Genomic DNA, 268,423 nt, shown 5'->3' on the forward strand with positions numbered 1-268,423 from the left:
GGAGGCAGGTGCTGACGGGGGCCATGTGGAGGCCTCACCACGGCACCCCCTGTGTGGTTCTGCTCCAGTGTCCCCGAGAGTCAGGGAGGGCCAACCTGTCCTGGCTAAGGCCTGCTCACTCACCCCCCCAGCCTGCCTCTCGCCTTGCAGGGTTTCCTGTGCACCCCAGCACCCTGTGGCACCCCCTAGCACCCCGCAACACCCCTGCGCCTTGCTGGGCGTGCCCCTCCCCCACGGCTGCAGTCACCATGCCTGCCCAGACTTACCCGGGGCCTTTCTCCAAGCCCGGGGCTCAGGCCCCTCATGTGCCCCCGACCAGAAAAGTAATTCTGTGTCAAGAACAAGCTCAGGCCGATGCCTGGGAAGACGAGTGGCCTCCGCCCCCACCGCGTGCCCCCACCCCACACCCCGCGTCCCACCGGTGCCCACACTGTGCCTGGTTGTGGCCTCCGGACGCCCAGCAGGAGGCAGTGGCACCGGCAGCCGGCGGAAGGCGGGGAGGAGGAGTCTGCGGGGGAGGCGCGCGGGCTCCCCAGGGGGTCGGGCCCAGGAAGTGGCCGGTTGGGCAGGCATGATGGCAGCACCTGCCCCCCGCCCCTCGCTCCCCCAGGCCTGGTCTCCCACCCCCAGCCGTGGCCAGCCAAGGGCGCGCTAGCCTGGGGCCACGGCGGGCGGGCGAGAGGGTGGGGAGGGAGAGCTCTGGGCCCTGGGCTGGCCCCCGGGGCAGCGGGTGGGGCAGCGGGTGGAGTGGGGGCCCCGGGCCTGCCGGTGCTCCTCCAGCCCTCTCGGGCGGAGCTGTCCTCAGCTCCCGGTCCCCCCCACGCCAGCGCGGGAGCCACACCCAAAGGCCGCTGGCCCTGACCAACCGTTCGCAGCAGAGGCCGCCGGTGGAGACGAGGCTGGGCCGGCTGCTGTCACGGGGTCCCAGCGGGAGTCCCAGGCGGGCGCAGGGAGGAAGAAGCAGGAAGGAGGCCGCGGGCCCAGAGTGCCCAGCCCAGCCCCCGGACAGCCTGCCCCGGCCCGCTGCCACACGGGGACGCGTCACCATTCTCCTGGGGCGTCCGTGGGGCTGGCAGAGTGTGGGCTGCACGGGGGTCGGGGGGCCCCGAGGCCCTGGGGGTCAGACCTTTCTCTCTGGCGGCCTCCCAGCGGGGAGCCCGAGCTGACGCTGTGGTCGGTGCTGGGGAGGCCGTTCTGAGTCCTGAGGCACCTCGGGGCGTTCCCTGCTGTGCCCGTGCCTCCTCTCCAACCTCCGCAGCCCTCGGGCCAGGCAGCACTTCCCAGGTCACCCGGGAGGGGACAGTGCTCAGTGGCCTGGCCTGCATGTTTCCGGCCAGGGTCAACCGAGGTCCGTCAGGGCGACCTCGCCTTCTAGTCTCGGGCGCCCGGGGGTGCCATTCGTCACGTTTTAGTTTGGGTGATTTTCCTGCTTAAAGCGGTCCCCCAAGGGCAGAGCTGGCAGGGCCTGGTGCTCCTGGCTGGAGGAGCCTTGGAGGAGACCCGGTCAGTGGCCTTCTCGGTGTCTGAGCGAGCGGCAGGGCAGTGACGACGGCCACGTACGACACCACACGGCGCAGGCTACGGATGGACCTGCTGGCGCAGACGTGGCCGCGGGCGGTGCCCCCGCCTCCCCTGCGTGGCTGGGGGCTGATAAGCAGCTCAGAAGGAGCCCCCCCCCATTCCCACCCTCCTCCCCAGATTCCAGCCCAGTGGGAGGGCAGAGATGGCCTTAGGGGTCCCCCTCTTGGCTGGGGGGTGCATGGAAGACAAGGTGGAGGTCCGGGATCCCCGTAATGAAACTCCAGCGGCTTCTGGAAAGTACCAGCCACGCAGCAGGCGGGCAGAGCACAGCTTCGGGCGGGAAGGTGGTGCTTTAGAGAGAGGCTGGGCTCTGGGGGTCCAGGCGCCTGCTGGCTCCCGGGAGTCGCTCAGGCCGAGTCCCAGCTCCTGATGGGGACATGGACCTTGGTGGAGACTCGCAGCTGCACCGGGTCTGGCACAGCTGCACGCGGGGCCGCCAGGCAGGGCCGCGGCTGGTGGGAGGCCTGGGCGAGGCTGGCCTTGCTGGCCGCAGGGCCTGGCTGCGTCCCGCTCCCATAGGCCGGGGCAGCAGGGCCATGCCAACCCCTCCCCTCCCCTCCCCTCCGAAACCCCCAGGCAGCCTTCCCGCAGACACTGCCCCCCACTGCGGCCTGCACCCCCGCGGCCAGCAAGCAGCGCCGGGACGCTGCGGCTCCCAGGGAGGGGCCCGTGGTCGGGCCTGGCGCCCGGCCCGACGCGGTGCGCGGGGCGCTGGGGTCCGACGGGGCTTGGCGGCCGGGAGCGCGGCGCGGCTGGAGCCCGCGGTTCCGGGCAGGGTCCGCGCCGGGCCGGGCGGGGGCGGCGGCTGGCGGGGCTCCGGCCTCGCAGCGCTCCTGGCCCCGCGCCCGGCCGCCGCGCGAGGAGGGGCTTCCAGGAAGCGCAGCCGCGCGTGCCAGCCCGTCTCGCCGGCCCCCGCGCCCGCGCGCGTCTCGGGGCGCCCTGCACTTGCCGGGGGTGCAGGTGGCGGCGCGCGCCCCGCGCCCTGGGCCCGGGCCAGGCAGCTCGGCGCGCCGGGCGGGAGGCGGGAGGCGGGGCGGCCCGGCCCCATTTAACGCGGCGGCGCGGCGGCCAGGTCGTCCCGGAGCCCGCGCCGCTGGTCCGGGCGCCCGTCGGAGCCTCCGCCGCGCCAGGTGGGTGCCGGCCGGCGCGGGGCCTGGGGAGGGCCCCCCGGGAGGGCCGCTCGGCCAGCGGGGACCTGGAGCTGGAGGGGCACCGCGCGCCCCGGCCTCGGGAGCAGGGAGCGGGCGCGGGCGTTCCGTGGGGTGCTGGCAGAGATGGGGAGGGGTTGTCGGGGCTCTCGGTGGGCCGAGGGGCGCCCTGGCTTGGGGGGACCGGCACCCGGTTGGCGGCTTTCAGGTTTGGGGGTTTCTAGGTAGGAAGTGGGCGGCAAGGGCAGCCTGGAGCCCAGGGTGTCAGAGGTCTGGGGGCTGGCCCGTGGGTGGCAGCACCCCAGCTCGGACTAGGAGGGAGCACAGGGGCGCGCGGGCAGCGTGCAGGTCCGGCCTGTGCTGGCCGCCTGGCTCGCCCAGCCAGAGTCGCCGCCTCGCCTCGGTCGGAAACAGCAGCACATTTGTGGATCCCATTAGGCCCGGCCCTTAATGCTTTCTCCAGACGGAAAGGAGCCACCGGCCGCCCCCGGACACCGGCCCGCCAGGCGCCCGCGAGCTGACGCGCGAGGCGGGTGTGACCTCGGCCTGTGCAGGCTCCACTCGGATCTGTTCCCTGCAGGCTGTGGGGAGAGCCGGGAAAAGCCCCCCACCGGCCCTTGGAAGACCATCCCACGCTCGGGCTGTGCCCTGGGGGCTCCAGCTCAGGTCCCAGGCCCTCTGGCCGCAGGTCTGGCCTGGGAATAGGGCGTCATCTGGGGGGGAGGCCCTGAGCTATCAGGAGACCCGCCTCTGCCCGGCAGCCCTGGCTGGCTGTGTGAGCGCAGAGCTCCCCACGCACTCCGGCTTGCTTGGTCTCACACTCATTGCTGCCTGGAGCAGAGAAGCTGGCAGGTGCCGGAGCCCTTGGCTCCACACCGAGCCCCTCACCAGGGGCCACACCCAGCTGCTCACAGACGGCCGGGGAAGTGGCCCGGCAGAGGGCTCCGCTCCGGAGGCAGGTCCAGTGTGGCTTCCCGACCCGGCTGTGGACTCCTCCTGCAGAGGGCCTGTCCCCTGCACTGGGTAGCCTGTCCTGGCTCAACACCCTCTTCCCAAGACCGGCCGTGGGTTCGGGCCCTCCCTCGGCTTGGTCTTGGCTGTGAGTGCAGCGCTGGGCTGGCGTTGCCTGAACCATCTCCTCCTCCACAGGCTGCACGTGAGCCCGAGGACCTGGCCCCATGGCTTCCTGGAAGAGGTCCTGCTGGCTGCCGGCATGGGCGGGCTTCATGCTTGCTGCCCTCCTGCAGGTAACGGGAAGGGGCCAGAGTGGGGTCAACTTCTGCTCACTTAGGGGTGTGACTCTGGATCACCTACGATGTGGCATGACCACGCTCTGCTGCTTCTTTTTCTCGTCCTCCAGCGCTGGCATCTCGGGCTGACCCGTCAGGCACCAAGCCCCTTGGGTTTGCCCCCCCTTCAGTGCAGGGACCATGAGAACTCTTGGGGACTGTGACTTGGGTCTCAGATGACCCTCTCTTTTCAGTCTAGAATGGCTTTCTGCACCTGCGCAGTGGAGACTGGGCCACTGGAGGCCAGGACACAATGAATGGGGAGGGCCCAGGTTCTGGACTTAGCCACTAAGTGAGTACCCTGAGCTTCCTGCTATCAGCGATGGCACGCTGCTGGGGAGTCCTCGCTTTAGCTCCCACCTTTCCTGCTGGCCTGGAGGACCCACCTCAAGCGTTGTATCTGCATTTGCCTATAGTGCAGACTCGAGCAAAGGAGGCAGATAGTCTTGAGAGACAATAGGGAGTGGTGGAGACAGTGGCAAAGTAGATGGCATGCATGCCATCTGTTAAGAGCCGCTTCTACCAGTTCCAGCTGACCGCTGCCATTGGATGCAGGCCCGGGATCGCCAGGTCTCCCTGTTCTTGAAGATGGCTGGATCACCCAGATCCCCTTTCACGCCACCCAGTGTTACTGTGCTGGCAGCCAGGCAAATATGTGTGTACCCTGGATTACGAAAAGCATTTTGCCACCCCAGATAGAAAAGTGTAGGGCCTGTTGTAATCAGTGTTGTGCCCTGAGGGACGCTGCCAGTCCACGCAGTGCCGTGTGACAGCACGTGGTGGCCCACACAAGCCCCGTGTGCACAGGGACGCCCTGGTCCCTGCAGTGGGGTGCCTGCGGGTGTGGCTTCCCTGGCACAGGACTTAGTGGCCGGCATGTCCTCAGGGCCTATGGAGGGCCTGGCATTGACTCGAGGCTCAGGTGTCTGCTGCGCCGCGCAGGAGCACACAGGAGAGCTCTGGCCCCGCGGGCTGGGCAGGCTTGCACTCTTTTGGACGCCGGGGCTCAGACCCCGGCCAGCCCCGATGCCGAGTGAGCTCTGTGCTTCCTGAGACTGGTTTGCGAGGCACACCTTCCTCCCGGTCACCTGCTTGGTTGGTCTGCACCATCCCTAGACTTGAACAGATCCCTGTGGCTAGAACCCGGCCCAGCAGCCCAGGTGCCAGGGCCTCCGGTCGGCAGAGGAGCCTGCCTGCCAGCCGGACCGCTCACCTCACACGGGCCCGGGGTCGCTGTGTCTGCTCCTCTCAGCGGCCGCGGCTTCCTGGGGCTTGGTCTCCTCTGCTGACCTCGGGCCAAGGGCAGTGTGTATCCCGAGGAGTCTCAGTCCCTGGGGTTTCCATATCTGGCGTCTGCAGAGTGGTGGCCGGTGGGGCAGTGAGCACTGGAGGGCACGGGAGCGCGCAGGCCGGTGTCTGGATGTCGGTAGGTCCTGCCTGTGGGCCACAGGAACCCACCCGTCAGGGCACCCAGGAGGGCGAATCCAGCCTCCCGCTCAGGCGCTTGCTCTGTCGGAGTCGGCTTCCTGCCACCGACAGCAGGGGCCCGCGCGGGAGGCCCTCTACTGGCGGGGCGGAGGCGCGGCCATGCTCCAGTCCCGAGCCCGCCTCTGCACCCCTTAGTGAGGGCTGGGCCAGCGGGTTGCTCTCAGCTATTCGGGGTTCGGTCCAGTCTATGTGTTCAGTCTGCTTACCGTGGATGTAGTGATTTGATGGGGTCGGGTCGCCTGGTAATGTCGGGGCCGGGGCGCGTGCAGCTGCGTCCACGAGTGAGTGGCAGGCGCCCCTTGGCACGCTCTGCCCTCCTTGCCTGTGTCCCGGGGTCCCACTGGCCCGCCTCTGCCTCTCCCTCCCCTGGTGCGCAGCTGCTGGCCCTGGCCTGCTGGCTGGCTCCGACTTGCCCTGCAGGTGTGACACCCTGGCACATGACCTGGTGGCTGGCGTGTCCTCAGGGCCTATGAAGGGCCTGGCATTTACTCGAGGAGTAGGTGTCTGCCCCACGGGAGCATGCAGGAGAGCGCTGACCCCTGGGCCCAGTGCTGGTGCCCGCAGGGCTGAGGGGGAGGCAGACCCAAAGATGGGGGCCGGGACCCTTCTTTGCTGAACTCCCCCGAGGTGGGCAGGCTCCACCATGCCCCTCTCTCAACCCCCGCCCAGCTTCTTCTGCCAGTTAATTCCCATGGGAGCATTTTCGGGGCCTCCTTTTTGTCCGTTTCTCTCTCTGCTGCGCTCCCTGCCTCTGTCCGAGTCCTCAGAGCTCCCAGCCAGATTCTGTGGCACTTCCCGCTGCCGTGCGTGGAGCCATGGGGCCTTCTGCATGCAGAGACAGCTGCTAGCCTGTCCATTAGGCAAGCAGAGCGTCGCAGTTGTAGGAATGTGCAAGAGAGAAGTCAAGACGGAAGGTGTGCCTTGCACTCCCAGCACGGCATTCCACTGCACCACACACACACACACACACACACACTCCCGCCATGGCATCCCACTGCATCCCGCCCCCTCTCCTTCGCCCCCGACCCCGGCTCAGATGTAAACACTCAGGTTATGTTTTGAGAACTGGGATCGTGCTGAACACCGTTTTATGCTCCGCTTTCCATCTCGTCCGTCAAGAACCGCCCCCCACCTTGCCAGCACCCACTTTGACTAGCAGTGACCACGGCCACGGCACTTTGGGATGCACCCCAATATCACCATGCGAGCCCGGTGTTCCAGGCTAGCTCAGGCGCATGCTGGCACCTGTGAAGTGCAGGACCTGTGCCCACGCTCTGCGAGTCCACCTGCATCCCCACGGGCTGCGCCAGGGCGCTTGCTGCCTGTCGGCCTCCACGCACCCCTCCCCACACAGTGTGTTCTGGCCGGCGTGTTCTGGCTCTTATGTCAGGTCGGTCTTCCTGCCTGGCCTCATCCTGCCTGGCTTCGTCCTCGGTGGCCACTCGAGGTGAATGTCCTAGTCGTGTTGTGGGGATGATGGCATCTGAGCACAAGTGCCAGCCCTGGTGAGCAAACCAGCGTGGCCACACGCCCACTGCCCCACGGGTCCCCTGGGGGCCACAGCACTTCCTAAGCCCAGTTCCCTGCCACCCACCCAGCCACCTCAGCCTCCCCCACCAGGGCCCCAGGCCTGCCCCGGCCCACTTAACCTCAGACTCTCACTCATCCAACTCAGAAGTGCCCCTCGGGCCACTCAGCTGTGTCCCCACTGCACGGAAGAGCAGGCAGGCAGGTGGAAAGAGGCCGGGGGCCTTGCAGGGCACCCTCAGGCCATCCCCAGCAGAGCAGGGCCCTGTGGATGCTGGTGGGACGTCCCAGCCAAAGGTGGGCACCCCTGGTCCAGCTAGGGGGGAGGCCTAGGCTGGGCTGGGGGAGGGGGCGGGTCCTGGACGTGAGGATGTAGCCTGGAAACCATTTAGGACCTGAAGGGATGAACTTGACAAGTGACTCCGGGGCCTGGGCCGGGGACGGAGGCCCCTTCCAGCTGGGAAGCGGTTTCAGGCGCGCAAGAAGGGAAACTCGCTGCACTCTTGGGAGGTCGTTGGTCCCTCAGAAGGCGCAGCTCCAGGGAGGATGCAGGTCCAGCCGCGAGGCCCAGTGAGGAAAGTGCAGAAACACTGGCAGGAGAAGCCGCCTCAGAAAGGCCACACCAAAGCCAGCGTCTCCGCTCCAAGTCGCGGGACTGAGACATGAGGAAGAGCCCAATTAGGGATAATTGTTTCATGACAGAGGCCACGGCCGTGTCCCCTGCTGTGCTGCCCGTGGAGTTGGGCCACCGACACCGAGGCTGTGGAAACCACATTTCAAGGTTAGGGTTCTGATTGCTCTGGGTTTATTTTTACAGAGATGCTAATTTCCATAAATAGCATGGAAGCATAAAGCAATTTCCTCTCCAAGTATTTTATGCAATTACTTTCTGGAATTTGTCAGCACTGAGCAGCTCTGGCCAATGTATGCTATAAATTATTGTGCAAATATTCAGACAAATATTTGTTCTCCAAACCTTCATTTATAAGGAGAAGAGCATTCGTTCTATTTGGGAAACCATTTAAGAACAGGAAGAATGACTGTTTCATTAATTAAAAACTCATTTATTGTGTTAAAGGATTCTAAAACACTCTCTACTCTCTTTTGCAATCACCTCTGTGTTTTCTCTTCCTGATATAAAAACCCAGCATACATTGATTATAAAAAGGCGGCAAACGCAAAAGGGCAAAGTGAAAAATTCTGCCCATTGTTAGGATTTTGTCATGGGTTGTTTCTGATACTCTTTTTAGAAGAATCACTCGTAAAAGTGCCTGTACTGTAACTTGATCTGGCCACGCGGCGTGAGCGTGCCTGCAGGCCACCGGTGTGTCTCGCGCTGCCGGCCGGGGTTCCCGGCCGCCTGCGGGGTGCACCTTATTAACAGAGCCTTAGTGGCGGAACATTTAGGTGGGTCCGTTTTATTTGTTGTTGCAAATGCTGCTGCAATAGGTTCGCAGATCTGTCTGCTCTTCGATCACGTTGTGATTCTTTTCTTTGAATATGTTTCTAGAGAAGTGGATTTGTTGAGGCATAGTTCTGGGGTTAAAAGCAAAGTGCAGTCTTGAGGCCTTTGGCTTCTGCTACCAAGTTGCCTGTGGAAGTCTTCATCAGAGGCACTCAGTTGGCCAGAGAAAACTTAGGAGAGCATCAGTCGTGAGAGGCTCTTAAGAACTCTCTGACGCTGCGTCGCTGCTCTGTGTCTGTGCCCCGCTTCCCTGCCCGCCTCCCTGCCGGCCGCCCAGACACGCCTCGGGACTCGGTGCCGACTCACCGGTGAGGTTCAGGGCTCTCCCCTCCCGCCACGTCCCGGGGTCTGGGGTCAGCTCTGCTGGCGCGTGGAAGCTGGTCCCCTCGGCCCTCCCTGCACCCCCTGGAATATGGCGACTGTCCCAAATGGGTTCTTTTGACAGGGACTTTGCTGCACCAGCTCTCACGCCTGCTGGCCCCATCCTCCCGCCTTAGACGTGTCCATCACATGAAGTGCCGAGTGGTCACTTGGCCGTGACTGTCGCACGCAAGGGCTCCCAGGAGGGCTCCCTCGGAGAGGCCGCTCGTTGCCCTTCCCCGGCTGCTGCCCTCCCGCCTCTCGGTCCCGGTTGCTCCTCCTCTTGCCGCCCTTCGCCTGGGCAGCGCCCGCGCCGTCTCCAAGGGCAGCCCTCTGGGACAGACTCCCGGCCACCCTCACTGGGAGCACCCTTAGCCCCTGTCCCCGCGGGGCAGCTCCTGGATGGGCACCCTGGCCTGACCAGCCTTCCCACCCCACGGCAGAGCCCCTCCTCCACCTCCAGCCCCCGCTGAGACGTGGGGCCTGCAGTCCTGCTTCAGGGCGAAGCTCTGCTACCCCCAAGCTGGGTCTAGATTTGTTTGCTCTTAGCTTTTCTCGGATGCTTGACTGCGATGAGCCTGGGGTGTTTCTTTGGGTTTCGCCTATTTAGGAATTTACGCTCTTGACTGTCGGTGCCCCCCCCCCCCATGGGAAAGCCTCGGCCTTGTCTCTTCACGGTCTCAGAACAAGTGGGGCCGGAGCTCCCAGCCCCTCCCCTGGCACGTCCCCCCGGCCTCGCCCTGGACACCCGCTGCCTGTGCCCGCTGCCCGCGTGAGGCCACCTCCTCGCCGCCCGTCCTTGCCCGGGGACCGCGGGTGGCGCGTCGGTGGGAGGAAGCGTCGGGTGCCCAGTTCGAGCACTCGGGGTCAGCGGGGCGGGACCAGCGCTTGCTGCTGTGCAGGGAGCAAAGGCACCTCTCCGGGCTTGGGCCACCGCTGTTCCCTGGGGACAGGCGGCGTCTCCTGCCTTCCCCGCCGGCGCCGGCGCTCTGGGCCGCGAGCTGTGTCTCTTTCTCCCGCTGGAAAAACGTGCTGTTTCTAACTCACCGAGAAACGTCGCTCTGGTCTGCTTGCTGCCCGGCCCCCAGCGTCACCCCGGCGAGCCGACCGCTTCCGGGCGCGCTGGGCCCTGCGCACACACGTCCTCCGGAGCCGAGCTCCGCGCCAGGTGCCTTTGCCCGCAGCCTCCGCGGCCCGCCGCGGGGCCATCTTCCCGGGCTGTTTTCTCATCTTGTTCAAGTAAACACCGGAGGCTGCGCCCTCACGCCTGGCACCCCAGGGGCGCGGGCTGCAGTCTGGCCTCCGCCTCTTCCCGTCAGGACAGGCCGTGGGTGACGTCCCCGAGATGCCAGCCAGCTCCCGGGGAGCACAGGCATTGAGTCCCCAAGGAAATGGCTGCGTCCAGAGTCCACTAGAAAGTGCCACAGAGATTCCCGCGGAGCCCCCCCACTGGCTACCTGTGGCCCCAGCGCTGGCCACTCTCCACAGCGTGGCTCTCAGGTCGGCCTTCCCTGGCGGGGCTGGCGCCGGGCACGGCGGGAGCCTCCTGGAGCCGGACGGGTCTTCCTGCAAGCCCACCCCACTCCACCTGGGGTTTGGCATAAACCCGCAGAGCACCGTGAGGAAGAGTCTCACGGCAGACCCACGACGGCCGCCAGGGCTGGTGCGGCACGGCATCGGCGGCTCAGAGCTCGCCCTCGTGCTGGTCCACATCGTGGGAAGTTTTGTGAAAACACGTGTGATTGTTTCCTGGGAAAGAAGGTTTGCTTTTTAGTCTTTTATCAAACAAACAGGCTGAAGGAGAGGAAGCGGGGAGGAGGGAGGAGGGGCCTTTGGAGAAATGTGTCCACAACAGAATGTGGCCAGTGGCCGGGGCTGTGGCTGAGCCGCTGGGGTTTCGGGTGAGGACTGAGGCTGGGGTGGACCTGGGCGGCGGGCGTGGAGCTGCTCTCCGGACGCTGGGCCTGGTGTCCAGCTAGGCCGGGCCATGCACAGCTCTCCCGTCTCGCCTGGCCATCAGGAGAGCTCTCGGTCCTCAGGAGACTGCCGCCAGGCGCCGGCCTGCCCTGACCCGTGCTCTTGCCTTCCAGGCCTGGGCGGAGAAGTCTCCTGGAGCCTACTTCCTGCCCGAGTTTGCGCTGTCCCCGCAGGGGAGCTTCCTGGAGGACGCCACGGGGGAGCAGTTCCTCACCTACCGCCTGGACGACCAGGTAGGGCCTCTGGGTGCGGAAGGCAGTGTGCGTCCAGCAGGCAGACCTCACTGCGAGGGGACGGGATGGCAGCCTGCGGCCTGGCCTGGGTGGGCTCTTGTGTCCATCAGGCACGCGGGACGAGGGCTCCTCCTCGCTTGACACATGTGCCGCTCGTCCCAAGACTGTCAGGAGGCCCGGCTTGCTGGTTCAGTGTCCCTGTCTCAGGACTGGCACGCCCCAGGGATTGTGGGTCTGGCTGTTCTCCCGGCCTCGGCCTCGAGGTTGGCACCATCCCCACGTGAAAGGTCGGCTTGCCTCTGCTGTCACCCTATCTGCAGTGCGCGGGTCACCCCAGTTGCTGGCCATGGGGTCAGAACCAGGGGCCATGGGCCTGGGCAGGGGCTTATGTGCGTGTGGGCTTCATCCTGGCGCCATTACCTGAGCCGGGTGCCGGCCTCGCCGTGCAGCCTGCAGCCCGCGGAGGCCGGGTCAGGGCGACTCTCAGGGGATGTCCTGCCAGGAACAGAGCCGGCAGCCAGCGGCTGGGCCCTCAGTGCCCTCCAGGGGCCCTTGCCACCCACCCCCGCCATGTGTTCATGGGGCCTGGGGCCCCCACGTGTCTGGGACCAGGCGTCCCTGGAGGGCCCCAGGCCTCGTCTGGGCACCCAACTGTGCCTCCGCCCCTGCTCACACCTGCCTGGGTCTCTCTGGAGAGAGGACACCGAGGGGTGCTGTCCTCACGTCCCCTCCTGAGGCTCCAGCGTGCAGCTCCTGCCTTACAGGGCCTCTCCCAGGTCCAGCCCTTCTCAGTGAGAAGCCAGTGCATGTTTACAGCTGCGTCTGCACAAACGTCCCCTCACTTGCCTGCTTTGTGTGTTGAGCCTGTCGGGTGGGGCGCGAGCGGGCGCGAGTCTGCCATGGGGTGCTGCCGCGCCGGCTGAGGGTCCCGGGCTCAAACCGCCGCGTGAGGCCACAGCCCCACTATGCTGAGGTCCTGTCATCCCTGTGACCCCACCCCTGCCCCCAGCACCCCTCATGGCCCCAGGAAGCAGCGCCAGGCACCCTCGGACCTGTCCTGACTCTCTGTCCACATTGAAGCGGCGTCGAGAGGTTTTCCCAACAAGCTGCCGTTGCCCCTGCTGAGATTCTCTTCGAATCCTGCGTCCTCTGGCTCACCTCAACCCTTACATCTGATTTCTAGCACCCCCCCCCCCCCATCCTTGCTGAGCATTTCAGTTGCTCCTGGACGGCAGTCGGCCAGCCGTGGTGTGGGTCTTCTGTGTGAGGCGCCACGGGGTGAGCGGCGCATAGGGACGGTGGGTGCTGCAGCCTCTGGGTGTCCTGCTGGACACCCCCCGCCCCCACGCCACTGCCTGTCCGTGTGAGTCCGTGTCCACGCACGTCTCCGGTTTGCACTCTAGGTGCTGTCTCTGCGGCCGGGGAGCTGGGCCCGCCCCTCCTGGAGGCTCTGGCCAGCAGGGGCGGCTTCCCACAGGCCAGGCCGTGGGCGGCGGTGAGCCAGGGCCTGCTCCCTGCCCTTAGCCTCCGCCAGGACGCTTCACAGCTACTCTGTGGGAAGGAAAAGAATGAAAGAAACGTTAAATGGATTTTTGATGCTGGTGGTGATGACAGCACATTAACAATGAAGTCTTTGTGTAGTTTTCTTCCTGAACTGCTTTTTTTATAAAGATTTATTTTATTTATTTATGCATACAAGAACTGGGGTGCAGGCCAGAGGTGCTGGGGTGAGAGGACTCCCCAGAAACAGAGTGGGGAAAGGCACAGGCAGATCCACTGAAACACACAGCTGAGGGGAGCAGCGGGGAGACGGGAGAGGCCTGCCGCGCCGTGTGGGCAGCTCCCTGGCCGGGGTCGAGCGCGTGCACCACGCTGGTCTTCCATCCTGTGTTCAGCTGTGGGTTCGTGTGCTCGTTCCAAGGGTGTCTCCTCGCTGCAGCTGCATCTTTTTCAGAGCGGCTTTGTCCACGCTTTTCCCGAATGTGTTGGCCAGAAGCTTCCTGTGGTCAGGCTGCTGCCTCAGAAATAGTTCAGATGTTTCCTAGCTACTGATGTGGTGTTTCAGCTTGGGAAGTGCACCCCGACTTCTGGCTCTCCTGGGGGAGGGGAGGACCCAGCCCTCTGCCGGACGCCTGGCGCCTTCGTGGGCCCGGGAGCCCCCGTGCTCTGCGCCTTGTTCCCGGCCAGTGAGTAACTCGTCAGACTACCCCCACGAATACCCCCACGCCCCTCAAATACCCCCACGATCCAGCCACATCGCGAGGAAGCCAGCTCCTGGTCTGAGTCTGTGGACCCGGGCCTGGCGGGCAAGGACTCAGGATGGGCACGCTCAGGAACACCCTGCCCAGTGGCACAGAGAGGCCTGGCCCGTCCCCTGCCCGCCCGACGCGGAGGCCACTGGCAGGCCTCAGACGCATGGATTTGCCCACCGGTGTCCGAAGCGTCAGTCCAAGCACTGCCATCTCTGCGGAGCCCGTCCGCCTCCCGCCCAGTCACATCCTCAGGGATGAGCTCGTGTCCTGCCTCCTCCAGGAAGCCCTCAGGGAGCTCAGTCTGAAGGTGTCTGGCCTGTCCTTGCTGATGGCATCATCTGGTTTGTGATTTCCAGCGACCTTTGAATTTGCTGTAATGAAAAGTGAAACCGCCACGACAAAATAACGGCTGGATGTAGGAGGTGGGCAGGGTCGCCCCATCGTGGGGAAGAGGCCGCAGGCGGGTGCTCGGGCTCCCCAAGGCCTCTGTCTGAGGAGAGCAGGACCACCTGGCCGTGCTGGCTTGCAGAGCTAAGATCTACGGGTGCAGAGAGCATGTCCGCTCGCGAGGGAACCAAGAGGAGCAGAGAAGCACAGCACAGGCAGCTGTTCCTCAAAGGCTTGTCCACAACGTTGGCCCTGACCTCTGTGCAGTAAAGTAGGGTGGAAGCCAACGTGGCCCGTGGCCCGCGCTGCACATGCCCATGGCTGACACAGGACTGGTTGGCGACTCTCGGGGCCTGGCCGGAGCCCCTGGGGTGTCCCACCTGACGCGGTGTCTCTGGGGAGTTCAGATTTAGGGGTCCCAGAGAAGCAGTTGGGGTTTCCCATGTTTGCAAAGGTCGGACGTGGCATGGGCCTTGGGGCTTGAGGCCTCTGTAAGCCCTGAGCAGTTCAGCAGCAGTGAGTTGGGCTGGCAGTGATGCCGCCGCCACCCACCTGGTTTACGAGCCGAACTCGAGATGGTGATTTTCTGTGGTGCCGCTCCCAGAACCAGGACCGTGTCCCAAGCTCAACCCATTTTAAGACGTGGATTATGACGCCGTGAACTCTGTATAAACCTCTAGCTAAAAGGTGTTTAAAGCATATTTTTTCTTAGTTTTAAGTCTTAAAATATTCCACTCATCGTTTTTAAGTTAAAAAGCACGTTATTAAAGTTGCCAAATGTTACTGTGGAACATTCGACTCGAAACCTCGGACATCAGAGGCACAGCCTGGGGCCCGGCCTGCTGGTGGGTGTGGGGACCCTCTCTGTCCCTCTTACTGAGCGACTTTTGAGCTCTTGTGTTTTAATGTTGGGGTTTCTCTGGGATCGGGGGGGTGCTTTCCCATGAGCTGGGCCCCGCTCTGGGGTGAGGCCCCTTGGCAGAGCTGGGCGGCTGCCCAAGGCCGGGTTCCACCTGCGTGGGACCTTGGGCTGGGCTGTCCACGCCTGGTCCTCGCTGGCACCCGGGAGATCTTGTTTTAAATGCCGAGGCCTGCAGTCACTTTGTCCTGAGACCCCGAGGCTGGGCCAGGCCACTGCCCCGAGCCGCCTGTGTGGAGGACAGCGGTGCTGAGCGCCCCCCAGGGGCCCACAGAGAACCCACGGGGCGCCGTCAGCCAGGGAGTGGGCTTGGTCTCCCTGAGCGTCTGGCTCCCCAAGTAGAGACTCGCGGGCTGAGCTGGCACACGGGCCATGGGCTGGGGGGCGGGCGGCGGGGCATGGGTCCGGCGGTGAACGCGGAGCAGCAGGGAGGGCGCGGTGGGAGAAACGTCTGAGGGTCAGGAGCAGGAACAGGCGGGAGGAGCTGGGTGGGAAGGAGCAGGCAGCGGGGCTGCCCCAAGGAGGGCGGGTGGGGGTAGGGGAGCGGGCAGAAGCTGGGGTGAGGGGATGGGGGTCGGGGTCCCGCGAGGTGCCGGGCAGCTCCGCCCGCCAGCGCTTCTGCGCCGACTGTGAGACGCGCATGGAGATGATCTGAGAGTCTGATCCGAGTAACTGGAAAGGTGCTTCCAGCCCAGCGCTGCGAACACGGAGAAGCGTGCCGGCGTTCTTGAGAGCAGAGACCGGCCGGGGAGGCGCTGGGAGCTGTAGCTGACCCCTGCGGGGACCGGGGACGCCCGTGGGGGAACGGGGGAGACCGCGCCTGCACCCTGTGCCCTGAGACCCCGTCCCCACGGAGCCGCCTGTCCACTTCAGCTCTGAATGTGCTCAGCAAGCGATACTGCAGCCGTTGGTGAACTGTTTAGAGAAAGGCAATTTAAATCATTACCATATGCCAAAATAAATTCCAGATGGGTTGAAAAGTTTAAAAAAGTTGAACTTGAAAAATATAAAAAGACTATTAGAGTAGGTGTTTCTCAGATTTCAGGTGGCGACACTTACAATGAAAGGAAAATGAAATACATGAATGAGTTTCACTGCTTAGAAGACTTGAAATGTGCATTTGTTGGAAAAGATGCCAACAAAAACTGAAAAGAAAATAAAAGAATAGGGATGATTTAACTATACCTGCATGCAAGAGACTGTAAATAGAAAAAAGCAGTAACTACATGTAGTAGATGAATAGGTAAAAGAAAATAATTCTTCTAAAAAGAAAACAAGTGTTGACAGTCACAGGGGAAGTTTCAACTTCACTTATAATCCAGAAAATTGAAATTCGAGTGGTCATGGCGTAGTCTGCAGGAGTGCGGGGCCGGCCCTCCAGGCGTGTCGGGTGGGAGACGGTGAGGGCGGTGCTTTGAGAAGCGGCTTTGTGGCTTATGTTAATAACCTCAAGTGTATCTTTACTTTTTTTTTTTAAGGATTTATTTATTTATGCACACAAGAACTGGGGTACAGGCCAGAGGAGTGGGGGGTTGAGAGGATTCCCCAGAGACAGAGTGGGGAACAAAACAGGCAGGCTGACTGAAATCCACTGCTGAGGGGAGCAGCGGGGAGACAGGAGAGGTCTGCCGCGCCATGTGGGTAGCTCCCTGGCCGGGGACGGAACTCGTGCCGCAGTGGCTGAGGACAGCTTCATAGGTTCTATCTTAACCCCTTGCACCACCAGGGGGGCCCATATCTTTTCTTCTTAATGAGGCAAATGCCTTCTCTTGGAATATCTCGCGGGGATATTCTAAGGAAAAAAAAATGCTTTCTGCAAAAACACGTGGCTGTCGCTGTTCATCTGTGGGAGCGGGGCCGCCTGAGTGTGGGCCGTGAGCAAGGGCAGGGTGGGGTTGGCACTGAGAGGGGCGAGGACGCGTTTTTATTATGTTTTCAGCTGTGGAAGAACATGGGGAGCGTTACTGCTAGAGCCGCACGTTAAAAGATCAGGTCACAAAATCAATTTTACTCATACGTGCACAGAGAGGAAAAAGTCGAGAAATACCCCAAAACATTGACCGTGCTTATCCTTGGGGGCTGGAATGGTGGGCATTTTACGTTTTCTTTAGATGTGCTTGGCAGGATTTCTGCAGGCGGTTGGTTCACGCCATGATCAGCGAAACCCGGGAAATGCTCTGGCTAACAGGGAGGACGGGCGCGCAGGCTGCTTTGATGGTTGGGGGCTTTTTAATAACCAGAGGGGACTGGGGGTGGGTCCAGGCCTCGTGTGGGCTCGGCGGCGTCCCCTTTCCGCCGAGGAAATGAACTGGGACTGCAGTTCTGACCGTGCCGCCGTCCGCCGGCAGAGAAGCTGCTCTCCTGCGGGGCCTTGTCCTTTCTCAGAGACGCTGCCCTTGGGGAGATGAGGCCCGGTGCGCCCCTCCGGCCGCGCAGGCCCTCACCCCCACGCCCCCTGCGCTGGAGTGGACTCTCACAGCAGGTGGACGGAAGGTTCTACCTGCGAGTGCAAATACAGATCACGAAGAACGGCTTGAAACCAGGACTTGCTTTTTGAAAGTTGCCCAAGTTATTTAATAGAAAAGTCTTGTGATTCTAAAAGGCCTGTGTGTTCGAGGTTAGATGTATTTGCTTGGGCAGGACTCCCCTGGAAACGTTCCCATCCGTAGGCCTGCTGGACTCCAGCGGCCTGCTCGGCCCCTGTCTTTGTCACCTGGGGTCTGTGTTCCCGCGCAAGGGGCCGCTGCAGGCGGGAGGTTCAGGAATAACCCGCAGGGGCTGAGGTAAGGGGGCTGAGGCTGGAGCATCCTCCGGAGAGGGCAGGGCTGCCCTTTGTCGTGAGGGGAGAGTGGTCAGCCTGGGGCAGGCTGGGCCAGGCGGGGCCAGGGGACCCTGCGACAGGCCCACGGCTAGCAGCTCCCCACAGAGGACGGACGGCTGGACGCACTGCCAAGGGGCCCTCTGCCTCTGCAGAGCCGGCGCCCCAGCGGCCTGAGCACCACAAGGGGGCCTGTGATCTCCCGGGCCCTGTTTAAAGGCTGTCACGTCTGCCGTCCACCTAGAACAATTGCCCGCTGAAGGGCAGCCCCTTTCTTGGCTCCGGCCTGAGGGACCAGCTGTGTGTGGTGGGAACCCCGGCGGCACTGAGCCCCGTTTCTGGCCGTGTTCGTGGCACGCGTGGGGGATGTGGAGCCGTCTGACTCCTTCACCCCAGAGAAAGTCTGTGGGATTGAAGAAGAGGCCGAAATGCCATTACCAAGGCCTTGGAAGTGGAAGATTTGAGAGGACAGCCAGCTAAACTAGCAAAACTAAAAGGGAGCATGGGCAGTCCTGAGGGAAACCCTACAGCTCTAAAGACAGGAAGGACTGAAAATAAATCATGAAACAGGGTCAAACAAAAAGTGCAAACGACATCAAGCTAAAACAAAGGGGAATGAGAACGAGAGCGAAGATGACGGGACAGCAGAGTAGCACCCACAGAACCACCGTGTTCTTCACCTGTGTGGCTTCCTTCGCGAAGGCCAGTGGGACGCACTGTCTTCCCGTCAGGCTGCTCGCAAAATGAGAATGACCGGATGTCAAAAGCAAATAGAATAGAACCACGATGTGAAATGGGCTATAAACTATGAGTAGTTACTCCGTCTAACTTCATAATAACAAAAGTGAAAAATTCGATAGCATGTCTCATTTAAAAATAAAAGCCGGGCCTCCCTGGTGGTGCAGGCTGTTGAGTGCAGTGCTGTGAATCTGTCCGCAGCCTCTGCAGCATGGGTTCGATCCCGGCCGGCCAGGGAGATCCCCACACGGCACGGCAGACCTCTCCTGACTCGCCCGCTGCTTCCCTCAGCAGTGTACTTCGGTCAGTCTGCCTGTTCTGCTCCCCGCTCTGTCTCTGGTGAGTCCTCTCACCCTCCCGCACCTCTGGCCTCTACCCCGGCTCTTGTATAAATAAAAAATAAATTTTAAAAAAAATTCCTCAAATAAAGAAAAGGAACATAAATGGAACAATATTTACGGAATAAAGTCAAAGGCGCCCCTGTCTAGCACTTAGACGTCAGGCCAGAGTCTCTTCCTGCGAGGATTCCGACAACCGTCACAGCGACTCGCATTTCCCGTGTGACACAAGCTGCCCGGGAGCAGAGAAACTCCCGACGTGTGATGGCAGCGCTGAGCGCGGAGCATCGGGGAGCAAGAGACGCAATGTTGTGCTCAAATCTCAGAAACCAAAGGCTGAGCTCCTGGAAATTGCGGGGTGGATTTTGCATGTTAATTGGTTCCTCCACTCTGTGGCCTCCCGACTCCCCTAGTTTCCACACAGATTTTGAAGCCAAGTGGATTACGGATTCCAGCTGAAGTGGAATCGTGTTATCAGCTGTTACGAGCCTGAGGATTTTGATTCTTAATCCGCTGCCACAAGTCCCGTAACTCACCCAGCCCCACGGGGCACGGAAGCCGCTTTCTCGCGGCATGGGGGGCGGGGGTGTCTGTGCTCCGCTCCCTGCAGAGACAGGAGAAGGCACAGGGGACGCAGCCTTCCAGGACTTGAGCCAGGTTTGTTTCTCTCCCCTTGTGGGTGCTGAGGCAAAGTTTCGTGTCAGAACCACCCTCGCCGGCTGATTTAGAGAGGACCAAGAAGAGGGACCAGTGACCAGCCCACGCGGTCAGCTGGGGCCTGCCCCAGGCACCGAGATACCCGGCAGAGGAAGCCAGACTGCACCCCAATGGACGGAGCCTGCCGTCAGGGGCTGAGGCCGACGGTCATCCAGTGTGGCTGTTCTCTCCGTGATGAAGCTGGAGCCTCCGTGGAAGTGACGGTGGGGCCGAGGTGACACCCAGTGGGCAAGGCAGGCGGTGACGCATCACATTCCCAGCTCACTGCTTCTGGCATTTTGTGTTATTTCGGACAGAGGGGAAGTGGATGTCCGACCCGGTCAGGAGCTGAGGCCCTCCTGCAGCTCGGAGACAGAGCCGGATGGAGGGTGACCTTGACGTGCTGTCTCAGGTGACAGGAGCCACCTCGGTCTCCAGGGAGCCCGGAGTCCCCGGTGCCTGGAGGCCAGGCATCCAGGCGAGCACTGGGGGCTGAGCAAACCTGCAGGTCTGCTGTTGGCAGACGTCCATGTCCCGCTGCACTGGGCCTTCCTTGGAGGTGACGACAGTGCCGGTGACTCCCTGGCTGAGCTCACGGAGGCCCAGGTGGACAGAAAGCTGCCACCAGAGGCCGCCCGCCGAGGCAGAGACCCCGTGGGGGTGACACATCCCCCAGCCTACCTCACCAGCCTACCTCACCTCGCCCATCCCTGCCCCAGCAAGGAGCTTGCCGATGGCGTCCCGGGGAGCCTGGCCGTGCAAGGGAGCGCCCATGTGTCAAAGGTTCGTCCACATGTGACAGGCTCTCCATAATGGTCTGGGTGTGACAGGTCCACGTGCACCTGCCAGGCCAGTCCACGTCAGGTCGTCGGCGTGGGGGGTCTGAACGAGGAGGGAACCGCAGGCTGGGCACCCGCAGCAGCAGCACTGAGACGCCCTCGGCTGGGGCCTGCTGACCTGGGGCCCAGCATGGGGCTTGGCCCCGCCCGGGCCCTGCAGGCTGAGCTGCCGCTCTCTGCCCAGATGTTCCGGGGACCCATGGGAGGGCCTTGGAGAGGATCTCCGCTGGCTTGGAGCTTGCTGGGGTGGGGGGCACGGTGGATATGGGGTGACAAGAGCTGGGGCCGGAAGCATGCGGCCCCTGCCTGGTTGCAGACAAGTGTCACAGAGGCGGCCGCGGCCGGGAGCACCTGGCCTGGGGAGGGGAGCTTGCTCCCTGGGGTGGGGGTGCGGGCAGTGGGCTGTGCATGTTCGGCTCGGCCCGGCGTGGCCGTGTGGGTCAGCGGCGGCCCTTACCCAGCACTCGCTGTCAGTCTCACTGCTGCTTCCCCGCCGCGGGCAGGAGCGGCTCCTGTCACTGCTGCTGTTGAACAGTGACCAGTTTACTGGCCACAGCTTCACAGAGCAGGGAAATAAAAGCCAGCCAAGAAGCTGCAGCGGCCAGAGACCCCGGCCTGGAGGTGGCCACTGCTGGACCGGGCAGGTGCAGGGCGGGCAGACGGGCTCGACCTCCTCACTGCCTTGGCTGGCGCTGCTAGCGGTCGGAGACACTGGCGCCCGCCCAGTATCAGGCGCAGCATGTCCTGCTGCCTCAGCTCCTCATGGCCCTGCTGCTCCCGTCGGCCCTAGGCATCCACGCCTGCTTTTCAGAGGAGCTTCAGGGGTCCCCAGCGCACCTGCCGCCTGCACCCCTCCTCCTGCCACTGGCAGGTGGCTGAGGGCTCACCCTGGGCCACCGCACATGGTGCCCTCCGCTTTGGGACGCAGCCTGTGCCGGGCCACATCTTGCAGGGTCCTGTGCTCCCCGCCTGCTCACGGCTCCTCCAGGAGCCCCAGGCCTGCCCGCCAGGGCCCACATTCCCTGGGGCGCGGGTGGGAGCGGGCCTGGGGCGCTCAGGCCCCTCCGGGCGCCCCCGCACGCCCAGCCCCCTGCGGAGCCCCTCGTCTTGCACCATCTGCCGGTTGCTGGCTTGTAGACCCCCTTTCTCTGATCTCACCACAAACCAGGCCAGGGGTGCTCGGGGGGGGCTCTTCTCTGTGTTCCTGGACCCCTGGACCTCACTTGTTTGCTGTCCTGGGCTGAAGCCCCTCTAGAGGGCCCCCACACCTCACAAAGGCTTCCTTGGGCCTGACGGGGAGTCTGAGCTGCAGCAGCCCTTCCGCCCGTGGGCCCTGCTGCGGGTCAGGGACGTGCTGAGAAGCCGCCTCCCTTAAATTCCGCAGCAACACAACTTCAGGTCAACACTGAGCTCGGGCCTCCCGTCAGGGGAGGGTCCCCAGGAGGCCGGAGTAACTGCCCGCATGGAAGCGCTGCTCCAGGCACAGTGTCGCCGCTGGGGGGTATGGGGGGCCGGGGGGAGAGCTCAGAGGGGACCTGGAGGGGTGCTGGGGGTGCTGGGGCCTGGGGTAGAGGGGGGGACTTGGCGGGGCGGGGGGCTGGGGATGCTTGGGGGGCTGAGGCAGGGGGAGGGTCAAGGGTGGGGTGGGGGGGCTGGGGACCCCGAAGCACACTGTCCTCTTTCCTCTTTCTAGACCGCAAGGAACGCCCGCTCGGATGAGGAGAAAGACGGTGGCTGGGACGCCTGGGGGGACTGGAGCGACTGTTCGCGCACCTGCGGCGGCGGCGCGTCCTACTCCCTGCGCCGGTGTCTGACCGGCAGGTAAGGGGGGCTCGGGGGTGGCGCCCTCCGGGCGGGGGCGCCCACGGGGCTGTGGGGACGCCACTGTGCACAGGTGCCTGCGCCTCAGCGCCCGCTGCCCGTGGGGTGGGGGCGCGACGGGACAGGGCACAGGGGGCCCCGCACAGGAGGAGGCCAGTCTTCAGGCTCAGCCCCGGGGTTCAGTCTTTCCCTCCCGTGTCCCCTGAGCTGGCTGCTGAGGAGGGTGCCCTGTCGGTGGCTTTACCTCAGGGACATTTGGCAAATGTGAAAGCAGCATTGTCTTTGAGGCCTTTGTGATAAGCCCCCCCTGGCCACTGAGCTCATCCGAGTCATTCCTCGAGGCTGCTGGGGCCCTAGTGCAGGCGCGGCCTCGGCTCCCTCCCCTGGGCAGCAGGCAAGGGAGCAGGCGAGCCTGGTGGGGGCGGCAGGCGAGGGAGCAGACAGCATGGAGCGCCTTGCCCTTAAGAAGTGACCAGCTCCAGCTCTGGGCCTCGGCCAGCGTCCCCCGCCCGCCCCCAGCCAGGAGACCGCCGCCCTGTCACTCTCAGTGTGGGTGCTGCAGGGCAGACTGGGGCGACTGGGTCAGGGAGGGCTCCTCGGTCAGGGCGGAGCTCCTTTGCACGGGTCGGCGGGGAGAGGCGTCCAGCCAGCGGCCCTCACGGGACCTCGGACTCTGAGGACTCAGAATAATTTGCGATTAAAGGTGGGGCCTGGGTGGACACAGCGCGGCTTGTTTCACTTTGCCTGTTTTTGAGCGTATGCACTTGCGTCGGCAGAGACGATCAGACGGCCACGCTAGGGGACATTAAGGGCCGCGAGTGACCGCTGGCGTCCACCGTCCCACGGCCAGAAGCCCGACATGGTCATCGGGTGTTTCACTGATTTTCAGTCTTGCCTTGGCCTTGCCTGGACCTGTTTTCCTGAGCAGCGTTCTCGGCGGGGCAGGAGCCCGTGTGTGCCCCTTGCCGGGGGGTCGGCTGCTGCTGAAGAGGCAGGGGGTGGGGAGGGCGACCACCCTGGCTTAGGGTGCAGGCGTGGGGCCCAAGCCAGGACAGGACTGGCTCTTCCTACTGCCAGCCTGGGAGACACCCCCGCTCCCTCCTGCTCCCCCTCGCCTGTCCGCCTTGGAGAGCTTGGGCGACTCCCTCATCCGGGCCTGGCTCCCGGGGGAAGCACTGGGTCTCGTGAGCCCCGCTGCTTGAGAGCTGTCACGGCCTTGGCCAGCACAGAGGGGCAGGAAGTCGCAGTCGAAGGCACTGGCGGCAAGAAGCATCGTCTATGTGCCGGTGATTATTTTTCTACGAGTGCTGGCCTGTCCTTTAACCTCTGCGTGACCCCTTCTAGAATGCTCTGCACACGTCACCGTGGAACCCCGTGCGCCTGTGCATCTTGTCTCGTGCTGGCTGCCCCTGGGCCCAGGTTCCCGCATCATCACTGGCACCTCACCTGGTGGCCCCGTGGCTCTGCCCCGGCCGTCGCGGGCAGGAGGCAGGGGCTGTTGGTGGGAAGCGCTCGCTTGATGTTCCGGTTGTGTGCAGCCTCGGCACGTCCCCACCTGGGGCACAGACGCCGCTTGTTCGCTTGTTCATGCCCCGTGTGGTGCTTTCACCAGGCGTGGAGGGCAGGGGCCGTCTGTGCCCGCACCACCCTCTCCATTCAGGAGCTTCTCGAACTCCCTCTCTCTCTTCTTGGACATTTTTCCTGACATTTCCTCACTGGTATTTTGGAAAAAAGAGTCTATTTTCATTGACCGATGATTAAATTGAAGGTGTTTGGAAACCATTCTTAGCAATTACTTCATAACCACCGCTGCCAGCGTCCGAGTTCCTTCTGACGCTCCCCCGGGAGCTAATGAGTATTCTGTGCCTTTCCTCCTCACTCCCGTGTCTTCGGGCTTGTTCCTGTAATTTGGGATTTTACGTTCAGGGTATGGGTGCCCCCCTTCGCCTGCATGGCTTTTCTTTCGTGATCATCATTCAAGCCCCCGCTGAAACGTCGCGTGCGCGTGTCCCGCCAGCGCTCCTCGCCGCTCCTCGCGTTTCTTCATTTTAAATCACCGCTTCGTTGGCCGCAGTGTGTTCTGGACTGTGCTTCTGGAACTGTGATGTGCCTGTGACTCACGTCGGGAGTTGACATCATTTCGCGCATAAAATACTAATTAGATTAATTCAGAAGAAGGGCAGTAGTTAGGCCGGTAACGCGCCCCCCCCCCCCGCCCCCGCCTCCAGGCAGCCCCTGCTCATCCCCGAGCCCTTGGTTCGGCACGCGGGACCTCCACCACCTTGCAGAGTGCTCCGAGGTCACGAGGCCGGAAGCCGCTCCTCTGGGAGAGCTGACGGGGCCGCCACCTCGGACGGCCTCCGACTCCTGCTGGAGCCGCGCATCCCAGAGCTCGCGCGCGACTGTTCCTGGAAGAGAACTTGGAGGTGCCCCCTGGGAGCCACGGAGCCACGGCAGACCCCGCGCGGGCTCAGCAGCAAGCCGGGCCGTTGCTAGCGGTTGTGCACCTTGGAGCCCGCGAGTCGGAGGAGGGTTAAGGAGTGATTTCACTCATTTCTTTCTTTGTGAATGAAGTTGTCTCGGAATCCAGTGCCTTCCAAATGCACGGTCTGCTCTGCGCTGCCGCCCCACTCCAGCCAACACCCACAGAGGCCTGCGACGGGACCCTCCGGCCAGGCACAGCCCCGCACGCGCAGGCTGGCGTGCCGGCGTCCAGACGTGGATAGGCTTCCTTTCTTCAAAACACGAGCTGCTCCGTTTTTACGACACTAGTGTCTGCGTCGACCGATCATGGAGCGCGTGTCACACGTTCTAGTGCTGTGAACTCCGGGGACGGCTGATTGATGTTTTTAATGTATCCTCACGTGGAATCAACATGTGTTTTTCATAGAGTCATAAATTTATGGCTTCCAGAACCTCCAGCGTGAGGGTGTGATGAATGTTGTAATGGGCCGAGAACACATATCGTGAAATGAAGTGCCTGAGTTTCCATGTCCTCTCGCATGCCGTGATTAGGGTGAAATTAAAAACTTGGAAGTAATTTTCCTGCAGCTCCGTTGCCTTGAGCCAGAGGAATTATTTCCAGAATAAGCTGGCAGGCTTCTGCATGGGGAGTTAGGACTCCCGTGTCCTTGAGGCTAAGGAGTTTGCATTTCATCTCGAGCTGTTTCCTGAGTGGTCACCCCCGTCCAGCACGGCTGCCACGTCGGGCCGGGCCGGGCCAGCGGTCAGCACGTTGCAGTCAGACAAGGAGAAGAGGAGGTTCAGGGTTGGATGGACACTCAGGCTGAGGATAGGGGCCTCTGCACGCCAGGGCCTGGCTCGCCTGCGCGGCTGTCAAAGTCGTCCTGTTTGCGAGACGCCATCCGGGGGAGCGCCCCCTCTGTGACCACCGGGCCGCGCCGGCTCTGAAGCCTCTGCGACTGCCGGGACCCTTCAAGGGACCTTGAGATGCAGCGAGAGCCTGAGATGAGGCCTCCCCACAGGCAGTGGGGTGCGGCAGTCCACATAGCAGGCCGAGGCCAGCTGTCCACTCCCTGCCCCGGGCCTGGCGTCTGCTGTTGGTCTCGCAGGTCTTTCCGCAGACGGGGGTTTCGTTCCCGTGTACGCAGCGAAAAGCAAGCAGGTGCTAGAAAGTGCCTTTGAAAGTCTATTTCTGGAGCTCGACTTCATGCCTTTCTTTTCTTCATTTAAATTTTGTACTTTTGTTGGGGTGACATTGTTACCCCACGCTGTAAGAGATGGGGGAGCTCTCGGGCATCGGTCCCCACAACCCTTCACCCTAACCCCGGGGGATGTGCCTCTTAACACCCCAGCAGCTGTGTGTCCCAGCGCCCGCACCAGCTCAGGTCCTCCCGGAGCAGCGTTCTGTGACCCGCCTGGCCCCCTGCGAGGCTGGAAGCTTCCCGGGAGCCCGTGGCTTCCCGCCTGCCACTGCCCCGCCCTGGCCTTCGCCACCCCCAGGGCTGCCCTTCACCTCCTCTGTGACTTATCTGTTGAATTGACCGGGGTCAGGGGAGGGGAGAGGGGCCCTTGCAGCAGCGGCCATCGTGCGTGGGTGCGCACACGCGGGAGGGTGTCCAGGGGGCAGGCGGCGGGGTATGGGTAGGGGAGCGCAGGGTGTCATCTCTGGGCCCGCAGAGCCCCTGCGTCGGCACCCAGAGGCCCCCAACACCTGCAGCGCCCCCAGTAAGGCAGTGGTTGGGTGAGGCGCAGAAGTGTCGCCTGGAGCAGATTCCAGCAGAGACGAGGTGGGGGCGGGTGGGGGCCTGCTGACCAGGCAGGGAGGGAGGAAGGGAGACCCGCAGTTGCCCCCCATTACTGCCGTGTGAATTCTGTGAAAGAGCCCCCACTCCGCGGCAGAGCCCCCGCTCCGCTGGGTGCCACTCTGGGCCCAGGCGCCTGGGCCTGGTGGTTCTAAGAATCTGAACTCTGAGTCTTTGAGGTCGGGGCAGCGCCCGCTGTGCCCCATCCGCTCAGCCCCTTCTCCCCCCTTCTCCCTAGGGACTGTGAAGGGCAGAATATCCGATACAGGACGTGCAGCAATCAGGTAAGTTCTGCCTGATCGGCGTGGGCGCGGGACGTCTGTGCCTTAGTGCCGGTGCGCCCGGCATCGTGCGATGCCCTCGGGGAGAGCTGAGTGGTCAAGGCTTCTCCCTGCCCTTCCAGGCGGCTTGCCCGTGGGGGTCTGCTTTGGTATTTACTAGTTTCCGGGTCCACGGGAGCAGCAGATCACACCTGTGACCCCTCCCGGGGTGCGTTGAGGGCTGCAACAGGCCCGCTGCAGGGGAGGGCCCTGCCCTCCTACTCTGGCTGTTGGCTGAGCACCCCTGCTTGCACCCCCAGACTCCACGGGGTAGCTGGCCTGCGCTGAGGGCGCGGCGGGTGGGGCGCACCCTGGTGAGGGGGAAAGGCTTCTCTCTCACCCAGCTCCCACCGCGAGGAGAACAGGGGCTTATGGAGGTCGCCAGGTCTTGTCCACAGGCCCTGGAGGGCGTCTGAAGCCAGAGGCCGGCGTCACGTGCCATGGGCACATATGTCTGCGCCCCTGCTGGACCAGCTGGGCTTGCTGACCTGTGCGGTCCCTATTGGGTCTCTTCTGACTCCACTGGGTCAGTTTTTAATTTAACTCCTGGACAAAGTCTCATCCCTTCATTCACAAACGTCAGCCCCCGGGTGCCCACGCCGGGAGGTCGGTGCCACGCCCCCAGGCCGTTGGGGCGGCGTGTCCTCGGGTTCTCTGCGCGGCAGCTGGCCATGCCTACAGGGCCCCACAAATAGGTGCTCCCTGGACTTGGCTTTGGGAGACCAGCTTGCAGAGAAGGGCGGCAGAGGAAGGCTTGGCCTTCGGTTTCCTAAACACCAAGTAAACCACCATGCAGGCCATGCAGAGGCAGCGTGGCCTGAGGGCATGTGCCGCGGGCGCTGGGGCCCTGGCGGTGTCTTGCAGCAGTGGTCGGGGCCTGTGTGGTCACAGTGCTCCCCGCTGGTGGCCGGGGCCCTCCTCCCAGGGCAGGGAGGGCGGGCTCCGGGGGGTCGTGGGTCAGCGGGCTCTCAGGCCGTCTTCCTGGGGACAGAGGCTGGCTGGGGACAGAGGTGTTCAATGAGCTGAGAGAAGCAGGGCCCTGAGGCCTGGGCGGGGCTGAGCACAGCCAAGCCTGCCAGCGCCCATGGGGCTCTAGGCTGCCAGCTTTGCAGGGGCCAGGCCCACCTTCCTCCTCCATGCGCTGTGGGGCGGCCGGCATGGTCTCCACTGGTGCCCCACAGTCAGGCGGCGGCCCAGCCCCAGCCCTCGTGGGCAGGGTTGGTGCAGACAGGCGCGGCTGTGACAACCATGGTGGCCAAGGAGCTGGTCCCCGCATTCTGGCGGTCCTGTCAGCTCTCCCCATGACTCTCTGCGTCTCCTTGGTTCCTGGGGTGAAGGCCCCATGCCGCCAGCACATCCAGCAGGGGCTGCAGCCCACCAGGCACCGTCTCCACATGCGCCGGGGCCGCTTGGGCATGGCCCACTGGGCCATCTCTGCAGAGCACGGCCGCAGGGGGGCGCGCAGGCGCAGTGGCCCCAGCCAGACCTGCCCGCAGAGCCCCAGGCCTTGCCATGCCGGTGGGCCCAGCCCCAGGCCTCGTTCCGGAGAGGCCCTGTGTGGCTCCAGCCTCCTCCCCTAGAGCCTTCCTCCTGCTGGTGTCCCGGGTGGGGCTGAAATAGGAAAAACACGGGCACAGTCTAAGATTTTGGAATGATTTGCAGCAACGTAACACAACTAACCCCAGGGGAAAGTCTAATTGTTATATTTTATTTATTTCTTACCTACTTCCGAAAAGGACTCAAGGCAGTTTATAAAGGCCAAAGCATAAGCACAGAAAAATAAAACTTCAAGAAGCTAAAAGCAGAGACATTATATTTTAAAATTCTGGCTGATCATTGGTTTGAAACTGTGGGAAAATGGAGTTGGATTTCGCCCCGACACTGTACATCAGAATCAGCTCCAGATGTGACAAAGGGTAAAACATCCCCAACCTGTCATAAAGCAACTGAAAGTGACACTAAGTGTCTGACCCAGGGCAGGGCGGGCACGGCTCCCCTAAACTCAGTGATGCAGAGACAACCGTGAAAGGAGACCGTATTGAGCTGAGCGCATGAAATGTAAAACTGCTTGACCTCACTAAGCGCCAAAACCAAAATTATGTGGGGAACATATTTCCAGGATGAAGGGCAAAGAGTTGATGGCTTCACTGTCACGTGTGACAGATTTTTTTTTTTAAAGATTGATTTATTTATGCTACAAGATCTGGGGTGCAGGCCGGAGGTGTGGGGGATGAGAGGATTCACCAGAGACAGAGTGGGAAGCAGAACAGGCAGACAGACCAAAGTACACTGCTGAGGGGAGCAGCGGGGAGACAGGTGAGGTCTGCAGCGCCATGTGGATGGCTCCCTGGCCAGGGATCGAACTTGTACCCTCAGTGGCTGGCGACAGCTTGATAGCGCTGAGACCTAACCCCTGCACCACCAGGGAAGCCCAAGTGTGACAGTTTTATTTGTTAAAACCATTAAAAAGACAAACATCCCAGTAGATAAATGCAGGACAGGAAAGAAGGAAATTTGTGAAGGATACACAGAAAGGCAGAAACACAGGAGCAGGCGTTGAACAACAATGGAACGAGGAAATGCACGTTTCCTCTGTCAACACTTTTGATGAGAAGCCTTAGGAAGGGACAGTCTCCAAGCTCAGAAGAGACACTGAGAAAGGTTTGCTCCTGTGACTTGAGGCTGATAAAGTGACACCGTCCCCAGCAGTCTTTTGAAAAGTCCATGAAATCACATTTTTCTCAGAAATTTTATTTCCAGAAATTTGCCCTTGGAAACTAACCAAGGAATTGTGTAGCATGGAGGTGCAAGGATCTTTGTTATTCTTTTTTTGAGTAGAAACTATTCCCCAGAGATCTTACAATGAACTTTTTTTTTTTTTTTTTTTTTTTTGTGGGACCCTCGCCAGCGGCCGGGGATCAAACTGGCGCTGCAGAGGCTGCGGGCAGCCTCGCAACCCAGCGCTCAACCGCTGCACCACCAGGGGAGGCCCACAATGAACATTTTTTATAAAATGCAAACTGTAAAGTCACAGTGGTCTGGCGTGTCTGTGTCCCGAAGCCGCTTTCCAGGGGAGAAGTGGCTCTTTGCCATCTGGCCGCTCTTTAGCCTTCTCCAGTGGGAGGGCCTCGACCCCAAGTCATCTAGACCAGCTCATGCTCCCCCCTCACCCTGAGGGCCCTGGGACCCTGCAGCTGGAGGGGAGCTGCTGCTGGGACCTCCTCTGTAGCTGCGAGGGGCAGGCAGGGCATGCGGTGTGGGTGTGGCCAGGAGGGTGGGGCAGGGCCAGGCACTGGGCAGCAATGGAAGCGCCAGGCTCTCCCAGGGTGGCCTGCAGGCCAGGAGTGAGGCCATGGTCCCCCATGCTGAGGTACCCCCGGGTGCAGAGGACAGTCCAGCCTGCCTTTGAGGACTTGAGTCACCTGGAAGAGTTAGGACAGTCAGTCCCTGTTTCAAGATGCAGGCGACTGTGCGGCCCATTTGAAAATGCCCACCCAGAGGTCGGAGGCAGAGCAGAATCCAGCCGGTGGCCACGGCAGGTGGTAGACCTAGGAGTGAGGCCTGCTGGAGGGGCGGTCAGGAGAGGGGTGGCCACAGGGCACCCCCAATGGCCTTCCACCGTGGGTTCAGTCTTGAGTTTTTTATAAGGAAGGAATAAGGGCGCTCCAGGAAGGGCTTCTGCCCGGCCAGCTCGCCGCCGGGTGACGCGCGTGGCCCGTCCCGCAGGACTGCCCGCCCGACGCTGAGGACTTCCGGGCTCAGCAGTGCTCGGCCTACAACGACGTCCAGTACCAGGGCCGCTACTATGAGTGGCTGCCGCGCAACGATGACCCCGCCAGTCCCTGCGCCCTGCGGTGCCACGCCCGGGGCCACAGCCTGGTGGTGGAGCTGGCCCCCAAGGTGCTGGACGGGACCCGCTGCCGCCCCGATTCCCTGGACATGTGCATCAGCGGCGTCTGCCAGGTAAGCCCACCTGCCTGCAGTGGACTGCGCCAGAGCCCGTCCTCCTCCGGCATGTGCCCCCGAGGAACACCCCTTCACTTCATTGTAAGCTCAGCCTGCCTCTGCAGCTCGCCCCTGCTTCAAACAGCCCTGCGCCTGGGGGTGGCTGGGGCGCAGCTGGGGGAGGGATCTTCGCCCCCACCGGTGGTCAGTGGGAGGCTCCTGAAACCAGCGAGTCTGACTGGAGGCCCGAAGTGTGGGCTGAGAAGCTGCACTTCTAGCCAGCGTGGGGCAGACTGGTGCAGGGACCCCACCTCGAGAACCTCTGCTTTGGAAGGTTCTCTGAGCTTCGTATTCAAGCCGGGGTGGTGTTCTGGTCTTTGGGAGCAGGACCTAGTACTACCCAAGTGTGAGCACCAGAGCCCGCCTGCACACTCACCAGGGTTCTGTGCACCCCTGCCATGGGGGGGCTGAGGAGGAGTCTCACCCTGACCCCACCCCAACACCTCATGCTGGCCCTGATCCCTAGCCCCTGACCCCTACTCCCAACCTGCCCTCCAACCCCTGTGCTCTGACCCCCTAACCCTAACCAAGGCCCCTAAACCCTAAATACAACCCAACCCTCAACCCCTGCACCCTGACCCCTAAACCCTAACCCTGACCCCTAAGCTGACCCAAACCCTGGAACCTGACCCTGACCCCAGCCCTGGCCCAAGCCCTGACCTCTCATCACCCTTCTGTGTCTCACTGGACTGAGTGTTTTAGCTTCAAAGTCACGCTGAGTGACGACACTGACCCCAACCCCCGTGGCCCACCTCCTGCTCTGCCAGATGCCGCCCCAGGGTGCCTGGGCCGTTCCAGGGGTGCTCCTGCGTGCTCCCTGGGCTGGTGGTCAGCTGCCTAGCATGGGGCAGCAGAGGGCAGCAGCTGGACAGTCCAGTTTTCAAGGTGGGAATTGTTAGCGTTTTCCTCTAAGGTAGAGGCTGGAGAGACTGGTTGGTTTCTGAAGGATGAAACAGGACTTATCTGGAAAATCCTTATTTTGATTCATTTGTGGTCAGGTCACGTATTGAAGCGCTGTCTCCTCCCGGCTGGCAAGGAAATCCTAGGCAGAAGCCGTGGCGCCCTTAGCAGACGTGCCAAGTTTACGTTTATTCCAAAGGGCGCTGCTCGCAGGGTTGCAGTCTGTTCCCGCCCGTGGAGTGCACCCGCAGGGGTGGGCGGGCGACCTCGCAGGCGCCGGCGCGTTTGCTGATACGTTTACGAGTTATTGGCGCTAAGACTTACAGCGAGATGTCGTGGCCAGCTGTCACGTCAAGCGAGAGCATGTCCTGCAGCTTTTCAGTGGTGCTGATTATTGATCATGATGGGGGGTAACGGTCCAAGCCCAGGGGCCCCTCCACGTCGAGGGCGTGTCTGCTTTGCCTGCAGGGACTCCCAAGGCAACAGGCTTTCTTCCAGATGTTTTTCTGGGTTTTCACATGCGTGTTTGGCCATAAGATTTGGATGGATGTGACTTTACACAACACAGGAAATATAAAGGCCTGGGGTGTTGGATCGCAAGACCTTCTCAAGGCCCTCCCAGCCTCCCAGCGGGCCATCCAGGCCTGAGGCCCACACCCTTCCTGCAGGCCTGGCCGGAGGCTGCGTCCCCCTGTGATGCGGGCGTGCAGGGACAGGGCTGTGCAAGGACCCAGCTTGGCAGGAGCACATGTTCCGTGGACAAGCTCCTGGACACAAGTTCCTCAGGGGTCAGCTCGCAAACACACAAGCGTTTCCAAAATCAGTCGCCCTTAAGCTGTTCCACATGTCTCCGGAAGGGGCCCTGGCGTCTGTGCGGCTGCTTCTCGGTTGTCCATCGGCTGATGCTCAACGCGAGGAGGGTGGAGAAGGGCCGGGGTCTGGTGGCTGGGCTCGGAGCCGTTCCGATCTGTGCTGGCGCCAGCCTCAGGACCGAGTAAGCCTTTGTGCCCAGGCGAGGGGGTCAGCCGTGGGCGAGACTGCTGGGAGAGCAAACAAAGCCACATGTGCAAGGGGTTGGCACGGCGCCAGCCACGCCGTACGCACTCATAAAAGGCACCTGTTGTTATTGTTTTACCACCATCTTTATAAAGCCGTCATCGGGATGAGAGATCTCAGAAGCCACTGGATTCAGCTACTTACCAGATTCCTGAGTCCATTCTCCAGTGTCCTGCCGGGAGTTTCCTGCGGTGCCCTGGCGGGACTCTGGCCCCGGATGGGTGAGGTCTCAGCTTCTCCTGTCCAGCTGACCACGCTGGCCTGTGCGTTCTCTGCTGGACACGTGGAGCAGACGCCCTCTCTTCTCTTCCAAATGCCTGTGAACCTCACGGCCTCCGTGCCTCTGAAACCTGCACCTCACGGTTCTCTTCTCTCCAGCTGCAGAAGACTGGAAAGAACAGGCTAGAAACAGCCCCCTCTTCGCCTGCACCAGAGAGAGGGTGCAGCCCCCCACCACCACCCCGCAGCCGCCCCGTCCCTGTGCGAAGCGCTTACAGGGCGCTCTGGGTGTGGGCTCTGAGGGTTGATGTCGAGATCCCTGGTTTACCCTCTAGGGGTTCAACTTGGGGCACCCCACACTCTGCAGCAAGGGGGCCTGCCTCCCACAACCCCCCAGCACAGGCGTGTTCACGCAGATGTCCAGGGCTCTGCGGAGCAGGGAGCGGGGCACGCAGGTGGAGAAGGAAGCCGCGTCCCGCAGTGGGCGGCCGCGCGAGCACCTCCCCCAACTCCTCTCTCGCGTTGAGGGGCGCTTGCGCAGGTAGAGAGGGGTACGGCTGCAGCGACGCAGGCCGGGGCCGGCTGGTGCCTGAGGAGATGCGAAGGTGTAGCCAGGGGCAGGGGCGCGGTGGCTGGGACGAGGCCCTGGGGATAGAGCCAGGGTAGAGCTGTGGCTGGGCCACGGCATCCACGTCGGGAGAGTGGGCGTGGGGGATGTGGGGATGGGGCGGGGCAGGGAAGGAAGGGGGCGGGGGGATGTTTTCCGAGCCACCGGGTCCATCTCAGACACACGTGCAGGGACACAGGCCGGGGCGGCAGCCCCATTCCTGCGCCCCCAGGAGCGGGGCTGCGGCTGAGCGCCCGCGTGAAGGCGGGTGGGCTCCTGCTGGGAGGTGTGGCCGGGCCCAGGTGGGTGCTGCGGACGGTCCTCGGCCCCTGAGCTCTCGCTCTGTCCTGTCCACAGGCGGTGGGCTGCGACCGGCACCTGGGAAGCGGCGCCAAGGAGGACCACTGCGGGGTGTGTGCGGGGGACGGCGCCACCTGCAGGCTCGTGCGGGGACAGGCCAAGGCACAGGTGTCTGCCGAGAAAAGTAGGTTCCACCCCCAGCCACCTGCGGCCGGGCACCTGCGTGGCAGCCTCTAGAACAGCGTCCGCCTGCTGCCAGGCCGTGTCCTGGAAAGGACTTGACCGGTTTTCTGAACGTCAGATCCCCTCCAAAGAGGGTACGTCTGAGCACGTCCCCGCGCCTCTCCTCAGCCCGCTCCCGACGCCGCGTGGCTGTTACCTGTGTTTGCCATCTGTAGGTGCCCCGTGCAGGGGCTGCTCTGTCCACCCTGGCTGCTCCCAGGAAGCACCACGGGGTCCGAGGGGCGGGCCCGTCCACTCCATGAGCTTCCCGCACGCCCAGCGCTCACTGATGCTCGGATGTTGCCGCGACCTGCGTGCGGCCCCTGCTGCCATGTCCATAGGGCCAGGCGTCTCTGCGTCAGAGGCTTAGCGGTGCCCACCCCTTCATTTTGGCAACTCCTGCCTTTGGGTGGGGGTCCCCCGCCCCCACAGGCCAGCAGGCCTTCTCCATCCAGCAGCAGTGCCGAGCCCCTGCGGGTGCTCTGGCTCGCTCCGAGGCGGCCAGCCCTGAACCAGGGCCTGTGCTGGCCCCTGTGTGCAGCCGGCTGACCCGAGCCTCGGCTGGCGGCGGGTGTGAGCCGTGCGTCCTCCCTGCCACTGTCTTTATGGTTTTGTCTTCCTGTTTCCACGCCTTTCCCCGACCTACTGCGTTGGGCATCCCTATGCCGTGGGTATTGCTTGCTCCCCGTGGGAGGAACATCTCACAGGCTGGAGGGCCGGGAGGGTTTTCTCAGCGGAGGAGGCACTGGGGCCACACGGGGCGGGAGGGGGCCAGCCGGCCTGCTGGGGTCCCTGCCGGGGCCCAGTGCACACGTTCATGATCAGACAGACCTGCCAGGGACCCTGGGAGGCCTCCACCACTGAGCTGGCCATGCGCCGCCCTGGAGCCGAGGGCAGGGGACACATGTCCCAGGGAAAGGGCTCTGGCCTGGCTGGAGGCCGGAGGCCCTGGAAGGTGAGCACAAGGCCAGGAGTACCGTTTGCAGAAACACCTGTGGCCTCAGCAGTGTGGCCAGGGGCCGAGCGGGGCGTGCAGAAGGGGCCCTGCAGGCCTGGCCAGCAAGGGAGGAAGTGGGAGCCCTGGGGCCACGCCGCGTGCAGCCGACCCCCGCTGCCCCGGCCACCTGTGTCCACTCAGCCGACTGGCCCTGCGCTCCTGGAACTTGGGAGGTGGCATCCATCCCTCGCAGAGCTCTGCCCCACCCGGTGACAGGAGCATCAGAATCATCGCCTGCCCAGCCGGGCGACACGCCCCTGGAACGCAAGGCCCCCGCCCATCGCCTGCATTGCCCGCCCGGAGCGGGAAGCCTCTCCGGGCAGCCCCTGCGGGGTCCTTCGGTGCCTGCCCACCCGCTCCGTGGGTGGCGTCTCCAGTAAACGCCTCTAGTGAGGACATTTTGTGTGCTTCAGTTTGCCTCTCTGGGTGCGGCGAACGCCCCAGCTGGGGTTCACGCCCGAGGCTGCAGCTGCAGCCGTTTTACTGATTCCCCGGTGTTTGGGCGACGTTTCCTTGCCCGCCACTGGGGCTCGGCCCCTGGGGCCTCGGGTGCGGTGGCGGCACCTGGCTGTCCGTCAGCCGGACACAGCAGTGCGGGACAGCGTAGCCATTAGCTGATGTCCAGCAAAGCAGTTTCTCTAACACTGGGCACTTCCTGAATGTTTTTATTTTAATAAGATTTTTTCTCCAATTTTTAAGTAGTCGTATAATCTCCAAACGACAGTATTAAACAATTTTCCTTTCCAATGTGTGTTTTGCTAAGTTACTTGTCTTCTACTTCTGTGAACATGGTGAGGCCCTGACAGGCTTGGGCCAGCGGCTCTGGTGGCCCGCGCTGTGGCTGGGGGTGGGCGTTTCAGCCTCATGGTCCCTGCGCCTGGCCCCGGCCCCTGGTCCACTGTGGTGGCGTGTGGCTCCCTGCAGACACGGGGTCTCAGCTCTCACCCGGGCCCCACAGGGTGCCCCCAGTCCAGTGCGGCCGTCCACTCTGCTGTGAGTCCTTTGACGAGCGAGTCTGATGCTGACGTTGTCCGACTTAATCATTTTTACCCGAGGGCTTTGGTGCCTGAGCCCCTACATCACCGTCTGCAGGTGTTGCTCTTTGACTGGCATTTCAACCTGTCAGCATGCATATGGGGAGCCCTCCAGCGCCGCCTGCGCCCCCAGTGCCCCCCGCAGGCTGTCCAGCAGAGCCCTGGGCAGCCATGCCCTGGGCGCAGCAAACAACATCACCAAGGACACCCTGCGTGAGCTGCAGCCCTCCCTGAGCCGCAGGCCTGCAAATGGTGTTGTTTGCTCCTTTGCTTTTCCTGATTTTTAGCAGGAAACGGGGTTTCTCACTGAAAGCTCATAGCCAGTGATCCAACAGCTTCGCCCCAGAGTTTATCCCCCAAAATCCCAAAACTCTCCAAGTTAAAGGAACAGCGTCTCCGTGACCTCACGCACAGGCTGGTGCTGTGTCCCGGCCTAGCGGGGGCTCAGGCCCAGGCTGGGCGTCTCACATCAGGGATCCCGTGGCCGTCAGGCTGTGCCAGGGCAAGGTGGGCAGTGGAGGATCTGGACGCCCAAGGCAGTCACCCAAGCCGGCCACAGCCTGGGAAGGCCTGCTCAGCCCCCTCCACTCCCCTCTCCAGCCCCCTTCACCCCCGAGCTCTGGGCCAGGAGGCCCTGGGCGAGCGAGTGTGGCCAGGTTTGCGGAGGACACTGGTTGGTAGACGCCCCATCAAAGCCCCTGGGTCTGGAGGCTTCCGTGTGGTCTGGAATCTTTGCTTTCATGTGATTCAAAGGAGACTGTGTGCGCGTGTGGCTACACCTTCTACGTAGGCGCCCCCGCGGTCTCTGAGCTCAGCCCTGGGGTCTCTGGGCGCCGCGCTGTGGGGGCTCTCAGCTCAGGCCCCGGGGTCTCTGGGATCGGTGCTTGGGCCTCCGGGCGCAGGAGGTGGTGAGCACGGCCAGGCGCGCTCTGGCCGCACTTCTCACGCGGCGCCTTTCTCCGCAGGGGAGGAGAACGTCATCGCCGTCCCCCTGGGCAGCCGCAGCGTGCGCATCACCGTGAAGGGCCCCGCGCAGCTCTGTGAGTGGGTGTGGCCTGACCCTCGCTCCTGAGTTCCTCCAAGTTGATTTATCAAAAAAAAAAAGTGCGCGCGGGACGCCTGGGCCAGCGCCGGGCCCGGCCTGCTCTGAGGAGAGCGCTCACGGGCTGTCATTTCACATTTCAGTTTTCGAATCCAAAACCCTCCAGGGAAGCAGAGGCGAGCACACCTTCGACAGCGCCGGGGTTTTCGTCGTGGAGAACACCACCCTGGAGTTCCAGACGGGCCCCGAGCGGCAGGCCTTCCGGATCGCAGGCCCGCTGGCCGCCGACTTCATCTTCAAGGTAGGTGGGCCCGAGCTGGGGGCAGGTCTCCGTGCGGGTCTGGGAGGACGCCGGGTCCTCTCGTGGCGATGGTCACTCAGGGCCTCTGCACCAGCGCAACAAGGTCATCCTTTCCCTACTCTTTTTTTTACATTTTATTTATTTAAACAAGAACTGGGGTGCAGGCCAGAGGTGCCGGGGGTGAGAGGATCCACCAGAGACAGAGCGGGGAACTGAACAGGCAGACTGACTGAAACCCACTGCTGAGGGGAGCAGCGGGGAGACAGGAGAGGTCTGCTGCGCCCTGTGGGTAGCTCCCTGGCCAGCTAGATATCAAACTTGTGCTGTCGGGACTGGCAACGGCTTGATAGCACTGTCTTTAACCCCTGTGCCAGCAGGGAGGCCCTCCCTACTCTTAAAAAAGATGTATTTTCATAAATGGGCCATTCTTTAAAATTGCACATTTCCTTTTCTCCACTGAATTTCTTGCTGTGATTCCTGTTTTCCTAAGGGGCCTGTGTCCCTGAATGACCTTGGACACAGCTCTACCTCCGTGGTGTGGGGGGGCGGTTACTATTTTGCCTCTTCGGTGTGTGCATGCTGCCACCAGGTAGCAGTATCCAGGCTTTCCTCAAGTTCAGGCTTGAGAAGTCCCAGCCACGCTGGTCCTCCTGTTATAGGGCAGCCCTGATACAAAACAGGGTGCCTGGCTGTGGGTCCTCACCCGCGCGCTTAAAAGGACTTATCAATGCTCTACTGCAGGCACACACGAAAGGTTAATAAAAGGTTTGGTCACAAGGGAAGGGCAAGTGAGGAAATGTACAGCTCAGGGAGAAAAGTGGGAGATAAAGTCTCAAATGCGTCCTACCCGATCCGCCGATCTGGACTCCCAATGGCACTCTGAGAGCTGGCCGCGAGCCAGGAGCCACAAGCCAGGAGCCGCGAGCCAGGAGGCGAGCGAGAGAGCGAGAGCCCCCAAGGCCCACGTGTCTGGTTTTTATACCAACCCTGGCTGCTTAACTCCACCCTCAGGTCCCAGCCACCTTCCCCTTGGTGGTGACGGGATTTGTCTTTCCCAGTGTCTGGATGGCTTTGGTCTGGAGTGGGGGTGGGGGTGGAGCCCACAAAGCCTGTTTGGGGTTAGCTCAGGACATCCTCTCCCCCTAACACTCCTTCTTCCACATCATCATTTTTTCTGTCTGACAACTTTCAGGATTTTTCTTTATCCTCGTAGTCTCGACACCTGTTCAGCACCTTGATGCCTGCTTCCCAGCCAAGCTCTCCCCTTGGGGTCTTGGGGTCTCGCAGCTGCCGCCTCTCACCACCTCCCTCCCAGCCCCAGACCCCTGGGGGTGGGGCCTTCCCCAGCTGTGTGCTGGGACTCCCCTCAGGTCACTGGTTTATCAGGCTGGGTTGAGCTCCTTCCCCCACCCCCCGACTCCCCGCCCCAGCTCGCTCCCCGTGGGGCCCTGGCGCACAGGATCCGGTGGAGTGTCTGTCAGGTCTCTGCTTCGGGGCTTCAGAAGGTCATTTTGAAAGGTTCTGCTTCAAGTTGTATTAAAAATGTTAGAATTCCAACCACGCGCCACGTTGGAGACTAACCTAGATTAAGCCTCTGACCTGTTCTCCTGGGAATTAAAATTCAGTGTATGAAAAAGGATGGAAAACGGCTCCCACACAAAGTCCACTTACGTTTTGTGAACTCATTCCCGGGCACGGAATTATCTGGAACGACGGCTCCAGACTTCTGCGCCCATCGTGACAGATCTCAGTGAGCCGCGGGCCTGTGTGACCTCGCAGCTCTCTCCAGACCAGGTTTGTGGCAGCCAAGGACAGCGTGGTCCAGTTCTTCTTCTACCAGCCCATCAGCCACCAGTGGAGACAGACCGACTTCTTCCCCTGCACCGCGACGTGCGGCGGAGGTGAGCACGGCGGGGCGCACAGGCCAGGCTTCCAAGCTGGGCGCTGCTCGCCAGGCGCTCGGCCTGCATGAAGGCGCAGGTGGAGGTGCAGGCGGGCGGGCGTGGTGCTGACAGTGCCAGTGGCCTCCTCGGGCAGCAAAGGGACTCGGGGACGCCGGCTGCTTACAAACCCCTGCAGGTGCCTGTTCCGGGCCAAGCCCCGCCCCCGAGCCAGGTGGGCGTGGCCAGGGAGGAGGCGCCCAGCCAGAGCCCCATGGGCCCAGCCCGAGAAGCAAAGATTTACATTCTTACTAGGCAGAAAGCAAACCTCTGTTTCTTTTCATCCACTCCGTCTCTCACACACATTTGTCCAGAGAGCTGTCCCCAGCTGGACACGTGCGACGGGAGCCAGGCACCCCGCTCTGGGAGAGACATTTACGCGGAAGTCCGTTCTCCCATGGGGCGCCCGCGGACACACAGTCCATCCGCTGCCCACCCCGGGCCTGGGGTGCCTGGCCAGAGGCCTTCCCGCTGTAATGTGCTGGAGCAGGCGCAAGGCGGGCCTCGGGCTGCTTTGGGGGGCCCATTTCCGTACATGGTGGGATTTCAGCACATTTATTCACAATCTTGGAAGGTAATCTGCCTTATTTCCTTTGCTTTCAGTTTTCTGCCCTGCCATAAAGTTAAAGAGGAGAATTAGTTGTCTCTTCCCAAATCACAAGCACCTGCCGGCTCCCGGCGCCTGCGAGAAGTGTGTTCCGTTTAGAACAAGATCTTTCTTTGACTGGGGGAGCTGTAATCATCCTGTTCTTGTTCGGGGGGAAATGAAAACATACACATAAAACCCACAAGGAAAGCTCACGAAACTTAGTTATACTGTCATCAAATCTACATGATTTGTGTCAATGGCATTTTGGAGAGTTTTTGATCATCAGGAGAAAACAGGTTTGTCTGTCCCGCTGTGGCTGGGTGGACTCTTGGGTCCGGCCCCGTGGGACTCGGGGGGACTGTCTGGGTCGCCAGGGCCCTCTGAGGCCCTTGATGTCCTGGGGACACTGGCACCCGAGCAGCAATGTGTTGACTCCATCCGGATCTTCCTCCTGTGGTGTCGACCTGGTGTTTCTGAGGCCGCCAGCCCGCCCCTGTGCAGGAGGCCAGGACGGGAGCAGCTGCCTCGAGGCTTATGAAGTCCGATTCCTCCCGGCCGATGGCCCCGTGAATGTATGTTTAGACCTTTGGACCAGTTGACTGAGACTGCGGGTTTAGCTTTAGGCTTTTTTTTCCCCTTGAAGAGCTCATTCTGGCTTTGAAAAACCACTTTTTTTTTTTTTTTTGTGGGACCCTCGCCGGCGGCCAGGAAACGAACCGGCGCTGCAGAGGCTGCGGGCGGCCTCACAGCCCAGCACTCAACCGCTGCGCCACCAGGGGAGGCCCCCACCTTTTTTTTTTAACTAACACACATGCGGGTGGTGGCAGGAGACCCAAGTGGGTGACTTGGGAAGTAGACACACCACCCGGGTGGCGTTACATGCAGCGCCCCCTCCTAGAGCTGACAGCAGCGGGGAGGCCTCTCGCTTCTGCCCCGGCGCCACGTGGCCAGTGAGAACTTCCCCAGGTGACCAGGAGATGCCCTGAGACCCCCTCCCTCCCCCAGGCTACCAGCTCAACTCTGCGGAGTGTGTGGACGTCCGCCTGAAGAGGGTGGTCCCCGACCACTACTGCCACTACTACCCCGAGAACGTCAAGCCCAAGCCCAAGCTGAAGGAGTGCGGCATGGACCCCTGCCCAGCCAGGTGGGTGTCTCCGGGGCAGCCCACGGCCAGCGCTGGCTTGACATGCCCCCTGTAACCTGCATGTTGCTCTGGGCACTGCCCCGCCCTCACTTCTGAAGCGTCCACCTGACGGTCAGGATGGGCAGCATGCAAGGAAGTGCAGAGTTTTCACCCAAAGCGGAGAAGCAGCCACTGTCCCACGCAGTGTGCTGCCTGCCCCTGGCCCTGCCCCGAGCCCCGGCTTCCCTCTGGCTTCCCCACAGCCCGGCCTCGAGTGCCAGCCCCTTGCCCTGGGCAGGGGCAACAGGGCCTTCCGGGCCCCTCTCTGTCGCTCAGCTGCCCTATCCCATAACCCCAGGGGCCGCGGGGTTACCCGCGGAGACCACAGCAGAGGTCCGTCCTGCACAGTACAGTGGCTCGCCGAGCCGGCAGGACAGCGTGGTGATGCCGAGAACATAGTTCTCAGGAGGGCCTTGCGGGCAGGGGCGCAGACATCTCTCCAGACACAGGGACGCGCCTTCCTGGGTGCAGCGCGCACCGTTTCCCTTCCTCTCCCGCCGACTGTGTTTCTGTGCTGCTCTGGGGTGTCCTGAAGGTGAGGGCCATGGTGGCCACATTTTGGGGTGCATGTCAGGGCACGCTGCCTACCAAGTTTCTAGCGTGAAGGAGCTCTGGCCAGCGGCCAGGCCTCGGTCAGTGGCAGGCACGCGCACCTGGACACGGCCTGTTCTCACAGCGGTCTCCCTTGCAGCGACGGGTTTAAAGAGGTCATGCCCTACGACCACTTCCAGCCTCTGCCCCGGTGAGTCCCCACCACTGCGGCCACTCTGCCGTGTGTGGGGTGCAGGGATCGGGCTCTGCGGGGTGGCTGCGGGGGCAGGTGTTAGCCACAGAGGCTGAGGGAAACACGTCTACGCCACGTGAGAACCGTCCTCCCAGAGCGCGGGCCGGGCCTCTAGGGCTTTCCCAGGGCCGGGGGACGGGACCTGGGCGCAGCCAGGGCTCGAGCGTGAGGCTCAAATCGCAGAGACGTAAACGCCCCTGCCAGGTGCTGGCACGGCTTTCTGGATTTGGCTCCGAGTCTCCGGCCACATTCCCCAAGAGGCAGCCCGGAGTGTGCCCACGCTCGTGATTCCGCCCTCACAGGGTGCAGAGGAGGGGCCGGCCATGTCCCCCCACAGCACGGGGCAGGGCCGGGGAGCGCGCGGGGGAGGGCTCGTGTCCTGGCGCCCCCCGCGTCTGGCCATCCGCGACCTACCCGCGAGCCCACGCGCAGTGACCCCTGTGTCCCCCAGCTGGGAGCACAACCCCTGGACGGCGTGCTCGGCCTCCTGCGGGGGCGGCGTGCAGCGGCGCGGCTTCGTGTGCGTGGAGGAGTCGGTGCATGGCGAGGTGCTGCGCGCAGAGGAGTGGAAGTGCTCGTACGCGCCCAGGCCTGCGGCGCTGCAGGCCTGCAACCTGTTCGACTGCCCCAAGTGGGTGGCCATGGACTGGTCCCAGGTGAGGTCAGCGTCTGCGGCCAGGACGCCCGGGGTGGGGGGCTGCTCCCCTCCCAAAGAGCGCGGGAAGAGGGCGGCCGTCCGGACAGCTGCGGGCAGGGCAGCAGGGCCAGGCCCAGGGAACGGCGGGGTGGACAGAGCACCTGGAAGTCCCTGTGCCGGCAGGCTGGGCCGTGTCTGAGGCCGTGGGACGCCGAACAGCAGAGTCTCCCGAGGGCTCGCCCTGGGCGGCTGGGGTCCAAGTGGAATGGGGTGTGCGAGCGGGATGGGTGGTGCAAAACGCCTCAAGCTTGCAGAGGCCCTGATGGTCCAGATTAGCGAGCTCTGGAGTTGCTGGGAGCTGGAGGCTGAGGCAGGGCCACGCAAGAGCTGCGTTCAGGTGCATCCTTGGTCCAGGAGCGGCTACGAAGCTGCGTGTAATTGGGCCCTGAGGAGGGCCAGAGGCCACCCGCTGGTGGACACGGGACTGGGCCGTGGGAGAGCGGCATCCAAGGTCGGCCTGGCCCGATTTCTAAGGCCACGACCTCCGCCCCCGCAGACGGGAGCAGCGCCCGACAAGGTGAACCAGGCATGGGGCGTGGGCACGTAGTCCCGGCCGCTCATGTCCCGAGAGGGGGGCATGGGTGGCCCCCGCTGCTGTGGCTCCTTGCGTGACCGCTCCACACTCAGTGCGGACACACACCCCGGTCACCTGCGCTTCCACCCAGTGTCACGTGTGAGGGCGTAAAGCGCTCTCCCTCCTGCCCCAAAGAGCCCAGCAGTGGACACCCATGTGCCGTGACCGGTGGGGGCAGCTCAGGCCATGGGGGCTGCCGAGTCCCGTGCAAGGAGCCGGCGAAGGCGTCCGGAGGGAGCTGACGCCTGAAGACTGGCCCTGCGTCAGCCTGCGGGGAGGAGCCCCTTCTCACTGCCCTCCAGGGGCCCCGCGCCCGTGTCCCTGGCTGGTGCCGCCGCAGCCTGCTTGGCCCCAGGAGGCGGACCGGGTGCTGCAGTCGTATTTGTTCTCACTTCTTTAAAAAGCCTGGAGAATTGCATACCCGCCGCAGGTGCGTGGAGGTTGGCATCTAAAATTCGTTATCAAAAGTTTAAGTAAAATCAAAAAATGTCATTTTAAAACAAACGTTAGCAGCATTTTAAAAAACGTGTCCGGTCAGATGCCGCGGCCGCGGAGCTGCTTCTCTTGCTGTTTTTATGAAAAAAAAAAAAAAAAAAAAAAAATGAGCAAGCGCTTCCAATAATTTGGATATTTTGCATTTTTTCCCCTTGAACTCGCATTTTCAGTCCATTGTCCCCACAGGATTTTATCCTAACATAGTGTTCTCGTATGCCTTAAAATCTTTATTGATTACACAATTCTACTTTTCGCTTAAAAAAAAAACCTGTAGAGCAACGGAAAGTGATTTATTTTAACTTCCTGTGGCCGTAGGCTCGAAGTATTCAAAATGTTCCCCTGGATTAAGTTCTTACTAAATTTAACCTTAGTATGCAAGTGAGACAACACAGGGCTCACGTTCTGGTGACTCGTTATTCTACATGAAAAGATCTTTGCTTGAGGTCGGCCTGGGGAGGACAGAGGTGCATCTCCAGGATGAGCCGGTTCCCCAGCGCTGCAGCCTGTAAACACCGGGCAGCCTGTTTACATAAACAACAGGCTAAGATGGAAGGAATTTATTGGAACAAGACCGCTCGGTGCTTTGCACGCCCGAGGTTTATGCCAGAAGTATCTCGTGTCCAGCACCAGCAGGCGGCCTCACTGCGCACACGCCGCCTTCTCCAGCGCTCGGGAGTCAGCCACGCAGCCAGCCGCCCCCCTGAGCCTCCCACCGGCACCACCTCCCTGCCAGTGCCACCACAGTGCCAGCACTGCTCCCCGCCAGTGCCACCTCCCACCAGTGCCGCCTTCCACCAGTGCCACCTCCTGCCAGTGCCACCTCCCGCCAGCACCACCTCCTGCCAGCACTGCCTCCCACCTGCACCACCTCCCGCCTCCCGTCAGCACCATGCCACCACGCCGAGGACTGTTAGCCAGCGCCTCCTGGTCACCCTTCGTGCCTCTTCATACTTCTCCTTCTCAAACGTGGATTCCATCCCAGCGCTGACATGTACTGTCTTCGGGTGTGCTGGGCCCCTGGGGGGCGGCGGGCAGTGCCCACGCGGTCAGCTCCCGGCAGGTCGGGGCTCACTGCCCAGTGGATTCGCCTGCCACAGCCGTGTTGCCCTTTCTCTTGGGCAGTTTTTCTCTCTTGGCACCAACACAGGCAGCTTCCTGCCATCTCCCGTCTTCCGGATGCACATGGGGGTGGGGTGTGAGCCCGGTTCCCAGCCAGGCCTGGGCTCCCGCCGCAGGGGCCAGCCCAGTGCCTGCGGGCAGAGCATGGGCTATAGCGGGCCCTGGTGGGCACACTCTGGAGCCCTGCACCAAACCCTGTTTGAACAAAAGCGGACCAAAAAGCAAGGTCTTCCGCTGCCAGTGCACACACACCCGCTCACCACGTGTGCAGGTGGGATGGAAGGCCCCCGAGGTGTTCCTGCATGGAGCACCCCACCCAAGGCCTGGCTCCCCCGACGCAGAGAGGTCGCGCCCCGGAGTCACTGACAGCGCCAGCGGCATGACATGGGGGGGCAGCGGCGTGCTGCTGGGGCCCGGGTGCTAGCCTCGGGAACGCCAGACGCTGAGCCCCCTGTGGCCATTGGCCCTGTCTGACCAGCCAGTTTGGACGCGAGGCAGGGCCCGCTCACAGGGCAGGACCGTCCTCTCGCTGTGGACCTCTCTGCGGATAGCCCGGACGCCTGCAGGGGGTGCAGAGAGGTCGTCCATGTCTGAGTCGCGCCTGAGAACTGCGAGAGGCTTCACACTTGGCAGGAAGACCTCAGGCCTCTCCATCTCTCTGTGCCGCGACCGCGTCTGCCAAACCCTCCAGCGGGCACTGGGGCCCGAAGCCCAGAATGTGCAGCACAGCAGCCCCCCTCCGCCGTCCTGCCCGCGGGACTCGGGTCCTGGGTCGCTGCCCCGTGGGTCGGGTCTGTGCTGGGCAGGGTGCCGGGGCGACGTCACTGCTCTCTCCCTCCAGTGCACGGTGACCTGCGGCCGCGGCCTGCGCTACAGGGTGGTCCTCTGCATCAGCCACCGCGGGGAGCACGTGGGAGGCTGCAGCCCGCAGCTGAAGATGCACATCAAGGAGGAGTGCGTGGTGCCCGTGCCCTGCCACAGGCCCCGGGGTGAGTCGGGGGGCCCTGCCCCGGGCCCTGGGGTGAGTCGGGGGCCCTGCCCCAGACCCCGACGTGAGTCAGGGGGCCCTGCCACAGGCCCCGGTGTGAGTCGGGGGGCCGTGCCCTGCCCCAGGCCTGGGGGGAGTGCGTGGTGCACTGTCTGGGCTTGGGGGGCATAAAATGGTTTGAGGCCGTCCTGCCTTGTAGAAGGGAGTGGAAAAGCGGGAGCATGGGGAGAAGCGGGGCGCAGAGAGGACGCCTGTGAGGTGCCTGGTTGTCTGTTCTCGACGCATCTTGCACTTTTTCAGATTAAACGAAGCGAGGCAAGCGCCAGGGGGGTTTGCTTTTCAGCGAGTGCTTTGCTCGCCGAGCTGCTGTCTGTCCCTGTGACTCGGCCTGGAGCCATCAGGGGTCTCTGCGGAGAAGGCCCCAGTGAGGCCCATTCTGTCTGAGGGGGTCTGTGCCCAGGAGGTCGGGACTGTCCGCCCCCCGCCTGCCCCTGGCCTGCCCTGCGGTTGACTTTCTCCAAGTGGCCGGCTTGTCCATGCCCCCGGCAGCCGCACCCTGGCCACGCTGCCCCTCGGGGCTGCTGTTGACCCTTCCCTGGCGTGTGCGTTTCCCCCGGGGGTGGGGAGTGTCAGGCACGTCAGCACCCTCGTGGGGTGAGACCCTGGTCCCCAGGCCAGACCCGAGGGCCCTGCCCACTCCCGTTGCTCTGCTGTCCCGCGGGGGAGGCGAGGGGACACCCCAGCAGACATCCTAACGTCCCTCCCTACGTGCCCACGTCCTTCATGAGGCATCTCCACCCTCAGGACATGTAGCTGCCGCCCGGCAGTGGACAGAGGGCCGGGGGCTGCTTGGGACCCGAGGGAGGACAGCAGGCAGCCCCGTAACTGACCACGCGACCACCGTGTGGGTGGTGATGTCCCCCCGGGGATGCCGGGCACACCGCACCCCCCACTCCTCCCCTGCTCTCGGGCCGCCCCTGCTCCCTCTCAGGGCGGTGACTCTCCAATGCCGCCGCGCTGCTCCCCTCCTCCCTCCCAGCTGCCTCGTGCTCCCCTCACCCCGGGTAGCGTTGGGGCCGCCAGGCAGCGTCCAGCCCTGAGAGCTGGTCACCAGCCCCTCAACAGCCACGTCAGGCAGAGCTGAGTGAGCCACAGGCCCCGCCCGCAGCCTTCCAGACCCTGTCACTTGCTTTTCTCTGTGAATTTCTTCAGAAAAGAGGCAAAAAGAATTTGTGGCAGAAGCGAGCAGGTTGGGAATCCATCACAAACTGCGGGGACTGGAGCGGGTCTAAACAGGCGTCTCCCGCGGGCTTGGACAGCGAGTGCAGCTGTGTCACGGGTCACCTGGGCTGCGTTTTGATAATGTGTCTCTTAATAACCTGTGACCAGCACTTTGGTTCCATCCAGAGCCACTGGAGGACGCAGCGTGTGGTGGAGGCATGGCCACCCCTGCGGGCCCCAGCAGACAGCAGGCCCAGCCTCTGGCGGTGGCCATGACGGGGCTTGTTGTTTTATGCGTTTTTTCGCTTAGAAAAAAGCCCCGTGGAAGCTGAACCACCTTGGCTGAAGCAGGCTCAAGAGCTCGGCGAGCCCAGAGCAGCCACGGAGGACCCGACGTGAGTCCGGCCTCGGGCAGGGGCGGCTGGGCTGGGGGCGCGGGTGTGGGCGACTGTGCTCTCTGGGGTCCAGGCAGTGTTTTGTTCCCCACGACCTGGGTCTGAGGCTCTGGGAGGCGGGGCTGGCTGGAAGGCGTCTCGACCTCACCGTCTGGCAGCCCCGCTTCGGGTCGCGCCCCGTTACTTCCATACCCTGTGGGTCGTTACTGTTAAGAACTCGGGATCTAGACTGCCAGGGAGGGTCTGACCAGGGACTGTCCCAGCATCATGGGTGTGATGACAGCCCGGGGCTGTCACAGGCAGCCTCTGAGAAGCCGTTAAAGCTGCGGGCGCGGGGGGGGGGGGGGGGGGGGGGCTGGGCCATCCCAGGAGAACCCCAGGCTGCTCGGCCCTTGGGGCCGCATGACCGCGGCAGGTCTCCAAACCCGCACCTCATTATCCTCGCCTGTCGAGGAACAGCACGGCCTGACCTCCCCAAGGCCCAGCTTGAACCCCGGTGACTTCTCTCCACAGGGGTCGGGCTTCTAGCTCACCCTGTCTCGCGCTGGGCTGTCTTGGACACGTGCCCTCGGCAGTGAGCCAGCGTGAGCGGTGTTACTCTCCAGGTATTATTTTCTTTTCAATAGTTTTGGTAAACAGTGGGGACTAGAATAGATTCTAGGGAGTAGATTCAACTCCCTCTTTGATGCATGAAAGTTTTCTTCTATTATATTTACATCTTTTTTCTATTCTTCAAAGTTCACCAACTATCTGTTTTGAATGTCTTCTGTTTTCAACATCCGATTTCATCCTCCATATCTTTATCTTATTTTCTCTGTTTTATAAACTCTTCAAGCAAAAGCATTTGCTTTCTTCATCACTAAATGCTCATTTGGATTTTCTTTTTCTGTTACAGAAACATACTTGGCTTTATTTCATGTTTTTCTTTTTTTAATTAATCTAAATTTTTTAAAATTTAACTTTTCACGCCTACCTTTTATCTTTTAATTATAGTATTTATTATTATTAAGGTTTCGGTAGTTGCTCTAACATATCCTTCTGTTTCTGACAATAAGTATTTTCTGAAATACGCTTGTCCTCCACTAATACACGTGACATTCTTCTTCCTTTATGTTGAAGAATTATTTTATCAATTAGAGATTGGAGTTTTGTTTGTTCATTCATTCTTCAAAGGGAAAAACTCATTAATGTCCCCAAACAATATTGCTAATTTCTCTGGACCCTTTCTTGTTATCTTGGATGATCTTAAAACGTTCCTCTCACCTCCAGTGCTGCTGCACTCACATAACATAATTGCAGAACCCACCGTGACACATTCTCGGGGCAGCTTTGTCACGTGTGCCGTGGGACTCCTAATAGTACTTCCTGACAAGGTGGTGTCATGCCCGAGAGGTGACATTTATGTGAAATACTAGACTCGCGCCTCGTAGGAGTTGCAGCGCGATGGGTGTCAGCTGTCTCTGTCCTCATCTCACTGCACTCATTGACCTTTTGCCCCATGACATCATCACACTTGATCTTCGTGTCACCCCACTGGGTAGGTGCTGTCATTGTTCCTAATTTACAGAAAAGGATTGCCCTTGTAGTTGAAGAGCAATTTGACAGCCACGGTGCTCTTGCGATCCAGAGCCTCTCCCCCAGTCCATCACTCCCTCTCTCTGGCTTTGCCTGCTGTGTGAGTCTGAGGCCCGCTTGGCTCTGTGTTCTTGCAGGCGACTTGCTTTGTGCCTAGATAATGCCTGGCTAATTCTTCATCCTCAAAGGCCCAGTTTCTCGACCAGGTGTAGGTGCTTCTGTAACTACTGTAACTGATCTCCATAAACTTGTTAAATGGCAGGAGGGCTGCCTCCCAGCTCTGCAGCACGGCTGCTGCGGCCACTGTCCTCAGCGGCCCAGGCTGGGATTCACTTCCAGGCTCATTCAGGGGCTTGCAGAGTCCAGGTCCCTGCAGCTGCACAACCAAAACCTCCATTTCCTGTGCTGTGGCCGGGCAATGCTCCCAGAGGCCACACGTTCCTGCGCCCCACCCTCCGTCCCAAGCCAGCACCGTGGCAGCTCCTCGGGCTGCCCTCCCAACTCCTTCCCTGCTGCATCTCCGCGGCTCCAGCAGGGAGGTTTCTGTCTCCAAGGACTGCGTGCAGCGGGTCAGTCCATAGGGGTCTCATGGCCGTGGTCTGTGCCCCTCTTCACGTCTGCCGCGCTCCTTGGCCACAAGGTGTCACATGTCCCCGCGTTCCGGGCCTGTGTGTGGGTGCCCAGGGCAGCCTGCAATGCGAGGTGCTTGTATTGATCATTTTAAATCACTTTCTCCTAGAAGACAGTGCCCTTTCCAAAGTGTGTGTTCGGCACATTTTCCCATATTTTACTCTGGACACTTTGTCACGTATGGTGACCTCTGCTTGAAGAGTCCAGTTTTCTTCCCTTGTGGATATTTAGATTCTCTCGGGTGCACGTCTCTCTAAAGCTGCATGCTCAGCAGCCGGTCTTAGAGAGTTTACATCCAATGAGATGAGAGCGCACACCCGTCAGGGGAGGTCAGCCCACCCCACCCCCGCCCCGCAGCCCCTCCCCTACCTCTCCGCTGCTCTGTCCGGCAGCACTGCATCCACCTCCGGTCGCGCCTCGGCGTCCACGCTGGCTGTGCAGGCGTGTCTCTCCCGCTTTGGTGTGTGCGGTCTCCTTCCTGGCGCCGCCTCCCTCTGGTTCTCCCTTGAGTCCATCCTGTCCTGCTAGTCCTCACACTGGGGACACTCGTCCCCGTCCAGGCTTCTCCCGGCATGCTCCTCGCTGCTACCCTGCAGCACTGCTCCTTTCTTCCCTCCAAAAACATCACAGGGCGGGGGAGGGGGGTGTAGGGGGGACAAAGCACAGCAGGCCCAGGACTGCGTGGGCGCTGTAAGGCCTTTTCTCTGAGTAAGCAGCAGCGCACCGAGAACGCGATGTGGGCTCCGCGTGCCTCTCCCTCCCTGCCTCTCCCTCCCCGAATCACGGCTAACTCGGGAGCCCTGACGTCTGCTAGAGCTGACGTCCTAACCAGGGTGTCTGAGCACCCTGAGAGTCCAGGACACCCGGGAAAAGACGGGCCCCAGCTCGCCACCCTGCTGGGCCATGCGGGACCGCGGAGACACGGGGTCCACCAGGAGAGAACACTCAGCCCCTCACGCAGGGTCTCACTGCTAAGAACAGAGGAGACCAGGGATGGCCTTGGAGCACAGTGTGCCCGTGGCTGGGGGTGGGTGTCAAGCCTTTGAGGCTGCGAGACAAACTGTAAGAGCCTCCGCCCTCCGCACTGCGCCAGTCACAGGTGTTCCCACGGGGAACTTCCCACAGTTAGCACACTCGTGCCCTGGGCTCACACACACACACAGTGCGTGATGGACACTAGACACACACAGGGGCGCCCTGGTGTCTTGGGATCAAAGGCGGGGAGAGCCGCCTCAGCCTCACTGCGCGCAGCTGTCTCCAAGACCACACACACGTGTTGCCAGGTAGGAATGCTAGCGCCTCCCCAGCTCTGCAGGGCGCCTCGAGCTGAGCCCCTGGACTCTCGTCAGGACACGGCTCGGCCAGCCCCGCCTGTGCGCCAAGGGGGTGCGGAGGAAGACGACACGAACCAACGGAGACCTCCGTGTCGTTAGATCAGATCGGGGTGGGCTCTGCCTGGGGCTCCTTTACTGCCTAATCTTAACCCTTCTAGTGCTGTTTTGCATGGTCGCCAAGTCCGGTTGCAGACTAGGTGCTCAGCCCAGCCCATCCGGGGGAGAACCGTTGCTGAGCAGACTGGACCCTGGTCGGTGCTGACCCTTGAGGGGCGCGGCCCCAGTGCCGGCCATCTCCCGCTTCGCAGCCATGTCCCCAGGCCGTGTCTGACTGTTAGGGGGAAACGGCTGCCCCTCTCCCTGTCCTATAACATGACCACCACCCTTGCCCACCTGGGCTCCCTGGTCCCACAGGTTCATCCCCGAGGCCTGGTCGGCCTGCAGCGCCACGTGTGGGCCTGGCATCCAGGTGCGAGCGGTCAGGTGCCGAGTGCTCCTCGCCTTCACGCAGACGGAGACTGAGCTGCCGCAGGATGAGTGCAAAGGGCCCCCGCTGCCCACCGAGCGGCCGTGCCTCCTCCAGGCCTGCGACCAGGGCCCCGCCCTCCGCGAGCTGGACAAGCCCCCAGCCCAGGACCGCGAGGCCGCCTACGGCTGGGAGCTGGCTGGCTTCACGCCCTGCACCGCCACGTGTCTGGGAGGTACGGACCCTGGCCAGGCCTCGTGTCCCTCTGGCCCAGGTTCTGCATGACCGAGGGGCGAGGGTGAGTGGCCTGGAGAACACGCCCCACGCCTGATTACATGAGTGTAGGCGTGGAGTCCCCATTAGGATGAGGAGCCAGTGGGGCAGTCAGGTGGCCCATCTGGGTGGAAGCTGGCCCCAGGATTATTTAAGCTCCCAAGATGCAAAGGAAGTGGATGAGCAGGGAGCAGGACACCCCGGGGGGCCTGGGGCTGGCACTGCAGGAGGTAGGAGGGCGAGCATGGGGGAGCCGAGCATGGGGGAGCCGACCTTGGGGGAGCGCCATCTCCCTGCTGGGTGAGGGGTGCCTGCCCCCCTCAAGAGCCTAGGGATGCCGCCCTCCACGCGACGGTGCCTCTGAGTCCTGTAAAGGCAGGACTGACCCACTGGGGCTGGATGCCTGCGAGTGCTGGTCCGTGCTCGGGCGCCGCCCCAGGCCAGCAGCACATCCCGGCCTCCGCAAGGGCCGCTGGCCCTTCTGTCCAGGCAGCACTGCAGGGCCAACACCGCCCCCTAGGCCCAGCTCCGCGGGTGCAGCTGCAGCTCTGGGCGGAGCTGGGGTGGCTGTGGATGCAGGGTTCAGCCCCCGCCCTGGAGAGCAGGGCGCTCAGGAACTGAAAGCACAAGCGGGGTGTCCACGGCATGGGCGCGCCTCCTGCGAGGGGAGGGTGGGTGGGTGTTTGCAGGCAGCATGTCAAGGGGTGAGTCTCCAGGCATAGGGGCTGTGGAAGGCGCCAAGGTGCCCGGCCAAGGAGACGCCCCAGCCCTCCGCGTCCCGTGCTCTCGCACAGGCCGGCAGGACGCCATCGCCGTGTGTGTGCACGCGCAGACCCAGCAGGCCGTCAGCGAGTCCTGGTGCGACGCGGCCCACCGCCCCCCCGCCATGAGCCAGGTGTGCAACACGGAGCCCTGCCCACCCAGGTACGCCCCAGGGCGCCAGTGCCTGCTCTGCCCCGCCGCGCCCTGCTCACCGCTTCCTGGGCCCGCGTCTCCTCTCAAAACCATGTCAGAGCGCACAGGTCACGGCAGAGACAGGGTGGCGTGCAGTAGGCGCACAGCTGCTTACTGAGTGGCTGAGTGATCGCCAGTGGGTGGCCTAGAACCCACACCCCGTTACCACGCATCCTGGGGACCTGCCTGGGGTCCCGAGGAGGGAGAGAGAAGGGGGAGGGTAACGTTGGTTTCCTCGGGTCAGAAAGGCTGAGCTCCCACTGCGTCCGCCCCTTGTCCGGTCCTCGGGGGCCGGGCCCACCCGCAGGGAGGACAGGTGCCCCCTCTGCGCCTGTCCCGAGGCTTGCTGGGGCCAGAGGGTCTCACCCCATCTCTGGGTGTCACAGAGCCCCACGCCCACCTTCCGGTCCTCTCTGTCACCTTTGGGGTCCCAGCTCCCCTGCTGGGGTAAAAACCACTGCCAGAACCTGGTCCCTGCCCCAACCCCTGCCAGACCCTCTCAGCAGCCACGTCGAGCATCTGGTGAGGCTGGTCTGCTGGCCAGCGGGTGGTGACCTGAGTAATGGGGTCGCCCCGTCCTGCCCAAAGGGGGCCGGGGGGCTGTGTGTTCACTGGGGGGTAAGCCATGCATCCGGGACCTCAGGGCCCAGACTTGGTTCGCAGGAGCTACGGCTGTGACGGGGAGGCTGCAATGGTGGGGACGAGAGCCAGGTGGGCCCAGGACCCAGCCCTGCCGCAGTCCCCTTCCGGGCGGCACTGTCCCGGGAGGCCGGGGCCGGGCACAGCTGCTCTGTGAGGTGGCACCGGTTCCTACACTGTGCGTGACTTAGGGGTGCAGGGCCTACTCGGTTAGGGCCCCCCAGCGCCACAGAAGCGCGGCCCTTCCCTCCCGAGGTGGCAGCTCTGCTCCGAGTTCTGCTGGGGTTCCGTGCGGTCCTTCACTGACCTCCGCGCGAACACCGGCCGCCGCTGCCTCTCCATCCTCCCTCAGCGTCACCCCATCCTGGCCGCGCTGTCCCTTTTCTGCTGGCCGCTCCCACTGTGCCAGCGCCCCCTTCATCTGCTTCTCAGCACCTTCAGCCGCCAGCAGCCGCCGGGGCTCCCGGGAGGGACTCAAGGGCGCAGATGCCTGTGGGGGGAGACCCCGCAGCCCAGGGGCTCCGCCTCCTGCTCCCGGCTGGCTTCCGCGGGCCTGGTGTGTCCCTCCCTCGGGGGCCCAGTGCAGCCTGGGTACCTGTGGGCTCTTCTGCCCCGCGGCCTCGCCCACCCCACCGGCCTCGCTCTCCCTCCGGCCTCGCCCGGGGTTGTGTCCCACCCTTCCTTCCCAGCCGGAGCTTCCAGGCAGGGTAACAGAGCAGACGAGAGGCCGGGGCGGCTTTGCCAGATTAAGAGCCTGTGTGCTGTGAAGGGAAATACTCTTCCTCATTTCAAAGCTTCAAATGTAATCAACTTTCAAAGGTTAAGAGTTAGATTGGAAAATCCCAGCAGAGACGAAGTGTCGATGCCAAAATAAAGGTAAGTTTACAAAAATGTTGTAGGTTCTAGAAACCAGTGGGGTAGGAATAACAGGACGGGGGGTTGCATAATATTTTCCATGCAAATATTTACCGCCTCCAAGGGCAATCGCAGTAAAATATCACCCTGGGGGGGACTCCCCACGGAGATGGGCCGCTTCCCCACAGGCCAGCGGATTTGATGCGTGAGCCTGGACACTCCAAGGTGGGAGTTGCGCGTTTATTTGCTCATAGGGGTCACTCCTGGGCCCGTCCCGCAGCTGCGGACCGTCTGCTGTCTGTGGAGTTTTCTTTTTCCAGGAGCTAGCCCGTGGCTTGTGGAGACCTGCGGAGCACAAGGGCCGCCGGGCCAGGCGGGGTGGCCTCTCTGCAGGACTCAGCTTGGGGCGGGGGCTGGGGTGCTGGGTAGGACAGCAGGAGGTGGAGGGAGGGGTCTCCCTAGCAGACCCAGCCCCGTTCTTGAGTGGGAAGCGTCGGGAGTCCGGTCTGTCCCGAGAGTGCCCGCCAGCTGACCGGCGCCTCTGACCGCTCTCCTGGCCGTGCAGGTTCTTAGAATGGCCTCCCTAGTGGTCCCCGAGAAGGTGCGGAGCTGGGTGCTGGGTGGTAAACGAAGGTGTTTGCTCGCTGAGCCCGTGGCCGGGAGGGGCGGTCACCAGGACTGGCTGGTTGGTTACAGCCCATGGCCATCTCTGCTGGTGCCTCAATACAGCCATAGTCTGACTATCTGGCCCCGGGGAGAGGGCACTGGACTCCACCTCCGGCCCAGCTGCAGATCAGAGACACGGTGTCAGCCTGGGGGTGAAATGCCCCCCCAGGACACCCCTAGGGCAGCCCTGGTGCTGGGCTTTTCCCCTCCGGCCCTGAGAGCAGTGACAGCAGGAGTTACACATGAGTGCAGCTGCCAGGTGGTCCTCGCACGTGACCGGGCATCGCTGGTGAGGGGTCACCGGGCAGACGAAAGCGTGGGTGCCCACGGCTGGAGTTTGCTCTGTCTTGGGCCCTCGTGTCTTTGGACAGAAGAGAGTGTGTCCTCCGCCCCTCCATGCTGCTGCGGGCAGCTTCACGGCTTGCTTCCCTGTAGTGGGGACTAGTCGTGTGCACCAGATGCCTGCCCGGAGGAGGCTTCGGGGTGGAAATCTCAGAACTGGGAGGTTGAGAGGGACTCCGGGCCCAGGGCTGTGTAGGACGCTGCTGCCCTCCTGGGCTCGCGGTCATGGCCGGCGGCATTTGCAGAACGGCTCACAAGGCCTTAGGGAAGCCCCAGTCTTCGGCTGGAATAGCGATCCCCATGCCTAGGACAGACTGGAGGACGCAGGACAGACTGACTCGTGCGTCAGCTTCAGTCCCCGGCCCCCCCCAGCGACCTGCCAGCTTCTCACCCTCGAGGCTCTTCTCGCCTGTGGCTTTCCCAGCTCCCAGCTCGTCTTCAGCTCCCCGGGGCCGCTGCACCACTCGCGGGGTCCCTCTCCCCACCGCTCCCACCGGGCGGCTGCAGCCCCGGCTCCGTGTCAGTCCTAGTGCCACGCCCTGGCCCCGTCCCGCCCCGTCCCCGCCCATTGTCTTGGCTCCACCCACTGTCCTTGGCCCCGCCCCATCCTTGGCTCCGCCCACTGGCCTTGGCTCTGCACTGTATTTGGCTCCGCCCACTGTACCTGGCCCCGCCCCACCGTCCTTGGCTCCGCCCGCCATTGTTGGCTCCACCTGCTGTCCTTGGCTCCGCCCTTATCCTTGGCACCACCCACTGCCCTTGGCCCCGCCCCACCAATGTTGGCTCCGCCTGCTGTCCTTGGCTCCGCCCACTGTCCTTGGCCCCGCCCACCGCCATTGGCTCCGCCCACTGTCCTTGGCTCCACCCATTGCCCTTGGCCCCGCCCCACCATTGTTGGCTCCACCTGCTTCCTTGGCTCCGCCCCTGTCCTGGGCTCTCTGCCCCCCCTCCCCCCCCCCCCCCCGCGCTGGGTCAGCCCCATGTCCCCTCGCGGTCAGCCGGGCCGGGCGGCCCGCCGCCCCGTCCCCCACGGCCCAGGGGCACGCGCTGCCGGCCAGCCAGTGCCGGCCCCGCAGGCGGGCCAGGTGGGGCCGCCCCGGGAGGGCTCGCGCGCGGCCGGCCGAGCCCTGGGCAGCGCGGTCCGGCCTCTCCGAGGCCCCGGCTGAGACCCGGTCGTGGGGCTCCCTCGGCGCTCGTTCCGGGGGGCCACGAGAGCGCCCCAACGCGCGGGCGGCTTGGCTCGGGACCGGCCCGCGCCCTCCGGGCGGCCGCGCGTGCGGGGTGCCCCGGCCTCCGGTGCCGCGCAGCGGTGGAGCTGGACGGAGGCCTGGTCAGCACGTGGACTGCGGCCGTGCGCTCATGTCCCGTGTGTGACACGCGTGTGCATGTGCGGGTGTGCGGGTGTGCATGTGCGGGTGCGGGTGTGCGGGTGTGCATGTGCGGGTGTGCATGTGCGGGTGCGCATGTGCGTGTGTGCGTGTGCGGGTGTGCATGTGCGGGTGCGCGTGTGCGTGTGTGCGTGTGCGGGTGTGCATGTGCGGGTGTGCATGTGCGGGTGCGCGGGTGCGGGTGTGCGTGTGCGGGTGTGCATGTGCGGGTGCACGTGTGCGGGTGTGCGTGTGCGGGTGTGCATGCGCGGGTGTGCGCGCAGCCGGTGAACACATCAGGTGTTCCTGGCTGCGCGGTGTGAGCGTGTAGGTGCATGTGCAGCAAGCTCGTTTCCTTTGGTGTATTTTAAATAACGTGGGAATTCACCGGTTTCTTAAAAATTTGTGGCAATTTTCAACTTCAAAATAGTAGGATCAGGGCCTCCCTGGTGACACAAGGGGTTGAGCCCCGCACTATGAAGCAATCCGCAGACTGCAGCTCGAGTGCCCGGCCCACCAGGGAGCAGCCCACATGGCGAGCAGACCCCTCCTGTCGCACCCACTGCTCCCTCGGCAGTGTGTTTCGTCAGTCTGCCTGTTCCGTTCCCCGCTCTGTCTCTGGTGAGTCCTCTCATCCTTCTGCGCCTCTGTACCCCAGCTCTTGTATAAAAATAAATAAACCTTTTTAAAAAATCATGAATGTATTTCTGTATCAATGACAATTGCTGTTTTCTTATTTTAGTGGCTGCTAGAATTGTGCTGTATCAATGGACAATTATTTATTTTACCCTTAATATTAGGCCTGAGACCTTTCCTCCCATTTCGTAGGTTTAATTAATTTTTTTAAAGATTTATTTATTTTTTATACATGCACTGGGTACAGTCAGAAGCACGGGAGGGCGAGAGGATTCACCAGAGCCAGAGCGGGGAGCAGAGCAGGCAGAAGGACCGAAGGACACTGCTGAGGGGAGCAGCGGGCGTGACAGGAGAGGTCTGCGCGCCATGTGGGACCCTCCTCCGGTGGCCGGGGATCAAACCAGCACTGCAGAGGCTGCGGACAGCTTCGCAACCCAGAGCTCAATCGCTGCGCCACCAGGGAGGCCCTTAGGTTTAATTAATTTAAATTCAATTAATATTGGTTGCTTTTACAGACTATGCTGGAGTGTAAACATCTCCTTAAGTACATTTAAGCATTTAAAGATTCTTTCCTGGAGAAACGTCTCTATGGCAAATGTTTCTATGGCTAAAAATTCACTGGACTAGGAATTAAATAGCCACAAAGTCAGAGAGCCGAGACTAGGGCTTCTCTGCCGCCAGCCACCAGCAGTCGGGGAGAGGGGCGGCACCGTCGGGGACGGGGCTCCGCCGTCCTGGGGCGTCCTTTCACGTGTCCGTTTCCTTGTTGGAAACGGAAAATTCAGCAAAAGCAGCTGCTTGCTTTCTTCATTCTTACAGCAGTTTCATGAGAAAACCTGAATTTTCCGAGATCTTATTGGAAAGGAAACACATCTGTGTGCGCGTGTGTTGTAAATTCTATCTTAAAAGAATTTTTTCGGGATATTCCAAATAAGTCCAGGTGCCCTGAAAACTCCCTGGAGTGTGCCTTGTAACACCTGCCGCCCCGATGCCCTGTCCGTCGCGTGCGCAGGCTCTGGCGAGGCGGGCGGGCTGCTGCGAGCCCGGTGGGCAGGGCGGGAGACGCCTCCCTTCCCGCTGGTCCTTCCCGAGCAGGGGACGTCCTTAAACACCCGCGTGTTTCTTCCTGTGTTCCTCCCGCCCGTGATGGGCTGGGCTCCGGGGGGTGAGTCTTGAGCCAGGGGGCCTGAAACTGCAGCGCCCGCGGCCCCGGGGCAGCTCAGCCCCTCGTCTGTCCCTCCAGGTGGCGCACGGGCGCGTGGGGGCCCTGCTCGGCGACCTGTGGCGTGGGAATCCAGAGCCGGGACGTGCTGTGCCTGCACGCTGGGGAGCCCCCCGCCGCCTCCGAGGAGTGCGGAGACGAGAAGCCGCACACCCTGCGAGCCTGCAGCCAGTACGACTGCCCGCCCCGCTGGCACGTGGAGGACTGGCAGCAGGTGGGCCCCGCCCCGGGGGAGAGCCCGCTGCGCCCGCCCCTGCCGCCGACCGCCCCTTCTCTCCGCAGTGCTCCAGGACCTGCGGGGCCGGCACCCAGCGGCGCAGGGTCACCTGCCGGCAGCTGCTGACGGACGGCAGCTCCCTGAGCCTCCCAGACGAGCTTTGCCCAGGCCCCAGGGCCTCGTCCCACAAATCCTGTGCCAGGACTGAGTGCCCGCCTCACCTGAGCCCGGGGAACTGGTCCCAGGTATGCGCCTGGCCTCCGTCTGGCTCGGTCCTTCCTCCAGGTCAGGGCTGGTGCAGGGGCGCGGGCCTGGGTGCAGGGGTCTGGGGCACTGGGCCAGCCTGGGGGTATCCGCTTCCTACTTGTCCGGCCAAGCCTGGGCAGTGATGGCTGCGGGAGAAGCAGCCGCGGCCATGGCAGATGGAGCCAGGAGGTACACCTCAGAGCCACAGCAGGGCCCGGTGCCCCTCGCGCACCCAGGGAGCGCCCGTCGTGAGCGCCGCCTGAAACGCCCTGTCTCTCACGGGCCCTCGAGCACAGAAGAGGCCGCCGTGCTCCCAGGAGCGCGACCCCCGGCGCGCGCTGAGCGTGCAGGGCGCAGCCACCGCGGCAGGTGAAAGAGAACTCGGCGTCATAAAATGAGACAGACGAAGGCGAGAGATGGGAACAGCCCGCAGTGGATGAGCGGGAGCGGGGTGATGACAGCAGGAGTGAAGAGCCGGCGGGTGCAGGGCAGGCCAGAAGCTGGGGGTGCTCACGGTCGAGAGACCCGGGATTGCCGGCGGCTCGGGGAGCACAGCAGACGGATGAAAGCAGGCGGTGGGAGGAGCTGGCAGAGGCGGCCCAGCGAGGGCCCAGCACCGCCCCCGGGAGGGCACACCCTGGCCCCGGTCAGGTCTGCTCTGAGGAGAGGATGGGGCCTCCTGGGGAGGAGTACGGCTCCTGGGGGGCGGGGGCACCGCCTGAGGCGCCTCCCTCCAGTGGAGGCCACGCTGTGTGAACTTAGCCGACACGGGCACGGAGCACCTGCACCCAGAAAAGCCCCCAACAATCGATGACGCATAGAAAGAAACGTAGGAGGGCGGAGAGGAGCTGCCGAGGGGTGAAGGGAGGGGGAGGCAAAAGCCAGAGAGGGAGAGAAGCGCCCTCCACACCATCCACGGCGTGGGCCAGCCTGGTGCCTGGATGCCTGCGTCCCCCCGAGTGCCCGGGGTGGTGCTCCCTCCTGTGTGCTCAGGGTGTGGTGCCCAGGCCGTGCTCCCTTCCAAGTGCCCGTGGCGGGCATGGTGCTCAGGCCGTGCTCCCTCCTGTGTGCCCAGGGCAGTGCTCAGGCCGTGCTTCCTCCCTGCAGTGCTCCGTGAGCTGTGGTGCGGGGACCCAGCGGAGGACACAGGTGTGTCAGAAGCTCACGGCCAAAGGCCGGCGTGTGGCGGTCAGTGAGCTGATGTGCCGGGGGCTCCCGGGGCCCCCGCTGGTGCAGCCCTGCCAGATGCCCGCCTGCCCCGGTAAGTGGGGGCCTCGGTCTGTGGGCAGCCAGTCTATGTTGCAGTGCCTGGGTTCGACCTGGGCTGAGCCAGGCGGGGTGGTGTCAGAGCACTCCCTGCCCTTTAGCTGGAACCAGCTGGGGTAGCCTGTTCCCGACCAGTGGTCCGCTGGCCCTGCAGGATGCGTGAGCCACCCAAAGGGCCCCAGGGGTTCCTCTGGCCAACCAGGGTGCCCCTGAGTTGTCCAGCCAGTGCCCCCAGGGCCTCCCCACAGAGCGCTGTGTCCAGCAACTCGCGTGTTTTCATGCCATCCGTCCACGCCGCAGCCTTTGCTGCTGCAGGCCTGGAAACTGGGCGGTTTGCCCCCCACAGGTCACATCGTGACGCAAGTTTTGATCTCAAATGTTTTAAAAGAGGGAAAAGGCACATCTGTGGAGCCACAGTCTTGGGAGCGCGCTGCAGGGCCGTGTCACCGACACGCCTGTGGGTGTTTCCATCTCTTCCCTCCAGCAGAAGTGAAGCCAGACACAAAGCCCAAACTTGGGGAGCAGGGACCCCAGATCCTCGGTGTCCAGAGGGTTTACATCCAGACGCGGGAGGAGAAGCGCGTCAGCCTGACTGTGGGCAGCAGGGCCTACCTGCTGCCCAACACGTCGCTGGTGGTCAGGTGCCCCGTGAGAAGGTTCCAGAAGTCGCTGATCCGGTGGGAGAAGGACGGCCGCTGCCTGCACAGCTCCGCGCGCCTGGGTGTCACCAGGGCCGGCGCCCTGAGGATCCAGGGGCTAGCGGCCCCCGACACGGGCACGTACCAGTGCGTGGCCGGCCCAGCCCGGGACTCGCTCGTGCTCAAGCTCATCGGCACTGACAACCGGCTTGTGGCGCCGCCAGAGCCCAGCGGGGGCAGCCCGGGGGAACCCCGTCCTGACGCCGATTCTCTGGGGGCCACGTGGCACCAAATGAGGCAGATGTGGAGGAGCAGAAACGAGCTCAACCCGGATGCTGGGCAGGCTGGGCGGCCACCTCTCCTGCGGGCCCTGCTGGGCGGCTGCCCCAGTTCTGCGGAGGCCTCGGCCCCCGGGGGACTCCTGGACATGCAGTTTGAGGCCGCGCTCAAGCAGGGCGCCTACAGCATGGACGCCGCCCAGTTCGACGATCTGATCAGAAACATGAGCCGGCTCCTGGAGACTGGGGAGGTCAGCGACGACCTGGCCTCCCAGCTCATCTACCAACTGGTGGCCAGCCTGGCCCCCGCACCGCCTGCCCGCCTGCCCGAGGGGGACAGCCAGGAAGAAGTGCCGCCCGCCGCCCAGCTGAGGGGCAGTGCCAACAGTGTGCCCCAGAGCCTGCGCAGGGGACACTGGGGCAGCCCGGCCCACAGGCCGAAGGCGCCTGTGCTGAGGCGGTCACGCCAGGGCCCCTCCGTCACCTTCAGCAGGACCGTCCACTCCAGAATTGGAGGCACGGTGTACATCACGGAGGCCACGCGGGTCATCAGCCTCCTGTGCGAGCTGGCCACCCCCAGTGAGGCCACCTACGCCTGGACAAAGGACGGAGCATCGCTGCAGTCCTCCAGGAAGTAAGTCCGCAGAGCAGCCATCCCCACTGCCCCGTCCTTGGGAAGCGCTTCACATTCCTTCTTGCAGTGTTGTCAGCAGGGCTTGCAAGGAGACGCCGGGCGTGCAGCTGTCTGCACGGGCACCGTGTGTCCAGGCACCTGCGTCCTCCCAGGGCCGCCGTGCGGGTCATGCAGCTAGCCCGGCCCACACTGACACAGGGCTTCCCCGTGCCCTCCCAGGCCTCACGTCCAGGCGCTCACGGCGGCCCCATGGTGTGGGGTGGGCCAGCAGCTCTGAGAGGGCCCCGCGTCCAAGGCCAGTGGGAACGAGTGTGCTGGACACCCCCCGGGCGCCGGAGACACACAGACGGTGGCCTCGGAAGGAGGGTGTGGGTGACGTCTGGGCCGCCCGATCTCTGTGTTTGTTGCAAAATCCATCTAATCCAAAGGATAAAGATGAAAACTTTTTGGGATATTGGGACATTTTGACACTATGGAGCCACGGTTGCTTTGCTGTGATTGCTGTGTAATGGCCACGCTCCGTCACTTGGCTCGGACCTGGGCGGAGACACAGCCCCGCATCCGACAGGCTGCGGCCTGCAGGCCCCGGCTCTTGCTGCTTTCATTCCGCGTGGAGGGCTCGGCCGCGCGGTCTGCCTCTAGGGAGCGTTTAAATCAGCAACAAAACAGCAGATGTTAGGTTGTTTTTCAGAACAGAAGGTCCTTAAAAAATGTCAGTTTTATTTTTATCCTGTCTTTCGGGCAGCGGCCTAACTGTGAAATATCACAAGAAATCTCGGTAAAAGTCAGTGCTTTATAATACTAGGCGGTGACATCGAATCAAAAGGTGGGAAGTGTCAGGTGTCCCACGCTGGAGCTCTGCACAGCCCGTGCGGCCCCCGAACCTCCGCCCTCGGACCCTTTTCCACCTGGGAGTGACCGGGCCCGAGACGCTCCAGTAACTGAGCCTGTGGTTCGGGTTTATCGTGTTGGAAATTAAAATGAAGAACCATTCTAAAAACCTGTTTATTCGTCCATTTAAAAAATACAGTCATACGCCCGTGACGTTTCTCACGAATAACAGGACTTTTGCAGAGCGGTATTTCCCAAAACAGCCTCCTGGCACCGTCGCTTCACGCCCGCGAGCGCCGCTTGCAGTCCGGTTTACCCCCAGCGGGCCCCGCCCGTGCCCCTGCGTTGGGTCTGAGCGAGGGGGCAGCAGTTGCAGGTCATGAAGGAAGTGTGGCCTCGTGCACGTGGTCACTGCAAAAGCAGGACGCTCTGGCGGTCGTGGATTTTCTCCCTTCGTCCTGTGCTGCACTGGGCAGGCCGTGGGCTGTGGAAGCCGGGCCGAGGCCTGGGCCTGCTGTGCCTGCACAGCTGAACAGTCTTGGCGCGGCTGGGCTTGCGCTCGAGCGGGGCCACAGCAGCCCGGGAGAATGTGGCTCTTCACTGTCACTGGGACTGTCTGGGTGGAGCTGACGCCCTTCCCGGCGCCAACGCACTCAGCCATGCCGCACAGAAGGCGCCTCTGTCCTGGGCCGCGCCCCGCGCCGGTCAGTGAGGCAGACACTGGGTGGCCACACAACAGGCGGTCAGACTGGACAGAAACCCAGGAACCCCAGGTCCCTCCGGGGGCTCTTGGCCAAGAGGGGCACAGAGAGCGCCGGGGTCTCAGGGCTGCTGGTCTGTGCAGGAAACACGGAAGCCACGTAGGCCAGTCTGGGCTCCCCAGCAGCTCCACGCTGGGCAGGGCATCGGGTTGGGAAGTGCCGACGCCTGGGGGAGGACACCAGCACCCCAGAATTCTGATTTTCTCTCGAAACCTTAGCTTAACATCAGTAACTAGTTGTGTCTATTGTTTTCCTTGACCTGGCCGGCTCATTCTGTTCATTTAAAAAAAACCTGCCATGTACCCAAATCTGTAATCAGGTGTGCGTTCCTGTCACATTGGATTCTGGGACAAAAGTGGCCACTTGGGGGCTTCCCCGGTGGCACAGCGGTTGAGCGCTGGGTTGCAAGGCTGCCCGCAGCCTCTGCAGCGCCAGTTCGATCCCCGGCTGCTCCCCGGCCACCGGAGGAGGGTCCACATGGCGCGCAGCCCTCCTGCCGCCCGCTGCTCCCTCAGCAGTGTCCTTCGGTCCTTCTGCCTGCTCGGCTCCCCGCTCTGGCTCTGGGGGATCCTCTCACCCTCCCGCGCTTCTAACTGTACCCAGTGCATGTATAATAAATAATAAATAAATAAATAAATAATAAATAAATAAATAAAAATGTTTTTTAAAAAAAAGATTCCTAAGAGGGAATTCATAAAAAAATATATATGCTTAAAAAAAAAAGTGGCCGGGCCTCCCCGGTGGCGCAGCGGTTGAACGCTGGGTTGCGAAGCTGCCCGCTGCTCTGCGCAGCGCCGGTTCGATCCCCGGCTGCTCCCCGGCCACCGGAGGAGGGTCCACATGGCGCGCAGACCTCTCCTGCCGCCCGCTGCTCCCCTCAGCGGTGTACTTCGGTCCTTCTGCCTGCTCTGCTCCCCGCTCTGGCTCTGGTGAATTCTCTCACCCTCCCGTGCTTCTGACTGTACCCCGTGCTTGTATAAATAAATAAATAAATCTTTAAAAAAAAAAAAAAGTGGCCGCTTGGGCACCCCAGACCGTACTGGTGGGGGTGCCCCCTAGGCACACACGCTCACCCGGGCACACACTCATATTCACACGCCCTAGAGAGAGCAGCAGCTGGCGTGAGGGCCGAGGGGACCCTGGTGCTCCCCAACCTGGGACAGGCCGGCGAGGCCCAGGCCTGTGGGAGGTGGGGGGCTGGGCTCCGCATTCTCACCCACTGAGCCACCAAAATAAGGGGTTTGCAGCTTGTCCTTTAGAGAAGGCGGACGGCGAAGCCAAGCCCAGTGCACAGAGTCGCCAGGGTCTCCACGCCTGCCGCTGCCCTGCGGGGTCTAAACCCAGAGCAGGGTCCCTCAGTCCTGCAGGGGCTACACCATCCAGCACTGGTGCCTGGCCAGAGCCCGGGGTCCCGGCCACCCACGGCTGGGCTGCGCAATGTCCTTCTCTGACTTGCCGTGCCCTGAGTCGACGCGGACCCTCCTTGCTGTCTGTCCTGCAGGATAACCTGGGACGGGAAGGGGAAGATGCAGATACGGGACCCGACAAGGGCAGAAGAGGGGGTGTATGGGTGCTCCGTGGCCAGCCCTCTCGGCTCAGATGCAGAAAGCTCCCCCGTGCTGTTCGCAGGTAAGCCTGGGCTTGGGGCAGCACAGGGCACCCCACTGCCAGAGCAGGGTCTCTGGGCCCCCCTGCGGTGCGGGTGGAGGCAGGGCAGCGTGGCCTGTGAGGCTGGTGCTGAGGGCCGCGCCTTCTGAGGGACCCTCCGGTGAACGCCTTTCCGAGCATCGGAGCTTGCTGGACAGTTTACCCGTGCGCGCATCCTGCAAGCTCGGGCCGTCCCCTGGGGCGGCCCCGCCTCCTCCTCAGCCTCGGGTGCAGGGGCCCTTCAGGAAGCCATGACTTCCACTCTCTCCCAAGAGGCAGGTGGCGCCCTGCGGCTCTGGCTTCCGGCTCGCGGGAGGACCTGCGGGGGTGTGTTGGGGGAGCCGGGCGCCTGCCACCCCTTGGCAGGGCGTGGGGGCCCCTTGACTCCAAGGATCCCGGTCTGAGGGTGGACTCCAAGCCCCCCACACACACTCCCGAGGAGGCTTCAGCCTCGCCCGGCTGGCTTGTCCCTCCTGCGAGCCCCCTTTTTCCAAAAAACAGCGGCTCTGGACTTCCTGGGGGGCTAAACACCCCCCAGCAGCCGAAAGTCTCCCCTAGTCCATCCAGAACAGTCCACGCCAGGCAGGCTGGTCAGGCCCTCAGAGGACGACCTCCCCACGCCCGCCCACATGTCTCTGACACTGGCCCAACGCAGAGCCGTGCGCTCTCCAGAGCTGCCTCCCAGCACATGGCAACCACGCCGGGGCAGGCGCAGGGCAGGAGAGCAGGCTCCTCCGGGCTCCTCTGGGGCTCAGACCCTTCGGGAGCTCGGCCCTGGCTCACAGGAGACACCTGAGAGGCCGCCTAGTGCCCACAGCCCTGCAGTGCTGGGAGAGTGGCCCGGGGCGAGCGGGCACCATCAGCATCCCCAGCTCCAGCACACATGCGCCGCGGCGCCTTCACACGCTGACGCTCAGGGCCGTGGTTCTGGAAATCCAGGCATGAAACAACCCCGAGTCTCTGTGCCCTTGTCAGGTCACCTGGTCCTGGGATGCCAGGTTCTGCTCTGCCCCACAAGGGCCTCGGGGCCCGTCCCACCTGCCTGCGCCCCCCCACCCCCCGAGCTGCCGAACCTTGTGGACGAGGGACTGACCCTCTGTTTCGGGTAGAAAATTCTCTCAGCCCGTGTGTGGCTGCTGCAGTGGAGTCTCTGGACACCACGCCACGCCCTCCGTCCACTCGCCTGCCTGTCTGTGCACCCGTCCATTCACCCCCCCCACCTGACCACTCGCCCACACAGCACGCACACGTCCATCTGTTCACCCACGTGCCCGTCTGTCCATATACGTGCCACCCCTCCGTCCACCGCCCCTGCCCGGCCCGCATCTGCCCGCGGCCCCCAGGCTGTGCCGGCGGGTCCAGGCTCCACACAGGTGCAGATGCAGCTCGGTTTCCAGGAGCAGCAGCTTGGCCCTAATGTTGTCTCCTGCTCCCTTTGAATTAAGAGGCGCCTGTCATCTTGTCTATTGAAAGAAACACCAGCAGCCCGGAGCCCGGCCGGCTGACCGTTGTGGTTGGAGGCATCGTGGAGGTGGCCCCGGGAGCCAACGTGACCATCCAGTGTCCTGTGCGAGGTGAGGGGGCCTGGGGCAGCGGATCGGCCTCCTGCCACGATGGGGCACCCCGAGGCAGAGACCGGCCAGTCCCTCGGGCTAGGACCTGACCGCTTGCTCAGCGGTGCTCACGGGGGCAGACCCACGCAGGGAGGTGGTGGCAGAGTGCAGGGGCTGGTCAGCCTCCCTGTGGACGTAGCCAGCCGGGCCCCGGCCATTCATCCGGGCCTGGGCTTGGTGAGTGGTGTCTGGGCGCTGTCGGCTGCACTGCTCACTCAGACGCAGACGCGCCTCCCTCCGGCCATTCCGCCTCCTCCAATCCGCCTCCTCCATTCCGCCTCCTCCAGCTGGCCCGCCCCCTGGGCACAGAGACTCCGTCTACACAGGCGCTGCCCGCCGTGGACTCTAGGGGCCGGGGTCGTTCTCGAGGCTGCTGGCGGAGGGGAGAGCCTCTCTTTTGAGGTGCCTTGTCCCTGCAGTTTGCTGGCATCACCTCCACTCTTTGCAGAGCTGACTCTAGGGGCTCCCAAGTTTCAGGGAGCTCCTGTGGTTGCGGCCCCTCAAGACAGGTGCTGCCCAGCTCTGTTTCGGGGGGAGGCTACAGGGGAACTCGGGACCACAGACCGTCCAGCCACTGCCGTTGGCTTCCACACTCTGAGAGACCGGCAGCTGGTGAGGTCACGCTCCGGGGCGAGGCTGTGTTCGGGGATTTGGCCACATGATCTTGTGCCACAAAGACCTCCTCAAAACCCAGCCCCGCAAGGGCATCATCAAGCCTGGTCGCAGAGGCTCCTGATGCAGCCAGACATCGGCGAAATCGCGCTTCCCTGCGTTAGCCCTGAAGCCCCCCAACAGGGAAATGCTTTTAACTTTGTGTCCTCTGCTCCCCACGGCCCTGGCGTCTCCGCCTCCCAGGCTTTCTTGGCTGCCACGGGCTCGGGGCCAGGCCCCGCGGGGCAGGCGGCCCTTCCCGAGGCGCAGAGCTCACCCTGTGGGTGGAGGCTTTCCAGCAGGTGTGAGCGTTCGGAGTCCCGGACACCTCCAGGCCCTGAGCGAAGGCACAGCTGGTTGGGTGCCCTGTGACCCAGATTCCAGTCTGCTGCTTTGGTTCTTAAAAATAATCCCAGTGACGTAAAAACCCGCATGCGCAGAAATGTTCCTTCCGCGCTGTACGTGTTGCAGAAAATGGAAGGAGCTTCAGTTTCCAGAAACGAGGCGATGGTCTGATCGTGCTGCCGTCGTACAGTCTGCGCAGCCGCCGGCCGATACTGATGAGTCCCGCGTCTGGAGCAGTTCTGAGCCTTCGCCACGGGGGCAGCTCGCGGCTGTCCCTTCCTCTGTGTCCAGGCCCTTCACTCCCGCACTCCACTGTTGAGAACCCTCTCGCCCCGGATGTGTCCCAAAGGGTCAGCTCAGGGCTCCCCCGGGACCCTGTCCCTCTCCCAGCCTGCACCAGGCAGCTCCAGCTGCGACCCCAGAGCCCCTTCTCGACCAGGTTTCTCAGGGTGCTCTTACACCCCCACGTGAGACCCCGCGGGCAGTATGCGGGCCCCTCTGAGCGGCGGCCACACTACAGCTGAGTCGGGGCCACGCCGCAGGCAACGTATTAACTTGGAGACTCAGAAACTTGGTGGAGCTAGAAACAGGATGTCTTCGGCCTGATGGCGACACCCAGGAGCCAGAAGCGTCGGCCTTGCTGGCGACGGACCCCGTGACCCCGCCTGAGGCCCATGAGCTGGGCGCCCGCTGTGCTCCGTGCTGCTGCCGAGGCCTGTGGTGCCCATGCCCGGCTGGCAGCTCCGGTGCAGGATGGGGAGGCCGCCGGCACCAAGTCCAGGTGCTGACCGCTGGCAGAAGCCCATCCAGGAACCGTCCAGACACCATCGAGGGAGCCGCCTGCACAGGGCCAAGTGTCCGTCGCCTGGCCGAGCCAGGGTGGCCGCAGAGCGCCAGGACAGAGCCTGCTTCCATCTCGCGGGGACCGTGAGGTGCCCAGCCCAGCTCGGGGCCCACACGAGGTGCCCCACGCGCGGCTGAGGCGGTCCAGGCACACTGCGCAGGTGTGAGCGCTCGGCGCAAGGGCGGGAAGTGAGGGACGTCCGCTGTGGCAGGAATACCCAAGAGACCTGGGACCGGCACAAGCCCTCAGGGACAGGGCAGCTGTCCCAGATGGCACCTCCTCGGTCAGAGGGGCAGTAACGGCGGGCGCTGTGGGGGGAACTGGGCCGTCTGGTGCACCTGGTACTGCAGCCACGCTCCATGCACGTCACCTGGTGGCAGCCCCTTTGGCGGAAAGCCCTGGTCACGCCAGCCAGTGCCCGCCGCAGGAGGGGACGCCACAGCCGGTCACCACAGGCCCAGATGCCCCCCCAGATCAAGTGGGGTTCCCCTGAGTTCTGTCTTCGCCAGCCCAGCAGATGGCTGAGACGGCTCAAGATTTGGGCACAGATGTTCCATCCACCCCCAGGACCCCTGCTTCCAGGCCCCACGGTCCAAGGAAGGCCTGCATTTACCAGAAGCATCAGGGACTCCGACTGCTCCCCGAGGCCTCTGTGCCCCTGCAGGAGTGTTGGTGCCCGTCAGGTGTGGCAGCCGCCCTCTGGGGTCTGCTGTCTCTGCACCCCGCAGCCCACGGCTCTCCCGCGCCTCCCAACAGCAGACTGCCCTCCTGCCGCGCAGAGCCGCAACCCCAGAGCCCCTTCTGGGGTCGCGGTTCCTGGCCCCTGCCTGCCAGCCCTGCCTGCCAGCCCATCAGTCACTCTCACTCTCCTGCTACAGAAACAGAAACCCGAACCGCCACCGCCCTATAACGTGACCAGTCCCGCCCGCAACTTGTGGTTGGAACGCGAGACTCTGCCACCCATCAGACCGCCCTGGAGTTGTTCTCAGGGCTATGCCCTGTCCCGCCTGTGCTTCTCCCATAGGTGTCCCTGCACCCAATGTGACGTGGTCCCGGACAGGAGGCCCCCTGGGCGCCGGTGCCACCGTCCTGCCCGGCGGGTCCCTGCTGCTGCAGAGCGTGTCCACCGACGACGGCGGGAGCTACATGTGCATAGCGGCCAACGCCCTGGGCACGACCTCAGCCGCCTCCACCCTCCGCCTGCTGGGTGAGTGCCCGTGGGTGCTTCCGGAAGGGCGCCATCAGCTTGCTGTCGGGCTGGCTGAGCAGACCAGCACTGGGGTCCTGACGGTCGCTGCCGCTGCCTCTGTAGTGAGTGCTCGGCCCACGCTGACCGCTCTCCGCAGGGAGGGAACCGCCTGCAGCTGTGCTGCTGAGAGCTCAGGGGCAGCAACGTCCCCTCCAGACCAGCAGCCTCCAGTGCAGCCTTTGCCTGTTTAGCAGGGCCCCAGCCTTCAGCGAGGCCGCACGGAGCTGCTCCTGCTAGTGGGCTTCCTGCCCTGTGACCAGCACACACATGCACACGTGCACAAGAACACGTGTGCAAACAAACACACAGACTAGCACATGTGCATGCATGCACAACACACTCGCATGCACGTACACAATGTACACGTGAACACAGCATGCCCACACCACATGCATACATGCACAGCATGCATAGTAACGTGCGCACACAGCATGCTCATGTGCCTGTATTGCATGTGTGTGGCACACGTGCTCTGCCATGCACTGTGTGTGGTGCACATACATGCACAGACACGGGCATGCACAGAGTCCTGCTGTGTCATGTGTGCGCGCATGGAGACTGTGGGCATGGGCCCCCCCCAGGGAGCAGAGCCCGCCTGCCTGCCCTGGCCTCGAGCACCTTCCCGTTCCCACCACTCACAGCTGCCCCAGGCCTGTCCTCTTGGGGCTCCGAGGCCGGCACTCGGGAAGCTCCCCCAGCCCACGGCCCAGCACCTAGAGCCCCCGCCCAGTGGGCCCTGATGCCATGGTCCAGCTCCTGCCCAGAGCCCCGCAGGGGAGCAGCTCAGGCCCTTGGCCCCGGGAGTGTGCTCTCCATCCTGAGCGCGAGGCTGGGCGCCCGCAGATAGCCAAAGCGCGGCTCCTCAGCAGTTAGTGGCTCCTGGGCCCCCACAAGCCCGCAGGAAAGCTCGTCCGGTCCTCGCCCTCCCTGAGCGCCTGCGTGGAGGAGAGCTGGCTCCGCCTCGGCCAGCCCGTGCCCCTCACTGTCCTCAGAGCAGAGACCACCTGGCAGAGAAGCGGCACTTCCCGAGGGCCTTGGGACGCCAATGCCCCAGACACCCGAGGAGGGAACCGCAGGCAACAGCCCCAGATGGGGGCACCCTGCTCCAGGTGGGCACCCACGGGCAGGCGGGTGGCTCCTCGGCTGCTGGCCCCTCCCGGGAGGGCACCTCAGGCTGGTGTCCTGCTGAGAAATGATCGCCTTGTGTGGACACCAGCGGGGAGATTTGCTTAGGATTCTGGAATCAGGTTTTTCATTTTCCTCCTGTAACGCGTGATCCCTCATGTGGCGCGTTCACGTGGGGTCGGGGAGCTGACCAGTGTCAAGCTGGAGGAGCCGCTGCCTGGACACCTCCGCCCCCCAGGGAGCCTCTGGCAGCCCCAGCGGCCCCTCCCCCATGCGATGCTGTGCAGGGCAGGTGACACTGCCGTCCCTGCGCCTTGGCTCACGCGGCCACTGGGCCTGCCTCCACCTGCAGGGCCCTTTTGGGGGTGTGGCAACTGGACACGCTGCTCGGCTGCCTGTGGCTCCGTAGGAGCCCGCGTGCGGAGACACCAGTGCCTGATGGCCGACGGACAGCGGGTGAGGGAGGCGCTGTGTGAGCACCTGCCGAGGCCACCAGCTGAGGTCCAGCCCTGCTGCGCCCGGGACTGCCCCTCCAGGTATGTGGCCACTACCCCCAGGCAGCCGGCGGGCTGGGGACGCGGGGCTGGACCTGGTGACGGGCTCAGCACGAGCTGCCTGAGCCTTCCGCAGCCGTGGTGGTGTGGCGGGCTGGCCAGCCGGGACAGCAGGCTTGAAAGTCACTAAGAAAGGACGTTCTGGCCTTGCGCTGGCCAGTGGCTGGGCTGCCCGGCGGTGCTGTCAAATCCCTGTACACCCTCAGCTGGCACACGGTGCATCCCTAGGCCACCTGAGGCAAAGTCAGGAATGCCTGTCCTGCGTGACAGGGGACATAAGTCAAGGGTGAAATGTCCAGCCACACTCTGTGCCACCAAACCTGACCCGCCCCGGGCCCCAGGTCTCAGCCCTGCACCTGGATACCCTCACACAGATGCCCCCTGCCTGGACAACCCTCGCCTCGGTGCCCCTCCCCTGGGCCTGCCTCACCTGGATCCCCTCTCACCTGGGCCCCTCACCTGGTGCCCACCACCTGGACCCTCCCCACCTGGACCCTGTCTTATCTGGACGCTCTCATCTTGACAACCTCTCACCTGCCCCCCACCGGGTTCCCCCCCACCTCGACCTCCTCTCACCTAAGCCCCCGCTCACCTGGGCCTCCTCTCTCCGAGAACCCTTTGCCCACTTGAATCTATCCCTGTGCGGAGTCTCAGCCACCTCTGTCTCCTGTGTCTCCTCCCCATGGGTGTCTCCTCAAGCCCTTTACTCCATAAACTGAACCAACAGAGAAGCCCCGGTGACCCACGTGACCCGTCTTGAAGCTTCTCGCTGCTCTTAGGACCGAGCTCGGCTTCCTGCCTGGTGTCTGTGGCGTCCGCCTGCGGGGCCTGAAGTGGTGCCTCGTGCTCGGGGTGCCCAGCGGCATTTGCTGACTGGATAAGTGAGGGGACAGAGGCGCTCCAGGACAGGCCTCCCTCGGGCCCCGCAGTGCCGCCCTCGCGTGCCTCACGTGCCCCTCCATCCCTCAGGAGAGGCTCCGGTCCTGCCCCTCTCTTGGCCCGCGGGCCCAACCCCCCCACCTGCCTGCAGCCCCTGAGCCCCTGCTCTTGTTCCAGGTGGGTGGCGGGCGCCTGGTCCGCCTGCTCGGCCACCTGCGGCAGTGGGGTGCACAGGCGGCAGGTGACGTGCCAGCGCCGGGCAGCCCGAGGGACCATGCAGGTGACAGCTCCCCGCGCATGCGCCTCCAGGCCCAGGCCTCTCGGCAGAAGGCCGTGCTCCAGCGCCCCCTGTGCCCCATGGGGCAGGCACCCAGTGGCCCAGGTAGGTTCACACCTCCTCGGGCGTGTGAGCACACCTGCCCCTGCGTGCCTGTGGCCCCCCCAACCCCAGTCCACTGGACACTCCCCGGGGGCCTCCCAGCTGCAGCCAAGCGCCACAGTTTAGCCTGTTCCTCTGTCTGTCTGTGCACCACGGGTGAGTGTTGAGAGTGTATTTGTCTATTTCCTGATGACAATTCTCTTCTACCATCACCCCCTTCAGCCCCATCCGTGTTGTTGCAAATGGCAACAACAAATCTTTTGACAAAGATTTTGTCACTTTTTATAGCTGCGTAGTATTCCCCTGTGTGTAGATACCACCTCTTCACCCGCCCACCTGTCGCTGGGCATTCAGGCTATTTCCGTGGCTGCCATTCTGCCTCCAACCCAGTCTCCACCCTGCAGCCAGGGCAGCCTTTTCCAAAATGCCAGTTGGGCACCATAAGAAGTGCTGCGATGACCCGAGAGTTCCAGTGTCCCTTCATAATAAGTCTGTGCGTTCTTGGATAAACACCTAGAGTGGAATTGCTGGGTCAGGCATTTTTTGATATTTTTGAGACACCTCCGAGCCGTGTCCACGGGGCTGGCCCATCTCCATGCCCGCCACAGCGCACGAGGCGCCGCTCTCCTCACACCCGCGCCAGCACTGTGGTCTCGGCTCCCGTGATGGCCGGTCCTGCGGGAGCACGGTGGCCCTGGCACGAGCCGCGTGTGTCTGCGCTATGGCCCCTGCCTTCCTGCGCGAGCCGTTCAGGGCTCTCCATCCGCGTTCTGTTGTGCTCTGCGCAGGGGAGGGCAGAAGGGGTGTCCAGGCTGTGGGCTCTGGGGAAGGGCTGTGTGGCCCTTGGGTTGCGCCCCCGCCTGGACCCACAGGGCAGCTCTGCGGTGCTGCTGGCCTGAGAGGTACCTCTGGGGGCCGCCGGCTCACGGGGCTCCCACCTGTGCTTTGTTCCAGTGCCCCAGACACTGCCTGGGCCGCGCTGGGAGGCGGCCACCAGAGCAAGTCCCCTGTCCGCCCCACAATGCATCTGACTCGGGCTGCGGCGCCCCCAGGAGGTACCTACCCCGCCCTCGGGCAGCTCCCAGCCCCCATAGGCTCCGCGCAGTGGCGATACCTGCTAAGTCGTGACTCCTTACCGGCCCTTCTGCTGGCGGGCACTGCTCTGCAGTCCCCCTGGCCAGCTACTGTTTGTGGTCACGCGTAACCGGGAGTTGACCCCCAGCTGGAGACGCCCCAAGAGGGAAAACAGGGTGCTGGGATTAGGCAGCAGTTTCCCTACAAGGCCGGAGCGGCCGGAACGACTGCCTTTGGGTTCAGCTCCGTCCCCCGGTCCTGTGCCCCTTGTCTGCCTGGACCTGCTTGCTGGTTGCGGCAGAGCTCGGCGGGGGGTGAGACACGCTCTTGTCTTGCTCAGGCGCTTGAGCAAGAAAGGCCTTCCTCTCCCTGTGTAAGGCCTGAGCCGCGGGCGGTTCGGGTGGGGCAGCTCTGTTCCTGGGGCCCGCGTGCCCGACTCCTTCCTCCGGAGACCAGGCCCCGGACAGCCAGGGCCCCGTGCGCCCCCACACACCTGCCGCCTGGTCTGCAGAACAGGCCCGGGTTGTCCGCGAGGCGTCACCCGGGGGAAGTTCCGACTCCTGCTGAGTGCGAAGCGCCGGGGCTTCCTGGACAGATGCGCACGGCAGCCGGAGCCTGGGCGCGGCCAGCTGCCTGGGGAGCAGCCGGCTCCCCCCTCCCGCCCGCGGGTCTCCTGCCTGGCCCTCAGACTCGCCAGCTCGGTTCCGGGACCGACTTCCTCCCCTTCATTGTGGGGTCGCGCCTCATCCCCTGCCAAGGGGCACCTGCCTGCCCCGGTCAGGCCCCGCCCGGCCCCATGCGCAGGGCGGCTGCGTGTCCCCCAGCGGTGCGGCCCGCTCCCACCACGGCCCTCGCTGGTCAGGCTTGCAAAGGCGTTGCCAACCTGATGGAGAGAGACGCGCGCGTGGCTCGTTGCAGTCCCACGTGGCGGGCGCCTTCTTACACATTTTTGGCTCTTTGCGTGTTTCTCAAACCCGCTCTCCGGTGTCCACCCTCCCCCTCATCTGGCCAAGCCTGGCCCTCCGCTGAGGACTCCTCCCGCCCCTCCACCCACCACGCTCCGGCCGCTGGCCCACACCACCCGCCGCCAGGGCCTTCGCTCCCAAATGTGCATCTGGACACGCCGGCCCCGGCCCGCTGACGAGAGCCAGCCTCGGGCTCCGTGTGCCCAGGGTCCACGCCCTGGCCTGCAGCGCCGCGTGTCCAGGCCTGGCCGCCGCCCCCCCTTGCCGGGCCCCGCACTCTGCCCTGTGGCCACCAGGCGTGCCGCTGCCCCCGTTGCGCCACCCACCTCCGCGGCACAGCAGGAGGCGCAGAGCAGAGCAGAGAAGGCGCGGGCTGGAGGGAGCTGCGGGAGGCTCGAGCTGCTCAGATGGGGCTTTCGTGAAAGGAAGGAAACGGCAGGGCCCCCCGCAGCGCGCCCTGGGGCACGGCGCATTAGGACCGGTCCTGGGCGGTGTCCAGGGAGGCCCCGCGGGCCCGGGAAGCTGCGAGCACGGTGGGCGCCGGCTTGTCCCGGGCCGCGGGGACCTGCTCTCCATCCTCCTCCTCTGCTTTCCTTCCAGACCCGCCCTCCCCGGGAACTGCTCCGCGGGGGCCCGCGAGGCCTGCTGGCGGCCGGGCCCCTGGAGGCCCTGCGGCGCGGCCTGCGGCCGGGGCGTCCAGTCTCGCACCATCCACTGTGTCCACGCCAGGAGCTGCGTGCCCGTGGCCCGGCGGCACTGCCTGCAGACGGAGAAGCCCGCCTCCTGGCGGCCCTGCCTGGGGCTCCCCTGTGACAGCACGCACCCCCCGCAGGAGCCACCGCGGCCCCCGGCCTGGTCCTGACCTGCCCCCTCCTGCCCGCTGGTGGCGGGGCTTAGATGTCAGGCCAGCTGAGGGACTCGGGGGCTGGGAGGAGCCGCGGGGCTGCTCTCTGCCCACGGAGCGCGGCGCCGCCTGCAGCCCCGCCGGCCTGGGCCTCGGCCCCGCAGAGGCAGCCGCGCACGGAGCCGTGGGTGCGTCCACGTCCCGAGACTTTCTGTAAAACCCAGACGTGTGTGCCGGGTCTAGGGGCGGGTCCTTGGCCCCCTAAGTTTTCCAGGGAGTCCATGACCTCCCGAAGCTGAGCCCTGCTCTCCGCTCCATGGGGGCTGTGAGGGCCATGGGGGCCCACGGCGGGGACGTCCACTGCAGGCTGAGCGCTGAGCCTGCCGGCCTCGCCCACCCTGCCCCCCTCCTGGCCCCATCCCACGTCGTCCAGGCCCCCAGGCCCCTCCTGGGTTCGCAGACCCAGCTCCCGTGGCATGTGCTGGCGCCTCTGGGCCTGCAGTGCCTGCACCTCCGATGGGATGGGGGGCCGCGGGGCGTCGCTGGGAAGACCCAGGACACGGCACCGCCTCTTCCCGACAGTACTCGCCTCTGTCAGAAACCGCTCTGTCGTGGGCCGGCACAGCGGTGCCTCTCTCGGATTTTGCAGTCGGCCCCAGGCGGCCGCAGTCAGCCCTGCGCCCTGGCGCCCTGGGCCTGGCCACCCTGACCCCGACCTCGTGCCTCTGCCCTGAGCTGGACCCGCCCCCGCGGGGTGAGGCCCCTGCGCTGAGCAGCCCTGCCCGGCGTCCACAGCCTGCAGGCTCCTTGGGCAAAGCAGGCGTCCCCTGGCCCTGTCACCTGACCAGGCGCTGGTTGGCCTGGGACAGCACCCCGGATGGGCGCGGGGCCCGTCACCGCGGCCACACGGCTGGCCCAGGAGGGATCCAGGCAGCGCCCTCGGAATCAGAAAGGACCCTCCTTCTCTACTGACTTTGAACTGTGCTCAAACCTTTCTTCCAAGAGCTGTGAAGGAGACTTTTCCCAGCGCTATTCTCTTGCACACACACAGAAACCAAAGCCTTATTATACCTAATTTATGCATAAGATAGTACTGCTGAGGATTTTATTTTGGAAAAATTATAAGAAAGTAATGTAGGTATGAGACAGGATTTTTGCAGTCAGTATTTGTTGCGCTTAGCAGGTGTCTCCGTGCCCCCCGTGCGCGGGCGGGTGAGGCGCGGGCTTCGGCTGTCACCCCGGGCGGGCGCGAGGAAGGGACGCTGAGTCAGGCGGGGGGCGGGCCGCGACGGCCGGGCAACCCGAGGCGGCGGCCTGGGATGGGGCCGCCGTGCCGGGGATGCGTTGGGGCAGGGGAGCCTGGGAGGTGCTGCTGCGGGGACGGGTCGGCCGGCACAACCCGCGGCTCCTCCCCAGCAGCGCAGAGCTGAGCCTCACGGCGGGGCCGCTTCTGGATTTGGAGACCGGCTGCCCAGTGACCTCAGGAGGCTGTGCCCGGCCGGGCCTGGTCACGGGGAAGGGCCAGCGCCCCTGGCCGTCGGGACCCGGCCCGTGCCGCCTCGGCCGCACCCCAGCCTGCTGACCAGGGGCGGGCGGGGACACGGCGGGCAGCGAGGAGGTCGCCAGCCCCGAGGCATTCGGCACCGCTGCGAGGCTGCCCGGCGGCTCGAGCGCGAGGCCCGCGTGAGGCCCGCTGCGCCCCGAGACGTGAGGAGGGCTCCGCCCCGGCCGGCGCGGGTGGAGACACGGGCGTGTGTTCTGGGTGCGGAGTCCCTCCCGCGCCCCGCGTGTGCAGCGCGGCCCCGGGGGTCCGCCGAGGCCGTTCCCGGTGGGGACCCCCGCCCCCGCGCCGCGGCCGTCGAGGCGTCTGCTCCCGCCTGGCAATCCTGAAACGAGCGGCCTTTGGTGCGGCAGCGTCCTGCGGTGGCCGTGGCCGGCGCGCTGGGCTTGGCCCTCGGGCGCTGGGCTGTGCTGCCCTCTGGAGGACGGCCCAGCTCCACGGAGGCTCCGCCGAGGCCCCTCCACCCCTCTCACCCCCAGCTCTTCCCCCGGGAGTTGGGAAAAGGCCCGGCAAGGGCCGAAGGGGGACGGACACCAGGTGGGCGCCGGAGAGAGGAGGGCCTGCCCCTCGCCCCGGCCCTCGCGCGCCTCGGAGTGGTGGGGAGCCCCAGCCCTCGGGGTTCCTGGTGGGAGGCAAGCACCCCCCGTCTGCCGAGGGCTTCGGCGTCCTCGGGGTGCATGTTGAAGACAAAAGTCAGTCATTTTACAGTAATTTGTGAGACTGTTGGCCTCAGAGCCCGGGAGGTGGCCAGCGACCCCCCATGTCCCAAGGTCCTCCTCTCCCCCCGCCGCGCAGACCTCGGCCTCCGCCCACCCCCCACCCTCCGCTTCTCTCGCGGGCCCGGGAGGGGCGCATGGTCAGGAGGGAGGGGCAAAGGTAACACCTTCGTTTCCAACTCCGGTTTTTCTGTGAAATCCTTTTTCTTGGAAGTTGGAGATACTTTATAATCTTCAGTAACTAACAAAGGACATTTTTAAAATCTGGATTTTGCCATCCAAGCACCGGCGTAAGACCCGAATCTCTGCCCCGTGCTGTGAGTGCCCAGCGCTTACGTGGCAACTAAGGGCGCACAAGGGGCAACTGTCCTGCGGGGTGGACAAGGAGAGGCTCGCAGGGGCCTCTCCCGGGGCAGACAGGGAAACGTGACGGGCGCCCCTTGCCCGACTCACCCCGCGGTGCCCGCTCCCTGCGGTGCCGGTGCTCCCTTCCCGGGCCCTGCCGGCCCGTCCCCACCCTTGCGAGCTCATGGTTCCCGGCCTCTGGCCTCGACCAGCTCTGGCGAGTGGCCGCTGTGTGCCGCCCACCTGGCCTCGGGTCAGGGAGAAAACCGTTGCCCACAGGCAGGGACGGTCCTTGCGGTCTCTGAGGCTTTCTGTTGCGCCCATTTACGGCGGGGAACCCCCACCCCCAAAGCATAATCCGAGGGTTGGAACCACCGGGCTCGCCATCCCCCGCCGCTGCCCCCTGGCATCCGGCGCTGGCCCGACCCAGGTGGCAGGCAGGCCGGGCCTTCCCTGCTGGGCTCCGGTCCCCCGGGATCCCCGCTGAGGCCCCTCTCAGTGCCAGCGCGGCCCCCAGCACTTGCTGCCGCTCCGGCGGTCTGACGGGCGGGTCTGGCCAGGACTCCCGAGGACGAGGACAGGAGGCGGCGCGGTGTCCGTCTCGCCTGCACAGGTGTCCCCGCAGCACCCCCGCCCGGGACCTGCCACGTCTCTCTGTGGCATGTGGCTTCTGAGATGGCCGGGTTGAGGCAAGGCCGCCGGGTGGGTCTCGGCTGGACCCCGGGTGTTCTGGGCCAAGGGGGGGCTCCGACGCGATGGCTTCACAGGGGGGCCGGAGGCCGGGCTGCGAGTCCTCGTGTTTCAGGACCCAGCCCTGCCCCGTGTCCTTCTGAAGGCTTTCCTGGACCCCGTCTCCCTGTCCCATGGAGACCCCCCCGCCCGAGCTGACAGGTCGCGTGGTGGGGGTGGGTGACGCCATGATCCATTGCCAGCCCCCAGCAAGTCACCCCAGGACCCCCGAGCATGTCTGACCCAGACCCTCTGTCCAGGGGGGCCCACCCCCCACTGCAGCAGGGAGGGCCTCCCCGGAGGGGCTGCGCTGGGCCAGGACGGACCGTCCACCCTGACTCTGCCGCGTGGCACAGGGTGACCTGGGCGAGACCCTGAAGCCGCCCCCTCGGGAGGAAAGCGGGCGGGGAAAGGATTTCAGGGACGCCCAGCCCGCTCAGGAGGCTTTATTGCTGCGGAGACACAAGCTTCCAACCACAGTATGTACTGACACCAATGTAGGTGAAAACCACCGTCACGTAATGCAAACTATGTAAGCAAAAGCTGCTGAGGTTCTCAGTTGTGTAGTTTGAAACCACTCTAAAGCTGCCGAAGGCTTCGCTCTGTGATAAAATGAATCATGTTGTCCCACGATGCAATCACTGAGTGAAGAAAAAAGTCCGGGAAGAGGTTGATGCATTAGGAAGTTTTGGGCAGGTCTAAACAGCGTGCCCCGCCACTCGTTGGCCTCTCCCTCCCCCTTCTTAGCACTTCTCTGGGCGGGGAGGGGCAGGAAGGGGGTGCTGGAGGAGCAGGGGGTGATCACACCACCTGCTGGGCGACTCCCCTGCGTGGGGCCTGGAGACGCCTCTGACTCTAGGCCTTGCTGAGAGGCCCCCCAGCCTCCTTCCTGGGCCCCGCCCCAGCCATCGGTCCTCAGCGAGACCCCGCAGGTGCCCCCGGGGCTCCGGGACATGACCCTTCTCAGAAACTGGACGTCCAGCCTGTCAGCCCGAGGCAGGTCCGGCCCGGCGCTGGGCGAGGGCTCTGGGGGCGGGGCGGGTCCGGCAGAGGCCGCGGCCGCCAGACGCTGCTCAGGGCGCGTGACGGGTCCGCGGGCATCCTCGGGCCCGGGCTCAGAGCCGGGGGTCGGGATGGCGGAGCAGGCCTGGGGGTGAAGGCGCAGGGGCCGGCGGCAGGGGCACGGCCGCCTCTCAGACGCGTGGGAGCAGGGCTTGTCAGAGCAGCACGGCCGGGTTTAAGATCGTGACTTCTGAAAAAAAATTTCCGATGTTCTTGTTCAAAAACTTTCAGGTATGATTTGCTTCACCGCCGGCACACGCTTCCCTTCTACGCGGGGACTACGACTGGCTTCGGCTCTCCGCACGCTTATCTCTGCGCCAGAGCGGGCTTGGCCCTGAGCGCGGCGCCGCAGGCCAGCTAGGGGGCCCCCACGGCCGGGGCCCGGCGGAAGTGCCTGTGGCCGCGGGAGTCCGTGTCCTCGAAGACGTAGCCGGGGGGGCAGGGGTAGCTGGCGGGGCAGGCCGCCTGCTCCTTGGGCGTGTACTCCAGGGAGTACACCGTGGCGTCCTCGAAGGGGCCAGGGCTCGGCGCGCGCGCCTCCCGGGGCCGGCAGCTCTCCGTCAGGACCCCCGGGTGCGGCACGTAGTGCAGCCGGCTGGTGCTGGCCAGCTGCATGGTGCCCGCGGGCGGCGTGTACTCCGGCGCCCTCCTGGCCTCCCGCGGGGGCACTTCCCAGGCCTGGAAGCTCTCGCGGAACTCCGTGCTCCCTTCGAAGGGTGCCGCTGGGGCCGCCCTGGGGCGCGGCGGCCCGCACGGCTTCACGACCTCCCCGGCCAGGCCCTGGAAGTCCCGGCGGTGGGTCGTGAGCCCCTTGAACGGCCGGCTGGGCGGCTTGTAGGCCTCCTTCGGCCGCGCCAGCCTCGGCGGCAGCTGGTACGGCACATAATCGAGGCGGTGGCTCGTGTCCCCATGGAAGGGACCTGAGGGCCCCCAGGCCGCAGAGGGGGGCTTGAGGCTCTGTGGTGGGGCCGCTGCCTGGGGCACGAAGGCGTCCTGAAACGTGGTGGGGTTCCCGAACCTCACGACCGGGGCGCAGTAGCTCTGTTCCGGTTTATAAAGCTCCCTTTTCTGAAGGCCCCAGGCTCTGTAATCATCTTGAAAACAAACAACAGCGCATTTTCAGTCACGCCAGCCAACAACCGCCTCCTGCTGGGCCCTTCCTACCAGGGACAGACCGCCCCTCGGCGCGTTCCTTCTCCTGCCTTCATCCTCCTGCCCCTCCACGCCCGCCCCCCCAACCCCCCGGCCGACCCCAGGGCCATGGGCTGAGAGGAGCCAGCACCCAGCACTGGGCACGCAGCTCACAAAAGGCTCCGGGAACCCAGCAGCCTAGTGAGCCCCTAAGCTCAAGGGCCTGGCGGGGCAGCGGCGAGGGGGTCACTCCTAGCTCCGGACTGACTGCAGCATCATTGGTCACCAGGAACCCACAAACTCCCTAAGCGAAGATCCTGGGTAACCTGGAGCCCAGAATACCATGGGATCGAGCCTTCCTCCTCAGGACATGGGTGTCAAGCAGTCCCCGGAGGCAGGCCTGGGGTTTCAGGCCGGCACCTCATCTTGTGGGGGGAGGGCTTGCCTCTCGGCAGAGGCCTGCCTGTGTGCTATGTGCGGGGTGTGCACTGTGTGCGGGGTGTGCGCTGTGTGCAGTGTGTGGGATGTGAGCTATGTGTGCAGGGTGCATGCTGGGGTATGTGGTATGTGCTGGGGCATGCGGTATGTGCAGTGCATGTGGTCTTGCGGGGCACAGCAACAGGAAGCCTCGCTGTCCGCCGAGGGCCCAGCACCAGGGCCCCCGGCCCTTCCCTTACATGGTATCCCCTCCCACCAATGCCTCTGGGTGCTCTGGGCTGCCCCACCACGCCCCACCAGGCAGAGGAGGCACAGAGGCTGAGGGGGCACAGCTGTGGGGTGACCCGGGTTCCTGGGGTGTCTTCAGCAGCAAAGGCCCAGCCCAGAGCGATGCTGGTGGAACCTCGATGGCCTGGCAGGCCCCATCCATGCATCAGCCCAGACTCCACCGTGGGCGCCATCTGCGGGGGTGACCCCACCCGCTCCCAGCACAGGCACCCCTGCTCTGCAGCGGCTGAACTGCATAGGCGCAGCTGCACAGTCCCTCCCGCTGGGCGCTGGGAGCAGGAGCAGCGTGGCCCTGCAGCCAGGAAGTTGAGCCGAGCAGGGTCTTCCCAGCGCCACAGCCTGGGTTTGGGGACACAGCGAAGTGACCGCCTTCTGAGCGCAGGCAGCGGGCATTACCTCTGTAGGTGGGGACGGCCTCCAGCTCTCCAGGGCGGGCGCGCGGCTGACGGGACCTGCAACACAGAAGCCGAGCGGTCGGGCCGCCCCAGGGGGCCGCGGCACTGAAATCGTCTGGTCTTTGACTGGAAAAGTCTATTTAATATAAAAGATACTAAAGCAGTGGCCGTCGATGGGCTGCCTGAAACCGCCGCGTTCCACAACGTCCTACCGGTGACTGGACAGCCTCAGAAACGAACACGCGTCACGTCCCAGCTTGTCGTGATCACGACGGCCTCGGGGAGTGAGATCCAAACGAAATCTTCCCACATTGACTTTCCCAGCCCAGGCCGTGGGCGCAGGAATGCGAGGATATTCAAGCACATCCTTTGGGTCTGCGTGGCCAGAACTCACCCTCCTCTGACCCCAGCCTCTAGGGAAGGACCTGGGCCTGCGGCCACTCTGGCCTGGTCAGGGCACGAGTCCCAGGGCGCCCGCGTGACCACACAGTCCCCCAGGCGCAAGCAGCCCGCTTGGACAACTCGGGCCCTGCGCCGGTGACTGCACCACTGCAGGTGCTGCTGGCTCGCCTGCCTCTCGCGGCCTCTGCCCCGGCCCGGGGAGACAGTAACTAGAAGGGAAGACCTGCTCGCTGCTCGGAGGACGTGACGCGGCTGACCTGGCGAGGCCCACGTGGCCGCCCGCCCCGCGGCTCCTGCTTCTACACAGTCCAGCCCCCGCCTTGCTGCCTCTGCTGTCCCCTCGTGGTAACGCCCAGCTACGTACTGGGCTCTGGGGTCGCCAGTGCTGTCGTCCGGGACTTTGTCACGCCCGCGACTTGGCGCTTACTTGGAGTGCCGTCCCGTGTCGGGCCAGCACACGCTGCCACGGCGAGGCCGGGAGAGCCCAGGTGGCGCATGGGTCATGCGAAGACCTTGCCCTCCACCACCCCCGCCCCGCAGTCCCTCCCTCCCCAGATCCGCCAGGAGGGTCAAGCATGGTCAGGTGGCCGGCCAGGCCGGACAGAGGGAGGCCGGGAGGGGCAGCTCCACCTCCACGGCCGCTGCCTCCTGCCTCCGCTGTCTCGCACCGAAGGCCTCCCCCATGAGAAACAGACACCGCCAGGCCTCCACAAACAACCAAGTCTGGTGGGAAGTGCGCTGAGGGCACTCTCGCCTGTCACCGCCAGAGGACTTTGTGTGCTGGCAGTGCGGTGCCAGGCCTGGCCCGGGCAGCGGACACAAGTGGACGCGCCTGCTGAGAGTAACAGGAGGGGCGTGGGGAGGGCCACCCTTGGGCACCGCCTCTGGCAAGCTAGCTGGGGCCGGGGCGGCGCTCAGGCCTGAGCTGAGAGTCACAGGCCAGAAAGGACCACGGGAGGGAGGGAGGTTGGGAGGGAGGGAGGGGGCCCCCCGGCAGGCGGTCACCTCAGGGAAGGGGTGCGGCACAGGCAAGGCTTTCAAGGGAGAGCACCAGCGCGAGAGCCGAGGAGCTGGAGGCCCGGCAGGGGGGTCTTGGGTGGTAAACGAATCGTGGGGTGGCAGCGGGGATGTAAGTGGGAGGGGACAGCTCGAGGCCCGTATTTTCGTAGCTGACCTTGGCCGTGGGGAAGCCGGCTGAGAAGCCGGAAGTGGCTGTGGGAGTAACTAGGAGATGTGAGGAGCTTAAGAAATGAAGGGAACTTGTTTATTTCCTGTTTGTTTCTGTCATCCCAACTTCATTGTTGTTTTTCTGTTTTTCTTAAGCTGTGACTCAAGTAGTTCCTTGTTTCTTGGATTGATTCAACTTAAATCAACTAAACAGTTCGATTTAAAGTTAGAAAACCTTATTAAGACCAGAACTGTGGGGGAGTAAAGCAAATAGTTCTCAATATTTACTTCAGTGCTGGTATTCCTTGTGCTGTGCCACGGCAGGCTGGAAGCTCTTGCTTGGGCCTAAGGCTCTGGGCCGGGAGGACATTGCCGTGGGCCGGGTACTTCTCCGCGTACTCTGTCGGAGGCCAGTCCGCGCCCGAGCTCTCGTAGAGCTTCGTGGGCCCGCGTGGACAGCGATGTCGCCTGTGCCAACACAGATGAACTGAGAGGTTATTTTCAACTGCAAGAACATGCTGGGCAATAGGATGTCAGAGAGCCTCAGGAACGCAAACCCCGCAGTTCAGAGATGCTTTACTAAAAAGTGAAGACAGAGGCCTGTTTACTTTGCAGGGGCATTTGCAACAGCGATAAACGCGCCTGTCCTGTGTGGGGCCTGGGCCGGCCTTGGCAGCGGTCTGGTCTGGCGTCTCCTTATTCCCGGGAGAGCTGGTGACGCCTCTCCCAGGTCCGGGCGGGCAGAGCCCGGGTAGGCCTCGCCTGCCGGGTGCTCGGGCTGGTGCTCAGGCTCTCCAGGGCAGCGGCAGCCACGTCCACTTCGCGCGCGTGGACAGCAGCAGAGGCAGAGCTCATGCAGCGTCACCTGCCGTCTGGCCCGGCCTGGCCATAAGGAAGGACCCCCCCCAGCCCCGGCGCTGCGGGGGATAAAGGCGCCTGGCTCGGGAACAGAGGGCACCCGGGAGAAGTGAACGGGATCTGCAGTGTCCGTGACGTTGCGGCACCCGCGTCTTTGACACCGCCTCGTCGCGGTCAGCGCAGGCAGCTCCCTGGACGCGCGGCCCTGCCAGGCGAGGACACTCGCTGTTCAGAGAGTTTTCTTGGACTTTCCTGCTTTTTAAACCAGTGGAGAAAATACCAGCTCGCGCTTATCTCCTCAGACTTTCCACTTAGAGCTTTCTGTCCGTTTTTATTTATTTTGGGTTATGCCCTCGTTTGCGTTTCTCCTTTGCTGCAGCGAAGTGACCATGAGGCGCGACCCGTGTCTGGGGCAGCGAGAGCCCAGCGCATGTCTGCAGGCCGAGCCCGAGAGGCGGCGCCTCCCTGCCTAGCTGTGGGCCAGCCCACGCAGCACACGGGACTCCTACCCTCAAGGTCACGGCCGTCCTCTTTCTTCCACGCTGTCAACTACGGATCTTGAAAACCGTCCTAATCTTGATTCACCTCTGACCCAGTATCACTGCTCGGCTGGTCATCCCCCAGGGTCCCCTCACTCGCCCCTCACCCTCTGGCAGCGAAGGAGGTTAAGCTGGCCCGAAGGGCAAACATTTCCTGTCTGTTAAAAAAATCAGGTCGTGGCACCTCCCAGGTGGCGCAGGGGTTAAGTCTCAGCACCATCAAGCCGTTGCCAGCCACTGTTGCCTGAGTCCATCCCCGGCCAGGGAGCTGTCTCACATGGCGTGCAGACCTCCCCTGTCTCCCCGTTGCTCCCCTCAGCAGTGGATTTCAGTCAGTCTGCCTGTTCTGCTCCCCACTCTGTCTCTGGTGGATCCTCCCACCCCGCCCCCCTCAACTCTGGCCTGTGCCCCAGTTCTTGTATGCATAAATAAATAAATCTTTAAAAAAGAATCAGGTCGTGCAAGAGTGGAGATCAGGTGAAGGTGAGAGCCGCTGTCTCTTAGAGCCGCAGAGGGAAGAAAGGGCCTCGGACTGAAGACAAGGAAGAGGCGGGGTCCCGCGGAGGGGGGCAGGTTCTAGGAGAGGAGGCCCTGCCCCGCCTCAGTGTCAGGTGGCCGCTCTCACAGGTTGCTGAGCGATGCCTCTCATGGCTCCAGCGCTGGCAGAGGTCCAGTACCTCAAACACAAGCCTGAAAGGCACTGGGGGATCCTGACGGGATCAGACCAGCCTAGGAGCAGGTTCAGCACCACCGGCCACCAGGCCCCCGCCCTGGCCATCGCTGGAAGAAGGGGAGCCCCGCCCGAAAGACTGGACTCCAGGGCTGCGTGGGAAGATACACAGTAAAAATTAGAGAAAGAGAAGCTCTCTAGCACATCAGAGTTTGTGGATTCAAGCCTCAAATATTGATCTTCCAACCTAAGCTAATCATCACACACCACGGCAATCATGAAAACGGGGGCTGCTTCCGTGGGCTGAGAGGTTTTCCTCGGGAGGGGACCCCAGACAAGGCTGCAGACTCGACAGCGTTGACTTAGCAAACCGAGGCCTGACGGGTAAAGGGCAGAGGAAGGCAGCGCGCTCCTGACGCCGGGGTCAGCATGTCCCGGGGAGCCTCTGAGCGGCAGGAACTGGGCCCCCTGCGCCCCCCCAAGTCCCTCCCGGGCAGGCCCGGCTCTGCCCATGGGCCTCCCCACACCGCGGCCCCCGCGGCCGCCCCAGTGTCCCCACCGCCCCCCAACCCCGCGCGGCCCGGCTCTGCCCTGGGCCTCCCCCGCGGCCCCCGCCGCCCCGTCCTCCGCCCCCGGCCCCGGCCCCGCGCCGGGCGCCGCTCACCCGCACGTGCAGATCCGGCACAGGCAGCGCCGCATGCTCGGCCTTGCTCGCGTCCAGCGCGTCGCCGTCGCCGGGGCAACCGCGGGCGGGGCGGGGCGCAGCTCGGCGCGACTTCCGGCGTCGGGCGCCGCTTCCGGCGTCGGGCGCGCGGGTCAGGGGTCAGGCGCGCCGGCCCCGCCCTCAGCCGCGGACCCGGCGCGCGAGGCCCAGCGACGCGCAGTGCCCGGAGCGGAGCCGGACGGGCGAGGCCGGTGGGCGCGGGGCGGGGCGTCGGGGACGCGGTCCGGGGGCGGGGGTGCGGGCGGGGGGGGCGGGGGGCCGGGGCGGGGGTGCAGGCGGGGGCGGGCGGGCGGCCGGGGGTGGGGGGGCGGGCCGGGCGCGTCGGGCCGCCCCGCTCTCCGGCCTCGGGCCCGGCCCCCCGCGCCGCCGCACGGCCGGGACGACTGGGCGCGCGGGCAGCTGCGGCCCCCCACGCCCGCGGGGAGCTCCGGGGCGCCGCCCGCCGCGAGCCCCGCTAACCGGTTGCCTCCCGGCCCAGGAGACAGCCATGGTGCGCGGGGGCCTGGAGAAGACGGCGCGGCTGCAGCGGAACGCGGCCAACATCAGGAACGTCTGCGTGCTGGCGCACGTGGACCACGGTAGGGCCCGCGGGCCGCTCCCGGGAGGGCGTCCCGGCCCTCCAGCCGCCCGGCCTCCGCGTGACTCACCCGCCCGCTGCCACTCCCGGGCCCGCGATGGTTAAAGCAGGAGGCCCGGGACGGCTGGTGACAGGCGACGCCCGCAGCGCCCGCTCGGGTCTCGCCCCTCAGCAGGCGCCTAGGGAGCGGCTGCTCGGCGCCAGCCTGTGGCCTGGCACGCGGGGCGGGGGTGGCGCTGAGCGGAGGACGGAGGGAGGCGGGCGCTGAGGAAGAAGGGGTGTGGAGTTGGGAGAGCCAGAGGACCGGGAACCGGGTGATTTGGGAAGAGGCCTCAGAGGGCGGTACACGGCCGAGCAGACCCTTGCAGGGGACGCTTGACGCCGGCAGGGACAGGCTTTCCCAGCGGGGGAGGGAGGCCACGTGGGCCACCGCCCAGGGCCCACGGAGCCGGCTGTCCCGCCACAGCACTCTGGGCGCTGGCGGCCACACCAGGGCCGGGTGAGATGAAACCGATTTGCGCTGGGAGGTGGGCGGAGTTGATGGAGAGGCACAGGCCGGGGTCTGGCGTTGGGCGACCTGCCTGCAAACTCCACTTCAAGTCATTGCTTTCTGGGCTTCAGTAAGCACCAGCTCTGGAGAAGGTGGCCCTTACCTGCCTGAGGAAGGCGAGGACTAGACGTGCTGGGGCAAGGCCAGCTGCGTTGGTGCCTGCTTTGTGGTGAAGATGATCATCAGCTTCTTTTTATGGGGGGGGGGGGCTCTGGGAGAACCAGTAATGCCACAGGGGTGGAGCCGTGAGCGGAGGCTAGAAATGCCGGTTTGGTGGGTGTGTCGGGGCAGGCGAGGGCTCAGGTGCTGCAGCAGTGAGGGCTGGAGGTAGGCCAGGGTCTCCATGGGTGAAGCTTGCTGTGGGGCTTATATCTAAATACAAGGCACTGGCCCCATGCCCAGGGCTTTGTGCAGTTACGCTGCTCGCAGGCTGACCCCTGAGCCCTGACACGCGTGCTCTGTCTGGTGGAATGGGGCACCTGGCAGAGGTGTGCATGTGTGTGTCCACAGGCAGTAGCACCCTGGCGCCGGGTGTTTGGTGTGGCTGTCACATGTCTTGGGGCCAGACCACGTCCTCACATGCCGCGGGACCCGCTTCTCGAGGGAAGTCCTCCTAGCCATGTTCCGTCCATTTGCAGTGACTAGGCCAGTGCCTGCTTTTGCTGTTGAAGTCCCTGAACAGCCCTGGCTGTGGCCTGCGGTGGAGGTGCCCGTCACTTTGCAGTGAGGGGCCTCACCGAGGCGCAGGATCCCTGGGTGGGTGCTCGCGGCTGCGGTGGGAGGGCTGCTCCCCCGGGTGCACCCCACTGCAGGCCACACGGGCACACCCGAATTTCTTGCTAAGTGTTTTCTCAGGACAGTGTAACTGTCACGTGCCAGCGGCTGCCTGTCCCAGGGGACATGGCAGGGAGCCTCGCCCCGGTGCATTACAGTGACGTTGGACCCACACACTGTGGAGAAACAGAAATTACTGCCCTGCTTGTCGCCCCGAGGTGCTGGGCTGAGGGCACAGGCGCACTCCCTCCAGGTGGCGGACACTACCACGATGGCTGTGGTGGCCAGCCGCCCTCCGGGGGACAGATGAGTGACCGTGTGAAAGCCGTCAGGTGTCTGTGCGCTGACTGGCTGGTTTGCTTTGTCACTAAGGGCTCTTGTCTGTTGCTTTATAAACTATGCCCCAATTGTGGAAAAAAAGTCACGCTTAAACAAAGCTGCCCTCGCACCGTGGCCACTGTCCACCCAACTCGGGCCCTCGCCTCTAGAGGCCCGGCTCTCCTCAGACTCAGCGGCGCGTCTGCAGTAGCAGGGGTGGGGCTGCCTGGTCTCCTCGGTGGACGGCCGGCGGCAGAGGCTATGGCACGTGCGTGCTGTGGACAAGCCGCAGCAGAGGGTGACATTTCCAGCAAAATGGGGGGAATTTGAAAAAATTGCATACAGCAAATGAGCCAGAACAGAAGTGAACATTGACCATTCGTGTAACTGGCAGTTTGGCCCCATGAGAAACACTGTCAAACACGTTGACAGCTCAGGCCAAACATCCTGGGGGTAGGGGCTCGGTCAGGAAAGTTTTTACTTCATCGGTATGTTTTAGGAACACGTTTTGTTTCACGCCGCTTAAAAAGCTGCTCAGCAGTTTCTCAGGTGAGGGGTTTGAGGCCCGCAGGGCTGAGGCACAGGGTCTAGTGGGGGCGGGGGTGGGGGGGGAGACTTGTGCACGCGCTGGGCACCGGCCCCGCCAGGCGATGCTGCAGGAGCCTTTGCTGAGCTTCTCCTCGGGTGACCTCTTGCCTCCAGGAAAGCTGCGCTCGCCGCGTCTCCTGTCTGTGAAACATAAAACAAGGCGTGGATTTGAGTTACCTTTTTTGTTTTAACAGGCAAAACGACTCTGGTTGACTGTCTCATATCCAGCAATGGCATCATCTCCAGCCGCCTGGCAGGCAAGGTGTGTGCTTACACTTGGTGAACACCTGGGTTAATCTCCGTCCCCTACGACGTCACGAGCCACTTGCTCTGTTCTCTGGCTGCGCCGAGGCCACCTGCCTGGGGACACGCTCGCTATTAGCCTGACAAAGAAAGCGAGTGCTGAGATGAAGTTCAGGGTGGTGATCGCTGACCTGGGGCATGCAGTCATCTTGGGGGGCAATTCCATTTGTGTATCTTCCCTGTGAGGACGATGGCCCTTTTCCAGCTTCCCCTCTTAAGAAAGTAGAACCGGGGCCTCCCTGGTGGCGCAAGTAGTTAAGATGCAACCTACTCTGTCTCTGGTACATCCTCTCACCCCCCGCGCCTCTGGCCTGTACCCCAGGTCTTGTATGCATAAGTAAATCTTTTAAAAAATAAAGGTAGAACAGACTTTAGGGTGACCCTTGTCGCGTGCTAGCAGCTTGGTCACCAGCGTCTGTTGCCCCCAGCTGCGGTACATGGACAGCAGGGAGGACGAGCAGAGCCGCGGCATCACCATGAAGTCCAGCGCCATCTCCCTGCACTACGCGCACGGTGAGCCTGCGTCCTGCGCCGGCAGCGCTGCGTCTTCACATCCTCGCTTCTCTGATGCCCCTCACCCTGCTCTCTGTTCCGCAAGTGTCCTTCTGGGCTCCCGGGTGGCTGCCGTCAGGACTACCTGGCCTGAGGGTGGGAGGCCAGACCCACCCACCCCACAGGAGTCGGGGCACCACACCTGGCTGCATCATGCTCTGCCCCACCTGCTTGCTGGGGTCCGAGTGCCCTCTGCTGAAAGGCGCCTACTCCAGCTGCTTCCACCTTCCCGGACTGGCGGTGCGGGGGCGGCTGCAGGGCCCAGTTGAGTGCTGGGACCAGCAGCTCTCGCAGGCCCTTTGAGGTGGACTTTTTGGATTTCACAGAGCAGGGCTGGCGGCGCGGGGCAGGTGGCTCACGGAGGAGGATGTGGGAGATGATGCTGGAACAGCCTCGTGGGAGGGACGGCTTGTAGCTGTTGGCTCTTGACGCGGGGGGCCTTTGGGGCACCAGTGGAGGTGACAGGCTCTTCCTCTGGAACCCGCTGCCACCTGTGGGCTGGTGTCTCTCCCCATCCCTCCGAGCCCCCCTGCTCCGATGGCTCTCTGGTGTCTGCGCTGCTGCTGCTCTCGCCAGGCCGTGGGGGTGGAGGGGGGCTGCGAGTTGTGCCTACCCTGCAGGTGGGGCGGAGAGCGCCGAGCTGAGCCGCATCCCTTGCCCCCCCAGGCCCTGAGGAGTACCTCATCAACCTCATCGACTCCCCAGGACACGTGGACTTCTCCTCTGAGGTGTCCACGGCGGTCCGCATCTGTGACGGCTGCATCGTGGTGGTGGACGCTGTGGAAGGAGTGTGCCCACAGGTGCCACTGCTGGGACCTACAGGGCAGGCAGCCTCCCCTGCCAGCAAGGGGCCTGGCATCCCACACTGGTGCATGGGTAGCGGTTGATGCCCGGAGTCCATGGGCGCCCCTTGGAAAGACCCTTCCAGGGCTGAGACCAGTGGCACAGGCTGCAGCTGCGCTGCTGCATCAGGATCTCCAGCCTCTGTGGGTCCGTGCTGACCCCGGCTCCCCTGGACACAGCACTGCTGCGGGAGGCAGCCGTCCTGGGCCCACCTCTGAGCTGTGCTGGTCCAGGGCCTGAGGGTTGCCCCACGTGTTGGCCACAGGAGTGCATCTTCACGGCCCCGGGCTCCCCATGGCCCTGGGGGCAGTCCCACATGCTGGCCAGTGTCTCGCGTGGTTTTTGCCCTTCGCTGTCTGGGGCATCCCACACGGGTCAGGCCATGGCGGAGGGCGTGGGAAGCGGGTGTTGGAGGTTTCCCGATGGGCTTTGTGTTAGGTCCCAAGTTCTACGTTTTTCTTTCTGTTTCAATCAGACACAGGCGGTGCTGCGGCAAGCCTGGCTGGAGAATATCCGTCCCGTCCTAGTGATAAATAAGATTGATCGCTTGATCGTCGAGCTGAAGTTCACCCCGCAGGAGGCCTATTCTCACCTCAAGAATATTCTAGAACAGGTATTTTATGCTTTTCTTCAGTGTTTTAAAAATTGGGACTCAAAAAACTTCGTAAGGAATTGATTGAGGCAAGTATGAGGTGACCCTATGGGAGAGTCGCCACAGTGGAGCTGCCGCCCCACCCCAGCAGGAGCCTGAGGGGCCGGCAGTGGTGCTCACACTCTTGGGTGCAGATCTCTGGGCTCTGGCTCCAGAATGAAGTGACAGCAGGGCTCTGCGGTGTGGCTGCCTCTGGGTGACACTTCTCTGCGCCATCACTTGCTTTCTGGGTGAACGCCGCACAGCTGTGTGTTGGGCTCCCCACGCGGCTGTGCTGGGTGAGGCTGTAGGCCCCGACCCCGGTCATGCGCTCGCTGCAGGGCGGTGCAGAGGGACGAGGGATGGGCCTGTGTGTGACCTGAGAACGTAAGTGAGGCCCTTGGGGTGGAGCGGGAGGGAAGGGAGGGCTGGAAGGCGCAGCCTGGGGGCGGTGCCGGGCAGAGTGGCGGGCATTCGGGAGAGCAGGCCACTGGAGGGAGCTGTGATGCTCGCGCCCGGCGCAGCACCGAGACTCAGCAATGTTGCGGGCGAGGGTGGGCTGTGGGAGCACGGGCACTCTGCTGCTGTATGGGGACCCCTCTTCAGGCTGAGGGAGGAAGTCGGTTGCTCGTTGGGAGGGAAGCTGGTCAAGGGGCCAGGTTGAGAAGAGGCTCTGAAGAGATGGCAGAAGTGTCACACAGCTGACGTGAGACACCGATGGGGGTGGCCAGCGGGGTTGTGGGGTCAGAGACCACAAGTCCCTGGTGGCCCGGCCCGCTGGGAGGGGCCACATAACTGACAACACTGGCCACAGAAGGGGCCTTGGTGGAGTCTCACTGGGTGTGGGAAGAACGCGTCGGCTCCACAGTCACCGACTGGGTGGGCCCACCGTGGCCCGCATGATGCCGGTCCCGCCCAGCCAGTGTGACAGCGGCTCTGCGCCCCAGCAGCAAGCACCGCAGTGACGTCCTCCCGTTTCACCATCTCTCCTAGATTAATGCACTCACGGGAACTCTTTTTACTTCTAAAGTCCTAGAAGAAAGAGCAGAGAGAGAGACTGAAGCCCAGGGCCGCCCCCACGCCGAGCCGGGGGAGCGGGTGTATGACTGGAGCGCGGGCCTGGAGGACGAGGACGACTCCCACCTGTACTTCTGCCCTGACCGGGGCAACGTGGTGTTCGCCAGCGCCATCGACGGCTGGGGCTTTGGGTGAGTGCTCGGCGGCCTCGCGCGCTGGCGTGGGCTCGCCCTCAAGGCCCAGCGTCCCGGGAGCCCACGCGCCCCGCCCGCCGTACGTGTCGTCTCGAGAACGTCTCGGAGCCCGGGGCCTGCAGAGTGGCGCCTTCCAGCCCCCCCTTTCCCGAGCGGGGCAGCCGGACGTCGGCACCAAGGTGCGTCCCCAGGCCGTGGGGCGACCGCAGCGTGAGTGCTGCCTGGTGCCCGCTGTGTCCCCGTTTTGCGTGATCGTCCTCGTGGCTCCTTTCGTCATCTGCACCGCGGGGCTGGGTGCGTCTCCCTCCCCTGCGGGGCGCCCGTGCATGCCGGGGCGAGCAGCTCTGGGGTTCGCCGTCCCTTGGCGCTCCATGTTGAGTTCATTTCGCGTACGGGATGTGAGTTTGGATAGAAGCTCATTTTGAGGGCTGTGACTGTCCAGTCGCTGGTGGGAAGGCCGTGCATGTCACCCGCTTCGCGCTGCTGCAGCGCGTCCTCCCAGCGCCGAGGCCGTGGCCCCTCCACGTCGGTGCTCCACCGCTCCCGCCCCCTGCCGGGACGCTTTGGCTGTCCCTGGCGCCGCGCTGGCCGCCGTTGTCGTGGTCTCTGTGTCTCAGAAGGGCTTGCCTGGAATTTTGGTGGGACGCGCCTGGCCGGCCTGTGGGTTGGCGGGGAGCCGGCCCCACCCCGCCCGCCTTCCGCCCAGCGCGCCGCAGTGTCCCTGCTGCGTGGATTTTCTGTCGTCGGCGTTCGGTGGGGTCTAGCGTGTGGGTTCCGTAACGCCATGCTGGAGCCGCCCTGGCTGTTCACTTGGGGGCGGCTGTTTGCGGTGCCGCAGTTCTGACGTTGGCGCGCGCGTGCCCTTGCTGCTCTGCCGTGGGGCGGCTGCCTGGTTTCTGGGCGCTGTCCTGAGGCACTGGCCCCTCCGGGGGTGCTTGCCCGTCCGCGAGCTGCTTGTAGCTTCCCGGGCAGGGCCTGTCGTTTCAAACAGGCCCCGTCTCATGTCTGCCTTCCCCGTACCACCCTCCTGCCCTCGCTGCGCTGGGGAGACACCTCCCTGTCTGACCGTGGCTGGGGGAGGGCACCCCCTTGGCTCGGCTTGGGGGCCCCGTCCGTGGGCGCTGACCCGTGGCCATCCGTGTTACGGGTTTCCGTGTGCTGTGGGGTGGGACAGCCCTGCACCCCGATCTCCTGTGTCAGCCGGCGCTGCGTCAGGTGCTGCGTCCCAGTCAGCGGGTGGGCTCGGCGTGCCCGTCCTGCTCTCGCTGCCGCAAGCCCGCTGCACGGGTTGGTGTTTGAATGTCCAGCCAGTCTCGCCCTTTTGTAGATTTCACATGCTCTTGATTTTCAGAAAACCGTGAATAAATTCAAAGGGGTCTACTGTGGACCACGAGCGTCCCCGCCTCACCGCCCCATGGGAAGCCCTCCAGTCACTCGTGCCTGTGGGGGCACAGTGGCCCCTCACACCCGCGCCACTGTCCAGGCAGAAGTCGGTGTGGAAAGACACCTGTTTTGTGGCAGGAGACGTGTGTTAGAGACTGAGCTGGTCACTTAACTCCTGGGTCCTCCGGACAGTCCTTTGCAGCAGGCGTGTCTCAGCACGGGGTGGCGTGGATGGGCTGTGGGCTCGCCCCGCGGGAGCTGGCTTGCGCTTGCCATGGTGCTTCTGCGGGTCTTGGCTGCCTCTGACTGGCCCCCTGGGCCCCTGCGTTGAAGCCATGACACGCTGAGACCCGCTTGCAGGCGTGCGGCCACCAGTCACACGTCCTAGCCTCAGGCACTGGCTTGTTGAATCGGGAATTCAGATTTATTAAAAAATTTTTACTTCGAGAAAAGCATCTGCAGCCTGCCCGAATCGTCACGCCACTGTAATAAAACTGACTTCAGTGAATCTCGCGTGTCACTTGCCGGGACGATAGAAACGATAGTCCAGAGGAAGCAAAGCCTGGCTGGGGACACTCATCAGCGTGGCCTGGGAGTGGCCACAGGGGAAAGTCGGGACGGGACGGGCAGCTGGGATGCGGGGCTGGGAGGCCCCGTGATGTCTGGCCAGCCCCAGCCTGCCAGCACCATGCGGGTCTGTGCTGCTGGGGGGAGTGGGTGTGTGTGTGGGGTGGGGCGGTGCTCTCTGCTTGGCGCCAGGTCACCTCGATGTGCATCGAGTCAGAAAGTGGAAATGTGATGAAAGGGAAGTTACTGTGGACCTAAAATTGGCAGTTTTGTGTCAACTGCGGGCTGGAGATTTGCATGTGTGGCTGCTGCCGTGCCGCTGTCACCTGCCCTCGGCTGCTTCCCCTGGAGGCGAGGAGGCAGCGGCCGGGCCCGCCTCAGGCCGCAGCGGTGGGGTCTCACTCCCGGGCAGGTGCAGCGCAGCGACGTCCAGGGAGACGAGACCCGCCTTGGTTGCGGGGCCTTTGCGTCAGGCTCCCATCCCGGCTTCCCGGCCCCTCACCAGGACAGGTCCAGGGACAGCGAGCAGCCTCATCGCGCAGGAGTTCGCGTGGACTTTAGCCTGCCCCTCGCAGACTGAGGAACGTTTATTGTGGGGGGAGGAGAGTGGGAGGGGTTCGGCCAGGCAGAGTTGAGCTGCCTCACCCCTCCTGACCTTTGGACGCAGCGGGCAGCGGTACCCGCCTGTCGTCAGCAGCAGCCGCGCCCACCCCGTGGCGCCAGGAGGGATGGCTGCCCATGGCCCGCGCGCAGGTGCCGGCCAGCTGGGCGTCGTGAGCGCCGAGGAGGCCCTGCCTGAGCTGCAGGAGGCGGGGGTCGGGGGGATCTGTGCCTTGGTGAGCCTCCCCTGCACCTGGAGGGAGCCCTGACGCCGCAGCCGCAGGGGGCCAGTCTGGCCCTGGGGAGGCCCAGGCTCTCCGGGGGGCTCGTGGCGGGGAGGCCAGGCCATCCTCCAGCCCCGGGGCCGGGCAGCGGCAGGAGAGCCTGGTGTGTGTTAGCGGGAGGGTGAACACGTGGATAACCCTCATGTGCTTACACGATACACGCAATGCACCTTGCTGACAGGCGGTGACTTGGAAAGATGATAAAAGCTTCTGTTGGGTAACGTGCACAGAAGAAGGGTCAGACCACGCTACAGATCACCCTGACAGCGGTGGGGCCTGAGCTGCCTCCAGCACGCAGCCACCGGTCCCCTGGAATTTGAGCTGGGGTCCCCGCTGGGTGTCCACCGTCTGTGCATCCTGGCCTGTCTGCTTCCCTTTCTAAGCTCCCGCCTGGTGCTCCTCGCATTTCTGGCCCCGCCGCCCCTGCGATGGCTGCTGTGCCCAGCTCAGGTGTCGGCCCCCATAGCCAGCCCCTGACTGTCGCACATAGAGGGGCTTCGGCCTTCACTTGGGACCCCTGAAGCGAGCAGGATGGGCGCCTCGGCAGATGCAGCTACTCTGGGAGTAGGTCTCGGCCCGTAGGTGGCTGCTGCCCTTGTCAAGCAGCCTCTCCCGCGGCTTCCCACGGAGCCAAATGACCAAGCGCTGCCCACTGACAGCCGTGGCCCACGGGCAGGTTCTGGCCCTGGAGTCTGCTCCCGGGTGAGCAGCTGGCACCAGAGTTGCGGGGTGCAGAGGGCAGGGCCCCAGTCGGCCCCAGGAACATGGCTGGGCTCGATCTCAGGCTCCCGTCAGCCACGCACCTGCCTCAGGGCCCTCCGGAGGTGGACAGGCGTGGCCACTGGTGAGGACGCCGGCGATACACTGTGCAGCAGCGCCTGGCCCCGTGCAGGGGTCCGCCTGCTCATCCTGTGACACGGGCGCTTGGTTTCCTTGCAGGATTGAGCACTTTGCCAGCATCTATAGCCAGAAAATCGGCATCAAGAAGGAAGTCCTGATGAGGACCTTGTGGGGCGACTATTACATTAACTCGAAGGCTAAGAAGATCATGAAGGTGGATCAGGTGATGATGTGTCCCCGGCTGGGAGGCCGCTTACTTAAAGCTCACCAGTCCTTTCTCCAGGTGTTCCTTAGAGATTTTTAAAGACGTGAACAACAAATTATTGCTTTCATTTTTTTTAAGAGAAGCGGAAGTCTCAGGACTGGGCACTTGGGGAACTTGCTTAGCATCAGGCTCTCCTGAGCCCTTCATTGTAGAGGCGCCCCTTCTGGACGTCTCCATGGCCCACCACGCATCCCCAGCTCTCCCGAGGCCTTTCACAGGCACGGCCAACCTGAGAGGGGGCTCCGGGAGCCCCATGGATGGTGGAAGCAGGACCGCCGAGCACAGCCCCCAGGCGTGCTTTTTTTGAAACTTTCCTTTAATGCAGGATTTAGGGTTTCACACATACACACAGGTAGACGTATATAAAAAGAACTGTGTTGAATAATTTTATTGAGCAGAAATAAGCCACATTGGCGATAAAACATGTCAGAGGTGGATAGCAACACTAAGAGGCACGTTAACCGTGCAGAGGCTCACACACGCATCTTCTCTCTGCAGGCCAAAGGGAAGAAGCCTTTATTTGTGCAGTTGATCCTGGAAAATCTATGGAGTCTGTACGATGCTGTCCTAACCAAGTAAGTTTGTGTAGCCGTTCCTTCCTGGCAGCACCGGTGCATCCCCACCCCCTGCCCCCACCCCACCCCCTGGCCTGGGCTGGCTGCTGCTTGGGGCAGGGGCTGGGGCTGGAGGAGCAGGCCTCCCAGGGGCACACGGGCCAGTGGCACAGAGGCTGGGTGACTCCACCCCAGTGTCTGCAAACCCGGTTGAGTACAGAGGGGTCGTGGTAGAAAAGTGTGGGATGTCGGGAATCACCTGCCCAGCGTAGGCGGCTCCAAGGCGTTCACTTCTAAGTCGTTCCGGATGTGAGCAAGGCCCTGGGCTCATAGGCATAGACCTGCCTCCCGGGGCAGCCCTGTGCATGGGGCTGGGCTGGGTGCTGGGGGTCATCCTGCTCAGCTTTTGTAGTTTTTGCAGAGAAGGGAACACATCAGGAATGAAAGACAGAGATACGACCTCCTCCCTCGCACCACTGCTTCATGTCTGTGTGTGGCCGCCCCCCATCATGGTGTGTGTTTTCTTACAGGGACAAAGAGAAGATTGACAAGATAGTGACTTCTTTGGGGTTGAAAATCGGAGCCCGGGAGGTGCGACATTCAGACCCCAAAGTCCAGATCAGCGCCATCTGCCGCCAGTGGCTGCCTGTGTCCCAGGCAGTGCTGAGTATCCTCGCCTGTGGGCCGGGCCCGCCCCCACAGAACACGCGCACAAGCGTGCTGGCAGCCCAGGCGCCCCACCCAGAGGGATCCTCTGCACCCCCCTTCTTTTGATTAGTAATCTGTAAGCATAGGGAATTTTGAGTAAAGATTAACCCGCCAGGTGACAGCAGATAACAGAGACATTACTCGGCGCCACGTATCCTGCACACGGGCTTCGGTCTCCTAGGTCACAGCAGGCCTGAGCTGCCGTGGCTCGCGGTGCTGCTGTCATTGCGCAGACCAGGCCACCTGGCGTGTGCCTGCCCCAGCAGTGCCTGTGGGGGTGCGGGCGGGGTGGCCCACTGTGGCGGCCGTGGCCGTCAGTGCCGTCAAGAGAGTGCAGGGTGTCGGCTTCCCAGGCATTGAGCTCTGGAACGGGCGTCACCTGTTCCACATTGGGAAGGCCCCTCAGGAGGGCCCTTTCTGGGCTGTAAAGCTCCACGTGCCCCCTGAAATTCCACATCCTGAGACGTGACATGTGGGTGGCGTGGCCCTGCAGCCAGCGTTTCTGTCTGGGTAGACGTCAGAGCCGCCACAGGTATGTTCGTGCTTCTGCGCCTTGGTGGGGCGCTGCCCGCAGTTTTGAGCCCTTAACAGCAGGCCGCAGCGATGGTGTGTCAGAAGCTGCCCAGCCCCCTGGACATGACGGCGGAGAGGGCGGAGAGGCTGATGTGCTCAGGATCGCAGACATTTGACTCTCTCCCGCCAGAAACCCAGGCGCTGAAAGCAGGTGAGGGGAGGAGAGGAGAGTGCGCCGGGCACGGCCAGCTGTCCCCAGCAAGGCTGCGCTCGGCCAGCTCTGCGAGTAATTTCACCAGATTTCCCCCCAGCATTTCCGTTTCGGCACAGTCTGCCCCACCAGTCGGGATGCGGAACAGAGACTGCCATGTGGCCGTGCCGTGTCCCGGCCTCCCAAGCAGCCAGGGTTACACCCCCGAGGGGCCCCCGCCCTCTTGTGCCCTAGCCCTGGGGACGCTGGGCCTCTGTGCCCACCAGGAGCCCAGCATGGCCGCGACGGCCTCCCCCTGCTCCGGAGGCTGCAAGGACTTTCTGTGCGTGCTCTGTGCCGGCCTTCTGCCCACGCGGTGGGCTCTCTGGCCTGTCCTTGTGAGGTGGCGGCCACCTGGGCCTGTGCGCAGCTGTTGGGAGGTCCTGCACTGTGTGGCTGCTCCCCCCGACCCGCTCCCTGGGGCCCCCGCTGGCTATTGCACCTGCCCGCTGCCCCCCGTCCTTAGGTCACGCCTGTCCATGGCCCTGTTTTAGCTGTGCGGAACCCAGCCAGGCTGTCTGGACCTCGCCTGTGTGCCCTGTGGCCCTGCGGGAACCTATCTTGCCGGGGCTGTGGGTGGCAGAGGCTAGACGCTCGTGCTCAGGGTCCCCGCGTCCGCCCCCCGACCTGGACCCTGCACGGGGTTCACTGTCCAGGAACCCTGGGAATGTAATGACCTGCCAGACTGGGCTTCGGGCCGTGTGTCCAGGGCTGCCTGTCACAGTCACTCCCACCCAGGGGTGGAGGCCGGACCTCCCCTGCCAGCAAAAGCCCACGCTCGTGTCCGTCCACGGCACCACACCACCTGCAGGTCCTGCTCACTCTTGAGAGCAACTCTCCAGGGCTCGCCGCCCCCATAGTCACTTCCCCCCAAGGTCAAGCCCTGTGGCCTCTGGCCTGGTGATGTCCTTCCTTGGTCTCCCCCTCTGCTCTCGGCTCCCCGTTGTGGGCCAGGCCGGGTTGCCCCGCGAGACCCAGGCCCCACCTTCAGGTCCTGCGTCGTGTCGTCTGCTCATTGTTTGAGCTTTACTAGTAAATAACTTTCATACAGGTGGTTTTGATGTGGGGGATTAGGAAAAGTTACTCGTGGGCCTCCCGTGGTGGCGCAGCGGTTGAGTGCTGGGCTGCGAGGCTGCCCGCGGCCTCTGCAGCGCCGGTTCGTTCCCCGGCCGCCGGCGAGGGTCCCACCAAAAAAGACAAAGAAAAGTTACTCGTGATTTTATACCTCCAACGCGCAGAGAAAAACATCAGAGTGTTGATAAGGAATTCTTGACAAGTCACACGTTTAGGGGAAGTTGACCTTTGCGTAACACTGAACATCTGCTGCTGAGGTGCGCGCGCCCTCGGCCTAGGGTGTTTTTCTCCATTTTCTTTCTGACTTGTTACCGTGGGGGACTGGAACGGTGAGTGATTTTACATGTCCCGTTAGCCAGCGGCCTGTGGGCGGTACCCCCTCCCCCCGATACGGGAGGCGCCCGGGGGTGCTGGTGGCTGGCAGCACCATGCCCGCCCTCGTTGCCCACCCGCCGGCTCTGCGTCCCTGGCGCTCCTCCTGAGCATTCTTTTTCTGGCTTCGTACTTCTCGGGTTGTGCCTTTCTCGAGGTGGCTCGAGGCGCCCGTGTATTTCGGGGATGTCGGGTTCCAAATCTCGTTTCCAGAAAAACGTGGCTTTTTAATGGGCAAAATAGTGAGACTTTCGCGTCTTGTGTCTGCAGCGTTTTTGAGCTGCGGGAGCGAGGACGCTGCTCCGGTTATCATCTTCGTGTCCAAGATGTTTGCCGTCGACACCAAGGCTTTGCCTCAGAATAAGCCGAGGTAAGTGCGGGGGTGGGGGAGCTGGGCTCTGGGGGACTCTGCAGGGCATGCGAACTGCACACTGGCCTCGCCAGAGTTCTGGGGGAGCAGCCTCCGGCAGCGCGAGCCCCGCTCAGGCGCTTGGGGTCCTGAGAGCGGTGCTGGGCTGTGACTGGTAGCGGAGAGAACAGGTTGCTGCCCGTCACGCTCACGGCAGCCGGGGTGGCTCTAGTGCAGACACGCGCTCACCTCGGGGCAGGGCGGTGGGAGGGTTTCCTTGGGGTTCCAGGTCTTGGAGACCTGCTCCGCCTCCTGCGAGCTCTCCTGCCTCAGCCCCCTTCCCACCGGTCAGATCCCGCTGTCCCTGGAGGGAGGGACTGCTGCGCTGCCTCCCAGTCCCAGTGCTGCGCGTCCACCCCCAGAGCCCACTTTGCACGCCCCGGGCTGGGAGGGAGCCTGTCTCGGAAGCCTTCCCGGGCCAGCATCGAGGACGCTTGCGGTGCTTGGGGAAGTAGGGGCGCTGCTGTGGGCACCTGAGGCTGCGCACACTGAGTGCAGCCTCCGTGGGCGTCTCCAGGGCTCACGGAATGGGGGGTGGCAGGGCTAAGTGGGGGACACATTTTTCCATCAGGTGTGACGCAAAGGTGGGGGATAAAGCCGGATCCTGACGTCAGCGGTTGGGACAGGAGGGGCGTGGGCCTTAGGGCCGGCTGAACTGCTGACCCTGAGCTGGGGCAGAAATGCAGGCCATAGCGTTGGCTTGTGTCTTGATGCCGTGCCCCAGAGTCCAAGTGGAGGCACCAAGGCCGGGAGGCTGGTTTTCTCCTGCATACACCTGTTGCGTCCGTTGGCCAGCATGTAGTGACTCTAGGGAGACAGCTTGATGCCCTCCCCACCGGGCGCCAGCAGGCCCAGCTGCCTGGGTGGCTGGGTGCGGCAGCCATGGGCTGTTCCCCACTGCCTGGCAGCGCTCCAGGAAGACACATGTTGTCCTGGCAAGACCCTCTGTGGCCTGCTGAGGGCCTGCGCTGGTCCGGGGGGGCGAGGTCCTGTGCCTGGTGTCCATGCCTATGTGCCCTCTCCCGCCGCACCCTTCAGGAGTGCGGGGCAGGCAGGCCTGTGCTGCTGCCCTAGGGCCACAGCTCTTGCACGTTGGTCAGTGAGCTGAGAGTGGTGGGCACAGCATTCTCAGGGGCCTGTCAGGCCTTGGCTCCTGCTGCCCCAGCTTGGCTGGGGAGAGAACGTGGAAAAAGCTCAGCCCAGAAGGGCCCAGGGTCCAGCATGCTGGCCATGTGTCCCTCCCCACTGTCCCTGCCTGGATGGACACAGGAGTCCGGGTGCCCACGTGTGTGCTTCCCACAGGCCCCTTACTCAAGAGGAGCTCACTGAGCGGCGTGAGCGCGCCCGACAAAGGCACGCAGAGAGGCTAGCGGCAGCGCAGGGGCAGGCGCCCCAGGGCCCCACCGAGGACGAGGGTGCCCCAGAAACCAGCCCCGAGGGAGAGGAGCCGAAAGGTACCACTTTCCTGCAAGACCATGCCCTCCAGCCCCCTTGGCGGCTCCCACGCAGAGACCCCGCCCTGAGGTTTGGCTCCTTTTGTCTGCAGGGGAGGATCCCCGTGAGGAAAGCCAGGCCCCCAGCCCCGGGCCCCCGGCAGGAGACGGCCAGGAGGCGTTCATGGCCTTCGCACGCGTGTTCAGCGGCGTGGCTCGCCGGGGCAGCCGCGTCTTTGTCCTGGGGCCCAAGTACAACCCCGCTGAGTTCCTGCGGCGGGTAAGGACGGGGCTCGGCCACTGCGTGGTGCTGGCTTCTTCTCCTGGGGCGGGGCGGGACGCCTCACGGCAGGTGTGCTGACCTGGGTGGTCGCTTGCCAGGTGAGCCCCATGTCTGTCTGTCGCTATCTTGACAGTCCGTCTCCGGGAGCAGGTTTACAGGGCGACGCCAGGTGTGACCCCGTTTCTCGTCCTTACACAAGGAGAAGGCCTCTCTTCTGCGGGAGGAGTGGGTGGGAGCGGGCAGCACTCGAGCCGGGCGATACCGGCCCTCAGGGTGGGGGTGCAGGTGCTGGTGGCTCTGGGGCGGTGGGCAGGAGACCCCGGGCCTGATGGGGGACTTGGGAGCAGGTGCAGCCGGCAGCTCGGCTCACAAGGGCCAGGAACCAAAGCACCGGTGTGCTGCGCAGACAGTGCCGGAGGACTGGTGGGGTAGGGCTGGGGGCCGGGCTCGGGGGCGGCGGGGAGCTGGGGCTGATAGAGGGGTCAGTGCATAATGACCCCTTGCCCTCACCGGATGCCAGCCGGCTCTCAGCGTGGAGGGTTCCAGAGACAGGTCGGGCAGGCCTCGGTGGCCTCTACTTGTCCTCTGTGCTGGTCTCTCGCTCCTGACCGGAGACCACAGGCCTTGGCTGCTCACGCCTCCTCACCTCAGCTCTGTGGGTCGGGAGACCAGCGTGTCCTGCCTGGGGTTACAGGCCCTTCCTGACTGTCGGCCCCCACTGCTGCGGACCCGGAGGCCATGCGAGGCGGTGTCATCACGCCATGGCACCATCGTCTCGCCTGTCCTGTTGTGGGGACCAGAGCAGCCCCTGGGCTGTGATGCCCGCCCTTGGGGATGGGACGAGGGAGAGGACTGGCCCCAGTGGGGTTGGCCTGCACCGCCTGCCCCAGCGCTGCTGCTGCCCCCTGCCATCTCCTGCCGCAGTCTGGGTAGCTCTGCGGCAGCGCCCACTTCCTCCACAATCCCGAGGGGCTGAAGGGCGCGGCTGCGTGGGGTCCCGGGGCGGCAGCCCTTCAGCTGCACCGTGAGCAGCGCTGGTGCTCTGGGCCTGCGAGTGTGGGCTCACTAGGCCTGTCAGCCCAGCTGCATCCCCTGCCAGCTGCTCCTTGGGGCCGCGCGCAGCTGTTCTCGGTGACGGCCCCTGGCCTGTGGACAGCCCACGTCTTCCGGTGCGGTCCTTGCCTGTCCTCGCTCCCCCCGGCCCTCGGAGCCACCCCACCGTCCCTGGCATGGGGCTCGCGCCCCGGGCAGCCTGCTGTCCCCTCCCTACTGTGATGGTGGTTGTGCCCCATGCGCATCCCCTCACCCCCTGCCTGGGTGGCCTGTGGCCCGGCTGCAAGCAGCCGACTGGGTACGGCGCCTGAGGATGTGCCTGTGTGTGCAGGCGCCAGGTCCTCAGGACACTCCCTGGGCCCTCAGAGCAGCTGGCGAGCCAGGCGTCTCACATCTGTGCCCCGCACCCTGCCCTGCCCTCCGCTGCACCTGCCAGCACCCCAACCCGGCGCCCAGCACATCTTCCGGAGCCCTGGGCCCCTCGCTCCCGTGTCTCGGCCCAGCCCTGGTGCCTGCTTGCAGGACACGACAGGCCCGGACAGCCTGAGTGAGGACAGATGAGACTAGGGGACGGCAGGGGCCTCCCCAGAGCTGACGCGGCGCAGGGTCCCTGGCGGCATCCACACGTTTGGGAAGTTCATGACGTCAGGTTCCGCCTACAGCAGACGTCTCTTCACGTCACGCCCTGTGCACTTGCACACCCAGATCTGCGTGATGAAGGGGAGTCCTGGCATCCCTTCTTCTGCGTCCTCACTGACCCATCTTCGTCCTTTGCCAGGTCCCCGAGGGCTTCTCTGCCCCCCCGGATGGCCTGCCCCCCGTCCCCCACCTGGCCTGCTGCACGCTGGAGAACCTCTACCTGCTGATGGGCCGGGAGCTGGAGCAGCTGGAGGAGGTGCCTCCGGGAAACGTGCTGGGTAGGCTGCGCCTGTGGGCCCCGTGGCGGGCGCCTCGGCCTTGAGTATTTCTCCACCTGCTCCTGGCGTTGCCTCAGTGCACCGAGCGGCTGCTGTCACTGCGCCGGTGGGGTCCAGCTTTCTTAGCAGATGCCCGGCTCAGTCGCTCGAGGGTTCTGTGCTGAGCTGGATGCGTCCATGTGGGGCACGTCCACGTCAGGCTAGATGGCAGAGGCCCTCTGGTCCTGCACATTTGGTTCTGAATGAGTGGAAGTTTCCTGATGGAGAGGGCTGTTGTCACTTCTCGTGTGTGCGTATCCAAGGGGCTGTGGTTCACAGAGAGGCCTGAAACGGGCCGAGGTGGCGAGCCTCTGGCATGATGCTCAGGACAAGGGGCAGCGTCTCGCCTGGGAGGCAAGGGCTGGAGTGTCCCGCGCCCGGCTCCGGAAGACCTGGGGTCCGCAAAGCCTGCCAGGCCCGCGCAGAGAGGAGCGGTCTGCCTCACTCCTGGGTGGCCGATGGTGACCATGGCGCAGAGGTCATAGTAGTGGCGAGCGTGAGTGCTTGGCCAGATTCAGCTTTAAAGTAAGATGGGCAGACGCTGCTCCTGGACGGTGGGCTCTGCGGGGTGCCCAGGCTGTGTTCTGTGGGAGTCGGGACAGCACAGCTGCTCCCACGGTGGGGCGGACACTCGGGGCCCGCTGGGCCGGGTGCTGGCTGGACCCCGGGGTCAGCCACCTTCCCGCCGGGAAGAGGCCTCAGGGCCAGAGCATTTGCTCTGGAAAGGCGCCTGCTCCGTGGCCGCTGTGTCTGCCTGCGGATGGCCTATCCTGACATTGCCCGGGGACAGGACAGGCGTGAGCGTCCCGCTCTGCCCGGTATCTGCAGTGAGGGCTGTGCTGCGCCCTGCTCGACGGCTGGCGGGCCTTGGACGACACCCCGGGCCCAGAGCCCCTTCCCTCTGCCCCACGTCTTGCCCTCGTCATCCGCCAAGTCCGGAACGTGGTTCCCCGTGGGTGTGGGTTCCGTGCTCCGTCCCCAAGCGGGCCTGTCGGCCCCGCTGCCCTCCTCGCCTGGAGACACGGGCGGCATCCAAGCACCTCGTTGCCAGCCCAGTGGGCCTCCTGCCGCCCGCCCGCTGTGTGCCCCTTGTGGGTGCCAGCGCGAGGAGCTGGTCCAGCCGCCTGGTTCTGGGCAGGTGCCGCGACATAACTTGCTTGAACGCTGCCATTGGCTGGTTGGGAGCTCCCCCTGTCCCTGGGAGAAGAGAACATTCTGGCAGTGATGTCATTGGTGCAAGGTTTCCCTCGGCGCCTGGAACCCCAAGAAGCTGGGGGCGGCTGACGTGAGGGGCTTGTCAGCACGACAGGTACACTTGACCGGCCCTGGGGAGGCCTTAGCTGAGTGGCCCCAGCTGCTGTGGACTCAGGGGCCTGCCTCCCCATGACAAGGGCTGGGGCTCAGGCCACAGAGCCAGGTCGGGGCATCTGAAGGCCGCAGGACTCGCACACATGGCAGCAACACGGGTGACGGGGCGGCAGAGACACAGGCTAGAGCCAGCACCTCCCCCGCCCACCCCAGCCTGCTCTGCGCTGCTGTGCGTCCCGGTCCCCTCACGGACAGTCTCAGAGCCCGGTGGCCTCCACCCCCCACGGGGCTGGTCACACAACGCCCCTTGCCGCCTGCAGGGATCGGTGGCCTGCAGGACCTGGTGCTCAAGTCCGCAACGCTGTGCAGCCTCCCGTCCTGCCCGCCCTTCGTGCCGCTCAGCTTTGACGCCACTCCTATCGTCAGGGTCGCCGTGGAGCCCAAACACCCAAGTAAGACCCCAGCTTGTGTGCCGGCCCGCGCCACCCACCCTGCACGCGGGGGTCCACACACAAGGGGTCCGCGCGAGAGGCTGTGCCAGCCACAGCCAGGTGTGCCAGGTGCCCAGTCTGAACTGGATGTGCCCTCGCCGTTGCTGGGCTTCCCACCTCCCCTGGTGGTTGCAACGCCTTGAGAGCTTCACTGACCTCCCGGTGTCCAGGGCTCCCGTGCGCCACCAGTCCTTTCCCCGAGAGCTCCCTGCGGGGGTGCTGGGGCGGGAGGCAGGCGCTGTAGGGCCTTCCTGGGCCGGTTGCCCAGGGCTGCGTTGGTCTGCACACCTCACCCTAGGGCACCCGCACAGCCACTCGGCTGGGCTCGCGGCCTTCCCTGGAGGAAGCAGCATGGCCCGCCACTTTTTCCAGGCCCTGCTGCCAGGTGTCGGACACTTGACCTTTAGGTGGGGCTGTTGTCCTACCCTGACCCCATCGGGTCATCTTGATGCTAGTTTTAAATTGACCCAGGAAGACTTTTAGAAGATCCGCTTTCCACTCTGGGAGCAGGGCTGCAGTGTGTGGCCTCGAGTGCAGTCAGCAGGAGCGTTTCCCAAGTCCCTCGGTGCTGCCCCAGGCTGGGGTTGCTTGTGAGGGTGCCCTCTGCTGCTGTCCAGTGTCCCGTGCCCAGCAGGGCCACCTCCTGCCTTGGGCCTGAGCTGCCAAGCTGGCCTACAGCCGCCGCCCCTTTTTTGTCCCCCATATGCGTTGGGGTCTGTCTGCGTATTTCTGCAGGAACCATCTGCTGTTCTCCGTGGTGTAGCGGCACATAGGCCCCACCTCCGCCCGTGGATACCTGTCCAACGTGCTGTCGGGCTGTGCGTGCTCTGGCTTGGTGGCTCGGCTGGGTGACGCTGGAGGTGACCCTAGCCCCACTTGCTCGGACAGAGATGCTGAGGCGGGCCGGGCGGGGCCTCAGCACCCCCTACGCAACCCCTCCTATGGCTCGCTGCCTCCTGGATGCAGCCAGACCCCCACCCCAGGGCGCTAGCTCATCTCAGGCTGTCCTTGCCGCCACCTGCTGGCCGGAGACCAGACCTCTGGCCACACCCATCTGTGTGGGGCGCGCACCTGTGCGAAGGCAGTGCCGGAGTCAGCCCCCCAGGGCGGCCTCCTCACGCGCCGTGTGCCCCGGGAGAGCGCCGACAGCCGCTTGGGAGTGCGCATGCTTCCCCCGCACCGCCCCACACCACGTGACCCTCTTGTGTGCCCAGGTGAAATGCCGCAGCTCGTCAGAGGAATGAGGCTGCTGAACCAGGCCGACCCCTGCGTGCAGGTCCTCATCCAGGAGACGGGGGAGCACGTGCTGGTCACGGCCGGCGAGGTCCACCTCCAGCGCTGCCTGGACGACCTGACGGAAAGGTCAGAGGGGTGCCGGGCGGGGGTGGGTGCCCTGGGCTGGCAAGCGCAGCCACGCTGGCTCGTCCAGCCTGGTGCCCTCAGACAGGCACTGCCGCTGGGTTGCGGGAGCAGATGTCACGTTGGCGGACCAACGCTCTCCGCCTCCCGCCCGAACACCTGGGCGCCTGATCTCAGCTGGTGTTTCCGTGGGCTCCGTGTCTGTGCTGACGCGTGACCACGAGCACAGCAGGCACGAGCCGTGGCTGTGACCGCTGTCGTGCCCAGACCTGCTCTCCTCACTGAGCCCTCGGAACCCCGTCTCCCCAGGACAGTGCTGCGGCCACTTTTGCAGACACTTTCCTCTTCAGAGGGGACGTCTGTGAGCCCAGTGGTTAGGGAGGTACGGACAGAAGAGCGGCCCGTGATGGGCACCGGCGCCCTTTGCTCTCAGAGCCCAGCCCCACTCTGGGGGCCTGGCAGCGCTGTCCGCGGCAGGTGCTGCCTGCTCTGCTGCTCGGGGCTGTGACCCAGAGCTGGGAAACGGGTGTCCTCTGCCCTGGGGCCTGGCTGCTGTGGTCACAGCCCTCTGCCCTCTCTTGAATCGCAGGTTTGCGAAGATCCAGATCAGTGTCTCAGAACCCATCATCCCGTTCCGAGAGACCATCACGAGGCCCCCCATGGTCGACATGGTCAACGAGGAGATCGGCAGGCAGCAGAAAGTGGCCATCATCCACCAGGCCAGAGACGGCCAGAGCAAGGTCCCCGAGGGGGCCCACGTCGACCCTGACGGGCTGGTCACCCTCTCAACCCCCAACAAGCTGGCCACGCTCAGCGTCCGAGCCCTGCCCCTGCCGGAGGAGGCCACGCGGCTCCTGGAGGAGAGCAGCGACGTGCTCCGCTCCCTGGAGCAGCTGGCGTCCGCGCCGAGCGAGGACCCCCGTGAGCAGGCCGCCCACCAGAAGGCCCGCGAGCGGGTATGGGAGCTCAGGCGGCAGCTGGAGCAGCACCTGACAGGGAGAAGGTGGAGGGACACCGTCGCCCACATCTGGTCCTTCGGCCCGAGGAAGTGCGGGCCGAATATCCTGGTCAGCAGGAGCGAGGGCTTCCAGGGCTCCGTGTGGACTGGCCTCGCGGGCGGCACGCCGGGGGAGGGCAGCTGCTTCCGGGACGTGGGCAACAGCCTGGTGAGCGGCTTCCAGCTGGCCACGCTCTCGGGCCCCCTGTGTGAGGAGCCACTCATGGGGGTCTGCTTCATCCTGGAGAAGTGCGACCTGAGCAGACTGGAGGAGCCGGGAGCCAGCAAGACGCAGGACCCGGGGCCCGGGGGGCAGGAGGGCAGCCCGGTGCCTGGCGCCAGGACTGCGGACCCGAGAGGCGACCTCCCGCTGCCCGACTGCTACGGGCCCCTCTCGGGACAGCTGATGGCCACCATGAAGGATGCGTGCCGCGCCGCGCTGCAGGTGAAGCCCCAGCGTCTGATGGCCGCCATGTACACGTGCGACATCATGGCCACCGGGGACGTGCTGGGTAAGGAGGAGCCGCCGTTTCTTGGACGTGCTGGGCAAGGAGGGGGCGCCATGTCTTGGAGCCCAGCCCTGCTCTGTGGGCCTGAGCGGCTGCGCCTGGCCGCCATGTGCCCTCTGCGTGCCTGGGGGCTCCTTCCACGGGAGAGGCCTGGTGCAGGGGGGGTGGGGCATGGCCCGCGTCGTCCCCCCCCCCCCCGCCCCGCCACCTCTGCGGCACTGCCCTCGGGTAAACCCCATCCATCTGGGCAACTGACCGGTCTTCCTGAGACTGGTCAGAGGGCGAGTGGTCCCGTGCTCCTCCCCCGGCCCCTCATGGGCAGAAGGCCCAGGTGCTGCTCGCCGCTGCCCACAGTCAGCCCTGTTTCTCCCCTGGGGAGGGGCCGCAGCTCTGGCCAGGGAGCCCTGGACCAGGCAGCAGTGTGACTGGCCACAGGCGTGGCCCCGGAGGGTGATGTGCAGAGTGTGCGTGGCACAGACCCACCCTGTGCCCGGGAGAGTGGCGCCGATTTCATTCTGCGCCGGGTCCCTGGAAGTAGAACCTCTGGTGCCGGTTCTGCCACATCTGGGCATCGCGGCCAGCTTCCTCTGAGATGACTGCAGCGTCCACGGCAGGAACAGCTGGTCGGACCCGGAGCACGGGGGCTTCCCTGCCCACCTGAGCCGCCTGCCCTGGCCTGGCTACCTCAGGGAGATGCCCTGCAGCCAGCCCGGCCGCCCTCCCTGGCCCTGCTCACCGTGGCTGCTGCCCAGGTGCGAGAGGCCTCCTTGCTCCGCGGGGCCTGACCTGTCCCGAAGACCAAGCGTGCGCAGAGGGGCTACTGCCCTTCGTTCTCCGGATCCCTCCGTGAGGTTTACCCAACTCGAGCGGCCAGGACCGCTCGTGTCAGGCACGGTGGCCAAGGCAGCCTGCTGGTACCTGGGCAAGGGCTGCAGTGACCCAGGAGTCTCCAGCCCGCCCTCCACCCCACCCCCTGCCAACCTCTCTCTGGAGGCGGCAGCAGAGCTTGCAGGCTCGTCGGCTTCCCGCTCATGACCCCTTCCACGAGGGCCACTCGGGAGCTGGAGGCTCCGCTCCCCTCGGCACCCACCACCACCCCTGATGCTGCGGCCCATGACGGGGCTATGAGCCCCACCAGGACTCTGGCTGCGGGGGGTCTTGGCAGCAGGTGGCTGCACCCAGGGGCTGCTGCCCAGCCAGCTCAGCTTGGCTATCAAGGGGCACCCTGTTGAGACATGGGGGGCTGGCAGCTGGGGATAACCCCACATAGTCAAGGTTCTCTGGGACGGGGCTCTGGCACCAGGGCCTGCAGCTGGCGCCCCTGAGGGGTGGGCCGGCAGCCAGAGTCTCCGTGCAGGGAGCACCCCCGACGGGTTCTGGAGGCATTCGGTTTCCAGGGGAGTAAGACTGACCCTCTGGCCACTGGACAGCACAGGCCCAGGTGTGGGGGCGCAGTCTCGTCTGGGACGGGTGGCCTTGGTGCTGGCCGCCCCTTCGAGGACACCCGGTTGGCTGGGGTAGTGTCCGCTCACCTCTGGACGCGCGGCAGGCCCCGTGGACACGCCTGTGCCTTGCAGGGCATGTCTGCTCTCTTCCCGTTCCTAGTCTTGGGTCACCGTCACCTTTTCCTTTCAACGGCGGCGCGCCGGGCCCCTTGCCGTGGTAAACCAGCGTCCCCGGGACAAAGTGGCTCCGTGGCTGACAGCAGGGGTGGGCGGCGGGCCCGGGTGGCTCCGGATGGGCAGCTAATGGGCAGGTTGCCGTTGCAGGCCGGGTCTACGCCGTCCTGTCCAGGCGGGAAGGGCGCGTGCTGCACGAGGAGATGAAGGAGGGCACGGACGTGTTCATCATCCAGGCCGTGCTGCCCGTGGCCGAGAGCTTCGGCTTTGCCGACGAGATCCGCAAGAAGACGAGCGGCCTGGCCAGCCCGCAGCTGGTGTTCAGCCACTGGGAGGTAGCCGGCCCGCCGCCCCGCCGCCCGCTCCCTGGCCGTGCTGTGCCGTCAGGTGCCACCCTCCCGCGGCGCGGCGCAGCTTAGAGACTCAGGAGGACGCTTAGGAAGTGACACCGCAGGCGCTTTCTTCCGGGCCGCGTGCCGGCCGCAGGGCAGGGCTCGGAGACGCGTCTGAGCTGTTCTCACCCTCGCCCCACCCCGAGGGAGACGCGTGGCTCCGAGGTTTCAGGTTGAGGGACAGAGTGGCTGCACACCCCAGTGTGGCCTGGGGCAGAGGAGTGTAGCAGGGTCGGCCCTCCCGGGGACCCTGTCCCCGAGCGTCCTGCTGGCTGGTTTGCCTGGGACACCGGGTCCTGGCCCTGGGCCTCAGGCTCCCGGGCGCACCCCTCCTGCCCTTCTGCCCAGCCGCCCCCTCCCTCGGCCCTGGGCTGGCTCCTCACTCTCAGGCGCACACACCACACGCCCAGGGGAGAGGGCAGAGGCGCTGCGTCTGCTTCCTCCGGCTTGCAGAACTCATGCCCGCCGCTGCCCTGGGCACTGAGCCAGAGCCCCACTGGGCCAGAGTATGCGCCCCTGGGTCTTGGTGGGTAACACCGGACAGACCCCAGGCCCCCCAGGGCAGGAAGCCTCGGTCCTGTTCAGAAGTGGCAAGGCCGCGTCCCCCTCGCGTGGAGGCGCCCAGCAGAGAACCCGCCAGCTGCGCCCCGCCCCGCGGCTCCTGTCCCACCCTCCGCCCAGCTTCGCTCCTCGAGTCTGTGCCTGACACCGCCCGCCTGTCACCTTCCTCCCCAGGTCATCCCCAGCGACCCCTTCTGGGTGCCGACCACGGAGGAGGAGTACCTGCACTTCGGGGAGAAGGCCGACTCCGAGAACCAGGCCCGCAAGTACATGAACGCCGTGCGCAGGCGCAAGGGCCTGTCGGTGGAGGAGAAGCTGGTGCAGCACGCGGAGAAACAGCGCACCCTGGGCCGGAACAAGTAGCCGCCGCCTGCACGTGCCCTCCCCCGCCCCGGGCCGCTGCTGGGCTTTCCCGCAGCCACTTGGACGTGGGGCGCCGGCACCTGCCCCGCGCTCTGTTAAAGTGTCAGCCCCCACGCTCGGCCTCCTTGGCTCTGTTCTTGGTCTCACCGCGGGGTGTCAGCGAGCGCGCCGGGCTCGCGTCCCTGCACGCGTTTCTCCTGTGCTTCCTGACACCCCTCCTGGCAGCCCAGGCCCCATGAGCTGAGCCGGGGGCTCCCGGGTAGTGGATGCCCCCTCCCCTCTGGCCATTCCAGAGCTGGGACTGCTGCCTTCTGGCCAGATGCTGTGCTCACAGCAGGAATCTTGGGGCGCATCTGCTTGGGGTGAGGGGAGAGCCTGTCCCCTCCCAGGGCCTGGGGAGAAGGTGCAGTGTGGAGACCCCAGGACATGAGGCTGTTGGTTTGGCGGCTCTGCCCCCGGGGGACAACACGCCTGCAGAGGGACACCCCACGGGCACCCCGCCCCTGGCAGGGTCCCCGGCCACTCCGGCACTGCCACCTCAGGAGCTTGTGGCTCAGCTGCTGAGCGACTGGCCGTGGTGTGCACGCGCTGCTGTGTGTGTGTGCATGAGGGTGTGTGCTGCAGCTGCGCGTGTGTACTGCTTGTGCACCGTGGGTGTGCATTTGGTCGCTCACCTTGGGGCCCTGTAAGCCCTTCCCTCCCTTCCGATCACCCCCGCTCGCCGCTGTCTCCCCGCCCTCTTCCCAGCTCTGTTCCCGGGGAGGTGCCCCCACCCCCAGCCCAGGGCCCGGCCTGCCCTGCAGCCCTAGTACTGACCACTGTCTGCCGTCCCTCCTGGCTGGGGCACACACCATCACTGAGGTGCCTGGTCTTGGCATCAATGCCCACTTCTCATGTAGGACCCTGGGGGGGTCAGCGGGGTCAGAGGGTGGGGTCAGAAGTGCCCAGAGAAGTAGGAGCCCTGGCTGCCCACCCAACCCCTCCTGGAGCGGCTCCCCAGGCTCCTGCAGCCCCAGGGTCCTTCCCTCCCTCCCAGGCCCTGCCCCTCCCCCAATGGGGAACAGTGCCCCAGGCCTGCCCCAGGCTGCCCACAAAGCCGGGTGGGGTGTCCGGCAGAGCCCACCCTCCTGCCCGTGCCCAGTCTTGTGTCTGTTCCGCCTGGAGACGTCCCGGTTTGGGTTCCGGCCTTTTTAAGTTTTATTTGATCTTTTCCTAGAGACAGAGCTCACTGTGACACGGGCACAGAGGGAAGGCCTGTCCAGGCCGGGGGGGACCCACAGTAGCAGACCCTCAGAAGCGGGGGCGCAGGCCACAGAAGGGGCCCCTGGCTCACTGTGAGGCCTCCTGGCCACTGTGTCATCCCCCGCGTGAGCTCAGCCTGTGGGGGTGGGGGGGCAGGCGCTTGCCCTGGACTGCAGAGGACAGAGCCCCGAAGCCACCCCAAGAAGGCCAGTTCCAGGCGGGGCTGCGCCCTCAGGAGCAGAAGGCGGCTGGGAGCATGGCCGCCAGGGTGGTGCCCGCCGCCTGGGGGTGCTCGGGCATCTCGGGCGAGTTGGTTCCACCAGGAAGGAGGCTTTTTAGTCCTGCCGCAAGCCCAGGGGCGGGCCAGCCCCTAACTTGTGTTTGGCCCTGGGGTGAGGGTGCACTCACCTTGGGTAAGAGATGACCCGCCTGGGGACTGGCCACTGCCACCCCAGGCGCGGCGCTCAGACCTCACCAGCTGCTGCAGGGTGTCAGGCTGCTGCCCCAGGAGCTTCAGGGGCCTGGGTGTGGCTCTCTGAGCCACGGGCCTTCCTCAGGAGACCCTGAGTTCTGTGTGGACACCGACTGGAGGGGCGTGGGGGAAGCCGCCAGGCCTGGCAGGGCCTGCGAGACGCAGCCAGGCAGTGTTTCATCCACCACTGGCGGGCAGGCGCGGTCCCGGCCCCCACGAGGCCGCAGGTCCCCACTGGGGCCCTGGGAGCCGCGGCGGGAGGTCCCTGCAATGGCACAGCAGCCAGCCGGAGCGGCCCACGTCCCCGGATGCCTGCTGGGGGGGCTGCCCACGTTGTGGCCTCACCTGGCCCCTCTTCCACCCCGAGGTGATGCACGTCACCTGTTTCCAGGGAGTTCTTATAAGTTTATTTTTCAAACAATCCTTTGACCTGCCTGGAATTAATTGTGGTGCATACTGTGCAGTCACACTCGCGTGCACGCGCACACCGTCTGCCTGCACCAGAGGACGCAGCTCCCACACAGTCTCGCTAAGCGCCCCTGTCCTGTGACGACCCCGCCCTGCAGGGCACGGGGCACAGCGCAGGCTGCTCCTCTAGGCCCCAATCCTTGAGTGAGCACCCACGTGCCTGCGCCTCCCCGCGAGGCGGGTGCCATCAGCACCCCTGCTTTGCGGCTGAGGGGCTGGCTCCAGGAGGGGAGCCACCCCCACCCCCAGGGCCCCGAACACTGGGTGGGCGGAGGCTTCCAGGCCCTCAGCCACTAGCCGCGGCAGTGACCGAGACCAGGAGCAGCGGGCCCGACAGTCACCTTTCGAGGGAGTTTATCTGCCTGCAGATCCGCCCACCCAGCTGCCCGCGCCCCTTCCCACCTCTGTCCATCTGTGTCTGTCCTCCCTCCATCTCCCGCTCCGGCCGTCCATCCACCATCTTCCAGGATCTTATTCCCCCCGTGGGCGCTTGATTGGGTTGTCTTCTGCTTCTACATGCTTTCTGCGGTTTTACATTTTCTAAGCACGATGCTTTCCACGGGGGCCGGAGCCTACGTTTTCCCTCTTTCCGAAGCGGGAGCTCACATGGCGGCTCCTCCCCCGTCCCCGCGGGCCGGTCAGGGCCGCTCCGTGTGGGCGACGGCAGGGTTTTAGTCAAAATCTAGAAGACGCGACAGCGTGAGCCTGCGGTCAGGCACAACCCCGGGAGCCGCTGGACGCGAGCTCCGCGCTTGAGGCGGCCGGACGCGGCCTTGTCTGCGGGAGCCCCGCGCGCCTTCCGCGGCTGCGGCGCCGTTTGACACGCGGCTCCCGTGTCTGTGACCGCGTCTCTGACATTTTTAAAACGTTACCAAAGCAGAGAAGTTGTGATCATACAGAGTTTTGGAAAAGATTAGAAGCTTGACCGCCTTCTGTTCGGCATTGTGTCACTGACGAAGGGGGCGAGTAGGGGGCCAGACCCCGGCCCGCAGGCTGACCACAGCCCACCGCCTCCACAGGACCCAGACCTGCACCGGGCGGCTGCGCTCACTGGAAACCCAGGGGCTCGGGGCGCCGACTCCCATCCCGGGAAACGAGGTGCCTTGTGCAGGGGCTGACCCTGCCCATGTGGGGCCCCAGGACAGCGGGCTCGGGGCTCAGCAGACCAGAGAGTCCACTGACCACCAGCCCCCCCGGGACATCCCCCAAGGGAGGGCCGCACAGGTGTGCAGATGCCCTCCCCCCACCAAGCTGAGTAGGCTGGGTGTGCCCCCTCGAGGGACAGGCTCGGCAGGCCCTCGGGGACCCGGGCTGGCTTCCAGCCGGCCCGCGGCAGCGGCATCTGACGTGGGCCCTGGGGATCCCTGTCTGCCTGCCTGCCGGGCTGGACCACGCCCCGCTCCCGGCCTCAGTGCAGAGAGGGGTTCCGCCTCGGACCCTGGGGGGCAGGGGAACTGGATGCAAGAAGGGCCGGGGGGCCGCGGAGGAGCAGCGTCTGGGACGGCATCTCTGAGCTCCCAGCAAGCGCCTGCTCCCTCCGTGGCGTCGTTGGTCATCAACGAAGCTGTTTCCATTGTAGGAGCCAGATACTTTGGAAGGCCCGCCTGATGCGTGCAAATTCTATCCTCGTGTTCAGGAACTTGAAGGAAACGCGCGCGGCCTGGCTCCTGCCCTCTCTCTCTGCTAGTTCCTGGGCGGCCCCACCACGCCCTCGCCACATGACGCCCTCGGCGCTATTTAAGTTTTAAACTAAGCAAGTATCACTTTTAAAAGCGAACGGAGTGCATGCCGCACCTGAGACAGGGAGAAAAGGAAAAGGAAAGTACAAATCTGCTGCCGCTGCCGCTGCCGCCAGAGGGATCATTGCTGGACTCTGCGCTTCTCCCCAGCGCGCTACCTGATCCGCACACGGAGCGTTTGGAGGCCACACGCGCCTCCTTTCTCGGTCACGCGACATGAAGAGCCTCTGCCATATCAAGAACAACCTGGAAAGCGTGTGTGTCCCTGTCGCTCGCCTGTTAGAGACACAGACAAGAGAACCCCAAGCCCCAGAGGGCCCGAGGCCTCGCGTCCAGCCTGGAGACGGGGCCCTGGCCCGAGCAGGGAGGTGCCGCGCTCACAGGCCGGAGCCGGTCACAGGCGCTGGGCACCGGCCTCGAGAACTGCCGGCCCCGCGCTGCCGCCATGCCGGGCCCCCAGCGGAGAAGGGACACCAGCTGTCCCTGTCCCCAGCCTGCCCACGGGGGCCTGTGGGGTCCAGCTGCCCTCGGTCCGGGCCAGACTTCACTGCCTCACCGCGCGGCAGCCACCTCGGGAGTAGAGGACAGAAGGTGCCGGGCAGTGGCCCCGGGGACCACCTGGCACAGCTGCTCTGACCCTCAGTTACCGTCATTGCTCCAAATCGGCGCGCTGGCGCTACCCGGAGGCTTCGCTCCTGCGCGGCACTCCAGGCCTCCACTCTGGCGGTCATGGGGGCCCCCCTCCCCCAGGCGCTGCAGTCTCCCGCTTGCCGCCTGGAGGTGAGACCCAGCCGGCCTCGGGCAGGCCCTGCTCTCCGAGCACCTCCCCACTGTAGCGGGGTGCGGCCTGAACTGGGGTCCCGGGAGAGGACCAGGCCCGGCCCACACCTGCAGCCTCAGCCTCGGCCTGTGCTTCCGGCCTACAGGCGGCCTGTGGGCAGGTGCTGGATGAGGACTCTGGTGCTTCCTCTGGCCCAGGCTGCGCAGTAGGGCGAGCGGGGAGCAGGCCGAGACGCCAGGGTGCGCCGGAGGGACTGCTCGCCCACGGGGTCTTGCTGCAGCTTCGCGGCTTCCCAGGACGCCCCGTGTCCCTGCTCTGTGCCAGACCTCGTGCTGCGACTTCACCCTGGAGCCCTAATGACAGCCCCCCCACACCCCCGCCCTGCCCGGGGACATCTGCGGGCAGAAGCGTGAAGCCCTGGCGCCCCCCGGGGGCCTGGACACGACTAGCCAGAGCCCCTGGCTATGGAGTGTCATCTGCCGAAAAAACGAACTGCATTTTGCAGGCTTGATGGCTGTAGTCACTGAGAATTAGAATGTCTAGGTCACCCCTTTTATAATAGCATTCGAGGGCCACAAAATCCCCAACCAGTCAGTGCCCGACACTGGCTGAGGGTGGAGGCCCGTCCCCCCGCGGCGCACCACACCCCACACCTCTCCTGGCCCGGCCGCCTCCTGCTCCTTGTCGCCGCCCCACCCCACGGAGACCACCGGAAGGTAGTCGGGCAGCTGGGCCCAGCCCCCTTGCCCCGCGTTTGCTTTTCTTTCTCTCGCATGATCATGGGTGACACCGGCTGACAGCACTACGTGGTCAGTGTCCAGGCTCAGCGGCCCGCGCCGGCTTCTGCCGCTACATTCTGCCCACGGTGGAAAGTGGTTCCTGCCCCCGTTACTGACCCTGGCGTCCAGCTACTAACCTGGCCCCCAGGTGGCCCTGCCCGCCCCGCGTGGCCACCAAGCACCCCACACCCCCAGCCCACGAGCCTTTCTGTCCCGCTTGTTCTCTGCTTGTGCGGCGCCCAGGGCTCGGCTGCGCCCGCGGTTCCCACCCGCCTTGTTTCACTCTTTGCGCGCCGCCCGCCCGCACGGCACCAGGGCAGGGCTTTGTCTCTTGCACCACCGAGTAGTGTTCTGCGTGTCCACGCCGCGCCCTGCCCTCCGTGCGTCTGGCGGCGGGCACTCCGCTGGGGCCGGCGCTGGGAAGCGGGCCTCTGCCCGGGCACAGCCGGGACCCAACAGCGGACCCGCCGATGCCCCTGCCGCGGCCCTCAGCCCCTGCGCCCCTGGGGCACCGGCCGCCGTCCAGGATCCGCTGGCCTGACAGGACGCCGGGGCGCCCGCTGCAGGTGCACCCGGGCGCGGTTCCCGCTCGCCTCCTGCGGGCCGAGGGTGCCCGCCCGGCAGGGACGGGAAGTGCTGGCTTCCCAGCACGCGCCTTCGCCGTCCTGGGAGGGGCGCGGGAGCCTGAAGCCGCGGGGCGGACTCACCTGCCGCCGGCGCCGCGGCAGGGGGTGAAAGGGAGGACCCCGGGCGCACCCGAGGCTGTGCCGCTCCCAGAAGCACAGCTCGGGGCCGGGACCAGCCCGCCCGGCCGGCAAGACGCACGACCCCCGCCCCGCCCCGCCCGCCCAGCTCCTGAGGCGCCTCTGGCTCCCCCGTGACAGCCCAGGGGCCGCGGCCCAGGCGCGGGGGGCAGGCCCGGCCCCCCGGGGCTCCACACGGGCGGCGGGTGCACGCGACCGCCCTCCGTGGGGCGAGCGGCGCTCGCGGGGGGCGCCCTGCCCTTCCCGCTGGAGGGGCGCGCACACCGGGCGGCGCCCGAGGACACGCGCTGCCCGCGGCCCCCCACCCCTCCCCGAGACAGTCAGCCCCGGCCCCGGGACGGCGCCAGGGAGGCCCGCGCCCCGGTCCCGGCCGGCCCTGCGCGGGAGCCTGGGGGCGCGTCTCCCCCGGCCCGGCCCGCCCGCGCCGCCGCCGCCCCCCGAGTCCGCCCGGCCGCGGACAAAGGCGCGGGGGCGCGGGGACGGGGCGAGCGGCCGGCGGGAGCCCCGCCTGCGCGGCCGCCTTCTCCCGGGCGTCCCCGGGGAGCGCCCCGCGCCCCCGCCCCGCGCCCCGAAAGCGCACAAAGAGCGGCGGGGCGGCCGCGCGCCCTCCCGCGGGGGCGGGGCCGGGGCGGGGCCGGGCGCGCCTTAAAGGGCCCGCGCGCCCCTGCACTGCGCATGCCGCGGGCGGGGGGCGGGGCGCGGGGGGGCGCCGGGGCGCGTGCCGGGGCGGGGGGGGCGCCGGGGCGGGGGGGGCCCGGGGCCAAGGGGCGCCCCGCGCGTCGGCCTTTGTCTCGAGCGCCCGCGCATCTGGGCCCCGGGGCCCGGGGGGGTGCGGGGGGCGCCCGGTCCCCTCGCGGCGGCGCCCAGGGCTCCGGGAGGCGGACTCGCGCCTAACGGGACCTTCGGGCCCGCCCCGAGCCCGCCCGGGCGCCCCGCGGCCGACAACAAAGAGCGCGCGGGGAGGGGCGGCGCGCGGGGGCGCGCGGGGCGGGGGCGCCCGCCCCCTCCCCGCCCCGCCCCGGCCGGCGCGCGCCAATCGCCTCCCGCGGCGCCGCGCTCTGTCGTGTCAGCGCGGCGGTGACGTCGCGCGCGGCCCGGCCGTCTGGGCGGCGCGGCCGGGGGGGGGGGGGGCGCGGGGGGCGCGCGGCCGGGGGGGGGGCGCCTTAAAGCGACGCGCCGTCCGCGCCGGCTGCTCCGCGCTCGCTCCGAGGCCGCCGCGGGCCGGGCTCCGCGCCGCCCCAGCCGCCCCGCCCGCCGCCGCCGGGGTGGGACCGGCGCGCCCCGACTCCCGCCGCCGCCGCCGGGCGCTTTGTGGCCGCCGCCCGCCCGCCATGCCCGGCTCGCTGTTCGCGGACCTGGGGCGCCCCGGCGCGGGGGGCGGCGGGGGCGCCGGCGCGGCCGAGAGCCTGGACGACCAGCGGGCCCTGCAGCTCGCGCTGGACCAGCTCTCGCTGCTCGGGCTGGACGGCGACGACGGCGAGCCGCGCCGGCGCGGCGTGAACATGACCGAGTGCGTCCCGGTGCCCAGCTCCGAGCACGTCGCCGAGATCGTGGGGCGCCAAGGTGGGTCGCCGGGCCGGGCCGGGGCGGGCGGGCGGGGCGCGGGGACCGGCCGCCGGCCGGCGCCAGACAAAGAAAGTGCGGGCGCGCCGCCCCCGGAGCCGCCCCGCGCCCGCGCGGACCCCCGCGCGCGCCCCCCGCGCCCCCGCCGCGCGCCCCGGGAAACCGCGGCCGGACGGGGCGCCGGGGGGGCGCGCGGTCCCGGGGAGGGGGAGGCGGAGCGGCGCGCCGCGGCCGGGAGGGGGTCCTGGGTCCCCGCTCGGCGGGACGGAGCCGGCGCAGGAACAATGGGTCCCGGGCCCGCCCCTCCGCGCCCCGCGCCCCGCGCCCCGCGCCCCGCGCCCCGCGCCCCGCGCCTTCAGGGCGGACGGCGCGTCCCGCGGGCCGGGGCGGCACCTCCCCGGGGCTGGCGCGCGGGGACCGCGGCCGGGGCGCAGGGCCGGGCGCCCGCGGGGGGGACCCGGCGGGGCAGGGGAGCCGCCCCCTTCCCGCCCGCGCGCGCCCGGCCCCGGCCCCGGCGCGGCTCCCGGGATAACGGGCGTGTCCCCCCCTCCCCGCACCCCGCGCCCCCTCCCAGGCTGCAAAATCAAAGCGCTGCGCGCGAAGACCAACACGTACATCAAGACCCCGGTGCGCGGGGAGGAGCCGGTCTTCGTGGTGACGGGCAGGAAGGAGGACGTGGCCATGGCCCGCCGCGAGATCATCTCGGCCGCCGAGCACTTCTCCATGATCCGCGCCTCGCGCAACAAGAGCGCGGCGCTCAGCGGCGCGGCGCCGGGGCCGCCCAGCCTGCCCGGCCAGACCACCATCCAGGTGCGCGTGCCCTACCGCGTGGTGGGGCTGGTGGTGGGGCCCAAGGGCGCCACGATCAAGCGCATCCAGCAGCAGACGCACACCTACATCGTGACGCCCAGCCGCGACAAGGAGCCGGTGTTCGAGGTGACCGGCATGCCCGAGAACGTGGACCGCGCGCGCGAGGAGATCGAGGCGCACATCGCGCTGCGCACCGGCGGCCTCGTGGAGCTCACGGACGACAACGACTTCCACGCCAACGGCACCGACGTGGGCTTCGACCTGCACGGCGGCGCGGGCGCGGCGGGCGCGGGCGGCCTGTGGGGCAAGCCCGCGCCCGGGGTCCCGCCCGCGCCCGGCCGCAAGCCCTTCGCCGGCGCCCGCCACGACGGCGCCGGCTCCCTGGGCGGCGCCTCCACGGACTCGTACTTCGGCGGCGGCGCGGGCGGCAGCGCGGCCGCCCCCCCGCCTGGCGGACTACAGCCCCCCCAGCCCCGCGCTCGGCTTCGCGCCCGGCGGCGGCGGCGCCAACGGGTACAGCTACGAGCCCGCCGCGCCCGCCCCCGACGGCGGCGCCGAGCCGGCCCCCGCCTTCGACCCCGCGCCCGCGCCCCCCGCCCGCGCCCGCCGCGCCGCTGCTCTGGGCCCAGTTCGAGCGCCCCCCGGGCGGCGGGCCCGCCGCGCCCGCGTCCTCCTGCTCGTCCTCCGCGTCCTCGTCCGCCTCGTCCTCCTCGGTGGTCTTCCCCGGGGGCGGCGCCGGCGCGCCCCCCGCCGCCAGCCTGGGGCTCCTGGCGCACCGCCGGCCGCACCCGGGCGCCGGCTGCCCGCGCCTGTCCCCGCCGCTGCGCGCGGCCCCGGGCGCCGGCGAGCACCACCTGGCGCGCCGCGTGCGCAGCGACCCGGGCGGCGGCGGCCTGGCCTACGCCGCCTACGCCAACGGGCTGGGCGCGCCGCTGCCCGGCCTGCCGCCGTCGGACACCTCGGGCTCCTCGTCCTCGTCCAGCTCCTCGTCCTCGTCGTCGTCCTCGTCCTCCGGCTTGAGGCGCAAGGGCAGCCGCGACTGCTCCGTGTGCTTCGAGAGCGAGGTGATCGCCGCGCTGGTGCCCTGCGGCCACAACCTCTTCTGCATGGAGTGCGCCAGCCGCATCTGCGAGAAGAGCGAGCCCGAGTGCCCCGCGTGCCACGCGGCCGTCACCCAGGCCATCCGCATCTTCTCGTGAGGGCCCCGCCCGCCCCGAGGCGGGGGCCGGGCTCTGGGTCTCCCTCGCGCTTGACATTCAGTGTTTGAACAAAGGACCGCGCAGCCGCCTGCGCCCGGCAGCCCCAGCCGCGCGCCCACGCGCACCGCCAGAGCGCACGGCCAGAGGGCACCGCCAGAGCGCACGGCCAGAGGGCACCGCCAGAGCGCACGGCCAGAGGGCACCGCCAGAGCGCACGGCCAGAGGGCACCGCCAGAGCGCACAACCAGAGGGCACCGCCAGAGCGCATGGCCAGAGGGCACCGCCAAAGCGCACCGCCAGAGCGCAAGGCCTGAGCGCACGGCCAGGGCCGCCCCGCGGAGGCGCCCAAAGGAAGAGCACCCGCCGGCTGTCCCTTTCCTAACAGGGGGAAAGATGAACGGTGATGACGAAGGCGACCCGGCAGTGCGGCGGGGCTCCCCGGGCTCCCCACACTCAGACCCCGTCCCCGAGCCCGTGGAAGGCCAGGAGTCCCGGAGGCCAGGCTGCTGCAGCTTTATTAAAGTGAAAGAAACTGTAACATATCTCTTATATATTAAAAACATTTAAAAGTTTTAAAGAGAAATTGCATTAATACAGATCGAAGTATTTTATTCTTTTTTGACTTGAAAAATTATATTTCATATTGCAAAGATGTTTACAAGTATTTTAATTTAAGTTCAGTGAACTTTTTTGTAGCTGGGTTAAATCTTTTTATTTTAGTATGGCCTTAGGGCAAAGAACACTGTATTATTTTAATAATCACACAATTGTGGCGGAACTACAAACCATACGACGTGTCATGTTTTGAACAGTATTCGGTTGGGATGGAGATTTTGTAGGTCCAGACAAATCTCGATCTGCTCCACCCAGCGTATTTTCTATTCAGTGATACAAAGCCTATTTTATTCTATATTATTACAAAAAAAAAAAAAAGAAAAACCCGGAAATGTATAAACATGTCAAAAGGGACTGTGGATGCTTTCTAACATTTGTATAAATAGGATTCAGTGCAAGTTACGAAGATTCTGTTGCTCCACTATAGTTTTAGTATTTCTATTTTAATACATTGTTTACCACTCGTTTATGTAAATGTAGGTGAACGTTACTTGAGCTTAAATGTACTTTACTGAGCAAAGTTTAAAAAACAAAGTATATTTTATTTTATGATAAAGGGCCTTTAACCTCATGGTCAAATACTAATATTATATTTGCTGAGACAAGATTTGAAATTGTATCAAGAGTTTTATTTTTCTGACATTTAAAGTTCTACATAATAAAGGTAAAACTTAAGTAATGGTGCTACTTCATTTTTTAAGTATTTCTATATAAATAAAATATTGAAGTAAATCTGGCTTGTGTGACGCCTGCATTTCTTCTGGGGCCTCTCGGGGTGGGGGGGGGGGCACAACGGCTCTTCCTGGGGCACAGACCCAGAGCCTCCCGGCTGCGTCACCGGCGCAGAAGCACCTGGCCGTGCTTGGCGGGGCTCCCCCGGGGACGGCCCGTCCCCCTGTGCCTGTGGCCTCGCCAGGCCTGCTCCTGTGATTTAGGAACCTGGGAGGCGTCTGACTTATTTTAAGAAATCAAAGAAAAAACCCAAAGGAGGGGCCTCCCTGGTGGTGCAAGGGGTTAAGCACAGCACTGTGAAGCTGTCCGCAGCCACTGCAGCACGAGTTCGATCCCCAGCTGGCCAGGGAGCTACCCACATGGCGCAGCAGACCTCTCCTGTCTCCCCGCTGCTCCCCCCAGCAGTGTATTTCATCGGTCTGCCTGTTCTGTTCCCCACTCTGTCTCTGGTGAGTCCTCTCACTCTCCCGCGCATCTGGCCTGTGCCCCGGTTCTTGTATAAATAAATAAATAAATCTTAAAAAAAAAAAAAAAAAAAACCCAAAGGAAATAAAACTACTCAAAGCAAACCTTTCGTGTCTGGCCCACAGACACCTGTCCTGCATTCTGCCTAAAATACTAAGAAAACAAGCGCAAAGTATTTAAAGTCATAGCAAAAGTCAATTTGCGGGGCGGTGTTTGGAGGAGAGGCCAGGGAGCAGAGCCCCGCGGTGGGCACCCGCGGGCTTGCGGGAGCTGCTGGGGCATCCGCTGGCCTCAGGCCTGTGCTCGCCATTGGGTGCGGACAGGCCGCCCTGCTTGTTGGCAATGCTTCGCGGCTACACCCGCTCCTGGCTGGGCCTTGGTGAGGACGGACTTGCCGACTGGGCCTGGGGGTCGAGGGAGGACCCGCCTGCAGTTCCAGGCACTGCCCGCCGCCCGCAGCCGCCCACCGCCCAGCTTGTCGGCTTGTCTGCGCAGCCCGGGGCCGGCTGTCCACACCCCCCGCCGTTTTCCGTGGTGGGGTCATTTCGTCCCTGACTCATTTGGTTTCATTGTCGCCACGTGAAGCAGGGACAGGCCCCTGGGGGGCAGGAGAGAAGGCGCTGCCTGCTTCAAAGTGCGGCCTCCCCCGACCTCCCCCGACCTCCCCCCGGCCTCCCCCAGGGGCCTCCCTGGCTCCCAGACGGTTTACCCGCTTCTGGCCCAAGGCCGCTCACCCAAGCAAGGTCAGGGAGCCCGTTCTCTGCTGGCAGCCAAGACACCTTCACACCCACGGCTGTCACGCAGCTTCCCTTCCGGCCTCGGCGGGAGTGTCCAGGGGCAGGACCGTCTCGGGGCAGGACAGTTCGGGGGCAGCACCAACCAGGGATGGAGGCGAGCGCGGCCGGGGTCCCTGGGCTGCTTTGGAAAAGGAGGAGGAGCCTGCAGCCCTGAGCTGAGAACCGCAGAAAGAGCACGAGGAGCAGGACCGGGCAGGGGCTGGGGCCGGCTGGGGCTCTGTCTCACAGGAGGAGATTTCAGGGTGCTGTGGAAGTGGGGGGACTGTGGGGTCCCAGCGGGGGTGCCTCTCATTGCTTTGGCAGCCAGTGATGTCCACAGAGGTCACCGCCCCGCCTCCTAGAGGGGCCGGGAGGAGGCTGGCCTCGCCCCAGAGCTGACGGCCGGGCGCACACCCTCCGGGGCAGCCCCTGCCCCCCCCATTAACTTCAGGTCAGCAAGGCGGCAGGTCCCGCAAGGAAGGGAAGCTTGGGTACGCCCCCAAATTGGGTCGTTTTCCTTTTCCAAAGCAGCCCAGGGACCCCGGCCCTGGACGCAGTGGGACGTGCGGGCGCCCGCGGACGTGGTGCGGCCATGGGTCCACCCAGGCCAGGCCCCGGGGCAGCCCTGCGGGACTCCGGCGCTGCGACAGGCTTTCAAGGCAGGGAGTGACTCAGTTTACCCGTAAGGGAGGAGGCGTCGATTCTGGAATGGTCAGACAAGCGCGGTCCCCTTGGGGGCGCAGCAGGCACCCCTCCTGCAGGGAGGGCTGGCTCCCCGGAGGGCAGGGCCGCACGCTTCCATCTCTTCGCTCCCTGGGTGAAGCCCAGTGGGGAGCAGAGGGGGGTCTCCCTCGCAGCCAGCAGGCCGGACCCTGGGCCTAGGGGGGCTCTAGGGGGCTAGGCCAGACATGAAGCCTGACAAGTGTGTCTAAGACGAGAAAGAACTGGGGCGTGGCCGGCAGGACGCGCACCCACCTGAAAAGACCCCGAACCCACCAGGTCTGGGGGACACTGGATGGCCAAGGCCCCGTCGCGGTATTAAAAAGTTTCTGACTGAACCCTCAGCCAGGCCGGCGCCCAGCCCCTCCCTCCGGTGGGCCGCTGAGGAGGTCCAGGCCCAGGAGGAGCCGGGAGGCCGGGCCGGGGCGCCGGGACAGCGGGCAGGGCTGCGGCGAGGGCCGGGCGGGACGTCCCAGGCTGGACTCGGTGCCGGCACCTCCCTTCCCGCTGGCCCTGGGCCGCCCCGCCGCAGGCTGGCACGTGTGGGCAGAGAGCCTGTCCTTCCGGACCCCACCGCCGCCCGGGAGCAGGTTCGCCTGGGCCCTGACCGCGCTCGGCCTGGCCTGGGCCTGCGCCTCACATGGCGGGAGCTGGCCCTGGCGGGCGGGCGGCCACGCGGCCTCCTTCCCCGGGCATGATGCCCTCTCCTAGCCCCCCGCGCGTCTGCGTCACGCCGAGGGCAGCTGGCGACGGAGCGGGCGGCCCTCCCTCTCCGCGGGGGCGACAGGAGCCCCAGGGATCGCGGCGCTCAGGCTCGGGGGCCCCGGGACACGGTCCCCTCGCGTCTGCCGCTGGGGCTCGGGCTTCATCTGCTTCCCGCCGGTGTCCCCGCGACGGGAACAACGCGAAGGCCACTGACCGCCTTTCCGGGCTCCTGCCGAAGCCCCGTGCTCCGTCCTCGTGGGGCCCCACCTGGGAGCCCCGGCAAGGGGCCTGGGCAGAGTGGGGCGAGGCCTCCCTTGGCCTTCCCTGCTGCGGCCGAGTTCCCTGCACCGGGCAGTTCCCAGCGAGGCGGCCACGGTGACCTGCCCTCTGCCCCGGGCGCCCCGGGCCCCAGGCTGGCCGCACGGCTGCTGCGGGGCCACCGCCAGGCCTGGGGGCTCATCTCGCTCGGCGCCGTGGCCGTGCAGCCCGTGGGGGGCGCGGCCGCCTCCTCAGACTTCCTTTGCCAACCTCGGGGCGGGCACCAGCCCCTCCACTCGTGGGCACACAGTGGCTGCCCCGGAGGGGCTCCAGATGTCAGGCTCCGTCCCTCTGCCCAGTTCTGGACGTTCTGGAGCCTGCCAGGCGCATGACAATGGATCTAACTCGGCCCGAGTCAAGGAAAATCCGGAAGCGGCAACAAATCTCAGCGCCCACCTCACGCCCAGGGCCCCTTCTGGAACCTTCTCCTCCTTCCCTGGGCCCCGGGCCAGGCGCTGAGAGTGGCTCCTGCCTGCCATCCCCCGCCAGCACGTTCCTCTCACACTCCCCTCTGGCCGCTGGCCCTGCTCTGAGTGCCCTCCTGCCTGGGCCCTGGCCCCCCGCCGGCCCTGCACTGCCCCTTCCCGGACGCCTGCCTGGCTCCCCCCCCCCCCCCCCCCCCGCCCCTGCGGGGCGCCCCACCTCTGGCTCTGGCTGCGCACTCACCTGGACAGGCCAGGCCGAAGTGAGCAGGTGCGGGGGTGAGGGCAGCTCCAGTTTTCGGGGCGCCGTCTCCGGCTGTCGGGGCGGGGAGCCACAGCAGACACGCCCCGCGTCTCAGCAGGACCCCGGGTGCGCCCCCCCCCCCCGCCCCGCTGGACAGCGGCGCAGTCACGGCAGCCCGCGGAGCCCCCCAGGCCCGTCCCGGGCTCTGCCCCCCGCGGCGCCCCCGTCCCCAGGCCCGTCCCGGGCTCTGCCCCCCCGCGGCGCCCCCGCCCCCCAGTCTGTTCCGTGGGTCTGGGGGCCCGACCGCAAGGCCCTCGGCCGGCCGCGGGGGGCGCAGCTCGCGCCCCGGCGCGTGGGAACTCGGGGGGCACGGGTCGGGCCCCGGGCGCCCCCGGCAGCGCAGCGGCCACGCGGGCCTGGACGCGAGCCACGAGCCCGGAGCCCCTGCGGGGCAGGGGGCAGCGCGGGGCAGGGGGGCAGCCCGGGCCCCGACGCGTCCCGGCGGGCGGCGGCCGCGCTTGGTGCGGGGGACCGGCACCCGCTCCCGGGCGCCGGGGGGGCGTGGGCTGGAGGGGCTCTCGCTGGAGGAGGGTCGCTGGCCGGGGCGTGGCCTCCTGGGTGGACATTGCTGGGGGGCGCTAGCTGGGGGGGGTGCCTCGCAGCGGGGTGGCACTGTCTGGGGGGCGAGTGCTGGGGGCGGGCTCTGGGGCTCTGGGGGCGGGGCTCTGGGGGCGGGGCTCTGGGGTCTGGGGCGGGGCTCGGGGGCTAGGGGGCGGGGCTCTGAGGGCTCTGGGGGCGGGGCTCTGGGGCTCAGGGGCGGGGCGCGGCTGCGCAGACGGTCCGCGGCGCTGGCGTGAGGCGGAAGGAGGCGCCCGCGGGGCCCTGCGGCTGTGGAACTGGGTCTCGAACCAGCAGCCGCCGTGAGCGCGGAAACGCGGGCCCTGCCACAGGCCGTCGCCTCGGTTCCCCCAGCGCCGTCCGTTCTGGTGGAAAACCCAAAGGACTTAAACTCGGGGTCTCGGCCGAGCCGCCCAGGCCCGCTGGGGAGCCCCGTGTGGACGCGCGGGAGGAGCCCGGCGGGGCGGGCCGGAGGGGGGCGCGAGGGGGAGGCGCGAGGGCCGGAGGGCGCGAGGGCCGCGCGGGGCCGGAGGGGGGCGCGAGGGCCGGAGGGGGGCGGAGGGCCGGAGGGGGGCGCGAGGGCCGGAGCGGGGCGCGAGGGCCGGAGGGGGGCGCGAGGGCCGGAGGGGGCGCGAGGGCCGGAGGGGGGCGCGAGGGCCGGAGGGGGGCGCGAGGGCCGGAGGGGGGCGCGAGGGCCGGAGCGGAGCGGAGGGCCGCGAGGGCCGGAGGGGGGCGCGAGGGCCGGAGGGGGCGCGAGGGCCGGAAGGGGGCGCGCGCGCGAGGGCCGGGGGGGGCGCGAGGGCCGGAGCGGGGCGCGAGGGCCGGAGGGGGGCGCGAGGGCCGGAGGGGGGCGCGAGGGCCGGAGGGGGGCGCGAGGGCCGGAGCGGGGCGCGAGGGCCGGAGCGGGGCGCGAGGGCCGGAGGGGGCGCGAGGGGGGCGCGAGGGCCGGGCCCCCACGGACTGGGGCGCTGGGCCGGGACTGGGCGGCGTGGCTGGGGCCGCGCTATGTGGGAGCTGGCGGGCCCATCTCTCCGGCCACCGGGCCCACCGCTCTCCGCTGGGCCCATCTCTCGCCGCCGGGCCCATCCCTCGCCGCCGGGCCCATCTCTCTCCGCCGGGACCATCTCTCCGGCCTCCAGGACCGGCAGGTAAGTCCCCAGAGCCTCCTGGGGCGCGTGCGGGCGCCCCTGAGGCCAGGCCATGGTGGTGGCGCTCGGCCAGCCTGCGGGCAGGGGTCTTTGGAGGGGCATCTTGGAGGGGGCGCGTCTTGGGGGCCGGTCGCCTGCAGGCTGCCAGGGGGACGAGGGTGTTGCTGCAGGGACGAGTCCGGGCTCGGCCCGCGGCTCTTCACACGGAGGCGTCCAGAACCCGCTGCGGGGCTGGCGAGGAAGGGCCCCCGCCCCAGCCGCCCAGTGTTGGCTGCCCTGGAGGGTCAGACAGGTCTGCGGCGGCCGCGCCCGTGCTGGGTACTGGGACAGGGAGCAGCCCAGCTGCCGTCTCCTGGAGGCTGCTCCGCATCTGCTCCTGCCGCCTGCTCCTGCCCTGTCCCGGCCGTCCCCAGCCTGCCCCGTCCCTGACCGTGTGCCTGGAGTACGGAGTCACTCCTGGTGAGCCCTGTTCAGGCACTCAGTGGCCGCTGCAAGGGCCAGAGTGGACACGCCGCAGCACCTGTCTCTGGAGGCACCTGGCCCTTGGGCAGCGGGGGTGGGGGTCAGGAAGGGAACACCACCTGCTCCCCACCGTCCTGCTCTTCCTGCGGGGGTCCCTCCTGCGGCCTCTTGGGAGCAGGCCAGGGCATGTGTCCAGCACTCAAGGCCGTGTCCCCAGTGGGTTGGTCATCAGGGGAGCACTGTCACCCCGGGCTCTGCCACCTGTCTCCTCCCAGCCTGGCCTCTTCTTCCTTTCATGGGACACCCCAGGGTACGGGGTAGCTGGGGCCCCCGGGCTGGGGCGGGAGGCCTGGGGCAGTTGCGGGAGGTAGCAGGAGAAGGTGCCTCTGGAGCCCGGGGAGGGAGCGCTGTCAGGGCGGACTTGGAGTGGTTTCTTTCTGCGCCGGAGGGCAGGTCTGGGTCGTGCTGGGAGTGGAGGCTGGAGAAGAGCGTGTAGGGCAGGGCCCTTGGGAGGGCCCTCGGGAGGCCTGTCAAGAGCAGGGCGGTGAGGCAGGAGGATAGGGTGGGCCTGGCCTGGCCAGGGGCGGGGCCAGGGCTGACCCAGCTGGATGGCAGATAGAGGGCGGCAGGAGAGTTTACTTCAAATCTTGAAAATGTTCCCAAGGAGGAGCCTCCCTGGTGGTGCAGCGGGTTGAGTGCCGTGCTGTGAAGCTGTCCGCAGCCTCTGCAGCGCGGGTTCGATTCCCGGCAGGCCAGGGAGATCCCCACACGGCGCGGCAGACCCTCTCGCCTCGCCCTCAGCAGTGTTTCCTACCCCAGTTCTTGTATAAATAAATAAATCTTAAAAGAAAAAGAAAAGAAAATGTTCCCAGAGAAACAGGAGCTTGAGGACGGCGGGGCGAGGGGGGACGGGCTGCAGGGACTCACGGGCTTGGTCTCGGCTTGTGCCCCTGCCGGGCTCTGGAGGGCGGAGGCTTCGTCCCCTCCCGGCTCCCACAGGCCGCCAGGCCCTGCTGGGGGTGACCCCCCCTTGCAGCTCTCGCTCTCTTTTCCCCTTTAAAGGGCTCGGGTGGCCAGGGCGACCCCAGACTGTCCTCACCACCCGTGAGGAGCGGCCAGGGGCGCGTGGCCTGAGCCCGTGGCCTCGTCAGCTGACACACCGGGCGCCAACCTCTGGCGTCCTTCTGCCTCGGGTGGGGCGGGACAGGGCCACAGCGGCAGACAGGAGGAGGCCCCAGGAGCCGCCACGCCTCCGGCTGCTCTTACCAACCTACTGGGCGGTGGGGGGCGGGGGCGCCGTGGGGGCCAGCAGGGCTGGGCTCTGGCCATGTCTGCGGCTCATGCCCGGGCTGGGGTTAGGTTGTGCGCAGGGAGCAGCGCACACAACACTTGAGCATCAGGGGCGGCTTGTGATGTATTTTCTGGAAATTTCTCTAAAACTTCTTGACCCTCCCTACACCCTCGGCCTGGGTACGTGTTCCTTTGGGTTGAGATGCCTCTTCTAGGCCAAGAGGAACCCCGAGGTCCACTCCGAGTGTTAGTGGCCGAGCGCGGGTCTGCAGTGGACGCTTAGGCAGCTGGAGCACCCGCCCGCCACACTCCTGTCGCCAGCCTGGGTGTTCTTCTGTGTGGAAGGTTCTAGAAAAGGCAAGCATGGTGGGCAGGGAGACGCTCTGCTGGGCAAGGCTGCGGGGCTTGTCTGAGGGGCTGTCCCGGGAAGAGCTGACGTCACCGGTGCTGATGTAGGAGGCAGATAAGCGAGTCTGGAGAAGGTGGGCGCTGCGCGGGGGAGCCCGGCCCAGGACGAGCGTCCGTCTGCACGGCCCGCTGCACCACCCGGGGGGGCTTTGTCGTGGCGCTCCCGGGGCAGGTGCTGATGCCCGGGGCGGGTGCTGATGCCCAGGGTGCCGCTTCTGCGCACACCAAGCCTGGTGTTTTTCACTTATTTCCCAGCGGTTTTCCGGCACCAGCGGGGCCTCTGGGACCCAGTGCAGGCCTGACAGCAGCCTGCAGAGGGCGCCAGACGCCCAAGGGGGCAGACATGTCCCTGGCTGCCCATATGGCCAGGCCTATGCTTCTGGAGGACATGCAGGTGGGCAGCGCCAGCTGCCTTGATGCAGACTGACAGCGACTAGCGGGGCCAGGGCGCAGTTACTAGGCGCCCTTTAGTGTGAGGGCATCACTGGGGAGCCCCAGAAGGTGGGAGCACAGGGCAGGCATGGGGCAGGCTCTGCGCTTCACAACCTCCGGGCCTCTGCCCCGGGAGCCCCATGGCTCCGGCCCAGTCCCGCACCTGTCCTTGGGCTTTCCGAGGACCATCCCTCCGTCGCGGGCCGGACCCTGCCCTCCGCACCCTCAGCCTCCAGCCCTGACCCTCTGCCTGCACTGCCCTCCGGGCAGCCAGCCCCCTCCCCAGGCGAGGACCCAAGCCGCCTCATCAACATGGGGCAGCCCCATGCTGCTCTCTGAACTTAGGGGACCCGGAGGTCTGGGCCAGAAACCCAACGAAGACCAACTCCACTTGTCCGTTAAGTCTCAGGACAGCCAGTGCCATCTGGTCGCCGGATAGGGGTGAGGTTGAGGACCTGGTCCTTATGAACCAACTTCACCCCAGCGCGCCTGGAACCTGCTTCCATTTTCCTGCCAGCGCTGTCTGGCTCTGCCCAGGCGGCCGTGGCTCCACAGACCCCCGGAAAGCTCCTGGCTGCTCCCTCTGTGGGGAGGAGCCCCCCCCCCCCCCCGCCTGCCGGGCCAGGGACAGACACCAGCCGCAGAGACTGGGCAAGACGCCCACTGCCGAGGCGGCGCTGGATGCAGCCGGGGGCTGCAGCCACTCAGGGCCACTGACAGGCGGCGAGTGTGAAGTCGGTAGGGATGCGGGACTCGCGGGAAGCCGCAGGGCCCGGCGCCACTGGGACACCCACCTGGCATCAAGACAAGAGGCCCGGAAATACTGGGCTCACGCCCGCCCGCCCGGGACAGCCCAGGCTGCGGGGCCGGCGTGCGGGTGTCCGAGACAGCCCTCCGGCCTGGCGACCGTGGCCACAGCCTCGTGGTGACTGCCGAGAGCACAGCGCCCCGCGCAGGACTTTCAGACACGCAGGGGAAGCGAAATGAAGATGAAAATCGACTCATTCAGAAGGAGCATACGTTTCTAGAAAAATGTGACTTCTCACGGCCGGCCCAGGGCAGTGGACACAGACTGGCCACCAGGGAGAGAGGAGGGCAGGGCCGGGTGTCACGGGACCCAGGCCCGCGAGGCCGTCAATATGCGGCCAGGAGTCTGGTCTCCCTCGGGATGCGCCGCGAACAGGAGCGGAGGCGCTTTCTCCTTCAACAGAGCAAACAGACCAAGACCGAAGCCCGTCCTGGGGCTGCTCAGCTGCGTGTCGTCCAGGTGGTCCCCCGAGAGCCTGGTCTGACCTGTTCCGCAGAGCCACAGCCCTGGGGTCCTGTGGCTCGCGTGCCTCTGAGGTGTGGTCTTGCGCCCGGTGCAGACATGGCTGTCCGGCGGGAGGGCGAGGCCTGTGCCGAGCCGCTGCTGCGGGCACACTCGGGTGCCATTCGAGGACTTGGCTCTGGGGTGGCCTCTTTAAGGGAACTGGTGTCCACCAGGGAGGGGGATTCAGGGTGAGCCGGCCTCTTCCTGGCTGCGCATGAAGGGGGTAAAGCTGCCACCTGTGTGGCTCCTGCCCCAGCCGGCCCTGGTGCACTCTTAGGTGCTCCCCGTGGCTCCTCCCTCCCAAGCCATCCTATAAGCCCAGGCCGTACCCCCTGGCGCTCGGCAGACCATGCGGCCAGCTGCCGAGGTGCCGCTGGCCGCACTCAACACGCCCGACATCTCAGGACGTCCTCGCCACTCGGGCCACCGACCTCGGCTGGCGTTTCTAAATCCAGCTGCTCCTCCACTTCCGTGGCTCCCGAGGGGCTGCTGTGGCCGGGAGACAGCCCGGGGATGGCCTCGCAGGGCCCAAGCTTCTCCTGGTCTCAACCAAGGCCAGCTGCCCCCGGCTCCCTGGCGCCTCTCAGCCTCACGCAGCGCCTGCTGGGCTTTGCCAGGGCCTCCCACCAGGCGCTCCCTCACCCCGCCACGCTTCACCCGGCGAGCGGCTCAGCCCCAGGGCCTAATCCCGGCGAGTGGCCCAGAGTGGGGGGCCACAGGCCTCACGCCAGCGAGCAGCAGCAGCTCCTGCCGTCGTCCGCCAGACGGGCCTTTGTGAAGCTCTTCCTTGGGCTTGGCCGTCTTGGCTGCTTCAGAATTCGGGTGAGCAGATTGAGTGATAATTTTAGGGTTCTAAAATCAGGCCGTGTCCCCTCCCTCCGTCACATGATGTCATAAGCGGCTGGTGTTGCCTTGGCAACTTTACAGCGTGCGAGTGCTGCTCTCGGTGAGCCCCGGTCGTGTGCCCGGGTCTGGCGGGCGGGGCTCAAAGCCACGCTTCTCCCCGGGAGACGAGGCCGACGCTCCTCCGAGGCCAGACCAGAACGGGGCCGTCCCGCCGCGAGGCGGTCTCCCCTGGCAGCGCCCAGGTGTGCCCTCCGGGAGCCTGGGGGCCCGGGAAGGTGTGGCCAGCCCCAGGAGCTGGCCAGGCAGGAGGAGCAGACTGACACGGCCGGGCAGTGGAGTTGCGACTCCCCGCCAGGCCGGGCGCTCTGGGGTGGCTGCGGGCAGCTCTCCCGGCTGGGGTTTGCTGACCCGGGGCGCCAGGCTCCTGTGGCGGCGCGGACACTCCGGCGGCCGGCGGCGGCCGTCAGCGCCCGTGGCCTCGCCCGTCGCTGGGCCGCGTCTCCTGGCGGCTCGGGCAGCTCACGGTTCTGCGTCCAGTGCCTACGACCGAAACGCCAGCGTTTGAGGGAACGTCTGAAAAATGGGCAAAACGCAAAGAAACAATAACAGCCCGTGGTCATGGCAGCCGAGGCGCGTGTTCAGCACCCCCCCCCCCCCGTCCAGCTGTTTCTCCATCAGCAGCTTGCGGGGGGCGCCCTGGCCTGTCCCAGCGAGTGGCCTCCCAGGGACCCGGAGGCTGAGGCTTAACCCCCACCTCACAGAGCCAACAGTTTAAACTTTCTCATGACTCATTTTTTTTTATTTAGCCATTTCTGTGTCCTGGCTTTCGATGCCGTGACATAAGGAACGTGGCGAAACCCGCAGTTAAGAGCTGGGGGGAGAGATGTGCGTCTGTGTGACCAGCCTGGGCCGCCACCGGCTTCGCCTGCCCCCGGCGGGGTGGCGCAGTCACGCCTTGGCCGGCGCAAAGGACAAAACGGCCAGGCCGGCGGCGCCAGGACACGCCGAGCTGAGCCGAGGCGAATGCGGGGCAGAGGCCACCGGGGCGGACGAAGCGCCCGGCCTCGCGCAGGCGGGTGGAGGCTCCGCGGCCCCCCTCCCCGCTTCTCTCCAGAGAACCATGGGGGATGGGAAGCGAGGGGTGTCGAGTGCAGAGACCCCGCCGTCCCGAGCGCCCGGCCCCGCGGGATGCCCTGTGGACGCCCGGGTGGAGGCAGCCGGCGGGTGGCAGGTGCCCATGCCAGGGGCCCCTTCCGGCTCTGCGCCCTGACTCAGCACGTTCAGAACCTCGGCTGTTCCCCCACGGGCTTGAGGCTCAGACCATACGTTCATCCCGCGAGCAGACGGCCTGGCCGCGGGCCCCCCGCTCCCGGAGGCCGCGATGGTGCTGTGAGCCTGCGGCGGCCGTGACCCGCGTGTCCACAGAACCGCTGGCGCCAAGGGGCCTTGGTTTAGTCTTTCTTCTCGGACGGGAGGTGTCTTCGGGTCAGAGCTCAGTTTCTCTATCCGGGTCTGTTCCGGAAAGTTCCCTCCGGTGGCTGGGGTTCCCTTCCCTGCTCTCCCAGCCGCGCTCCTGCCGGGACTCCCGCATCCTTCTCCCCTCAGCAAACCCCCCCCACCCCGCCTCCCTGGGTCCCCACTCTCCTGCACCTGCAGTGCCTGGGCTGACTCTCCCACCCCCAGGCCCTCCCCACCCCACCCCCGCCTCGGAACTTCCTCTTGAAATGTGCGCTATATGCTCATGGCCTCACCCCGGCCTCACCCCTGTCGGAAAGTTATTGAAGCTGCATATTCGTCTTGTAATTTGGTCTTCACTAGACCCCGGGTCATCCTTCTCAGCCTGCCCTTCCTTCCCGAGCCTTCCCTTACAGGAGCTTCAGACGGCGGCAGTGAGTTTCCTTTTCTGGATTTGATTTCTGGGGTTTGGCTGTGGCGCAGTGTGCACCTCGTGCGCGCACACACCCCGGCTGTGTCCAGCGCTGAGGCCCGTGAGCTGAAGGGCCTTCGAGTTGTCGGAGAGCCCCCCGCACCCGCCTCTGGGGCTTTCTCAATCGCAAGGCCCCCCACTAGCACCCCACGCGATGAGCCCCGGCCACTCCCGCCTACTGGACTGGCCTCCCGGCTGCGCCCCACCTCGCGGCGGGTCCCAGGGACCTGGTTCTGTCCGCAGGTCAGTCCTCTCAGATCCTGGGTCCTTCCGCCCCTCCTCAGCCCGTGTCCACTCACCTGCTGGCCGCACTCAGCTACTTCCCACCTCATGGCCTTCGGGAAAGACTGGCCCGCTCCCTGGGGGCAGACCAGCTGGCGGGCAGGTCACTCCCAGCGTGTCCACACCTTTCTTGGGGGAGTTGAGGCCTTCCCAGGGGGAAAGTGCCTGTATTTCTCTTGGTCTTACTTTCCTGCTGCTTCATCATAAATTTTGATTTTTGTATTAAAGTAGACGTTTAAAAATAATATTCATAAATCATGTTCCTTAATCCACTAGGTATATATGTAGATGTATATCAAAAATATAGTTTTAAAGGGCTTCCCTAGTGGCGCAAGGGGTTAAGATGCAACCTATGAAGCTGTCCGCAGCCACTGCAGCACAAGTTCCATCCCCGGCCAGCTAGGGAGCTACCCACATGGCGCAGCAGACCTCTCCTGTCTCGCCCGCTGCTCCCCTCAGCAGTGGATTTCGTCAGTCTGCCTGTTCTGTTCCCCACTCTGTCTCTGGTGAATCCTCTCACCCCCCCACCTCTGACCTGTACCCCAGTTCTTATGCACATAAATAAATCTTTTTTTAAAAAAAAGAATGTAGTTTTATTTTTATTAAATTCCATTTAAGTCTGTTTTAAAGATAAGAGATTTTTCTTTATGAACTATTACTATTGTGAATGATATTAATAGGTTTTCATAATATAGAAGCCGTTCCTGATTTCTTGTTTTAATGATACCTTGATAACTGTTCATTTTATATGACATTAAATCAAATTTCCCCCTATTTTAAAATGAATTTTAGAACACCAGAGCAGCTTTATATGCAAACCTGGCACGTGTAATTTCTGCTGTTTGAAATTTATTGAGCTTATTTTTGTGGGCAATTTTATGTTTCAGGAATTTTAAGTAAAATGTGCTCTAAGTATCAACTTCCTTGCTCTTTTGTATGTTAACTTATAAGTTAGAGTCACGCGACAACATCTTCAGGAAGCTTTTGCTTTCTGATCTGTCATACCTGACGCTTTATCAACATAACCCGGCCGTCAACCATCGAGCCGCGTGGGGGCTCCCACACTGGGCGCTGAGCTTGGCCTCCGTCTCGCCGGGCCTGGGGCCGTGGGCACTTGAGTTTCTGAGAAACTCCTCCTGCCCCCGCTGGTCTCCAAGGACCCGTGCCATCCTGCCCGCCCTGCGGCCTTCCCGGCCCGCCTGTGCTTGACCCGTGCCCCTGGCCCAGGAGGCACCTCGGGCCTCCCGGGTACCTGCCTCGACTCCTGGGCCCAGTGCTCACGACGCGTCTGCATCTGGAACCGTTTCCAGTTTACACAAGAGGCTGGCGTGTCTTGGCCGCTCAGGTGGAGAATCCCCGCATATATTCCTGATACAATCCCCAGAACGTTCAGACGTTCTGCAGGCGCGGCCTCCCCTCTGAGGTCGTCTCTTTGCCCCTGCCGTCCTGTGAGGCGCAGGAGTCTGAGCCTCGAGGAAGCTGTGTGTCCCTCACCCCATGCATTCCCGTTGCGGCTCCTGACCGCCACACCGCCTGGAGGTGGGGGCAGGGCAGGGTCTGTGCACCTGCAGGGGCACAGGCGGTTGGAAGGCCCCTCCTTCCCTCGGGTCCGCTGTCAGTGCTGCTGCCACGTCTCTGCACTGGGGGCCCACCGCCCTGTTGTCTGCCTGAGGGCGGAGGCCGAGGGCTGGCTGCTAGGTCTTGGAGTCAGGAGCCTGAGTCTTTTTTCTTTGTTCTTTTTTCTGACTCTTCTGGGTTCCGCGAATTTACATATGAATTGTAGCTTTAGTTTGCTGATTTTTGCAAAAAAAGGCAGCTAGATTTCTGCTTTTGTGACTGCTCTGCGCACACTATGGCTCCGGTCTCCTCGTAATAAGCCTTTCCCCGGAACACCACAGCGGTGATTTCCACTTTGCTCTGGCCTATCTTATGTTGATTCTGCATTCTGCATGCCAGTCTGCCGTGTGCAGCTGCGGGCAAATGCTTAGTTGTTGCCGTCCTGCTCTGCCTCTGCATTGTTTTCTCTTCTTCTGGAAGGTTTCTACAGGTGTCGTCGTGGCCACTTTGGAACTCAGATCTTTAATTCTCAATTCTCACAAGCAGCGCTGAAGTCAACGAGTCTCCTGACTGCACACACCCTCTCTTGTGTTCACGCCTCGGCTCTGTGCGCCTGCTGTCCACAGGGCTGGCCGCGGCTCGACTCGTCTCTGGGCCGTGACCTTGTCAGCGTCCTCTCTGAGCTGGCTGAAACCTTCCGGTCTGGTGTCAGGAGCGCAGGCGGATGTGGAATTCAGTTATCTGAAACACCAGCTTGACTAGAACACCCGGCCTAGAGGCAAGCGCTGGGCCAGCCCGGAGGCCCCGTGCGTGCGGCTGGGCCAAGACTAGACGTGGCGGGTGGACAGCACAGAGGCCGGGAGCGGCCGCGTGGGCACAGCCTCAGGGCCAGAGCAGACCAGACGCTGGCTCTTCCTTTATGGAAATTCTGGGGCAGAAAGCATCCAACTCAAGCCCCCCATGGGACTGGAAGCCCCGCGGTGTTCCGACTCCAGGGGTGTCTTGAAGGAAAGTGTCTGGCCAGGAAATGGAGGCCGAGGCCGCCTGCCGGTGCTGGAGCTGACCCGCCCTGGCCTGCAGGTTAAGGTTTCAAGCGTTGAGCTGTGGCTCTGGCCCCTCCACTTCCAGAGGGAGGCTCTCCCCCAGCCACATGCCTGCAACGGAGGTGGGGTGGAAGGCGTCTGGGGCTCCGCCAGCACCCCCGTGGCCTCCCCCCACCCCAGTTCACTTGTGGGCCGTTGTGGTCCTGCCTCCTTTTAGGTTTGCTAGCACTTCACCCCCCACGACGTGGCTACCGCCCCAAGAAGAGCAGGTCGTCCCTTAGTTACACTTGGAGAACAAGAGGGACCAGAAGGCTGGGCTCTCCCCGGCTGTCCCTCTCAGTCCTCCCTCAGCGTCCATCCACCATCCGTCCGTGCATGTGCGCGTGCGTGCGTGCGTGTGCGTGCGTGTGCGCCTGTGCAGTCTCCCGTCACCCATGCTCCCTCCTCCCTCCCTCCTCCCTCCACCAGCCTCCCCGCTCCCTCCACCTTCCTCCATGCAGCCGTCTGGGATTGATCCGCCTTCCAGTCCTCCCAGCAGCAGACATCCGTGGTGCGGCTATTCGCCAGGCTTGGTGCTGGGTAAAGAAGGTGCAGTGGTTGGGCCAGGAGGTTACCTGCCAGCAGCAGGGAGACCGATTTCAATTAAAAGTGAAATAAGAAAGTGAAACGCCCATAGTGTTAAGTGCGGTTTTGCCAGAAGAAAAGAACACACCCCGGGCCTCCCCTGGTGGCGCAGCGGTTGAGTGCTGGGTTGCGACGCTGCCCGCAGCCTCTGCAGCACCGGTTCCATCCCCGGCTGCCTGTGAGGGTCCCACATGGCTCACAGACCTCCCCTGCCGCCCGCTGCTCCCCTCAGCAGTGTCCTTCGGTCCTTCTGCCTGCTCTGCTCCCCGCTCTGGCTCTGGTGAATTCTCTCACCCACCCGCGCTGCTGACTGTACCCAGTGCTTGTATAAATTAAAAAAAAAAAAAGAAAAGAAACGCACACACCCCTTGGTCGGGGGTTTTCTCTGAAGTCGGAGTCGGGTGCGGGGTCTGGAGAGTGGACTGGGGAGAGAACACCCTAGAACTCTAGACAGAGGGCGGAGCGGGTGGGGACGGAACTCCAGGGACAGTGTGACGGGGTGGGGGGCGCAGGGCGCATCTGTGGGGGCGCAGGGCTGGGCTGGGGCTGGGGTGGCGCGCGGCTCTCAGGCCCGGCTGGTCTCGAGGGTGTGGGTCTGGCCTCAGCGCGGGCGAGCGGCAGAGAACCACTCGCGGGCGGACGGCCGCCGGGGGCGTCAGCGGAGGGGCGGAGGGGCCCCAGCGCGGAGATGGGCGGGGGACTGTCTGAAAGGGACACGCGGGCCTATGCGGCCGGGCAGTGGGGTGCGTGGTGGCCGGAGTCCCGGCCGGCAGCCGTGTGGACAGGGGCCCCGCTTACGGCAGAGCAGAAAGGGCTGACATCTTGTGTATTTAAATTCGTAAAATAGGGCTAATGCAGCGCCAGCCATTACCACCCCGCGGAGGCCACCTCTGGCCTCACCTCTCCGGGGCCCCTGCGGGGAGCACTGCCAGGGAGGAGCCCTGGGGGAGGAAGCTGTGTCCCTGGTGGGGACACAGAAGCCATTCCTCGGGGGGCGGAGGCCACGGCGCGGGCCCTGGGGGCGGGGGCCATGGCCACTGCTGCGAGTGCCCGGGTGAGACTGCAGACCGGTGCTGGGGCGATGGCCCTGGCCACCTCGGGAGGTTCAGGGTGCAGGAGGCGGGGAAAGGCAAAGTTACCTGGGGCGCCCCATTGTGGAATGAGGGCGCCCTCGCTCTGTCTCGGGGCCACTGGTGCAGCGGGGCCCACTGTGGGGTTCATGCTGATAGTGATACGGGGCAGTCCCCATGTGGTCCCAGTGGGGGAGCGGCCCTGACTGCCTGCACTCCTGATGGGGGGCACATTCCCCTGGGGGTCCAGGCACATGCCCGTTGGACACCGGCCTGGGCCTTCCAGGGCCAGCCGCATCCCTGTCTGGTGTCCGGTAACAGATTAAAAGCCCCTTGGATGATAGACTGGGGACCTGCCACTCTGCTTGGTCTCGGAGAGGAGCAGCAGCCTCTCCTGGCAGAGCAGCAGCCCCCAGAAGCCCCCCAGGGTAGCTTTTCCCTAAAACACCCCGTGCCAGGTGTCCCGGCTCCCCTGGTTTCCTCCCTCTGCCCCAGCAGCCGGCCATGCCATGCCCTTTCGGCTCTGAGTCTCAGCCGTCCCCCGCTTCTCTTACCTTCCGTCCTGCCAACCCCTCTCTCCTGTCAGCGGCCCCACTGTCCCCCTCAGCTCTGAAGGCCGAGAACTTCTCTTTGTCTTAGGTTGTGTCTGCGAAGACAGATGGGTCCCCGCGCAACCTCTGCCTGTGGTGCTGCCTGTGCAACCTTGGGAGCAGGCACGGCCGCGCCTTCACTGGAGGACTGGGGGGGTGGGCGAGAGGGAAGGGCCTGCTGCGGCAGCCGGGCACTCAGTGCTCCAGGGCCCGTGGGGATGACTGGTGGGCACCAGCGGTTGGGCCGCAGGAAAGGCCAGGTCTGTGCCCTCCAGGGCAGGCCCCCCAGGGACATGTCCCCAGGTCAGGCAGGCCCACACCGCCACTGGGGGCGGCCCAGGCTTTCCCGCCCTTTCTGCTCGGACAGGAGGCGGCACAGGCACCCTGGGCAGAGTGCCAGCGGGGTCTCCTCCCAGACAGGCCCGGCCTGGCCAGCACTGTCGCGAGACTCACGAGAGGGGCCTACCCCGCAGGCTCCCGGGGCCACCGGCTCCCACCGCGCCACGAGCCTCTTGGGGCGCCAGCTCCCCCATCGCCGTGATTTGACCCAGCGGATGCTGCTGGAAGCCCAGGGCTGGGGCTGTCTGGGGCAGGGGGCAGGGGGTGGCCACCGGCCGGCCCAGAGCCATCCCCCGGGGCGGGGCGGCGGCTGCTCCCCACCGGTATCTCCCCACTGGCCTCTCCGAGCTGCCGGCGCCAGGGCCCAGGCGCGCATCCCCCGAGCCCGGGGCGCGGGGCTTCCCGCGCCAGAATGTCAGGCGCGCCCGCGGCAGATGTGGCTGTGGAAACGTTCTGTATTTTTAGACAACCTTTAATTAAAACACTTTGTGTGTCTCCGCGACCAAATCATGTGCTGCGCTCGAGGGGCTGTCAGAAGGGAGCCTGAGCTGCTAAAAGCGGCCTCGCTTATTTTTATCCGCGATGGAGCCGGGCGCCCGCAGGGACGGCTCCCGCGCCCAAAGGTGCTCGCCGCCCAGGCCAGGGCCGGCCGCAGGCTGTGGACCTCCGCGGGCGGCCCGACCTGGGCGGGCTCGGGGCCTGCTGTTGGGAGTGGCTGTGTTTTCAGGCAGAAATCGTGTTGTCTTGAGGCCTCCTCCCCCGCGGGCTGGGCCGGGGCGGGGGGCGGGGGGGGGGCACTGGACTCCGTCCGTACTCACCTCCCGCGCCTTGGGGTGGGCAGTGGCCTGCTGGAGAGCCCGCGTGGGTGGCCTCCCGGCTGCCTCAGGCCGCTCGCCCGGGGAAGCATGGGCCTCCTGGGGCTGCCCCGGGCTGGGCGCCTGGGCCAACCGCGGGGACACCTGAGCCGCCAGCCCTGCGCGGCAGCGGCCGGACCAGAGGTGCCTCCCCAGCCCCACCGTCCCCTGCGGAACCGGCCTCCCACCCTTCTTGTCCTCTCTTCGGAAGAGCCGATGGGGACGGGCTGCAGGATGCCAGCGGGAGCGGCCGGGGGCCGGTGCGCAGGGCGGGGGAGGCCAGCGGCTGACGCAGGGCAGGGGCAGCAGGGCAGCCCGCGGGCAGGTCTCGAGCCTGGGGTCTGCGGGAGGCCGCAGCTCCTCTGGCTGCTTCCGTGTCACCCGCTGTGTCCTCACGCCCTTCACGCCAGGGGCGTCCCGCCAGGCCGCGGCACCCCCTCGGCTCCTTTGCTCGGAAGCGCGGCGAGCACTGCGCGGGGGTCAGGCTGCGTGTGCTCTGGGCCCTCGCCTGGGCACCTGTCTGTGGGCGACACCCACAAGTCTCTCCGCAGAGACAGAGCAGCGGCGGGACAGCCTCTCCGGGCTCCTCCCAGGCCGCACCCGCCGCCGCCTCCTCTTCGTGCCAGGCACGCCATGGAGCGGCGCGGAGTGGCCCAGGCCCCGCCAGTCCCGGGCCGCAGGTGGGAGCTCTGAGGTCGACACCACGAGCTGGGACTTGCCAGGCCGCGCCTCAGGCCGGCGCCGGTGACGGTGCAGACCCCCAGGAGACGCTGTTCTGCCCTGCCCGGACCCACGCGGCTGTTTTTGAAAAGACGTTGCTCTCTGAAGTCAGACCCGCCTCAGCCGTGGCTCCGGAGGCTGCTGGTCCTGTGGGCGGCCGCAGCAGACCCTGCTTGCTGGGTGCGGGCCGCAGCGCAGCCCCTTTTCTGACACATGCACCTGTCACGGCGCGTCCTCAACTCGCTGAATTCGCCCAGGCGCCGTCCTGAGGTCATTTGCTGCTGCGGGTTGACATTCCCATGCAGGTTGCCTTCTTGCCCGCGTCTGCTCACACGCCCGCGGGGAACACTGCCTGCTCTGTTCCAGGGCTGAGGTGGTTTTCCCCAAGGGCGTATACACTTACTTCTTAAGTTCTTGTAATTCACTTGAAAATATACATTTACTTGCACTAATAAAATTTTCTTCCAGTTATATATTTTCCTGCATTACCTCATCTCATTAAGCACCAGCATCCCTCAAACCTGGATTTTCCCCCAAAGATTGTGGGAAATTTGTGACTGGCTCCATGAAATGGGCTCTTATTCTGTGACGGTCTAAAAATAGTTGTGCCAAGCCACTAACACGTATTGCATATGATTTGGATTAATGCCTTTCTTCTGTGTTGAGGAGCAATGAGGTGGTGGGTGGGAAGGAGTCTCCGAGATTGTCCGGGCCAGCCATGTGCTTATAGACCAGAACATGGAGCGCCTGCTGGGAGTGACGTGATTTGCTCATGGTCCTCGATGAGTCCATGGCTGGAGCCCCTACCATGCAGGGGCTAACGTTCATGCTCAGAAAATAGGGCGAGACACTGAGAACCCTACAGACCTGGATTAAAAATCCCAGTTTGAGTCCTTAGTGTCTGTGTTGATCCTGGGAATCGTGCTCTCTGTCTGCTCACTACCAAAATGGCTGAGCAGCAGCAGCCTCCTCACAGAGCTGCCGTGGCTGGTGGGTGACACAGTTTGTGCAGCGGGATTACTGCAGGGTCTGGCGTGGAGTCGCTGCTCAGCCTTTAGTCTGTGACACTAATTTTGAGTGTAGTATAGAGATTGAACACTTGTATTGCCAGGAGGGAGTGACCTGACAGAAATGGGATTATGCTCCATAATACTTTCTGGAGAAAGAAGGGTTGGGGCTGTGTGGAGAGGTGGAGCAGGGTTTGCTGTCCCTCTGCTGCTCTGAACTGGCCTTGGACACACTCGCCAGTTAAGTCCTGCCACGAAGATCTGAGCCTGCAATTAGGGCGAGTTACCACCAGGTGGCGGTGTCTTCATAGTCATGGCTCCCGCCGTGTCTCCCGCTGGACGATGGCAGGAGCGGTCACTGGAACATTCTTCTATCCCTTCCATTTTGAAGCACCCCCACCCCCATCACCGCCACATGCACACACCTAGGAAAATAGTGACATGGGCAGGGTCTTGAAGTCAGACATGCGTGGGGATGAAATCCTCCTGTGTCCTGATCAACTCAGACAAACCCAAGCGTGACGGACACCCAGTGCCAGGACGGCACAGCCCCTGTGACATCCCGGGACCTTCTCGCTCAAGGGAAGCCTGTCCCGAGTTCTCCACCAGACGCTTATTTTGCTCGTTTTTGAGCCTGTTGTCCGTGGAATCATAGCGCATGGGCCCTCGGTGTCTGCCTGCTCGCTCAGGGGTCGTCTCTCCCCGGGGAAGACCCACTGCTCAGCTTCACCACTGCTTACCCGCAGCGTGCCGGGTCTGTCCTGCTGCTGCCAGTTCTTGACGCTTAAAATAGTGGAATTAGGAGCAGCTTCACAGTGTGTGTGTGTGTGTGTGTGTGTGTTGTGTGTGTGTTGTGTGTGGGGGGTGTGGTGTGTGGTGTGTGTGTGGTGTGTGTGTGGTGTGTGGTATGTGGTGTGTGTGTGGTGTGTGTGTGTGGTGTGTGTGGTGTGGTGGTGGGGGGATGAGGGAGTGTGGGGTGTGTGTGTTGTGTGTGGGGGGTGTGGTGTGTGGTGTGTGTGTGTTGTGTGTGTGTTGTGTGGTATGTGGTGTGTGTGTGGTGTGTGTGTGTGGTGTGTGGTGTGTGTGGTGTGGTGGTGGGGGGATGAGGGAGTGTGGGGTGTGTGTGGTGTGGGGGCCCCGGGGGGCTCTGTGGAGGGGCTCTCCCTGCCCCACAGTGGGCCTCTGGCTCCGGCCCCTTCGACGGAGGAGCCTGCCCCTGTGAGGTCCACACCTCAGTCTCTTCCTGGCGGGAGGTTACTGGGGCGGGGGCTGGTGAGGTGGAGGCTCCCCAGTGCCGCGAGGGGCCCTTTGGCACGTGGGGCTCAGAAATAGCAACTGTGACACGAGGTGCTGGGCAGAGGCAGGGACGCGGGCGGCCACAAGCCGTGAGACCCAGAGTCCAGGCCCCGCCACTCAGCGCGCAAGTCGTGGCCCTGCAAGCAGTGGCGGGGCGGGGGGGTCCTGCGTGGGCCCCTGTCCCCACACACATGCGCCCTCGTGGGTATTTCCAGTTCCGTGCGGGCTCAAGATACAGCAGAGTGCGGTGCGCTGGGGAAAAGTGCCAAATAAATAGCTTTTCAGACTAATAGTTGACATAAGGACTAAAACATTAAATACATAGTTTAAGGCGTCAGCGTGGCATGTACTAATTTTCTGCCTTTTTATTAAAAGTGGCTTTAATTTTGATTCTATCTTGAAAAATTTCAGCTTTAAACTCCAGGACATCACCCGGCCTAGCCCAAAAGCTGACCGTGGCCCTGACCCCACACGGCCGCCATGGCGTCGGGCAGCCCGAGCCCAGCGGGGGCAGCAGCAGCTGCAATGTCTCTGGCTCCTGGCACCTCTCAGGTGGGTGGTGCGGCAGGCCCATGGGGGCCGGAGCACAGCAGCTGCGGGTGCCCACGGGGCCCCTGAGACGGGGCCCAGCAGCGCTGGCCACCATCGGGACGTCGGGTTAGATAGCGCCTGAAGCTGCCCGGGCCGGCGCCACGTGACTCGAGAAGCCACTCTCTGAGGCCCGGCCCCGGGGCCTCCCTGGACTGTAGCGCCCCGGCTGGAGGTGGCCCCAGCCTCCCGCCCCCATGAGGCTCTCAGGCTTCTGTCTCTTGGAGGTCAGCTACTGGAAGCTTCTTCCTTCTTCCCAAGGCAGGTGCAGTGAGCCCTGCCACGGCCGTATCACCCTGCCCGGGGGCCCTCCAGGGCCCTCCTGCTCGGCCTATCCCACCCACTGGCACCCGGGCAGGGCCTGCACCCCTGTGGCAGCCTTGGGCGTGGCGGGTGAACCCACTGAGTTTTCTGCCTGTCCCGCCCGCAGCCCACACCGGCCAGTCCCACTTCAGTGCTGCCGCACCGTGCCCGGGGCTGGAGGCTGGGTCTGTGCTACCGTTGCCTTTACAGAGGATCAGGGTCCACATGCGTCCACCCCTCAGGAGGGCCCAGAAACACCAAGTGCCCGGGACAGGTGGCCGCCTCTGTTGGCCTCATGTAGTGGGGGCCTCCTGGCTGGTGGGAGGGAATGGCCAGGCTGCGGACTCCAGTGACCATTCTTAACTTTGATCCTCACTGTCCACTCTCATTGTGACAGGGCAACCCCAATATAAAACGGGTTGCCTGACTGTGGGTCAGCATGCGCTTAAAGGGGACTCACACTGCAGGCACACACAAGAGGTTAACAAAAGGTTTATTCACACGGGAAGGGGAATGAGGACATGTGCAACTCAGGGAGAAAAGAGGGAGACAAATTCTTAAATGCGTCCTACCCGTTCCGCCGACCTGGAATCCCAAGTGACCCGCCGAGACCAAACCTGCCTGGCCAAGAGCAAGAGCCAAGTGCCCCAGACCCCCCTAACATGGCTGGTTTTATTTACAAACAGAGAAAATGGCTGCTTAACGCCGCTCTTACGTCCTCACAACTTCCCTTTGGGGATCCTGGGATTTGTAGTTCCCAGTGTCTGGATGGAGTGGGGGTGGCGTCCACAAAGCCTGTGTGGAGTTTGCTCAGGACATCCTATCCCCCCGACACCGTGAGTGGAGTCCTCTGGCATGCAGGGTGGATCTGTACGTGACATCACCAGATGCTAAGCCTGGGGATGGCTGCATGGATGGTGAGTGGGTGGTGGGTGGGTGGGTGGATGGACGGATGGTGGGTGGTAGGTGGTGGACACCACGCTCAGTGACCTTAGATGGTCACGATCCCTGACGAGCATGTCTCACGAATCCTCATAAGTGGACACGCTCTTCTTATCCCATTTTGCATGAAGCTTAGCGAGGTTAAGCAGTTTTACCAGAATCTCACAGGGAATTGTTGTCGAGCGGGAATTTGCACCCCATAGGATCGTGGCGCCTGTGTTACATGTAGTGGCGTAAAACGGCCAGCCTTTGGAGAGCTCTGATCCTTGAAGTGTCCACAGGGCCTTTCGCCCAGCGGAGCGCCCTGGTTTGCAGGCTGGTCTTGGCGAGGGTGTCCCAGGACCATTGCTCCAGGGGTCCTGTCGAGGGTGTCCCAGACAGACAGCCAGGGCGGCAAGGCCAGCCAGCCCCGGTATGGGCACTGGGCGGGCGCCAGGTGGGAGGCCGGGACAGCTGCCCGGGCAGGCCTGTGGAGGTGTGCTGGGGCAATAAGCCTCCCTGGCCTGAGCCGAGCACCAAGACGCCCCCACACCCCCAGCTCTGGGTTTCTGAGACCAGCTGGGCTCCACCCTGTGTTCCCAGCGCCCGCCCACCTGTGTCTCCAGCCAGCATTGACTTCTGAGTTCTGCGTTACTGTTTGCTTAATGCCTGGTTCTCTGCTGAACGCCCCGAGGCCAAGATCACATTTTTCGTAGTAGCAGCTGGTGGCCTTGCAGGACGCTGAGACTGAAGAGCAGAGACCCGCGAGGTGGTGGGCAGCACAGCCGTCACCCAAATGTCCACAACAGGAATTTCACATTTTAGCCGGGACGGGGCTGCGAGGGGCCTTCTGCTCCAGCACCGGGGCGATGGGATTCTCCAAACGCCCATTTGAGAAAACACAGCCAGATGGTCACACGCTGCGCGAGCGTTGCTTTAAGGATCGCTAGGCCAGAAATAAAACAAAGGAAGCTGCCAACGGCAAAGCAAACCTGGAAAATGTAGTTGCTTGAAAAAAATCTAATGAATTGATCACATTTTGCTGGTGTCACTGTTTTTGATTTTTCTCCACTGTTTGAAAGGCACATTTAAAATTGATGTTAGTGGTCAGGAAACATTTTGGCTTCCTATGTTTCAAGGTTTTGTTACTTGGTGCATTGAGGTAGAATCTCGGTGACAGACTCTTCTAGGTATAAAGTGTTTCTGTTTTAGTTCTGACCTTGCTCCCCGCAGCGGAGGCCGCCCTGTCTGCTGTGAACCCGGCTGCAGAGCCTTTGCTGGATGCATCTCCGCATAGTAAAAATTTTCCATCTTTTACTTTTAACCTTTTTCTATTTTTAAAGTCTCTGATAAGCAACACACAACTGGATTTTCAAAAATCTAGTCTGAAAATATTTTTAAGTGGACTTTATCCTTCAAGCAGTTTTAGGTCAGCAGCACTGGGCGGAGGCTGCGGTGTTCCTGGGTACACCACCCTCGGAGCTGAACATCCCCCTGGGGCACATTCATCGCGCTGGGGCTCCCTGCTGGGGGTGTCTGGGGGCTGGACACCTGTCCAGTGACGTGTCGTCCCCACGTAGCTCAGCACGGTGTAGCTCCGCTGCCCTACACATTGTGGCCTGCTGGGGGGCGGGGGGCGCCGGAGAAGTGACCTGTGTTAGAAACACTTTAATCCCGAAGTGTTTCGAAATCTGGCACTTAAGAAGGATGAGACCCATTTAGGTGGAAAATTGTCTTTTGGGCCATTGGCGATGCTGGAAAACGAAGGCAGCAGAGCGCCGTGACCTGTGAGGTGAATCTCAGGGTGTGAGCCGTCGTCAGGGACAGCGCGGGCCCCACCAAGGTGACCCCGACCTGCCGCCTGCCAGGTGAACCCGGCTGAATCACGCCCTGGGGCCGCCGCACATCCTGCCGCGTCCCTGCTTGTGTCCCATCACGCCCCTCCAGCACCCCACCGTGCCCCCTCTGCGCCCCTGCCCGTGCCCCACTGCACCCCACCATGCCCCTTTGCTCTGGAAAGGCTGAGCAATCAGCTGTCTGCAAACAGCAACTGAAACCCCACATCAACACCCCCCCCCAGAGCTTCTTCAACATGTGTGTCACCCCATACTGAGGGATCGCAGCACAACTCGGGGCCCACGAAATGGCCAAATGAGAGCGACCCCATGTCCCGTCGCCTGCCTTGCAGGTGCCGCAGGCTGTGCTTTTTTTTTTTTTTTTTTTTTTTTTAAAGATTTATTTATTTATACAAGCACTGGGTACATTCAGAAGCGCGGGAGGGTGAGAGAACTCACTAGAGCCAGAGTGGGGAGCAGAGCAGGTAGAAGGACCGAAGGACACTGCTGGGGGGAGCAGCGGGCGGCAGGAGAGGTCTGCGCGCCATGTGGGACCCTCCTACGGTGACCGGGGAGCAGCCGGGGATCGAACCGGCGCTGCAGAGGCTGCGGGCAGCTTCGCAACCCAGCGCTCAACAGCTGCGCCACCGGGGAGGCCCACAGCAGGCTGTGCTTTTAAAAACCTGGAAGCTGGGGCCTCCCTGGTGGCGCAGCAGGTTGAGCGCAGCGCTGTGGAGCTGTATGCAGCCTCTCAGCGTGGGTTCGATTCCCGGCCAGCCAGGGAGAAACCCACATGGCCAGGCAGACCTCTCCTGCCTCACCCCCTGCTCCCTTCAGCAGTGTATTTTGGCCCTTCTGCCTGTTCTGCTCCCCACTCTGTCTCTGGTGAATCCTCTCACCCTCCCGCGCCTCTGACCTGTACTCCTGTTCTTGTATAAATAAAAAATAAATCTTAAAAAAAATTAAAAAAAAAACCTGGAAGCTTTTTAATGACCAGTTTCAGGCTACAGAATAGTGACTTATAACCAGCCAAATGCACCAATTACCTGATTTGGAGACACAATTATTCCTGCCTGTCCTTTTTGGCAAAATTAAAGCTGTTCTAGAGACTTGGTATGGCCGGGTCCGCACTGGGCTGCCAGCAGCCTGGTGACTGATTGTGTGCCCATCGCCTCGTCCCCTGGTCTGGGACTTGGGCGATTTGCGGGTGATTAGCTGGGAGGCTTCGTCTGGGTGACAGTGAGGCCGTGGACACGAGTTCCTTGGCCCAGATTATCAGTGTCCACTCTGCTGGCATCGAACATTCTGCTGGAGAAACGGCCAGATCAAGCTCATCTCAGAGTATCTCGCCTGAGTCCCTCAGCCACAAGCTTCCTAGTCTTTCGACGCCACCGCAAGGGCGATTTGCAGGGGCGGCAGTTGACCCTAATGTGTTTATGTGTTGGAGTGGTGCAGGGAAGAGCCCGTCCAGTCCCCTCTGGGCTACTGAGCCTGCCCAGAAAGGCTGAGGAGGGCCCAAGGCAGGGGCGGGGAGCGTATCTTCAGCCCCTGGGGACCCTGGCTTACCGCCTCTCCACGCACAAGTCCGAGTGGACCGTTTTCATGCCTGTGGCTGACTGGACCATTTAGCACCAGTCAGCTCATAGCTCTCACCTGATGGTCCGTCCCACCATCCAGGACTTCACAGTCACATAAAGGGCTCTGAGGAGCACCTGCCGCGCCCGACTGCGGTGGAGCCGCAGGGGGAGACCAGCCCTGCCCTTGCCGGCCCTTGCCGGCTCCTGCCGTGAGGCCGCTGGGGTCCGTAGCCTCTCCCCGCCATGGCAGGCACTTGCTGTGTCTGGCCTTCTTGAGCAGGGCCGTGCTCACCGGTGTCAAGTGGTGTCACACTGTGGTTTTGATGTGTGTTTCCCCCATTTTTTCTCGTGCTGTTGGCATCTGTGAGTCTATTAGGAGAAGGGTCTGTTTAGGCCTCTGCCCATTTCTCGATGGGGCTAACTATGTTCTCTTTGTGGAGTTGCCTGAGTTCCTCAAGCATTTCAGACATCGGCCTTTGTCAGATGTGTGAGGTGCGGATACTTTCCCGCGCTCGGGAGGGTGTCTTTTCTCTTTTACTAATGGTTTCTTTGGCTGTGCGAAGCTTTTAGTTTGACGTAGTCCTGTTTGTTTATATTTGCTTTTGCTTCTCTTGATATTGGAGATGGATCCCCAAGGACATATGGACTGTTTTGTCTATTTTTTCTTCTTCAAGGTATTTTATAGTTTCAAGCTGTATATCCATGTCTTTCACTTGGAGTTAGTTTTGTGTGCAGTGTGGCATGGTGATCGCATCTCATTCTTTTGCATGCGTCTGTCCAGTTTTCCCAACACTCTTGAAGAGATTCTCCTTTCTCCAGTGTGTACTCTTGACCCTTCGTCATAGATTGACTGTCCGTAGTTCTGTGGGTTTGTGTCTCAATTCTATTCATCAGACGTGTTTTCATTCCAGTAACGTACTGTTTTGATGACGATAGGTTTGTCGTATAGTTTGCAGCCTGGTGTATGGTACCACCACTCTTCCTCTTTTTTGCCAGGATTGTTTTGGCTATTGGGGGCCTTTTGTGGTTCCATAAAAATTTCCATATTGTTTGTTTTGTTGAAGAATGCCATTAGCCTTGATAGGGATTGCCTTGAATCTAAATTTTGTTTTGGGTAGGATGGCCATTTTAATAATGTTAATTCTTCCAATCCATGCACAGGGAATCTCTTTCCACTGTGTGTGTGTGTGTGTGTGTGTGTGTGTGCGCGCGCATGTATGTATTTCTTCCATTTCTTTTTGCAGCGTCTTATAGTTTTCATTGTATGGGTCCTTCGCCGCCTTTGTTACTTCTCAGTATCTGATTCTTTTTGCTGGGATCGTTTTCTTGATTTTTTCTCTTCTAACTCAACTATTTGCATATAGAAATGCACCTGGCTTTTTCAAATTGATTTTGTACCCTCTCACTTTGCTGAATTGATTTATAATTTCACATAGATATTTAGTAGTGTCTTTAGGGTTTCCCAAGTGTATTATCATGGCATCTTTTCCAGGTGTATTATCGTGTCATCATATCATATCATGTTACCAAGTTATAAAAAGAAGTTTTAAAACTTCTTTTTTTTTTCTTTTCTTTTTTTTTTTAAAGATTTATTTATTTATTTATACAAGCACTGGGTATAGTCAGAAGCACAGGAGGGTGAGAGAATCCACCAGAGCCAGAGCGGGGAACAGAAGAGGCAAAGGGATGAAGCACACTGCTGAGGGGAGCAGCGGGCGGCAGGAGAGGTCTGTCGCGCCATGTGGGATCCTCACCAGCAGCCGGGCATCAAACCGGCGCTGCAGAGGCTGCGGGCAGCTTTGCAGCCCAGCGCTCAACCGCTGCGCCACCAGGGGAGGCCCTTAAAACTTCTTTTTATAATTTGGATTCATTTTATGTCTTTCCTTTGCCTGATTGCTCTATCTAGAACCCCCCAGGACTATGTTGAATAGTCATGGTGAAAGTGGACACCCTTGTCTCTTACCATAGTTCAGAGAACAAGTTTTCAGTCTCTCTCCGTGGAGTGTGATGTTGGCGTGTGTTTCTCACATGTGACCTTTATTATGTTGAGGGATACTCCATCTCGCCTTCGTTTTGTGGGGGAGCTTTTGCATAAGTGTAGCTGAATCTTACCAAACGCTTTGTCTGCATCTGCTGATATAAGCGTATCATTTTTTTTCTTTGTTGATGTGGTGGATTTCAATCGAGTCCACTTTCATTGCTTTTTCAGATGCTGAACGACCCCTGTGGCCCTGGAACAAATCTCACTTGGTCGGGATGTGTGACCATTTGGACGTGTTGTTGAATTCAATTTGTTAAACTGTTGTTGAGAATTTTCGCGTCTATGCTTATCAGGGAAATCGGTCTGAATTCTCTTTATTTGTGTGATCTCTGTCGTCAGGTTTTGGTGTCAGAGTGACGCTGGCCTCATCGAGTGTGTTGGGAGCTTTCTCTCTTCCTCTGTATTTTGCAAGAGTTTGAGAAGGGCCGGTGTTAGTTCACCTTTGAAGGTTTGGCGAGAGAGACTTTTTAATTACCCCCAATACATTCATATTTCTTGTGGTAATAATAGTGAGGTTGGTTATTTTCCTCATTCTATTTTTGCTTCCCTGACTGTGTTTCATTACTGTTTTCCCTCTCTCGTATACTGGACTTTTGTTCAAAATCTTGGATATTTTTCCTCCCGGTATTTCCAAAAATAAACGTATTATTTTTTTTACTCTACTATAGTGACTTTAAGATAAAAATACATTGCGCTCCAGGCTGGAGATAGGCGGGAAGTCGTGATGGGGGCATCCCGCCAGGGAGGGTCAGGGCAAAGGCTCAGGGTTTCACTTCTCCAGGACCTGGTGCTGTTCTGGAATCCGAGGCCAGGTTGTGGCGGGGAGGCCGTGGCGGGGAGGCCGCGTCCTTCCTATTTGAGAGCGAAGGACCCTGCAGTGATGCTAGGGCTGGCGTGGCTGGGGGCCGTCTCCAGGGCCAGCCTGCATGCCGCCTGCCCCCCAGGCCCACAGAGACACCCGCTCCAGGCCGCTGCTGGGGCCGGACGGAGACTGCGCAGCGGTGGGCTCTGCAGGTGGCCTCTGGGCGGCCGTCTGTGCCACACCTCCTCCTAGACGCCCGCCTGGGGTCCGGCTTCCCTGCCTCCTTCCACCTTGTTCGGAGCAGCCGCACTCTCTGTCCTTCGTGAACCCGCGGGCTTTGAGCCAAGAGGGTCGGGAAAGCTGTATTTGGAGATTAAATTTCCCTCTCCCCCTTCTAGGAAAGGTTGGGGCCCCGAGAACATATAGGTCATGTTTCCAATTATGAAACACCCGTGATGCTGCTTCCCTCCCTTGCGCTTAAAAATAGGAGGAGCAGGGGGCCGAGCCCGGGAACCCGCTGCCTCAGCAGCCGCCCCTCCGGCCCACAGTGGGGGGTGTGGCGGGGCGGGCGTGGCTGGGCGGCTCTGCCGGAGGGGGGAGTGAGGAGCAGCTGAGCGTCAGGGCTGTGTGCCGGGAAGGTCGTGGCTCCGGGGGGCCCACGGCTGCTGTCCCCGGGCGGCCCAGCTGGACAGGCGGGGGGCCCGCTCTGTAAGGCTCAGGCCGGACAGTGTGTGCTGCAGAGGCGGGGCGGGCGGGCACCGCCCACTGCAGACCCGCCGGCCCAGAGGGGGTCCTGGTGGCCCTCGCTTCTGCTGCCCCTGGAGGCACGCGGTCGGTGGTCAGGAGCCCAGTTCCCACGTGTCCTCGGCACCCTGAGGCCCGCAGGGCGGGACCTGCGCAGAGGCGGGTGCAGGGCCGTGGGCGCGCGCGACCTTCAGCGGTCACAGAGTAGCTTCTGCGCCCCCCTTATCACTGGTGGGGTGCTCCCCCAAGTGCAGCGGCACCCGTGGGCAAGGGGGAAGCATCCACAGAGAGGGAAGCAGTGGGGTCTGGGCACCCGCTGAGGAGGGTGGCGGCCTCCCTGGGCTTCGCAGCAGCGCCCAGCGCGCTCTGCTGTCGGGGTGTGGGGCGGAGGGGCACCCCAGCAGGCCCCGCCGACTGGCTGCAGGCCTCGCTACTGCCTGTCTGGGCAGCGTGCAGGGTCCCATCTGGGAGGCGACCTCGGTGTCCCCCCAGGAAAGGGCTGTGCAGTGTGGGTGTTGCCTGGCCACCCCTGCCTGTGCCCCGCCCGTGACGGCGCAGACCCCGCACGTGTGCAGCCCCTCCTGCACCCTGGGACAAGGGGCCGGCCCCGGGGCCACTCATGAGGTCACGGGGAGCCAGTGAGGCCCCAGCCCACGGCCTCCTCCCGGCTGCCCACACCTTGTCCGCAGGACCCGAGGCCGGTGGGGGCCAGCGCGCCCTGTCCCTCCAGGGCCGTGGACAGATGCGCCCCTGCGGGCTGCAGTCAGGGGAGGGGGCGCCGTTCCTGGGCGGGGTTTGTCTTCCCTCCCGGGTTGTGTGCAGGTTTAGGAAATTAACAAAAAATACTTGCTGCTGATGTTTTCAATCAGTTTATTGGTCAACATTTGAAAAAGAAGGTTTAGGACCACGTAACTGTGTGAGGCGCCAGGTCACAGGGCAGAGGTTGCGGGGGCCGCAGAGGGCCGCTGTGAGAGGAGGTGGCTTCTCTCTGGGGCTGCAGGTCCAGCACGGAGGAGCCATGGGGTATCTGGGGCGCCGGCTGCCCTGGGTGGAGCCGAGGTTTCGAGAGAGGCCTGGCGCCCAGAGGGCAAGCTGGCACCAACAGGCTCCGAGGCTTCGCGCCCTGGATAGCCAGGGCCAGCTGCTCTCTCATGCCTGGAGCCCCAGCTAGACACAGCGGCCTGTTGCCCAGCAGGCTGGTCCTAAGCACACGCGTGCCAGGCCCAGCCCCTGCAGAGGGAGCCCCCATGGGGTCCCAGAGGGTGACGCTGTGCCCAGCTCCCTGTGGTGCTCTGTAGCCCTGCTCTCCCTCCAGGACACCCGGCCGGACTGTGCCCGTGTCCTCCAGGACCGGCCCACTGGTCTCCATGCCTCTGGGGACAGGCCTGGGGAATGTGAGTCTGGTGTGGGAGGCCCAAGGCCAGCCCCAGTGGCAATGGGTCTGGGAGGCTGCGAGAACCTGGGAAGTGACCCGCAGGGGCCTGGCTCTGGGCCAGAATGGCCACAACCAAAGTCTGCCCCCCACAGGACCCCAGTTTGCGGGGGACAGGTGGTCATAAGCATGACTCATGGCCGGCCCGGGGCACCTCCTGCTCGGCAGGCAGGCACCGCCCGGCTCCCAGCTCCCAACTGTCTTCAGGACTCCACCATGACGGAGGCGGCTGGCTTGGTAGGGACAGCGGCCCTGGCTGGTGGGGAGCTGCCCCGCCATCTTCCCTCTGCAGCAGCCATGCGCTCGGGGGGTAGCGTGCAGGCCTGCCTCGTTCGGAAGCCAAGCAGTGGGTTCCCGCTGCCCGCAGGCTGGGTCCCTGCTCCGTCCGCCCCCACCGTGCAGCGCCTGCTTCTTCCAGCAGCAGCAGGTGCCCACACGGCCCAGGCAGGGATCGCTCGGAGCACGAGCACCCGCGAGCCAGGAGCAAGGGCTGCTTTTCATGTGTGCGCCCTCGGTGCCAGCCACCCCCTCCTGCGGAGCAGTGCCCGAGGGAGGAGCGGGGAGGTGGCCTGGGGTCCAGCCACCCCACAGGGGGCTCTGTGCAGGAGCCAGGGAGGCCGTCCTCCCCACCCAGTCCTCCCCAGCCTGCCCGCGCACTCAGCCCTTGGAGGACGAGCGGCGTGGGGGCGGCTGTGCTTCCCGTGGCCGCCGGCCGAGCCCCCCGAAGACTCCTGTGTCAGCCCCGGCCACGCTGCCTCCTGCCGGAGGAGGGACCCAGTAGACCCTGCAGCGAGGCCGGGGGAGGCCTGCGCACCTCTGCCCAAGACCGCGGCCCTTGTCGTCCACCTTGAGCTGCGGACACGGCCCCACGTGAGCGCCAGGCCTGCAGCCTCCCCGGCCCGGGGCTGACGGACACAAGTGAGACGTCCAGGGTGCCCACCCCCACCCCAGGACCGTGGCTCAGGCCCAGACTCGCAAGAAAAGCCAGGCAGCTTTACTTTTTGTACAAGAGCTTCTGAATTTTACCTATTTGCAACAAATTCCAGGTTTTCCCAAGCACCAAGCAAACCACTCTGCAGGCGGTGTGGGGCGAGGGGCGAGGGGCGTTGGCAAGGGGTGAGGGGCGTTGCCGAGGAGCTCTTCTCGAGGACAAGACCCTGACTGCTTTGCTCCGGCCAGGTAGCTCTGCTGAGCGTAGTGACCAACCCCCCTGGTCCTTGTGTTGGGGGCGCCCCGAGGCCTCCGGCGCAGCGGCACTCAGAGGTACTTGGCCGCCAGGAACTGAGACATGCCCTGGCCCAGCCTTGCCAGGCCCAACGTCTGGCCCAAGGGCCTGCGTCTTCCCGCCAGGCGGTCACGCCATGGCCGGCTGCTCGGACACACAATCACACTTCCCCGGGCAGGAGCACAGAGGCTCAGGCTCCCAGCAAGGCGGCCAGTCAGGCCACCCGCTCACCCTCAGGCTCACAGGCTGTGGGCAGAACCAGCTTCCCACGCCCGGGCCACAGTGAGGTGTGCCCTTCCTCCTGCTCTGGCGCCCACCTGATGAGACCAGGCCCACCCAGACCGTCTCGCGCTTGACTGACTTAAAGCCTGCTGACCAGGGCCTTTACACTGCGAGAAGCCCTTTCCCTGACCACAAGAGCGGCCCCTTGTGCACAGCCCCTCCACACCCAAGGCGGGTGCCCACCCCGGGGTAGGCATGGGGGGCACCTTAGAATTCTTCCCACCGCACCCAGACAGACTCCTCTTCTCGCTGATATTTGATTGTCCTCTGAACGTAAGGCGATGCTCAGTAATGTCTGACATCAGCTTTTTAGGGCTGAAATGTAGCGTTTTGCTCTCAAGGGCCTGCTGGACCGTGACCAGGCCGCCTGCCCGCGAGGGCCGGGGTGAACCGAGGTCCTCGCCTTGGCTCGGACACAAGCTGCGGTTTCCCTCGGTGAGTCACGTCTTGTTTGCTCTTGGCCGAGGCGGCGTTCAGGCCCTGGGGCCGGACAGACCCGGTGACTAGTGCTGGTCACTCGGTTTTCCAGGAACGGAGATTCCGCCGCACCACACAGGGGTCAGCGGGGGCTTCAGCAGCTTGTCCAGGGCAGAAGGCGCCCCCCACTCCCCCACCCCAGGCTGCAGCCCTGGAACCCATGTGTGTCCTGCTTCTCGCGGCCTCTCCGCCTTGGGCAGGGGCATCGCGCCGGGAGGCCCCGTCCAGCTGGAGACACCAGCACCAATGGCCATGTGGTCACACGTGGGGGAGCCGATGTGCGCAGAGACGCGTTTCACTCGGGCGCCGCCATGGGTAGGGGGTGTCTCCTGGGGGAGCTGTGGTTGGCTCCCTGAGGGGCCGGCCGCCCTGCCCTCCCAGGCCCATCTCTGCACGGGGCTGGGCTGACCCTGGACCCCCTGGGCGGATGGTCTCCCGGCTGGGCCTTGCTGTTCAGCCACCGTCCGGGCCCCGCGGCCTCTTGACCGTGTGACCGTCCAGAGCCCGGAACATTTCATCTGAATCAACAAGTTCTGCGGCCGGACACCCCACACTGAACCCCGCTGAGCCCACAACCTTCCAAGCTTTCACTGATTCCCGAGTTTATGATTTTGTCATCGTTTTAAACAATTTTCTGAACATGCTTATTTTTCATTTTGCTGTTGCAAAATAAACAATAATCAAATAAGACTTCAGCAAGTTAAAACCACAATCACTGTCAACACAAGCTCTCTCCATATTTTATGTTCTTCTGCCTGTTATTAATTTCCAGAAATCAAGTTGGCCAAGCCAGGTCGACGCCCTGCGGCGGGTTCACAGGGAACAGCTGCCCGCCCCAGCTCTGGAGCTGGACTCGGTGACTCGCCTGCAGCGGGGAGGGCCTGACTGCAGGGGGGTGGCCGCGGAGAGGGGCTTGCTGCAGCGGGAGGGGGTGCGGCCCTGGAGAGGGGCTTGCTGCAGACGGGGCGGCTGCAGAGCCGGACCCCAACCTCATGGCCTGCCCAGGCCGCTCCTCCCCTCCACACCGATGCCCACCCCCGCGACCCTGGCACCCAGTCCCCTCACGCGGGGCCTCTCCTGGCCCTTCACTTGCCCTGGGAAGTTAACCTTCCTGTGTCTGACTCCCCCAGAACCCAGGAGACGCCCAGTGCCAAGGTCAGTAGATAAACTGAGGCCGAGGGTGTGGAGATGCAGCCAGGGTAAGGCAGCGGCTTCCGGCTTTTTCCCCTGGGAGGTGAGCCCCCCACCCCAGGCCTCCAGGGCCCACAAGAACACTCCCTCGGGGCCTGTGGAGCTCCCTAGTCGCTGTTGCCTCCAGCAAAAAAGGGGCCCTGAGGGTGCTGAGAGGTCTCCCAAGGCTAGGGGGTCTCCCAAGGGGCTTCCTGGCGCCCAGCCTGTCTCCACCACCTGGGCCCGTCCCGGGACACCCTCCCATCCGTTCCTTCCTTCCAGCCTGAACGTCCTTTTGTTAATTGCTGTGTCACTGGTCTAGAAGGACACCACAGTGACTTAGGGTGTGTGTCGCCCATCCATGGCCGCGCCCGGCTTCTCCGCCAGGTTCCGGGCTGACTCCGCTTGGTCTCGTCCGGGCTGTGCTCGGCAGCAGGGCGCTGGGCTCCTCCTCCTCCTGCCTGGTCCCCCTCGGCACCCCCAGTCCCGTCCACGTTCTCACGCCCTGTCCGGGGCCCCGGCGGTGAGCCGGCTGCAGAGGAGAAGGCCTGGCGGCCTGGCGGCCTGGGAGCCTGCTGCTGAGGGCTTCTCCCGGGGAGGGTGCTCAGCGCTCAGGCCGCCGGGCCGGCGAGACCCAGTGTGGCGGGAGGAGACAGGTGCAGAGGGGCCCTGCTGTCTGCGCTGGGGCCGGAGGCCTCCTCCGTGGGCATCTGCTCTGCGTGCAGTGAGGCACCGGCTTGACTGCGTTCACTGAGAGCCACCCTAGCCGCCGGCTGACAGCTTGGGATTGCCCCTGAGGCCCACGAGGCAGCCCGTCCTGGTGACCTCTGCCTCTTCGCGCTTGTATCTGCCTTTCCTTGGGACAGTGCCTGGGACCTCACACCGGCTCCGTCTGTGTCTGCTGATTGAAGGAATGAGTGGGTGGGTGGGTGGGGAAGTCATGTGGTCAGTGGGAAATAGGTGCTGTAAAGGGGTTTCATTTAAAGATGGCAGCGTCAGGAGAACCTGGAACCGCCTCCCCACGGGCACAGCAAATCCAGCAAAAAATAATTCACACTGAGGCGGATCGGAAAGCGGGTTAGTGGAACTTCCACTACGTAGGAAAAGCAGGTGCCCTGAGACTGGTGCAGAAACCAGGTAGGCGGTCACCCAGGGAGCAACCCCAGTGGGGAGCAGCCCCAAAGGGGTGGGGGTCATCCCTGGGGAAGGAGCCGGGGGAGGAAAGGCACGCGAAACTCAGTGGAGTTGCGGGCTAGAAGATCTACATTGCAAAGCCCGTCTTCCCTGCGCAAACGACAGATATCAGAGAGAGAATTTAAAAGAGGGACGTCATTTCCAATTGCATCAAAAAGAATAAAATACCTAGGAATAAACCGGATCAAGGAAGTGAAAGAGGTGTACCGAGAACTATAAGGCGCTGTTGAAAGAAATTAAAGAAAATGTTAAGAAATGAAGAGATAGTCTATGCTCCTGGCTAGGAGGAATTAATATTGTTTTTCGTTTACCTAAAGCAATATATAGATTCAGTGCAATCCTTGTAAAATCCCAATGGCCTTCTTCACAGAACAAAAAAATCATAAAATTTGTGTGGAACTACCCAAAGGGCTTGAGCGGCGGAAGAAATTTCGGGAGGAAAAAAGAACAAAAATGGCTGTATCTCCCTGATTTCAAGCTAGACTACAAAGCTATAGAAATCAAAACAGTATGTTATTGGACTAAAAAGATGTGCAGATCAGAGAAAGAGAATTGAGAGACCAGAAATAGCTCCACCCATATATGAACAACCAATTTATGACGAAGGAGCTAAGACGGAGAGAGGAGAATCTAGTAAGTGGAGCCGCGTGGACGGGACCGCTGCAGGCAAGGAATGAAACATGACGGCTTCCTTGGACCATACTCCAAAATTAATTCAGATGGATTTAAGGGTTGAACCTCAGACCTGCAATCACAGCAGTGAAAATGCAGGGAGTGTGCCCCTCAGCACCCGCCTGGTAGCTGTCTTGGTGGGTTCTTCTCCAGTGGCAGAGGAAACACAAGCACGAATAAGCCAATGAGACCCCATCGAGCTAACAAGCTTCTGCACAGTGGACAGCCAATGTCAAAATGAGTGTGCATCTTACTGAGTGGGAGGAAGTATTTGCTGATCATAAAGCTGATAAGGGACTGATACCCAAAATATATAAAACCTCATACAGCTCCACCAACCTCCCCACCCCCCGGATTACAAATGGCTCTAAGTAGACACGTCAGCAGAGGAGACAGATGCCAACAGACACCAGGGGAGAAGGTCCCCGACACTCCCAGCAGGAGACACAGCCAGACCCCACCCCAGGCCAGCATTCACTGCGACAGTGTGGGAGAGCCAGGAGGCTGGGGGGAGCCCCACACGGGCGGTGTAGGTGGTGCAGCGCTGTGGGTCCATCCCCGTGGGGGCTGGGGCATGAGCTCCTGGAGACAGCATTGAGCAGGGCGTCAGGGCCTCGTGGTCAAGGGACTGTGGGCTTCCCTGGGTGTCGACCTTGTGGCCCTGTTGGTCCCCCTCCTTGGGGCCCGGCTTGGCCTGGATCTGGCCCTGGACAGGTGGGATGAGCTCGCGCGAGGGTCCAGAGGGATTCTGACTGCAGCCTGGAGGGCCGGCCGGTGCCCTCTGGACTCCGCCAGTGGTCACCGCAGCAGCCGGCCCGCCAGAACACAGAGCCCAGCTGGCGGCCCCTAGCCTGTGGCTTCTGCCGTCGTCAGGGGGTGTGGCTGCCCACGGGGAGCACCGCTGCTTTTACAAGCGGGTGCAGAAGGTCAGGAGCAAAGTTAATTTTCCACTTTTATGGGCAACGGAAAGAATTCTTTGTGACGAGGCTTAAAATTGAAAAAGAAAAAAACAAAGCGACCTCCAGCTGTAAACACAACGAGCTCTAAGGAAACGCAGCTTTGCCAACCACAGCGCCGGTGTCTGGTGGGGGCGGTTTCCTGGCCAGAAGCACCGCGGGCGCCAGGTACCGGCACCAGGACAGAGCCGGGGCCGCCGGGGCCGCCTGAGACCTGGGGATGAAACTCCGGAGAGTGACCAGCGTCGAGATGGAAAGCGGAGCGGTGGGCAGGCTGGACGGAGGGCCCAGTGACGGAGGGCAGGGCGGTCTAGGCTGTCTGCGGCTGAGCTGGAGGAGCCGGTGGGCACGCGCCCGGGACCAGCAGGGGCCGACGCCAGCACAGCGTCCGGCGGCCCCGGGATGCGGGGTGTGGGCAGCGAGCTGTGTTTACCCCGCCTGCCCGGACCAAGCCCCCGCCTGGCCCTGGAGATGTTTTCCTGTCTCAGCATTAAAATCCACAAGGGTTACATAAGCCCCGAGCGCAGGAACGGATCCTGCGTTTCCTGGAATCTGTGAGTCAGCGCTGGCCGGGGCCCGCGAGGCCACTGGCACCACCCGTCCCCTCCCATCCAGGCAGCTCCGCTCAATCTCGCATGAGGTCAGGGCGGGCCTGGGGTCCAGGAAGCTCGCTTGTTGACCGACTCCCCTTGCTCTCACTCCTCTCCCTTCTGAGCCTCCCGTGATCTCTCCCACCCCCTTGGTGCGCCTTCAGAACCCACAAGCCGGGCAGGCCTGTGCCCTGGTCTCTGGCAGGCAGATGGGGGCAGCCCGGGCCCTGCCACCCGCTCCCTCTGGCGCTGGGCGTTCGGCGGGCGTGTCTGGCTCCAGGCCCGCGTCTTTCCTTCTAGTGTCTGCACCGCTCGTACCCCCAGGAGACTGCACGGGGAGCCAGTGTCCCTGCCTGCAGCTGGGGGTGCAGCTGCTCCCCTACTCTGCAGCCCAGGTGAGGCCCTGGGAGCTCCTGGCAGCTGCACCCAGGAGCACCCGGGCGCCAGCCCCACACACCTCGCTGGGGGTCAGCTGGGCGTCCCCAGGACCTGGGGGGGTGAATCTCGCCTTGCCCGTGTCCGTGTCCAGACGCCCTCGCCTCACGAGGACACTCCCTCCCTGGGCAAACCCCTCCCAGCGGGCGCACTGTGGGGAGCTGGGGGTTGCGCCCCCACCTTGTGGCCACACCCCCCCCACTCCTGTGTTGGAGTCCAGCCCCGCGTCCCTGAAGGGGTCAGTGCTGGGTTTTCAGAGAGAAAGGGTCTCCCAGCAGTCCGGTGGCGGCGCCCACAGCCTGGTCCGGTTCCGACAGCCAGAGGCTCGTCCTGATGCGGCCCGCGGGTGCTGAGGCTGGTTCGCGTCTGCTGCGCGGGCGGCTCGTCCATTGGCGTCTTGTCTGCTCAGGAGCAGGCCCTGCGCCCGGGCCGCCTCGCAAGGGTGCCTCACGCCGGCCAGCACCGGGGCCTTCCTGCTGCCCTGGCCCCTGCCTGCCCGCGGGGGACGCTCCCGTGAACAGGCCTCGCTGCCGCACGCGGGCCAGGCGGTCACCAGGGCTGCGGCGTCACTCCTGGCGCGTGCGGCCGTGCCCGAGGGACGCGTGTCCTGCCTCTCGCGTTCTTCGGCTCCGGCGTCCTGGCCTTGCGCCTATGGCCAGTTGCAGAGTCTCAGTTCTGCACGACGAGGGGAGACCTGAGGTGGCGGTGGGGGGGGGCTGCGGCGGGGTGAGGGGCCTCAGTGCCCCCAGACCACACTCTGGAAGCAGCCCACGTGTGCGTTCATCTTTGCTGTACTTTATTGTCATTTAAAATAGCATTTTAAAATAAGACAAGCGCTCAGAGCCCGGGTCATTGTAATGTTCAATTTAGCATCGAATGTCCAACTTGGAGAAAGTAGAGGATTCCCCAGCAAAATAAATTCCTAAGTTGGGTTCAGAGAACTATCAGGTTCATCCCAGAAACAACGAAGGCAACATCCACGGTTGTACAGAGCGGTCGGCTGGCAAGGCCACGCAGCCGCGGACTCCTGCACGAGCGCCAGTCGCCGCCTGGACAAGAGCTGTGGCCACCAGCTGTCCCGGCCCCAGAGCAGGCCGCCGCGGGTGGGACTCGCCGACGTTGGGGTCCCTGTGAGGGGACGTCTGTGAGGGGCCTGGGACGTGGCCAGGAATTGTTTGTAATCCCCTGGGATTCTGGTGGGCCATCAAGAGGGGAGGTCGCAGCCACAAACAGCCGCACCCTGCAGCCTTGTCCACTCAGGCCCGCCTCCCTGCACGCACACCTGCATGGTAAAGATGTTTTTTGAAGTGACGGTTGAGCGCTGGGTTGCGAAGCTGCCCTCTGCCTCTGCAGTACCGGTTCGATCCCCGGCCACTGGGCGAGGGTCCCACATGGCGCGCAGACCTCTCCTGCCGCCCGCTGCTCCCCTCAGCGGTGGACTTCGGGCCTTCTGCCTGCTCTGCTCCCCGCTCTGGCTCTGGTGAATCCTCTCACCCTCCCGCGCTTTTGACTGTACCCAGTGCTTGTATAAATAAATAAATAAATCTTTTTTTAAAAAAATAAATGAATAAAGTGTGCAGTGCACGCCATTATAAATCACCACCTGTATACGCGACTTTAAGTTCACCGCTAAAAGTCCCATTCTATTCTGGCTTTTTCAAATAGTGTAAACACGGCACGGGCCATGTCCCCACAGACATTCTCAGTTGTGGCTGTCGTTGCATAAATTTGAGTTGAAGATTTTCAATTAGAATTTTGCAATTACTCAAAAGAAGAATGGGCGCCTGCCCAGCGGGGTCTGTGCACACGAGGCCGCGGCCGCAGCTCAGGAGACCTTGTCTTAAAACGAAACAACGAAAAGACAGACATTTGATGACGTTCATTAGTTTCTTCTCCTCCTCACAATAAAAGTGTAAGTGAAGTAGAAACAAAAGGACGCTGTTTAAACACAATAAAGGCTGTGTACTCAAAACCAGGATCAAACATTTTCTAAGTGGTCAAAATTAAAATAACTTCAGTTACCATTGAGAATTAGAAGTGATGCTCAGGATTAATTTGACACAGTGGCAAAGACTTTTAACCAATGAAAATAACAGAAAATTAAGTAGCTTGCATTTATACTGGAGGAGAGAAGGTGATATTATCTCCCAGTGCTGCATAATTAGCTGTGGAAAGCACAAAGCCAGCACTGATGATGGCGTTGCAGGCCGCGCGGAAGGGCGCTGAGCTCGCCGTAGCTCTGCCTCTGTTTAGTAATAACATAAATGAGGGAAATATTCCATTTTCAATAGGGATAAATACAAAATTCTTGGGAATCCGTTTAATAAGTGCAGAGACAGTCTACTGAAAGGAAACACAGATCTTATTGGAAAACATAAAAGCTGTCTAAGTAAGTGAGCACAGAGCGGCGGTCTGGAAATAATGTCCCCCAAATTTATAAATTAAATGCACGTATAGTCAGAACCGGAGCTTTCATTGAGTTGAATACAAGACCTAACCGTCTGCCCCCAGCAGCTGCCTCCCCCACCCCCTGAGGCGGCTACGGTCCTCTGGGAGGCCTGAGGGTGCAGTGCTGGGCGCTGGGACCCGCACACAGCGCCGAGCACGTGTTCTTGGCTTTTTGGTTTATTTTATTTTATTTTTATTTATACAAGCACTGGGGACAGTCAGAAGCGCGGGAGGGTGAGAGAATCCACCAGAGCCAGAGCGGGGAGCAGAGCAGGCAGAAGGACCGAAGTACACTGCTGAGGGGAGCAGCGGGCGGCAGGAGAGGTCTGCGCGCCATGTGGGACCCTCACCTAGTGGCTGGGGATTGAACCGGCGCTGCAGAGGCTGCGGGCAGCTTTGCAACCCAGCGCTCAACTGCTGTGCCACAGGGGAGGCCCTTTGGTTTATTTTTATGTCTTTAAAAATACAAAAGGGCCTCCCTGGTGGCGCAGGGGTTAAGATGCAACCTATGAAGCTGTCCGCAGCCACTGAAGCACGAGTTCGATTCCCAGCCAGGGAGGTGACCCACATGGCACGGCAGACCTCTCCCGACTCGCCCGCTGCACCCCTCAGCAGTGTATTTCAGTCAGTCTGCCTGTTCTGCTCCCCACTCTCTCTGGTCAATCCTCTCACCCTCCAGTGCCTCTGACTGTACCCCAGTTCTTGTGTGCATAAGTAAATAAATCTTTAAAAAAAATACGAAAGCCAGTCTTTGCCTGCAGACAAAACCAGCCCGTGGCCGATGCTGGTCCAGCAGTGGCCGCCCTGCACGGCAACGGACAGGGCCGCCTACCATTGGGCTGCAGAGCGCGGGCTGGGCAGCGCGGGAGGGCGCAGGCCATGTCCCCACCCGCCCGGCTTCAGCCTCCCTGCGAAGGTCAGCCCCACGGCCCCCACGCGCTCGAGGCACAGCAGAGGGGGCAGCGCGAAGGCACCGCGGGTGGGCAGGCGCGGGACACGGGCACGCTGGGCGTGCAGGAGTGCAAGCTGCTGCCCTGGCGAGCCCGACTGGAGTTGCCCACCCGGCCGCGGTGGCCCTGGGTGTGCCCTCGGCCTCGCCTGACGCGGGGTGGGCGGCGCCGGGAGCGCATGGCCCAGGGCCAGGGCAGCGGCGGGTCCGAAAGGCGCTGGGGGCCTGGGGCTGCCCGAGGACAGCGAGCTCATGCATCCGACATATTTTCGCATGAGAGCGAGCCCACGTTTTACTTTTGAATTGAAAACTAAGTCATTTAAAACGCGTACTCAAGTGTCAAGGCGGAAAATTGAGAATCCCGCATGTGCGGAAAGCCGGAGCGCGCCCCTGGCTGCGGGCGGCCGTGCCCTCGGCGGGGGAGCCGGCGGACAAGCGGAGAAGCTGAGCCGTGAGGCCGAGGGCCGCCGTGTGCCCGTGCGCTCGCTGACCCCTTGTGGAGAAGCGGGAAACAGCCATGGCCCGGGCCGGGCGAGCTGGCGGGGGCCTCCAGGGGCCTCCAGACGCCCCGCTGCGGACAGAAGACGGGTGCGAGGGCAGGGCACCCGGGCGGGGGCGGGACACCCTGGACCTGGACAGCCCAGCAGGTAGCACAGCCGTGAGACCAGGCCCCGGACCCCGCAAGCGTGGACACTGGGCCCACATGCCCAGAAGCAGCTCCTCCTCCGCACCCCTCTCCTGTCCAGAGCCGCGGCCCTCTCTGACTTCGGGCGTCGAGGCCACCGGTGTGCGCGCCGGCTCTAGGGCCTCCTGCCCGCTTGGCCACGGCTTGTCGGTCCCGTTGCGCCGTTCGTCAAAGGCCACGCTTGAGGCTGGCTGGCCAGCCGCGGCCGGGAGGGAAGAGCTCTTCATCACCAGGGTCTCCCCGATGCGGCGTCCCCGGGGCGTCTTTGGGTTTGATCTTTGGCATCGTCCTGCCCACTGCTGAGATTTGGGGCGTCCCCGTCTCTGCGTGGCCCGGAGCATCAAGCAGATGGTCACCGGGAGGGAAGGCCTGGCAGGCCCATGGCCCCACAGCCCGGGCACTCACTTGTTTTGGGCACTTGCGGGGGTGGGGGGCTCTGACCGCCCCGTTTTCACTGGTGTTATGTGACCTAGAGTTTACTAGTTGCCAGGAAACAATTTCAACTTCCCTTAACGAGGGTAGCTTAAATGAGAAGCAGGCTCCAGCGCCCACGCCAGGCCCGCTGCCTCCGGGGTCTGCATCTTTCTCAAGTCTGAGAGCGGCGGAAGCTGGGGAACCCCTGACCACGCGGTGCGCATGCTGGCTCCGGGGGTCTGTGCACCCCTCAGGCTGTGCCCTGACGCGCTGGGCTGTCCCAGCCTCCGCATCACCGGCCTCCCAGGACAGCGTCTGGGCAGCGGCCAAGGGCTCCAGGAGGCCATGCAGGCCTGCGGGCGGACCCGGACCACGAGGCCTGTGGGAGGCCTCTGCGCCAAGGTGGGTGCGGAGCTGAGTGATCAGTCCCTGCACCCCGACAGGTGCACAGCGCCAGGGCAGGCTCGGGACAGCACAGCCCACCTTGGAAGTAGGGGGAGGCCCAGGGCCCCGTCTGTACTGGCCTGCGTGGCTCCCGGGCTGGTCTCTGAGTGTCCGGGCCTGGGTCAGGGCCTCAAAGCAACTGTGACTCCTGTGGCCGGAGGGAAGGAGCGGCAGAAATGGGACCTGATTCCCGGAGAACAAAAGCCAGGTGAGGACTCAGCTGCGGCCGCGCAGGGAGCGGCTCACGAAGTAAAACAGAAACAGGAGGTGATCCCGCCGTCCAGCCGCCCCTTCCCGTTGGGAGCCGCTCCCTGGGGGTCCAGCCACGCGCCCGTCCAGTTCTGCTTGGCCCATCTGCTGGTCTCTCTGTGCCGTGCCCAGCAGGAGGCCCTGCCCGCACTGGCACGGGGATCCCCCCCCCCCCACCCAACCTGGGGCTGGGCGTGTGCGGGCTCCCCTGAGCCAGGCCCGCAGCCGCCTTGAATGCCCCCTGGCGGCGGCCCATCCCTGGGAGAATGGACATTTGGGCGCCGGCAGCCTGCTCTGGGGCACCGCAGCGGGGTGGGGGTACCGCAGGGTGGGGGTGCCGCGGGGTGGAGGTGCCAGGGGTGGAGGTGCGGGGTGGGGGGGCGGGGGCGTTCTCTGGCCGTCCTGACTGTCAGGTCGCCGCCTGCTCTGCTGCAGCCTGGGCGCCCGAGGGGAGCCGGTTCCCCCACAGCCCAGGCAGGCCAGCTGGAGCCCTGCCACCCGCAGGCTGCTCGCGAGGGTCCGCCCGTCCTTCCAGAAGCCAGCGTGAGTGCCGTGGGCCCAGATTGACCCTGGGCCCCACCACCATGGGGTGGGTGCGACCCGTCCCCCCCGGGCCACCTTGCATCTCAGCGCTGCTGGCAAAACACTCATCTTCTGTCTTTTTCCTGGGGGCATCGCTCTCTGGGAGACGGGACCCTCAGAGCCCCCCTCCGGCCCTCCTGGGCCCTCTCCTGTGACGGCCCTGAGCTGGGTAGGATGGAGGCAAGGGGGGGCCCCAGTCCACCTCCAGGCCTGGCTTCCAGGAGGAGGCTGGGAGAGGCTGGGGTTGTAGGGGCCTGGCCTCGGCTGCTCGGCGGGGCTCTGGGAGCAGGTGTGGCCGGCAGCCTGTGCTGAGGGTGCCATCCCTGCAGCGTGCCAGGGCCTCCCCAGTGCCCGTCTGCTGGGGGTGACAACTGTGGCCAAAGCCAGGCACTTCAGGGCCTCCCCTGGTGGCGCAGCGGTTGAGCGCTGGGCTGCGAGGCTGCCTGCAGCCTCTGCAGCGCCAGTTCGATCCCCGGCCCCTGGCGAGGGTCCCACAAAAAAAATAAATAAATAAAAGCCAGGCACTTCACTGCCCACCTGTGCCACACACATAGTAGGTGCTTTATCGTCGCCTTCACCAGGACAGGCCGCCCGAGGGGGTGGCTGCAGAGACGGGTGGATCAGGACAGGAGGTGCCAAAACCGGCGAGCCGGCACCCCACCATTTTCCACACTGAGGTGGCGTTGAAAGGAGCCCAGACGTGTCCCGCCTCCCAGGCTGGGGAGACCAGAATCAGACCAAAGAAGCGGAGACCAGCCAGGAGCGGGCTGGCTGGACAGGAAGGGGCTGCGGGCGCGGTGGGGTGCAGGTCCTGCCTGGCACCTGCGTCCTCACAGCCCAGGGGGGGCCCTCAGCGCTCTCACTCAGACTGTCGGGTCTGGGGCAATATAGAACTGGCTCTAAGGAAAATACTTTCATTAACTGACTGGAAAGCCCGACCTTGGGCCAAGGCGTCTCTGCAGGATCTGCCGTCCGGCCCGATGGGCACCTCCCTCTGCCCAGCTGTGTGGGGGAGGAGAGCACAGCTCTGAGGGCAGAGGTGCAGGTCAGCGGGTCTAGCCGCTGGCTCGGCTCGGACGGGCTCCATCCGGATGATGGCGCAGTGAGTTTCCCTCCGCAAAAGAGCAGCGTGGCAGGTCTGTGACAAGCACCTCGACGTCCCCTTAGGCGCGGGCAAGGCTGCCATGCAGCTCTGCACAGGGCGCGGTCACGCATACGGGCCAGCGTCGCGTCTGAGACCCTTCTCCATCCCGTGCCCACCCCCGCGCGGCCTGCTGGGCCCCAGCGGCCAGATCTCAGGAGCAGAGGCCGGCGTCCATGCCCGAGTTGAAGCAAAGGCCGGAGAGTGGACAGCTGGACTCTCACCAGAAAGCAGAGCAGGAAACAGGGGCTGTCACCGCAGCAGGGGTGACTCCGGGAGGGTCCTTCTGGGCCCTGCCCCCAGGAGGTGTCTGTGTGCAGACGGCTCCCCGCGCGCCCCCAGCGGTGAGTCCCAGCACAGACCTGGCCCTGCTCCCCTCTCAGCCCGCCTTGGGGCCCAGCCGAGCGCCCACGCTCCCGGCAAGCCTCTTCCCCCCACTTTCTTTAAACTGGGAAAAAAGAAAATCACAAACACCTGTGCTGCAGAAAAAGCCTTGATTCAGCAAAAAAGAACTATTTATGGTCATTTTTCCGACCAGGAAGCTTTTCCTTCTGCCTGACGGTGTCCCCTGCCCAGCTCTGTCCTGCCAGGGATGCCATCCAGGGCCAGCCCGAGACTTGGCCCTGGGAACCAAGGCCGGGGTCCCTTCTGGCAGCTCGGCGCACCCCGCCCCCCATGTCTAGGAGCCACCCGCAGAGCTGCCGGGGTTTCCTTTGAAGCATGTTCTGAGACGTTCCCTGAAGGCAGAGTGTCCTGCGCCTCGCTTTGCCCCTCACGCGTGTTTAGACATCATGCCAGCCTAGGTATCACCTCATCCCCTGCGGCACCCCCATCACCCCATCCCCAGTGGCCCCCAAAACCCCATCCCCCGCGGCCCCCATCACCCTATCCCCAGTGGCCCCCCAGAACCCCGTCCCCTGTGCCTTCTCCCGGGAAGGGTCATACGGAGCTCATAGTCCGGACAGATCCCAGGTGTGTTTATGGGGTTTCTTGGAACAAGCTCAACACTCCCTGCTCCCGAAGAGTCACTGCACGTCCTGAGCCCCCGGGGCCTTGAGTCAGTCTTTCCGGCCCGAGGGCTGGGTCAGGGGCACAAGGCGCTGGGGGCCGTGGCTGCGGGAGGCGCGTGGACAAGGGAGGCAGGGCAGGCATTTTTGGAAACCATGGGATTCAAGAGAAAACCTCCCGGGGCGTCTACCCTGCGGGGAGGCGCACGAGCCAGATGCTAGAGCCCCGGAGTGGTGCGGTTTCTGGGGTGGGGTGTGGGAGCCCCGACAGAGCAGGTGGGGCCAGCGCCGCGGCTGCAGGCCACCTGCTCCGAGCCTGCTGCTGGGACTGGAGGTGAGTCCCCAGCACCCCGCTCCCAGGGGGTGCTGCAGAGTCGGGGCCACATGGAGTCTGCCCCCAGGGGTTTCTGGTGCCAGAACAGTCGTGCGACGCGTTGCCTGGGTCACTTGGGCGGCAAACGGCAGTGCCCGCGGCGCTGTGATGCCCGCGGCGCTGTGATTGGGCTCGGGCTCGTGTCCGTGTCCCCTCGGCACATCCTCCCTGCTGGAGGCTCACGGAAGGGCCGAGCTGGGGGTACTCAGACCCGCAGCTCAGCGGGTCCGTGAGAAGTGGCGCTCACGCTCAAAGCCACGGCCTGTTTTGCCAGAAAAATTGTTTCCGAGGACATTAGCCAACGCACAGAAGAGCGTTTCCCCGCGGGAGCCAGGGCAGGGGCCAGGGCGAGGGGGTGAAGCTAAGTCAGCTCCACAAACTAACTCAGAGAGGCGAGATTGGGGTGCGTGTGTGTTGGGGAGAACAGTAGACCCGCCTGTTTTGCTCCCCACTCTCTCTGGTGAATCCTGTCACCCGGCACCTCTGCACCTGTGCCGAGCTGGGGAAGCGGCCGCGTGCACCCGGCGCCAGTGACCGTGATACCCCAGACCCGCCTCGTGGGCTGCTTGCAAGTGGGGAGTCCCGGGACTTAGCCAACGAGGGGGTGTCCATGGCAACCAGCCCCTGTTTCCCGGGAGACGCTGCGTTTGGCGGGGAGCAGGGCCAGACGCGCACTGGGGAGGAGTCAGGAGGAGCAGCCACTGGCCGGGAGCACCTGCCCTGCACCCCCGGGGGCGGGGCCAGCATCGGGGTCCCGGAGGACAGCTGGAAACAGGAACAGGCCCCCACCCCACTGGAGCTCAGGAGCTCAGGTGAAGCCTTTCAACAGTTCTCCCAAAGATCACCATTCACCCGCGAATCCAGAAGTTTTCCAAAAAATCAACACGTGAGCCAGGACGCATGTCCCGGCCCGAAGCCGCACCTCCCTCTCCGGGTAGGAGGAGGGCGAGGCCCCAGAGGCGGCCCCCACAGCCGGGGTCTCCTCTTTCCTGCTTTCACTTCAGGCAGCTTCTCTGCCAAGGGAAAAAGAAGAGGGAGGCGGGCGCCCCACAGGAGAAGCGGCCCCTGCCAGCCGCCCACCCAGCACCTGCCCCTGACCCTGGAGGCCTGGCTCGCTGGGCAGCGCCGGCCGCACCCTCCTCCCGGCCCAGCCACACCCATCGGCCCTGGGCTGCTCCTCTCGGGGAGAAGGAAGCTGCGGGCATGAACCCTCCGGCGCGAGGCCTGTCGGCCGTGAGCCCCGCCTGGCAGCGGCCAGGAGGCGACTGACCGGGTCTCTGGAGGAAGCTTCGGAACCATCTTCTCTTCCCCGCGTTAGCGCCAGAGCTGCGGAGCCGGGCGGAGCGGAGCGGGGTGTGCGGGGCGAACCAGAGGAAGGACGCGGACTTCGGGCAGAGGCGCTGCTTGCCCAGTGCCCTCCAGCGCCAGGCGGGGAGGGCCACGCTGGGCCGGGCAGTCAGGCAGAGGGACGCCGGCCGGGGCCTGGGCGCAGGGCTGCTCCCGAGGACGCAGGAGCGGAGACCAGCTCAACGCCGCCCCTCAGGGGCACAGATGCGACTCCGTTGTTGACATTACCTGCAAGTGTTTCCAGTATGTTTTAATTCCCAGGGGCACGCACTTGAACTAGAAATAAAACGCATAACTTTCAAATGGAAAGACAAAAAAAAAGAAATTGGTAAAGAAAATGTCACCAGAAAACAAGTAAGTTAGAGAGCAGCCTGGCGTGTCTTCTCTGTGGTGTCCGCGCCGCCCCTTCAAGTGGAGCAGCGCCTTGAGGCTCCATTTCTCAAGCTAAATATAGTAGAGATTTATTTCTTATCTTAATTGTAAATTTCAGAGGAGGCTGAAAAAAAAAGGTTTTTTTGTCAATTGTTTTTTTTTTAAACAGTTTATTTTTTTTTAATAGAGGCATGCTTTATTTATTTATTTGCTTGTTTGTTTGTTTGTTTATTTATACAAGCACTGGGCACAGTCAGAAGCGCGGGAGGGTGAGAGAATTCACCAGAGCCAGAGCTGGGAGCAGAGCAGGCAGAAGGACCGAAGTACACTGCTGAGGGGAGCAGCGGGCGGCAGGAGAGGTCTGCGCACCATGCGGGACCCTCCTCCGGTGGCCGGGGAGCAGCCGGGGATCGAACCGACACTGCAGAGGCTGTGGGCAGCTTCGCAACCCAGCGCTCAACCGCTGCGCCACCGGGGAGGCCCTGTCAATTGTTATTTTCTATGATCTAGTGATGTGACTGGATGCGTCATGACGTGTCTCATATCAAATTAAAAAATAAATACACTGAGGACAGGTTACGAATGCAGGTCATGGGAATATGGAAGTGAAACCCCAAAGTGATCGACTCAAAAGATAATTGCGTCAAAAAACAAATTGAATTTGTTCTGGAAAGAAACTAAAATTCGTCTGGTAAAATACCCACAAATCACCTCCCGCCCCCTCCCTCCATAACCTGACCCGAGTTTTTACGTCACAGTGTGGACACCCCGGGCAGCCACATGTTCACAAAAGTTAACTTTCCACCTAAAGTCAGTCACTAAAACGATCCCCGAACGGTTAGAGGCAGATGTTAAGGGGAACCGTAAACAAAGGAGAAGAAATTTTGAGCCTGGGTTTACCTGGGAAAGACTTTCTGCCACAAGCAGGCGGCATGTCCGGAAACCTGTCCCCCCTGCACAGAAAGCAGAGTTGGCCCTTGAAGCGGGACGGGCCTGACAGGCGGGCCGCACGCGGGGGTTCGCAGCACAGGTGACGGGCTCCTCACATGAGCAAGGAAATTCTGAACCCCTGGACACTGCAGCATCCCTTGAGAGACGGAGATGTGAGAGCCGCGGGGAAGCTCGGGGTGGCCGGGCACAGCCCCCTCAGCTCTGATTCCACCGGTCACGTCGGTGGGTACCAAGAACTGGTGGATTAGCTCCATTACTTTGTCTACCGCCATTCTGTGCCACGGCCACGTATGACACATTGTCGATGAGAGAGGCGTGCCCGGCGCGGCGTCGGTGCTGGCTGCAGTGCGGGCGGGAGGCGCCGCGCAGGTCCACAGGCGAGGCTGGCGAGTGAGGTCACCAGGGGAGAGCGGCCCTGGCCCTGGCCCTGGCCAGGGTCCTGCGGGGGAGAGAGTGGGCCTGGCCAGCAGCGCGGGGGCTGCCCCCTCCATGCCCCAGCCCGAGACTCAGCGCCTGGGCGTGACCGCGCCTCTGGCCAGCGCTGAGTGTTTGGAGGAGGGCAGCCGCCTTAGTGGCTTCTGCCTTCGTGGGCAACACGATGACGAGGAACTCCCCGGACCTAAGTGGGCGCAGGCGCAGGCGCAGGCGCAGGAGAGGCTGAGCTCAGGCTCCGCCTCAGGTCGTGCCTGCCGGCCGGGCCTGACATCACGCCCAGCCGGTCAGTCATGACGTCACGCCCTGCTGATGTGCCTTACATCACATTTTGGGTTTTGCGGTGCATTTGGTTGAATTTCAAATGAAACATCCAAAGTCCTGGTCTCCACTGCATCAGCCGCCGGGAATGCAAAAGCTCCGAGACGTCTTTTCTGGGCCACCCTCCAGACACCCCCCTCCCAACCAGAGAGAATCATGAGGCGCCGCTGTAGCTTTAGCAAAACTAAAAACATTTGTTTCTCCCCCCAGACAATAAGGGCCTGGAAACGCCACTTCAGATTCTCCTTTGAGAAGCTTTCACTGCTCCTCAGGATCTCCTATGTGGTGATGACAAACCGTAACACGAGGTAGCTCCGACGGGGGCTGCTGGCCACTCTCCTCCGGTCAGCCCAGGCCAGCAGCCCTGGCTCCCCAGGTCCGGCTGCAGGCCGTGGCCTTGCGCGCTGCCAGCGGCTCCATCCCAGGGTCTCCCAGTGGCCCCAGAGCCCCTGCGGGGAGCCCCGCCCCCTGAGAAGGAAACAGGCCAGGCCCCTCCTGCCCGGGCGCTCCGAGCACCGCCTGCGTGGGGCCTCCGTTTGCAGCGAGGTGACGGCTGCCGCAGGTAACCGCGGTGCGGGGAGGGCCGCGGCCAGCGGGACCCAGGAGCCGGCCAGCTCCTCCTGGACACGGAGAGGGGCCCTCCGGGCACAGACTCGTCGGCCCAAAAGTGGACACACTTGGGAGAGCCGTGGCCCTCCCCAGAGGGGGGCTGGGCACAGCGCAGGGCGTGAGTCCACTGCCCGGGCTGACCAGCTGCGCATCGGGACAGCGATGATACGTAAAAGTGAAACACAAAAGCAAACTCTGGCCAGAAATACGGCGGTCGCTAAGCAGATGATGGGCCTGAGGAGGTGGAGCTCGGGAACGGCCCCTCGCCCCAGCCCCCAGCGCTTGGGCAGAAGGAGGCGTAGCCGCCTGGACGCGGTGCCGTCCCCGGGCCCCTGCCCGGCCCCTCAGCCTCGGCCAGTTTCGTCTTCAAGCCCTAGCACTAGGCCAAGCTGGTCCGCGTGGCTCCCGGGGGTCGTGGGATTCCAGAGCCAGCCGCCTCCTCCCGGTGACCCCCTGGGCCCTGTCGAGCCCGGGTGTCCTGGGGTCACCCCAGGGTGAGCGGGGCCTCGTCAGGAAGGCAGTGGGCGCGCTGCAAGAAGTGGGGGGTGTTGGGGAAGGTGATTAAACGCTGCGTTTCCACGCTCTGCGCCAGCGGGCTGGGGTGAGGGGCTGCGGGCCGCAGGGCGGGGATGGCCATGAGCGTGTGCTGAGCGCTTTTCCAGATGACGGCGCGTCGTCCTGCCAGGGCTGGAGCGCGGCCCGCGCCGAGCGGGGCTGGGAGAGTGGGCCGGAGACTGGGGTCGCCGGGGAGAGCCGGGACTTCGGCGTCTGGCTCCACTTCCTCGCAGACTCGGGAACTTGGCAGCGGCGCGGGAGGGCTGTGTAAACACGCCGCCGCTGACTAGTTTTTTCCGTGGTATTAACTCGACCGGGAATATCTCACGAGAATAGAACAAAGCCGGCTCCGCCAGGCCCGCCCGGCCGTGCCGGGTTCCTGGGCCTCGTCCAGGGCCGAGTGGGGACTGACAGCTCGGGCCAGGCTCTCAGCGGTGGCTTCCTCGGCTGACCACCGCCTGACCCTCCCAGCAGAGCGGGAACAAAGGCCCCATTGAGGAGACCCGCCCCCCTGGGCAGGAGGCTCCCCAGACTGACTTCCTCCCCTCAAATCCTCCCAGCCAGTCACGTGCAAATCTCCCTGATAACAACCACGTGCACGCCGGCGCCCCAGCCCTCAGCAGGAACTGCCTGCGGGGCCCAGACCCCGGCCTGTCGTGACCAGCCCAGCGAGAGGCCGGCCGGCCGGGCAGCGCGGGGCGCCGTGGAGGGCGCTGCAAACTCGTGGGCTCTGAGAACCAGCCCCACCGCGGCTGCCCCCGGGGAGCGCAGGACGCGGCAGTGCGCTGGGGCCGGGGCCAGTCACGCAGCTGTTCTGGCATCTTCCGGGGAGGGTGGGCGCGATGCCCTCGTGGGGCTCCGGACCCGGAGAGGGACCGTGGCGGCTGGAACACGGGGTTGCAGTGCACGGGATCCCCCCGCCCAGCGCGTGACTGGCGTCCACATGGGGTGGGGCGGTGGGGAGACCAGCCGAAGAAGCCAGGTGAAGTGCCCCCGTGCCACTCCAGGGAGGCGAGAAGCCGGCGGGATGCCATGCCACACAGCCACGGCTCCTGCGGTGAGGGGGGCGTTGCCCGCCCCAGTGTGTCGTCCCCGCACCGAGGACAGGTTCACAGTCACATAAGCCCGGCGGCCGCCAGGACGCAGCCCAGGGGGTCCGGGTATGCGAGCCCATACCCTTGCAGAGCAGCACAGGGACCAGCCCCAGAGGGCGGTGGTCCCGCCAGGGAGGGAGGCCAGGGAGGCCACGGCCGCCTGGACCTGGCAGCTGTTCTGCTGTGTGCGCGAGGCAAGCCCCGGTGTCCTTAGGGATCCGGCCAGTGCCCGGCTCAAAAGCGGGGACGTGAAAGGCAGACAAGGCTCACGACCTGCGCCGGAGGAGGAGAGACCCGGGCGGACGGCGGGGACCCGGAGCTGTCCTTGTCCTGTGGCCCCCAGGCGGCTCCGGGATGCAGGCACTGGCGGGAAGCGAAGCCCTCCCGAGACGGGCGCGGTCTGGGCCTCAGAGGAGCAGGCTCGTGGGGGCCGGGGGAGGGCGTCCTTGCAGCAGGCCACGCGGGTTCGGGAGCTGACGGCCGGACAGCTCTGTAGCCCATGGCGTCCACTCTGCGGACACACGGCCGAGGGCCGCATAGCCTGAGTGCCCGCTGTCCCCTGGGGACGATCAGAGACCCTCGTCTAAGGCGAGAGAATCGCCCGGGACCCTCCAGAGACCGGTAGAGCCAGCGGCCGGCTGGGACTGGGGCGCGCTGGCCGCAGACCTCAAAATAACCCAGACAGCAGACCCTGAAGCAGGTTATTTTAGGGAAACAGGACTGGTTTCCCCTTAACTGTTATTCCAGATGCTTTCGCGGGCCCGCCCGCCCTTCAGGGACACAGCTGGGTGGAGGCCAGGGGCCATGGGCTGAGAAGGCCCAGAACTCGGTCTTCAGCGGCGGGGAGCTAACCGGGACCACCTACCGCTGAAAGATGAGCTTCTAGAAAATGCCACGACCCGGGTGTGAGTCGTGAGGGTCAGTGGCAGACACCAAAAGCACCGAGGTCCCCGAGGCTGAGAGAGGCGGAGGGGCCCAGGCCCACGCGGGAGGGTGGTAGACAAGAAGGCGCAAACCAGAGGATGCCAAGGGGCTGCGGAGGAGGAAACTGCACGGCGAGTAAAGCAGCAGCGTCGGGGAGGAGGCTGGCCACGCCTGGGGGCTAGAGCACGCTCCGTCTGCTCGTGGGCTGCTGATGGCTGGCCAGTCGGGCCTTGTCACAGGTCTGCTGTGTTTCTACGGGCTGTGATACTAGTTATTTGGGTTTATTCCATCGGCATGACTTGAAACGTACTTGTTTCGTCAGTTGGTTTTTAGTGTTTAGGGCAGGTGGACATTCGGAGTCAGAGTGGGCCCGTGTGTCTGTCCACCCCCTGCCTGATGCATCCCAACATCATGGTGGCCCCGGCAAGCCCCGCCGGGACCAGCGTCAGTGCAGCAGGGCTCACAGAGGCGGCCAGCAGGGAGCATGCGGGTGCAGCCCAGTCCTCAGGGTGGCACCCAGTCCTGCAGCCGAGGGGCGGCTCCCCCAGGACCCGGGCCGTCTAGGAGAGGCCCCACTGCCCGGGAGCACGTCTGTCTTCATCCAGCGTCGTGATGCAGCCTGCACTGCCGTCTGTCCCTCGGCCCCCTGCGGCTCTCTGGTGCTGCTTCGGCTGCCACCCCTGTCAGAGCTTCTCTGCCGTGGCTTCCCATCCCGGCTTTGGCCACCGTATCTGAGCCACCATCCATGCCCTTTACTTCACTTTTATTATTCTAACCCATCATGATCCAGAGAATCCATACCTGCTTATATTCTTTCCATGATGTCAGAAGTTTCCAGAAATTTTCTTTTGACTACCCAAGTATGTCACTTTCAGAGCTGCGTTATTCCCCCCCGGCTCCGGAGTGTGCATGCGTCCTCCTTGCTTTGCTTTCTGTTTCCTTAGGCCTCTTTTAACTTTATCCTTTTCAGTCATCCACAGCTATTGAGGGAATTTGTTCCCAGGAGCAGAAGCCAGTCTGTTAACACACCCAGCTCAGACCCAGCTCAGACCAGCTTACACCCAGCTCACACCCAGCCCACTCCCAGCCCACACCCAGCCCACACCCAGCCCACACCCAGCCCACACCCAGCCCACACCCAGCTCACACCTGGGTCACTGAGACTGCCCCTGGCTGCCCGTGAACTCGGAGCCTAGACCACTGGGTCCCGATGGCAATTTCTGAGTCTCTGAAGTGTGCGCTGTGGCCTCCCAGACTGAGTGCATTGCAGATGGTTTTCTACAGGGGAGCGGTGGGGGCAGGAGGAGGCCAGAGGAGGAGGATGAGGAGGAAGAGGCAGGGGGAGGAGGAGAAGGGGCGGTGGGCGGTGGAGAGGGGAGAAGGCACGTTTCCTTCTGTTTAGACGAGGAACTGCTGGGAGCGGAGTGTCTGCCCGGACTGCTGTCCCCATAGCGGTGGGGCCGGGGCCCAGGGGGCTCGCGCAGGCGCGGACACCAGTAGACAAGAGAACAGCCCCGCACTGGGCCGCTGCCGCGCCTGCTCCTTGCCCAGCGCCACTGCAGGACTTTACTGGCAGACTCGTGCCCCCTCCAGCCTGGCACCCCTGCGCCCTCCGCGTCTGGGCTCAAGCCCGGGAGCCAGCACGGCGCTCGCTTGGAGCGGTGCCCTCCTCCTCTTGTGGGCTCCCACACCTCCAGGGCTCCAGGAGGCGCCCCCGCCTGCAGGCACAGCTGGGAGGGGCTGCCCCCTTCCCAGAGCCCGGCAGGCGGTGGGGCCTGTGGACAGACACTCCGCACGGCAGCCTGGGGTCTAGGAGCTGTCCTGCTGGGGTCCCTCCCCTCCTCAGCTTCGAAAGGCGTCCGCCTTGAGGGGGCAGCCCTGGCTCGAGTCTCAAGGAAGGTGCCCAGGTTTCTTCTCTGCCGGCGCCTCCTTTAACCGCGGCCTGCCCAGTGCCTTCGTGGAGTTTTATCTAGTTGGCGTCTTTACGGATAATTAAGGGAAACTCCAGGTGGAATTTCTTTTTTATTTCAAACTGCCGCCGTCTCTAGTTTGCAGCAGATACGCGAAGTCTCCCAGTTGGGCGCCCCCCCACCCCACCCCCGACGCGCCGCCGGCGCCCTGGTCTCAAACCCGGCTCAGAGAGCGAAAACCAAGCCTCGGCCGCGGTGCTCGCCAGCCAGGGACGGAGCGGGATGTGGCTTGTCAGCGCCCACTCAGCACACACCCCTGTCCCTCCGGCGGAGTGCCCCGCGGCGCACGCACCAGCTGGCCGAGGCTGCCAGGCCTGGCGGGTTGCCATCCTGGCTGCTGTGGGCAGAGGCCAGGGCATTGTGGGGTGGAGGGAGGCCACAGCGTGGAGCTGCTGCGAAAGTGCATCCGGCTTCCATCTCCAAGCCCCGGGCCGCCAGCCTTTCACCCTCACACCCGCCGGGCACCCGCCCCCATCCCAGTGCGTCCAGTACCCGCTCCGCAGGGGCAGCTGTGAGCCTGGAGCTCGCGCCTGTCGGTTGTGCGTACGTGGGGCTAACTGGTGCACGGCTAGCACTCACTAGCACATAACTAGCACTAACTAATATATACCGAGCACTGACCAGCACTAACTAGTACATAACTACTGCTGACTAGAACTAATTCATAACTAACATGCCTACTACTAGCTAGCGCATAACTAGGTCTGACCACCACTAACTGATATGTAACTAGTGCTAACTAGCACCAACCATTACTAGCAATAACTGGCACTTAACTCGTACTAGTAACTAGTACTTAACTAGTACTGTTGCTGCCTAGCGCTAACTAGCAGTGACCAGTATTACCTAGCACTAACCGGCACTAACTAGAACTAGCATGTAACTAGTAGTGACACTAACTAGCACTAGCTCGTGCAGTGAGGATGGATGACCTCTCTAACTAGAAATAACTAGTGCAAGTGGGATGACAACCCCCCTGGACACTCAGAGGAACCAGCTTAGGAACATCCGGGTGGCCGCCCGGGCCACAGCCTCGCGCCCCGCGTGGCCTCTGCTCCGGGCCGGCTCCTGGAGGTCCGGCGGGCGACAGTCCGGGTGACAGTTGATCAAAATAAAGGAAAGAGCAAGGAGGTGGGGAGGGCGGGACAGGGGAGCAAGGGGGAGGCAGAGGAAAGGACATTGTCCATCCCGCCCCCGGCCTTCCCAACCGCCCGGGCTCAGCAGAGCGTGGACTGTGCCCAACCCCCACTTTCCTCGCCGGTGTGTCACGTGGCAGGCGCGTTCGGGGCGCCCTATAGGTGCCAACCTTGCTGCAGACTCTGCTCCCGCCAGAGGGGACCCAGAATGCGCCGAGACGGCCTTGGGCCCTACAACCCCCTCGGCAAGCGAAGGGCGGCGGGGTCAGGGCTGCTGCAAGGCCGGGGCTCGGGCTGGACTCGGGCACAGGCCGCAGGCGGCTGGGTGGGGCCACGGGCGGCCGCGAGCCGGCGTGCCCGAAGTGCTTCACCCGTCAGGAAACCGCCGCGGGGCGCTGAGCCGCAAAGGGGTGAGAGGCTGCCGGTGGCCGCTGGTCCGGCTCCCGCGGACGCTGCGGGGATGCAGGCCGGCACTTTCATCCTCCGCCAGGGGAGGATCGAGCAGCTCCGAGTTATTTCGAGAACTGTTTTCACACATTCACGGATTCGTTTCTTTTTTCAGCCTTCTGGAAGCCAAGCCCAAGCTGGCGATGGCCGCCATGGAGACCAGGGATCTGAGGGCCCGCGCTTTGAGGCCTCCCAGTCTTTGAACTCCTCTCCACAGAGAGCTGCCCAGCTCCCAGGTCCCCTGGGGAGCGCCCCAGGGCTCAGGACACACCAGGCCCAGCCCCAGCAGCAGCCTGAGGGGCTGGACTCCCCGGTTCTCTCCAGGCCACTGCGATGAGCCCCCTTTGCTGGAGCTGCCCTGGCTTCTCCCACAAGCGCCTCTCACTCCCCCTCACCACAGCCACGAGGCGCCCTGGGCTCCTGTTTTGCAAATGAGGAGCGAGGTTCAGATGACCATGACACCAGACCTGAGATCCAGGGAAACCCAGGGCTCCCCGAGCTGCACCCCTGCACCCACTACCCGGCGGTTGGGCCTCGCGGCTCCCACAGGGACAGCATCATCACAGAGAGTGCCAAGGGGTTAATTCCACTGCTCTCTAGTTATTTTTTTTAAAGATTTATTTATTTATAGAAGAACTGGGGTACAGCCAGAGGCGCGGGAGGGTGAGAGGATTCACCAGAGACAGAGCGGGGAGCAGAACAGGCAGACGGACCGAAGACACTGCTGAGGGGAGCAGCAGGCGAGTCAGGAGAGGTCTGCTCGCCATGTGGGTTGCTCCCTGGCCAGCCGGGAATCGAACCCGCGCTGCAGAGGCTGCGGACAGCTTCACAGCGCTGCGGTCAACCCACTGCACCACCGGGGAGGCCCCACTCTCAGTTATTTTAACCGATGTTAGCTAAGGGAGCCACGCACCAGCTGCCCTCGCCTTCAGGGCTGAGGGAGGGCGTGCTAGTGAAAGCAGCAGTTTACAAGGACTGTCCACGCAGGTCAGGCCGTGGGGTCTGGCCTGGCTCTCCACATGCAGGTGCCGGGCTGGCTACACTCTATGGCAGAGGCTGTCCTGCCCGGCCCTGGACCGCTGGTGCACCCTCAGCGGCACAGCCTCGCCAGCGCACCCTCGGAGGTGCACCCTTGGCGGCAGCCTGAGACGGGCCTGGGGAACGCGAACCCAGACGCAGGCGCAGCCGGCGGGGCTGGAGGAGGGCTGCTGGCGGGAGGCCCGAGCGTGCCGGGAGCGCCTGCACCGAGGGCGCAGCGCCCACAGAGCCTTCAAGATTGAGCCCAGTGAGCAGAGGCTCCGGGTTCACGTGGGTCATCACGTGGAACGCGGCGAAAGTGGCAGAGAGGGTGGGGGTGTGCGATGGAGAACGTAGGCCTGACTCGCCCGGCCCCGCGCCCCGCTGCGGAGCAGTAGCAGCCGTGTCGCGGGAGCTGAGTTCTGGCCGTCCTCTGAGTCACGCCTTTCTGTGTGATCCACGGGCGGGAGGCCGGAGGGCGCCTGCCTGCAGGGACCTGATTTCCGTGGTGCCCCTTGAGCCCCACCACTGGGGCTGGGCTGGCTGAGCGGTGTCGCCTCAGCTCCTTCAAGCTTCTGAAGTTGGTTCTCTCTCCCGGAAACAGAACCCCCCAAACTCCAGGGATAGGGCGGCCAGGAGAACTTATTTTTATTTTATTATAGAGAAGACAACATAAACTTGAGAAATGGACGAGAGCCTCTTTGCAGAAAACAATAACAGAAAATGCAGCAAAAAAAGATGACGTGAGAGCCACGGGGTGAAGACGTGGGGGTGCTGTGGGTCTGCCCACGGGCCTAGGCGCGGGTGCCCCGGGGCCCGGGTGCATCGCCCACTTCCCCTAAGCGCCACCAGCCACCTCTCCCTCCCGTCCGACTGGAGCTCTGAGGTGGACACGCAGGAGGCGGGGCAGTGCTCGTGGTCCCAGCGCATCACTGAATGTTTCCGTGGATCTAACTTGGTTCTAGCTCAGACCCACGGGGCTGTAGCCTGCTGCCAGATGTGGGTGTGGGGCTGCCACATGTGGGCGTGGGCAGGTGAGCCAGCAGGTGGGGGTTTCAGCCAGGGCCTGGGGGAAGGCAGGGAGGTGAGGAGGGCCTAGGCCCACAGGCAGGGCGCGGCGGGGAGGCCGGGTTACTGAGGACACAGGGGGCCAGGGCTGAGAGGGGCGGCGGCCGGAGTGTGGGGGGCACCGACACCAAAGCTCCAGCGTCTGGGCTCTGGGCTCTGGATCGCGGCTCTGCAGCGCCACCTGGAGGGATCCCGTGGAACTCACCCCAGAGCCTTCATTCCCCAAACCGGCCCCAGTGGGCGTGGGGGAAGGAGGTGGCTGCCTAGAGGCTGAGCCGCTGGCCCGGGAGGGGAGGGGAGGGCAGGGGTGCTCGGGACTGTGACCCTCGGCCCTGCTTGGCTTGTCGGCTTGTGTGGAGGTGGCCGGTCGGCGGGATGGACCTTCGGGCAGCCTCCAGGGCGCAGGGCTCCAGGGCGGGGCTGGGGGGCGGCAGGACGGCTCTGGGCGTCTCCGTCCCAGGCCTGGCGCAGCGGCTGTTAAGGAGCCTGTGCGTTCCTGCTTCTCCGCCCGCTTCTCTCCAACTCCAGCGAAGCCAGGCTGTGTGAGGAGGAGGCAGCCGGGGTCCTGCTTGGCCAGCAAGTGCCAGGCCCGGGGCAGTCAGACTCCTGGGGATGCCTTGGGCCCCCCGGAGTGGGTCTCTGACCCCGTGGCTGTGTGGAGCTGGGCTCAGAGGCCGTGGCTGGGGTCCAACCTCGTGGGCTTCGCGTGGGCCCTGGAGATGCCTCCCGCGCGGCTCGGCTCGTCCGCGTCCCCCTGCCTGGCGCTGGCTGGCGACCAAGACCCTCCCTCCAGGAGCGCCTGCTGGGCCCACCAGCTCACGTGCGGGCCTGCCCAGGGCCTGCTCCGCTGGCTGGGGGTGGGGGGCGTGGGGAAGGGCTGGAATCTCCAGGTGGGGGCAGGCTGGGTCCCCAGGTGCTGCCCAGGACAGGTGACGAGGTCAAAGAGGCGGCTCCTTGTTCTTATATCAACATAAAACCTGGGGCAACGACGGGCCTGTGGTGTTCTGTGCTGTCCCCAGTGCCCGTGCTCATCGGGAAGCTTTGCTCATCCACACGGAGCTCACGGGTGGGAGCAAAATCGGAGGTCTTATTTTTTTTTTTAAAGATTTATTTATTTATTTATGTGTTCATACAAGCACTGGGTACAGTCAGAAGCGCGGGAGGGTGAGAGAATCCACCAGAGCCAGAGCGGGGAGCAGAGCAGGCAGAAGGACCGAAGGACACTGCTGAGGGGAGCAGCGGGCGGCAGGAGAGGTCTGCGCGCCATGTGGGACCCTCGCCCGGCGGCCGGGGATCAAACCGGCGCTGCAGAGCCTGTGGGCAGCTTCACAGCCCAGCGCTCAACCGCTGCACCACCAGGGGAGGCCCCTGAGGTCTTAGTTTTTGGTGACTGTTGCTTTAGGAAAGCACCCCAGACAGTACTCGGCGCATGTGCACATTCGCCGGCTAAATTAATAATGAGTCTGTATCTCATCAGTTACGTAGTTGTTGTAAGAACTTGACCTACGCGCCAAGTAAAATTAGTTAGCTTGTAATTGTTGCATCACTGGTTGTACTGTTGCCGGTCACGGAAGCCCATGTCCTCTGGCTGCCCTGCCCGCCAGCGTGACCGCGGCTGAGGTCACAGCACCATGCGTCTTCCCCGCCATTTACCACCTGTCCTTTTTATGGATCTGTTTTATGTCTGTCTTCATAGCTCTGCCCTCCAGCTTCTCTCTGGCAGCCAGTCACCCCGCCACAGCCCAGGGCGCCCAGACCTGCCCCTGTCCCTAGGAGGCTCCCACGGCCGCTCAGCCCCCGGCTCTTCCCTGCCGGGCCTGCCCTTCCTCCAGCAGCAGCTCAAGGCCTTGGTTTCCGTGTCCTGGGGGTGCTGTCCCCAGCTGGCGGGGAGCGAGGCCCCATGAAATGTGGGCCTGACCCCTGAGACCTGCCAGGGCCTCCCGCTCTGCGAGGCCGGTCCTTGGCCGGCCCCAGGAGGCCCTGCCCCCAGGCTCGGGCAGTCCAGCCTGCTCCTGAACTGCCCCTAGATGGGGGCTTGCGGGTCCCCGCGCCTCCCGCACCGGCCCTCCCCTCCACACCTCTGCACGGTAGGGCACAAGGCATCAGGCTGTGCCTGGACAGCCTCGCCAGGGGTCTCCTGGTGTGGGTGAGGCTGTGGCTGAAGCAGAGGCCAGGCTGCAGAGCTGGGCTCAGCCACCAGGTGGAGGTTGCCCACCAGTCCTGCCAGTGTCCGCTAGGGACACCTGCACCATGGCCAGAGAGGCAGGATGGCACGGCCAGTTCTGCCTGATTCGCAGGAGGCCCCAGCCAAGGCCTGGAGGCCAGCGTTTGCCAGTGGGCACAGCAGGTGTCCATGGAAGGCCCTGGCAGGCAAGGCCAGGCCACCAGCTTCCTCAGGAGCTTAGGCAGGATCGGGGGAGTCAGGGCCCCCAGGTCCCCAGGGTGAGGGTGACAGCACAGCTGGTCACTGGTGGGACAGGCGCGGGGAGGAGGGCCGGGGCCCGGACGAGTCTGGTGGCCAGGTCTCTGGGGCGGGCACCCCCTCAGCTGCTATCGCCTCCCCCAGCACCTGCCCCCACTGACCAGGGCAGGCGGGTACTGACCACCAAGGAAAGGCTGCCCTGCTCGGGGTCGCCCACGAGGCCTGCCATGGGGTGCCCGCCTGAGGAAGAAGGTAAGGACGGAAGGAGACTCTCTGGAGCCCAAGGCCTGGCTCCACTGGGGCGGGGAGCAAGCCAGAGAGGAGTGGGGCAGGCCTTGCGGCAGGGCCGGGGATTAGGGTTCCGAGGAGAGAATGCTGGGGTGGCAGAGGGCCGGCGGGGCCTGGACACAGGCAGAAAGGAGCCCGACGCCACCCGGCCAGCGCCCCAGCCTCTGGGTGACAGACGGGGCAGTCGCTGTGAAGGTGGCCCGAGGCCCAAGGCTGCGCCGCGAAGCAGAGAGCTCCGTCCCGAGACCTGGGGCTGACCCCGAGCCTGCGGCAAGGCGTCCCGTGCGTCTGCTCCAGCCGCTGCCGGCCAGGAGCGAGGCCTGCGTCTGCTCAGGGCCACAGCCGCCAGGCCACCCGACACGCTTGGCCAGACGCCCGCCCGCGTCTGCCCGGGCTGCGGACACGGTAATTGCATTTGCTCCACTCCCACACGATGGATAGCCAGGCCCTCGGTGGCAGGAGGGAGGGCAGGCAGGATATGGGAGCCAGGCACGAGAGCCTTAGGCCGGCCACAGCTTGGGGGGGCTGCGTCTCCCCAGGACCCCCAGGGCCCTGCAGGCACGGTCCACTGGTGGACCCTGTGTTGCCCCCACCCGCATCGCTCGCTCACCCAGGCAGGGCAGCGTCCACGTGGCCCAGGGCACCAGGCCCCAGAGGCTGGAGGGGGCGGGTGGGGCTCAGCTGACAGCACCAAGAGCTCCTGCCAGCAGTGGGCAGCAGGGAGAGGGGCCGCGCCAGTGCAGCTTTCAGAGTCAGCGATCCTGGATCTCAGCGGGCAAAATGTCGCTGGCTCCTTCCTCGGCCCCCGGGGCCGCCTCTATTTCACGGCCCCTTGCAGTGATTTGAAGTCCATCCCCCCATCCGAGGAGCGCCCTCTGCAGGCGCAGCCGTGGGCACAGGTGCCGTCTGCAGGGCCGCAGGGTGAGGCTCGTCCCCCCAGCTGCCCGCGTCACTGTGGCCTGCGAGATCCACGTGCGTGGGGCTCCGCGGGGGCTGAGCCCCCCAGACACCCATCCTACCGCCTTCTTGCTTGGGTGCCGTGGGGCCTGGCCGGCTCTGTTCTGGGCGTGGTTTGTGTCCTGGGCCCCTGTGGGCCGCTGGCCCTGGGCGCTGCCCCCTCCCGGAGCTGCGCGTAGACCCGAGTCGGCCGCTCTGTGCCGCGCTTCTCCTTCCTCAGCCCGGGCAAGCGCCGCCCTCCCCGGCTGGCCCCAGCTGGCTGACCCCCAGCCTGCTCCGGGGGCGGGAGCCCGGGTTAGAGGCGGCACGTCAGCTGCATGGCGGAGGGCCAGGGGGCACACGTCTGCCAGGGTTCCGGAAACACCTGCGCGGCCAGGGGCCCGGACGGGGTCCCCGGGCTGGGCCCCCCGCGCATTGGCAGAGCCAGGGAGAGACGTGGGTCCCGTGAGCGCAGGGCCCACAGGGCGGCGGGTGCTGGGGAAGGATGGGGCGGGCTGGGGGTGCGTGTCCTGCGCTGGGGGCCCGGAGACGGGCTGGACGGGCAGGTGACGCGCCCTCGCGCTGCGAGTGAGGACGAGCGTGCGGCCGCGAAGGGCTGCGCGGGAGAGGCCCTCGCTCTCCGGGTCGTGGAGGGAGCGGCCAGTGCTGGCGCCCCGCCGGGCAGCCGCGGAGCTGGTGGGGCTCTCTCCCCAGGGCGCGGGAGGGACTCGGGGGACAGAAGCCCCTGCTCTCAGCCTGATCCCCAGGCCCCCTCCTCGGGGCTCTGGCCCCCGCGCCAGCTCTGGGCGCCGACCCCGGGGAAGCTGAGCCCACACGGCGTGTCTGCACGTTCTCTACGTGAACGAGGTCAGCTCGCGGGGAACAACTCGTCAAACCACTCGGGCCCAGCCTGCCCCGGGCACTCGAGGCCCAGCTCTCGAGGCCCCCAAAGCCCCGGGAAAGGCACAAAACCACTAAAGAAAATCGCAGCCCACGCCAAAAGCCTCCGAAAGCCTGGCCGTGGTGGCAACTGCCGGCGGGCCGGTTCCGGGGGTTTGATTCTGTTCCCTTTCGGGGGTCCGTGGCTTAGACGCCGTCGCAGGTGGCAAGGGAGGAGCGTCTTTCCCCGGCTGGCCAAGGGCGGGGCGGGGGCAGCTCCAGCCGCAACCACTGCCTGGGGGCGGAGGCCTCCAGCAGGATGTCCAGGCCCCGGCCCAGCCTGCCCCGGCCCAGCCCCCGCCTTACCAGCTGGCAGAGGGAGCTGAGAGGAGCCAACCCCAAAGGACCTGACGGGGCACGCTGGGCGCCCGCTGGCCTCAGGCCGGCCTGCCCTGGCACGCCAGGAGTTGCTGGACAACAGCCGCACCTGCTCTGCACCCCGGCTGACCGGACGCTCTTCAGAGAAGAGAAACGGGCTGTTCTGAGCGTCTTCCCTGGGGTCATCCTCCGGACCCACGCCTTCCCCCGCTGTGGACAATAGGCGCCCTGAAACCACCGCCCCGCAGGGTCCCAGCCCACACCTGGCGCCCTAGGAAAGGGCCATGGCGGGAGGAGGGGGGCAATCCACTGGGGGGCCCGGTCCACGGCGGGGGTGGGGACGGGGGGGTGTGGTCCCTGGTGGAGGGGTGGGGACCGCCGGGGGCGGTGGGGGGCGTCCATGGTGGGGTGGGGTGGGGCTGTGGTGGGGGACAGTGGGGGACGTCTATGGTAAGCTGCGCGGGGATGTCTCCGGAAAGAACCCACTTAGTGGGAAAAACATTTCTTTAATTGATGACGTCGGGGCTGTTTGTTCCTGGAAGCCGAGCCCGCCGTGACTTCTGTTTCAAGCTCCTGGGGTTTATAATAAAATTTCATTCCTTTATTTTTAACCAAAATGGGCTTGCTCGTCACACAAATAGGTCTCGTCAGCTGCTGCTTCCTCACCCCCACTGCCTCCCTCCTCCGAGCACAGATGCTGTGAGCAGCTGGCCAGAAACAAGAGTTTAGCTCATTTTTAAATTGGATCCTGATTTTTCTAATGTTTCCGTTGTAGCATCTGCGGGAGTTTCAGCTGGTGTCTGCGGACACTGCCGGCCCTTCTCGAAACCGTCTCGGCCAGGAAGGCCTCTAATCAGATTGTCAGGGCGTCGGAGCAGGCCGGGTAACGTATCCCGGCACCGGGGGACCCGCAGCCCGCTGACAGGGTCGGCAGAGCCCCGAGACCCGGGCTGAGTCTGAGACCCCCGCTGGGAGCATCACAGCCTCACCCCACTCCTGGCCAACTAGCACCAGGTGGGCCTCGGGGCTTTGGGAGACCAGTCCGAGCAGACCATTGACTCGGTCAAAAGTGATCACATTAAAAACTCATGTTCCCAAGATACAAGCACATTAAATCAATTTCAATGTAACAGAGCTTCCATTTCACAACAAAATGAGGTTCTTAACGGACGCTACCTTTGATCCAGTAACTTCGCTTCCGGAAAGCTCGTTGCAAAGAAAGCAAGCTAAAGGCAGAAAAACGTCCACATGGAAAGCGTTTGGGAGCACAGGTGGGGGGTTCAGGGCGTCCCCCAGATGGCCCGAGGCCTCCAAGCCAGAAAGCATCTGAAGCCGGAAATGGACGGGAAAATGAATCAAACTTAATGATCAATTAATTAGCTATATAACAAAATATATGTACCTGGTCAAAAGTTTAAAATGCCAAGTTCAAAATCATTAAGTGATAGTGTTCTAGGTGACTCTTCTTCGTTCTCATTTCCCTGCTGTTTCTATGTTTTATTTATGACTACATATTCCTCGAATAGAAATGTTTAGAAATCTACATTTCTTTAAAACTAGGCAGAAAATTGGGAAGATCGGTTCCCGCTTATCAGTTAATTTATGATTTGGAGATGAAAAAATTTTGAACATCTTCAAATTAATTTTTTTGACTTCACCTCTACTGGCAAACAGAATCGTCAAAATAAACATGAAAGGAAAATAATGAGGCTTGCACCCGTCTGCTTTCATAAATCCCTGTAGCACTTCAAAATTCACTCTTTCTCTGCCCACAACCCTCCCAAGCACGCGTCTGCATGTGCTACATGGATTGTTTATATGATGCGTGCAAAGTGCTAAAAACACTGACTGCACAACAGTCATGTCAAATATCTCCAACTCTGAATAAATATTTCAAAATACGACACAAGGGCCTTTAGAAAAATAGGACAAAATAATCTTTAAAATGCTCAGTGAGATCGCTGAAAAAACGCAGATGAATTTAGGGGTCTGGGAATGACCCCCGCGGGGAGCCCCTGCTCAAGAGCAGCAGTTTCCCCGGCACCCAGGGCAGCTGCCCCCTGGGTGAGAACCCGCTGCTGGGCTGTGCGGGGCCCGCTGCAGGCTTGACTTTCTTCCACACAGAGAAAGTGGAAGCAAACGCGATGGCTGTGAGCTGTGCTGTGTGCTCCTCGCGCTGAGGACCAGGGAGGGAAGCCAGCCTTAGGCTGACACCAGCAGACACCAGTCATGGCACACACAGAAAGTGCTTTGGCCTCTCTGGCAGGCGGGGCCCAGGGCGATTACTTGGGGAGCTGCAAAGGTGCCCAGGTCATCGTCCAGCCTCTGGCTCCCTGGGACTCCAGCCAATCTCCCCAAGCCACGCCCTCACTGCATATGCATGACCCCTCGCCGCATATGCATGACCCCACTGCATATGCACGCCGGCCTCCTGGCCCGCCCCGCCCCCAGCGAGCGCGCAGACACGCAGCGCTGCTCCGGACTACTGGAGGGCAAAGCCTGCTGTGGCTCTGGGCAGGGAAGGCGCAGACCCCTCCGGCCAGACCGTCCAGCCCTGCCAGCCCGAGTTCCTCGGGCTGCAACTGCCAGCAACTGGCTCCTATGAAGTCCTCCAAGGCACCCCAGTGCGGTAGAAGCACCCGGAGAAATGCCAGCCAGCGTTACCTGTATCAGGAGTCCCTGCTGCTCAGGTGAGCCCCTCCTGCCCGTGGCGGGCTCCCAGCGTGGGCTCCCTTTGGAATGAGCCAGAAACTTCCTTCTCGGGGCTTGTGCAGCGGGCTGGGAACGAGCAGTGCCGCCTGCGTCCTGGCCGGGCCCCCAGCGCAGCACCTGCACCCCAGCCTGGCTTTGCGCACCCCCTCCCCACCTGCCCCGTCTGCTCCTCTGCTTCCCGCATATGCTGGTCCAGCACAGGGAGCACAAGGGTCCGTGGGGAGGCCGCCACACTCCCGCAGAGGCAGAGAAAGTCCCCCAAAGCCAGTGGACGGCTCCTCCTCTCAGAGCATCTGTGATCACAGGGCAGGGGGCTCACCCCAAACAGCCGGCGCAGCGGCTCCGGGGGCGTGGGCTGCGAGGCTGCAGGGAGGGAGGGTGGCGGCTCCTGGCCTCCCTGTCACAGCCGCCGCTGCCTCCCGTCCAGCTCCTCCTGGGCTGCAGGGGTCTCTGGTGCAGTTTGGTTTTCATTTCTTTCCCCGCCTGAGTGGGGTCGAGAGGGAGTCCGCCTCCACAACCAGCTGATTATTTCCCTGAGCCTGAAAAAGAAATTGCTTCGCCGCCAAAGATGCCGCCACCAGCATCGCCGTCACCCCCTCCCTCCCCGTGTCCTCATCGGGAGCAGCCACACACCGGCCTGCCCCCCCAGGCCCGGCCCACCGGGGTCTCGGCGCCGCTGACTGCTGCACCCCGCAGCCCCTGCCCCAGATGGGGCGGACACGCCCGCCAAGGGGCCGCCGCTAACCAGGCTCCCCGCTTCCCCGACCCTCTCAGCAGCCTGGATGAGGCCGACGAGGCGGGGGACGGCGCTGACCCCGAGGAGGTCTTCCAGAACATACAGCTCCAGAAGGACCTCATGGCCAGCCTCCGCTGCCGGCCCTGGAGCATGGGGCGGAAGCTGCAGGCCCTGCGGTGAGGGGCTGGCGGGGGTGCCAAGAGGGCAGGGGCGCTGGGCCCGGCGGGGTGCGGCGAGGGCGGAGGGAAAGGAGCGGCTATTCCGGTGTCTGGAGGACTCGGCCTGTGGCTCACGGCGGGGGCGGGGATGGGGGGGGCACCACCGGAGGCTCCCGCTGCTGTTGGAGCGGAAAGGGCCACCTTGAAGGTGACCTTCGTCCCCAGCCTCCTGTGGCGCATGGCACTGGGCTGGTTCTCTGACCCTCTGGGTGTGGTTTGCACCCCTAGCCCCGAGCTCAGGCCATCTTCAAGGGCCCCCATGTAGGCAGATATGGGGCCCGCCCCAAAGTGGCGGGGGGGGTCAGCACAGGGTCCCTGCTCCCCAATGGGGCGTCCCCACCTGGCACTGCTTGGGAGGTGTCTGTGGGGCCTGGGTGCCAGCACCCCACATTTACACGGAAGCATCGGGCTTCCTAGCCCCAAACCAAGCAGGAGCCCGTGGCTTTGGGAAGGGGCCTGTGGCCCTTTGGGCTCCGTGGGGCGCAGACCAGCTCCTTGCTCACCTTGGCCAGGGGCCGGGGCTGCCCCGGAGGCCAGGCTGCCCGCGCCAGACCTGGTGGCTTGAGAAAGTCCCTCCTCTCAGGTGTGGCGATTAATTCGCTGTTTTCTGTAAACCCGTCCCCCGACACTGCGCGTGCTCCCAGGGAGCCGGAGCGTGATGGGTCTGTGGGGCCCATCCCAGGCACCTCCCCGACCTGGGGGGTGACCCGCGTCCTCACGACTCCGAGTCTCCCCACCAGCTAACACCGCCCCCCTGCCCCCCGCAGGCGCGCCAAAGAGATCGTGCTGCGGTTCGAGGGGAGGCTGACGCGGACACGCGGCTACCAGGCGGCAGGCGCCGAGGTGAGGAGGTGAGGGCCCGGCTGGGTCTGCCCAGGCGGCCCGCGGGCCTGAGGAGCAGAGGGTGTGGGGCGGGTCCCCCAGCACGGCCTTTTGCCCTGAGCCTCTCTCGGGAACTGTTGAGGCCCTTTCCTGCCTGCCCTGGCCATGAGTTGGGGCCCCGGCCACCTCCCTTGAGCAGCCCCCGAGGTTCTGTGGGCGACACTCCCCATTCAGCAGCTCAGAGCTCAAGCACAGCAGATTGAAATTGCCAGTTTCCAAGGACATTTCAATCATATGTTTAGAAGGTGAAGAAACCGTGTCTCCCCCTGTGACCCCACGCCTCTCAGAGGGGCTCCGTACGCTCTCACGCTGCTGCCGGGAGCGCACAGCTTTCTCGCCAGGACCGCAGACTCCGAGAGCGCTGGCCTGCCCTTTTCTCACTTGCCGCCACGAGGACAGTCCCGTGTTGCTGTCTGTATGGTTTTTATACTTAGATTTCCGGGGCGGCCGCGCTGGTCAAGCAGGGAACATGTGGACGGCTCCCTGCCTGCGGGTGCCTATTTAAATGGCGTCTGTTTTGTTACTGTCGTCATGCTGCAAAGAGCGCCTGTGCGGTCACAGCTTGTCTCTCCTTCTGAATTCTTTCCCTAGGATAAGAATCAGGACAGGGTCACTTAGCAAACCCCCAGCCTGTACCCCGTCCCGGCCGCGCCCTCCCTGCACTGCTCGGGCAGTGCTCACGCCTTAGTTATTTTCACCGCCAAGAATGACGGGTGCCCCGGCACAGGCTCTGCAGCGAAGATAGCGCCAGCATGACAGTTCACACTAAAACCCGTCGTAAAGTTTACATAACTGGAAAATTATAAAGCCTCGGAGAATCCCCGCAATTCCGCTGGGCCTTCTCATTCCCAGACCCCCTGAAAACACCCCCCATGAGTGCCGGAAGGGCTGTGTCTCCTCGGGCCTGTCCCCCAGGCGGGGCCGGCGCGTGGGCGCGAGCCCAGGGCCTCCTCAGCTGCGTGCTCCAGGCCTGCCCGCCTCCAGGCCACACCTGCGCACACTGCATGGGGTGGGGGCCCCCACCTGAGGGCAACGGCCCCCCTGACGTGCAGCCTCTGGTGGCAGCGCCAGACCCCGAGGACCTAACAGACCAGGCTCCTCAGGGTCCTCCGCCCACTCTGATCCCTCGGGCTTCCCCGCTGGAGATGGGGGTCGAGGAGGGGTCCCCCTCCCGCCAGGGCGCCCTGCCTGAGGCTCCTCCCCCCATGCGGAATGGCCCCCTCCACCTTTCTATTCTGGGAACCGTGTCTGTGGGCGTTTGACACAAACCCGAGGACGGAGTGGCCAGATGGAGCTAGACGGGTGGAGAGGCGGCCGCACCGAGGCCGGGCGATGGCGGATGGCACCTGCTGCCATCCAGAGCTCCCCAGGTGTGAGTCTTGCGGGGCGCCAGAGGCACTCCCCGTGCCCTGAGTGCCCGTGACCAGCTTCTCGCCCGCCTGCAGCTCTGGCGGAGGCTCGCGCGGCGGGCCAGCAACTGCGCCAGGGCCTTCGTCCCCTGGGAGACGCGCATCAAGAGGATCGAGAGTGAGTGCCGGCGCCTAGGGGAGGGGCTGGGGCAGCCGAGGGGGGCTGATGCCACCAGGCTGCGTGGACTGGCTGGAGGTGGGCAACAGTCGGTCCCCACCCCACACCCCTTCCCACCAGCTCGGGCGCAGTCTGTGCTGAGCCGGCGGCGTGGGCCGCTCTGTCTCGCCCTCCAGGCCACTTTGGGTCCGGGGTCGCCTCCTACTTCATATTCCTGCGGTGGCTGGTGGGCCTCAACATCGTGCTGGCCGCCATGACGGGCGCCTTCGTTGTCGTCCCCGAGGTGAGGGCCCCGCGCCAGGGGCGGGGCTGAGGCCTGCAGGCCGCGGCCACCCAGTGCCCTTTCCGTGGGGCCGAGGGTGACCGTGGGGGCTGGCCTGTCGGGGCTGACCTGCTCGGGGCGCCCGCGCGGGCTGTGTGGCTGCGGTCCCGCTAGATTTTACCTGGAGGTGCTGAAATTTGAATTTCACAAACTCTCGGCGTCACGGAGCGCTCCTCTCCCAACCTTGCCCAGCCAGCTAGAAACCACGTCCTCGCCCGCGGCCCTGGCAGGGGTGGCCACAAGCGGCCCGGGCGCGGGGCCCACTGTGGCGCTGAAGCTGCTTCCCGTGAGCTCTGTCTCAGGAAGCAAACAGGCCGGCCCTGCGCACTGGGCAGCCGCGGCCTCCACCCGCGCCTCCTGCTCTCCCAGGGCGGCACCCAGGCAGGCCCTGGTGTCCCCGTGGCGACCCCCGGCCGTGGAGCCTAGCCCCTCCCGGGGGCTCTCGCCAAGGACCCAGAACCCCTCCCTCTGGCAGCTCATCGCCGGCCAGCCCTTGGGGAGCACGGCCAGCAAGACCATCCCGAAGGAGCACATTGCCTCGGCCCAAGACCTGGACACCGTCTGGTCCCTGGGGGTAAGGCTGTGTGGGCGCCCAGGTTTGGAGGCTGAGGGTGCAGTTCTGGGCTCTGGGGACCGATGACGCCACCTCTCACTCCCCTCTCCCCCTCCCGCTGCCCAGGGCTACCTGCAGTACTCCGTGCTCTTCTACGGCTACTACGGCAGCGAGCGGCGCATCGGGCGGGCCGGCTACCGGCTGCCCCTGGCCTACTTCCTGGTGGGGATGGCCGTGTTCGCATACAGCTTCATCGTCCTCCTAAAAAAGTGAGCTGCCCGGCGGGTCCTGGGGAGGGGGCTGGGGTGCCAGGCGGCCCCGCCCCTCCATGGCTCAGGGCCAGGCCCCGGCCTCTCCTCCTGAGACCCTCTGCCCTTGCGCAGGATGGCGAAGAACTCCCGCACCAGCCTGGCCAGCGCGCCCAACCAGAGCTACACCTTCTGCTGGCGGGTGCTTTGCGCCTGGGACTACCTCATCGGGAGCCCCGAGGCTGCAGAGAGCAAGACCGCGGCCATCGTGAACAGCATCCGAGTGAGTGAGGCCCTGGCCAGACGGGGACAGGGCTGGGGCAGGGGTGAGGGGCAGGGAGCTGGGGCAGGGGTGAGGGGCAGGGGCAGGGGTGAGGGGCAGGGAGCTGGGGCAGGGGTGAGGGGTGAGGGGCAGGGAGCAGGGCCCACAGAGGGGATCACCCATGTGGACACTGGACGGGAGGTGAAAGCAGAGTCTGGGGGTACTCTTCGCTCAGAGGAGCTGCTCCTCCCACACTTTCACCCCAAAATGCACCCTCAGCTGAGCAAGCACCCCACCCCACTGCAGGCCCAGAGAGGGGTCCTCCAGGCTCCGGTGAGACCAGAGGCGGGAAGGATGCTTCAGGGGCAGGGTTTGGGGATCCGCTGGGGCTGGGGCACCCACTTGCAGCAGGGCAGGACCGAGAGGGGACGGGGTTCTCCCCGGGGGGCTGTATCCCCACCTGCCCCTGCGGCTGGGGTCTCCCTCCGTGCCTCGCGCAGCCCAAACGCCTCCCGCCGTCCTGGTCAGCGGCAGACGTGCCCCAGGCCCAAGGCTGTGTCCTTCACGGGCCTCCCACACACTGGGGGGTCCCTATGCTGCCAGCACCCTAGCACGCGAGGTGGGGCGGGGCGGAGACACCCGGGGGCCGCGGGGCTGGTTACGCAGAGGCCGACCAGGGGGCGAGGAGGAACCCCGGGCTTGCGTCCTCGTCCTCGCGCACTCAGGCAGCTCGTCTGCGTCTGCGTCTGGCCGGTCTGTTGGCTCTGCCCTCTGTGCTGCTGGGGTTTTGGTCTTTTCCTCATGAAGTGCAGGTTAAGCCGGAGCTTACTGAGTCCCTCCTCCCTGACTGGCCTGTCGGTGCTCCCTGCGGCCCTTGATCACTCCGGCAGGTCTGCGGGGTGACGTTTCCTCAGGATGCAAACCAAGTAGCCGGCCTTTGTGCCAGCGGGAGCGACCCCCGACCCCCCCAGACCACCAGTGCGTCTTTCAGCTCTGCGGTGGGCTCCTGCAGCCTAGACCCTGCGTGCGGGGCATGGCCACCCCCCGCCCTGGAGGCTTCCTGAGGATGGACGCTTGCTCGTGGCCCTGCTGAGCCTGTCTGTCTCCGCAGGAGGCCATCCTGGAGGAGCAGGAAAAGAAGAAGAGCAAGAACCTGTAAGTGCTCCCCCGCCAGGTGCTCCCGCTCCCAGGCTGGCCCCTGTGGAGGGCCTGGCTGGCAGTCACGGTCACGGTCACACACCGCCCTGCATTTTCAGGGTTTCAGGGGCGGGGCGGGGGTGGCTCCCCCTTTCGCAGAGCCCTGCGGGGTGAGAGGCGCCGGGTGAGGGGTCCCGAGTCGGCCAGCTCCCTCCCTCCCATCCTGATGACAGGGTGTGCTAGCACCCCAGGGCGCCGCACGCTTGCTCACCCAGCCGTCTTGCGGGCACTCCGCGCCGGCCGTCCCCGGAGCTGCCGCAGGGTGGGGAGGGAGAAGAGGCTGCTCAGGGCCCTGATGTGAAATGAGGCTGGAGCCCCGCTCGGGCGGCCCTCCCCGGCTCTCCCCCCACCTCCTCCTTCCGCCTCCCTGTCCCCCTCCCTCTGCTGGGCACAGCAACCTCACACCCCATCGAACAAGCAGAGGCACGACTCTACTTTCAGCGGTAAAGTGAGGACTGACACCCCAGTCCTCAGAGCTCCAAACTCGTGGGTGCCTATTCGTGTGTTGAAGGGCCCGGGCGGGGCTGGGGCCGGGCGGGGCTGCAGGGTGAGGTCTGGGTTCGCTGCCGACCTCTGCGGGAGGAGGGCGTGTGGGGACATCAGGTCGGGCGAGGCTGGCAGCCCCGTGTGTCCCGCCCCCAGGGCCGTGACCATGTGCCTGAGGGCCGCCGCCAACATCCTGGTGCTGGTGTCGCTGGCCGGCAGCATCTACCTCATCTACTTCGTGGTGGACCGGTCCCAGAAGCTAGAGCGCTCCAAGGCAGAGCTGACGCTGTGGGAGAAGAACGAGGTTCGGCCGCCCGGGATCTCACGCACCCCGGAGGGAGGGACCCGTCTTCCCCGAGTTGGGGGGGGGGAGGCTTGGACATGCCCACCTCGCCAGCTGGCCCCGTGTGGGCTCCCCGCGCAGCCCCCCGGTTTGCAGGTCCACTCCCCAGCCTGGGCCCTCCGGCGAGGCTCCCTCCCGGCCCTGGCCACAGGCGCCCCTGGTGTCTGAACTGCCCCCGCCGGCCCAGCCCCCCGCTGCCCGGCCCTGCCCCCTGCCCCCGGCAGCTGCTCCAGGGACGGGCCCAGGTGATGTATGAGGCTGACAGTTCTCCGGAGACTGCCCGGAGAGCTGGGCTCCGCTCACTGCAGTCTTGAGCCACAGCAGCAGCAACGCTGCGCCCAGACCACCTCAGTGAAAGCCGTCTGCACCCTTGGGCGCCCGCCCTTTGCAGCCACGGTGCCTGCCCGTCCGCCCTCAGTCCTAGCTCCGGCAGCACCCGAGGCACTGGGCACCCTCTGCTCGTGCCGACGGAGTCACGGGAAAGGCGCAGAGAGAGGGCAGGTAGACAGGGAAGCAGAAGGCAGGCAGACAGGTGGGTAGAAGACAGGCAGGCGGACAGACGGACAGGCAGAGGGAGGGGGCACGTGACCCAGACGCCAGCTCAGGCCACACCCCAGCTGCCTCTCCCTCCGGCCCGTCATTCCCAGGGGCAGAGGAGTGAGAAAGGAGGTCCCGGGTCTCCAGCTGCCCTGTGCAGAGACTGGGGAGTGGCCGCTGGGCCCCCCGCTCTGCTCCTGACCCTCGTGCCCCTCCTTCTCCCATGGGGTCGGGAGCAGCCCCGGGTGGCAGAACACCCAGGACAGGGGTGTCTTCAGGTCGGGGGGACAGACCAGGTGGCTTGGCAGAGGTTGGGGGGAGGGCCTCGCATGCCTGGGCCTGGTGGGGGCCCCAGGCTGGGCCCCAGACTGGGCAGCTGGGGACCGGGCGCTCCTGTGCAGGCAAGCGTGGTGGTCTCCCTGGTGACCCTGCTGGCGCCATCCGCCTTCGACCTCATCGCCGCCTTGGAGACGTACCACCCGAGAACCACGCTGCGCGTCCAGCTGGCCAGGTAGGCCCCGGCCCACCGCCTGGGGGACCTGCGTCCCTGGAGAGCCGCCACAACGGGGCACCTCCTGTGGGTGCAGCGGTGCGGGGGGAGCAGGGCGACAAGGATGGAGCGACGCGGGAGAAGGCAAGGAAGAGGAGCCGTGGGGGGGGCGCAGAGGGGAGGAGGAGGGTCACAGGAGACCCCTGAGGAGAAAGGGCGAGCAGGTGGAGACAGCAGCGGCCTCCCAGCCCCAGGCTAGCCCCAGCCTAGCAAGACCTGCTGAGGGTGCCCCAAGAGGCGTGCCTTAGCCGAGCGGCCGCCCGGTCTGGGGAGGGCCCCGGGACACGGGGGTCCAACAGCCCACTGCACTCTGGCCCCGGCCCCAGCGCTGCTTCCAGGACAGCCCCCTCTCCTCCCTGGACAGCCGCCTCGGCCACAGCTGAAGGGGCATCTTGGGGTACAATTGGGCCAAACAGGCAGCGTGGGCTCACCCCCGCGCCGCCCACCCCAGCTCTCATGCCTACCCTTGCCCACTTGGGGACAGTCACTCAGATGCCCAGAGCCCCTCCTGCTGGCCACGCTGCTGCCCAGCCTCTGGACAATCCCCCAGGCTGGCTTCACCCGTCCCCTGCAGCCACAGCACTGGACCCAGAATCTGGGGCCTTAATGCCCAGCCTGAGTCTGAAGGCAGCCAGGCGTGCACCCCCCGGCCACAGCAGGGGCCCCTGAACTGCGAGGCCCAGAGCCCAGCGAGCCTGGGGCGTCCCTCAGCCAGCTCCTTCTTTCAGGGTCCTCGTGCTCTACCTGGGCAACCTCTACAGCCTGATCATCGCGCTCCTGGACAAGGTGACCAGCATGAGCACAGAGGTGAGAGCTCGACCTGGCAGCTGCCCACTGGCCACACGCTGCCCCCAGGCCGACGCGCAGCCGCACCCCCACCACCTTGCTGTCCCGCAGGACGCAGCTGCCACAAACAGCACGAGGCCCGGCCTGCCCCTTCCCACCTTCCTCGCCACCAGGACAGCCCCGGCGGCGGCCCTCACTCCCAACTACGGCTGGCCGCCTGCGGAGGCCAACGGGACCGGGGTCCCCGCACACAGCTCGCCGGGCGCCTGCTGGGAGACCTATGTGGGCCAGGTGCGCCGCCGTCCCGCCTCCGAGCCGGCGTCGGGAGAGGCAGGTGGGCTCAGAGAGGGCCAGGGCTCGCGGGTCTCGAGATGCAGCACGAGGACGCGCAGGCAGGAGCAGGGCTGTCCCCCACCGCCCTCAGAGACACCGACAAGGAAACTGAGGCATGCAGGCCCAGCAGCTGCCGAGGACCCAGGGCGCAGGCCTAAGCCAGGCCCTCCTGCTCACCCTCATGAGGCCTATGCAGCCAGCCCCCCCGGGCACCCCCGTGCGGCGGAGCCCCCTGGTCACCCATGAAGGGTCTTCTGTGCTCGGGGCCGCGGGCCCGGTCCCTCTTAGCCTTGCGTGGTGTTGGCCTCTGACCCCAGACTCACAGACAAATAAGCGCACGTCACTGGGCACCCGCTTGGCTGAGGGCTGCACTCTGGAGGGCCCCGGCTCGGCCCAGGGGAATGAGAAAGGCGGCTCCTGCCCGGAGGGGCGGGGGCCGGGCGGGGCCGGTGGTCCCAGGACGCTGCCTTTCAGGAGATGCTGAAACTCTCAGTCATTGACATGCTGTTCACCGCGGCCAGCGTCCTGCTCATCGACTTCCTCCGCGGGCTCCTGGTGCGGTACTTGAGCGACTGCTGGTGCTGGGACCTGGAAAGCAAGTTTGTGAGTAGACAGCCCCCCTCCTGCTGGGCGGCACACTCCTGGGGGGCAGAGTCACTCCTGGGGGCCTGTCGGGGTGCAGTCGGCCATGCGCTGACCCCAGGGGCTGCGGAGGACTTGGGACGGTTCCACAGAGGCTCCCCTCCCACAGCCGGAGTACGGGGAGTTCAAGATCGCGGAGAATGTGCTGCATCTGGCCTACAACCAGGGCATGATCTGGTAGGCACGCCTGGCTGCGGGCAGCTCGGGGCGACAGCCAGGGGGGTGTCGAAGTGTGTGCGGGGAGCCCTTGCTGCGCGGTGGGGTCCCCTGGCTGCGGCGACTGCAAGCTACTGCCCTGGGGTGGCGGGTCCCGCCCTGCGGGGCGCTCAGTGTGGACGAGGGGCTGCCCTGCCACTGGCTGTGTCTCCACATAAACGGCTTCCTTTTCCCAGCACCGCCTGCCCACAAACTTGGGCGACTGGCCCCTCCTTCCCTATCACAGGAGGGTAAATGAGCTAAAATGGGCGAGGAGCTGTCTGGAAAACAGGGCCTGTGCACCCCGTGGCCTGGCCAGCCCTCCCTGCAGTGGAGCCCTGGCAGGCACAGCTTCTGCCCACCCCCCCGCCCCGGGGGGCTTTGCCTGCAGAGCACAGAGGCCAGGCGGGTGCATCCCTGGAACGCTGCCCATCTGCAGGGCGGGTCTGCTCCAGAGGCCGGTGGGCCTCAGACCTAGGGCCTCTGCGGGTCTGGAAGGCCTGGTCTGCTGACCGGGTCCGGCCTCCAGGATGGGGGCCTTCTTCTCCCCGTGCCTCCCAGCCTTCAACGTCCTCAAGCTGATCGGGCTCATGTACCTGCGGAGCTGGGCTGTGCTCACCTGCAACGTGCCCCACCAGCAGGTGTTCCGGGCGTCCAGGTCAGTGAGGGCAGGCTGGCCCGTGCCGCCGCCGGGCAGGAAGTGGCCGCAGCCCCCGCCAGGCCCAGGTGTCCGCTGTCAGTCTATGCCCAGAAGCCCTGGCGCCCCACCCAGCTACTTGGCCTCCCAAGAAGCTCGGCGCGTTTCCTGACGTCCGAGCACCTGCGGGGACGCCAGCTGGATCAGAGAGGCCATCAGGAGGCGGCGGGCAGGCAGGCACTCAGCCGTTCCGCCACTGCCCTCTGCACATGCCACTCCCTGGCAGCCGCGCAGAGCTTTGCATCACATGCACGGTGCAGAGCTGGCCGCCTGCCCTGGGGCTTCATGTGGCCATCCTCAGGACATGCACTGCCTTGGGCCCAGAAGAAGCCGAGCTGCCTGCAGGGCCAGCGGCTGGGCCATGGCCTTGGCCCAAGCAGGCAGGACAGGGAAGCCATGGCGCAGGTGAAACGCCCCACCCAGTGCCCAGCAGTCCCTACCTGAGCCATCAGGGTGGGCAGAGGGGCGGGGCAGCCCCCTTGGTGTGAGGGCCTAGGTGGACAGCCCGGGCCTGAGACCCCTCCACGGCCAAGCTGGAGCCTTAAGGGTGGTGCAGGGGGGCCGAGGCGTCACCCCTCTCGGTTTGAGGGGGCAGTGCCTGCAGATGGACAGGGCTGGACGAGCCCCAAGTGCTGGACGCGGCTATCAGGCACCCGCTGGCAAGCGGGGAGCAGCTGCCTCTGGCCTAGCAGGCCGGGCTGTGCTTGAGGGGCTGCCTGGCTCTGCAGATCCAACAACTTCTACCTGGGCACGCTCCTGTTCATGCTCTTCCTCTGCATGCTGCCCACCGTCTTCGCCATCGCCCGCTACAAGCCATCAGTGGGCTGCGGGCCCTTCAGGTGGGTCCTGCCCCCGGCCCCACCCTGGGCCCTGCCCTAGGGCCCTGACCTCCGGGCCCCGCAGGGAGAACGCCAAGGACGTGGCCGGCCACATCCAGCGTCCGCAGGCCCCAGTGCGTGTGCGCGCTTGCCGGGCGCCGCCCGCGGGAGGGGCCTCAGATCGCAGCTGCCCAGGGCGGACTCTGCCGGCGACTGGCTTGCAGGCCGGCTCGCGAGCCCCCACCCCGTGGACGGCTGCGGCGCCCCTGCCCACGCCACCTGCGCTGCTGCCCTTCCTCGCAGTGGACAGGAGAGGATGTACGACATCGTGGCCGAGGCGGTCGAGGAGGACCTCCCCGCCTGGGTGGGCTCCGTGCTCGGCCATGCGGGCAGCCCGGCGGTCATCGCGCCGGCCGTGCTGCTGCTGCTGTGAGTGGCTACCGGGCGGGCCTGGGGAGGGCTGGGCGGGGATGCGGAGTCGGGGTCCGGCCACTCCACCCTGCTTGTGTGAACAGGGCGGCCCAGGGCTGGCGGCTCCACAGCCCCTTCCTCTCCGCTGCCACCACCACGCTCAGTTACGAGGGCGGGGGCTGTGGAAGGTGGGGGGCGGGGGTCGCCCCGTCCCAGCAAGGCGGCGGAGGGCTCGGGCGCGGATCCCCGGGAGGGTGGCCGTGCAGCTGGCTGGCCCCACCAACGCTCTGCCTCCGCCGCAGCATGCTGGTCTACTACCTGCAGAGCGTCGCCCGCTCCCTGCGGCTCAGCAACCAGCAGCTGAAGGCGCAGATCCAACAGGCAAGTGCCCCCTGTGGGGAGCCGGGCCCGGCCACGCCCCCGCAGACCCTCTGACCCCCAGAACCCCCAGAGCCCTCTAGTGGCCAGTGGAGTCTGCCCGCCCAGGGGTGTCTGCTCACGGGTGCCCTCCCTCCCTGCTGACCGCCTCCTGGGGCCACAGACCTGACCCTGGCGTGGACCGGGAGGGGAGACGCCCCTTCCCACCCCTGTCTACTTGGGCATCTGAGTCAAAGACCCTAAGACCCACCTTCTTCAAATCTGGTTGATTCCATTGTCATTGCCCCCTCCTGTCTGTGTCTGTCACGCAGTCAGAGGGAGACCATGGCTCCCCAACCCCCAGTCTCTCCCCCATGCGCCCCAGGAACCCCCCAGGCCAGGCCCAGGGAGGCCAGTGGGCTCCATAGTGCCAGGTGAAGGGGGCACCTGTGCAGGGCCACTTCCAGCCTCTCTCCCCAGCTGGAACCCCGTGCAAACCACCCCCTACTTCAGTCTTAAACAAGCCACTCCCCTAAATGGCATCTCTCACGCAGAAGCACCCCCAGCTCGCAAGCAGTCACCCAAGAGGTGCCCTGGGTGCAGAGGGTGTCACTGTGGGGCCTCACTCCCGGGAGCTGGTCCTCACTTTCTCACCCTGCCATGGAAAGCCATGACTGGCGGAATTTAAGCCCGATCTGTCCGCTGTCCTGGCGTAAAGCTGCCACTCTTGGCGTCAGCATTTATCCCCTGGAGGGCTGGCCAAGTCACGCACACGCCGTCCCCAAGCAGCAGCACTGGCACCGCCAGAGCCAGAGAAAGGAGCAACCTCTAGCAGTCTTTGTCCCCCAGGAGCATGTATTAGCACTCCCTGTAAATCCAACACAAACGCGGGGCTATCGTTTATATTTCAGGCGAGATCTGAAGATAAGAAAAAGTTCGCCCAGATGGTGGAAGGTGAGGGGGCAGAGGCGCCTGTGCTGGGCCGCAGGGCGTCTGGGGCAGAGGAGCAGGCGCTCCTGACGAGCGGAGGCTTTCCGGCACTGACGGGCACAATGAGCGCCGCTCCGGGGCGGATGGAAGCCTGCAACTCTCACATCCCGTCGGGACTCAGGATAACCCCAGACATGTCTAAATTCAAAAGTTTTGAAGCAGGAGAGGAAAGGAAGGGCAAAAATCTGGAAGAAGCCCACAGGAGCACTCGTTCACTTCGCACGCTTCTTCCCCAGGCCCACTAGTTACCGCCCGGCCCCAGGTCCCCCGGGCCTCCCTCAGGCCCCCCAGACCCCCAGGCCTCCCTCAGGCCTCCCTCAGGCCCCCCAGGCCCCCCAGGCCTCCCTCAGGCCCCCCAGGTCGCAGGCCTCCCAGGTCGCAGGCCTCCCTCAGGCCCTCCAGGCCCCAGGCCTCCCTCAGGCCCCCCAGGCCTCCCTCAGGCCCCCCAGGTCGCGGGCCTCCCCAGGCCCCCCAGACCCCCAGGCCTCCCTCAGGCCTCCCTCAGGCCTCTCTCAGGCCCCCCAGGCCCCAGGCCTCCCTCAGGTCCCCCAGGCCTCCCTCAGTTCCCCCTCAGGCCCCCCAGGTCCCTCAGTTCCCCCTCAGGCCCCCAGGTCCCCCAGGCCTCCCTCAGGCCCCCCAGGTCGCAGGCCTCCCCGGGCCTCCCTCAGGCCCCCCTCAGGCCCCCCAGGTCCCCAGGCCTCCCTCAGGCCCCCCAGGCCCCAGGCCTCCCTCAGGCCCCCCCAGGCCCCAGGCCTCCCTCAGGCCCCCCAGGCCTCCCTCAGGCCCCCCAGGCCCCAGGCCTCCCTCAGGCCCCCCAGGCCCCAGGCCTCCCTCAGGCCCCCCAGGCCTCCCTCAGGCCTCCCTCAGGCCCCAAGCCTCAGGCCTCCATAAGGCCTCCCTCAGGTCCCCCAGGCCCCCCATGCCTCCCTCAGGCCTCAGGTCTTCTAGGCCCCCAGGCCTCCCTCAGGCCCCCCAAGCCTCCCTCAGGTGCCTCCCTGGAGCTCTGACCTCTCCAGTGTGTGGGGTGGCAGGTCCAGCTGCAGAACCCCAGCCCGGCAACCTTGCTATGCCCACCGCCTCCAGCTCCCGCACAAGCTGGTCCCCTGGGGGCTCACCTGGGCAGGGAAGGTGAGGGAGAAGGGGGGTGGCCTGAGGGGTGAGTGTGGGCAGCCCCACCCGCCCCGGGATCAGAGCAGCTAAAGCTGGAAGGGCCCAGTGATGCCTGAGCCTGCCCGGGTCTAACCCAGGGTGGGGAGGGCAGCGGGAGGTGACCACTGGGCGGCCTCGTGGTTCTGTCAGCCGCTGAGTGTGGTGCTGCAGCTGCCTTGCCCCTCAGAGAGCCCCTCTGAGCATGGAGGGCCCGTTTCCAGCTCTGACCTGGGTCAGAAGCTCTGTGGCCCGTTGCCGCAGCACGGCCTCTCCTGCAGGCTTTATGCACCCACTGTGAAGAGAGAAGGCGGGGCCCTGCGCCCACCTGGTGGGGCGAGGTGGGGAGGGCTGTGGGGTGCTCCCGCCCAGGCTGCCACCCTGCCGTCCCCCAGCAGCTGCCTCCTCCAAAGGCAGCTGAGCCCGCCCGTGCGCTCGCCTCACCCTCGCCGCCCTCTCCGCAGCCTGGGTCCAGCCCCAGGGGGACAGCGCCGCAAGGCCCCCCAAGGACAGTCCGCCGGCCTCCACGTGCCCATCCACGCCCCAGGGCAACGGCGGGGTGCCGCATCCTGACTCAGGCAGCAGGAGTGGCTGGGTGCAGACTGTCACCCGCCCTGCGCCCCCAGGGCCCTGGCCTGGGCCGGGCAGCCCCAGTGCACCCCTTCCAGGCACCCGCGGACCCCGGCGGAAGCAGCACCGGGCCAGGTGAGGTGGGGGGGCAGCCGCACCCGGGAGCCGGAGGGCCTGGCCTGCTCCCGGCAGGGAGGGCGCAGCCGGGCAAGTGACTGTCTCCGCGCTCTGCGTCCGCACCGGCCCCGTCCTGAGCTTTGTGTCAGCGCCGGGCAGGGCGTGGAAGACTGGGGTGGTGTGGGCGGGGGGCAGGTGGGGGGCCCTCAGCTGGGTCTGCAGGGCACTGCCGGAGGTTTGTTGGGTTTTCAAAGCCGTGACCAAGGGCAGGAGGACTTGGAAATCTTGTTACTCCAGTGTGGTCAGCACAGGGGTGGGGTCCCCGACCGGCGGGCCTGGGAGGGAGCAGGGGGAGGGCAGGTGCCCCATGACGTGCTGCCTGAGAGCACTTCACCCCCACCCTCCCAGGCAGGTGCCTCCCCGCAAGAAGCCTGCTCACCCCTCATCCCCAAGAGCCCCTGCACCACAGTGCATGGACACCCCTCCCCGCCCAGGGCACCCCGGCCTCCGGGTTGCCTCCTCCAACACCCCTCCCCCTTTCAGGACGGGACCCCGAGCTCACACCCACCTCACCCCACAGGTCCCCCCAGGATCCTGGCACCAGCACCTGGGGCCCTCGCCAGGACAGACCCCCCAGCCCCCAGCCGGCACTGAAGCCCATCCAGGCCGTCCACTCAGAACCACTTTTCCGGAAAGACTTTCAGCAAATGGACCCGCGTCTCCGTGGACGGGACATCACGGCCTTCGCAGGAGGCTGGCGGGCCCACGGCCCCAGGTGCTACGTGGTCAGTGAATGTGATGCCCATAGAAGGGCCCGTCCAGCCTGCTGGCCAGAAAGTGCTGCCCAGCCGGATGCCTGGTGCAGCATGGGGGAGACACCCCCCAGGAGCGCCCCCCACTGTGTGACCCGCGCCTCCCCGCGGGCATGCCCCCCAGGGTCCAGTGGAGCAGCGGCGGTGGCCAGGCGGATGGGCTGCGGCCTGCATCCTCGCTCCCTGGCCGACCTCCGCTGGGACCCCTGCCTCTGTGCTGATGCAGGGCTGGGCCATGGGGCCCCCGAGCGCCGGCGGGGGCAGCTCTCCAAGTCATGGGATGACAGCTGTGCGGGTGGGCGAGGCAGGCTGGGGTGCGGGCGACGGTCACGGGATCCCCAGCACCCCCCCAAGCGCAGGGCCCAGCCCAAGCTCTCGACGCCCCTCACAGATTCAGACTCTGCATCAGCCACGTCCAGCAGTGACCCCCGCAGCAGCAGTGCTGACCATTCCCTGCCCAGTGGGGGCTGGCTCCGGTGGCCTGTGGGCCCTCGAAGTGGGGGGCAACCTGCCCTGGGGCCAGGGCTGCAGGAGCTGGTCTGCTCCCACGTCTAGGCCCCCACACCCAGGTGGAGGCCCTGGGCTGTCTTTTTTTTAAGGATTTATTTTATTTATTTATGCATACAAGAACTGGGGTACAGGCCAGAGGTGCGGGGGTGAGAGGAGTCACCAGAGACAGAGTGGGGAGCAGAACAGGCAGAATGACTGAAACACACTGCTGAGGGGAGCAGCGGGGAGACAGGAGAGGTCTGCTGCGCCCTGTGGGTTGCTCCCTGGCCGGGGATCAAACTGGTGCTGCAGAGGCTGCGGACAGCTTCACAGTGCTGTGCTTAACCCCTTGCGCCACCAGGGAGGCCCCCCCAAATCACATTTATTTTTATCTCACCCTTTTTAATTTCTATGTTTATATTTGTTTTATAACATACATAACAATTAGCAGAGTAGTTCATACGCATGATTTATAAACAACATACACGTGTGGGGGTGTGGAAAAGTATTTTAATAGCTGTGTGGTGTCACTGCTCTGGGGAGGGTTCCCTAAATTTTCTAGAAGTTTCCATGTGAGGAGATGCCAGAGTTGGCCACATCCCACATGCTCAGGTTCCCTCGGCCACCAGCTTCAGAGCCGGCACACCATTCGGCGTCTGGGGGCCGGGGCGAGGGACTGGCTTTCGGGGCCTCGGGGCAGGCTGTGTCTGCGGCTCCCCAGAAAAGCGCCTGTGAGAACAATTCCAGCAGACCTTGACTTACTGCGGCCGGCATGTTCCAGGAACTTCACGTGGATTGATTCTTTGAATCTCCACACGAGCGCCACAGGAAGACACTGCCCCGCTTTGGAGATGAGCTGCTGATTCCCGAGGGCTGCGGGGAGCAGGGCCAAGCCCAGGTCTGGCTCTGGTCTGAGCTTCTAGCCCCTGCGTCCCCTCCTCAAACAGGAAGAGCCCAGGAACCCATCTGGGCCGGGCAGGCAGGGCCACCCGTGCAGCTTGGTGACCAGGCAGGCCCGGGGCACCGTGGGGCACCCGCCTGCAGGAGGGTGGGGGCACAAGAGATCAAAGGGGCCAGGCCAGCTGCGGAGCCGGGGTGTGCACCTTGGAGGAAGGTCTGGGGTAGGGTGGGGTTCCCGGCATCTGAGGAGAACCAGGGAGAGGCCATTTGGGGTCCCTGAGGGCCCCCACACGCCCCTGCACCACGACTCCTGTGCTTCTGGGAAGCCGGCTAAGGCTGCTGTGACTGGTGGGTCAGCCCCTGGCCCCAGAGATGTAAGCAGGGCCAGGCAAGCGGGAGTTTCACAGCAGTCGGGGGTCGGGTTGGCCAGGGACCTCCCCTTTCTGGGCTTCTCTGGACAGAGGGGAGGGGCGTGCCAGAGCATGGCTGCTCCGCTCAGCCTCCCCGGGGGCTGCAGGCTCTCGGCCACTCCCGACCGCGGTCTCCTTCCAGTCTGCAGAGCTTTTGAAAAACCATGTCCATTGCTACATTGAAGTGACCGAAATTATCTGACCTGTGGCATGAACAAAGGACATGTATCACCACTTCGGAAATAATTTGGTGGCTGTTTATGTCACTGATGTGCAAGCAAACCCTCGATATTTTGCTTTTATGCTGAGCCGAGAGTCGGGACTTCCTGAGACGCCAGCGTGTCCGTGGCTGGGCTGCAACGCTGCCCCCTCGCTGTGGCCCTGCGCCTGGTGCCCCGGCACGTGGTTCTTGAGTGGGTGACTCGGAGCTCCTGTCCCGGTTGTGGGTTATTGAGCTAGAACATCTGTAGAAAGAAAGCTTTTGGTACAGTGGTCTGCAAACTTGGCCACACTCACAGCAAGAAGTGGATTTTCCCAGGTGATTTTGTGTCTGCATTTGTGAGCAAGGTGTCTGTGAATCCTAATGTCCCTTCGCTGTCATCCTCTAATCTTACCGTATTCCATTTCTTTTTGGGGAGATGATTAATGAACTTTTATTTAGAACAACTATGAAGGCTGACAAAAATTGTCATGCAGATAATTCCCAAAACAACCCGCTTTACTTGGAAAGTAGCAATAGCCGATGGGAAGAGAGGAAAGCATTCTGTGAGCAAAGGGCACACGAGCCACCACGGTGCGTCCAGGGGCCTGGGAGGGAGCGTGGAGTCAGGGTGCAGAAGACAGAGCCACATACACCCACATCGCACAGATTAAGATTCACTTAATTAGACTGATGTCAGCACATTTTTTTCTTATGTAGAAGAGCTGGGGTGCAGGCCAGAGGTGTGGGGGTGAGAGGACTCACCAGAGACAGAGTGGGGAGCAGAACGGGTGGCCTGACTGAAATCCACTGCTGAGGGGAGCAGCAGGGAGACAGGCGAGGTCTGCCGCGCCCTGTGGGCAGCTCCCTGGCCGGGGACCAACTCAGGCCACAGCAGTGAGGGGAGCAGCGGGCAGACAGGCGCCCTGTGGGCAGCTCCCTGGCCGGGGACCAACTCAGGCCACAGCAGTGACAGCCTGAGACTGACCCCCTACGCCACAGGGAGGCTCCGTTGTAAGCACTTTTAATGGCCAAAATGTCACCATCCTTCAAATGTCGGTCTTCAAAAATACATTCAAGAGCTAAAAGGTCATGATAGTCAAGTGTCCAGGCTTGGGAGAGGCCGCATAGCAATCAGTCTCTGCCAGACCCGACACCGGCAAACGCCAACAACAAACGTGAAGGGGCATCCTGGCAGCGCCCCCCCTCACCGGGCGCAGAGCCTGGGCCGCCCGGCAGGGTCGGTGTCCGCGGCCCGCCTGGAACCCGGGTCCACTCAGCCTTGGGGGACCGGGCGCCCCGGGCCTGAGGACAGCCCGCAGCTGGGGCTGGAGTCGCTTCTCCTGGAGCCCGCGACGGACTCGGTCCAGACAAGTCGGGGCGCCAGGGGGCGGGTGCGACCTGCCGGAGGCGCCCCACGGGGTGTCCGCGCCCCACGGGGTGTCCACGCCGGGGACCCGACGCCTGCTCGTGGAGACCCAAGTGTTCCCAGTGAGGGGTTGGGTGAAGTCCCGTGGACACACGCCCCTGAGGTCGGCCAGGGCTCCTTGGGTGCCACCTGCCGGCTCCCGGGCCCCGGCCCCTCGGGGTCCCCAGCCCCGGCCCCGCGGACACAGGGACCGCGGCCCTCGCCGCCCTGCGGCCTGGGGGGTCGCCGCCCCCCGCCCTGCCGGGACCCAGCAGGCCTCGGCGGGGTCGCGCCAACTGGAGGTTTTCAAGCAGCTCAGCGCAGGAGTCGCTACAGTGAACCCCAGTACAATCGCAGCAGGGGGTGCCCCCCCGCCAGCGGCCCCGCCCCCTCGCCGCCGGCCCCGCCCCCGACGGCTCGTGGCCCCGCCTCGCCGCCGGCCCCGCCCACTACCGCCCTGGCCGCCGGCCAGCCGACCGGCCCCGCCCACAACCGCTCGGGCCCCGCCCCTCGGCGACGGCGTCGTCCCGCCCCCGCCAGAGGCCCCGCCCATGACAGCTGGTGGTCCCGCCCCGCCCGCGCCCCATTGGCCCCGCCCACGACCACCTGGCTCCGCCCCTTAGCTCATCGCCGCGCGCCGCAGTCGCGCCGCTGACGTCAAGGCTGCGGCGGGCGCAACGGCGGGTGGTGAGTGCTCGGCGCGCCCCGGGCGCTGCTGCCCGGAGGGGGCTCCGGGTCTCGGGCGCGGCCCGGGCGTGGGCCGGTGTCTGCGGGGGCGCGCCGAGCGAGGAGCGACGGCCGCGGGCTCCCGGCGCGACCGAGGCCGCGCTCGCTGTGCCGGAAAGGCCCCCGGCGTCGGGGCGGCCGGCGGAGTGCGGTCTCGGGGCGCCGGGCGCGGGCCGGGGAGGCCGGGGCACTTCGCCGGGGAGAGGCGCGGGCGCCCCGCTCGGACGTGGCCGCCACACCGGCGCTGCGAGGCGGCGTCAGGCCGAGCTCCCGAGCCCCGCGGCTCTTGGCCGGCCCGGGGATGGAACTTGCGCCGCAGAGGCCGCGGGTCGCCTCCTCGAGCGGTGCTTAACCCCGTGCGCCACCAGCGAGCCCCAAGGCAGATTATTTTAAAGCCGTTTAGTTTTTTCCCATTCTTAGAAGACCCCCAGGAGCCTTTGTGGGTTTGTGGATTTAATGCCAGTAACCTGAACCTGGGCTTAGCCACTGTGGGCTCTGGAACTGTCCAGGGCAGAATTGAGGGGCATCAGTTGGAAGCCAAGCAACGTCCTTGCGCTCCTTAACTTCTTACTGAAACTGGCGTTTGCTTCAGTTCTGCGCGGGCAGTACCCGCCGCACCTGGGCATAGCTTTGCCACCAGGAGCCATCATTGGTGTCGGCCTGCCTAGGTGTGTGAGTGCATCACAGCTTTGACACGTGATCGTTGCTGGGCTTGTGCTGGGTCTGCTGACATAGTGTGTTGGTTGGAGTTGACCCATCAGTGTGCGAGATGGCACGAAGCCGCATTGCCAGGGCTTGGAGTGCGTCTTTGGAGTGCCCCCCGGGTGGTGGGTCAAGCACAGCATGATCCACTCCTCCTGTGATTGCGCCCCTGGCGTTCCACGCCAGCACAGGGCTGAGGTGTGCTGTCTTGGGCCTGGGCCCAGGGGCATCAGGACCTCTGGAGAAACACAGGTTGGCGCTTCACGTAGACCTGCCTTGGGTCGTGCGCTGACTGCCTGAGCCCAGATTTCAAGAAGGTGGTGTAAACAGAGCCACCCGCAGAGCACGTCGTGCCTGGGCTGGCCCTGTGGCCTGCGTGGGTGTGGGCGCAGGCTCCAGGGAGCACTGGCGGTCTTACACTCACAACTGCCTCAGATCATGGCGATGCAGTGGGCTTTGTCTTTACCCCTACCCCTGCGTATTTCATTTTACATATTTACTAACATCCTGAGCAGGCTTAGGGGCCTTGCAAGACTGCAGGCGCAGCCGTTGGCGCAGTGTCAGATCCCCATACAAAGCCCAACGGACTCAGTCTCTTCCTAAGCGAGTTTACGTGTGTGAGACTGAGCTTGCCCGTGAGGACGCCGAGGCCCTTGGGAGAACTGTCTCTCTTGCCACCCCCCACGTGTCTCCCAGTTCCTGCAGGCGTGCTTGACTGAACCCACTTTGCTGCCATGTTGGATTGTGGCAGTTTTGCATGAACAGTACTGAAAATGTGAGGGGCCTGTGTCTTCGTGTCTCTGAAGAGAAGCAGGGCTGCAGGCTGGCCCCTCTGAAGTGGAGGAGACGGTGTGGGGGTCCCCAGGCTCCCGGGGAGGAAGCACATGCTGGTCCTGGCAGTGCTGGCTGGGGTCCAGGCTGACCCCCAGAGGATTGGCAGAGCCACTGCATCCCAGCGGGACCTCATAGCCCCTGTCCTGATGGCCCCTCGCTGAAACCTGCCGTTGTTTCCACAGAGCTGCCGGCCTTGGGCCCCCGTCCACGGTTACAGAGATGACCAACCAGGTAAGGCTGGACGGGGCGGAGGGGGGGCAGAGCTTCACAGGGCCCCTTGCAAGGTCACACCCACTGGCACCTGGGTGTGTGGTCCGGAAGCAGGCGGCTGGGCGCACCACAGCAGAGGGGTGCAGGGAGGGACACGCACGCTAGGGCTGCTCCTCGCCATATCTTCAGGGAGACTGAGGATGCCTGAAAGCGTTTGTATGCAGAAAAGGGAAAAAAAAAAAGCAAAGGGGGTGTCTCGCTTGGGGGCTGGCAGCCTCCAGGGCAGTGCGACCGCGTCACCCGCTGCAGACCGGCTTGGCCTCCCGGTGACCAGCGCCCAGCCAGGGGCTTTGATCCCAAGCGCCCTGCGGGGCTGCCATGGTCCTGAGGGAGGAGAGACTGGCGTTCCCTTCTGAAAGAAATTTTTCTGGTGGGACTAACTGTTGCCTGGGCAGGACCTCAGGGGCCGGAGGGACAGTCAGGCGGCGGCAGGGAATAGGGTCCAGTCCCCCATGCTGGGGTGTCAGCTGGCTCTGCCACGGCTAACGCGCCCGCTCTCCTCCAGTACAGTATTCTCTTCAAACAAGAGCAAGGTAAGCAGCCGCTGCCCGGGACGCGCCGCGAGCCGAGCTCTGGGTCTCTTGACGACTCCCTGGTGCCGACCAGACCCTTGCTCCCAAGCTCACTCGCTTGGCAGAAGAGTTGGCAGAGGCAGTGACAGCAGAACACTCACACAAGCTGCAGCTGCACGACGCACAAAAGAAGCAGGAGACCAGGGCAACCTGCAGCATGGCCAGAAAGCTCTCCTGCCCGAGGGCACCACCACGGGGGTGGGGCGGGGCCTGCCCGGCCTGGTCACAGAAGGAGCCTGGGCCCAGCCGCGTATGACCAGCTGGGCCCTGGAGCCCTCGGCACTGTACGGAGGAGGGTGGGCTGCCCAGCGCGTGCGGTGACCGTCTGCAGGGGCCCGGTATGGGGGCCGGGCTAGCCAGAGGTGGCGGGAAGGGGGCCGGGGCGGGTGGGCCAGGCTGGGCGCAGAGGTCGCGGGTGGACCTGCCTTGTGCCAGAGCGAGCTCAGCCTCCTCCCTGCAGCCTTGGCGAGGCGAGCACCACCTGGGACGCTGCAGGGGGCACTTGGGTTGTTGCAGGTTTGAGCCAAAAACACTCTTCCAGCTTGCTGTGCGCTGGGGAGCCCCTCCGTTGCTGCAGCTGCGGGCAGTGACCCCAGGTAGCCAGCTGGCGGGCTCGGTGGGCTGCGCCCCCGAAACAGAACCCTGCTGGTCTGCCACCCACCGCTGGCAGCTTTGGGGCATCTGGCGGTCACCCCTGCCGCAAAGGGAGCCTCCACATGTGCTTGGCACCCTGCAGCGCCCTGGGTGCCCCTGGGGTACAGCCTGCAGACTTGGGTTTGAGTCCCGGCTCTGCCCTCCTTAGTGTCTCCCTCTGGCGAGCTACCGGGTGCCTCCAAGTATCTGGCGCCTTGTCCGTGAGGTGAGGGGGATGTTCCTAGACTGCGCAGACTGCAGGGAGTTTATATGCCGCCCAAGTTTTGTGCCCTGTGGGTAGCACATCCCCGGCCACCTCTGTGCCCACATTTGTGTCAGAGGCAGCCGTGCGAGGCGCTTGCTTTTAGGGTTGAGCTCGCTGCTGTTCGCAGACATCTCCAAAGCGAGCTCTTCGGGGCAGGGGCCCCGCGTTTCCCGTTTCGGTCCAGGGTCAGCCTTTCAGAGCCACACCCTGGTGATAAAGCAGGGTCCAGCCGGTGGCCCTGGTCCCCCAGGCCGGGCACCCGCAAGCCTTCCGTCTGCGCGTATACGGCCGGGCCCCACCCTGGAGGCTGCAGCTCGCTGACCCGCCGCTTCCGTTGTAGCGCACGACGATGCCATCTGGTCCGTCGCCTGGGGGACGAGCAAGAAGGAGAGCGCCGAGACGGTGGTCACCGGGTCCCTCGACGATCTGGTGAAGGTCTGGAAGTGGTGAGCGCCGCCTCCCCCCACACACACACCGGCCCAGGCCTTGGAAACCGGGTCTGGGGGTTGGCTCCTGGGCTCCTTGTTGCCTAAGCCGGAATCCTGCATGGGGCGGCCGGCGGCGCCCTGGAGCGCTCAGGTCCTTGGGTCTGCGCTCAGGGCTGGGGCGCACCGGGGCAGCATGTCGTGTGAGGGGAGCCCCACGCCTCTGTTCCCCTTTAAGGTGTGATGAGAGGCTGGACTTGCAGTGGAGTCTGGAGGGACACCAGCTGGGCGTGGTGTCCGTGGACGTCAGCCACACCCTGCCCATCGCCGCGTCCAGCTCTCTGGATGCGCACATCCGGCTCTGGGACCTGGAAAACGGCAAACAGATCAAGTGCATAGACGCGGGGCCTGGTGAGAGCGGCCGCGGCCTGTGGGCACTGGGGTGTGGGGGGGTGCACAGGGCTCACCAGACAGATGTGTTCAAGCCCGCGCGGCAGAGGCAGCCGGAGCCACGGGTCTGTTGTGAGACGGAGTCGAGGCTGTGGAGAGCCGTGCGTCAGGTCAGGCCTGGCTCCGCCGCTCTCTTTTGGAATGAACTTCAAAAATGTCTAGTGGAGGTCTGAGAAAGGTTTTATATCAACAACTCAAAACAGTTACTCTTAAATGTCTCTTCTTCTAAGTGATAGTAGCACTTATTTTACATGACGACCGTTTCTGATTCCCGTCACGATAGCTGTTCACGGGAGTCATGGTTGTGAGAAAAATCTGATTTTAATCCCAAAAGTTTTTTTTTTATTAATTAATTTATTTATTCACACAAGCACTGGGTACAGTCAGAAGCGCGGGAGGGTGAGAGAATTCGCCAGAGCCAGAGCGGGGAGCAGAGCAGGCAGAAGGACCGAAGGACACTGCTGGGGGGAGCAGCGGGCGGCGGGAGAGGTCTGCGCGCCACGGGGGACCCTCACCTGGTGTCCGGGGATCAAACCGGCGCTGCAGAGGCTGCGGGCAGCTTCGCAACCCAGCGCTCAACAGCTGCGCCACCAGGGGAGGCCCCCCAAAAGTTTTTTAAGAGGATGCATCTAAGTTATTTTTCACTTCACTACTAACTGTGTTACAGCATAAAGCTTTTAGCATCACACGGACCTTCAAAGCACCGCTACTGTCCCATGTGAGGACGGGTCTGGTCTGGGGGCGGGTGACCCCCACAGTGTCCTGCCCTCCGTGCAGACCTAAGGCGCCAAGGCTGAGCCCCTCACCCCCATCTCCTGGGTCACTGTTCTAGAGAAAAGTACCTTTTACCAAACTTCGGTTTTTATTTTATTTTGTTTATTTTTTAGATTTATTTTTTATTTATTTATTTGTTTGTTTGTTTATACAAGCACTGGGTACAGTCAGACGCGCCGGAGGGTGAGAGAATTCACCAGAGCCAGAGCGGGGAGCAGAGCAGGCAGAAGGACCGAAGGACACTGCTGGGGGGAGCAGCGGGCGGCAGGAGAGGTCTGCGCGCCATGTGGGACCCTCCTCTGGTGGCCGGGGAGCAGCCGGGGATCGAACCGGCGCTGCAGAGGCTGCGGGCAGCTTCGCAACCCAGCGCTCAACTGCTGCGCCACCGGGGAGGCCCAAACTTGGGTTTTTAAATTAAGGTCTCGTCTTCTTCCTTGTTTAGTGGATGCCTGGACCTTGGCCTTTTCTCCTGACTCCCAGTACCTGGCCACGGGAACGCACGTGGGGAAAGTGAACATCTTTGGTGTGGAAAGTGGGAAAAAGGAGTATTCTCTGGACACGCGGGGGAAGTTCATCCTCAGCATCGCCTACGTGAGGAGACGGCCCCCCGGCTGTTTGGCTGCGGGTGGCTGGCGGGTGCCCGGGGTGGGACAGACGGCAGCGAGCACCACTGTCACTTTCCCTGCAGAGCCCCGACGGCAAGTACTTGGCCAGCGGCGCCATCGACGGCATCATCAACATCTTTGACATTGCGACCGGGAAGCTCCTGCACACGCTGGAAGGTGCTGCTCCTGGGGGGCTTCAAAGCGCCGTCTGAGGTGGGGCTGGGTGTGCTGGTACAGCGGCCGCGGTGAACCGGACAGGGCTCGCTCTGTGCTGGCTGCCTCCCGAGAACGTGGGGCCGCAGCGGCTGGCTCTGCCCCCGCATGCTGCGGACTCTGGGGCCTCCTCGGTTCTCCCTTCCCCTGTGGGGAGTCCGCCTCCCTGAATGGGAAGCCCCCTGGGCTGTGCCAGGGCTGCCCACCCTGATGCCTGCCGCCAGGAAGGATGTGGTCACTAGAGGCCCTTGCGAGGGAATGGAAGGTCATGGGCTAACGGGGCCTTTGTGCATTTCAGGCCACGCCATGCCCATCCGTTCCTTGACCTTTTCCCCGGACTCCCAGCTCCTGGTCACCGCCTCCGACGACGGCTACATCAAGATCTACGACGTGTGAGTTGCCTACTGGGGCTTAGGTGTCTCCTGGGCCCTCTGGCCCTGCATCCTGTCCAGTCTCACTTGGCCCGTCAGATGCTCACGCCCGCCCCGTCCTGGCGCCGAGTTGCGCACCTGGCAGGCCGGGGTCACACTGCTGTTTCTCAGCCCTTCTGCCTCTCGGGGCTCAGGAGGCACTGCCCCAGGGGAGAGGCCGTGGGCAGAGTGGCCACAGCGGGTGTGAGTGCCCGGCAGGTCCTCTGCTGCCTCCCGGCCAGGTGAGGTGGACTTCGCTGGTGTTTGGGTCCCTGTCACGTGGGGACAGTGCATGGTCTGGGCCTGAGCCCCTCCCGCCCTCTGGGGCCTGAGGCCTTGGCGCTTGGTCTGACTGCTCTGCCTTCATGGCCCGCTGCCTACTCAGCCCCACGTCACGAGCCTGTCCTCCGTGGCATCCTCTGGAGACAGACGCTTGCCAGATGGACACAGAGTTGGCGAGCGAGGCCCAGAGGGAGAGGCTGGCTGCCAGGGGAGGGTGGCCGCCATCCCAGAACCCCGCTCTGTCTCAAGGCTCCCAGCCCCTGCCCTGGTGGTGGCCGCGCCGGCCCATCTTGCAGCCACAGCTCTGCCAGTGTGGCCATACCATGGCCAGGCTGCCCTCCTCAGTGGGTCTTGTCTTTGGGGGCAACTGCAGGCCTCAGTCACTTTATCCAAAAGAAAATGGCTGCGTTGATTGGCCTCTGCTGGGTCACAGGCGGCCTGTCCACCCCTAGTCAGGGCGCCTCAGCCCCTCGCTTGGACACCGTCACCGTGGCCTCCCTGGGCCACATCCCTGACCTGCACCTCCGAGCTCTGCCCGCTGGGAGCTGGGCCCTGGCTCCCACCGCGAGGACGCGCTGACCCAGTTGGCCGCTGACGGGCAGCAGCCGGGGCAGCATTGCTCCCCGAGGCCAGCGTTGACCCTTCTTTGTCCGATGCTCTTCATTTCAGGCAACACGCCAGCCTGGCCGGCACGCTGAGCGGCCACGCGTCCTGGGTGCTGAGCGTGGCCTTCTGTCCCGACGACACCCACTTCGTCTCCAGGTACGCGCCGCCCTCGGCTGTTTCTGAGCAGCCAGGGCGGGGCCGGGGCTTCCCGGGCGGCCTCCTCGGCGTCTGAGCACGGAGCGGCCCTCGCTGAGCTCGGCGGCTCTGGTCTGCCGCGGGGTAGTGAAGGCAGCCGTCCTAGCTTCTGCGCGGCCAAACGCTTCAGACCTCCCTTCCCTCACAGACCAGGGCTTCTGCCGCAGCTCCCGTGCGGGACGCCTCGGCCAGCGTGCGTGGGTGGTGGCGCTTTTAGGCACAGGAGGCCGGACAGGCAGTGTGAGAAGGCGCCTGGCCCCTGCCTGAGACTCGGGGCTCCCAGAGCTGCCCCAGGAGCCTCAGCGGGCCTCCTGCCCGGTGGTGGGCGTGTGAAGGCCAGGTCCAGGGCGGGCGGACGAGGGCTGGGGACACGGCCCCGCCGGGGTGGGGCTCCCAAGCAGCGGCGGGCAGGTGCGCAGGGCCGGCCAGTGCCCCCTTCTGCAGCCCCCGTCCTGGAGCGCTCCTTGACAGCGACACCCCTTTCCAAACAGTTCGTCCGACAAAAGCGTGAAGGTTTGGGATGTTGGGACGAGGACGTGTGTCCACACCTTCTTTGACCACCAGGACCAGGTGAGGCTGCCCCGCCCAGCGTACCCCTCCGGACCTTGCTGCCCAGCTGCCCAGGCCGGCCCTGCAGGCACTTCTGGGTGGCCCAAGGCAGCCACCCGGGGCTGCACCTGCTCTCTGGTGCCGGGCGCTGCCCAGGTGTCTGTCACTCCGGGCCGTCCGGAGCAGGCGCCCCCTGTGCGCAACCGGGTGTTTGGCTGAGCGACCACCAGGGTCAGCCAGGGGTGAAGGTGGGGCTGTGGCTCCTGGGCACAGGACCCCTGGGTGTCAGGCCGATGCGCCCTCCACTCGGAGCCTGGCAGGACTTTCCTCAGTGTGATTAACTGATTAACCGCCGCCCAGCCAGGAGCTGCCAAGCCACTGTGCGTGTCCCCTTGCGCGACTCAGCACGGGCGCGGTGGGTCTTGCTTTCTCACATGGAATCTTAAATCGTTGCCAGTACAGCTGAGGGGTTTGGATTTTACGCTCCGCTCCTGGGCCTAGGCGTGGCCCTCGGAGAGGCGGCCTCGCGCTCATTGGAGCGCCTTGCGCGCTGGAGTCCCATCCCCCCGACTGGCCACAGTGCTGGGTCAGGGCCGCTCTGGCCTGGGGTCTGCAGCCCCATCGCGTCACGTCTGGGAAGGGCGTGGGGTCTCCTCAACACAGAGCCCGGGGGTGGGGGTGACGTCCTGCAGCAGGAACCCTGCTGAGGCTCTGGGGCGCCCCCCCGCATTCTGCATCTTCAGAAGGTTTGTGAGGGTCGGTCTGTGTCTAGGAAGGAGATTTCCTGGAGTGCGGGGTGTGGGGCTGGGAAGTCGCCTCGGGGGCCAGAGCCCTTCCCGGGAGTGGGGGAGAGGCCGCTGCCTCAGCCACGCCCAGCCCAGCCGGGGAGGCTCCGCGCGAGGAGGCGCCTGCAGAAGTTTCTCGTTTCTTCACAGGTGTGGGGAGTGAAGTACAGCGGGAACGGCTCCAAAATCGTGTCTGTGGGCGATGACCAGGAAATCCACGTCTACGACTGCCCTGTTTAGCCTCGCGGCCAGGCGCCCGCCCCCGCCTGTCGAGCAGACGCTGCAGCCAAGGGTTACCTTTTATAGAAACAACATAAACCTCCTGTTCCGTGGGAGCTGCCGTGCGTGCTGTCCAACCCGACGCCCGTCCTCGCCTGCCCTCAACGGGGACGCGCCAGGGTCCGTGAGCCTCTGTGGGTCCCCCAGCCCTGCCCGGCCGGCTGCTCGGGAGGCAGAAGCCGCTGCCGCCTCTGACCCAGAGGGGTGCTCCTGGGGGCTCCTCAGCACCTGCCTCTTACTGCCTGCAGCTGCGTGTGCCCCTCAGTCAGGCCCCCATCGCCCAAAAGTCGCCCGCCACGTGCAGGGGGCACTCGCTCCCTGGAGGCGCCATGGTCTGCGTGGCGCAAGCCCAGCGCCTGACGCCAAGTCCACCATCACACTAGCTGGGTTCCGCTGCTGTGCATGACCCCAAGAGGCCACACTCGCTCGTGGCTGGGGTGGGGCCTGCACCCGTGTGGATGCTCCACATGGCCCCGCTGGAAGAGCAGGCGAACAGGGGACCCCCACCTGCCTGCCCATCTCCCCTGACCTGGGGGGTTCCCGTGCAACCAAGAGGGTCTGGCAGGCAGCCCCACGTGCAGCCTGGAGCACAACAGCCACACCAGCCCCAGCGAGGTGGCCTGGGCCTGGGCCCACGTGTCACAGGGAGCACCGTCAGGGCCAGACGCACATGAGCCGGGAGCCCTTCATGACACGGCTGTGCAGGGAGGGAGGCCCTCTGGAAGGCTGCTGAGCTTGGCGGTTATGCGCCTTGGGGTCACCCGTCAGGCAGGAGCCAGGCCATGGCTGCCTGGGCCTGGACACCGGGCGCTTCCGTTACACCGCAGCACTGAGTGGGGCAGCTTTGCGGAGGGCGACAGGGAAACCACGGGCACAAGGTGCGGGTCACAGGCAAACAGGTGCCCCAAGCCCCTTAACGGGCCTGTCCTCACCACAGGCCTCAGGCGGGGCAGGAGGCTCGGTGGCCTCGGTCACACCCCGGCCAGGCGCTGACCAAGTCCCGGGACGTGCTTTTCCCAAGGAAGTGCCCCGGGAACCCAGACTTGGATGGGGCCCGGGAGGGTCGGGCGGGAGCCACCCAGAGGCCCAGCCACCCTACCTGTGGGCACACGCCGTGGCCGCCAGGAGCAGGCGGGTCGCGTCTGAGGCCACAAATAACATCCACGCGACGCGGGAGATTCGCGCTTAGAACGTTTAGATATAAATCGCGCTACGACGTAGGTCGCCCCGAGACGCTCGGCACGGGGGTGGCGGGGAAGGGGCGCACGCTGGCGAGGTCAAGCGCGGGTGGGGCCGAGGCTCAGGCCGTGTGGCACTGCACCCCCGCCCGGGGCCCGTCCTCCTCCTCGTCCTCGCGCTGCGACCGCCAGCTCTGCTCCCCCGGGCTGAGCTCCTGCAGCTCCACCTGGTCCATGTCCTCCGTCACCCGCATGCTCGGCCGCGGCGGCAGCAGCGCCTCCAGCTGGGGGAGCTTGTCCAGCGGCAGCCAGTGCTTCTCAGGGAAGATGACCTGGGGGGCGAGGCACCGGGCAGCAGGTGGCTCCTTCCCGCCCCGCCCGGCCGGGCCACGGGCGCGCACTCACCAGGAACTGCAGGACCAGGCTGCCCTTCTCCAGGGGCGCCCTGTGCACCGGCATCCCCTCGCCGTGCACGCACTTGAGGTCGCCGTGCCGCACCACCTCACCTGTGGGAGACGGGCGTCAGGCCGGCAGGTCCACCGGGCCAGCCCCCGGCCGGCCAGCCCCCACCCCGCCTCAGCAGCCCATTCCGAGCAGGGGGCCTGGGCCTGCTTGGCCACACAGGCCTCATCGCCCTCAGCCCGGCCACAATCCAGAGGCCCCGGCTTCTGGCCGACAGGCGCAGAGGCCAAGGCGGAGACACGGACACCGGTGAGAGGCCGCGGGGTGCCCAACAGCCGAGCCAGCCTCGCCTCCCGAGGGGTCCCCGGCACGAGGCCCTGGGGGCCCCCAATGCCCTTTGTCTTTAGCTGAAGTTTCTCAAGGGAGTGACAGCCCTTTGGCGAGTCCCTCAGTTACTGGCCTCCCCCGCGTGTTTATCGTCCGCCGCTAACCTGATGACTGCTGGCCACCAAGAGGCTGAGGGGGGCCTCCCTCCCCCCGCTTGGCGACCACAGACCACCCCGGCCTACTTGCTGCGCTGCCCTGAGCGCCCCCGGGGAGGGGCCCCAGAGGCGGTGCAAGGGTTGGCACGCCTCCTGGGGTGCTGGCATGGTGAGGGCGCTCTTGAGTAAGGGCTTTGTCCTTGACTGGGGGGCTCTGAAGTGTCTGGGGGAGTCCCCCCCAGGGAAGCTGTCATCCTGGGTGCTGCCTCTCTGGGAAGAATGGGCAGCGCCCAGGACGCAGAGGCCCTGCCGGGCGGGTGGGCCAGAATGGGCGCGGGCCCTGAGGGCGGGCGGGTGGGGGACGCTGGCAGGACCTGTGTCTGGGGAGCGGGGCTGCGGCCCTGGGCCTCCCGCGGGGCCTGGCTGGGCCTGAGGGGCCGGGCTGGGGCCGCCGTTGAGGCTGCAGGACCCGGCTCTTAAGGCCACTGGAGCTGGCGCGTCCCACGCAGAGAAGGCGCCCAGCAGTCCCGTGGTATCCTTGAGCGCCACCCGGGGCGCCTGCATCAAACCCACAGCTCCGCAGCGGAGACCCCTCACCCCGGCCGCAGCTGCAGACCCTGGCGCCCGGACAGGGCAAAGGCCCGGCCCCGGCCCGAGGAGGCCCGTCCGGCCTTTGGCTCAGCCTCCCGCCACGGCTTCCCGGGACCCCACAGCCCTCCTTTAGAAAGCAGACTCTGGGGAGAAGTTCCTCATCAGAAGGAACAGGAGCGGCTTGCAAATCAGGCGCATCACAAAACCTCGACATCCCCCTTCAGACGCCACCAGCGCGGGCGCGGGCACACGGGATTCTAACAGCCAGAAACCACTGTTGGTTCTTGAACACCCGATCCTTGGCCACACTTCACGCTCTAAGTCCTGAGGGGGTGCGTGTGTGCGTGTGAGTGTGTGTGTGAGTGTGAGTGTGTGTTTCAGGGTGTGCAGGTTTTCCACTGCGGGTGGCATTGTTGGCTCGGATTAATTTGTATTTCATGGGCCTGTAATAAATGCTTGCAAAAATCACTTCGAATCTCAGAAACATTCACAAACGAAGTGTTTTTCGGGTCCACCTGACCTCAGGAAATCTGTAAATGAGTTGGGTTGGGCCTCCCCGCTGCCTGGGGGGGGGCGCGGGGCGGGTGAGTCCTGGAGCCGCGGCCCAGCCCCACCCCTGACGGGAGTGACCCCCGGGCGCAGCTGCCCCGTCCCTGCTGCTCCCCTCAGCAGTGTGTCTCGGTCAGTCTGCCTGTTCTGCTCCCCACTGTCTCTGGTGAGCCTCTCACCCCCGCACCTCTGGCCTGCACCCCAGTTCCTGCAGCATAAATAAAGCGCGTATGTAACATCTAAAACCCTTGCCGCACACTGGGGTTCCCTGGTCGCATGTGCGGGGGGTGGGGGGCGGGGGCGGAGCACAAGAGCTGCTCAAGGGCTCTGGGGGTGCAGAAGGGTGGGGGGGCTGGCAAGGGGCGGGGCGCACCGGGAGCCGCTCGTGGTCCCTCCTCGTCCACTCCCCCGACTTGGCCAGTTTGACATTGTTTCCAAGTAAGTTTTGGGAATCTCTGGCCAGGCCCGGGCGGGCCGCTGCCTCACCCCACGCCGGCACAGAGCGCGCCAGAGGCGGAGGGAGCCGGCCCCTCGCCTGGACCCGCCTGGGGGCCAGGTGGGGGGGCCCGCCTGGGCTTCCTCCCCCCGTACCCCCCACCACCCCCCTGCCCCGGCCCCAGGGCAGGTGCCGGCGGCAGAGCGTGGTCTCCCCGCACGAGCTGGCGCGCCGCAGGCCCTGGGGGAGGCGGCGCCCCGTCTGCCCCCGCCCGGGTCTCCAGGGGGCGCGGCCCGGCCCCGCAGCCGCCGAGGTGCCCGGGCTCACCTGGCCGGGACGTGACGAGGAGCGTGCGGTCATCCAGCGTCTTTACCGTCCGCTTGAAGCCACAGAGGGCTTCAGAGAGCTGGATTCTCACTTTCATGATCAAGTCGTGGCCTCGCCTCTGAAAGACACTATGGTCCTTCTGATCAAGCACAATTATCACATCGCCCGGCTCCAGCTCAGGCTCCTGGTCGCCTTCTCCATGAAAGAGAATCTTTTGCCCATCCTTCATACCTGCGGAACAGCAGCCCCTCGGGTTAGCCGCCCGCCGCGGACCCGCACTGTCGGCACGGCTGCTGGGGCACCGCGCCCCCTGGGGTCCTGTCTTCACCAGGCCTCCAGACCCTGTGCTGGGGGCCCCTGGGCCCCCACATTCCTGGGCATCACAGGGTCCTCCGCCCAGGGGCAGGGGGAGAGTGACAGGCCACACAGCCCAGGAGGCCCGGGTCCGCCACACGGGGGGCCCAGCCCTGCATGGGGGGCGCAGCCCTGGGGGGCACCATCAGGGAACGGTGTGTCTCAAACAAGAAGCCCTTGCAGGCGGCCGGGCGTCCCCGCTGCCGCCCTGTCCCACCCCGAGCGTCTGCGGGAAGGCGGCCGAGGGAGGAGGCACCTGGAGAACAGCTGTCCTGGCAGAGTCCAGGGCGCCGGGGCGCCGGGCCCGCAGCAGGGGCCGCTCTGCCCACAGCCGGGCCGTGGCGCCCTCAGGGCCCGCCCCCAGGCCGCCTCACCTCTCTCCACGTGCACCTCGATGAGCTTCTTCTCGCGGGTCACCCTGGCGCCCCCGCAGCCCTCGCAGCGGTCCTTGGGGCTGACGCGCTCGCCGCGGCCCTTGCACTCGAGGCACACGGTCTGGATCTGCTGCACCACGCCCGGCCCGATCTGCTGGATGTGCGCCTGCACGCCGCGGCCCTTGCACAGCGGGCACTTCTCCACGGACCCCTTCTTCCCGCCGACGCCTGGGAGGGCGGCAACGTGGCGGCCCGTCTCACCGGCACCCTCGGGGCAGGCGGCTCCCCACCCGGGTCCCAGACGCCTGCCCGGAGCTGCCCGCGGGAACCCAGCCTCGCCCCGGGGCCTGCCCCCGAGCCGGCTCTGGAAAGCGGCTTTTTAAAGTTGCATCGCCCCGCACTCTGCTGCACACTCGTGCACGGACGCCACCCCGCCGGCTGCTCGGCCGAGGCGCCGCCTGGACCCTCGCGGGTTTTGAGGAACAGTCACCCCAGCAACACGCGCGCGCCCCCGGAGCAGCGGGCGCTCAGACGAGAGGCGCTGCCTTCCCCGCGCCGTCCCGGGCCTACGAGCCGGTCCCCCGGAACAGTCTTCACCTTCGCACTTGGCGCAGATGACGCTTTTCTGGAGGGCCAGCTTCTTGGTGACGCCCTTGTACAGATCCTCGAGCGTCACGGGCAGCTGGTGCACCACGTTCTTGCCTGCACGGAAGCCGGGCGCGGCGTGTGAGGGGGCAGCCGGGCCAGGCGCGCAGCGCCATGGAGGGACCTGCGGCTTTCCTTGTCTGCGAGCAAAGGGGGGACCCGCGGCGGCCGAGCCCCCCAACCAGGGCCCGGGCCCATGTGAAGCGCTGCCTCCAGCTGAACGCCTGTCATGCCCACGTGTGTGGCGCGGCGGGGCAGGTCCTCCGCGCCCGGCCTGCCTGGGGCCGGGTCAGTGCAGGACGCCGGTGCTGGCCCCGCCTGCCCTCTCGCGGGGGTGTGGGGCGCGTCTCAGCTGGGGGCCAGGCTCCCGCAGTCCACACTGGGGTCGGGCAGCGGAGACCCGCGGCAGATGCTCCGCCTTCCCTGCCTATCGCGGGGGGCAGGCTGCACCCCATGTTTCCCCATTGGCGCCAGCGTGAGGCCAGCACAGCCGGGCTCCCGCGGGCCCCGCCAGGCCACGTGCAGAGCTGTCGTCCAGGGACTAGACGGGGCCGCGAGGGCCGGGACAGTCGAGGGGACAGCTCAGCCCGGAGGCGGGAAGGCCAGAAACCTGGGAGACGCACCCCAGGACTCCAAACGGCAGCGGGGGCGGGCGCGGGGCCCGACTCGCCACAAAGGCCCTCAGGCCTGACGGGCAGGTTCCATCATCCGGGAAATCTCGGGAGCCAGTTCAGAAAACGAGGCCACGACCCACTTGGAGCCAGGCCAGCGCGGGCGGGCCGGGGCGCTGCCTACCTCTCCGCTCGCGCGCCATCCGCCCCCCTCCGCCGAAGAACATGTCGAAGATGTCCATGGGCGAGGAGAAGCTGGGGCTGCCCGAGCCGCCCTCCTTGATGGCCTGCTCCCCGCCCTGGTCATACACCTCCCTCTTCTTCGGGTCGGACAGCACCTCGTAGGCCTGGGAGATGAGCTTAAACTGGGAGGGGGAGACCGGGAGAGGTGTCAGCTGCTCCCGCAGCGGGATGCCCTGCGTTCACAGGTGTCCCCCTGGCGTGCCCGGTTTCTGTTCCCCCCACCCCACCCCACCCCACCCCATCCCCCGCCACCCAGCCAGAAACAGTGTGGGCGGGGGATTGGGGGGGTGCCAGGGAGGGCGGGGCAGGGCCGGGCAGGGCCGGGCAGGGCCGGGCAGGGCCAGGCAGGGCCGGGCAGGGCCCCCAAGGCGGCTTCCTCCTGCTGTGCACGCCAGGCGGCAGCCAGGTGGAGCGGGGACACAGGAGCCCAGCAGCTGCCCTGGGGAGGCCGGCCCCCAGCTCACTTTACCAGGCACAGACACAGGCCAGCCCACGCCCCTGGCTGGCCTCTCCCGCCCCCACGGCCCCCTGTCTGTCACGGGCAGCACCACTCAGCGCTGCGCAGCTCCAGCGGGGCCTGCCCCTTCCAGACGCCAGCAGACGCCGGCCCGGCCAGGGCGCGCAAGGTGAGAAGCAGCATGTGGCTTGGCGGGAGGACGCGCGGGGACATCCCCGTGGCCACAGCTGGACCCTGTGCCCAGCAAAGGCTCAGAACGTGCACCAGGTCGGAGCAGCCCAGGAGCTGCCTCTGGGCTCACAAACCCTGAGGTGCCCAAACTCGCCCCTGCTCACTGCCGCCTGCCCGCCCACCCGCGTCCACACTGACCTCCACGCAGGGGCCGCCGCGGGGCCAGCAAGGGGCATCTGCAGGGCAGGTGGGGCCCTGGGGGGTGGCCTCAGGCACAGATGCTGGGCAGGTGCTCCCACCCCCTCATCACTGGGCCTTAGAAACCGGCCTCGAGTGAGATCAAGTGTGACAGAAGCAGGCTCTCAAGTCACGGCCAAGGCCGCCGGCCAGGGAGGGGCCGCCCACATACCCGGGGCACTCACCCGCGCTGCCCCACGCCCAGGAAGCAGGCCCAGCACCAGAGCCCCAGCCAGCAGCGCCCAGCGCGCCACTGCCCTCAGCAGAGAGGGGGGCTCGGGTGTGTGCCGAGACCAGGCCCAGCCGGGAGGGAAGCCCTCGGGTACCGGCACCCCACAGGGTGCACCCGCCCCTGGTCCCGCGTCCTCTGGGCGTCTGCCCTGATTCTGTTACTGGTCGAAAGGGCGGCGCAACCCGCAGAGCCCGAGCTCAGCCCCGTCGCTGTCTGGAAGGCGCCCATGGGAGCCAGGCTGCGCTGACGTCAGGGCCCGCAGCACTGACCACACAGGCGGCCTTGGCAGCACGGCCGGGAGCGGGGGAGGAGCGGGGGGGGGAGCTCCCAGCTGTTGGGGGTGCTGGCGGGATCTATTTCTGCAGCGACATTAACAATCCAGTGACAAGCTGAGCAGAAAGGCTCACGGGGCCACCTGTGCCGGCTGTGGCAGGTGGGGGAGGCTGAGCGCCCACAGAGCGGCCACGCCAGGATCCCCACCCAGCGGCCCCCGCGTGCCCGCCGGCCCCACAGGCTGCGGCCACGAACCAGGGCCCACGAGGGACGGACCTGCCGAGAGCTGAAGGGCTCGGACCCTGTGGGGCCGCCAGACCTCAGCATTGGTGCCCCGTCCGTGACAGGCCTGGGCTGGGGCGGTGCACACGGGGGTGAAAGGGGCCGCGCGGCCCCTACAGGAATGTGCTCGGGTCAGGCCCGGCGCGAACCCTGCCCAGAGCAGCTGGGCCACTGGCACTGACTGCCACGCAGCCGGCACTCGCTGACCCTAAAGGAGGCCACTGTCCAGGATGGGCTTCCTCCGGGCGAAGGCGCCTGAAGCCGCTGGACGGGCACCAGGGTGGGGTACATGCCATGGGAGGGAGCACTCAGGCCGGCGCCGCACGGGTGGGCAGCCAAACGTCGGTGTCCATCCAGTGGCGCCTCCACGCTCCTGCTGGGGGATGCGGCGCAGGCGGGGCAGGAGCGCCCGAGCCATCGCTGTTCGTGCCCACAAAGCGCCTCTGAAAGCCCCCGGGGCACCCAGAGCATTCAGGCGAGGGCGGGTGCCAGGGGTCATTTCCCAGGGCGGCCCAAAGGCCCAAGGCACAGCAGACGGGTGTGAGCCCAGGACGAGCCCGGCCGGGCCAGGCGGGCACCCCGGCCGCACAGCACCCCCAGCCCCCGCAGGCACTGGGCCAGCTGTGGGCACCGCCTGGGGCCCTGGGCAGCTCCACGAGGGCCACAGGACGCTCCTGCACCGGCCCGGCGGCGGCACGTGGTCGCCCAACAGCCGCGCTGGAGACGACGCAGCGGGACCGTCCTGGCCCCTTGGGGGAGGCGGGTTTAGGGCTTGTCCAGAGCGCGGCTCCCAAGACCAGGGAACCCCGGGGCTGTGCGGCCGCGGGGAGAGGCCGGAGCTCGCCCAACCCGGGCCGGGGCCCCGCAGGGCCCCGCGCACCGGACGCCACCCTCGGCCGCGCGGCGGGGGCCCGTCCCGCCCTGCCCGCCGCCCCGCGCCCCGCCCCGGCCCGGCCCCGCCCTCCGGAGCCCGCGCCCCGGGCCCGCCCCGCCCGGCCCCCCAACCCCCGCGCCCGCCCCGGCCGGGCCCGGCCCGGCGCCCGCACCTTCTCGCCCTCGTCCGGGTTCTTGTCCGGGTGGTACTGGAGCGCCAGCCTGCGATAGGCCTTCTTGATCTCGTCCGGGGGCGCGCTGGGCTTCACCCCCAGGATGTCGTAGTACTGGGTCTCCTTCACCATCGCGCCGCTGCGGGGCGGCCGGTCAGCGCCCGCCCCGCCGCCCGCGCCCCGCGGGGTGTCGCCGGCGCCGGCGGGAGGTTCGGGGCGCCGTGACGCCACAGAGCCCAGAACCCCCGCGGGGGCTCCGGGGCGCGCGCGCGGGCAGCCCCGGCCCCCCCCTCCGCGCCCCGACCCGAGCCCCGACCCGGGCCCCGGCCCCCCCCCCACCGCGCCCCGACCCGGGCCCCGGCCCCCCCCCCCCGCGCCCCGACCCGGGCCCCGGCCCCCCCCACCGCGCCCCGACCCGGGCCCCGGCCGCCCCCCCCCCGCGCCCCGACCCGGGCCCCGGCCGCCCCCCCCCCGCGCCCCGACCCGGGCCCCGGCCCCCCCCCGGGCCCGCGCCCCGACCCGGGCCCCGGCCCCCCCCCCGCGCCCCGACCCGGGCCCCGGCCCTCCCCCCCCCGCGCCCCGACCCGGGCCCCGGCCCCCCCCCCGCGCCCCGAGCCGGGCCCCGGCCCCCCCCCCCGCCCCGCGCCCCGCCCCGGGCCCCGGCCCCCGACCCGGCGCCGCCCCGAGATCTGCGTCCCGGCCCCGGAGCCCGCCCCCCGCCCGGACGGCCCCAGCGCGCGGCTCACCCCGGCTCCGCGGCCGCCGGCCCCTCGGGCTGCTCGCGCGCCTCCCCCGAGCTCCAGCTCTGGCCGCCGCCCCGGGCCATGGCGGGCCTGGGACCGACCCGCGCCCCTGGGCTGCGGACGCGAGGGGCGCGCTGAGCCCTGCCCGACGGGGCGCCCCGGCAGCCGCGCCCGCGCCCGCGCCCCTCCCGAGGGCGGGGCCGCCTCTGTGCGCTCACGCGGGGGCGGCGCGGACGGCTCGAGGCCCGCGGAGCCGGAGGGCCCCTCGACGACCTGCGTGTTCGGAGCCCCGGCCCGCGGGGGGCTGGGGGGGCTGGGGGCGGGCCGGGGGCGGGCCGGGGGCGGCCCGGGCCCTCCCCCGTCTAGGCCTAAGCCGTTCGCTGGGTCAGGGGGCGCCTTGCCAGCCCTCTTTCTGGGCAGTGGTGGGCACTGGCCCTCCCCTGGCGCCCTGAGCCCCCCAGCCACACGCTGTCGGGGTGCGGACCCTGCTTGGGAGAACACAGCTGCGTGGGCAGTGCCAGCTCGGGTACAGGCAGCCTGGCCACCGGCCGCAGGGCCAGGCATGGGCGGCGGCCCCGCTATCAGCCGGCGGCAGCCTTGCCCTGCTGCCTTGGTGGGAGGGGTGCGCCTCCCGCCACCTCCCAGGGCTCCTGGGCCCTGTTGGGGCCCGCAGCGGAGCCAGGAGCCCCCCCTTCAGGGCTGGCGGCGGAGAGATGACCGCCGGGAAGGCCGCTGCGCGGTTCCCGGGCCCCTCCCTCTGAGCCACCAGACCCTTCCACTGCAGCCAGCGCCCCGGCCAGGACTGGCCCCCCAGCGTGGCACAGGCCCCCGCATGCCGCAGAGAGGCAGCCCTGGCAGATATCAGCCCAACCCCCCCAGCCGAGGACCCTCCGGGCCGCTTCCCAGGCCCCGTGCCCAGTCCGCGCAGGGTCCCGGGGACCGGCGGGGCGCTCAGCCTGCCCTGGCTCCGCCGCCCCCACAGCCATGGCCACCGCCGTCCACGCGGGGCGCCGAGCAGCTGGCCCCCGCCCTCCGGGGAAGGTGAAGGGCCCTTCCCGGAGAGAACGAAATGGAACTTCCCAGCTTCTCTAGCGGATTTCCAGGAAGTGTATCTTGCTCGAATGTTGCCGCCGCCCCGCGCACGTTTACAGAGGACGCTCGCCACCGCGCCCGCCACGCCCGTGGTCAGTCCTTCCGTGGCTCTATCGGCGGGTTCGGGTGCCGCCAGACTGAGTCTCCAGGTCTCAGCACTAAGTGGACAGACGCCGTGTGACGCCCGATGGCGGGCTCGCTGGGGCCGGCAAAGCCTGGCAGGTCAGGCCTGGCCGGGGGGGTAGGGCAGCGGCTCCTGGACCCCAGGCCCGGGCTCTGGAGCTGCGTCCACTCTGTCCCCCCCAGCCCCCGCCCCTGTGATTTGTCCCGCCAGGAGTCCTCTTGGCTCCCTGGTCACTTTATTGTGAGCCAACGCACAGCTTCCGATGACCCATATTTTGGTGGCCAGTCCCGTGGAGGCCCAGGTCACCTGGCTACCCAGGAACAGCTCGTTGGGCCGGGAGCCAGTGGCCAGCCTGCACCGGGGGGTCACGGGCCATTCACTGCAGCTGTCCCTGAGCACTGGCCCTCGCTGGCACCTTCGTGGGGAGGAGAGGAGCCGCCTCCAGGAGCGCCTGGGAGCCTGGCGGCCGGCGGGTGGCGGGAGGGGGTGGGGCGGCGGGAAGGCCAGGGTGCCGGGCAGCAGGCGCCAGGTGCTGGAAGGGTGACCTCTGGGTGCTGGCGGAGACGGGTGGCTGGGACGGCAGGAGGCCAGCTGGGGAGAGCGGGCAGCGTGGGCCTGACGTCCACTCTCGCTGGGAGGCCTTGGTGTCCAGCACAGGGGTCAGGCGATGCGCACGCAGTGGGCACCGGAACCGGCCATCGGGCCGCCCCGGCACAGGCCACCCTGGCACCGGCGGTCCCCAGCCCCGCCAAGCACCCGGATGGCCCGCTCCCTCCCCCGCCGCCCGCTTATCTAATCTCTGGGAGCAGAAAAACTGGCTCTGCTCGGCTCCACCAAGGGCCGTGCAGGGCGCCAGGCAGCGGGCGGCCCCAGGGCACAGCAGCTGGCTGCGGGGCAAGAGGGCGTCTCCCGGCCTCATTTCTTAATGCCCTTTCTTTGAGGAACACCAAGACACCACCCTTGGGTCCCCGCTCTGAGCCCTCCCTCCGCGCCACCCTCGCCCCGCACTGGTGTCCGCCGGTTCTCTCTCTCCTCCCTTCTGATGGCTTTCTTCTTTCCTAATAAAGACACTATTTTCCCCTCAGCACCAGCCCTGGGGTCTTGCGCGCCGCCCCCGAGCCCAGGGACCTCAGGGCGTGTGCTGGGTTTTGAGCGCCGGGCGCTGTGGCCCGCCCCGTCACGGGCCTGCGAGGCCGCCACTGTCTTCGCTGCGGGTCGCGCTCTTCCGTCCCCTCCATTCTGTCAGGAGCGGCTGCGCCCTGCTTTGCTGGGCTGCACCGCGCTCCCCGGCGAGGCTCCGCCGCCCCCTGGCCGCCCTGGGCGTGGGCGCAGCCGCGGGGAGCAGAGGGGGCTGGCTGGGGCTCGTGCTCCGGGTGTGGCCCTAGAACGGGGCTGCAGGTCTGTGTTTCCTCCTGGGTTTTTAGGGTAAATCCAGGTTGCTCTCCATGATGGCTGCACCCCGGCCCCAGCACGGGCGACAGCACCCCCGTGGTGGTGACAGGGAGCGCAGCCCTCCCAGGCCCCTGGGGCGCCTCAGCCTGGGAGTCCCCACCGTCAGAGAGGAGGGAAGGCACAGCCCCTGGTGAGCCCCGGGTCCCGGCAAGGGCTCCTGAGCCTGCCCTCTCCCTAGACTGCAGCGCTGGGGACCTGGGGACACCCAGGCCACAGCGCAGCCCTGGGCCTGCCTCGCATCTAGGGCCCCTCTCCCCTCACGCTGCTGGGGAAATTTTGCCCAAGGGGCTTCTCTCCGAGCCCCCCAGGCCTGAGCAGCCCTGAGAATCTGCCCCCTCCTCATCTTTCCAGACCTTTCCAGGCTTCGAGCTTAACCAAGGTGTTTGACTTAGAGCCAGGGCCTCCCTGGTGGCGCAAGGGGTTGAGCACCGCACGGTGAGGTTGTCCGCAGCCTCTGCAGCAGGAGTGCCACCCCTGGCCAGCGAGCTCCCCACAGGGCGCAGCAGACTCTCCTGTCCCCCCGCTGCTCCCCTCAGCAGTGTGTTTCAGTCAGTCTGCCTGTTCTGCTCCCCACTCTGTCTGGTGACTCCTCTCACCCCCCCCCACCTCTGGCCTGTACCCCAGCTCTTGCATGCATACATAAATACATCTTTAAAAAAATACGTTGACTTAGAGCCAGGAAACGGGTCATTCCCTCTGACTCGGGCCGTCCTCATGGCCGTGTCCTCCCAGCAAGCCCAGTCCGCCCACGATACGGCACCCCCGCCCCAGCCCCCACCTGGACCACTGAGGCGCCACCCCAGCCCGGGGTACGGCCCCTCCTGAGAGGCTCCTGGCTTGAAGCCACACTTTGTAGGGTTGGGCTGGCAGCCACAGGGGCGCTCCCCTGGGGCGGGGGCTGGTGTTCAGCCTCCTCACCCCACGTGCACCCCCACAGCTGTGTGGGTGCCTGCAAGCCCTCCAGCCCTCAGCGCCCTGCAGCTGCCTGCAGGCTGCCAAGCACCCCAACACCCTCCCACCCCCCCAACCCCCGGCTGGGAGCAGGCCTAGGGGCCAAGCCTGTGGATCCTGGGGCACCGCCCGCCACAGAGCCCAGGGGTGGCTGGGCTGGGGGCTGCAGAGGGGGCCGTGGGGAGGGGGTCGCCTCGGGGCCAGATTGGTCCAAGGTGGCTTTTAACGCCACGGGAGAGGCTTTCTGGGGCCAGAAGCTGGGAGCCCTTGGGCCGGACTTGGAGGAGCCGATTTGCATGAGAAAGAACACTGGCTTCCTTGAGATTCCCCTCGGCTGGCAGACAAAGCCGCCAGGGAAAGTTTGAATCCCGAGCAACCTCGCCGCTGAGGACCCGCTTGGCCTCCTTGAACTTCTAAAAACAGAGAGGAAATGAGCCTGTCCCCCACTCTGGTCGTGGCCCCTGCCAACCCCTCGCCAGGCCCAGCCCTGCCCTCGTCAGCCCCTCTGCCCAGGACGGTGCCCGCCCCACTGCTCACGTCCACCCCCTTTGCCAGGCCTGTGCCCGCCCCACCCCCTCTGCCCAGGACTGTGCCCACCCCTGCCCACGTCAGCCTCTCTGCCAGGCCTGTGCCCGCCCCCCTGCCCACGTCCACCCTCTCTGCCCAGGCCTGTGCCCGCCCCTGCCTGCATCAGCCCCTTTGCCAGGCCTGTGCCCACCCACTGCCCACGTCCACCTCCTCTGCCCAGGCCTGTGCCCGCCCCACTGCCCACCCCTCTGCCCAGGCCTGTGCCCGCCCCACCCCCTCTGCCCAGGCCTGTGCCCGCCCCACTGCCCATGTCCACCCCTCTGCCCAGGCCTGTGCCTGCCCCACCCCCTCTGCCCAGGCCTGTGCCCGCCCCACTGCCCATGTCTGTCCCTCTGCCTGGTGCTCCCCCACTGCCCAGGTCTGTGCCGTCCCCACTGCTCACATCAACCCCTCTGCCCACATCCTCCCCCACTGCCCCTACCCTTGTCCACCCCACTGCCCACGCCCACCCCCCCCCGCCCCCGCCCGCCCCCACTGCCCACTCAAGGCCGGCCTCTCTGCAGGAGAGGCTGCGCTCCCGGCAGAGGCCACACAGCTCCAGAGCTGGACACTGCCGCCCGGGAGCCCAGCATGCCGGACCACAGGGAGGCCCCGCAGCACAGCCAGCAGGACCCGGACCCGGGAGACCCCCCACGGGACAGCCAGCAGGACCGGGGCCCGGGGGCCACCCGACAAAGCCTGGGAGCGAGGTGAGGGTGGGCATCCGCCCCGGAGCCGCAGAGCCCGCCGGGCAGCGCAAGGCCAGGGGCAGGGGCCTGGCGGGGCTGGGCTCCCCCGGCGCACGAGGGCAGCGGTGCAGGTGACAGGAGCCGGCCTTTGTCCCACGGGGGTGGGGACACGCAGAACGGCCCCGGGTGTCTGGCGCCGTCCCCGGACCTGAGGCCCAGAGGAGGCGGCTCGGGCCAGGCTGGCCAGCGCCGTCCTTCAGGGGGGCCCGAGAAGGCGGGACCCCAGCCAGGAAGCCGTCCAGAGCCCAGGGTCTGTGTCCCTGGCCCAGAGGGCGCAGGCCGGGGGGGCGGGGGCCAGGCAGGCCTTGGGCTCAGGGTCAGCAGCTGCGGCCGCCGAGGGAGGGAAGGGCAGCCGGAGGCAAGGACACGAGGCGCCGCCGTGGAGGAGGAGGCAGGGCGGGCGCCGGGCACCAGCCCCCGATGAGGGAGAAGACGCCTGCCCCGGGGCCAAGGCACCCCGGGCTCTGCTGGGGCCGGAGGGCCCATGTGTCCAGCGAGGGCTGGCCGCTTTGGAGGCGGCTCTGGACACCAGGGCTCGGGCGGGCCAAGGCCCAAGAGGAGGTCGGGCGGTCCCTGGCTCCCACACCCGGGGCTGGGCCGTGGCCTCTCTGAGCCTCTAGGCCCCTGTGGGCCGTGGCGCTGGGCAGATCTTCCAGCCGGTATGCAGGAAGAGCCCCAAAGGAGGTGCCACGGACACGCGGCCCGGAGCACCAGGAGGGCCCAGCAGGGCCGGGGCCGCCCTCCACTCCCACCTGGCCAGACGCCCGCCAAGCCTCAGTCTCCCCCTCGGTCACGCGGGGGAGTTAAAAGCTGCTGTGCCAGCCCTGCAGCTGTGGACAGAGTGGCCTGGCCGCCCTCTGCCCCTGCCGCCCACTCACCCGCCCATGGTGAACGTCGCAGGGCCTCCAGCCCAGGCCCCACTGTGCGGCCTCTAGCCTGAGCGGGGCTCGGCCTCCCTCCCGCTCCCAGGCTTGCAGAGGGAAGGCTGGGGTGGGGCCGAGGGGAAGCTGAGGCTGGACCTTGCCAGCCTGACCGCAGGAAAGCCCCTTTGTGCCACACCAGAGCTGAGGGCCAGGAGAGCTGGGAAGGCCGAGCGGGAGGGTCTGTGGCCGCCAGAGCCGCACAGCCCATCGGCAAGCGCCATGGTGCAGGCAGCCTTGGGCCCAGGCTGGGCTTGGTGGGAGGCATTGCTGGCCTCTCGTGGCTGCCGTCCCGGAGCTGCGTGTCCCTGGCCCAGCAGCCAGCTGTGCTCCTGGGGCCTCTGGTGTGGCCGCTCCCGTGGGCCCCACTGGCTTCAGCACAGCCAGACGGTCGGCGGCTAGGTGGGACGTGGGTCCGGGCTGCCATGCGCAGCCAGAGCCCTGCGAGACCAGGGAGTGGCCCACGGGGCAGGGCTGCAGGCAGTTCTGCCCAGTCCACTCAGCTGGACGCTGCGGCCTCTGTCACTCGTGTCCCTGAGGCCCGCCTGCTCCCAGCATGGGGTACCCCCCCTCCCCTTCGGGTGCGACCTGCCAGCTGGATGCTGCAGGGCCCCCCTCGCCGGGCACAGCCTGCCAGGCAGCCGCGGCCGGTCCTCGCCCAAGCTCCGAGGGAGCCTGTCCCTGCCGACTGGCTGGCGTGGGGTCCCTGTGGCCGGGCTGCTGCCAAGCCGGATGCCCGCCCTGGGGAGCACAGAGCCTTCCCGGCTTAATCAGGGTTTGCGTCCTTACGGTGGTGCGGTCAGGGCTCTGTGTGTCCTCCGCCCGCTTCTCTTATCAGTTCAATGGCTTGCAAATGCTTCCTCCCACCCCGTGGTCACCCCTCACTTTGTGAATGGTGACCATTGAAGCACAAGTTTTGCTTGTGATAATGTCCAGTGTATCTGCCTCCTTTGTTTGTGCTCCTGGTGTCCATCTAAGAGGCTTTCCCTGACTCGAGGTCACAGAGGTCCACTCACATTCCCCCGAGAGCTCCCGGCTCCAGCACCCGCACGCGGGGCGCTTCTGCGCAGCTCTGCGTGTGGCGACCAAGGGGCCGTTTTCGCCCTTGCACGTGGGTGAACGCCACACAACTGGCCCTTCCCTTGAGTTTTCCTGGCGTCCTCGACCAACAGTACTGGAGAGGGGACTGACCGCTGGACTCCGAGCCCTGCCCCACCGCCGTGCGTCTGGCCTCATGCCCATGAGACGCTGCCGTGCGCGTGGCTTTGTGGTGACTTGAAATCAAGGCGTGTGAATCCCCGAGCTCTGCTCTTCGTCAGGATTGCTCTGGCTGGTCTGGGCCTCTGAACTTTTTTTTTTTTAAAGTGTCTTTTTCTTTTTTTTTTTAAAGATTTATTTATTTTTATACAAGAACCGGGGTACAGGCCAGATGCACGGGAGGGTGAGAGGATTCACCAGAGACAGAGCGGGGAACAGAACAGGCAGATCTACTGAAATCCACTGCTGAGGGGAGCAGCGGGGAGACAGGAGAGGTCCGCCGCGCCATGTGGGTATCTCGCCGGCTGGCCAGGATCGAACCCGTGCTGCAGAGGCTGTGGACAGCTTCACAGCACGGCGCCCAACCGCCTGCACCACCAGCGAGTGGGCCTCTGAAATTTTACGTGAATTTTGTGGCTGGCTTGTTCCAGCACAGTTCCAGCAAAAACATCAGGTGGGGTTCCCTCAGAGACCAGGCGGGCAGTAGCTCACTTTGTTGCTTCTTAACAAAATCAGGAGTCTGGTCCCGAAGTGTCCCTCCGCTTACGCACGTCTTCAGCTCTTTCCACACCCTGTCCTGCTCAATTCAAAGGTCCGTCCCCTCCTCTTTGGAGCAAGCGATTTCCCCCACTCTGTCTTCACTCCCACGGACTCTCCATTTCAACCCTTCTAGCCACTGAGTCCCTCGGGAGATGCTCCCTCGGGGTCTGGTCATCGTCCCCTTCCCGGCTTCGCCTTCAGAGTCCCTCTCTGCTTTACTCTGGTTTTTCTATCTTTCTTTTTTTTTTTTTTAAAGATTTATTTACACAAGAACTGAGGTACAGGCCAGAGGCACGGGAGGGTGAGAGGATTCACCAGAGACAGAGTGACCAAAACAAACTGCTGAGGGGGCAGCGGGGAGACAGGAGAGGTCTGCTGCGCCATGTGGGCAGCTCCCTGGCTGGCTGGGAATTGAACCGGCGCCGCAGAGGCTGCGGACAGCTTCACAGCCCTGTGCTCAACCGCCTGCGCCACCGGGGAGGTCCTACTCTGGTTTTTCTTAAATGTGCAGACACGCATCAGTACTCTAAGGTTTCTGTGCTCGTCCCGACGCCTCCCATGCGACGCTTTTGCAGATGTCTTGTCGTGGCGGGCGCTGGGCGGTGCGTCTGGGGTTCAGTGCCCCCCCAGCCCCTGCCCGCGCCACCCCCCAGCCCCTGCCCGCCCCCCACCCCGCCGCCTCCCCGTGCAAGACCCCAGCTCACAGGCCCCTCCCGCCGCCCTGGGCCACGCAGGTGCGTAGCTGGGGCCCTGCCAGGTGGGTCAGAGGCAGCCACCCACCTCGCCCACAGCCCCAGGCAGACGGGGCGGCACCACCCTGGCCCAGCCCCAGCCCTGCGCCAGTCACCAGCTGGGCTGCCACAGCCGCACGTCCAGAAGCCGGAGGCTGTGGAGGTGAGCGCCCGCCGCCCGGCCTCGGGTCCGCGCTCGGGACGAGGGAGGCGGCAGCTGTCCACACACCCTGTGGGCAGCGGGCCAGCGGGCGGGTGGGTCCCGGTGCCTGGGCCGCTCGGCTCCTTGTTTGGGATTTGGGGATCTGGGGTTTCCAGGACGTGGGGTGACGCCCTCCTGGCGACGGTAGTCTGCTGGGGACATGCTGTGCCCGCGGTGACCCTGCGAGGCGAGGGCGGCGGGCGTGGGAGCCCAGGGCCTGGCCATCCTGCAGCCACTGCCGGACAAGGAGCACGGGCCCGGCTGTCACCCCGATGCCGCCGCCGGCCAGCGTGTGGGCTCGGCGGGGCCGGTCCCAAGGGTGAGTCACGGGGAGGCGGCCACCCCTGACTCACCGTGTCTCCCTGCAGGCGCTGGTGGCCGGGCCGCGGGCTGCCGCGCTGCGGGGGCCGAGGCGCTCGCTGGCCGGGCGGCGGCCCCAGGCACCATGCCCGAGGCGCTGCTGCTCAGGCCGGCCAGCTCCATCCTAAGGACCGCGTAAGGACCAGCCCTGGCCACGGTGGGGGGCAGGCGGCGGCCCCAGGCCCCACTCCATGCCGGCACTTCTGGGGGTGTCTGGTCCTCACCTAGGGCGGGGGCAGAAAACCGGCTGGGGAGGGAGTGGCTGCCGGGCCCGTGGCTCCAAGACGTGGTGTGGAGGAGGAGCCGGAGGGAGGCGGCCTCAGGGCCGCACGCAGTGGGTCAGGGCAGGTCGAGGCCCCCTGACCGAGTTCCTGCGCCATGGTGAGCACCACCGGCGGTGGCTCCAGGGGCCTCCCCAGCCATGTGTGGCCTTCAAAGCCCAAACCTGTATGTCCGAGGGTAGCTGGAGGGTGTGGGGAGACCCTGGTGGGCTGCCTGCAGGAGGCGGCAAGGGCCACGGCCATGCTCTCTGCAGCCTGCTGGGCGTGGCGTTCTCGGGGAGACAGAGGAGGCGGGCAGCTCATCCCGTGATGGTCCTGCCAGCCCTGGAGCAGCGGCGGCCCCTTCCCAAGCCAGGCAGTGCAGGGCCCCAAGGGGGCCCAGGCGGCAGGGAGCAGGCACCACCCACGGCTCCTGGCCACCTTCTCGCTCATTCCTGTTGGCTCCGCTCAAATCAGAGCCGGGCTCACACATTTTACCAGGCAGGAGAAATGCGGCCCCCGCCCTTCAAGGGAGGATTTAAGAGCAGACTGGCTGTGAGGAGGCGCAGGCACGGCCCGCCCTCCAGGCGCCCGTCTTTGGAAGGCACAACTGGGCGGCGTGTTCTCACCCTGGTGTCCGAGGCCTGGGCGCTGGTCTGGCCTCGGGGCAGCGCCTGGTGGTGGCACCGGGGGCTCAGGCCAGCGGGATGCTCCCGCCTCGCCCAGCCCAGGCCAGCGGGCGCCCATCCCCGCGGCCGCCGCCCGTCACCCCTGACGTCTTCTGCTTGGAACCCATGTCAGGCTCCTGAGCAGACTGCGGCCCGGCGGGCCTGGGTGCGCTCGCTCGCTCAGCGCGGACCTGCGGCCCCAGCACGGCGTCGGGCCCAGCGTGGGAGAAAGGTAACTGGCCGGTGCCGGGGCGGGGACGGGCAGACCGCCTTGGCAACGCACGGGCCGGGGCCCCAGGCTGTGCCCTCACGGCTGGGCGGTGTGCGTGGCGGCGAGAGGCTGGGCACGCGTCCCTGCAGCTGCGCCCACGAGGTCCTGAGGTGGGCCCGGTCTCCACCTCCTCATCCAGCCAGGGGGCTGAGGTCCGGCCGCTGACCTGGGAGACGACCCCGGAGCCATGGGCACAGGTGGCCTCCCAGGAAGGCTGGGCACTCGCGTGTGTTTGGGGCCTGCTTCAGCCTCCGGCAGCCTGGGGATCGCCTCAGCCCCCCAGTGTCCACATGACTGTCCTTGGCCAAGGCTGGGGCGGGGTGTGCCTCCTGCACTCCCCCGCTGGACTTCAGGGCCCCCTGGGCCAGACCGAGTCCTTCCTGGGGCGGATGGGGGCACCGAGGCAGAGAGTGGCGCCTGCCCAGAGCCACACGGTGACGGACAGTCCCCAGCCCACGGGGAGCCGGGCGCAGCTGGCGTGGGCGCCTGTGCCCGGCTCTGGAGCTCCTGCAAGGCTCCCTCTAACCCTCGTCTCCCCTCCTGCTAGCCCCAGGACTGACAGGCAGCCGCTACCCAGCCATGGCCTCCCACTCCCGACGCCAGAGAAGGCCAGGGAGGCCCCGCTGCTGGAATCTGCAGGTGAGCAGTGGGGGCTGCAGGCGTGTGGGTGGGCCCTTTCCCGCCCTGCCCTTGGCTGGCACCCTCTGGGCCACGGAGGGGGGCCACCAGGAAGGTGGGGGCAAGGCTGGGGGGCCGAGCGCGGCCATCCAGGGCAGGACTGACCCAACGTGGGCCAGCTCAATGCCCCAGAGCCGAAAGGCATCTACCCCAGAGGGGAGCGGGGCCCAGCACACGGGCTGGGGTCCCCCCCAGCCAGCCCAGCAGCCCCCCAGAGCAGGCGTGCTGCAGAAGGGGTGTCCAGGGAGGGTGACCAGGTGCCAAATCAGCCAGGGCCGGGCGCCCTGGGGTGAGACAGCCCAGCAGGCACAAGCCCCGTGGGCCCGTCCCGACATGCAGCTGGACACTGAGGCAGCAGCAGTCCGAGGGGCGGCTCTGTCCCCAGCCTGGGCCTCCAGTGGGAAAGCCGGACGTGGCCAGCCTGGAAGATGCCCGGCGGGGCCCAGCCGCCCACCGTGCGGGTACAGCCTGTGCTGTTCTGCCCGGTGCCAGGAGTGGCCGATCTCGCCGTGGCCCGAGGCCAGCACAGCGTCCTCCGCTCCTGTGTCCCCACGAGGGCCTGGCACGGCCGAGCGCACGCCAGGGGCCCTGGCCAAGCGCCCCCGCGCAGAGGCCCCGGAGCTGACCGGGAGGCAGGGTGGGCCTGCGGAGAGGCCCCCTCACCCAGGGAGGCTGTCCCCCCACTCTCCCGTGGCTTAATGAGGGGGAACCTACGCGCCGTCCACTGTATTCATTTTGAGGTAAAGTGAATAATTCCTGGCAAATCTGCAGCTGTACACACATCACAGCAATTCAGTTTTCAAACATTTTTCCTCACCCCAAAGAGAGACGGGGTGCTCTGTGCGCTGGTCCTGGCCCTCCCCGGACCGGCGTCGGCCGGCCTGCTGCCCCCGAGGCTGCTCCCAGTGCCCGGGACGGCCCCTCGGTCAGGTGCCTGGGGGGTGGCCTGGGAGCTGCCCGTCTGCTCCCCAGCCCCCGCCCCCCTCCCGGGAGTGGCGCTCACCCTGCGTCCTCACCACCCCCCCCAGGTCTGAGGGACTCGGTGCAGCCAGGGGCCCAGCTGCACGGCGGGGTGGCCGGTCATCGCCGGAGGCCACACGGTGGGGCTCCCAGGCCCGGGCACCAGGGTACGGGGCTTGGCAAAGCCTGAGGGGGCCTGAGGCCGGCTGGGGGCAGGGCGGGAGGTGGGCTGGCCTGAGGTGCGCTCTGCTGCAGCAGGCGGGGGGCCTCCTGCGCCCCCTGTCCCACCGGGCCCCAGCCTCTTCCTGCTGCCTCGGCCCCACACGCACCCCAGGAGCATGGATGGAACAGACAGGCGTCCCGGGAAGGGCCGTCTCTGGTGCCCCTGCAGGGTGGACATACAAGGCCGGCCTCCCCACCGCCGCTGGGCCTGGCTGGCCCCTGCCCGCCCCACAACCTCCCCACGGGGCCTCCCCGGAGAGGCCAGCCGGCCTGGGCAGGGGCTGTGCCTGCCTGGGCAGGGGCGGTTCCGGCTGGTGGTCAGAGCCCGTGGCCTCCTGCCCCGCCAGCCCCTCAGGATGTCGCTTGTGACAGTCTGGCCGCTGCCCGGTGGGGGCGCCGCGGGTCTCGGGAGCAGAGGGAAGGCCAGGCCCCGGCCCCGAGCCTGCTCCTCTCAGGGCCGCCCCGCCCCGGCTCGGGCTGGACTGCTGGCCAGCGGCGGGGAGCTCGGCTGGGAGGCAGCCGGGCGGCCGGCCTGACCGCAGGTGGCTCCCGCAGAGGCGGCGCTCTGGACCACGCAGGCGGACGGGCAGGTGCGCCTGCGCAGAGACCCCGGGTGCGTGCAGCCCCCCGCACCGTGCACCGGATGTTCCAAGAGGCCCTGGCCAAGTACGGGCCGCTCAGCGCCCTGGGCTTCAAGCGCGAGGGCCGCTGGGAGCACATCTCCTACGCCCAGTACTACCTGCTGGCCCGCAAGGCGGCCAGGGGCTTCCTGAAGGTGAGCCCACCCTCGTGGCCCCCAAGCCCATGGCCCCCTGCCTGGCGCCCGTGCCCCTGCAAGCCCTGGCCTGGCCGGTGGGAGGCGGCCCCTGGATGGGCGGGGAGGCGGCCGGGCCGGGCGTCCGCGCTGACCTGGCCTCTGCCTTCTCCTGGAGCTCGGCCTGGAGCGGGCGCACAGCGTGGCCATCCTGGGCTTCAACTCCCCAGAGTGGTTCTTCTCGGCGGTGGGTGCAGTGTTTGCGGGGTGAGTGGCCGCGGGGCGGCATGTGTGGTGGGGGGAGCAGCCGGGTGGGGTGGGGCCACAGCCTCTGACGCCCCCTCGGCCCGCAGGGGCATCGTCACGGGCATCTACACCACCAGCTCCCCCGAGGCCTGCCAGCACATCGCCCACGACTGCCGTGCCAACATCCTCGTGGTCGACTCGCAGAAACAACTGGAGAAGATCCTGAAGGTGGGGCGCGGCTCCAGCTCACGGGGCCTCCCCCTCCCGCCCTGGGCCCATCCTCAGCTGCACCCCTCTCCCCCACAGCCAGGCCCGGGGCCCACAGAGCTGGTACAGGCCCTGGCTGGGCTCTGTGGCTCCGTGGGCAGGGGCGAGTCCGCCTGCCATGTGGGCGCTTCACCACAGCTGAGGCCCCACTTTAAGTTGTTGGGATGCAGAGATGGGGGCGGGGGCTGCAGAGTGGAGGAGGGGCCATCAGGGAGTCACCCCTTCCCCGTTCCTGGGGGCCAGAGCCCACTGTGGGGAGACGAAAGGGGCGGCGCCGTTGGGGCCGGGCCTTCTTGCACTGGAGGGCGCTCCCTGCCCAGGGGTCCCACCCGGGGCCTGGGTTCCCGCTCTCGGGCCCCTGAGGGTCCCGGAAACCTTTGTTTTCGAGGCGCTTGGCTCTGGTTTGGCTCTGCGGGTTTCCACTGGGCCCTTTTCTGCCTCTGCGGCTGGGTGAGGGCCGCCCTCGTGCTCAGGGGCCTCCTCAGCCGTCACAGGACGAGGTGCTCCGGGAGGTTGGGAAGTTCCCAGAGCTTGGGGACCCCCCACCACGTCCAGGACACCCGGCGGAGGAAGTCGGGCTTCCCCAGAGCCGCTTCCCCAGGACTCGCGGCCCGTCCCTGCACGGGGCCATGGGGAGGGCAGCGGCCAGGGTCTGTGTCACGGGACTTCGGGGAGCCGGTGGGTCCCCAGGCGCTGCCTTCCGGGGTCCCGGGGCGGTGAGGCGGGGGCTGCTCTCCACGGCGCTGGGCGGCCATCCCTGCCTGGCTGCTGCCCGACTGGCTGCGGCTTGGGGGCTGGTTTGGCGGCAGGGAGGGGCAGGGCCGGCTGGGGACTCCCCTGGGGTCTGTGCTGCCCCCACCCTCAGGGGCTCCGGCAGGGTCCGCCCTCGGGCCGCCTCCTGCTGAGGGGTGCGGGCGGGGCCCTGGCGCTGACTCTCCAGCCTGCCCAGACGCGGCTGGTCTGTCGGGCCCCGGGCCCACACCCGAGCCTCGCGGGTCGGGAGCTGCGGGTCCCTTGGGCGCCGGGGGAGCAAGTAAGTCGGGACAGGGAGCACAGGCCGAAGCAGCGGCAAGGCCCGGACGCGGGGGCCGGGCCAGGAGGCAGCGGCCCGAGGTGCCGGCTCTGGGGGCCCCTTCCTTCCCGTGGCCAGCTCCCGGCTGACCGCGGGGCTGGCTCAAGGCCGCTGCTCTCCGGCAGCTGTAAGGACGGCCTCGGCGAGGGGTGAGAGGCCGCGGTTTCCTTTTGGGCCTGAGGCCCCAGGCCGGCCTCTCCCAGAGCCTGACCCCACACTGGGCGGCGCCAGAGCTCCCTCGGGGCCCGTCAGCACACCTGGGGCGGCATTTCCTCCCGGAGCCCCAGCGACTCTCCCCTCTGACCCAGTGAACTGTTCACCCCAACGCCCCGTCCGGGCAGGGCACAGGCCTTCCCGAGTCCAGGTCTGTCACCCCCGCCCGGTCGTGCAGAGACCCGCAGGCCGGCCACGCCCCCTGGGAACTCGCTGGAAGGGCGATCCCAGGCCCCACCCAGACCGACTGACTCAAACCCAGGAGGCCCAGCTGAGCGCAGGCCCCTCGCCTGCCAGGTGTCTGTCCCAGCCGCCCCGCGCCAGCCTCCCCGCCAGACCCCGGGCTCCAGGCACCCCCAAGGGAAATCCTGGCAAGGCCCCAGGCGAGCCGAGCTCCTGGGGGCCGGAGGGGCCAGAGAGCCAGGTGTGTCCAGGCCAGCAGCCCTGCGCCGTCCCCTGGGCTCCTCTCTGAGGGGCGCCCTTCCCCTGGGGGCGCCTGACGGGGCGTGTCCTGCAGACCCGTATGGGGTGGCTTTGCCGCTGGAGAGAGCTGCCCACGCCCGCCGGCCTCCTGTGGCTGTGGGGCCCGAGCAGAACAGCACCTGGGGCCGTGGGCCACCCCCTGAGCAGCGGGCCTGTGGGGTTCCCGAGCCCCAGCCGCGAGGGGCCCGGGCTGCAGCGCCCACCGAGTGGGCTGCCTGAAGTTAGGGCCGGGCCGCGGCCCCACTGCCCGCCCCGCCTGGGACTCCTCACTGCCGCTCTCCGCGGCCAGCCAGACGCCCCGGGGCTTTCTCTGCCCCCCGGGCACGCGGGGAGTACAACATTTTTCAGTTTTTAACAACTCCTGAGCCACGCAGCCTCGCTAGCCCATGCGGTCCCCACCACGGCCTCCCCCTGCTGGGCGGCGGGTCCTTCTCTGACAGCTCCGAGCCCCTGGGCCGACGTGCACCCGATCCTTCCTGTGGCGTCTGTGCCTGCTGACAGCCGGCCAAGGCCTCTGGGGCCCGAGCTGGCCCCAGCGTGGACAGGGCGTCCCGTCTGCCTCTGCGACTCTGTGTCTCTGAGTCTCCTGCCTCTCTCTGTCCCCGTCGTGCCCCTTTGCGCCGCCCTCTCCCATGGGGCACGCGGGGCTTGGGTCATGCTTTGTCCTGCTGCGCCCCGGCCCTCACTGCAGAAGCTTTCAGAGGGTGACAGCCTGGCCGGGTGAGGGTCAGAGGGGCCTGACCTCTTCTCAGGGAGACACTTCACTGTCTGCAGATCTGGGGAAACCTGCCCCACCTGAAGGCGGTGGTCACCTACCGGGAGCCGCCTCCCACGGGGATGCCCAACGTGTACGCGGTAAGGGGAGGCCTCCAGGACCAGGCTCCCAGGGTGGGGCGGGGCTCCCCATGGTACGGTGGGGTTCCTGGGGCGGGTGGCCACCACTGACCCCCACCCCATGGCAGATGGAGGAGGTCCTGGAGCTGGGGGGAGAGGTGCCGGAGGTGGTGCTGGACAGCATCCTCGAGGCTCAGCGGCCCACCCAGTGCTGCGTGCTGGTCTACACTTCGGGCACCACGGGCAGCCCCAAGGGCGTGATGCTGAGCCAAGACAATGTAGGATGGGCTTGGGGGGTTCCCTCCCTGGGGGCTGGGGCAGGCAAGCCCCCCATCTCTCAGCCCTGCCTGCACCCACCTGGGAGCTGGGTACTGGGAGGCCTGTCCCGGGGTTCCTGCACAGACACCCGGGAGGGCGGGAACACCAAGGCAACCACAGGCATGTGGGTTGGGAGGCCACTTGCGGACACTGCCGGCGGTCTGCCCGCCACAGATCACCTGGACAGCACAGTACAGCAGCCAGGCAGGCGACATTCAGCCAGCAGAAGTCCAGCAGGAGGTGGTGGTCAGCTACCTGCCCCTCAGCCACATCGCTGCCCAGATCTACGACATGTGGACGGGCATCCAGTGGGGCGCCTTGGTCTGCTTTGCTGAGCCGGATGCCCTGAAGGTTAGTCTCCATGGGCTGAGCGGATGTCTCAGCTGTGTGCAAGCGTGCTGTGCCCTGCATCTGCTCATGTGCAAGTGTGCATCTGTATGCAGGTGCACGCGGCGTCTGCAAGGGGTGTATGGGGGCACAGGTGCGGGTAGTGCCTGCAGGGGGCGCAGGTGTGCGAGGAGTCTGTGAGGGCTGCGCGTGGTGACTGCTGAGTGGGTGCTGCTCCCGCTGCGAGCCAGCAGGCCTCCCCCTTCCTGGCGGTAAACAGGGGAGCCTGGTGAACACCCTCCGGGAGGTGGAGCCCACGTCCCACATGGGGGTGCCTCGCGTGTGGGAGAAGATCATGGAGCGGATCCAGGAGGTGGCAGCTCAGTCCAGCTTCCTGCGCCGCAAGATGCTGTTGTGGGCCATGTCGGTCACCTTGGAGCAGAACCTGACCTGCCCAGGCAGGTGAGGAGGCCGGCAGAGGCCTGGGGGACAGAGGGCTCGGTGGGGCAGCTAGAGGCCTGGGGGAGGGGTGGGGAGGGCAGCACCGCAGCCCTGCACAGAGGCCTGTCCCTGGCCCCGGGGTGGTCACCCAGGCCCCCCCCTTCCCCACCAGCCACGGTCAGACTTCTCCTGTGAGGCGCACTCCCCTCCCAGGAGGGCTCCCGAGGGGCCTCTCCAGATGCCTGCTCCCCAGTGACCACGGGGAGTGCCCCATGGCACTGTGGAGCCCCCAGGACCCGCCCATCCCGGTCCAGTTTGGAAACACTTCTTGTTACTGCGTCTGTGAAGCCACCCAGGCCTCCGGAGCGCGCGCCCGTCGCTGGCCTCCAAGGCCACTGGCCGGGGACGCGCGTGGGCCGGGCTGGGGGGGGCGCACAGCAGGTGGCCAGGCCTCCACACCCGCGCACGTGGGGCGGCCTGGGGCTGGCCCGTGCGCGCCCACCCACGCGGCCGCCTCCCGCCAGCGACCTGAAGCCCCTCGCAGCCAGGCTGGCCGACTACCTGGTGCTCGCCAAGGTGCGCCAGGCGCTGGGCTTCGCCAGGTGCCAGAAGAGCTTCTACGGCGCCGCGCCCATGGCTGCCGAGACGCAGCGCTTCTTCCTGGGCCTGGACATCCGCCTGTACTCGGGCTACGGGCTCAGCGAGTCCTCGGGCCCCCACTTCATGTCCAGCCCCTACAACTACCGGCTGCACAGGTGCGCTGCCGGCCCGGGGTGTCGGGGGTGCGCGGGACCCGGCCGGCCGGGCGGGGGGGGGGGGGGGGGGGGGGGGGGGCGCCCGGGCCCTGCGCTGCCTACCCCGCTGCGCCCCCAGCAATGGGGGGGGTACGGGGGGCCGGCTCGCGCCTGACGCCGCCCCGCAGCGCTGGCAGGGTGGTGCCCGGCTGCCGGGTGAAGCTGGTCAACCAGGACGCGGACGGCGTGGGTGAAATCTGCCTGTGGGGCCGCACCGTCTTCATGGGCTACCTCAACATGGAGGACAAGACGCGCGAGGCCATCGACGCCGACGGGTGGCTGCACACGGGCGACGCCGGCCGCCTGGACGCCGACGGCTTCCTCTACATCACCGGGCGGCTCAAGGGTGCGCCCCGGCGCCTCCAGCCCCCCGCGGCCCCTCCAGCCCCCTCCCCGCGGCCCCTCCAGCCCCCGACGGCCCCTCCAGCCCCCAGCGGCCCCTCCAGCCCCGACAGCCCCTCCAGCCCCCAGCGGCCCCTCCAGCCCCCAGCGGCCCCTCCAGCCCCCTCCCCGCGGCCCCTCCAGCCCCCTCCCCGCGGCCCCTCCAGCCCCCAGCGGCCCCTCCAGCCCCCGATGGCCCCTCCAACCCCCCGCGGCCCCTCCAGCCCCCTCCCCGCGGCCCCTCCAGCCCCCGACGTCCCCTCCAGCCCCCAGCGGCCCCTCCAGCCCCCTCCCGGCGGCCCCTCCAGCCCCCGACGGCCCCTCCAACCCCCCGCGGCCCCTCCAGCCCCCTCCCCGCGGCCCCTCCAGCCCCCCAAAGCCCCGCCCCTAGGGCCCCGCCCCGGCCTTGGCCCCGCCTCTCAAGCCCCGCCCCAGCCCCTACAGTCCCGCCCCCGAAGCCCCGCCCCGGCCTTGGCCCCGCCCCACCGCCGTCCTTCACCCCGCCCCGCGGCCTTGGCCCCGCCCCGCCCCACCCGCCCCCGCAGCCCCTTGATGTCTGGCTTCGGGATGGGGCGCCCGGAGGCCAGGCGGCTTGTTCTCGCAGCCCAGGTGGTGAGGGCGGGGCCGGGCGCTGGGCCTGGGAGGGGATCAGGCTGCGCCTCTGGGGTCCGGCCCCCGACACTGGACTCACTCCTGTCGCCAGGAAACCCTGGACCTGTGGTCCTTGCCATTCAGCGCCCCTCCTGCCCACCCTGGGGGCTGGTCCCCGAGGCCCGTGTGGCCCACCAGCGCCCCTGGCGGGGCGCCCATCTCGTGCTTCACCCCGCAGGCCTGAGGCCACTGGCACCGGCCCGCTGCCCACGGCCCCCTGTGGCCCCCAGCCCTGCTCTGGGGGTGGTCAGCACCAGGCGTGGGCAGCTGCTGTCTCTATTCAACAGCGGGGCAGAGGGGCCGTCCAGCTGGCTGTGCCGGTCAGACAGCCCAGCGCCCCAATGAGCGTATGGGGGCAGCCCAGTGCCACAAGTGCACAGCTCTGGGGGGGCTCTGAGTGGAAGAAGGGGCAGTTCTGGGGGGAGGCCAGGCAGGCTCCCGTGGCCACCCAGGGCCCCTGCACCTGGGCTCAGTCCTCTCCCACAAAACCAGGGAGTTAGTGCGGCAGGGCCAGGACCGGGGCCCGGGCAGCAGGGTGGGGGGAGCTTGCCTGCCAGCGTCTGTCCCTGCAGCTGCCCTGGCCTGCAGGAGAGTGTGCCGGCCGGGCCTGCCTCGCGGCCCCTCCCCGCCCCTCCCCAGCAGCCGGGCACCCGACCAAACTGCTGGTCCCATCTGCAGAGCTGATCATCACTGCGGGTGGAGAGAACGTGCCCCCCGTGCCCATCGAGGAGGCCGTGAAGACCGAGCTGCCCATTGTCAGCAACGCCATGCTCATCGGCGACCAGAGGAAGTTCCTGTCCATGCTGCTCACTCTGAAGGTGGGCCGGGCCCGCTGCAGTGGCCAAGGTCTGCCCGGCAGAGGGCGCTCCCCATGCAGAGGCTCTGCTCTGGGTTTCCTGGCCTGCTGCGCAGGCAGGCAAGGAGTCCGCTCTGCCCCAGGGTGCCCTGGTCACCTGCCACTGTGACAGCCGCTCGGGTTCCAGAGGAGTCCAGCTAGCGTGGCCCTGGCCTCCTCCCACACCAGCCTCCAGCATGGCAGGCGGGCCTGAGCCTGAGGCTGATGCCCCGGGGCTTGCCCCGTGTGGGGGTTCAGCCGGGGGTGAGGGGCTCAGTCCGGTGGGGACGGGGTGTGTGTGGGGGCTCAGCTGGGGCCAGGGGCTCAGTCAGGGGCGGGGGCTCAGCCGGGCTGGGGACACTGCCAGCAGTGTCAGAGGAGGTACGTGCACATGATGAGCCTTTGCACGGACCCAGGGCCTGGGAGACTGGCGGGGGAGGGGGGGGCGGCAGGGGGCACTGCAGGGAGAGTGCGGGACTCAGAGAGCTCAGAGACCCCTCTCTGGGACCTCTTCCTGCCTCCTCCCTGCCCTCCTGGCCCCCTCCCCTCCCAGCTTCTCCCCGCCCCTTCTAGGAGACAGGGGTGTCTCCTAGAAGGAGGTGGCCCTGACCTGGCTTCTGCTTCTAGTGCACCTTGGACCCAGACACCTCAGAGCCCACTGACAGCCTCACGGAGCAAGCCGTGGAGTTCTGCCAGAGGCTGGGCAGCAAGGCCACCACAGTGTCCGAGATCGTGGAGCACAAGGACAAGGCCGTGTACCAGGCCATCGAGGAGGGCATCTGGAGGGTCAACATGAAGGCTGCCGCCCGGCCCTACCACATCCAGAAGTGGGCCATTCTCAACAGGGACTTCTCCATCTCAGGGGGCGAGCTGGGTAGGTTCCTGCCCTCCCCCAGGGACCACGGGTGGAGGCTGGGGGGCCTGAGGGCCATCAGGACGGCCGCTCAGCCCAGGGCCCAGGACGCTCCATTTGCTCCTGAGCCACTTGCAGGGACTCTAGGCCTGTGCGCTTCTGAACCCACAAGGGCTGGGGGCGACACAGGCCCTGGCTCCAGGGGTGAGGCCTTCTGTGTGGTCGGCTCACATGCAGGAAAGGGTTGCCCGGGGCTGGGCCCCGCAGAGGTGAGGGCGAGGGTCAGGACTCGGGGCGGGCTTGCCCTGCTGCTTCCAGATGCACCAGGGCCGGCCCCTCTGGCCACCGCCAGCCACACAGGAGGACGGCGCACCCAGGCCCTGCCCCTGCTGCAGGGCCCAGGCCAAGGGGCCTCACTTGGGCACTCCTGGGCGTGGCCCCGCCAGGCCATTGAGTGTGATGTCCAGCACGTCTGCTGTCGCAAGTGCCCCCAAAGCCCAGCAGCTGTTTCAGTTTCTGTGGATCATGAGCCCCGGTACCATGGCGTCCGGTGGTGTCCGGGCTGCTGGGCCCTTCCAGGCTGCTCTGGGGCCTCGCCAGAGAGAGGGCCAGCGGGAGCCAGGGTCCCACTGCTTCCTCTGCTCCCCGATGGCTTGGACCCCCCACTTTCTTTATTTAAAATTTCATTTTGCACTTTTTGGGGTGCATGCCAGAGGTGGGGGTGAGAGGGCTCACTGGAGACAGTGAGCAGAGCAGGTGGATACACTGAGATCCACTGCTGAGGGGAGCAGTGGGGAGACAGGAGGGGTCTACTGTGTCCTGCGGGTCAGCTCCTGGCTGTGGATGGACTCATGCCGCTGCGGTGATCGCCTGGGACAGACCCCCGGGCCACAGGGAGGCCCCCCCACTCTTTCAAGAGATGGAAAAGGTGCTTTTCAGGGCGAGGGCAGCGGCTCAGGGCTTCACTGAGCTCCAGACACTGGACCTCACCGGGCTGTCAGCCCATGGGGCTGGGAGGGCTGCAACCCGGCGCCGGGCCTCACCCCCTGCACTCCCCCAGGCCCCACCATGAAGCTGAGGCGGCCCGCCGTTCTGGAGAAGTACCGCGGCCTCGTGGACGCCTTCTACCAGGAGCACAAGCCGTAGCGCGCCGGCCCCTCAGCCCCGTGGCCGCTCCCAGCTCCCCGTCCGGTCTGGCCCTCGCCCCTCCGGCGACTCGGGAGCCCCCCGCCCCGCGGCCACGTCCTTCAGGGGCCAGCCCAGGCTGCCCCGCTAACGCCGACTGTGCCGGTCAAGCTGGCAGATTAAACTTCCTAACCACCACCCCGTCCCGGTGTTTTTGTCCATCGAGAACATGCCCCGCCCGCAGGCACCCCGAGGCCCTGCCAGGAACAGGGAGGACACAGGTGTGGTGGGTTTAGTCTTTATTAGCACGACCCCGAGAGCGAGGTGAGTAGCACAAGCCAGCGCACGGGAAGCAGCGACTGAAACACAGTGAGGCTACGCGTCTGCGCCAGCCTGAGCGAGGCCGGCCCGGGTGCGACCAGGGCAGCGAGGGGCGGCGGGGACCCGAAAGCCTGTGGCCCCCCGGGGCCGAGGGGGGCCGGGCTCGGGGGACCAAGAGGCAGCCGACGCGGAGCGTGTCCAGGGCAGAGGAGGGTAGCGCGCCCGTCCGCAGAGCTCCCGTGAAGAGCCGACGTCAAGGTGAGGCGGGAGGTGGGCAGTCCTCGGCCCGAGTGTCGTCTCTGCGCTCGCGAACGGCCTTGCGCGCACCTCGCGGTCTGTCTGCTCGCGGCCAGCGGCCTCCGCCCACCTGCTCGGTCACAGGAGCCCCCCGGCCCCCTCGCGCCGGCCCCCCGCTGCCCGGGGCTGCCCCGGTGCTATCACAGCTGCTCCCGCCTTCTGCCATGTTTTTCATGAACCAGGAAACAGGGTTTTCTTTAAAAAGTTAGATTTTCTCTTATTAACTCCGCACCAGAGTATTTACAGCTCAGGGAACTTAGCCCAAGTGTAAATGGCCGACAGCGGCAACCGGTGCAGTCCACTGAGTTGACAAAAAACATACACAGGTGGACGCTGAATAAATAAAACGAGCACTTGGAGAGGTTCTCTGAAAGCAGGCCGGGCAGCTGTACGGGCAGCGCCACAGCCGAGCTGACCACACGCCGGCTAGTCCAGGTCCCTCACACGGCGGCAGATCTCCTCCGTGAAGTCCGAGCACTTGGCGCTGCCGCCCAGGTCTTTCGTGAGGCTCTGAGGGGTGAGAGCAGAGGTGGACCGTGTGCCCATGCCCCGGCCAGGCCCGCCGCCCGCACCCGCCCTGCCGAGGAGGCCCGGAGCCTTGTGCCCAAGGGTGGGTCTCCCGCGAGTCCAGGCCCCGGGAACCTGGGGTCCCTAAACATTCGCGACATTTTGGTGCAGTTTGGGAGGCTGGAAGGCAAACACTGAGAAATACTAAGAGTCACTGCTTTGAAGCACCAGCCCCCAGAGGTCGCCGCCTGGGCACACCATGGCCACCATGCTTCCCTGGCTGCCTGCGTCCCTGCACCCTCAGCTAGAAGGGTCCACAGACTCGGCAGAGACAGCTCGGCCACAAGCGAGGAGCCTCCAAACCCCACACGCTGCACCAAGAAGGGGAGACCACGTGCCCCCTGCGCACCCCCCCATGCCAGTTTGTGCCCTGCACTCTCCTGCAAGGAGCAACCTCATGTCCCAGCCCTTGTCCAGAGGGCTGGCCTGGGGACACGGCCCGAGGGGCCCAGCTGGAGGCAGCGCCTGCGCAGGCCACAGAGACGCCAGGGCCGGTGGGGCCGCGCTCACCTGACCGGCCTTGATGGTGTCAAAGCAGGCAGCCTCGATCTTGGCTGCGTGCTCGGAGAGGCCCATGTGCCGCAGCATCATCACAGCGCTGAGCAGCAGGGCCGTGGGGTTGGCCATGTCCTTGCCTGCGATGTCCGGCGCCGTGCCGTGGACCTGTGGGGCAGGCGCGGTCAGGCCTGCAGACAGGCACGCAGCGCAGCCCGGCCTGATCACTGACCAGCACCTGAGACAGCCCTCCCGGCCCGCCCAGCCTCGGGCCCCGCCTCACCGACTCAAAGATGGCCACCCCGTTGGCGCCGATGTTGCCGCTGGGTGTCACGCCGAGCCCCCCGATCAGCCCTGCACACAGGTCGCTGGGGAGAGAGCGGGTCCAGAGTTGGAAGGAGCCCGGGGACCCCAGCCCTGGACAGCACCCACCTCCACCAGGGGTGCATAGCCGCGTCGCCCCCAGGGCCAGCAGGGCCCTAGCACCCCCACGGACGGGGTGGCTGGGAAAGCCCATCTCTCTGCACCTGAGCGTGTCTCTGTGTGTCTGCGTGTGCCTGCGCCCGCCTGGGTTCCCGCAGAGAGGAAGGCAGCAGGGGTAGCAGGGAACAGGGCAGGAGAACAACAAACACAGCCAGATGCTGACACCCGAGGGATGTGGGGCCGAGGACGGGTAATTCCTGGTCCTGTTCTTGCAACTGAAGCCTGACGCTGCCCCCGGAGCTACACCACCTGTGGCGAGGGCCAGCCCGTCCAGCCAACCACCGCCCGACACCAGCCAAGCAGCAGCGCGACAGCGGAGAGGTGGCAGGAGCCGGCGCGCGCAGGCAGGGGCACCCACCTGAGGATGTCCCCGTACAGGTTCGGCATGACCAGGACGTCGAACTGGGACGGGTCTTGCACCATCTGCAAGAAATGCATCCGCGACTTAGTGCCCGAAACCTGCCCTGCCCCACGCCCCCCACCCCCCACCCCCGGGCCCCGCAGGGCCACACTCACATTCAGACACACCGTGTCGAGGTACATCTCGTTGAATTTAATATCTTTACAGTTTTCTGCCACTTCCCTGCATTTCTGCAGAAAAAGCCCATCTGACATTCGCCTGCATTGAATGAAATAAAAGCCGCTGAAAGAGACTTGCGTAAAGAAAAGGGTCAAAAAAGGAAAGTTCGAGACATCTAAGTCCCAGAAACCAGAGGATCTAACTTCAACCTCAGTGAAGGTGTCCCAGCTCCCGAGGCGCAGGCTGGGACGTCCTGGCTCCTGGCAAAGGCCCAGAGCACGCAGCGGGCAGCAGTGCCCCACTGGGGCCCCTCCCCGGGCCGGGCTCCCCTCCCCCAGAGCTTTCAGTGTCTCCCTAGGCCCCCAGGACGGGGATCCTGCCCTCCCAGCGGCTCCAGCCTCCGGCCCCAGGGCCAGCGGCCAGCACTCGGGGCGGGAGGAGAGCGGGGAACGCACATGATGTTGGCCTTGTGCACGGCGGTGACATTGCTGCGGTGGTTGTTGCGCGCGTATTCGAAGGCAAACTCAGCAATGCGCTTGCTGGCCTCCTCGGTGATGAGCTTGATGCTCTGCACCACCCCGTCCACGATCTGTGGGGGCAAGTCCCTGGCTGGAGGCGCGGCCACCCGCAAGGGCCCAGCTGGAGGTGGGCGTGGGCCTCTGCCCCAGGGGGCGGCCAGGGGGAGGGCATGGGCGTGGGGGGCGGGGGGAGCCCCCCACCCATGCCCACGGGGCCCCACGCACCACGTGCTCGATGCCGCTGTACTCGCCCTCCGTGTTCTCGCGGATGGTGACGATGTTCACGTCGGTGTAGGGCGTCTTGTAGCCCTCGATGGAGACGCACGGCCGCACGTTGGCGTACAGGTCGAAGGTCTTCCGGAGCAGCAGGTTCATAGACGGGTGGCCCGCGGCTATGGGGGTCTTCAAGGGGCCTGGGGGCAGAGGGGGCGGGCAGCGGCCAGGCTGGCACGTGCGCAGGAGCCGCAGACGCCGCGGGGACTGGCCCCTTGGCTCCAGCTGCCATGTATGGGCGGCGTGGACCCCAGGTGCCCCCCAGGCCCGGCGGCGCGGGAAGCGCCCAGAGCGAGCTCAGGAGAAACCAGCAGGCGCAGGGGGGCGGGGGGGGGTGGCCGGCCTCGGACCGTCGGGCCTAGGCGGGCGAGGCCTTGGGGAAGGCGGCTGACCGTACCTTTCAGGCCCATCTTGTTCTTGTCCATGGACTCCTTGGCTTCGGGCGGGATCATCCACTTCCCTCCAGGGCCCTGGATGGCCGTGACGTTCCGCTCCTCCCACTGGATGGGCGCCTGCGGGCCGGGGCGTGAGGGGACCGACCTCCATGGTGGACTCCCCGATGGAGACCGGGGGCAGCCCAGGCCCGCGTGGCACCCCACCCTGCCGCCAGGGGGCACCTGAGCTGGGGCCGGCGCTGGGGTACCCAAGCTGCGGGAACTCCCAAAAGCGTTTAAAACGACCTGCCAGGCTACAGGCCCGTGTGCGGGAAACGCGGGGAACAGCAGTTCCGCAAACGTCTCCCGGAACCGCCTCCAGTTTTTGAGACGTCAAGTCCACCTTCTTTGGCCAGAGATCCGGCGCCAGCGCCCCACCCGCGGGGTCAGACGCCGCCAGGGCCTCTGCCTGCACCTGCCGCAGAGCTAAGGGCCCCGCCGAGGACGCCCGTGACGGCTGCTAGGAACGGCCCTTCAGCTACTTACTTTGGCGGCATCAAAAATCTTCATCACTGCGGCCGAGATCTCCGGGCCGATGCCATCTCCGGGGATCAGAGTCACTGTCTGGCCCTGAATGGAGGGGGAGGCCGTTGGGGGCAGGCCGTGGGGGGAGAGGCAGGGGAGGGGCAGGCTGTGGAGCCGGCTGGGGGAGCGGCCGGGTGGGTCCCATGAGGCGAGGGCCCCGGGAAGCCGGCTGTTTGGTGTCGGTCTTCACGATGACCCAAGCGCACCTCCACTAATTCAAGCCCAGAAAAGCAAAGATGGCAAAAACCCTCACGGCCCACTGGCCGCGTGCGGAGCCCCAGGCCCTACAGGGCTGCAGAGGACGCACATGGGCGGGCTTGGCACAGGCTGGTGACCAGCAGGTCAAGGTGGCCACGCTGCCCACCCTGAGCCACCCGCAGAGGGACAGCGTCTGTGGTGGGCAGCACACACGGAGATGTGCCTGGGGCCAGGGCTGAGGGCAGCCTGTGCTGCCCACTGCCCGCTGCTGGGACTTGGCCCCAACAGCCGCTGTGCTTTTCTCAGTCCAGCTGCCCCCAGTGACACTCCCTGGGCTACTGGATGAATGATTTCTGGAATTTTCTGTGCGACTGAAATCATCGCTTTAGAAATCACCTCTCGCTACTCTCAAATGTGACCCCTGCCCCTGAACTAGCCCTCTCTGAGAGTGGACGGCCAGAGCGGCGCCGCGCCGGTCCCCAGAGCACACCAGGAAGCCGTGCGTCGCAGGGCCAGAGGGGCCTCCTGGGCTCCTGCCCACAACGCGGAGCAACAGAGGTCTTCCCAGAAAACCGGCTCTTCTCTCACAGAAGAGAGAGGAACTGGGGGAAATGCCCCATGAGCCCGACGGGAGCCCACTTTACGCGGGGCACCGGGAGAATGGCCCCCAATCAGATTCTGGTGGGGGAAAGAGGAATGGGGCGTCCTGGACAGCTGGGGCAGCCCAAGGTGGGAGTGCGGAGAGCGGCGGGTGCCACGAGCAGCAGGGGCCCCCACGGGATCTGCCCCCACAGGACCTCCCCAGAGGATGCCTCCGCCGCGGGGTTCCCCTAGCGAGGGACCAAGCCAGGTTTTAGGGACGCTCACAAAATAAAAAGTGCAAAGCAGGTTCTGAAGCTTCTCAACAATTCTCTCTACACTCGCACAAACGTCGGAAAAAGTGTCTCCCCAAACCAGATCGTGAGACCAGGCCTCCAGCGCCAGCCCTGTCCGCTCCGACAAGGCCCAGGCCAGGCCAGGCTCCGCGGCCCCAGCTGAGGTCGCTGCCCACAAACTCCCCCGTGCCGACTCCCACCGGCTGTGAGCAGGTGGAGACAGAGCGCCGCGAGAAGCGCGTTAGAGCGTCTTTCTTGAGAAACTTCTAAAAAGCAAAATAAAGATGGAATCATACTCACGCCACCAGCAAAAGCTCTGGTCACCTGTTTTTGTTTGTGGAACACGCCCAGCAGCCGAGAGACCTGTGTGTCACCAGCAAAGAGACGTTACACGGAGGAAGAGCCCGGGGCCAAGTCTGGGGCGACAGGCGAGCGAGGGGATCCGCACGATTTCAGAGCCATCACGGTCTCCCTCAGCCCCGGCCCCGGCTCGCGCGTCATCGGGGGGCACAGGCCAGCCTGAAGCCCCAGGGACCAGACGGAGCCCGAGCTGGGCCCTCCCACAGGTGGTGAGAAGTCACACCTCATGCTAAAGCCCAAGAAAGTTCATTCAACACCCTGACAGCTGGCCCCCAGAAGGCAGGTTATAAATAAACACTTCTTCTGATGTCGGGAACTTGCTGAGACAGGAGGGAGATGAGTGAAAGCCAGCGGCCACCTCAGCACCCCAGCCAGCTCTCCCCCAACCCTGTGACGTGCTGGGAACACGCTTAAAGGTCACTCCCCACGTAACGACACGCTATGACCAAAGACAGCGGAGACCAGGACCTCCTCCGGCGGCGCGCCTGACAAGCGAGTTAGGACCGGCCGGGTGCTAAGGAAGCCTCTGGGGAGCAGCTCCCGTGAGGCCAAGCCATCACCCAAGTACGGGTGTTCACTGCAAGCCGTCACCCAAGGACAGGTGTCCACGATGGAGACGCCAAGACAGCCAGAGAGGCGCGCAGACCTGAGCTCCCGCCCTTCTCTGGACCGAGAGCAACGGCCGGCCAGTCCCAAGAGGACCCGACCCACTGGCCAAAGCTCAGTCCCTGGACAGAAGTCACCACCGGGGAGGGTCTCCAGGAGAGACCGGGCGGGCTGCCCCGGAGCAGGAGGCCACGCTCTCCGTTGTACTCACACCCTGTCATTTCGTCCCTGGAAAGCCTGGCAGGAGGAGCATCAGGGCCCTTCTGGGGAGTCGGATGCAGCCACAGACGTGGGCAGAGTTCCTGGGGCCCGGCCCCCACCAAGGGCGCCCCCTTCCTTGCCCTCACACGGAACTCAAGACACAGCAGGTGCTCCCCGGAGAGAAGCTTGGAGGCCGCCGGGGCCATCTGGCTCCGATCACGGGAGTCACGGGCAGGCAGGCTGGAGAACCTCTCCGCGTGGCGAAGCAGCGCAAGCTGACCCCCTTTCTCAAACAGCCCCCTAAGGGGTGTCCTCTGCTCTGCCTGAAGCCCAGCCCAGGCCAGCCACCCAGGCGGCTCCACTCCCTCCAGGAAGCCTCTGGCCAGAGGCAGTGGCCTCCAAGGTGACGTGCGAGGGAAGCTGTGTCCCCGCCCTCCCCACACCTGCTGTGCCCAAGGGTGCACCCAGAGTGGCCCACAGCCCTGCCAGGTGTGTGCCCCGACCCAAGCTCCCGCTCCAGGCTGAGCCTGCCCAGGCCCAGGCGCCAGGGCCGAGAGAGCAGGCCCGCATACCGCCCAGCCCAGCCCAGCCCGCACCCAGCTCCGGGACAGCGCAGGGCCCTGGCTGACGCCCTCCCTGTCTGGACTCTCTTCCTGATCAAGAGCAAAAGGAAACGTCAAACTTCACAGGGACAAGCGGAGTTCCCCGGGGGTCCCCGGCGCCCCCCGAGCGCCCACTTCGCCCTGGGCCTCTCTGGCCGGGGCTGCACTGAGGGGATCCCGCTCAGGCCCAGGCTTCCCCCCCAGTTCTCATGGGCCGCCCGTGTGACCTTGAGCGGCTGGGTCTGGGTCAGGGTGGGTGAGCGCCGGGGGCCCGCGGCAGGGCCCCCAGCCGAGCCGGGGCGTGGCCGCGGCGGGGTCTCCACCCGCGCCAGGGGCCGCCGGGTCCCTCCTCGAGGGCGCGAGGTCAGGTCCGAGGCGCAGGTGCACGTGCCCCGAGAGGACGCAGCTCGCGGCCGGCTGGACGGCTCCGGGGGGCCTGGCGGCCGCGCCGACACCCCTCACCCGGGCACCCCCGGCCGGCCGCCGCGGCCGCTCCCCAGGGGCCAGGTGGGCGCGGGGCGGGGCGCCGGGGGCCGGGCGGGCGGGGCCCGAGCGAGGTGGGGCCAGGCTGCGGGGCCCGGGGAGGCGGGGCCGCCGGCGGGCGCGGGGCGCGCGGGCGGGACGGGGTCTCGGGCCCGGCCCGCGCCCCGCGGTGACCTTGGGCTCCCGCCCGGGCGCGCCCCCGGCGCTGGGTGCCCCGCGCGGCCGGGCCGGGCGCCCCGCTCGCCAGGGCGCGGCCGCCACCGCCCGCGCCCGCCGCCGCCCGCGCCCGCGCCCGCCGGCCGGCGCCTCACCTTGGAGATCCACGCGGGCCCCGCCATCGCGCCCCCGACCACGGCGACAGCGGCCACCGCACTGCGCAGCCGCGCCGCCCGCGCCGGCCCCGCCCGGCCTGGCCCCGCCCCCTCCGCGCGCGCGGCCGGCGCAGCCAATCGCCGGGCTCCTCCCGCGGTGACCTCACGCCGGCGCCAGCGCCGACCGGAAGCTGGCGCGGGCCCCGGAAGGCGCCGGGGCCGAGTGCCCGGTTGGCCGCCCGCCACCGCGGGCGCTGGCGCCCGGCGGCTGTGCTCGGGGCCCCGGCGCGCGCAGGACGGCTCCGGCCCCGCGGAGCCGAGGACAGGGCGTTCCTGGGGGAGGAGGAGGCTGCACGGCCGGGGCCGGGCACCCAGGGCGCGGCGGGGCGGCTCGAAGGCCCAGCCCGCGGGCGCCAGCCGCCCTGCGTGGGGTTCGGGGACCCGGGGCGGGGCGCCCCCGACGGAAGCCGTGGGCTTCCCAGGTGGCCGCGGCCCGCCCTGCTGCAGGCTGAGCCGCTCTCGGCCGCCCCGCCCCGCTCTGCGCTCCTTGGGCCTGAGCGTCCCGCCCCGCCGACAACACCCTCCAAGCCCGCAGCCGCCCCCCCACCTCCTTCCCGACCCTCCGCGGCCCCTTTCCCACCGCTCTTCACCCCCCCAAGCCCTGGGCTGCCGCCAAGTGGGACTGCGGCCCGGGTGCTCCCCGCCCTGCCGCCCTGCGCTCACAGTCCCCACTGCTTGAAAGCCCTTTCCCGTTTCCAGCAGGCGCAGGACACTGCCAGTGTTGGGAAGCCCCCAGGGCCCCCTGCAGCACCCCCGCCCCGCGGGCCACCGCAGCGCCCGCCCGGAGCCCACTCGCCGGATGTCCTGATGCACCCTGGAGCTAGATCTTCACAGCACTGTGGGCGCAGACCAGCCAGCAGGCGCGCAGCACCTGTTGGCCCCAAGTCTTAAGCCAGTTCTCCTGTTTGCTAAGCGTCCCGAGGACCCACCAGGCACTTTATCAAGTGACCAAGAAATGAATGTGGCCCCCCTCCCCTCAAGCCCCCCACAGATGCATGTGTCTGTCACTCAGACAGTGCTGGCACAGCCGGGCAACCAGGGCCACGTGGTCAGGAGTCAGGGTCTAAATCAGCACTGTGAGCTGCCGGCAGCCTGAGCGTGAGCAGGGCCCAGTCCAGCTGATACTGGGTGGGGATCAGTTTCCAAGAAGCTCTGGTTTCGGCACTGAAAGGGCCTCAGGTTGCTCAGTCCGACTCCCACACAGCCAGAAGGACAGAACCCTGCCTCCCATCAGCAGGGACCCATTCCCTGCATCCTTGACCCCCCTGACATGCAGGTTGGCTCCTCTGGACCAGCCCATCCCGCCCCATCCTTGCACTCAGAGTGCCCAGAGAGCCCTTGGGGCTGTCAGCATTGGATGTGTTTGCAAAGCTCTAATGACTTTCTGTATATGAGCCAGGCCCAGGGCACCGCGTCCTCATCCCCCATGTGCACAAACCCCGCTGTCCCCAGCCCAGCTGCTCAAGCTCAACTCCAGTATCCACATGGCTCCAGCCAGGAGATTTCAAGGTCAGTTGTTTTCAAAACAGACCTGGAAGTGGACACCTCCCCCACCTGCACGGGCCCCCCACCTCCAAACCAGTGTACCTCTTGAAATCTGCAAGTAACATGAGCGTGTGCACACATAGACGCAGTTATCTGTAGTTTGGTGTCATGTACCGTCAGCACAAAGGATGAAAGGGGCAGCGTGACTGCAAGTCCCACTGAGCACTCAGGTCTGCAATGCCAGGGAATGGCAGCCGCCCACGTAGTCCTTTTTTTAAAAAAAAAAAAAAAAGATTGATGCTACAAGAACTTGGGTGCAGGAAAGAGGTGAGGAGAGGTGAGAGGATTCACCAGAGACAGAGTGGGGAGCAGAGCTGACAGATCCACTGAAATCCGCTGCAGGGAAGCAGCGGGGAGACTGGGGAGGTCCACTGTACCATGTGGGTAGCTCCTTGCCTGGGGATCGAACTCAGGCTGCAGTGGCTGTGGATAGCTTGACAGCGCTTTGCTAAGCCCCTCTGCTCCCAGATAGGCATGTGGTCCTGCTTTTAACCAGTAAGTTGAGACTTCAGAAAGGTAAAATAATTGTCAGGCAACGCTTTATATTTGACAAAAAGAACCAAAAATGCTGATTTTTATGCACTGAATCACAGTCCACTTCTGGGTCTATTTTTTTAAAGATTTATGTATGCAAGAACTGGGGCACAGGCCAGAGGTCCAGAGCAAGAGGATTCACCAGAGACAGTGGGGAACAGAACGGGCGGATCCACTGAAACACGCTGCTGAGAGGAGCAGGGGGACAGGAGAGATCTGCTGCGCCATGTGGGTCGCTCCCTGCCCAGGGATGGAACTCATGCTGCAGTAGCAGGTGAGAGCTTCATAGTGCTGCGTCTTAACCCCTTGTGCCACCAGGGAAGCCCCAGGCCTGTTTTGAAAACAGGTGACCTTGAAGTCTCCTGGCTGGAGCCACGTGGATACTGGAACTGAGCTTGAGTGGCTGGGCTGGGGACAGCGGGATTTGTGCGCATGGGGGACAGAGGGCACGGCGCCCTGGGCCTGGCTCACATACAGAAAGACGTTAGAGCTTCGCAAACACGGCCAGCGCTGACGGCCCCACGGGTCCTCTGGGCACTCCGAGTACAGGGATGGGGTGAGACGGGCTGGCCCAGTGCAATCACAGTGGGTGACAGCGACACCCACCCAACCCAGGCGGACCGGCAGGTGCTGGCCAGGGCTCCGCAGCCGGAGGATGTCCTCAGGTGGTCAGGCCCACTGGGAGCGCCGGGATACACAGGTCGTTGCTTCCTGGAAAATTCAGCATATGTTAAAACCACACAGAGAAAGCCCAGCCGTTCATTTGTAAAACCGCTGGTTTCCAAGCTCAGGTAACCACAAGCAGGAGTGTCTGGTGGGACTTCTGAGTGCTGTGCATGCGAGACCTTCCCGCTGGAAAGGGCAGTCAGCCGCCCAGCTGCATCCACTGTGGGTACTGTGGGGGACCACAGCCCTGCCACTGAGAAGGCTGGTCTGGGGCAGATGTCCACGCAGCGGCCCCCCGTGACAGCAGAGTCAGGCTCTAGGCTGTGGGCCTGGGGCAAGCAGACGGAGGCCACTGCGGGCTGGAAGTGTCGCTACAGCTGCCACGACCTCAGGGAGGCCGGCTGCGCAGCCCAGAGGGCAGGAGAGGGTGGGCGCAGGGGCATCTGGGGTGAGCCTGGCAGTGTGGGAAGCAGGACTCGCTGGAGCCCGGGCACCAGGCGGGCAGGCCCAAGGGAGACCTGGGCTGACAGCCCACGCTTGGCTCAGGAGTGGAGTCTTGCGTGAGGGCTGGGCAAGAGTTCCACAAAGGCCAGTTTGGAGACGAGTTCTGGACCCAGCCCAGAAGGGAGGCCTGGAAATGTAGCCCAGAGGTGTTGATGAAATCGAACTTCCCTGACCTGGCTCCCACTTGCTTACACAGCACCTGGCCGGCCGGCCGGGCTCTGGCCCAGTTCCTGGGGGAAGTTCGCTGTTGTAAATAGCAAGAGCTTCCCTGTGGCCGGCGATGACCCTGCCCGGCCATCCTCGGAAGCTGGTCTGTGGGCCACAGGCAGCTGCCTGAGCTCTCCAAAGCCCACTCCCAGGCCCCGGGCGGGGAGAGGACTCAGCCACCTTCAAAGGGGTGACAGCCCATGTCACCGACAGTACCCTGACTGTGGACTGACGCCGGCAGGGGCGGGCTGAGCCCTGCCTGGCGCTGCTGGCACAGCTGTCCTCAGCCCCGGCGACACCCAGGAGAGTCGGGAGGATGAGAAGCCCGACCAGCACCCAGCAGATTTACCGTCAGGCCGAGCATGAGCATGGCTGGCGGTGCAGAGGCGCTGGTGGGAGGACCGCTGGAGACCAGCCCAGCAGGGGCCCAGGCCGGCTAGTGCTGAGCGACAGGCCCAGAGGCCCCAGCTCCACAGGGCCTGCATGGGGATCTGGGTGCCACCGACGCCAGCATGTCCCCAGCCACCCGACCCCTCTGGCCCAGCTGTCATCTGGCTGGGCATCTGTGTGCACTGGGCTGGGTGGCTGCAACGACGTGCTGCTGGCACAGTCGGTCAGGACAGCCTGGCATCCGCTCCTGGGCAGGGCTGCGACCTCTGACCCAGGCTTCCCTGAGGGCCTCTCCGGGCCCTGCAGCTGCACGGGGCACATCCTGCGTGGCCTGGACACTGCTGGGCTCGGCACCCGGCATCCCCTCTCTTGGAACAGACGTCATGCTGTCCCTCGGCTGCCAGCCACAGAGGTGGGCAGTGGGCTCCAGCCTCACCCTTCCTCACCGACTGGCCAGGGCCTCTCACCCTGGCTCTTGCGAGCCACAAGCCTCAGCAAGGGACCCGGGACGAGGGTGGGGGCTGAGGGGCGCCGTGGTCAGGCTGTTGTAGGGGAATGGGCCCCAGGGACATCTCTGGCGGTCTGGCTTTTCTCCCTGGACATTGCAGTGCAAGTGAGCAGCCCGAAGCAACTGTGAGGGGTGCCAGGCTGGACCGGGCCTGCCGAGGGTCATGGGGTGCCTAAGGTGAAGGAGGAGTACTGTGCAACGGACGGTGTGGCCTGCTCACCGTGCCCACGGACAGGAGGCAAGCACAGGGCCTGAGCAGTAGACCGAGGCGGGTGTCAGGCCTGCTCTTCGGCCTCGGAAACCCCAGGTGCCCAACCTGCACGCAGAGGGGTAGCCTCTGCTCGGCCCCGCCCACCTGGCACAGCGGCCCAGTCTCTGATGACGCGACAGGAGGGTGGTGAGTACCATCCAGTAGGGGCCTCACCTCAAAGGAAGATGTAGAAGTGCCAAGCCTGGCCCTGTTCCCACCAAGACCCCTGCCGGCAGCTTTCCCAGGATGCTCAAAGTGGGTGCTGGCACTGGACCAGCAGCAGCCCCGGGATCTGACCAGACACCCACATCTGTGGCCACCCCCACCTACAAGGGTGAGGCCTCCTGAGTGCCCGAGAACCACTGCCCTAAGGCAGTGGTTGAAGCCCGAAGCCCTGACCTCTGCCTCCATGCCCTCCCAAGCACACCGCACTGATGAGCCAGGCCCTGCACGTCCCCCTCAGGAGACCTAGTGAGAACAGTTCCACCTGTGGGGCCCTGCAGCTGCCAAGGGCTGACTCGTGTGCTGGCCCCTTGGAGCAGACCTGCCAGCTTTGCCTTCCCGGACAGCCCCCTGTCCAGCTGGCTCCAAGGGTGGGTGTGGGGGCTTTGTAGCCAGAGCTGCTCAGCGGCCATCCTGCAGATATGAGGGCTTTCTTTCTTTCTTTCTTTCTTTCTTTCTTTCTTTCTTTCTTTCTTTCTTTCTTTCTTTCTTTCTTTCTTTCTTTCTTTCTTTCTTTCTTTCTTTCTTTCTTTCTCTCTCTCTCTCTCTCTCTCTCTCTCTCTCTCTCTCTCTCTCTCTCTCTCTCTCTCTCTTTCTTTCTTTCTTTCGATTTATTTATATAAGAACCAGGGTACAGGCCAGATGCGTGGGAGGTGAGAGGATTCACCAGACACAGAGCGGGGAACAGAACAGGAAGACTGACGAAATACACTGCTGAGGGGAGCAGCGGGCACGACAGGAGAGGGCTGCCGTGCCATGTGGGATTCTCACCGGCCAGCCAGGATCCAATGCCCACTGCAGAGGCTGCGGACAGCTTCACAGTGAGGCGCTCAACCGCCTGCGCCCCACCAGGGAGGCCCGAGACGAGGGTTTTCTAGCATGCTGCCTGCCCCCGCTTCCCTGGTGTAGCTGCCCCTTCCCCAGTGAAAACCCCATTGCTGGAGGACACTTGGGAGCACAGGCCAGCAGCCAGCAGCATCCTGTCTCCCGGGCGGCGAGCGCCTTGCCCCTGCAGCATGTCTGACTTGTGGCGATGGCGCTGACGCCTGTGGGTCAGCTGAGCTGGTCAGGGCTGGCCCTAAAGAGTGCTGGTCAGCCAGGGCTCCATTTGCTGTGGTGGGTGGCGTTTGCTTAAAAGCCCCAGAAAGCAGCCTGGCCTTTGTCACACTTCTCTGGACAGCCAGTCCTCTGGACAGCCAGTCCTCTGGACAGCCAGTCCTCCATCCCCTCAGGTTTGTGCCGGGGACGCCAGGACAGGCTGGCAGTTCGTCCCTGCTCCCCAAGGGGCAGCAGGCCTGAGGGGCCCTGCCAGGCAGTCGCAGGCCAGACGGGCCTCCAGAGGTTGGTGGGGCGATGCAGAGGTCAGACTGACTGACCCCTGCTTTTCCACGGGAAGGACACGCCGGAGGTCACAGCCAGGGCCCCCACGCAGCGTGGCTCACCCCTGCGCCCAGGCTGGGCCGAGGCCGCGAGGAGCACCCCACCTGCCCCCACCCCGACAAGGCATCTGCCCAGACCACCACCGCCTCCAGCGCCGGCCGCTCCCTGCTGCCCCTCCGGCCCGACCCTCCAGGTACAGGTCCAATTGGGTCGGCGAGGGGCGGGGCTGCAGCGCGGGGCGGCGCGAGCGATGGGAGCACGAGGTCCGGGAGGGGCGGGGTCTGTGGCGGCGGGGGCGGGGCCTGGGCGAGGCGTGGGGCCGGCGGGGCGGGGCTCGAGAGTGGGCGGGACCTGGGCGGGGCTCGGGAGTGGGCGGGGCCGGGGCGGGGCCCAGCGGCCGCCTCTGGACGCTGCGGCCGCGGGTGGCCGGGGCGGGCGGCTCGGGCGCCGCTGCGGGGCGGCGGCGCGGGGCGAGCAGGCGGCCGGCCGGGCGCGGCGCGGCGGGGCGGGGCGGCGCCATGGGGAACAAGCAGACCATCTTCACGGAGGAGCAGCTGGACAACTACCAGGTGAGCCCGGCGCCCGCTCCTTGCCCGGCCGAGGCCCCGGCAGCCTGGCCGCGGGCTCAAGCCCTGCCCTGCCCGGGAGTGACCTTGGGCCGGCGCCGGCTCGGCCAGCCTCAGTTTCCCCGCCCAGTGCAGCGCAGCCCCCCGCGCGCCGGCCGCGAGCCGGGCAGGGCCGCCCAGCAGTGGGGCCGGGGGCTTCAGCCCCCGAGGCTTTTTAAGTTGGGGTGTCTCGTTATCCCTTGGGGTCCCTGTTTCTGGCCCCAGTGTGGAAGTAACTGGAACATGGAGCCAGCCCCGCTGCCATTCTGAGGGTCCCCTCACCACGGTCCCTGGGCCCCAGCAGCTACCCCCTCACCCCTCGGGGCCTGCAGAGCCAGGGCGCTGCCCAGGTGGAGCCTGTGCCCTCCGCCCAGGGAGCCACCCTCTGGGCTGCAGGTGCCCACACCCCGACAGCCAGGCTCCTCTCTCTCCCTCTGCTGGTGCTCAGGGCCCTTCTCCCCGCCTTCTCCACACCCCCCAGCCCCCTCTGGCAGGCCCCCCGACTGCCTTCTGAGGCTCGAGGAGTGCGTTCTTGGGGTACTTGCTGCACCCCATCCCATGCTGAGTGTGACAGAGGACCTGCTCAGTAGGCTGGCAGGCGAGGGCGTGTGGCCCCTGCTGCGGGAGGCCAGGAGAGAACTGCCCGGCGTCCAGCTTGCCAGGGCTGCCCAAGCCCTCATCCTCAGGCCTGTCTGTGGGGCAGACGGTGCTCTGTGGGCAGCGCCAGCGCAGCTGCCATGGGGGGCGCAGTGGCCAGGGCACTAGAGGTGCTGGGCAGGCCCTCACAGGGGCCAGGGGCACAGGCCAGCTGAAGACAGGCGGCAGACCATGTTCGTGGTGAGGAAGGGGCTGCGGCAAAGCCCCTCAGTCCAGGCTGGCGTGGGGGTACCCTCGGGAGCCAGTCCTGGTGTCGGGTTCTGGGCCTTTGCCAGAGCCTGGCTGGGCCCTGCGGGCAGTGTGGAAGAAACCGGAGCCGCGAAACGGAGAGCCTTCCCTGCAGGGGCCTGCACTCCCTGGGGCCCGCTCGGCCCGGCCACCCCTCGGCTCCCACAGCCACCTCCAGCTCAGACAGGTCTCCCGGCCGGGCCTGGGCAGGGTCAGCTTCCCCCCACAAGTGAAGAGGGGCTCCCACCTTCCCACACGGGGGAATGGAAGGGAGGGAGGGGAACAGAGGCTGGGAGCGGGGTGGGCCTGCCGCTCCACGGGGCCGACCTGCCCGGCTGGTGCGCCCTGGCCCCGCTGGGCACCTGCAGGCTGGTGGGGCCTATGCCAGGAAGGCTCAGGTTTCTGGGTCAGCTGAGAAACCAGCCCCAGGGCCCCACGGGTGCACTGTGACGGGAGGAGCCCTGGCCTGGGGCAGGCCTCCCCCAGAGGAGCTGCTGCATCTCCCACCAGCCCTGGCAGGGGCTCGGGACAGACCGTGCAGCCTCAAGCATGGGCCTGTCCCCCTCGCTATGTGCTGGGCCCTTCCCATGTGCTGGGCTGCTGCCCGGGCCACTCAGAGCTCCCACAAGGCCCCTACTCAGGGCTGCTGGCCACTGCAGTGTCTCCACAGGACACCCCGGGGTGGCCACAGGGGCTGCGTCCACCTGGAACCCCCATCTGCCTCAGAAAGTGCTCCTGCGGCCCCATGGCCCCACCCTCCTGCACTGTCCCGTCAGGGCTCCCTATCCCGAGGGTGGGGCGCAGGGGAGGGTTGCGGGGACGCAGGGGGAAGGGGTTTAGGGTGGGGTGTGGGACGGGCCTGGGTGGGTCTGGGTGTGGGGGTGGGTCAGGGTGTGGGGGGCGCAGGGAGGGGCTCAGGACAGGACAGGGGGGTGGGTCTGGGGCGCGGGTTTGGGTCTGGGGTGGGAGGCACGGGGGCGGCACCAACCATAGTTTCTCTGCAGGACTGCACCTTCTTCAACAAGCAGGACATCCTCAAGTAAGTGCTCTTCGCCCCCTGCAGCTGGCAGGGCCCACTGGGCTGGCTGTGCTCTGGAGGGGTGGGCGGGGTCCCTCCTGGGGTCAGAGGCGAGTGAAGGCCAGTGGGACCCAGAACAGTGCCCGCTGGCCCCGCGCAGTCTCGCACCTGCAGCTCGTGGAGTCTGAAAACGCGCAGCCCCTGCCCCACTTTGCAGGGGGCCCTTGGCAGCCACGCCAGTGGCCACCCAGCCGAGGACCTGGCCTCTGACCCACCCCTTCACCCCACTTTGTCCCAGTGTCTCTCCCTAGGGCCCGCTCTGGGTCTCTGGGCTCAGTGCCCCACGCTGACCTCCTGGGGTCTCTGCTCGGGACAGCACCTTTCTCTGGGCCGGGGAGCTGCATCCACATGGGAGAGACGAGGCGGGGTTCGCCTCAGCGCCCCGCTGCCGGCCCTCCAGCACTCTCCCTGCAGCTCAGTGGACAGGCTGGGCAAGAGCCCGACCCTGAGAGCTGTAGCTCGACCCTCCACTGTCCACTCTGTTCGGCTGTTGCCCTCTGCCCCGCCCTGGCCCCTCAGCGCTGTGGCAGGTGAGGCTGCCCCAGCAGGCCCTGCCCCCCTCCCAGCTCTCTGCCCAGGCCAGGCTTGCCCGCAGGCCTCAGCACCCTGTTTGGTGGCGCTGACCAGTCCGCGGACCCTGCTGAGCTCAGGTTCAAGCAGAAACCCAGGGCCCTGTGGCTGGCTGTGGGGTGGCCTCAGAGAGGGGTGCACAGCTGTCACCTGGCCTCCCCACACATCCCCTTCCCTCCCAGAGTCCCAGGCACAGATCTCCATTGGCTCAGCTTGTCCATCCTGACCCCTTCTCAGGCACTGGGCCCAGAGCCCCCGGCCCACCCCCAGGGCCCTCCGTCCTGCCCCCAGACCTTCACACCACTGAGGCCGCCTCTCGCCCACCCACGGCGTTCTTCCTCATCCTCATCTTCGCAAGTGAGGGGCCCAGAGAGACTGGGGCCTGCACCCTGTGTACCCGCCTGCCACACAGCACCCCCTGGGCCCCGCCCCATAGTGCAGCCAGAGCCCCGGCCAGGCCTGGGATCCTCAAGGGCCCAGAGTCCCCACGCCTGTCTTGCCGGTGGCTCCCTTGGGCTGGGCGTCCATGTTGCCCACCAGGGACCCGAGGGTGCGCCCTGTGCTTTTCTCCACTGTGGGCAAGTGGGGAGGGGGCGCCGCGAGCCTGGGGTGGGCCGTGCTTATGTGGGTGGCAGTCATCGCCACACCTGGGGGGACCGCATGGTCTGCGGGGACTGAGCGCCCTGGGGAAGGCCGGTGACCTAGCAGAGACTGGCCCTGGGGGCACTGGTGACCGGGTGCGTGGTCTGCCTAGCCCTCTGCTCTCTCCAGCTTCCTGCTGGGCCCCCGCAGGAGCCAGCTCCCGGCAGCTGCCACTGTCACCCCTGGGCTCCAGGCGGGGACGGACGGCAGATCAGTGGCAGGCCCAACACCCCGCCCGTGGCGTCCTCAGGGGCTGCTTCTGCCAGGCCAGGCCGGGTGGTCGGAGCAGGCAGCTCTGTCCTGCAGTGGGCAGCCTGGCAGGGGCTCGTGGTGGTCCGCAGGCAGGCTCTGCTACCCAGCTGTGCGCTGGCCATTTCCTTGGGCAAACTGTGAGCTTAGGTTAAAAAACGCGCTCCGTCCCTCCGGGCTGGGCGGCGGCTGTTGTGGGCCTTGGGGGGCGTTCAAGCCCCTGGGCTGTGTCCTTAGGGGCAGTTTCCAGGACCTCTGGGTGGCCCGTGTGGTCTGGAGGGTCCATAGCTGATGGCCCGTGCAGGCTCCTTGCGCTGGGCTGGGCGTCCCCCTTGTAATCCGCTGCCCGAGGGCCTGCAGCTCAGCCTGGATCCCCCAGGCTGCAGCAGCCTGGGGCTGGGTGGGGGAGGTGCCTGCAGGCCAGAGAAGGGGGTGC

The 268,423-nt window shown here is 65.4% G+C and overlaps 10 protein-coding genes and 1 long non-coding RNA gene across 18 annotated transcripts in view; 8 read left to right on the forward strand and 3 right to left on the reverse strand.

The window, feature by feature from the left end:
* Positions 1-3,878: 3,878 nt before the first annotated feature.
* Positions 3,879-75,146, forward strand: ADAMTSL3 (ADAMTS like 3). The gene is made up of 28 exons (XM_037509960.2): positions 3,879-3,976; positions 10,949-11,068; positions 21,749-21,876; positions 26,380-26,425; positions 30,188-30,424; positions 33,606-33,732; positions 36,767-36,841; positions 36,987-37,144; positions 38,934-39,045; positions 40,679-40,817; positions 41,548-41,598; positions 42,092-42,296; positions 45,367-45,514; positions 47,045-47,129; positions 51,083-51,369; positions 52,202-52,331; positions 58,110-58,302; positions 58,371-58,550; positions 59,659-59,812; positions 60,305-61,367; positions 64,461-64,588; positions 66,052-66,180; positions 69,084-69,266; positions 70,301-70,417; positions 70,786-70,969; positions 72,044-72,248; positions 72,534-72,634; positions 74,885-75,146. Exons 1-28 carry the CDS (start codon positions 3,908-3,910, stop codon positions 75,144-75,146), a joined length of 5,016 nt encoding a protein of 1,671 aa, XP_037365857.2. The 5' UTR covers positions 3,879-3,907.
* Positions 75,147-79,571: 4,425 nt separating this feature from the next.
* On the reverse strand, positions 79,572-86,139 carry SAXO2 (stabilizer of axonemal microtubules 2). The gene is made up of 4 exons (XM_037509967.2): positions 86,094-86,139; positions 83,651-83,830; positions 81,795-81,850; positions 79,572-80,635 (listed from the first exon to the last, which is right to left on the reverse strand). The coding sequence occupies exons 1-4, from the start codon at positions 86,126-86,128 to the stop codon at positions 79,899-79,901; spliced, it is 1,008 nt and encodes a 335-aa protein (XP_037365864.1). The 5' UTR covers positions 86,129-86,139; the 3' UTR covers positions 79,572-79,898.
* A 175-nt stretch (positions 86,140-86,314) lies between these two features.
* Positions 86,315-112,576, forward strand: EFL1 (elongation factor like GTPase 1). 2 transcript variants are annotated; one of them, XM_037509968.2, is made up of 20 exons: positions 86,315-86,344; positions 86,632-86,731; positions 89,155-89,222; positions 89,692-89,776; positions 90,482-90,615; positions 91,134-91,271; positions 92,283-92,497; positions 96,274-96,397; positions 96,938-97,014; positions 97,524-97,660; positions 98,303-98,425; positions 100,181-100,280; positions 101,622-101,773; positions 101,866-102,032; positions 103,867-104,005; positions 105,673-105,804; positions 107,058-107,205; positions 107,792-108,711; positions 110,478-110,662; positions 111,455-112,574. In XM_037509968.2, the coding sequence occupies exons 2-20, from the start codon at positions 86,641-86,643 to the stop codon at positions 111,641-111,643; spliced, it is 3,324 nt and encodes a 1,107-aa protein (XP_037365865.1). In that variant the 5' UTR covers positions 86,315-86,344; positions 86,632-86,640; the 3' UTR covers positions 111,644-112,574. The 2 variants fall into 2 exon arrangements, with proteins under 2 accessions (XP_037365865.1, XP_037365866.1); XM_037509969.2 differs by lacking the exons at positions 86,315-86,344; positions 86,632-86,731 and adding an exon at positions 87,403-87,449 and having other exon boundaries at positions 111,455-112,576.
* A 6,643-nt stretch (positions 112,577-119,219) lies between these two features.
* Positions 119,220-122,802, forward strand: MEX3B (mex-3 RNA binding family member B). Its single transcript, XM_037511429.2, is given in 4 exon segments — positions 119,220-119,451; positions 120,026-120,701; positions 120,703-120,856; positions 120,858-122,802. Coding segments are annotated over 4 exon segments (1,665 nt in total). The 3' UTR covers positions 121,461-122,802.
* A 66,763-nt stretch (positions 122,803-189,565) lies between these two features.
* TMC3 (transmembrane channel like 3) lies at positions 189,566-205,966 on the forward strand. Its single transcript, XM_037511389.1, has 22 exons — positions 189,566-189,654; positions 190,451-190,588; positions 191,398-191,473; positions 192,958-193,039; positions 193,216-193,322; positions 193,837-193,935; positions 194,041-194,183; positions 194,298-194,445; positions 195,536-195,579; positions 196,264-196,411; positions 197,389-197,498; positions 198,266-198,344; positions 198,435-198,614; positions 199,131-199,259; positions 199,408-199,475; positions 200,023-200,151; positions 200,919-201,029; positions 201,312-201,437; positions 201,722-201,800; positions 202,688-202,730; positions 204,377-204,617; positions 205,180-205,966. Exons 1-22 carry the CDS (start codon positions 189,566-189,568, stop codon positions 205,964-205,966), a joined length of 3,156 nt encoding a protein of 1,051 aa, XP_037367286.1.
* A 3,499-nt stretch (positions 205,967-209,465) lies between these two features.
* On the forward strand, positions 209,466-218,548 carry SKIC8 (SKI8 subunit of superkiller complex). 2 transcript variants are annotated; one of them, XM_037509972.2, is made up of 11 exons: positions 209,466-209,504; positions 211,262-211,310; positions 211,855-211,882; positions 213,160-213,265; positions 213,483-213,655; positions 214,911-215,059; positions 215,157-215,250; positions 215,585-215,678; positions 216,648-216,740; positions 217,271-217,349; positions 218,264-218,548. In XM_037509972.2, the coding sequence occupies exons 2-11, from the start codon at positions 211,299-211,301 to the stop codon at positions 218,351-218,353; spliced, it is 918 nt and encodes a 305-aa protein (XP_037365869.1). In that variant the 5' UTR covers positions 209,466-209,504; positions 211,262-211,298; the 3' UTR covers positions 218,354-218,548. The 2 variants fall into 2 exon arrangements, with proteins under 2 accessions (XP_037365869.1, XP_037365868.1); XM_037509971.2 differs by lacking the exon at positions 209,466-209,504 and adding an exon at positions 210,038-210,211.
* Positions 218,549-219,543: 995 nt separating this feature from the next.
* Positions 219,544-228,083, reverse strand: DNAJA4 (DnaJ heat shock protein family (Hsp40) member A4). Of its 2 annotated transcripts, XM_037509970.2 has the most exons (8): positions 228,029-228,083; positions 227,283-227,421; positions 224,526-224,706; positions 223,683-223,787; positions 223,086-223,313; positions 222,358-222,588; positions 219,976-220,076; positions 219,544-219,902 (listed from the first exon to the last, which is right to left on the reverse strand). In XM_037509970.2, the coding sequence occupies exons 2-8, from the start codon at positions 227,412-227,414 to the stop codon at positions 219,693-219,695; spliced, it is 1,188 nt and encodes a 395-aa protein (XP_037365867.2). In that variant the 5' UTR covers positions 227,415-227,421; positions 228,029-228,083; the 3' UTR covers positions 219,544-219,692. The 2 variants fall into 2 exon arrangements, with proteins under 2 accessions (XP_037365867.2, XP_054550696.1); XM_054694721.1 differs by lacking the exon at positions 228,029-228,083 and having other exon boundaries at positions 227,283-227,448.
* A 4,664-nt stretch (positions 228,084-232,747) lies between these two features.
* ACSBG1 (acyl-CoA synthetase bubblegum family member 1) lies at positions 232,748-250,015 on the forward strand. Its single transcript, XM_037509973.2, is given in 16 exon segments — positions 232,748-232,921; positions 238,032-238,130; positions 238,717-238,808; positions 240,585-240,650; positions 240,653-240,804; positions 240,962-241,050; positions 241,137-241,257; positions 243,839-243,919; positions 244,027-244,176; positions 244,391-244,567; positions 244,824-245,005; positions 245,509-245,739; positions 245,907-246,124; positions 247,489-247,628; positions 248,273-248,519; positions 249,559-250,015. Coding segments are annotated over 16 exon segments (2,250 nt in total). The 5' UTR covers positions 232,748-232,802; the 3' UTR covers positions 249,645-250,015.
* On the reverse strand, positions 249,905-257,749 carry IDH3A (isocitrate dehydrogenase (NAD(+)) 3 catalytic subunit alpha). Its single transcript, XM_037509974.2, has 11 exons — positions 257,693-257,749; positions 255,430-255,492; positions 254,018-254,101; positions 253,495-253,609; positions 253,050-253,237; positions 252,762-252,895; positions 252,303-252,405; positions 252,145-252,209; positions 251,587-251,671; positions 251,319-251,471; positions 249,905-250,751 (listed from the first exon to the last, which is right to left on the reverse strand). Exons 1-11 carry the CDS (start codon positions 257,717-257,719, stop codon positions 250,668-250,670), a joined length of 1,101 nt encoding a protein of 366 aa, XP_037365871.1. The 5' UTR covers positions 257,720-257,749; the 3' UTR covers positions 249,905-250,667.
* Positions 257,750-258,529: 780 nt separating this feature from the next.
* On the forward strand, positions 258,530-264,138 carry LOC129145816 (uncharacterized). The gene is made up of 3 exons (XR_008551903.1): positions 258,530-259,261; positions 259,918-260,105; positions 263,975-264,138. It is a non-coding gene; the product is annotated as an uncharacterized LOC129145816 (long non-coding RNA).
* Positions 264,139-264,455: 317 nt separating this feature from the next.
* The window catches only part of CIB2 (calcium and integrin binding family member 2), an 11,452-nt gene continuing 7,484 nt past the window's right edge, over positions 264,456-268,423 (forward strand). For 2 of the 5 annotated variants that reach the window (XM_037509977.2, XM_037509979.2), the window contains exons 1-2: positions 264,456-264,527; positions 266,453-266,487. In XM_037509977.2, the coding sequence (XP_037365874.1) occupies positions 264,477-264,527; positions 266,453-266,487 (86 nt within the window). In that variant the 5' untranslated portion in view covers positions 264,456-264,476. Of the gene's footprint in view, positions 264,528-266,452; positions 266,488-266,620; positions 267,057-268,423 lie in introns of those variants that run through there. The other 3 variants (XM_054694722.1, XM_037509976.2, XM_037509975.2) reach the window with 2 other exon arrangements.

This window comes from Talpa occidentalis, unplaced genomic scaffold (assembly GCF_014898055.3).
Source record: "Talpa occidentalis isolate TD23 unplaced genomic scaffold, MPIMG_talOcc4v2.1 talOcc4.14, whole genome shotgun sequence".
Classification (NCBI taxonomy): domain Eukaryota; kingdom Metazoa; phylum Chordata; class Mammalia; order Eulipotyphla; family Talpidae; genus Talpa; species Talpa occidentalis.

What these genes read in the sequence shown, in the direction of transcription:
- DNAJA4 (XM_037509970.2), bottom strand. Translation starts at nt 227,414, where the DNA reads ATGGTGAAGGAGACCCAGTACTACGACATCCTGGGGGTGAAGCCCAGC. An exon ending in CATCTGCGCCAAGTGCGAAG is followed by an intron (nt 223,314 to 223,682) that starts GTGAAGACTGTT and finishes CCGCCCTCCCAG; the next exon opens with GCGTCGGCGGGAAGAAGGGG. An exon ending in CGAGGTGCACGTGGAGAGAG is followed by an intron (nt 222,589 to 223,085) that starts GTGAGGCGGCCT and finishes GCTGTTCCGCAG; the next exon opens with GTATGAAGGATGGGCAAAAG.
- SKIC8 (XM_037509972.2), top strand. An exon ending in TCTCTTCAAACAAGAGCAAG is followed by an intron (nt 211,883 to 213,159) that starts GTAAGCAGCCGC and finishes CTTCCGTTGTAG; the next exon opens with CGCACGACGATGCCATCTGG. An exon ending in GCTCCTGCACACGCTGGAAG is followed by an intron (nt 215,251 to 215,584) that starts GTGCTGCTCCTG and finishes TGTGCATTTCAG; the next exon opens with GCCACGCCATGCCCATCCGT.
- IDH3A (XM_037509974.2), bottom strand. Translation starts at nt 257,719, where the DNA reads ATGGCGGGGCCCGCGTGGATCTCCAAG. An exon ending in GGCCCGCGTGGATCTCCAAG is followed by an intron (nt 255,493 to 257,692) that starts GTGAGGCGCCGG and finishes GGTGACACACAG; the next exon opens with GTCTCTCGGCTGCTGGGCGT. An exon ending in CTGTACGGGGACATCCTCAG is followed by an intron (nt 251,672 to 252,144) that starts GTGGGTGCCCCT and finishes CTCTCTCCCCAG; the next exon opens with CGACCTGTGTGCAGGGCTGA.
- SAXO2 (XM_037509967.2), bottom strand. Translation starts at nt 86,128, where the DNA reads ATGCGGCGCTGCCTGTGCCGGATCTGCACGTGCGG. An exon ending in TGCCGGATCTGCACGTGCGG is followed by an intron (nt 83,831 to 86,093) that starts GTGAGCGGCGCC and finishes GTGTTGGCACAG; the next exon opens with GCGACATCGCTGTCCACGCG. An exon ending in CAAGGAATACCAGCACTGAA is followed by an intron (nt 81,851 to 83,650) that starts GTAAATATTGAG and finishes TCTGTGTTGCAG; the next exon opens with GTCCCGTCAGCCGCGCGCCC.
- ADAMTSL3 (XM_037509960.2), top strand. Translation starts at nt 3,908, where the DNA reads ATGGCTTCCTGGAAGAGGTCCTGCTGGCTGCCGGCATGGGCGGGCTTC. An exon ending in CACCGCCACGTGTCTGGGAG is followed by an intron (nt 51,370 to 52,201) that starts GTACGGACCCTG and finishes GCTCTCGCACAG; the next exon opens with GCCGGCAGGACGCCATCGCC. An exon ending in CATCCAGTGTCCTGTGCGAG is followed by an intron (nt 66,181 to 69,083) that starts GTGAGGGGGCCT and finishes CTTCTCCCATAG; the next exon opens with GTGTCCCTGCACCCAATGTG.
- EFL1 (XM_037509968.2), top strand. Translation starts at nt 86,641, where the DNA reads ATGGTGCGCGGGGGCCTGGAGAAGACGGCGCGGCTGCAGCGGAACGCG. An exon ending in TTGCCTCAGAATAAGCCGAG is followed by an intron (nt 100,281 to 101,621) that starts GTAAGTGCGGGG and finishes TGCTTCCCACAG; the next exon opens with GCCCCTTACTCAAGAGGAGC. An exon ending in GCCTCCGGGAAACGTGCTGG is followed by an intron (nt 104,006 to 105,672) that starts GTAGGCTGCGCC and finishes TGCCGCCTGCAG; the next exon opens with GGATCGGTGGCCTGCAGGAC.
- TMC3 (XM_037511389.1), top strand. Translation starts at nt 189,566, where the DNA reads ATGAAGTCCTCCAAGGCACCCCAGTGCGGTAGAAGCACCCGGAGAAAT. An exon ending in CAGGTGTTCCGGGCGTCCAG is followed by an intron (nt 200,152 to 200,918) that starts GTCAGTGAGGGC and finishes CTGGCTCTGCAG; the next exon opens with ATCCAACAACTTCTACCTGG. An exon ending in GTGGGCTGCGGGCCCTTCAG is followed by an intron (nt 201,030 to 201,311) that starts GTGGGTCCTGCC and finishes CCTTCCTCGCAG; the next exon opens with TGGACAGGAGAGGATGTACG.